Source organism: Alligator mississippiensis, chromosome 11 (genome assembly GCF_030867095.1).
Source record: "Alligator mississippiensis isolate rAllMis1 chromosome 11, rAllMis1, whole genome shotgun sequence".
Lineage (NCBI taxonomy): Eukaryota > Metazoa > Chordata > Crocodylia > Alligatoridae > Alligator > Alligator mississippiensis.
Genome location: NC_081834.1, coordinates 51227484 through 51464805, shown reverse-complemented (window position 1 = coordinate 51464805; position 237322 = coordinate 51227484). Strand labels below are relative to the sequence as shown.

At 46.1% G+C, this 237322-nt stretch overlaps 8 protein-coding genes, 1 long non-coding RNA gene and 5 other non-coding genes across 28 annotated transcripts; 6 read left to right on the top strand and 8 right to left on the bottom strand.

The window, feature by feature from the left end:
* Positions 1–12850: 12850 nt before the first annotated feature.
* Positions 12851–20297, top strand: LOC102574293 (zinc finger protein 850-like). Of its 3 annotated transcripts, XM_019496654.2 has the most exons (3): positions 12851–13071; positions 14044–14215; positions 15020–20297. In XM_019496654.2, the coding sequence occupies exon 3, from the start codon at positions 15097–15099 to the stop codon at positions 17404–17406; it is 2310 nt and encodes a 769-aa protein (XP_019352199.2). In that variant the 5' UTR covers positions 12851–13071; positions 14044–14215; positions 15020–15096; the 3' UTR covers positions 17407–20297. The 3 variants fall into 3 exon arrangements, with proteins under 3 accessions (XP_019352199.2, XP_019352198.2, XP_006270089.3); XM_019496653.2 differs by lacking the exon at positions 14044–14215 and having other exon boundaries at positions 15023–20297; XM_006270027.4 differs by lacking the exon at positions 14044–14215.
* A 4468-nt stretch (positions 20298–24765) lies between these two features.
* Positions 24766–24838, bottom strand: TRNAK-CUU (transfer RNA lysine (anticodon CUU)). The gene has a single exon. It is a non-coding gene; the product is annotated as a tRNA-Lys (tRNA).
* Positions 24839–26104: 1266 nt separating this feature from the next.
* TRNAV-CAC (transfer RNA valine (anticodon CAC)) lies at positions 26105–26177 on the bottom strand. The gene has a single exon. It is a non-coding gene; the product is annotated as a tRNA-Val (tRNA).
* A 431-nt stretch (positions 26178–26608) lies between these two features.
* On the bottom strand, positions 26609–26681 carry TRNAV-CAC (transfer RNA valine (anticodon CAC)). Its single transcript has one exon. It is a non-coding gene; the product is annotated as a tRNA-Val (tRNA).
* A 2640-nt stretch (positions 26682–29321) lies between these two features.
* TRNAV-CAC (transfer RNA valine (anticodon CAC)) lies at positions 29322–29394 on the bottom strand. The gene has a single exon. It is a non-coding gene; the product is annotated as a tRNA-Val (tRNA).
* Positions 29395–30282: 888 nt separating this feature from the next.
* TRNAK-CUU (transfer RNA lysine (anticodon CUU)) lies at positions 30283–30355 on the bottom strand. Its single transcript has one exon. It is a non-coding gene; the product is annotated as a tRNA-Lys (tRNA).
* Positions 30356–31053: 698 nt separating this feature from the next.
* Positions 31054–48866, top strand: TRIM41 (tripartite motif containing 41). The gene is made up of 6 exons (XM_006270028.4): positions 31054–32551; positions 40939–41034; positions 43207–43437; positions 44488–44510; positions 46487–46614; positions 46977–48866. The coding sequence occupies exons 1-6, from the start codon at positions 31592–31594 to the stop codon at positions 47492–47494; spliced, it is 1956 nt and encodes a 651-aa protein (XP_006270090.4). The 5' UTR covers positions 31054–31591; the 3' UTR covers positions 47495–48866.
* Positions 48867–53560: 4694 nt separating this feature from the next.
* Positions 53561–61643, bottom strand: RACK1 (receptor for activated C kinase 1). The gene is made up of 8 exons (XM_006270026.4): positions 61425–61643; positions 59745–59916; positions 58600–58747; positions 57451–57546; positions 56888–56998; positions 54984–55124; positions 54431–54541; positions 53561–53688 (listed from the first exon to the last, which is right to left on the bottom strand). Exons 1-8 carry the CDS (start codon positions 61531–61533, stop codon positions 53623–53625), a joined length of 954 nt encoding a protein of 317 aa, XP_006270088.2. The 5' UTR covers positions 61534–61643; the 3' UTR covers positions 53561–53622.
* A 383-nt stretch (positions 61644–62026) lies between these two features.
* Positions 62027–79354, top strand: LOC109285475 (uncharacterized). 2 transcript variants are annotated; one of them, XR_002093230.2, is made up of 6 exons: positions 62027–62791; positions 66849–66949; positions 68693–68713; positions 71227–71259; positions 77593–77683; positions 78854–79354. It is a non-coding gene; the product is annotated as an uncharacterized LOC109285475 (long non-coding RNA). The 2 variants fall into 2 exon arrangements; XR_002093229.2 differs by lacking the exons at positions 68693–68713; positions 71227–71259; positions 77593–77683; positions 78854–79354 and adding an exon at positions 67827–68370 and having other exon boundaries at positions 62043–62791.
* Positions 74581–85053, bottom strand: LOC102569339 (zinc finger protein 501-like). 2 transcript variants are annotated; one of them, XM_006272358.4, is made up of 3 exons: positions 84883–85053; positions 78202–78327; positions 74581–77496 (listed from the first exon to the last, which is right to left on the bottom strand). In XM_006272358.4, the coding sequence occupies exons 2-3, from the start codon at positions 78233–78235 to the stop codon at positions 76463–76465; spliced, it is 1068 nt and encodes a 355-aa protein (XP_006272420.1). In that variant the 5' UTR covers positions 78236–78327; positions 84883–85053; the 3' UTR covers positions 74581–76462. The 2 variants fall into 2 exon arrangements, with proteins under 2 accessions (XP_006272420.1, XP_006272421.1); XM_006272359.4 differs by having other exon boundaries at positions 74581–77493.
* A 56-nt stretch (positions 85054–85109) lies between these two features.
* LOC102570608 (butyrophilin subfamily 1 member A1) lies at positions 85110–117764 on the top strand. Of its 7 annotated transcripts, none has more exons than XM_059714262.1 (12): positions 85110–85374; positions 86134–86174; positions 91053–91113; positions 96095–96319; positions 103494–103671; positions 105301–105516; positions 106596–106928; positions 108807–109088; positions 111166–111270; positions 113463–113483; positions 113737–113763; positions 116680–117764. In XM_059714262.1, exons 5-12 carry the CDS (start codon positions 103566–103568, stop codon positions 117186–117188), a joined length of 1599 nt encoding a protein of 532 aa, XP_059570245.1. In that variant the 5' UTR covers positions 85110–85374; positions 86134–86174; positions 91053–91113; positions 96095–96319; positions 103494–103565; the 3' UTR covers positions 117189–117764. The 7 variants fall into 7 exon arrangements, with proteins under 7 accessions (XP_059570245.1, XP_059570246.1, XP_059570248.1 ...); XM_059714263.1 differs by having other exon boundaries at positions 91053–91214; XM_059714265.1 differs by lacking the exon at positions 86134–86174.
* Positions 117765–119719: 1955 nt separating this feature from the next.
* On the top strand, positions 119720–143662 carry LOC102571065 (butyrophilin subfamily 1 member A1). Of its 2 annotated transcripts, XM_019496649.2 has the most exons (11): positions 119720–120162; positions 121244–121363; positions 122067–122188; positions 122852–123199; positions 124841–125122; positions 127702–127806; positions 129188–129208; positions 131357–131377; positions 136534–136554; positions 137543–137569; positions 141842–143662. In XM_019496649.2, the coding sequence occupies exons 3-11, from the start codon at positions 122092–122094 to the stop codon at positions 142360–142362; spliced, it is 1443 nt and encodes a 480-aa protein (XP_019352194.1). In that variant the 5' UTR covers positions 119720–120162; positions 121244–121363; positions 122067–122091; the 3' UTR covers positions 142363–143662. The 2 variants fall into 2 exon arrangements, with proteins under 2 accessions (XP_019352194.1, XP_014450062.1); XM_014594576.3 differs by lacking the exon at positions 121244–121363 and having other exon boundaries at positions 119721–120162.
* An 11764-nt stretch (positions 143663–155426) lies between these two features.
* LOC102570841 (butyrophilin subfamily 1 member A1) lies at positions 155427–177900 on the top strand. Of its 2 annotated transcripts, XM_014594579.3 has the most exons (11): positions 155427–155525; positions 155965–156203; positions 158500–158617; positions 159232–159579; positions 161579–161860; positions 165489–165593; positions 166805–166825; positions 172216–172236; positions 173399–173419; positions 174267–174293; positions 176919–177900. In XM_014594579.3, the coding sequence occupies exons 2-11, from the start codon at positions 156153–156155 to the stop codon at positions 177437–177439; spliced, it is 1515 nt and encodes a 504-aa protein (XP_014450065.2). In that variant the 5' UTR covers positions 155427–155525; positions 155965–156152; the 3' UTR covers positions 177440–177900. The 2 variants fall into 2 exon arrangements, with proteins under 2 accessions (XP_014450065.2, XP_059571050.1); XM_059715067.1 differs by lacking the exon at positions 155427–155525 and having other exon boundaries at positions 155675–156203.
* Positions 177901–180572: 2672 nt separating this feature from the next.
* On the bottom strand, positions 180573–215205 carry LOC102570379 (butyrophilin subfamily 1 member A1). 3 transcript variants are annotated; one of them, XM_014594575.3, is made up of 10 exons: positions 214633–215205; positions 200877–200949; positions 196682–196808; positions 194860–195207; positions 191563–191844; positions 188450–188554; positions 186944–186964; positions 185924–185950; positions 184699–184731; positions 180573–183476 (listed from the first exon to the last, which is right to left on the bottom strand). In XM_014594575.3, exons 3-10 carry the CDS (start codon positions 196776–196778, stop codon positions 182959–182961), a joined length of 1431 nt encoding a protein of 476 aa, XP_014450061.2. In that variant the 5' UTR covers positions 196779–196808; positions 200877–200949; positions 214633–215205; the 3' UTR covers positions 180573–182958. The 3 variants fall into 3 exon arrangements, with proteins under 3 accessions (XP_014450061.2, XP_019352202.2, XP_019352201.2); XM_019496657.2 differs by lacking the exon at positions 214633–215205 and adding an exon at positions 213884–214151; XM_019496656.2 differs by lacking the exons at positions 200877–200949; positions 214633–215205 and adding an exon at positions 200177–200411.
* Between the last annotated feature and the right edge of the window lie 22117 nt (positions 215206–237322).

The window sequence follows — 237322 nt, the reverse complement described above, 5'->3', positions numbered from 1 at the left end:
CCAGCAGGCTCGATCCACGGGCGATTTTTTATTTTTTATTTTTTCTGTGTTTCAAGCCAAATCAATTTCAAATCTGTGAGTCAGTCCCTGCTGCCAAATTTCTGGACCTGTGGGGAGTCCCCCAGGCCAGATAACACATTAGGTCAGTGTACAGAGTGGCCCAGAGCCTGATCTAGGTACATAAGGCCCAGCTGGTGGCAGTGTGGCCCTCATCATGCAGCTTGGGGCCTCAGGAGACAGCACTGGGCTAAGGGAGGCAGCCCTGGAAGTCTTTTCCACACATTCTTGTTAACTCACACCCTCTCCATGGTCCCATCATGTCATGGTAACTTTTGAAGGTGGCCATCTGCCAGTCTAAGAGGAAAAACTCAACATAGAGTTTCTCTGTGAAGTTTTCATCATAACTTTCCTCCTGTATCTAGGCAGAGCCCCTCTGGGTGGTCTCTATAAACTCAGTCTCCTTTACAGGGCACTGGAGACTGCCTACCCCAACCCAAGGGCTTGGCCTTTAGGTCTGGTTGGCTGCAGTCACTACCCAAGGATGGCATAGGCCCAGGCTAGCAGATTCCATCCAGGAACAATAGTGGCAGACTGAGGGACACTTGTACAGTCAGGGGGCAGCAGGCCAGGCCCTATAAGGATAGACTAAAGGGCCTGAATCTATCCAACCTCCACAAGAGAAGACTGAGAGGGGATCTGGTGAACCAGCAGAAAATAGGTGAGGCTCTGTTACCCCAGGCACCACCTGGGATAACAAGGAATAACAGCCACAAACTGACTGAGAGCAGGTTCAGGCTAGATATCAGGAGGCATTACTTCATGGTTAGGGCTGCCGGGCTCTGGAATGGGCTCCCAAGAGAGGTGGTGCTCTCCCCTACCTTGGGGGTCTTCAAGAGGAGTTTGGATAAATTTCTGGCTGGGGTATTATGATCCCAGCACTCGTTCCTGCCCAGGGAAGAGGGTCGGACTTGATGATCTATTCAGGTCCCTTCCAACCCTTGAAACTATGAAACTGTAAGTAATCTGTGCAGGTGCTTGGTTATATATGGTGCAAGGAATACGGTAACAGAAATGGAAGTGTAGCAAAAACTTAAAATGACAGCACAAGGGAAGTCTTTTTGTTCTCTGAGCTCTCACTTGATGTGCAGTGATGCAAGAGAAGGCATTGGACACACACACACACCTGACTAACTGTGGAATAAGCAATGCTTCTGGCTTGCCTTCCCACTACAAAGGGAGTCGATTTCTTGAGCTTGTTCTACACCAGTGGTGCTCAACCTTTTGCTGGCTCAGGCCAGATGAGTAGTTTGGGGCCAGTCCATGGGCTGGGCCAGACCCCATGAACCAGGATAAGGTACCAATCCGCTTCCCTCAGCCTAATACTGCTTCCCAGAGCCCTGAACTGCTTCCCTTAGCCCCATGCTGCCTCCTGAGGCCCCAAGCTGTATAATGAGGGCCACACTGCCACCAGCTGGGCCCCTGTGTGCCTAGATCAGGCCCTGGGCCACTCTGTGCACTAATCTAATGTGCTATCTGGCCTGGGAGACTCCTCGCAGATCCAGAAATTTGGCAGCAGGGAAGCAGCAATTGCTGGCTCCACTCCCCTGCCACTATATTTCAAATCCCTGGGGACCGCTTTGGGCTCTGTGGGCCAGATCTGGGCCATGGGCCAAGGGTTGAGCACCCCTCTTCTACACTCTTCCGGTAACTGCCAGGGGAAAAACTCATAAAACAGCTGTTCTCCTCAGCTAGTTTGTAGACCCCTTTCTACCATGGCAACCGCCCATACAGCACAGAGCCAATCATATTTCTCAGGCTCTTGAAATGTCAATCACAAGGAATGCTCCCTTTGCCTGAAGAAGGGTGTTTTGTATCCGAAAGCTTTCAAAGAAGAATTGTTTCGACTATTTTAATTGGTCTAATAAAAGATATCAGATTTACCCAAAGAACCTTATCAATCACAAGCTGATTAATTCAGAGTTAGCTAGGGTATCTCTTCATTGCCCCACAGTGCAGACATCCTCATCATAGCTTCATGGGATGTTCTGAAGCCAGAATGCAAAATTAAGGCTGTGGGCAGATTTGACAGTTGCACCTTTTTCAGATTAACATAAGTCATTCCAATATAAATGTCATAGCTGCATGCTGCTTTAGCAATAAAACTACATCAAAACTATTATAACTGTACTTTATTTTATCCAGGTTCAATGTAACAGTGATTTAGTTCACTTAGAACATTATAGGGGTATGCAGCTGGATCAATTATATTGGAGCAGTTGATGAACATTCACAAGTGAAGTAACAATTCCCGCCTCGCATTTTAAAACAGCTTAAAGTTATCTCTGTCTTCAGCCTAACAATACAGTGTATTTTGACTCTACCTAAAGGCTGGCTCACAAATCTATCAGTCAGTTTTTGTCTGACAGCTAAGCTGAGTTATTCTTAAATTTAAAGGAAGTGGAGCCAAAGACTTGCTCCAAAGGCCCAGTTTTTCATACTGGCAAATAATTGACAGGGTGACAAGAGAAAGGGATACCCAGGTAAGCATCAACGTCCGGGGAGCAGGAGGCCACAACTGTCCTGAGAGTAGGAGGGAGGCACGTGCACCTTCAGGAGGCCTCAGGTGCCTCTACACTAATGCTTGTAGTATGGGGTGTAAGCAGGAGGAATTGTGCCTCCTGATTGCAAGTAAGACCCCAGACTTAGTAGGGCTCACAGAAACCTGGTGGGACCCCACCCACGACTGGGCGGTGGGCATTCAGGGATACACCCTATATAGAAGAGACAGGACAGAGAGGAAAGGTGGAGGGTTGCACTCTATGTCAAAGAGCACCTCACAACATCAAGGATTAGCTTCGGGTTAGAGGAGGGTCGAGCGGAGACACTATGGGTCAAACTACAAGGGGGGCATGGCAAAAGGGACCTTACGGTGGGTGTCTACTACAGACCACCCAACCAGGGGGAAGAGCTGGACCAGGAATTCTCCGGTCAGCTTATGGAGGCGGTTAGGTCAAGGGATGTTATTGTCATGGGTGACCTAAACTACCCAGACATTTGCTGGGAGGAGCAGACAGCAGGTCTGACCGCTCGTGTAGGTTCCTGGCTTATTATAGGACCTTCCCCTAATCCAGGAGGTGCACAGCCCCACTAGGGGTAATGCCTTGCTGGACCTGGTCCTGGCCACTGGGGATGACCTGGTGAGGGGACTGCAGGTCCTTGACAACCTGGGCAATAGCGATCGTCACCTGCTGGATTTCACTATCCAGCGCAGGGTGTCAAGGGCTCACACAAAGGCTAAAGCCCTTGACTTCAGAAGGGCCAACTTCAATGAGCTTCAGAGATTAGTGGGGGAGGCACTGAGGGCCCAGAAGGTAGAGGAGATGGGAGTCCATGAAGGATGGTCGTACCTTAAGAGGACGATCGTCCAGGCCCAAAGGGTAACAGTCCCTGAGGGAAGCAAGGGGGGGTTAGAGTGCTCAGAAACCCCCTTGGCTCATCGAGGGCATTCAGCAATGCCAGAGGACTAAAAGGGAGGTGTACAACCAGTGGAAGGGAGGAGCTATCACCAAGGGAGTACTCCTCCTGGGCTCAGGAGGGTAGAAGGGCTATTAGGAAGGCCAAGGCAGAGATGGTACTCAGGCAAGCGTCCAGGATTAAGGACAACAAAAAGTCCTTTTTCAAGTACATTGGGAGGTAGAAGAAGGCACCAGGCAATGTAGGGCCCCTGCAAGACTCAAATGGTAATCTTGTGGCTATGCCAGATGAAAAAGCTGATATTTTTAACAGTTTCTTTGCCTCTTTTTTCTTGAACAGGGACCGGGATATCCCACCTACCAGAGGTAGGGACAATCTTGGGGATAGCTCTGTCAGGCCTTCAGTCAGTGCAGATGTAGGTAGGGATCTTCTGGAAAGGCCGGACATTTTTAAGTCTGCAAGTCCAGATGCCCTCCACCCAAGGGTGTTGAGGTAGCTGGGAGCGGTCATTGCAGAGCGCTTGGCCCAGCTGTATGAGCATTCGTGGTCATCTGGCCAGGTGCCAAAGAATTGGAAACTAGCTAATATGGTCCCAATTTTCAAGAAATGGAGGAAGGAGGACCCAAGTTACTATATGCCCATAAGCCTGACTTCGGTGCTCGGGAAGTTCTTGGAAAGAATCATCAAGGAGCACATCTGTGGGGGGCCTGCAGGGGAGATCATGCTGAGGGGCAACCAGCACGGGTTCATCAAAGGCAGGTCCTGCCTGACCAACCTGATTGCCTTTTATGATCACGTAACTAAACCCTTGGATGATGATGTTGCCATGGATGTAGTCTTTCTAGACTTTAAGAAGGCCTTTGACACTGTCTCTCACCCCATTCTCATCAATAAATTAGGTAACTGTGGCACACTGTCCAAGTTTGCAGATGACACTAAGATGTGGGGCGAGGTGGACACACTTGAAGGGAGAGAGAGGCTGCAACTAGATTTAGACAGACTACAAAAGTGGGCGGATGAGAATAGGATGGGGTTCACTGTAGACAAATGCAAGGTGCTGCACTTTGGGAGAAGGAATCCACAGCATACATACAGGCTGGGGAGTTCCCCTCTTGAAAGCACAGAGGCGGAAAGGGATCTTGGAGTCATTATTGACTCCAAGATGAACATGAGCCGCCAATGCCAGACCGCAGCCAGCAAGACGCTACCTTGTCATGCATCCAAAGGTGCATCTCAAGCCAGTCCAGAGGTGATACTCCCCCTCTATGCGACATTGGTCAGGCCGCAGTTGGAGTACTGCGTCCAGTACTGGGCACTGCACTTCAAAAGGGATGTGGCCAGCCTGGAGAGAGTTCAGAGCAGGGCCACCCACTTGGTGAGAGGGCAGCAGGACAGGCCCTATGAGGAGAGATTGAGGGACCTGAACCTGTTCAGCCTTAGCAAGAGGAGGCTGAGGGGGGACCTGGGGGCTGCCTACAAGCTCATCAGGGGGGATCAACAGCAGATAGGAAGAGATCTTTTCTCCCCAGCACCACCTGGGGTGATGAGGAACAATGGTAATAACCTGATGGAGAATAGGTTTAGGTTAGAGATCAGAAGGCAATATTTTACAGTTAGGGTGGCCAAAATCTGGAACCAACTTCCCAGGGAGGTGGTCCTTGCCCCTACCTTGAGCAAATTCAAGAGGAGGTTGGACGATCACCTGTCTGGGGTCTTGTGAACCCAGCATTCATTCCTGCCTGTGGCAGGGGGTCAGGCTAGATGATCTGTTCAGGTTCCTCCTGACCCTAGCTACTATGAAACTATGACATCTGTGCTTCTGCCTCTAAACTCTGTTATAGCTACGTAATTTAAAAAACCCCATCTAGATCCTTGTCTCTGTCAAGGTAATGTCTGAGTAGCTCATGCTTCCCTACCTGGAAATATGTACATATGAATTAGGTAAAAGCATCTGAATGTGATCTAGCAGAAATAGGATTCATTTATTTTTTTAAATGAGATGGGGACTTCTTTCATGCATTTCCATTGGTTCCACTGTCCAGGAAGAAGCTCAGTCTAAAATAACCAACATAGCACTTTGTAGGATAGAGTCTTATAGGATTGCTCCAGTGTTTATTTCTATATCAACAAAGAAGATGCAATCAGAAGCCCTTCATTATCCAGAAAAATCAGTGTATTCCAGCATATTTTGAGTCCTGAAGAGGCAATCCATTGGCTTTTTCTGACAAAGACAATGACTGTGAATGACTCATAACAATATAATATTCAGTAGCAGAAAATAAAAATATCCAAAAAAGTTAACCTAAATACAACATTCATCTAACATGGAGACTCTTAATTTTCTCTATTGACTTATTCTCTAGATTTAATCTGTACTTCCTCTCACTACTTTTCCTGCATCCCCCACCATCTACTGTATTTTACTCTGTGAACCAGCAGCATGCCAGTGTCCTGTTGGGTCAGAGAAACCAGAAATAAATAGGTGGGTCAACATTATCTTTATGCCTAGTCTGATCATTCTTTTCTGCATTGTTTTGATAAATCAGAAAATACTTTCAATTCTTCTGCTCATAGAGAAAAGAAACTTTAATTCTTTTGCTCACAGGGAATTTGGCTGCTCGGTGCAAAAGAGTAGAGAGGTCTCTTTTATGGTCTCCAAGTGGATAGTTCAGCTGATGTCTCAGGAACAGAGTGTGAGCTGAGACTGCCAGACCCAAAGCCAAGGGTAGACTCTTTCCCTTTTGAAAGATGAAGCAAAGAATGTGGCCCCATAATCAGCATCAGAAAATGTCACCTTCCCCCCTTCATAGTCCAGAGAGACCCAGATCTTTCTGGGGTTTCCACCTCAGGGACAAACAGGCTTTATGGGATGTGAGTGCATGGTACAGATCCCTTGCTCAGGCTTAAGCTTGTTCCATCCCATCCTCTTTACAGATCCTTTGGCAACCCCTCAACAGCCCAGGCTCCATTATCCCCCACCTCCACGTCCCAGCAATGTTTCCCAAAGGTGAATCCCTTACAGGCCAGCATGCAGCACTGTGTGTCATAGCTCCCAGGCTTGTTTGGCAGACTCTGCCAGTTCTTCCCCCATGTAACAACCTTCCTATCTGCAGACAGAATAAGGTTGGGATGAGCTGTGTCTGAATCCATGGTCGCATTTGCTGCAGGATGGAGAGAGAGGGAAAGAGAATCAGTGCCAGAAGCAGGGCTCAGCCTTGTGGGAGTCTGGGACGATTCCTTACCCTGCCCAAGAGACCCCCAGAGCACTCTCTGATCACCTGCCTCTGGGGACTGGGCAGAGATGTCATTGCAGCTGCCTCCTGCCAGGCCCTGGGGCAGGAGTGGGCAAAATACGGCCTGTGGGCTGGATGCAGTCCATGAACAGACTTTGTCTGGGCCACAGTGGGTCCCTCTGTCCTGCCTGGCCCAGGCATGATCCAGCCCATGGTGCATCCCACTGCTCTGGAGTGTACAGCAGGGCTGGGGTAGCTCTGCAGCCAGACTCCTTTTTCCAGCAGTCCTGGTGACACCAGCTCCTTTCATCTGCCACTGCCACCAGCCCCAGCGATACCTGCTTGGAGTTCAGGTACTTGAAAGGTGCTATCAAATCCCACTTTGGTCTTCTCTTCTGAAAACTAAATAAGCCCTGTTCCCTCAGCCTCTCCTCAGAAGTCATGTGCCCTAACCCTGTAACCATTTAAGTGCCCTCCACTGGACTCTTTCCAACTTGCACACATCCTTTCTGTAGTGGGGTGCCCAAAACTGGACACAGTAGTCCAGATGTGCCCTCGCTAGTGCTGAATAGAGGGGAATAACCACTTCCCTCAATCTGCTGGCGACTGTCCTTGTTCTTCTCTGTTTCTGTTCCCAGCAGTTTCATACTTGGACTCCTGGTGGCCCCAGGCAAACTTTTAGTATTGGGCCCCCTTTGCTAAAGATAATGATTTGTTTTTTTGTCACAAAAGTCTTTATCACACCTGTGGTATCAATGTGTTTAAATAATTTGTTCTCAATTGATAACATTGTATGTGCTCAATATTAAAACTTTTCTTTGCAATTGTAATTTTTTTTTTAATTTTCAGGCCCCCTTTCTGTCCCAGCCCCAGGCAGCTGCCAGGTTAGCCCATGCCTGTGTCCAGGTCTGGATCCTAGCTGTTTCTCCTGCTTCTCTGTCTGCCTAGTGCAGCTCCATCCTGCTTCCCTCCCAGCTTTTCCAGGCTGACCTGAGGCATCACTGCATGTTGATGCAGCATGACCCCTTTTCCCAAGGTTAGGACTCTATCTTTTTGCAGCCTGTTCTGTAGCCTCTCTTCTTCCCTTTCTCTATCTGAAGAATGTGGACACTACTTTGCTAAAGGCCGTGAAACAAGAACTCTTTGGCACAGGAACTTGTTATTATACATTTGTAACGTACTTAGGACACTTCTAGATGATAAGGCCCATACAGTCAGAGGCATGAGGGCACCTAATCCATTTTGATTTCAATGTGGGTGTTAGGCACCTAAGTCACATTAAGGACCTGGATCTTAATGGCCTTTTCAAGTGGGTTAGTACAACATTCAAGCATTTTCAAAGCCATCGGTCAACTACCACCTCGTACCATCCATGCCTAATTCCCTTGGGCACCTCCATTTCTGCCAGGTGGCACTTTCTAAGCAATAAAGTACTGTTGTCCCCCTAGGTCTAAGCAGCTGCTTCTTTTCACTGAAAATCAGAAGAAAACCAAAACATTTCAAAGACAGGGGAGCTTAGTTTGGAGCCCATGCTGCCCCCTTAGACATCAGGGAGTGCCACACAGTGACAGAAAGGGAAAAACAACAGGGATGGAAGGGGAGCCTGTGGGAAGGGGATAAGATTTCCATCTCCCTCCTTGATTGGCTGAAGGGACAGGCAAGGGATTGCACTGGCTGGGGAATCAAAAGGTGTTAGAAATTATCATGAAAGGTTACTGCCCAAACTCAGCTTCACCCAATAAGCAAATTATACCATATTACTTTGAGGTTTGAAATTAGCATTACTCTGCCCTTAGTTTCTTATTCCTGGATTCCTTGGAATATGCTAATTATATTAGGTGGTCAGATCTTGTTATGGCTTGACTTTTAAAAAACCTGTTAGATCAGCTAATCTTGTAGCTCTGCTTATTTTGGGGGATCAGTGGTCCCATGATCAGTGCAAACAGCTAGATTCAACACTTCGGTTAAATTGTGACAGACAAATTCCACTTGTGAGTTGCAAACTTGCAAGCTTTGCATTAGCTAATCTTAACTGCTTAGACAATCACCTGAATGTCTCCAAGAGCATATATTTTTTGCTCATGATAGTAACCCCTCTGGTTCTGGCCACCACACACCCCAAGAGGTGTAATAGGGCAGCTGTGCATCTGGGGCAGTGGATGTGCACAGGGCAGGAGCAGCTGGGGCTGATATTCTGAACCTCCCATCACTGCCACCACGGACCTGCCTGGGGCAGTTGCCCTGTCGTCCCTCCTCAGTTATGCACCTGGTCCCAGCTTCTAGAGAGGATGAGTCCCTAGCTTAGGGGTTTGGAGCCCTTTTAGACTCAAGGCATCTTTCAGAATGTGCCAGCTCTTAGGTTTCACTTGTTTTATGATGGCAGAAAAATACTGAAGCAATTTGTCTCTTGCAAAGAAATTGTAAAGACCACAGCAGGTCAGAATGCTGTTGATGTCATGGATTCCAATTTTAAAAGGCTCTGTGTTTATCATGTTAATCACATGTCAGTGTTTTCACACCTAATAGTGCTAATATTGTGCAACACTCTTAAACAGATCTCATGGCACCTGGTTGAGCATCGCTGCCCTAGGTCCTTGGACTAGAAGCCATTACAGTCCCTGACCCTCCTGACCCTCACCTCAAAGGGCTATTTTATTCCTTAGCTCTAGGAGAGGGAGCTAACTTCTACAAAAGGACAGAGTACCGAAAAAGTCCCATGGAGTGAAGCAGGCAGCTCTTTTTAAATAAAAATAGCTTTTATCAGTCAGAAGCGACACTGCAGGCACGGTCCTCAGCAAACAAAACAAACAGCATAATAAGCAAATGTGTAAAGCAAAAGTAAAAGCTGTGGTCAGTCCCTGAGAAATGCAACCCAGGCTCTGTGCTTCTTCCTCCTGATACTCTCCTCCTGCAGCTTTTAACCCTCTTTTAGTGGATCTACCTTCATTTAATACCGGCCAGTTGCAGCTGGCCTCCAGGTTGCCAGCCTGGTAACCTATTAACTGCTGCCTATCTGTAGCCCCCTGAAGGCTGCACCTCCTTCCAGGGACAATAGACACATCTCCATACTGTTTGTACAGCTAAAATAATGGCCATCACACACAAAAAATGGCAGATCTGGGGAAAACAAAGTACTGTTTCAAACAGTAACTTTGTTGTGGGAGAAAATTAACCACAGAAAAGATAAAAATACACCAGGAGATAATTTCACCCAGGCCGTTGTCACAGGTTTTACATTGGCTAAAATTCCTCCATGATACATGGACAGTCAGTACTTTCCTGAGGCTTCTTTTGTGCTGCAGACTATATACGCAGTAGGCAGAGTAATTTCCTGGCCAGCTTTCATCACTATGCAGTTTTAAATGAGCATTTCTGCACTAGATGTTTCCAAAGCAAAGGCCCCAAGGGTGAAGGCAGGAAAATAAAACATTAGTTGAAGCAAAATCTGAGAGCTGCTTCTTAGCAGTTTAGGATCACTCTGTCTCAGAAAACAGAACTCCCCCATGCCCGTGCATTAGCTATGCTCCTGCTCCAATCACTGTACAAGAAAATGTCAGCATTGTCCCATTCCAGCTAGTAATTGCAATGTCTTGGGGGTATTTGCTTCTCAGTGCCAGACACAAGGCCTGAGAAGCAACGGGCTTTGAAGAGTTTGATTCTTGGGCGGTCTATCCGTCTGCTGCTTTTTCCAGAAGAAAACCCTGGATTCAGAACTGAAACCAGTGAAACGTTCTGCTTTCCTTAAACCAAACCCAGGATATAGACGGATAAAACAATTGTATCTCTAAGAAAGCATACCTGTACAAGCTATTGTGATGCAACTTATGTCTGTGCAAGTCTACAGTAATACTAGTGTAGAAAAGCAGCTCCAAATTAGCCCTGGGGTCAACATTAAGTCAATTTAGCTAACTTGGGTTGCTACGGGCTCGTGCAGACATACTGTGCTGAGCTGTCTGAAGGGAGAGTGGCTGGTAGAAGCCCTTATATTTTGTCTGTCGAGGTGATGGAGGTGAGTTCTTGCTGCTGCTGGTATAATGTCTCTGTGTATTGTTATTCCCATTCCATTGTATTGTTCTGAATCATATCATCAAATAGCTATGAGCCTGGAAGTGATGCCTCTTTGGGTAACTTGGAGATGAAGAGACATATTTCTTGGAATGTTTATTGCTTCCATCAATATAGTCAGAATCAATTAACCTATCACTCCTCTGTATGTTTATGGTCCCAGTCACTATCAAATCGGAGTCCCTTATGGCCATTAGTAAATGTATTTCCCCTTTGTAACAGATGGGTATAGCAATGCCACCATGTGAAAGCTGGGGGAAGCAAGGTGAAAAGAAATTAAGTGAGTTGCCCAAGGTCACTCAAGGAGTCTCTGGCAGAGCTAGGAAGTGAATTCTCTACTACGCTGAGTTTGACTGCAGTACATGATCCACAAAAGCAACCATAGGAGACAGCCGTTGTGTGCCGGCCAAGAAATGAACTCAGGTCAAGTGCTTGGAAGGCAGCTATTTTACTGCTCTGTTCCCCATCAAAGCTGCGTGGGGATGGTAGGACAACCCAACCCCAAGCTTGGTGGATGAGAGGCCAGATACAAAAAAAAAAAAAAAAAAAAAAAAAAAAAAAGGTGGGGGTGGGCGGGAGGTAGGTGCCAAAAACAGAGGTGAAGTTCGTAAATCCAAAATTGCAATCATCCAGGGGGTTGCACCAGTGTAACTCACCTTGGGCTAAACCTTGGAATGATCAGGTGCAAGTTTCTTGTATAGAGACCTAAATTCAATTTACCAAAAGTGTTCATGGTGAGGCAGGGGAGAACATTGCAAAGATTAAGTGAAAATAAAGCTTAGAGAAACATACCAAAATGCAGGGGAGAGTAGCTCCAAATATTTCCATTTCATTGTAAACCAAGTGATATTTGATATGACTGAAGCTCGTAGGATTATGTAATGATATTTTATTCTTAGTTTTCATTTTATAAAGGGAAAGCTTCCACAAAGGGAAGTATGCCTGTACACATTTATGCGTGTGTGGGAGGAAGGGGGAGGGGATGTATGCTTGCTTACTTAATTTTATTTTGCCATGGAAACGACGACCCAAGGTGTACATTTAAACCAGGGGTTGGCAAATGCAGCCCGTGGGCTGAATGTGGCCTACCAGGCCATTCTATCTGGCCTGCAGGGTCCCTAAAAAATTTAGAAAATTAATATTTATCTGCCCCTGGCTGCCTGTCATGTGGCCCTTGATGGCTTGCCAAACTCAGTAAGCAGCCCTCTGTCCGAAATAATTGTCCACCCCTGATTTAAACAATACAGTTTCACCAGACCAGTAGTTCTCACTTCATTAGACTCAAGCAACCCCTTGTTGGACTCCAGGCACCCCTCAGAAAATGTCAGCTTTCAGTCTTCGTTCCTTTTTTGACTGAAGAAACATCAAAAATCCATTTTTCGGTTGCAAAGAACTCAGAAACAGACCCACAGCAGGTCAGAATGTATTTGAGACCACACTACGGCTTCTTATTTGAAATCTTTGGGTTTATCTTATGAACCCTGTTTGTGCACCTACCAGTGCTAGCGTTGTGTGGCACCCCGCAGCACCTCTGAAAGGATCTCAAGGCATCCAAGGGTGCTGCGGCACCCTGGTTACGAATCGCAGCACTGGACTCTGACAGTCCCCTAGAATAGGTTTCCTAGGGAAGGTTGTTAATTTGATGCGGCTTATAGTGATTACTGATTCCAAAGCCAGCTCTTCTGATAGCAGAACAAGAGTGTCCACAGGGGTGTTGATGACAACATTTTGCCAATGTACAGAAAAAAAAGTGTTGAGATGGTTAGCTCTCTGTTGCAGAGGAAACCTGGAAAATATGAAAATAAAGAACCTCCCCACCAGCTCAACCCTCCTCAGAAAGAAACCTCTGCAAAGCAGGTGGGTGAAAGAGGAGACAAACTCCCCCTAGTATCCAGGAGCCCACGTGCTCCCTTTCTTTCCCAAACTCCGCTTCTAGTGCTGTACAGATGGGACTATGTTTCCCACAATGCTCTGCAGTGTCTACATATTTTCCCATAATGCCTGGCAAAAGACTACATTCCATACAATCCTTTGCAAGCGAGGGGTTGTCTCCTAAAATGCAAGGCATGGGAAAACACATTTTTCCCCCTGCTTGCTGCAATGTAAACTACTCCTCCCAGTGCACTTTGCAATGCAGACTACATGTCCCACAATGCCCCTGCAGTGGAGACACAAAAGGCGACAGGCAGGGATGCAAGATCTGCTGTCCTGGTGTCTCGGTGAAGCATCTCTAGTTGGCTGGGGAGCCCCCCATTTACCTGGCAGGGCTTGTGTACAGGGGCCCTTGACATGGATCCAGGTAAGAGTTGGCGTAACGGACAGCCCGGCTCAGGCAGCCCCACGGTACTACAGCTCAGCTGCTAGCATAGTGCAGCCTAACTCCTGCTTAGTAAGCAAAGGTGACCTTTTAAGGAACTGGGACATAGGACCGTTGGCAACTCAACCCCAAGAGCTCATGAGTAGTGAAGGTTGAGGCTCTCCTTTTTTTGCCTCCTGCCTTGGGAGTATGCAGCAAACACGCTTCCAAGCTTTCCTCTGCGGCCGCGAGGGCTAAAACATACTTTGTTTAAATCAAACTGGTGAATCCAGCAGCTGGCAAGAAACCTCAGATATCATGAGACTGGAGGTAATGTTGCAGGAGTTGATGTGAACATAACAGGTTACCAGGTCCTCCACTGAGCCAAGATGTATACACACACATATGCACAGGCTGATGTGTATATGTGTGTTTTCCCCTGAGCATGCACCTGGAGACAGAGGGTCCTTATTGTTCAAAAGCACTGAGCGTGTGCCTTTTGAAAATCAGGAGTTTAAGCTTTCTCAGGTTAAGCACCAAAAAACCTCAAAACTAGTTCCTTCAGAAAAATCTTATTTTAAGCCTTTGTAATATAAAGGTTAGTGTATACACCTGTGGGGGAACTGCGCTGGCAGGTATAGGTACTATCCTTCTTAATACAGTAATGGCATCCGTGTACTTTGCCTGCCCAACATAAGGAAGGACAAGGGTTAAAGTAAAGGAGTGGATGGGGAATGAAGCCTCCATCTTCTCTGCCCCAAGCATTTGGGAAACCTCACTTTTCATTCACTGGGTTGCAGAAGCAGTGTTCTCCCACAGCAAAGCCATCCTCCCTGGCTAGTGACTGGAGAGTTCCCTACCCTGCTGGATATTAGACCAAATGCTGAAGAGGAGTGAAACTTAAACAGAACTGTAGAAATACTGTACAATCCAGATTGATCCTATGTAGGTGTTCACAATTGATTTAATTTGCAGCACATTGCAGGAGACAAGTGGGTGGCACAGCTGTCTGGTGTGGCATTTACTTCCAAGGGCACCACTATTCCAGTCAGCTTGAGCTCCTAAAAAGTCCCGCAGAGCTGGTGGAGGAAGGATGCCCTTCCAAATAAAAGCCGCAGCAATCCGCTAGCACGCCCATCGGTTACAGGTAACTGTTTCCTGCAGCTATGTATGACCCACATCTGGCTTGCAAACTCTTATCTTTTTGAAGGCTAGGAAACCTAACCCCAGGAACAACCTGGATTCTCTTATAATCGATGGGGGCTTTCAGTGGTAGAACCAAAGGGAAAAAAAAGTCTTTGGATTGACCTGAAACAGTCTTTTGGAGGTTTTTAGTAAAAAAAATAAGACTTGATTTCACTTTAGAAAAATGTTTAGCTGTGATTAATTTCTTATTTTGCTTGATCTTTTTTTTTTACCCTCCTTAAAATAAATGTAGCCATTTTCTCAGTTAGAGAAGGGATCGCATGCCCTAGCCACAGAGATCTGCCAGCAGAACTACATAAAGGCGGCAGGGTGTGAAGCTTGCTGGCAGAAGAAGGCTTCTGCCAGCTTAGTTTGTGTCAGTTTTGGAGGCAGAGTAGCTAAGCTAGCAGAAAAACCCCTTTTGCTCTGCTGCTGTGGCTATGGTGGCAGCAGCCCCGCAATGTAGATATGCCTAGCACTGACCCCTCCTTCTTCTAAAGATTTCCACCCTCCCTTCAGGTTTTGAGTCCAGAGTGGCCTGTTCTGATCAGCTAGTGTGACCTCCTGTGTAAGAGCAGTGACAGAACTGCCCCCAGTGGGTTCCTCCAGCCTGCTCAATAGCCTGTGTTGTTTTCAGGATTCAGCTCCTGGGTGTCAGCTTAGCCTAGTCCTCCCCCTGATGTTCCTGAGGTCTCCTTTCTTCCTGGCACAGGGAATGACCTGTTTGGGTTCTTCCTCTCTCTCACCCTGTCTTTTTCCCCACCAGCAGCTGATGGGATCAAGAGTGAGGGTGAGGAGGCAGCCTCCCATCAGGAAGGTCCTGACAGAGCAGACCCACCTGCAATGGTCTCGGGAAGACCTGAGGAGGAAGAAGCTGGCGAGAGTTGGGGCAGGGCCAAAAGGCAACGTTCAGGGAGACCAGAGGACAAACCCAGTTCCCTCTGTGGAGGAAGAGCCCGAGATGACAGTGCTGTCCCAGCTGAGAGGCCCTACAAGTGCAGCGTGTGTGGACGGAGCTTCTCCCAGAGCTCCAACCTGCTAACGCACCAGCGGCTGCACACGGGCGAGCGCCCCTACAAGTGTTCTAGCTGCAGCAAGAGCTTCAACACCAGCTCAGCCCTCATTGTGCACCGGCGCACCCATACTGGCGAGCGTGCCTACCGCTGCCCCGACTGCGGCCGGGGTTTCAGCGAGGGCTCAGTGCTCATCAAGCACTGGCGCACCCACACGGGGGAGAAGCCCTACAAGTGTGCCCACTGTGGGAAGGGCTTCAGCCAGAGCTCCAACCTGGCTGCCCACCGGCGCGTCCACACTGGGGAGAGACCCTACGCCTGCCCGGCTTGCTGCAAACGCTTCAGCACCAGCTCCAATCTGGCCGCCCATCGCCGCACCCACACTGGGGAACGCCCCTATGGGTGCCCTGAGTGCGGGCGTCACTTCAGCCAGCAGTCCAACCTTGTCGCCCACCAGCGTGTCCACACTGAGGACAGGCCCCACACCTGCCCCGACTGTGGGGAAGCTTTTGGCACAGGTGCCCAACTGCTCGTGCACCGTCGGCGCCACACTACCCACCGGCCCCACCTCTGCTCTGACTGCCCAAAGAGCTTCCCCAGCCACTCAGCCCTGATGGCTCATGGGCGGACCCACACAGGTGAGCGCCCCTACACCTGTTCTGAATGCCAGCGTGGCTTCAGCCGCCGCTCCGACCTTAACAAACATCAGCGTGTCCACACAGGCGAGCGCCCTTACCAGTGCCCCGACTGCGGCAAGGGCTTCAGCCAGAGCTCACACCTCATCACCCATCGCAGGTTGCACCAGGCCAGGAGGCCCTTTGTGGGCCTGGATGGCTCAGGCTCTGCCCCACTAGTTACCCCTCAGGAAACCCAGAGCAGGGAGGGTCAGAGCCTCACTGCAGTGGATGATGGGGCAGCCCCTCGGGTGGAAAGATGCCATCCTGGCAAAGACTGTGAAGAAGGTTTCAGTGCCCAGCCAAAGCTTAATACCCATCTAGAGGTGAAATCCCATCCTGGTGCTAATAGCACAAGGGTAAAGGCAAGTGCCAGGCCTGCCTCACCTTGCTGTGACCCCACCACACAGTGGACAGCAAACAGAAGGGATGGGTCCCATCCCTGCCGCAATGCTGGACAAAGGCTAAGCCCAAGCCCAGCACCCCCTAACTCCTCACTGGAGGCCCATTTAAGTCACCACCGGGGAGATAGGAGTGCTGACCCCGAGCAAAGGTCCAGTAGGGGCTCACAGCTGTGGACTCACTTGGATACAGACACAGGACACAGCCCAGAGCCTGCTGCCTGGCATGCGGAGCACAGACACCCTAGTGCCACCTGCCAGGAAAGCCCCTGCTTAGGCCTAGCCCTTTCACACTGCCGGGTGCTGGAGAAACCATTCCGGTGCTCAGACTGCGGGAAGAGCTTCAGCCAGAGCTCAAACCTGATAAAGCACCAGCGTGTGCACACGGGGGAGAGGCCGTACACCTGCGTTGTCTGCCAGCGCAACTTTAACACCAGCTCGGCCCTGGTGGTGCACCGCCGCACCCACACAGGCGAGCGCGCTTACCACTGCTCTGACTGTGGCCGTGGCTTTCGTGACAGCTCTGTGCTTGTCAAGCACCAACGTGTCCACACAGGGGAGAAGCCTTACGTGTGCCCCCACTGCGGAAAGGGCTTTGCCCAGAGCTCCAACCTGGCTGCCCACCGACGTGTCCACACTGGGGAGAGACCCTACGTCTGCCCTGAGTGTGGGCGCAGCTTCAGCCAGCGCTCCAACTTGCTCACCCACCAGCGTGTCCATGCTGAAGGGAAGTCCCACGCCTGCCCTGACTGTGGGGGTGGCTTTGGGACCCGGGCGGCTCTGCTGGCCCACCAGAGTGGCCATGCCACTGACCGGCCACATAAGTGCACCCACTGCCCCCGGAGCTTTGCCCGGCGTTCAGACCTGGTGAAGCATGGGCGAACACACACCGGGGAGAAGCCCTATGGGTGCCCAGAGTGTGGGCGCCGCTTCTCCCAGAGCTCGCACCTGGTGGTCCACCAGCGCTCCCACCTGCCTGAGAAGCCCTACAAGTGCACCCACTGTGGCAAGGGCTTCAGCACCAGCTCCCACCTCATTGCCCATCAAGTGACCCACACAGCATAAGGTCCTGGAGCTAGTAGGAAGGCCTGGCACTCACTGCAACAATGGGAGGAAGTGTGGCCCAGGGGTGAGGGAGGGCCTAGCAGGAGAAAGACCTCAGTTGAGTTCCCTCTTCTGCCTGAGAGTTTCTCTCTCTGACCTTTGGCAGGTCACTCCAGGCAGGATTTCCAAAGGTGTCTTGGTGTTTGAAGGCTGAAATCAGCAGGAGTTAGGCCCTCGGCTAATCCGGGTGGCAGCTGCCTCTTGCTACACAGGGCAGAACATGTGACCTGGCTCCTTGCTGCACAGCACAGGTCTCTGCCCCCACTCCCATAAGAGCTCAGGCTGTCTGCATTTACCTTCTCTACAGATACCTGGGCCCTCTGCAGTGAGAAAAACACAGGCAAGGGAGAGCAGCAAGGATTGCTGTGGATGGTTCAGTACAGCTGTGCCACCTCATGCCCTGGGCTGGGTAAGACCTCTGGGCCAGGATCAGCATCCTTGTGGGCTGGATCAAGCCCAGGGTGTAGGTTACTGACCTGTGACCTAATCCATTTGGATTTAGGCTACATTATGAAGTTCTACCAATGGAGCCATGTCAACCAGGGCTGTAAAAAGATGACTTGCCTTAGCCAGTGCTGCTGAATCCCTGTCATGTGGGCCCATCTCAGACATACAACCTCTGGTAGTCTGAGTCAGTGTTTTTCTGGCAGTGGAAGAGCTCCCTCTGCTAGTACAGCCTGTGTGCACACTAGGAGCTTTGGTACTTCAGAGCTACAAAACAGGAGCACTGACACATTTCTAAAAAGCTCCCTGCAGACTGGTTTCCACTGCCCTGGGCTTTGACTTGCATCAAAATGTGGGACAATCATTTACACACACAGCTTGAATCACAGTTAACTGAATTAGCCACAATTGTCCAAGGAAAAATTGTTATCTCGGGTACTGTGTAGGGTTTGAAGCAGGACAATGGGCTTGTACTCTGCAGGATCCCATAAGAAAAGGCTTTGTCCCAGGAGAAATCCCTAGATCCGTTTCTAGCCTGAATGTTAGGAGCACAGCTGCTTAACTGACCCAGCAGCCCTCACATAGGGGCTGCACAATGTGCTGAGAGGGCGCTGAGAAGGGTATCCATAGCCGCCAGGCAACTGAGAAGGGTGCTGCTGAAGCTGGATCATTGACAATCTTGGAGGGTGGGGGGAGCAGTCGTAAACCCTGCCCATCAAAGAGTTAGGATGCAGGGAGGCATTTCTCCACTTGGGGTTCACAGCCATCCCCTTCCTAACTCTCCATGAATTAGAAAGGGGATAAGCACCTTTCTCATGAAAAGGAGAAGATAGTGATGGTGGTAGTGGAGGCAGCAATAGCTCCCTTTTAGCCAATAGCCCAGCAGTTGGAGAGCTGGCTTGGGAGACTTGAATCTTCCTCTTCCACCTTCCTGGACAGCACCCTAACTATCAGGCTGCTGGACATATTAGGGTGGAATTGTCTTGGTCCTTTATGCTAAAACTCTTCTATTTCATATGGGGAAAAAAAATTGTTGGGCCAGGTATTACCATGTCTCTAACCTAGTGATTAAGGCAGTCACCTAGAAAGTGGTCTGGGCAGGGTTTGAATTGTGGGGGAACTTGGGCAGGGAGGAGGACTGACCCCCCATAAGAGACTAGAGCCCCCCTGTAAAATTTGAAAATCATAACCTGGAAGGGTCTCTGATTTTATAAGGCATTGTGATGGGAAGCTCAGTTGCTTTTTGCAGACCCCCAGGAGTCAAAGTGTAATTCCAACCTTGGGATTACAGTCCCAGGTACAAGTAGCACGTACCAGTCCCTGTACAAGAGCATATTTTTAAGTAGTTTATGCAGAGCTGAATTGTTGCCGCAGAAGGAAATGGCAGACTCCTATCCCAAAATGTCCAGGGGCCTGGTGGTTAGGGCACTTTTCTGCAGAGGTGGTAGATGTAGGTTTAAAACATCCCTTCAGGTCAATGAAGGATTTGAACCTGCATGACCCATTTCAGCACTGTAAACACCAGGCTCTTTGGTAAAAGGGAGTCAGTGTCATGATTTCTATTTGGGACCCATCAGTAAATGTGCTCTGAACAGGCTAATTGAATCAGGCTCAGCCCCAACCGCCCTTCTCCCCCCACCAAGTGAGAAAAGCAAAGGAGCACCTAATTTGGGAAGCCGAGGATAGCTGAGCTCTGAGCTACATGCCCAGCTGCTCAGTGCAGTCAAAACTGAGGCAGTGCCTGGCCTACCCAGCAGTAGAACTTAAGATGAATGGGAGTCTTAACTGGTGAAAACATTTACTGGTGGAAAGGCACCTTCAGCCTTTGGAAACAGTGGTGTGGGGATCGAAATTTTGAACTTAGGATCTTAAAGTAGCATTTGGGGCTGGATCCACAAAAAGGCTTGGCCATTGAGGCAGCAGCTACCTGCACGTTTAAGCACCTAAATACCGGCTTAAAAAAAAATCTGGCTTCCTGTACCTCATTTTTGTATCTGTACAATAGGGATAAAGCACTCCCTATTTCACAAGAGTTATGTGGAAATAAATGTGTTAAAGACTGATATGCTCAGACACTATGGTAGTGGAAGCCCTGTATGTATCTAAGAATACATTATTGCACCAGGAGTTTGGAGGCTTTTTTGTCCTCTTTGCATTGATGGTCCATAGATTCATAAATGCTAGGGTCAGAAGGGACCTCAACTGATCATCGAGTCAGACCCACTACCCTGGGCAGAAAAGAGTGCTGGGTTACATGGATGTGAGTTCGCAGTACAGGAAAAATTCCTTGAGAGAGCTAGACATTTCTAGACATGGATAAAGTTAGGGAAAGAAACCCACTATGACTTTTCTTTCCAGCTGAAAAAAGTTGGTGGAAGTGTCAGAAAACATGAGATAATTATTTTCTTCCAGGCTTCCTTGCTTTTCTTTCCTAACGTGTGTTTGTGTGTGTGTGTGTGTGTGTGTATATATATATATATATATATATATAAAACCTTGTAACTTCCCAATAGGAACATTTTCAAAGGAATCTTAGTACTGTTGGAGCTGAGTGACTGGATGAATCTACACATGCCATTAACGTGCATTAATAAACTGTGGAGTGTTGCTCCCATTTGCACAGTGTATATGCACGCCCAGACTGCAGCACAGTGAGCTGGGTCACAGCAGCCCCAGCTGTTAGGGGACCTGGGGGTCAGCCTGCCAGCCCAGGGCTACTCTGACTGGGCTCTGTGCTGCAGAGGGGCTGGCTGGGGCATAAGGGTGCTTCAGCATGGGGCTAGCCAGCAGGCAACCCCTGCACTGAAGCACCCTTATGTCCCAGCCTGCTGACTCAGCGTCTACAAGTGTGCTGCTGTGCATGAAAAAAATCCGCAGCAAAGTAGTATTTACAAGTACTATCTTGCTGCAGAGTTTATTAGTTTCTTGCACCCTAATAGGGGCACATGTGCAGACACTAACATGGTTACTGCATGTTTAACGAGTCAGCTGTGTGGTAAGCACACACTCTGACCTATGTTATAGAGGGGGGTCAGAGTAGGTGATATGATGGTATCCTGAAAAGAGAGTAACAAATTTTCCATTTTCAAACCTGGTCTAAAAGAAACTAGTTTTGGGCAGATTTTGGCTGATGGATCTGCCCATTAGCTCAAAGCATTAGGTATGTCTGCTTTTGGATAGAGATTAGGCAGTCAGATGTCCCAAGCCTAGAACCTTCACTAGATTCAAACAAATTCTGTTTTTTGTCCACATGTAACACTGCTACTCATACCCTCTACAGCAAATGATTTTGATACTCCCTGACCTAAAAGCATAAGTCAATCTTACCTAACAGAATAGGGGTCAAGTTTGATATTAAAGTTATTTTTATAAATGATTTATAAAAGGATTATACATTAGTAACGGTGGTTATACTGATCACACTTGTAATATGGATCGTGTATTATAGGAGATCACAAGCACATTAGAAACAGATGGCGTGGAAAGGTTTATGAGAACATTGAAAGAAGTCAATATCAATGATTTGAGGCAATCTGATGACTTGACCAGATTCTAACAGTTGCTTAATTCTTGATTAAAGCTCTCTTTAAGTGTCATAATACATTTTTTGAGGAGACCATCTCTATTAGTTCAAAAGTATAGTGGACTTCAACTTCAGTATGGTTTCCTACCCACTAGAAGGAGATGGGAGAGCTGCATGAGATGCCATCTTGGATTTCTATGAATGTCTGACATCATTAATTATTCACCAGTGCCTGGTGAAGTTCAGCACTGTATTTCTGTTTTGTAGGCACTTAAAATGTAGTAGAAAGATACACAGATGTTCTTTTTAAACCTTCTGGATTAGGCAGAGAAAGGGGATTGATGCGTTTTATTTTGTGCCAGTGGTTTGCCTCCTTGCCAGATGTTATTCTTTTAATTTCGAGCTACATAGTGACTCAGCACCAGATTATCTTGTCCATGGTAATGCCTCACTTCTTAGCCTGAAAGAAAACAAGTACCTTATCAGCTGTCCAGTGTTGTAGACAGCACCAAGCAGAGTGCTCTGTAAGGAAATGGGTATAAACATGCAATGAGCTCTGTTCCCCACCCACTCGTGCCAAAGAAGATCACAGCAACATGAATAAAGAGACTAGGAGAAGTTGGAAAATAGTGCAGCAACACAAACCACTTGGTTTGGTCTAGCCACTAATAGCAAACAAAGAGCCCAGCTGCATTAGGTTTCACTGCTGGAAAAATTAATGTATCTGAAATAGTCACTGGTAGAGGCATGGGCGACAGGTGCCTGCTGAGTCAGGGGGGGCATGTGCCAGCTGGCACTTCTGGGCTGGTGCAATTGGCCACGGGGGGGAACCCCCCTGCCGGCCAGTCAGTGTGATCAGCCTTAGGGGGACTGTGGGGATTGCTTCTATTGGCACCCTCACGGCCTGGCCGGTGCTCTCGGTAGGGGGTGGGGAGAGGGTACCAGTGCTCTCTCCTGCCCTGCCTGCCCATTGCCTAACTGGACAACGCTGCTGCCAGGGGGTGAACCAGCACTCTCAGGGGGTGCACATGCACCCTCTACACATCGCCACTGGGTAGAGGTGCACCAATACATGGGTCCAATATCAGATCAACACTGATATAAAGAAAATTGACTATCGGAAATCAGCCTGATGTGGCCGATAACTTGGCTGATAAATGGCTGTGCATGCACACAGCCACAGTGCAGCATGCAGGCTGCGAGGAGCACAGCTCGGCAGCTTGGAGAGCTGTGTGCAGCTGGTAAGTCTGTTGTGGAAGTGGAGAGGGGGGTGGCAAGGGTCATGGGGGGGGGCAGATCAACGCCCCCCATGGTGAGGGAGGGAATTGGGCAGGGGCTGGGGCAGGTGCTGTCCAGCCAGGGCAGGGAGGGGTGCAGGACGGAGCCGTGGCTCGTCCAGGAGGGTGGGGTGGGGGGCGGCTCCCACCACTGTGTGCACCCTGGGAAGGTACAGGGGGTGCATATGCGTCCAGATCTGTGTGGGGTGCAGGTAGGGTCGGCTACAGCTGTGGGCCAGAGCTGCGCTGAACTCTTCCTGGCATGTGATTGGGGTGGGGGTTGAGCCGGGGCTGCACTCAGAGCAGGAGGCAGCAGTGCTGGGAAGGGGCTATGGGGAGGACTGCAGCCACCCCAAATTTTGCCATAGCACCCCTCCCAGTGCTGCCACCACCTGACCTGAGCACAGCCCCATCCCAACTCACTGCCCCCCCACCCATCCTGGGAAAAGCCCTGTGCAGCCCCGGCCCTAAAGTGCACCTGCAGCTACAGCTTGCTCTGCCTGTGCCCCACCACACCTGTGCCCCATGCCCTCCCAGGGTGTGTGCAGCAGTGGGACCCACCTCTCCCCTCCCCGCGCCCTCCAGATGGGCTGTGGCTCTGTCTCATTCTCTGGTCCACCCCGGCTGGGCAGCACCTGCCCCAGCCCCTACCCCACTCCCTCCTTCACTGCAGGGGCCTTGATCTGCCCCCCCAGCCCCACACACACCTTCCTTCCTCCCTCCCCTTCGACCACAATAGACTTACTGGGCTGCATGCAGCTGTATTGGAAATTGGATCAGTATTGGCCACTATGCCTCCTTAAAAATTGGCTATCAGTATCGGCCCCAAAAATCTCTATCGGTGTACCCCTAGTCACTGGTAAAGCAATAAGCGATGTTGAGCAATGACCAGAACCCAGCTTTTCTTCCGCCCAGGGAAATGTCCTAAACATGAGGCTGCAGAACCAGGCTCCCTCTTTGTCTTTGGTGAAATGAATCTTGAATTCCTTGTTCTACCATGGCATAGACTCAGAAGGAGAGAAGGAGCAATCTTCTAGTCACTAAATAACAGCGAGCCAGCGCTACTGCACAGTAACTTTAGGTAGTGTACATTTAGTTAGTGCTTTATTAAGGAACTAATAAGCAAAATGTGCAATATCTAAGGTGCATTAATGAATGTGTAGATGGGCCCCCTGAGCCTGAAATGCACTCTGTGAAATAGAGGAGGTGCTTGAGTCCTCCCCTTGCTTCTGCAATAGCCGAGAAGGGGATGGTGTGCAGAGTAAGGGGGATGGGGCAGGCAGCCATGGGGAATGAGGCAGCTGGGACAAATGATAGAGAAAAACAGGGTCAGTTGGTCCTTACAAGCAGCCATGGGTGACTGGTGCCACCTTAGTCGGGGGCGGGGGCACGTGTCCCCCCCAGCAACCAGTCAGCGATCAGGGGCCGATTGCGCTGACCAGGAAGCAGCTGTGGCACTCCATCTGGCGCTCCCGCTCTCGGGCCAGCCCGACCGTCACCTAAGTGGGGAGCATGGCCTGTTAGGGGGTGCACCAGTGCTCTCAGGGGGTGCATGTGCACCACCGTACAACCCCTATGTGTCACCACTGCAAGCAGCCACCCAGATCCATCCACGTCCTGACACTTTCTCTGTTGCTGGAAACCCAGGAGGGAATTCCTCCTCTGTCTCCCTTCCCCTCCAGGCATCAGGGACACAGCTATAAATTCAAAAAACAGGATCATTTGCTCAATATATGTAAATCAATCTGTCAATCAATTGGAAAAAAGCTATAAATTCAAAAGCTTTATGAGGACATAAAGCGATAGAGAAAAGCAAGCGAAGTGGGGTCACAGAAAGGGCTTTACTTAATCCTTCCAAGCAGCCACCCTGTCCTGGCACTTGAATGAGAAACCCAGGAGGGAATTCCTTGTCTCCCTTCCCCTCCAGGCAGCTGGGACACAGCTATAAATGTAAACAAAAAACAACAAAAATAATAATTTGCTAAATATATATAATCAATAAGTCAATCGGGGAAAAAACTATACAGTTAAAAAACTTTATATAATTCATCCAGCCATAGGAAAAGAAATCGCATGCGCCCAACGTGGGGCTCGAACCCACGACCCTGAGATTAAGAGTCTCATGCTCTACCGACTGAGCTAGCCGGGCTGCTGGTGGAGCACTCGGAGAGTTAATCAGTAGCAGAGCAGGCAGGGTGTATACATGAATGAGAATAACTGCTTTTGCATGTACAGTATAGTTTGTTGTAAGCTGGAGTCTATATATCAACTGGAGTCTACGTGTTTCAGTGGAAATCCTAGTTTTTCTCCGATTTAAAAAAAAACCCAATTTTTTTTTTTTTGATCACGGAAGAAGGTGGGTTTGGGGTTAATTTTTTAACCCGAAAATTGGGGATTTTTTTTTTTTATTAGAGAAAACCAGGATCCCTGATCATCATGCAGCCGATCGGATGGAGGGACTATCTTTCAGGGCCCCTCTCCTGGGGAAGAGTCCCAGGGGGACCTCATCCAGCTGCTTCCAGATGCAGTTTGCCTCTGGGGTGTCTGACAAGCAGCCAAGAAATCAAGGTAAATCCAAGCAGCAAAAGAAGCAGGTGCACGGTAAAAATCCAGAAGTGCAGTGATCCGGGGAGCAATGGGAAGGGGGGGGGGGGGAGCTTGTTTCACACTCCCATGCGAGTGCAAGTGCTCGCACGTGTGTGGAGCTGATTGCAAAGGACATCCCTGGCCCCAAAGCCCGTGGGTGGAAGGAATGGCTCAGGAGCCTGGTGTATATCCCAAAGTAGGGAACATTAAAATGCAAATAGGTAGAGCCCAGGGTAGGACCTCATGGATCTGGATCGGGGGAGGGGAGAAAGAATGGAAAAGTCTGTGCTGGGAGGACTTCAATCATTCCTTATGCAAAGAGCTGGCTGGAGGCATAGATCCGAAAGCCTGTCTTGCTGCAGCACCCCCTGAGCCCAGGGAGAGGGCTGGACCCCCAGTGGGGAGAGACCTTGCTTCCTCTGAGCAAGGAGGAGGAAACCCTTTCCCCGACTAAATCTGGCACACTGCAGGCCTATGAAATCAGTAGATCGCTGTCTAAGAGCAGCTTTATTCGCTTTATGGCTTTAAGACCCATGCGAAATCATACCCTGCGAGTTTGAAATGACTTTATTTAAAAAAAATAAATAAATCTGCCTGATGATTGGTTTCGTTTAGACCCCACCCTCGGCTTGACGAGCTGCTAAACTCCCAGCAAAGAAGCTTTGGGCAGGAAATGGAGAAGTGGCAAGGCAGTAAGGCTTTAGCCATCTGGGTCCTAAAATAGAAGTATGAACTAATTAATAGTATTTAGTGTTGTACAATAAATAGATAAATAAAAGAAGAAAAGAAAAAATAAAAATAAGAACAAAAAAAGAAAAAGGAACTGGCCTGTTTCTGCCCGGTTTCGAACCGGGGACCTTTCGCGTGTGAGGCGAACGTGATAACCACTACACTACAGAAACCAGCTGATCGCACCCTTCGTAGAAGTGTCTACAGCCTTGGCAAGTTAAAAAAAAAAGGAAGTGGTTGGTAGGAATAGGAACACACTAGGGCTGAAGTTTTTTTAAACAAGAAAAGCAGAAGCATGGCAATGGTTTTGAGCATGGGGGTGCAATCCAGATCTGCAGTTTGTAAGTATTGAGGGATGTATGTATATGGTGGTGTGTGTGTGTCCCATACCCCATCTGTAGCCAAATTCACTGCTTCACAGCAAGGGAGGAACAAAAGTGAATAGCAGGACAGCACTCACTCTGGACATAGAGGTTGATTCCCCTCTCAGGAGGATCCCAAATCTTGAATCCCCCCTGTGATGCACTCAAGTCACTAGTGCAAGAAGAGGCTTTTCTTTTCCCATCATAACATAGCAGCCAAGACCCTAAAATGAAAAAAGCCTTGTTTCTGCCCGGTTTCGAACCGGGGACCTTTCGCGTGTGAGGCGAACGTGATAACCACTACACTACAGAAACCAGCTGCCCTGGATGCTCAGTGGAGTGACCACAGCCTCTGACGGTGGCAAAAAAATGTCACTGCAATCACGAGAATTGAGCAAGCCTGAAGCTATTGAAGAAGTAAAAACAAACGCCCCAGCTTAACATTGCAGAGACTACACCAGGGGTAGCCAACCCTACTAGAGTCCAGAGGAGAGCCACCCACATGATCAAAGACCAAGAGAGCAAACCTTACAAGGAGAGGCTGAGGGAAATGGGACTTTTCAGCCTGCAAAAGAGAAGGCTCAGGATGGCAGACTGTAAGAGAAGTGCACTAGGATCTGGGAGAACAGTTGTTCACCAGAGCTCTCCAAGGAATAAAAAGGTCTAATGGTCACAAACTCCTGGAAAGCCGATTTAGACAGGACATAAAGACAAACTTCTTTACGATCTGAGTGTCCACGGTCTGGAACAGATTCCCCAACAAGAGGTGGTGCAAGCACCTCCTCTGGACTCATTCATATGGTGTTTGGATGCTTATCTTGCGGGGGTCATTTGACTGCAACAGACTTCCTGCCTATGATAGGGGGCTGGACTCGATGATCTCATGAGGTCCCTTCCAGCCCCTAACGTCTATGAATCTATGAACCCCTGGCACAGGTGCCACAGCATGGCACTTCAAGACATTCTGCTTGGCACACAGACCTTGGGGAAGGGGCTGGGGCTGCGCTGCCACAAGGATTGGGTCACGCATGCCTTAGAATCCACAGTTTCATTACACAAGAACCTGGGACACAGGGAAAAAATCACAGAGTCCAGACAAATGGTGTATACTGGGCACTGTACAAGCATGTACCGATGCTTTCCTGCTTTTACTTCTCTCTCCTCAGGTGTAAGGACCTGAGAACTGAATAACTAGCAACAATAGTAGAGGGGTCAAAGGCCAGGGAAGCTGGGAAAGTCCATGGTAAGACTAGGTTTGGGACAAGCCTGGAAGGAGCCTTCCCAGCCACCTAGCACAATTCACTGTTTGAGGCTTGACCAGAGAGGTCACAAGCACATTGGGATCTCTCCAAAGCCATAGCCATAAATGTGCTGTGAAAAGCTCCTACAAGGTGCCATAGGTAAAGAGCAGGGGAGGCAAAGGGGTCCTCACTGCTTTGCTACTACACCCTAGGGAATTTGGTGGATGGTAACATGGTCAGATGATCTTAGCAGAAGGATCAGATCCAATTCTGCAGGGAAAAAAGGAAGGAGAAAAACACAGGGTCCTTGCCCATTTGACAGGGGTGGGGAAGGAGACCTTTCTGACTTCAAGCATGGCAGTGGTTTTTGTCATGAAGGTGTGAGCCACATTTGCACTTGTGCTTAAGTACGGGGAGTAGGGCTCCCAGTCTGTACTCAGTGTCCAGTGCTTTATAGTAAGGGACAGACAAAAAAAACAAAAAACAAAAAACCCCACAAGCAAAAGTCAACAGCCAGGCAAAATGCACTGTATACATAGAGGCTGACTTTGAGATCTTGAATCTTGAATCCCCCAAAACCATGCTCAACCCACTAGCCAGGAGCTTAAAGATTTGGCTTTGTTTCTGTCCAGTTTTGAACCGAACGCGACAACCACTACTCTACAGAAACTAGCTACAGCCTCTGACAGTAGAGGTATGGTATGTCAGAGACCTGGATACACCTGAAGTTCTTCAAGGAGTAAAAGCAAAGGCTTCTGTTTAAATGCTACTTCGAAGAGTAGCAGAGTAGCCGATTGAGGACACAAAGCCTACCAGATGGGGGCTTGCCTTAGGATCCATGTGGCTTAGTTACACACCTACTTGGGACACCGGCGATGTGAAGAAAATCTCCTCAGAACCCAGACAAATGGCCTACACTGGGCACTGTGCAGGAGCAGATACTGATGTTTTCCAGCTTTTACAGATCTTTCCTTGAGTGTAAAAACCTGGACACTGAATGATATAAAACAGGTAGCAACAGTCATCAAAACCCAGACACAGCTGGGAAAGGATCTGCAGAGGGCAGATTTGAAATAACAAGCCTGGAAGGGGCCTCTGCAGCCACCCCACCTAATCCACTGTGTTTGACACAGCCACTTGCCCAGGGACGCTGCAAGTACAAGCTGTGAGACCTCTCAGAGGCCACAGCCATAAATGCTCCACGGTGAGCGCCTACAATGTGCCCCCAGGTAAAGAGCAGGTCAAGCAAGGGGGTCATCAACGCGTTCCCACTGCAGTAGTAGGGAATTAGTTTGACGGGAACATGCTCAGCTGATCTTGGGAAGAGGATCAGGCCCAACTCTGCAGTGAAAGGGAAGATAAAAAAGCAGGATCTTTCCCCACCCGATGTGGGGGGTGGCCATGGGTGGGGAGAAAGTATGTGGCAGTGAGTCAGAGGTGCAGTTTGTATGTCCTGTGACTAGTGCCATCACTTCCTAACCCTTGTCTCCCTCACACACATGTACAAATAAGTAGCCAGCTACTACTGCTTTAGAGGAAGGGAAGAACACACAGACAAGAGAAAAAAGATCAATGTCTCCTTTTAACATAATGTGGATATTGAGAGTGAGATCCTCTTCACCTGGATTCTCAGTCTGCATCCGTTCCCCTATGACACATTCAACGCAGCATCTCCAAGAATAAGACATCATCCAAGAGTTTAAAGGAAGCACTTTGTTTCTGCCCGGTTTCGAACCGGGGACCTTTCGCGTGTGAGGCGAACGTGATAACCACTACACTACAGAAACCAGCTGCGTGAGCTTCTCATCGAAGTGGCCACAGCCTGATCCATCGGGTCCGCATCTGGATGTGGCGTGTCCTTTTGACAGCCTGGATATCCTGCCACACCTGGGGATATAGCTTGTCCTTTGGACAGCCAGGTCTTGTGACCCCCCACCCCAGGTAGGGTTCCAGATACCTTAATGCAAATTCACTGGAAAAGAAGAAATAAGTACAAGGCAAAAAGAAAAACAAAACAACCCCCCCCCCCCCCCAAACAACCTCAAAATACAGCCCCAAACCACCTGGGTTTGAAAACTGATATTCAATTACTTTCAGCATAAAGCCAAAAAACCTTGCACCCTATCCCACCCTCAAGATCCTTCTGGATCAGATCACCTGTTTGGTAAAGGTTGCGGTTGAGTGAAATAAGCAGTACTTTCAGAGGTGGGAAATCAAAAAATATCACCTTTACCTAAAGACCCTTGTCTGCAAAAGGGAATGCGGTTTGTCAGCTGGACACGTCTCCTTTTTCCCATCTTGCTGGGCATGAGACATTATACTAACTTGGTGACAGAGCTGTGCATTATCACTCAGATCCTCCACCAGGGATTTGTAATGTCTCCGAAGAAATCTTTCTGAGTGCACCTCATTCTGGAGGCAGCAAAAGATGACTGGCCATTGGGCTGTTTGGCTATCCTAGCTGAGGGAGGAAAAAGAATAAAATGGGAATTTAATTTGGTTTTATGAATCGCTCTGTGTAGGAAGTGCCTTCTCCACAATCTCTCCTTACGATTTCTTCCAGAACTCAAACCAACCCAGCTTGCAGTTGCTGCAGGGGCAGAAATTCATACGACATCCTGAACAGAAAGGAAGAAATGTTTTAAACTTAAAAAAAAAACCCCAAAAAAGGCACTCGCCCAACGTGGGGCTCGAACCCACGACCCTGAGATTAAGAGTCTCATGCTCTACCGACTGAGCTAGCCGGGCTGGTGTGCGCTGAGCTCGTAAAACACTGCTGAAGAACTGCTACTTGTTTCCAAATCGATGGGCTATTAATCCCGGAGAAATTGACCGCAGGAAAGTTTTTGGGTGTCGCTTCCGGAGTGAAACACCGCACAGGGAACCTGGGATGACCACTCCCCGCGCGAGTCACGGGCAACAGGAGCTGGGGGATTTTTTTGGCCGATAGAAGCTCGATGCCGATATGTCAGGGCTCGGTCTGTGATTTAATCATCGTTTGAATGATGTTGCTATCATCTCCTCGCATGTCCCTTTGCTCGGAATAAATCAAGAGGAAAGACTATGCCTCAGACATGTCGCGTCTGGACGAAGAGGAAGAAGAAGAAGAAGGACTGCAGCCGGAGCAGGCTCTGCTTCTGCCGTGGCCGCTGCCGCTGCCTTTTCCGCCCCCACCGCAGAGCTGCCCCTCTCAGCCCCGCCCCCCTGTGCTGGCCCCGCCCCTTCATTCACCGAAGCAAGGTTCGCGCTTTGGAGCCCCGCCCCTTTGCGCAGGCCCCGCCCCTCTGGTAAAGAATCCCCCACTCGATCCCGCCCCTTCGGGTGCCCGCCCCCGACCTCCCAGGCACTGAGAGGCGGCTAGAGCGCCCTCGCCTCCTAGCGGAAATGATCGAGAGTAGGGGACAGAGCGTCGGCGGCACTTCTGGGAAGGGATCGTTGCTTCCCAGAGTTGCTGAGCGGGGGAGGTGGGGTGGTTGTGACCATAGAGAGGCAGCAGGGCTGAGCGCAGATCGTCCCCGCATGCCCTAGCTCCATTTCCGGTGTTGCCCCCATAGAGACTGGGGTCAGCTGGTCGCGCTTTTCCGGGGAAGGGATCGGACCCGCGGCAGAGGCTCTTCCCGACTTCCGGGAGTGAGAACCATAGAGCCGCCTGTGTGTGAGAGCAGAGTGCCGCCGTTCCCATGGCAACCCGGCGCTTCCGCCCAACAGTTCCGGGGAGACTATCGAGCCCGGCAACGCGAAGCTAGAAAGTCGCCGCCCGCTGTGTCGCCCTGGCGAGACAGCGCAACGGGCGGCCTGAAAACCATAGAGAGACGGGGCCTAGATAGTCCCGGGGGGCGTTAAAACACAACCACCAGCGGGGGCGGAGATCGAGGCACTTCCGGTCACATGACGTAGCACCACAGAGAGCGGCGGGTGTCGGGCTAGAGTGTCCCCGGCCGGCGCCGAGCGGGCCCGGGCTCCGGCGCTCGGGGGTCCGCGGCGATGGCGGCGACGGTGGCGGACGGGGCGGGGGCGGGGGCCGGCCCGGGCGGGCGGCTGAGCGCGGTGGACTCGCTGCAGGAGGAGGCCGTGTGCGCCATCTGCCTCGACTACTTCACCGACCCGGTGTCCATCGGCTGCGGACACAACTTCTGCCGCGTCTGCATCGCGCAGCTCTGGGGGGGCGATGGCGATGGAGACGGGGACGCTGACGGGGCCGGGCCGGGCCAGGCTGGCGGGGAGGCGGCCTACGCGGACGGGGCGGCGGCGGCGCCCGCGGGCGACGTAGGCATGGGCGAGGAGCTGGAGGACGACGAGCTGGACGAGGAGGATGAGCTGGACGAGGACGAGCTGGACCAGGAGGAGGAGGAGGAGGAAGAAGAGGAAGACGACATGTGGAGCGAGGAAGATGAGGACGCCGACCTGTGGGAAGACGCGGGCGAGGACGACATGTGGGAGGAGGACGTGGGTGCCGAGCTGTTCTTCGGAGACGACGACTACGATGAGGACGTGATGGAGGAGGAAGACCTGGAGGTGGAGGTGGAGGAAGAGGAGGAGGAGGAGGAGGAAGAAGAGCAGCCACCCCCACCTCCACCACCGCCTGGACCCCTGCTGCTGCCCAGGCCTCGACGCCCCCAGGCCTTCACGTGCCCCCAGTGCCGCAAGACCTTCCCCCAGAGGAGTTTCCGGCCCAACCTGCAGCTGGCCAACATGGTGCAGATCATCCGGCAGATGCACCCGCACCCCCAGCGGCTCGTGGTGCCGGCCCCCCGGGGGCCCGGGGGAGCGGCGGCCGTGGCGCCCGGGGGACTGGAGGGACGGGCCCTGTGCGAGAAGCACCAGGAGCCCCTCAAGCTCTTCTGCGAGGTGGATGAGCAGGCCATCTGCGTGGTGTGCAGGGAGTCGCGGAGCCACAAGCACCACAGCGTCGTCCCCCTGGAGGAGGTGGTGCAGGATTACAAGGTACGAGGAGGTTGTGGGGGCCATCCGGAGAGGTCCCGTTGTGCTGTCGGGGTTGGGGCGCAGGAGACGGGTGGGTGACCAGCAGCGGTCGTGGAGGGGGGTGTGCTTGGCTTGACTGGGTGGTTGGTAAGGGCTGTTGGTCAACTGGCTTGTGGGGAAACTGGATTTGGGAGCGTTGGGTTGCTTTGTGAAGTTGATTAAGGGGTTGGATTTATGGGGGTGGTTTTGCAGGTAGGAGATGCGTTTAGTTCATTCAGGTGCTGGTTTGGGGTAGGAGTTTACATGGTTACGTTGGCTTTGCCAGGTAGCACCGATGCCCCGGGGCTGTGTGGTGTGAATTGGGTTGCTTTGTAGAGCAGCGAGGTTAATCCCACTGAGTGTTTTGGTAAAGATGAACAAAGGTTGGCAGAGTCTGGCTGAATTGGTGCCCGTTGGCATGGGTTAGAGCAGGGGCAGGCAATTATTTCGGATGGAGGGCTGCTTACTGAGTTTTGGCAAGCCATCGAGGGCTGCATGATAGGCAGCCAGGGGCAGATAAATACGAATTTTCTAAATTTTTCAGGGGCCCTGGGGGCCAGATAAAATGGTTTGGCGGGCTGCATCTGGACCCTGGGCCGCATTTTGCCCACCTCTGGGTTAGAGGCTAAGGGCTTGTAACTCCTGCAGGTGTGCGCTTAGATTCACAGACTACTAGGCCAGAGGGGACCATTGCCATCACTAGATTGACCCCTCCATAACCCAGGCCTAAGAGTCCTCTAATTGACTCCTGTTTGTACTAAATCTAATTTCTTACTTGCTTTATTAATTTCCAGTGATGCCATCATGACCCCCCCTGCTAAACACTTCTAAGATCAGAGCCTTTGATTATGTATGTAGTTTGCATCTTTTACAAGGGTGTTGTGTATGGGGATTTCTCAGGAATCAATGTTGTGAAAGATCCTCCTGGGGAGATAAGCATCCAAAATTGGGCCTGAGCTGGTGAAAGAGTAAGTTGCACGGGGAGGACAGCAGCAGTGGGGGTCTGGAGGGGAGACTGTGAACTCTATCCATGAGATTGTGCAGTTAATCAGCACATTGGTTCTGCTAACAGGTTTAGTGAGATGTTTATTATCTACACAGTACCCAAAAGTGTTTTAAAAAAATAGGGAAAAAAAAGAGACATTTTTATTTTTAAAGAGATACTGTGAACTTAAAAAATTGCCTGGATGTCTTGCATCAGCTAGCACCACACTGGACTGTTCACCTGTTGTCTCTTACTCTTAGTTAGTAGCTCTTTGGGGTAGGGACCATGTCTCTGTTCTTTATCTGTAATGGCAAGCACAGTGAGGGCCCTAGTCCATGACTGAAATTTGTAGCCGTACTATTTCTGCAAGAGATTACTTAGTGTTACTTTGAAGCCAGGAAGAATGCAGGGTAGAGATGCATGCATCTCTGATTTAATTAGTCTAACATTTTCCCAGAAAAGCCATATAAAAAGCAAGCTATCAAATAGAGTGATTTGGATTCAAAAGATAAGGGAAGCAGGAGAGTGGGGGAAGGGAACTGTGCGGAGAGAGGCAAACGAGTACTTCTGCAAAATTACAGCTAACGCCCTGAATCAGCAGACTGTGGTCTGCAGGGAGAGCAGCCCCATTGCGTTCAATGGCTTTAGATAAGTGAGTAAAATGTGTGTAGGCAGGCAAGGTTCCTTGGGTGAATCTGATATCTTTTATTAGACCAACCCAAATAGTTGGAAAATAATTATTAAGCAAGCTTTCAGTTTCAAAAACCCTTCTTCAGGCTAAGGAAGTTTCAGCAGTAAAGTGTGTGTAAGCATTAATAGGATTCGGGTAGAAGATTCCTGTAGGTGAAAGGGGTTTGGGGTCTGGGGAGGGACACGTTTTGTTTCTTTGCTCAGATTTTCTGTGCAGGAGAATTTTGCATGGTCAGTTTCACTGTTTTCCAGCGGTAAAGCTTCCCCTTTTATGTGGGCTTTTTGCACAGCAACAAGAAAGACAGACACAATCAATATAAGGTGGGAAGTGTTACTTTAGAACTAGATAAGTTTAACAAATACACAAAACGCTTGGCTCAGAGGTGATATCTTTTATTAGATCAACTAAATAGTAGCAAAAAAATTTGTTTCTTTGCAAACTTTCAGGCACATATACCCTTCATCAGGCTGAGGAGAATTCAAAGATTGTCCAAGTCCTCCTAGGTAGAAAATACACTCCATTTTGCACAGGGGAGGTAGAGGCTGGGACACTTTGGCCAGGTCAAGCTTCTAAGGTGGCTTCTAACTTGCTTTTTTTAAAGAGACTAGGCTTGAAGTGGATGACATCTTTACAAAGAAACACCATACGGGGTGCTTATCAGCAATCCCAGGTGTGAATCCATCCAAGTGATTTATGTATATGTATAAATAAATACAATTATTTTATGCATATGCATAAAATTATTCTCTCAGACTGATATACATATAATTTAAGCCCCAGTCCTGCAAGCACATTACAGACATGAGGACCTATGCTAAGAACATTTTACCAGGTTAGAAATACTGCTGTAGTATATTGGCAGAATATTTCTAGTTTGGAGGCCTTTATATTGACATAGCTGTTTTGTGCCCTTCCGAGCAAAATTCCCTGCACACATGAATCGAGCTGTACCAGTAACAGTGCTATTTTACCAATATGATTGCATTTACCTTGGGGGTTTTGATGCACAGCTATTCAGAAACGTGCCATTTTTAGGCAGTTATGTTCCTTCCCCCTTTCCCCAACCCGCCCTCCCCTCCCCCCCTCCTGCCTTGTGGAGAAAGGTGTTACATGGGTAGGGTCAAAAATAGGCTTTCTAAACATGGCCCATAATAAAGTGAAGTTCTTTGGCTGGCATCACCTAGGAGGTCTGACTTGGTGACATTGTGTTCCCTTGTAGCCTCAAACTCAGAATTCGTGTCCTCCCTCTGTGTGTCAGGCAGTAAATTCCTCTGACGCAGATGTATTTGAATTCCTATACTTGGTGAAAAAAGGGGCTCATCCTGGTGTATAGATCTGCGCTTTTGGGGATATGGGCCCTGTGTTCATTTTCCCTTTATCCTTGTTTATGGTGAAAGCCTCCAGGTTACTAAATCAACCAAATCCTCCTGAAATATTCAAGCTGAGGGAAGATGGTTTCATAGTGAAGGCTGTTGACTAGACCTTGGCAGGTCAGTGCCCCATTCCCAGCTCTGCCATGGATTCACTTAAGCCACTCATTAAGCCTCGATTTCCCACATTTATATTTGAAGCAAGAAGGAATTGTGTCTTAACTATTATTCTGCAAACACTGAGGCAGGCAGTCTCTTGCTATGTATAACTAGTAGTATTAGAGTGATATTATAGTTGTGATGGTCCAGGGAATATGTAAGAGACAAGGATTTTTGTGTGTGATACCTTTTATTGGGCCAACTGTATGGTTGGAATATAGTCTGTCCCACAAAAGATACCACCCCAAAAAATTCTTCTCTACTTATAACTGCAGCTCTGAACGCAATGTGGCTCTGATCTGAGATCTCTGGGTGCTACTGTAACAAAAGTAATGACTTGCTGGAAGTATTAAGAACCAATGAAGTACAGAGATTCAGAGACTCCTGGAAAAAAAAGGAAGTTGTACACACAGTCTGGAATTGTTTTTATTGTTGAGTAACATGTATAACTGTTAACTCTTGGTAGCTTGGCATAATGATTTAATACTACATTTTCTGTGTGAAAGAGCTACTGTCCCCAAAAGGTTATGAAAACTGCAGCCCCATTTTACTCTCCTGAGATATTATCCTGCCTTGAATCCTTTTAGGGCATTTTTACACATGTAAGCACTGCAGCGCCGGGTGCTTTGAAAAGAGCCCGGCACGCAACACTTACAGTTGTATAAGCAGCGAAATGCGTGTCAGTACTCAGAAAATGACAGCAGTGTGCTTTTGAACTAAAATACATTGGAGGTGCTTTAGTTCAAAAGCTCACTGTTGTCATTTTCTGCGCTGATGTGCATTTCACCGCTAATACAACTACACGGAGTGCGTCAGCTCACGTTTAGAGCTCTGAAGCAGTGGATCTCTGGCATGTCACAGGATGAAAAAGTATGTGTATAAATGCCCTTAAAACTCAGGTTTGATGTTTTTGATGCTTTACTTCTATTTGTATTGCTGTAGTGATTGGAGACCCTTATGCATGCATGTAATGGGCAGTTCTAGAGAGCTTACGAATTGCAATGGATCTACCAAAAGATTTTCATGCCCATCCCAGGTAGAAACATGACTGAAGTGGCAGTGGATAGGATAAAAGTCCTACTGGAGACTAGAGGCCCAGAAGGTTCAAGTGACATATGTAGAGGCATTCAGAGAGTCTATGCTGGAGCTTTGAATTGAGCACTGAGGGTTTTGAATTTGGTGCCCACTCTGTTAGATTACAGGGCCATGAAGGGTGCTTTGGGAACTGTTGACTTTGAGCAGCTATAGCCCACGTGTAGTAGAGTGCCTGGTTAGAACACACAGTTCTGTTAGGATTAAGTCTAAGACTTGCTTCCAGTCCAGTCACCAGCTATTTATTCTAAGGCCTCTAAAATTGTATGCTTGCTCAGATTGTCTTGGCATTCGCTGTGCTCCGTGGGAGTTCAGGGTAGGATCAGTGGACTAAACTGGGATTGGTTGGACAAGGGATTCCCAAAATAAGTCTGGTCTTAAAGAGAAATCATTTGAAATGAATCCTTAGAATCAGCTAAGTACAATTAATACGTATCATGGGCATGCATCTACAGGTGTGGATTTCGTGCACATTAAAAATGGCTCATTGTGGCAATGTGGGTGTAAATTTGATACCTGTATGATACAGATAACAGATTTTACACCCGGGTTAATGTGCAGTAATGTACGTGCAGACGCGTTAATGTGCAGTATCACAGGAGCTTCTCAGCTGGATCTGTCCAGTCACTAGGCAGCCAGCTGGAGCCCAGCCCCTGCTCCCTCTCCTTGTTGCTGGGCTGGGCTGTGCTCTGGCAGCCCCTAGACGCAGGGTATGAAAGTGTGTGGCCATTTTGTTCTGTGGAGCATATACTACAGGAGCCCTGTGCTCACTGCTGGATCACAGCAGACCCCATGTGCCTTCCTGGACAGCCCACAGGCTGTGTTCACTGGGGGTCTGTCCCATTTCAGAGCTGCTGCCTAGCCCCAGATGAGTGTAGCAAACTGCAGCCCTTTGCAACACCCTTTGCCCAGCTCTACGATCCCACCAGGGCCAGCACCTGTTGCCTCCTGCTGCTCACTCCCTGCCTCTCTCTCTTTGCAGGACCATGGTGAAGCATCTTGCCTGCGCAGCTGCGACTCCCTGGCTGTGCCCTTGTTGGGGGTGCTGCTGCCAGCCCTCCAGGGCTGATCACACAGGGTCAGCTGCGCAGGGGCCCAGTCCACTGGTATGGGGGTGATGTCCACCACCTTCCCCATGTCCAGCCCTGGCCCTGCCCACGTGCGCCCACCCATCCGCAGCCCCAGGGACGCAAACTGGACCTAGGAGGAGCTGCATGCTTTTGTGGCAGTCTGGGTTGGGGACGATGTCTAGAGGCAGTTCATCCAGAGCAGGCGCCGTAACACCCACATTTACAAAGTCCTAGCAGCTGGGATGTGGACGCAGGGCAACTCCTGGTCAGCGCTGCAGCGCCAAGGCCCTGCGGGTCCAGTGGGTGGTTGTGACCGGCCTCAATCGCAAGTCCAGTGGAGGCCCTCAGGACCCTGCATTTTGGCGCCCTGGGGGGCCACGTCCACATCCCACCCTGATACCTCTGGTGACTAGTCACCAGGGGAGGAGATCTTGAGCCTCCAGTACCCTGCCCTGCACTCCTCCCTCGCTGCTGTGCCCACTGGCAGCCCAGGAAGCCCTCGCCAGTGACTGCCTCAGCCCCACCCCACAGCCGTCCATGAGGAGCGGCCAGTCACACCACTACCAGCTGCCAGCAGCACCAGTTCCTCCCTGGGGCCACCGCAGGCCACAGACACCGGGTAGAGCCAGATCCCACCTGGCATGGGGAGCCCTGCAGCGAACCGCCAGCCTTGGACCCATGGTAAGTCCTGCACTGGAGGGTGGGCCCTGCCCCCCCTCCTTACCTTGCTGATCCCACTCACCTGCCCCCGGGTTCCCCCTACAGCACACAGGGAGGTGGGACATAGGTCAGAACCTTATTGACCAGGCCATGTCCCTGCGTCTGGGCCAGCATGGGCCTCTCATGCACCGAGGAACACATTGATCCTAGCAGCAATCTCCTCGGCGGCCAGGGAAAGGGACATGTAGCGCTGCAGTAGGTAGCCCTCGAGGTGGTGGCAGAAGTCATGGGGCAGGCCGTGCTTGCCCTCTGTGCCGTCATAGCTCCTAGTCCTGAAACAGGAGTTCAGGTGTGTTTGGGCCCCCAGCAGGATCATCATCAGCAGGGCGTAGTGGCTGGGGCACCCCTTCACTTGCACAAACAGCTCATTGCACACTTTCTGTGGCATGTGCAGCAGGGGCATGCTTGGGGCACAGTGGCAGTGCAACAGGGTGCTGGCCCCAGGGTGCCTCCTTGGAGAGGCTCCCTGCGGTAAGGGCCGGGGGTGTGGCTAGCCCCTCACCCTCATTGTCTGGGAGCCGTGCATGCCCCGAGCCTGGGCACCAGAGACTGGGAGGCAGCACAGCACAGCAGTGGGCCTGCGGGTATGGAGGGGTTTGGCGAGGGCTGGGGCCGTGGCAGCAGGTGCTGCCAGCAGCCTGGCCAGGCCTGCCTTGGGATGGGGGCAGGGGAGGCAGGCAGGCACCTACCTGGGCCTGGCCAGATTACCATGGTCCCAGGCTGCTCACGCACTAGTGCCCTCTGATCTGAGGCCAGGCAGTGCAGGACCCCACGAGCAGAGAACCTTCTCTCTCAAATATTGTGAACTCTCACAAAAGCCTTCTGTTTCTTGCCTCTGCAGGGCCAACAAATGGACATGGGGAAGAGGCCGCAGGGACCCACAGGACTGCCGACAGTGGATTGCTGCCACCCACCACTAGAGCCACTTGGAGGCACTGGCGATGCCATCACCACATCCTGGACTGGACCTGCCTGCTGCTGGTGGAGGCCATGGAGGGTTGGGTGGTGGACTAGCAGGGATAGTAGCCAGGGACCCTTGCCCAAGAGGCAGCACAGCTCCAGGCATACACAGAGCACGGGGCTGAGCTGGTGGCCCTGGATCAGTAGCATGTGCCACTGCTGGAGCAGTAGCTTGCTGCCTAGGGCTGCCCAGCAGAGGCTGCGCCTATGCCCCCTAGCACCTGGCCCCCAGCCCCAACCCTGCAGGGCCCCTGGGTCCTGCCTACCACCCAGCAGCAGGCCCCCAGCAACACCCTCGAGGAGTTGGTGCAGTGCTTGCTGGCCGCAGTCATCCCCAAGCTCTGCCCCCGACCTGCAGTAGCACTTCCTGTGGTTGGGGTGCTGGCTACGTGCTGCCGGGTTCTCTGACCTGGGCAGCCCCCACCCCTGAGCCCCTCTGAGGTGGACTTGAACTGAGTTTGAAGTTTGACAAATGAGTTTTTTATTGTTGGTGGGTGGTGGAGGGGCACTGTGTGTCTGTGTGGGAGGGAAGGGGGCCATGCTTGTTGACAGGGGAGGGATGAGGTGTTTTTGTTCTGTTAATAAAGTTTGTACTGTTTCACCTACGTGTGTATCCTGGAGTGGTGCTGGTGTTGGGCAGGGGGTGTGGGCAGGTGGGCCGGAGCGGGGAGTGCAGGAGGCAGGGGTTGGCCAGAGCCTCCCACAGCTGGTGCCCTGGGCCTGGCTGGCAGGTGCATGGCTGCTCTGCGGCTTGGGGGAGATGGGGGGAGGGGGGGGGGTGCAGGGCGAGGCATACAGTGGGGCCAGCAGCAGCACAGGCCTCTGCTTGCCAGGGCCAGGGGTAGCGCGGGTAGGCAGGGAGGGAGCTGCTGTGTGCTGGCCCTGGGCTGGGCATGCGGCGTCTGGGCAGGGCTGTGAGGGTGGGGGTGAGCCCTTAAGATGGCCATCATGTGCTGACAGCTGCCTCTTGCCTCAGCATGGCTGCCAAGTGCTGGCAGCCATGTGGCCGGAGGCTGAAACTCCCCGCATGGCCACAGGGGCATATGGCAGGCTGCTCTGATTTAGGACTAAATCTAGTCCCAAGCCACCTGTGAGTGTAGACACCTGTCTATTTCAACTTAATGTGCATTAAATTTACTCCAGAGTTAATGCACGTGTAGACATGCCCACAGACTGGATGATCCAACTGCCTCTTCTGGCTTTGGAAACTGAGGTCTGCTGCTTCCCAGCTAGATTAAAAGGAAAATATGCTTTGAATAGGCAGACTTAGTGATGAGCTGGTCAGAGGGGAGGAGAGAAGATTTATTGTTTTTTCTTGGTAGACCAAACTGCAGAGCCACCTGGAGCCTCTGAAAAAGAAGCTAGATGCAGTTCTGAAACAGAAATCCAGTGAAGAGGAGAAGATCACTGAGCTGAAGGTAGGTGTCAAACTTCCACGGTTGCAATAGTCAGGGCTTTTCGCCTTGCTTTTTGGTAGAAAACGGAAGGTAAGAGGTTCTGCCCAACCCATTAATGAGTCTTCTCAGTTTCTTCTGCCAGTTCTCACCTTCCTGGGGACTTTGTTTCCACAATCCCCTTCCTATTCCATCAACTAAACAAACTAGGACTGTAATAGCTGTCTTGGACACTGAAGGGATGGCATTTGGGTGTCAGCTCTGAAATTCTCTTTGGTGGATAGGGGACCAAGGGAGTTTTCCCTTCTTTGAGTCATTGTTTCAGACTCTTGCAGGCTCAGGTAGATGCCAGCATGTCTTCACAGTTGGGAGGTTTGGTCTGGATTTATTTTTTTTTTATACCCCAAGATGACATCCTAGCCCAGGTGTGTGTCACGCAAGCTGCAGTGGAGTAGAGGGGCAGCTCTGATAGTGATGTTGACATGTGTTCAACAGGTAACCTTCCTAAGTGCTGCAAAATATCACTTTGGTTGTCTTGAAATTTGCTGTTGTTCATGGGGGTGCTCTTTAGTGATAGCAGACCAAACCTGGGGTCATTTGAACCAGTGTGGATTTGATTTAAAATGTTATTTAAATCACTGGTCAGGAAGCCACAATTTAATCTTTTTTTTTTTTTTCTACAAAAGGTTCATTCTTGTTGTTTGATATAACCTTCATTAAAATATTCTCAAATAGGGTATCTCTTGTGGCCTGGCAAGCGTGCTACCGCAATAGGTTTTCCCTTCTAGTATATGATTCCCTCGCTAGATCTCAAATCAATGGAGAGGCTATACTCAGAAACTTATCCCTCAAGACTTCTGGAATAGTCTGCTCAAAATGTTTTTCTTTTGTTTCTACTGCCCCTCCCTCCTTGCATTTACTTCCAGACTCTTCCTCCTTGCCCAGATCTACTCCACCCTCAACAATCCTCTAGTATTTATTTAACTTCTTGAAACTGCATTTTTAGAGAGTGGTATGGGTTTGACTTTGTGTTCACAAACTTGCAGACACAGTAGGGCTGATGAGTAGGTAATCAGCTCTGTTCTCTCTTGTCTCCATATACTACTGTTAACAAGGATGTTATCTCTGGAGAGACAAACCCACAGTTTGAGAATGGAAACTAAGCATCATGGAGATGCTTAATGGGATCTTCTAGACTGAGCACTGAGTCCCATTGGGTAGAGTGGTTTTCTTTAATCTTTACTAATCTGTAGGAGGAGCCTCTGGGAACCCTGAAAGATTGGGCCTCTAATATAGTCCATGGCCTGTTGTGACCTATTCATAAAAACCTTTTCTAAAAAGGTTACATGAATATATTGTCTCAAATAGTATATAATTAGAAGTTATAATCCCTATTCCATGATGATATCTTTAACTATAACTTACCTTAAATTAAAACTATCTTTCTATAGGTTTTTTTTTTAAAGTATCTTAAAAAATTAAAAATATGGTTAAATATAAAAAAAAAATAATTAATTTTTTTTAAATTGTTTATTTTTTATCTACCCGGATTTGAACAAAGGGTTCCTGAGAGATGGCACCTTTTAAAGCCAGGCAGAATCAAAATTATTTGGTTGCTTTAAGGCTTCTTCCTTGGATGCATGTAAAAATAAACCAGATGAATTGGACCTGGGACCTCACTGGCTGTATGTACTCCATGCTCCAGGCTGCTGAATTTTATCTGTACTGCTACTAAAAGCAGTGGAGCCATGTGTCTTTACATAAGTGCTCTTTGATCTGGTAGTCAGACCTGTGTTTTACATAAAATTTCTTGCTTTCTTCCAGCCCCAGAGCCAGCATGAACCTGATATAGATTTAATTTGGGGAGCCTTTTGTGGGCTCAAATTCAGACCATTTAACCTTACCCTGTGCCCTTTGCCCCAAATGAACTTTGCTCTCACCTGCTCAACCGGTTTAATGGGCCACAACTACCTGGTGCACAACAGTGCAATAAAGCTTTGTAGTGCTGGAGCTGGCCTGGCTGGCTTGCTCTACAGGGACTATTTCAGTGGTCTCCTGCAGGTGCAGTGAGAGGTCAAGAGACCTGTGTGGGATTGTGCTTGGGGTACCTAATAGCTTGAGCTATCTGGGGTGGGTAGAGGAGGTGCCCAGCTGTGTCCTTCCAGCCTCTGACCCTTTGTTCCTGTCCCCTTTCAGAACAAGATGAAGCTGGAAATCAAGGAGTTTGAGTCAGACTTCGAGCTTCTGCATCAGTTCCTTATTGGGGAGCAGGTGCTATTGCTGCATCAGCTGGAGGAGCGCTATGAGGGGCTGCTGGCCCGCCAGAGCAGCCATGTCAGTCAGCTGGAGGAACAGAGTGCAGCCCTGGGCCGCCTCATCGCCGAGGCCGAGGACAAGAGCAAGCAGGATGGGCTGCAGCTCCTGAAGGTGGGATGCTTCCCTCTCTGAGCTAGGCCTGGTTCTTGCATCCCCCCCACAGTGGGCAGTCCTTTCCTCCAGTGCCATGCAGACCAGATACACCCCTCCCAATCACCTCCCTGACCTCCCAGAGCTGCTTCTGAGCTAATGGTGCTAAGTCCTCAAGCAGCTCATCCTTTTGCCAACTTCTTGCAAGGCTGAATCTCTGCCCCACTTGCTAAAAAAAATACCTTTTACCTTTTGGCTGGGCTGGGCCCTGCCAGTGCTTGAAATCCTACTGTTTTTGATCACCCTCACTTCTGCATCCAAACCCCAATCCCCTGCCCTGCTGAGGGGCCATGACTCAGACCTGCAGCCCTACCCTCCCAACCCCAGCAACTGTTTTGACCTAGCATGGAGTTTGACCTGTGCTTAAACACTCAGTCTGTCTGTCACCGTTCTGTAGCTACTGCAGAACTGTTGGGTGCTACTCCATTGGTTTTTGGATTTGTGTTCTGACAGCCAACACGCCTGACCTGAAGTCAGAGGAGGAGATTCCTCTTTATGCCGGATGTTGCCCAAATAAATAGCAAAAGCTGGGACCTTTGAGGGAGACTCTTAAGAGGGGAGAGAAGGATTGTCTCATTTTACAGGACTGGAGGGAGAGTAAGGGACTTGACTACAGTCGCATAATATGTGGCTGAGCTGGGAATTCAAATCCAAAAGTCTTAAAACTCCATTCTAGATCCATAGACTTCTGGAAAAACCTCTGGGTCTTGGATATTGTTAAGATTACAGTAAGATCCTAGTGGGGAGAAATCCCATAGCATGACTGAGAACTATTAAAAATCAGTGGGAGCTCTTTTTGTCCTTGTTCCCCAGCTAATTCCTCTTAAGTCTGTCTCTCACTTCAAGTACCTGATTAGTCCTGATTGCTGCAGCAGAACCATTCTCCTGCAGGAAGGCAGCAGCCTGCCTGAGCATCTTGCCTGTTTGTAGCTGCTAAGCAGATTTTGTGCCTTGGATTACAGCTTGTTTGTCTCAGTCCTATGTTAATCTCTTTCTTCTTCCCTTTCTTAGGATATCAAAGGCACCTTCATCAGGTGAGTTATACTTCACTCCTATGCTAGTTTTGTCAATGTTGTAAGAAGAATTGGTTTAAAAATTCTAATTTAGGTTGTAAAGAGTTAACAAACTGTTGATGTTTGTTTGTTTGGTTGGTTGGTTTGGTTTGGTTTTGTTTTTTTTTTTGTTTCTTTTGAAAATAAAAAGGGGTTATTGGTGGGAACCCCTGTCCTTGACTACAGACTTATGGACAGTGGCCTGGTCACCTTTTAGTGTTTTGTATCCCCTGACATGGTGGCAACCACAGTAGTAAACAGTATACTGCTGAGGTCTGAAGACAGACATACACAGAAAAGGCCTAACAGCCTTGCCTTGCTGGGTGAGGCCAGGATCCTCCAGCTGTGTTTGCAAAACCAGTTGGGCGGGTCCCACCCTTCCTGCTCCTTGCAGCAGCCCATCCCACAGTACCTTGCCCTCCAGGCCTATCTTGAGTGTGGTGTCCTCCAAGGGCTCTCTCTCCTTGCTGTTGCACTAAGGGAAGCGCCCTGGGGCTTTCCTGGCACGTGCTAAGGTGTGTGGTAATGTGGGTGCACAAATAGCTGTAGTGTTGGGCAAGTAGAGGGCACTTTACCCATCTTTTTCCCTTTGCCAAGCGCCCTTTATTCTATGTTAATGAATGCCACATTATATTTCTGGGACGTTGTCATGACTAACAAGTTGCACACTTTTTATATTTGCTGTAAAGTAAACTTGCACCTCTGTGCCATCTGCTGTTCCCTGTTACTTTCCCAGCCACCTTTTTTGCCCATATTTCCTGGCATCTGTACTAAGTCTCCCCTCCCCCAATCTTTCCCATTTCAGGGGGTCTCTCCATCCCTCCTCTCATCCCTGTAGGGCATGCTGTTACTGTCTCTCTCCCATGCCAAGAGTTCTTTGTAGACTCCTGAGGTTTTGTCTACAACAGTGGACTGCTAGCATAGCTGCAGAGTGTCCCCCTCCCCCAACCTCTTGGTGCAGACATAACTCTGCCAACAGAAGCCATTTTCTGCTAGTAGAGCTGCATCAAACAGGTTTGCCAGTGTTCTTCTTGCCCTTCACCAACACAGCTCTGGGGACAAAACTTAGGAAAGTGGACACTGCCTGAGAGCAAAGCGCTTCAGGTGCCAGCCTACGAAATGCTGTTGGGAGGATGGGCAAAAATGAAATAAGGGTGTCATTTTTGTTGGAAGGTATCAGTGGGCACCTACCAGGTCATTTGATTTTTAGACCATTGAAGAGAGATACATGGAGGTGTAGACATGCATAAGCAGGTGACAGGGGTTCTGAGTGTCCTCCATTCTTTTGGCAGACAAGGTTCTTTTGGTTGAATCTGATATCTTTTATAGTTGGAAACCATTTTCTTAGCAAGCTTTTGGGTTTAAAAACCCTTCATCAGGCTGAAGAAGCATCTGCAGTTGATGTGTGCTCTTCCTGGATGGAATGAATAGTAAAGAAGCCAGAGGCTGGTATGCATGCAAGAAAAGGAGTCAGTGAAAATGAAAATTGAGGAATCAGTGGGTGAGACACAAGGTGAGGGGCAGGGAGAAGGGGGATAAATGTAGTAGGTAAATAGTGGAGGGGTACCTGGGGAGTCAGATGTCAGGCAGGTTATAATGCATCATAAATCTGTATTTAGTTCATGATTTTTTGTATCCAGGAGATAGATGAAGTGAAGTTCATAGGCTCATCTGTGAAAAGGAGAGTACACATGACCCTGGAGGAACCCCTTGCTCTTAAGGGAGAATCTTGACCATAACAAAGTTTCCTTCTAGGTAGAGAGGAAGATTGAGGATTGGGAAAGGAAATCACAATACAGCTGTGAAAGAACTTACCTGTGATCTCCTGGAGAGGCAGAGGCAGAGCTGGAGAGAGACCTGAGGTCTCCCAAGTCCTGGTTGGGTGCCTTATTTGCTAGGCTGTGCTGCACGTCATGTGCAGCCATGACTTGATGCTGTATAAGCATTTCTCTTGCCAGGTGTGAGAGCGTCAAGTTTCAGGAGCCTGAGATGGTGCCAGTTGATGTGGGGAAGAAATACCGCAATTACTTCTTGCAGGATGTGGTCATGAGAAAGATGGAGAAGGTTTTCAGTAAAGTCCCTCAAGGTAAAATCCCAGCTGCTTCATTCCTCCCTATTGCATATTGGGATTATCAGTGTCTAGAGAGATCAGGACCCTAATGTGCTGCTGGACATTGCCCAAACACCCAGTGAAAGACCAGCCCCTGCTCCAGCTGAGATCTGGGCCTGACTGTGGTGGGTGCTGCACAGACACCCCTGGAGAGACTACCCAGGGCTCCAGGACATGACACCTCTAAATAGGTTAGTCAGAAAAAGAGCAAAGGGGGGGAACAGAGGCTGGAGCAGTGAGGTGACCAGGCTAAGTCAATGGTGAAGCAGGGGTTGTTGAGCCATTCTGTCCCCCCCCAACCTCACTTAGCCTGCATGTGTGTCACTCCCATCCTGCAGCTGATGTGACCCTTGACCCAGATACAGCCCACCCGCACCTCAGCTTGTCCCTGGACCGCCGAAGTGTCAAGTTAGGTGAGCGGCGCCAAGACCTGCCGGACAACCCCAAGCGCTTTGACTCCGATTACTGCGTCCTCGGCTCGCAGGGCTTCACCACGGGACGCCACTACTGGGAGGTGGAGGTAGGGGGCCGCCGGGGCTGGGCAGTGGGGGCAGCCCGGGAGACGGCCCGGCGCAAGGAGAAGGCCAGTGGCCCCCACCAGAAGCGGGAGATCTGGTGCGTAGGCACGAATGGCAAGAAGTACCAGGCACTGACAGCCACAGAGCAGACAGCCCTGTCCCCAGGGGAGAAGCCTCGGCGCTTCGGTGTCTACCTGGACTACGAGCGGGGCCAGCTGTGCTTCTACAATGCTGAGAGCATGGCCCACATCCACACCTTCAACGCCACCTTCCGTGAACGCATCTTTCCCTTCTTCCGCATCCTGGCCAAGGGCACCCGCATCAAGATCTGCACTTGATCCCTCGCCTGTCCTTCCCCTCCCACCTTAGGCCTTCTCCCATGCTGGGTCTCCCTCCCCTGCTCCCCCCTGGCTACTCCCTGGGAGATCTGGCACTGCACAGAGGCCTCGGGGTGGGCACCTCAGCCAGCCCGACATTCCAAAGCCTGCGGAGTCCGTGTGTTGCTGTCTCTGTTCAGAGCGTGCAGGGGTGAGGTGGGGTCTGTTCTGTGGGCAGCAGACAGACCATTTCGCCGGCAGCCTGCCGTCCACAGCACTGTGCATAACGTTCCTGAACATGCTGCTCTGGCCCCACTGCCTCTGCCCGTCATACACATGAGCCTCAAATTGCCTATGCCATCCTGCCCCTCATAATGGTGTTGCTGCAGAGCCATCGCTCCTTTGGGCATTGTGGGAGGTGGCTGAACAATAGCCTTTGCAGAGCTTGCCAGAAGATGGACTGTGCTCCTGCAGATACTTTGACCCCTTGGCCTAAAAGCATATGGAGAGCTCTGTTCTGCCTATCATTTCCATAGTGACTTGAATAAACTGGGGGCATCGATCATATAAATCACCATGAATTACAGTGGGACTTGTGGCCCTGCAGTTGCTCTGAAAAATTCCTGTCTCAGGGCCTGCTCCCTACCCCTGAACCTGCTTGGTTCCCTACTAGTGTTTGGGCTTGTATCCAAACCTACAAAAACTTTGTTTCCCACTGCCATTCCTGTGTCTGGCTCCCAGCGCCTGCTGCTTCTCCTAGCCATGCCTGTTGTCCCTGTGTCTGTACTTTTTTTTACTTTTTCCAATTCTCCGGAACAGCCTCCTGTCCCACCACCACCACCCTAGACTTGATCACCAGCTCCACACCAGAACCATCAGTCACATCCCTCCTTGGTCCACTTTGTTTTTACCTTCCATTGCAGAGCCTGGACATTTTAATCAATTCATCAATTTTTGAAGCAGCCAGGCTGAGATGAGGGAGGGGGGTGGGATGGCTTCTTTGTTACAAGTATAGATGTCATCAGAGAACCATTCACAAAGTGACTGGAGATGCCTGGAACGTTGTGGCATGCTTCTGTTACTCACCTTGTCCATCCAGGGCGTCACTTTGAGGCCACGGTGGTGGGAATCCATCTCCTCTTTTCCTATGCAGCTTAGAGCTCTCTGAGGTGTAGGTATTTATTTTTTGTCCCTTTCTCAGCTGCCCTCTCCCTGCTGAGTTTCCAACAAGCCCCCTCCCTCCTAGAGAGACTCTAATTGCACCTGCTGTGTTCTTTTTTTCCCCCATTGGCATTACAGAGCTAGTTTGAAATATTTTTGCCTAAAACAAGAGTTAAATGGAGATTTAGTTTTTTGAAATGTTAAAATAATAATAAAAGGATTGTACAGTTCAGTCTCTGCCTGGTCATTCACTTTGACTGGAGGGTTAAAAAGCAAAAGTTGCTAGTTGCTCTGGGAACAACCAGCTTGTTTCACAGTGTTCAGAACAGGATGGAGGAGGTGCTGGATTTGAACCAACCAAGTTCCCTCTTGGGCCATCTCACAGCAGCCAGCACCACATGCTTTAAGCAATGGACTAGAAGTGTAGGAGCAGACATGTGTAAGCGAAACTTTTCCTCCTAAGTGTCATCCTATTCTGCAGTAACTAAAGTTAGGGATTTTAATATCCCTACTAAAATCTGCTATATCAACTAGCTCTTACTCTGGTTAATTAATCAATTAATTCTTCTCTCCACAAACATCTAGGGCCAGATCCTGTTCTACCTTTTAGGACCCAAGTGAGTTTAGCATGATCCTATTCCACAACAAAGTCCTTCAGAAATGGTTAATGCACCACATTTTTTTGTACGCTGCAAACCAAACCACTCGCCTTGGTTTTGGAAGGCAGAATGATGCATTTCCATTGTCATGGTCAATCACTGGCTTTTACATGGTGTTGTGAAATAAATGCTAGCTTCTCTCTCATCCGGCAAGCTAAAAGCGTCTCTGAAAAGCCACCTCGCTTGCTTGCTGGCTGAGAAAGAAGCTGGCTGCCATGTTATGATAGTGTCTCTCTGTTTCTATTCCAGTAAGAAAATTAAGTTTCCCCACTTAAGACGTGCACCCGTTTTGGAGGGTTGATTTCTAGGCAAAAGGCATGTATAGTTTAGGAGTAATATAAGGTATCTACTTCAGACCACAGTGACTAACTTTTAGGCATACTTCTTGTGACGCCGTCATCCTGAGTCGCTAAAGGGGGCCTGCCTTTTGCTAAGGCCCCGAGCAGGTCAGACCAAGATGGGGTCCCTGTTCTTTCTTTGAATCTAGCTAAATTCTTAGCTTCAAGAACATCTTGTGGTAACAAGTTCCATCATCCAATTAACTGTTGGGTGAAAAGGGGTTTGCTTTGGATTTTTTTTTTTTTTTAAAAACCTCTCATCTTTGAATGGACCCTTTGTTTTTGTATTGCAAGGCAGAGAAGAGATGAGAATTTTTTCTCTCATCTTGATTATTCTATATATTTTTTAGCATGGTCCTTCCACTAATGTGTTTTTTGTTTTTTTTTTGAAGCGAGACCAGAAATCTTGTTCCCGTGCTCCCATCACTTTTCTCTGAACCTGAATTCTGTGATAAAACAGATATCTATTTTTAAATTGCAGTGTACCATGTTTTCTTGCATGCAGCATGCCTCCAAATATAATAGGTGCCTTGTTTTTGAAAGGCCAAATTAAGAAAAAAAGTTTCTTTCCAGAATTATGGCTGTATAGAGCAGGCAAGGAATCTAATCTTCAGCTGACTGATGAATTACTAGCTGCTGCTAGAGACTGCTCTTCATGGGTGGATCAATGACTAAAAAGAGCTAAAGAAGCTGTGAAATAAACCAGGAACTGAGAGCAGACCACAACATTGCATAAGGAAGGTTAGCTTGATCAGTGAAACGTTAAGATCATTTAAAAAAAAAAAAAAAAAAGAGAGACTATGCTTAACAAGGAGAGTGTATTAGCACCTATAGAGTGAAGAACAATGTGCCATTAAAACAACTGACCCCCTCAGTGATACCACAGCTGCTGCACTGAGCAGGAAATCAAACCAGGGAGCTGCTTTCCTGGGCAAAAAATCAGCTTCCTTGCTTAATACACACCCCCCAATTTGAGAGGCCGGGTGGGGAGCTGATTATGTGGTGTGTGTGTTACATGTGAGAAAACAAATGACATTTGTTAAGGTAATTAACAATTGTCCTTTAGTAAAAAAAAGACCATTTGATAAATAATTTGTCATTTTGGTGGTAGCAGTGAAAAGGTTCATTTTTGGACTAATGACAGGAGAAAAGGGTCTGCTGTAACACTGCTCTCTGGGCCTCTCTAGGGACCAAATGTGCCTTGCACCAGGAACTACTCTCCCAACTCTTCCCTGCTTCTAACTCTGATCTCATCCTCCACTCAGAAAAGCATTTAAGAATGTACTTCAGCCTCCTGAACTCAGTAGGATTTAAGCCTAGGCTGATCTCTTCCATTTTGCTGATGTTGTGAAGCAGGGTGCTGTTTTCAGAAGAGATACTCCTGGTGCCAAGGGGGCTTAGAAAATGTAAGATGTGGGTATAATTCTTGCTTCTGTCACTTGCTAGCAATTTGATCTCAGGCAAACCAGAGCTTGGGATTTTCAGGTGCTCAGCAAGAGCCAGTGGCGATATTGCCAACCCGATTTCTTGAAATCTCAGCTCCTGAATGCATGTGATCAAATGAGACTCATTTTATTGCTGGCTGCAGAGAAAAGCTTAAAACATGAGTGCTAAGCCCTTACAATACTGGAGAACAGGTGAAAAAAGAACCCACCTCGTATTCTTTTTAAAGTCTTGTGTTACCTGAACTTTGTGTATTCTCAGTACTGTAATGTTGCCTCGGTGGCCTAATCAAAGTTTGTCACGCTATTTGCTGTATATAAAAACTACAATCCTTGCTCCAGGTGACTCGCAGCTCCCACAACTTTACTGGGAATGGTATGGAGCTAAGCCCCCTCACCCTTCATAACTTTGTGTCTAGGTTCTAGCTGCAAAGCAGCCATGATAATCCCTTGTTTATGGCATGTTTGGAAGAGCAGGGATTGTTCTCTCCAACTACGCAGCTTTGTGGTAACTAGCACAATGCAACCTTGAGTTCAGTTGTGGCTTCTCAGTACTAATGAAATATTAATACACCGGAGTGCAGGTATATCCACATTCCAAGCCTCCATCTGCTATTGACTGCAATATATCAAATTGTGTTCAGTGCATGTCGCCAAGACTGAGTAGCAGTTTTAAAGGCACTCCTGTAAGCATGCTGCACAGCTCATTAGCCAGAAAACCAACATACATTTACCTAACCCTTGCTGCAATAATTAATGTGCCCTGTTTTTAAGACCCAGAGCTCCATATCATTTACCCTGAAGAGACCTCTACACAACACTGCTGTGTAGTCTAACAAAAAAATTCTGTAAGGCCCATATAGTATTTTGTCCTAGTTTTAAAAATATGTAGACATTTCTGCACCACAGGTTATTAAGTAGGATTTTTCTTTCTGTTAGAGGCAAACATAATCTCTTGATAGATAAGGGTCAGCCTGTGTTAGGGAAAATAACCAGAATAGCTATTGCCAAGCAAGGCTCTGAAATGTGCACCAAAGCCATAAAACTAAGGCACTTCCCTATGGGGATTCTGTGTTTGGTCTAGCTCAAAACTGTTGCTTCTGGAATTGGCCTACCCTTGTTCATGAAGAACTTAAGTGGATCCTCCTATTAAAGAACAAAGGTATCTGACTGCTGTTTATCTTAATCAATCTGGAGATCAACAAACTGTTTAGAGCAAGGGCATTTTTTGAGGTTTCCAATGCTATGTCTGGTAGATTGGGGATACCCATCACACTAGTCATTAAGGCAACTTTTGTCAAATGTTTTCTGGGATAGTTTAGATTAGGCTGATCCTGCTTTCATGAAGAGGGAGTGGGGAAGGGGTGACACAACTAGCTGACTTCTTTTCTATACCACTTCAAGCCCTAAAAGTTATTCCCAGAACTGTATTTGGGATCCCAGAATGGCCATAGTGCTTTTAAGGCATGGCCTCTGTGTCCTTTCTGATCCATCTCCTAATGTGTAATCCCCAAGATGTCATTCCACGTTCCCCTTGCCCTGATCCTTATGGTCAATCTCCTCTGAAACCTCCACATTTTAAACTCCCTCCAGTGTGTTTATCATGCTACGTAACAATTTCCAATTTACCAAACATCAGGTTATTAACAAACTTTATTTTCTTTTACTGATTAAAAAAAACCCAAACACTAATTTGTTCTTCTGCTTCATCTTTTGTAAACTCCTGGAAGGTAAGGCAAGATATGAAGATCTCCCAGCCCTCCATAATTAATCATGATGCACAGATCTCACCAGTAACCTTATGCCATCAAGTAAAAGTTGTTCAGCAATGCAAACCTCCCCTTTGGTATTTCACGAAGAGTCCTTTTTGAGACAGCAGGATCAAATGGCAGTTTAGATGGAGCCTCATAGTAACTGTGTCTTACTGCGCTCTAGTGTCCAGTTTGGGGATTACAGGCCCATAAGGGAAATATACTCTTGAAGGTTGTTCAGGTCACATGTTAAAAGGCCTTTAGATACAGAGTCTAATACAGGGTTGGGCAATTATTTCGGGCAGAGGGCTGCTTACTGAGTTTTGGCAAGACAAAAAGGGGAAAAGGGCAGGCAGAGCTGAGAACATAACTCCAGTTATTAAGCCTGTGTTTGGTAGACCCCACTAGCTCACTGTGCCAACAAAGCCAGTAACACCACTGCAGATGCCTAATATAGACATGCTACCATATGAACCTCATGTGGTTATTCTTCTCACAGCTGTGATGGAGATGAGGAACTGAGGCACAGAAACAAAAGTGAGTTTTGGCACCTACATGCATTTGAGCTAAGTTGAGGTCATGCAGTAAGTCTGAGGCAGAGCAGGAATCAAGCCCAGATCTCTCCCAAATCTCAGGCTAGTGTCTTAACCACTGACCTAACTCTCCTCTCTTTTTGCCTCCTCTGCTGCAGTTATTCAGGACCTGTACAGCAAAGATGACACCAACCAGCGAAAACTTCAATAAAGCACTTTTAATGGATTTCTTTACACAAAAGATGTCCGAGTCCTGAGGCCACACTTATCTGGTGCCAATGGTGACCTGCCACACACGGACCAGGTTATCTGTGTAGCCAGCAAACAGGGTCTGGGGAAGAAAGAGAAGTCAGATCAGTAACACAGAACCAAGCATGGGCTTGGGAGTTGTTCCCAGTCAGATCATGCTTCCAGCTGCTGGATAGACACTGTCTAATGGAGGGGGTAGGGGTCCAAGCTTGGGAGACTGAGGGAAGGTTCAAAGGTGCCTCCCTTTACCAACGTCAGTTTCCAAAACAATCAATGGATCAGAAATGGCAGCTGCATGCAGTAGGAGGCTGGGAGAAGGGGTTCATGTCTCCTGTGTAAGAGTCAGGAGACTTCAGGTCACAAAAGCTGGGAGGGTTGAATTTCTTGCTGAACTCTGAAAAGGCCACCTCTCTTGCTAGGAGACAGAGAGGGTATACAGGAGGTATCAGGCCTCTTGCTGATCAAACATCAGTGCCACAGAGAAGGGAAGGTATAGCAAACTGCCTCCTTGACGCACCTGAGGCCAGGTGTGAAATGGGAAAAGGCTTCCAGGGTCTTCCCTGCAGCCCTTCCTATGGACAGAACTGAGCAGGACTTAACCAGGGCAGGTCCTCAACCCCCAAGAGGAACTGAACATAGCCTGTTCTCCATACTGAGTCACCCACCTGCAAGACCCATGCACCTGTACTGTCCCCAGCTCTAGATAGGTATTATGGCCCTAACCCTTTAAGACCCTATAGGCCAGCAAGGTTCCCAATAACCCTGTCTTGAGGAGGGCAGGATGTAGAAGAACCAGGTGCATGCTTCCCCAAGCTTGGTTTTACCTGCCCATCTGCAGACCAGGCCAGGGAGGTGCACTGGGGAGGCTCTGCTTTGCTGCTGGTGCTGATCACCTCTTGTTTCAACTCATCCACAATGATCTTCCCCTCCAGATCCTGGATTGGCAGGAAAGAGACCAAAGGGCAAGTCAGATGGGACACCACAACACAACTGCAGACTGCACCTCTGTGAACTGGGAGAGAGAGAGAGAGGGCCTCCTGGCACTCAACTCACAAGGAGCAGCCAAGATTTTCACTGATGGCTCAGAAACAGCCTCTGGGTTTCCGCATGGATGCAGTCAGATGGCATGAAGTGTTTCATCACAGCGAGGCCCTGAAAGCTCAGATACCAGGGAACAATCCTGCCCCATGGCCCAAAAGGGAGCAGGGACCAGCAGACAGGGCTAATCCACACGAGGAGGTTATGTCTCGCATGGAAACCTAACCTTTCATTCAGAATGTGACTCCCAGCAGTGAGTCCATATAGGAAACCCAGATCCTGTGTCCCATGTACAGGTGACTGCCTCAGGGTATGACCTCTATGGAGACCCCCACTCACCCAGATCTTGATGCTGGGGCCAGTGGCGGCACAGAGCCAGTAGCGGTTGGGGCTGAAGCACAGGGCGTTGATGATGTCTCCACCATCCAGCGTGTACAAGTGCTTGCCCTCGTTCAGGTCCCACAGCATGGCCTGGCCATCCTGGGGGTGGAAAAGAGATTCATGTCAGAGCTGGAGGAGGATCCCTGATTCCACAGCCTTCCAAACGCAGACATGGCCCTACATTCACCCAGGGCTTCAAGCAGGCAGCTGTATGGGCTGGGCAAGATGCACGCTGAGGGCAAAAATGAAACCTGTTCCATTGGCTACTGCAGGACCTCACTTCAAGGTGTTAATTTATGGTTCCATTAATGTACATCATATGCCCAGTGCTTTCTAAACACCAAAAGACAGTTCCAGCATGCAAGACCCCAGAAGTGAGAAGGAAACAGGCAAGTCAGATACAAACACAAGAAGCCATTCTCCCCACCATCCCATTTCTGGACAGTGCCTGGTGCAACAGAGTCATGACTGGGGCCCAAAGAGTGATGAGGATGATTCCTCCCAGGTAGAGATAACAAGTATTTCTGTGGGTGGGGGCAGAGGCCTTGCAGACTGCATCAGGGAATGGTCCTACAGGCTGAGTGAGAATCAGGTGAAGGATCAAGTGAAGGGAGCAGTGGTAGATGGGCCAAGGGGAAAGAGGATAACCCAACAGGAAGTCTGCATGGCTTTGAAGGGGAGTGACCAAGGACCTGAACCAGACATTATCAAGTGCAGAATCCACAAGCAGTACAGACAGGGATATAAGGAAAGTCACCTGTGTGTTTGGGAGGGCAAAAGGAGGATATTGCAACAAATGAGAAGAGGATGAGGGTGTGTGGGAGAAAAAGGATGCTCTAATGGCGTGAAACTTGAGCCAACAGTGTCCAATTTGCTATCTTGCCACCAACTCTTATGTTGCCTTTGGTGTTAATCAACCTCAGCAACAGGGATAACCTTTAGGTCTAGGCTTATAATAAAGACTAACTCTCCAGCTCCCCAGCTGATTGTGCAGCACCAATCACCTTCCCTTGGCTTTCTCTATTTACACCCTGGGCTTTCTAAAGCATGATCACCTCTTTTCATTGCCTCTGTGCAACCCTATATTTATAGAAAAGTCCCCATTGATCACTGCTCCAATACAAACAGTAATGATCTCTCCTTCAAGAAAGCCTGGGAGATTTCTTGGACTGAATAGGACAGAATACTTGAGCATGCAGAAGCCCAGAGCTACAGCCAAGTCACAGCTGGAATACTGGCTGTGGAGCCAGGGAGAAACCAAAGCCATGCAGCATGCCTGGCTATGGCATCATGGAGAACAACAGGCCTTGAGCAGTTAAGATCCTTTGCCTGCAGAGATCAGCAATCCAGCACCATGGAGCCCAAGCCCAAGCATTCCGGCACATGTAAGGAGCACCTCACAAGTAGACACTGACCCAGGCAGTGGTCTCCACACTCCCAACTGCCTCCCATCAGAGCAGGATTTGAAGAAGCAGCTGAGCGGAAGAGCTCAGAAACAGCCTCTGGGTTTCCTCATGGAAGTGCAGTCAGAAGGCTAATAAAATGCTTCGTCACAGCTCATCCCATTGCCAACAGGCTGGGAAAACACATGCTAAGTACACAGGACATCCTGCTCCTGGTACAACTGCTCAGGTCCCTTTAATGGTGTGACACTACTAACCCCATGCAGCCTGGTAACACAGAACCTTCTCCAACAGAATCTCTAGCACAAAACTCGGCTGCTCCTTCAGCAGTTCTCCATCAGCCTGCCCAGCGCTCCCTCACTCATCTCAGCTGAGTTCCAGCGGGACCCAAGAGGACCACAATCCCACCTCACAGCTCCACACCAAGCCCTACAGATGGATATAGTCTGGCAGACATACCTTGCCACCAGAAGCGCAGAGGGAGCCATCAGGAGAGACCGTCACTGTGTTCAGGTAGCCCGTGTGGCCAATGTGATTAGTCTTCAGTTTGCAGTTGGCCAAGTTCCAAACCTGAGGAGAAGGAAGGTCAACAAGGAGAGAATTAAACACCACCCTCACCAGCTCTAGCCAGCCAGTCTCTCCCCCCACCCTATCATCTATATATAGGCTCTTGTACACCCCTCAGCACTGCAGCGAGAGCCCCACCCCTTCTGAGAAAGATGCATCCATACGGCAGGACATCAGTGCTTCCAGGATACAGGAGGGTGATGGAGATAAGGCACAAACTCCAAGGACCCTTCTAGCGCCAACCAAGAAGAAAACAGCAGGACTAGAAGGGGAAACTGAAATTAACTTTCCCCACAAATGGGTGCCTTCTTGGATCCCCACATATCCCAGACTGCCTCTCGGAAAAGCCCCATTATGTTTGAGCACGGTTAGGAGAGAGAGAAGCAAGAGAGATGAGAAGCTGACCCAGGGAGGGCTGGCTCCCAGGAGTGCCAGCACTCAGGAGCACCACTCACCTTCACCAGCTTGTCCCAGCCACAGGAGACGATGATGGGATTGCTGCTGTTGGGGGAGAAGCGTACACAGGACACCCACTCTGAGTGGCTCTCATCCTGGGAGGAGAAGCAGAGGGAGGAGGAGGTGACTTGCGGGGGAGAGGTTGAAGAAGGATGCTCAAGTCAGAGTAAGGAGATGTGGCAAAGTGCATTTCCTTCACTCAGAATCTTGTTCTAAAGTACCTGCTCAGTAATCTCCCCCCGTACTAAACTGGAACATGGGCTCCACAATCCCCATGCTCCAGTACCCAAAAGCTTGGACTTGTGTATCTTCCAACTTAATCTATTTGCACACTGCTGCCAGGTATACATTTGTCTTTTGCGATAGCAATAATCTATAGAAGAGTCTAGCATTTTATGAAGCAGAGACTGAAAACATTTCATGCTCAGTTTTCAAGCAAGGTTAAAAAAGCAAGGTAAAGGCATCTTAGGTATCACAAGCCATGTAAATATAATTGAAAAAGAAAGCAAATAACAAGCATCTCAAATTTAAGCATCTAGAAAATGACCACATAGTTCAATTTGGGGTTTGCTCTGGACAATGTTTAGTAAATCCCTAGAAACCCTGATATTCCCCACATAATTCCCCTCTGCTCCAGGCCCTGCTTGCCTCTGTCCCATCATAATTGCAGGACGTGTCCTCAGACCCCAGTGGAGTCAGCAGACATGTGTCAGATATAATCATTGGGACTGGGAAAGGACAGCATTGGGAGACCTAGCTAAAAGCAGAGTTGAACTACAAGAAATTGCTCCCAACAGGGGCACACATGAGGCCAACTGAAGAGACATTTCCAAGTAACCCCCCCCAGTACCACAGAATGCTTGGGATCCGAGGTCACATGTGGCTCATTTCAGTGGGACTACTGGACAGTGCCGAGAGCACAACTTCTCCACCCAGTCTGTACGAATCCCCACCTCACAAAGAGGCCCTAGATCACACAGAGCTAGCTGGCCCAGCCAGAGCTCAGAGTCCCATTTCATTCCTCAAGGGACAGTCAAGTGGGTTTCTACAACCAGCATATCTGAGGAAACAGTTCGGAGCAGAAGACTCATAATTTATTTTCCTGACTGGGAGGACATAACCACCAGGCAACCCTCTGCAAGCCTCACCTGAACTGTGTACTTGCAGACACCCAGGGTGTTCCAGAGCTTGATAGTCTTGTCCCTGGAACCCGAGACAATCTGCCGGTTGTCAGATGAGAAGGCCACGCTCAGGACATCCTTGGTATGGCCCACAAATCGCCGGGTTGTGGTACCTCTGCAGGGGGCAAAAGGAAAAACATTCGGGTCACTCTTGGTGTCACTATGGACACCTCCTCCTACATCCACCTGCCAAATCCCTACTAAACTTCACAAAGAGCAACAGAAGAGGCATGGTGGTAAAAGGACTGGGGTGGGGGGAGGTTGGGCTCATGGAGTTGAAGGTCACCAAGAAGCATGAGCCAGGTTCTGAGTTGGGTGGGGTGAGGGGAGCGGGGGGAGACCCTAACAAGCAAACTAAATGAAATGTTAGAGCAGAAGCATAATCCAGGAACCCGCAGAGGAGACAGCCCAGGTAGATAAAAGAGGATGGGAGGTGTATCATGCAAAAAAATAGGTGGAACAAGGAAAATAAAGGACATGACCAGCAGGAAAGACCATAAAGCTCCCTATCTCCCTTCCTGTCCCATCATAATTGCAGGACATGTCGTCAGACTCCAGAGAGTCAGCAGACTTGTGTCAGGTTTAATCATTGGGACTAGAAGGGAAAAGGAATGAACAAAACTATCTGGATTACCAGCTTTCTGCAGTCTTAAAAGCTGAGCTAGCCATTTCCTAGAAGTAGCTGTTTCAGGCTGGTGACCCGTACTCCGAAACCAAACATTTCTGAAGTCTTAAGATTAAAAAGTGCACAGGACAAAGAATGCTTGACCTGGAATTGAAAATGTGGGGCACACAGGGATAAGGATCTCCCCTCTTTAAACTGCCAACCCTTGCTATATCCCTGGTTGCTTTTTTGTAACTGGTCTGTGGACTTCAAAATGGGCAGCCAGTACTACTCCACAGTGCATCAGTGCAGTGGGATGGGAAGGAGGGCTGTGATCTGCAGAGCAAACAGGCCAAGGAAGTTAGAAGCGGGGAAAATCTCAGCATCACCCCCAGGGGTATCCTATTCCCTGTCTGTTCTACTGTGTTCTTTCGCCATGTTCTCTGCCCCGCAGACTCTGTTTCTGCCAAGGAAGCCACCCTGCCCTGTTCTTCTTCCTGTCACTCACGTGGTAAGGTCCCAGAGGCGCAAGGTGCCATCCCAGGAGCCAGAGAGGGCAAACTGCCCATCAGAGGAGATGACCACATCGCTGACAAAGTGTGAGTGGCCACGCAGGGCACGCTGTGGGATCCCATAGTTGGTCTCATCCCTGGTCAGCTTCCACATGATGATGGTCTTGTCTGTGCAGGAGAAGCAAAAAGGAATTAGCTGCGTCTCCCTACCACAGCAAAAGAGCACGGGGCCTGGAGACTGCCCCTAGACTGGACTGGGCAGCAACCACTGAACCCCTTCATACCAATCCTGAGAACAGCCCCTGGAATCAATCGTGGCATTTACCCAGTCCCAACCTCTATGGCACAGTCGATCACCAGTCTCATCAAACGTGGGCAAGTTAGATTATACCAACATGCGTCCGGTTCCCAATATCCTTTCCATTGCACCAACCTGTCCCCTCCTCTGAGACAGGGCTGCATAAAACGGCAAAACCCCTTATCCCCAATGCTCACCTAAGCACTAGGTCTCCAAATTCCCTCTCTTTTATTTTATAGCTATGGGCTTCTCCTGAACAATGTGCCCTGACAGGGAGCCCCACTCACCCTCCTTCCCAGAATCCCATCATAATTGCAGGACTTGTCATCAGACCCCAGAGGGTCAGCAGACGCGTCAGGTCTAATCACTGGGATCGGGAGGTGTGCAGCTCCATGATACTAGCAGGGATGAACCTCAGTGCATTGATGGCCTCTGGGCAAGCAGAGAAACTTCATCCTGGGCAAGCAGAGAGCACCCCCCACCCCCAGACAAGGAATTTGTGCAAGCCCCCAGAGCACCACCAACTCACGACAGCCTGAGGGTAGGGAAGGGATCCTAGGCTAGGAAGGTCCCAAAGCTGCTCCCTTTTGATCCCTCCCCACTTTCTGCTGGATTTGCCCCCTCTCAGGGATTGAAAGCCTAACAGGCCCCACCATCCTGCAAAGACCTTCAGTTCCCAAAACCCTCAGAGAGCCTCAACAGGTAGCACCCCCTGAACACCTTTTAGTGGGGCTTCCCCTCACAATACCCCCCACCTCCAGCTCCTGGACGAATAAACAGCACCCCCCACCCCATAGCTAGGGAAACTGAGTCCCAGCAGCCCACCCAGCCCTGCAGCCTGGTACAGACGAGAGATGGGAATTAAACCAGAAGTCTGAGCTCCACTTTCTTGTCCTGAACAAGGTCCGCACCTCCCCGGCCCCCTGCCCAGGGGCTCTTCCCGGACACCTGCCCCTTCGTCTCGGGCACCAGGTTCTGCTGCCCCAACCCCTCCCAGGCCTAAGGGCCCCAATCCCCTCCAGCTGCAGCCACATTTGCACAATGCTGAAGCAAATGGTGCAGCCCTGTGTCCTGGCCCCTCAGTGATCCATCCCCCATCCCACCCCTCCACGTGGCTGCAGACCCAGCATCCCCAATGGCACATCCCACCCTCCCCCCACCAGCAAAATGGTATCTCCCTCTGCCTGGTTCCCCACCCCCACTGCAGGGTTGGTCTCTGCCTAGCCCCCAACCAAGCAGCGAGGTGGACTTTCCCACCCCCGCAGCTGCCACCACGATGGTGTCAGCCACAGCCCTTTATGCCACCCGCTGCAGGTTGCCCCCCCCCCCAAGCGGGTGCATTGGTCTGCCCCGCCCCCACCCCCGGCGCCGCTCTCACCGCGCGAGGCGGACAAGATCATGTCCGGGAACTGCGGGGTGGTGGCGATCTGCGTCACCCAGCCATTGTGGCCCTTCAGGGTGCCGCGCAGGGTCATCTGCTCCGTCATGGCGGCAGCGGCACGGCGGGCTCAGCGCGCGGGGGAGGGAGGATGGCGGCGGATTCGGCGGCGGCCGCGGGCCGGACCCTGCACTCGCTCAGGCAGCGGCCCAGAGAGAAAGGAAGTCGGGACGTCGGCCGGAAACGGAAATAAGCTTCGCGTCGCGTCGCGCCGTACGGCAAGATGGCTGCCGCCGGCCGCCGTCACTCAGAAGGCGGGAAGGAGAGGCGCCCGCCAGCCAACATGGTGGCTTCCGCAAGCAGGAGCCAAGATGGCGGCGCCCTTGCGGAGGCGCTGGGGTTTGTCATGGCGACCACTACGTGGCGGTTCCGTACAGCGGCCTTTGCCAATGAGAGCGGGGGGGCGGGGCCTGGCGCGTGTGGCCGCTGATATTACACTAAATTCACGCCCGCTTTCAAAACTGAAGCGAGGTGATGGTCGGGGTCGGAAGCTGTCTGTAGCGCTGGGAGTGGGGGGGGCAGGGGTGAGTTATAGCCACCCTAAAATTGTCGGAACCCCCCCATACAGCCCACCGCCGCCGTCCACCCCAGCCCCGCCCGAGCGCAGCCCCGGCCCAGCGCCCCCTGTGGGAAGAGGCCAGCACCGCTCCTGGCCCTGAGCCCGCAGCATGCAGCGCACCCCGCCTCGTGCACGAATCCGGGGACACACGACACGCCCCGCCCCGCCCTGCCCCGCCCCCCCAGCCCAGCCCTGGCTCCACCCCGCGCCCCTTCACTGTTCTTGTGCTGCTCCTCTGCCCTGAAGGGGAGTGTGACGCCGCTGGGCTAGACAAGGGCTGGCTCGCTGGGATAGGGATGATTCCCCCTCAAGCAGGGCTGGACTAGACCTTTGGACATCCTTCCAGCCCTACTTTGATATGATTCTGTGATTATCACAAATGATCAACAAATCTATATTATTTTAATTTATACCAGTACTGGTAATTTCTGAAAAAAAAAATTGTTTTAATATAGGACCAGGAACAACTTCAAGCTTGTCACAGTTGAAATTAATTTGGACCCTAATTTTCACTGATTTTTTTTTTTTTAATGAAATTTTACAAGAAGGAAGTACGTTTTACCACCTGAGACCCTGCTCCTGCCTTTGTTTGAGGTAATTTGCATTATCACAGAGCCCGGAGATACTTTGCCACATGAGAAATTCCTGCCCAGAAGAGCAGCCCATCATTTTATTCTGTGAAATATGGAATATCATAACCAGAAGGAAATATAACTCTACGTCCTGCTAGCCACCAAACACCTTCGAGGTAAACAGACTAGTCCAACTTTTTTCTGGCCCTAAGCTGCATAAAATGAACTGTTCCAGACAGGGGTGTAGGTTGTAGCCGTGCTGGTCTAAGGACATAAGCAGACAAGGTTCCTTGGGTGAATCTGATATCTTTTATTAGACCAACCCAAATAGTTGGAAAATAATTATTAAGCAAGCTTTCGGGTTCAAAAACCCTTCGTGAGGCTAAGGAAGTTTCAGCAGTTGGTGTGTGTTCCAAACAGGAGATTTTACCACACCTTCAACTCTCCTATGAAATATGAACTTTCATTTCTACCTCGGAGAACTTTTACAGTCTTTTCTCCTATGCCTGAAGAAGGGTCCCTGTGCCTGAAAGCTTGCAAATGAAACTTTTTTTTGCAAAAATCTAATTGGTCTAATAAAAGATGTCACCTCTACCACTAGTTCAGATCCCTTTGGACCTTAACATATCTCCTTTACTCTTACTTCCACTTTCTATAAATGCTGCAAGATCAAAGCACATTTCTCAGTTTGGAATTAAAAGAGAATTCTTTAAAAACTTTAAGGAAAGACTACAATCACACTCCTGGCCCCTTTTACACTTGGAATTATCCATGCAACTTAATAGACTGAAAAGCGATGCGTGTTAAATGATTATCTTGACAAAAGGTATGCTTTGGACTTCCCAGCTACAGCTTAAAAATTGTAGACCTGTTCAAAAGGATCAGTCAGGTAGGTGGATTCGTCTGCCACAGGTATTTAAAACAACGTTTTTCATATCTGCAGTAGAAACCATTTTTTTTTGGACAGATTAAATATTTCTGTGATAATTTGTTTAACTCTTTGTGTGAACGCAGCATTCAATATGTATTCGAAAAGGTTTGCACTTGAAATGTATTTCAGATTGACTTCCAAGTAATGTAACACCAGACTGTTTGATAATGTTGAAGTATTACGTATTTATTTCGCTGTTGTGCTTAATTAAAAATGCATTGGACCTGATCTTACTCTCAGTGCGTTCTAAGAGTTATTTTTAACTAAAATAACTTCATACTTTTAGAATTCAGGCAGGAAGAGACTGCTCCAGGCCCAGATGCCATTAGCATAGCTTTTTTGATTTTTGTTACTAACAAGCTTTTTCCTTGAAAGTTTAAAAGAAAAAAAAATCCAGAATCAATCAAAACAGAAAATGGTATCTTTTACTTGCTAGAAATTCAATGGGAATTAAACATTCGCTTAAATATTTGCTGAATAAGAGGAGTAGACACAAATCTTGAAAGGCTGGACCCATAATATTGGACTCTTCATGGGGTAATTGTCTTGCATTTTCTAATCCACAATGTCTACAAAATTTTGGGAGAATATCCAGTAGGGATGTGTGGTAGTCACAAGTTTAGGGGGAAAATGATGACATAAATGCAAGAGAGAGGCCAAGCTGCAAATTGTAAACCAGTTCATTTTTGCTATTTGATGTTTCACAAGAAAAATCTCTGAGAATTGAAAAAAATAATATTTTTTCATGAGAAATTTTCAACAAAATGATTTATTTCATTTGAAGTTTTTTTGAAGTTTTTTCAGTAATGCAACCTAGAACATTTTTTTTTTTTATTAGCCATCACAAATTAAATGATACCAACAGTTTTTTTTAAATTGCCATCTTTCTCTCTTCTCTCCACCCCGCTTCCTTTTCCATGTGGATAGAGGAAAACCAAAGAATATATATGGACTCATTCTAATACAAACTTTTTATTCATTTCATAGATTCATAGATGTTAGGGTCGGAAGGGACCTCAATAGATCATCGAGTCCGACCCCCTGCATAAGCAGGAAAGAGTGCTGGGTCTAGATGACCCCAGCTAGATGCTCATCTAACCTCCTCTTGAAGACCCCCAGGGTAGGGGAGCCCGTTCCAGACCTTGGCCACTCGAACTGTGAAGAAGTTCTTCCTAATGTCCAATCTAAATCTGCTCTCTGCTAGCTTGTGGCCATTATTTCTTGTAACCCCCGGGGGCGCCTTGGTGAATAAATACTCACCAATTCCCTTCTGTGCCCCCATGATGAACTTAAAGGCAGCCACAAGGTCGCCTCTCAACCTTCTCTTGCGGAGGCTGAAAAGGTCCAGTTTCTCTAGTCTCTCCTCGTAGGGCTTGGTCTGCAGGCCCTTGACCATACAAGTTGCCCTTCTCTGGACCCTCTCCAGGTTATCCGCATCCTTCTTGAAGTGTGGCACCCAGAATTGCACGCAGTACTCCAACTGCGGTCTGACCAGCGCCCTATAGAGGGGAAGTATCACCTCCCTGGACCTATTCGTCATGCATCTGCTGATGCACGATAAAGTGCCATTGGCTTTTCTGATGGCTTCGTCACACTGCCGGCTCATGTTCATCTTGGAGTCCACTAGGACTCCAAGATCCCTTTCCACCTCTGTGCCACCCAGCAGGTCATTCCCTAGGCTGTAGGTGTGCTGGACATTTTTCCTCCCTAGGTGCAGCACTTTGCATTTAAAATAACATTTTTTATTATTATTCTATGGCAAAATAGGGGGGAAAGAGGCATAGAAGGGGTATCTTCGGTAGCAGTGAAGAAGTTTTCAATTAAATTAAATTTTAAAACTTTGCTCTTCTCAGATTCCCCAAAGGGTGTGCCATGGCACAGTAGCGTGCTGTAAGAGCAGCAGAAGTGCTATGCAAAAAATTAGAGATATACCAATACATCGGTCCCATAGAAGATCAGCACCAATATAAGGAAAATTGATGGTATCAGCAGTCAGGTTTTTTTGGCTGATGTAACCGATAATGCCACCAATAAATGCCCCATGCATGCGCACAGCCACAGCGCAGCACACAGGCGGCCAGGAGCAAAGCCCAGCAGTGTGGAGAGCAGCCGGGTCCAGCTGGTAAGTCTGTTGTGAGGGCTTTCCCAAGCAGGGGGTGCTAAGCCAGGCTGCGCTTGGGGCGGGTGGCAGCAGCACCAGGAGGGGGCTATGGTGAATTTTGGGGTGGCTGCAGCCCCCCCCGTAGCCCTGCTTCCAATGCTGCTGCTGCCTACCCCAATAGTAGCTTGACCCAACCTCCACCGGGAAGAGCCTGGCACGGCCCCAGACTGCAGCAGCAGCCTGCCCTTGCCCCACGTGCAGTTCCAGGGGCACATGCCCCACATATCCTCCCGGGATGCATGCAGCAACAGGAGCTGCCCCCCGCCCTCCCCCCCTCCTTCTGATGAACCTCTTGCAGTTCCATCCTGTGCTCTGACCCAGTTGTGCAGCACCTGCCCCAGCCCCACTCCCTCCCTCGTCGTGGCTGCCTTGATCTGCCACCCCCATGCCCCTTTCCTTTCCCCTAACCTCTTCCCCCACAACAGACTTACCAGCCAGACACTGCTTTCCAAGCTTCCCAGCTGCATATCAGCAATCAGATCAGTATTGGCCAATATGGCTTGTTAAAAATCAGCCATTGGTATTGGCCCAAAAATTCTCTATTGGTGCACCCCTATAAAAAATGATTCCTTCCTTCCTTCCTTGTATTGTAAACATTTTTTTGTTTGCACATTTTAATACATGATATAATATTTTCAAGTCAGAATTTGTAAGGCTATTCACAATACACAACATTGATAATCTGCCATATGTCAGTATGCAGAACATTTGAAGCAAAGGCATGAGGTGCAGCTTATACATGCCTATGCAGGTGCTTTGGTGAGAGAGGGAAGTGGTGGCAGTGTCTTGATCAGAAGGAGGGGTGTCTGTTGTAAGACGGCATGAAAATCTGGTGCAGTCACTGCAGTCATTGTTAAAGTATGATTAGTTTTTGAGTTGAACTGTGAACAAGCTCATATATCACACTGATATTTTTGTTTGAAAAATGTACTCTTTTATACTTTCCTAAATTAAGAATTAATTCATACTTATAATAACTGTGTGTGTTGCTCATATTGATATTTATTTGATCTTTGCATTTTATTTTGAAACACCCCCACACCTTCTCAGGTATTAGAGTGAAGTATGCCAAAATTTGGGAAACGCTGGTATTTTATTGTCCAGGTTGATTTTTACTTTCTTTTTCCATTCTTTCCTCCAGTGAAGATGAAGATTTCCTCATTCCACTGCAGATCCAGTTCCAGCTTTCCTCTTCCTGTTTTTATCATTTTTTCCTTAATTATATTCACAAGATAAAATCTGGTAAGAATCCCCATGCTGCTTTTTCATTCTACTAGCAAATAGCCTGTCAAGAATGACAGTGGGGAGGGGCAGTGGGGATGGAGCCGACCCTTTTCTCCTCTGCCTTGCTTTGGGTCAGACCCCGCTCCCCTTCACCCCCCTGCTTCGGGTCTGCCCCTGCCCCGTCCATTCCCCCTGATTCGGGTGTGAACCACCCCCCCCACCCCCACTTTGGGTCCGACCCCATCCCCATGCCCGCTTCGGGCCTGACCCAGCTCCCCCCCTCCCCACCAGGTTCGGGTATGACCCTGCTCCTCACCTTCCCCACTCTTTGGGTCTGACCCAGCTCCTCCCCCCCCCCCCTTCAGGTCCGATCCTGCTGCCTGCTCCGCCTTTCGGGCCTGACGCTGCTGCTCCACTTTGGGTCCTCCCCCACCCCTCCATTCACGTCTGACCCCACTCACCACCCACCCCCCGATTTGGGTCTGACCCTGCTGCCCCCTCCCCTGCAGTTTAGATCCAACTCCACTCCCTCCGCTTTGGGTCTGACCCCACTCACCCCTTCCCCGTCGCTTTGGATCCAACACTGCTTCCCCCCTCTCAACCCTGTTTGGGTCCAACCCTGCCCCCCCTCCCCTCCGGTTCAGGTCTGACCCCCCTCTACCCCCCACTTCGGGTTCAACACTGCTCCTCTTCCCTTCAGGTCTGGCCCCACCCCCTTCTCCCCGCTCCCCTGCTGCTTCGGGCTCGACCCTGCTCCCCCACTTCAGGTCCAACCGCACCCCACTGCTCCTTCCCCCACCACTACAACGGAAGGGCTCCTGCCTTTCCTCGGGTAGCCCCACCACTTTTAAAGTGCTTGTGCCAATTTATTTATTTATTTGTTGCCACTATGAAGGTGCGATGGAGGGAGCCACTGCACCGGAGGCTGTTGGAGGAGTCAGGGCCGATGGAGGGGCTCCCGCCTTTCCTCAGCTGACCTCACTGCTTTTAAAGTACTCTACCCAATTTATTGTTTGCGACCTGTGGAGATGGGGCGGAGGGAGCCACCACACCGAAGGCTGCAGAAGGAGGCAGTCCCGGCAGAGGAGCTCCAGTTTTAGCTCAGCCGGCCATGCTACCACCTGCTTGACCCGCTCAGCCAATCAGCGCATGCACAGTTGGGCAAAAGCCTTACGGAGGGGCTCCAATTTTAACTCCTCTGGCCCCACCCCTGCCCACGCTCTGTGCGCAGCCAATTGGTGCATGCGCAGTTGGGCAAAAGTGTTACGGACAGACAGATTAAGTCTTTTATTATATTAGAATAATGGATAATCCTATGTTATGTCAGGTTTCAATTAATAAATAATTTATGAAAAACAGAAAACCGAACAATGTATTTTTAAATTGTTTAATCTATTTGTGTATATTATCATGGAATAAAAGTAATGGTTGATGACAAACATGTTTTCCCTTTATGTGGAAAAAAATCAGTTTTTCTTCAACAATATAAAATTTTAAAAAATCAATCAAAACACAAAAACAAATATATTGGTTAAAATATTTTGGTTTTGGAGTTTGCAGTTTTTCTCACCTAGACACTAATAATTCCGGATATTTGATGTTCTACTGTACTTAATCCTGCTTCAGTACAGGTGGTTGGCCTAAGTAACCTCTTGAGGTCCCTTCAAACCCTCCATTTCTATGATTTCATGAAGTCAGACATGGCTCCAAGGGAAAGGAGTTCCATAATAATAATTTAAATTTCTTTCTGTTTATTTTTAGGAGAATGCGATACAGAAATTCGTAAGCCTCCTATTTCTATTTTTTTAACAACTGCAATAATTGTGCAAAGATGTGGATTTGATATTCTGTATGGGAAGAGGTGGGGAGTGATTCTTTTTATAGTTTAAGACATGCCGTTTGCTGAACTTCATATCAGGTGACAATGGAAATGTATAAACCACACACACGCCCTTCCACCTGTTGAGTGAGCAACACTCAACCTCTTCCTTCGTAGTGACTATGTAATGGAACACAGAAACTCAGTGTAGGAAAGGAACCCAAACATCACATTTTCATTTGTTTGGGAAAAGCAAGACCACTGATGGAGACTGTCTCTAAAACACACTAGGCTGCACTGGCTGTCCTGCATACCATCATGCCTCTGACACCAGAATCTTAGAAATGTGCCTGCATCAGTTTTGAGTGCTACAGAGGGCTTTGTACTAGTCCTCCACACAACAATCAAATTTCTTCCATAACACTGGCAGTGACTAAAAGATGGGGGGGGTTTGAATTGCCTAAGGAATCATGAGCCCTTGTGCTTCTCATTCACTTTAACATATTAGAAAAGTCCACTATTATTTCCAGTTAACTATGGGTAACTGGAAAGAGAAATTCCTTTATCAATCATTGATAATTTTAATGTTTAGGTAAACAAGCAGCAGAACTCATAGTTTCATAGTAGCTAGGGTCAGGAGGGACCTGAACAGATCATCTAGCCTGACCCCCTGCCACAGGCAGGAATGAATGCTGGGTTCACAAGACCCCAGACAGGTGATCATCCAACCTCCTCTTGAATTTGCCCAAGGTAGGGGCGAGGACCACCTCCCTGGGAACTTGGTTCCAGATTTTGGTCACCCTAAGTGTAAAATATTGCCTCCTGATCTCTAATCTAAATCTATTCTCCATCAACTTATTACCATTGTTCCTTGTCACCCCAGATGGTGCTGGGGAGAAAAGGGCTCTGCCTATTTGCTGTTGATCCCCCCTGATGAGTTTGTAGGCAGCCACCAGGTCCCCCCTCAGCCTCCTCTTGCTGAGGCTGAACAGGTTCAGGTCCCTCAGTCTCTCCTCGTAGGGCCTGTCCTGCTGCCCTCTCACCAAGCGGGTGGCCCTAACTCTTTAAGTCTCATTCTTCTTTTTCCTGTATAACATCCTAGTACAAAGTTGTATCCTTCTATGTATACTTTTTTATCACTTAATAGAGCTGTCTCATCCATGGTGTGAGTTATCGTGGACTACAACTCAGCAGGAGAAACCTTGTACAGACCAGGAATCTGGAAATCTTCCTGAGAATATAATGATTATGAATAGCCACAGCAGCTAAATTTATTTTTTAGTCCTGTCTGAAAGGCTAAGGTTATTAAGGGATATGACATAGAAGCATATTATCTTTTGACTAGGTAAGGAAGACATATGGCAGATAGGGTTATGTTTTGGTGATCAAAATACGAAATGATTCAATAACTTGTTTTCCCCTCTACTTGTATATTTTAAAAATCACCTCTGATTCGCTGAATTCAGTGAAACGTTTGTCACTGATTTCGGTAAAAACAGGCATGGCTGAGGGTACAGCTATTTGTAGCCTTAGTATCTATGTTCTATCTATCTTTGTTCATTTACTGAGAACTCCAGTAAGGCCTTTCCTCCAACTGGTTTCTAAGGTCTCTGTTGTGTGTGTTCCTATTTGCCACGTGCTCTGTGCACAGGTCCACACAAAGGCTTCTTCTGAATACTTTGTGCAGGCTTTCTTCTTTTAGGATGCAGTATGTAAAAGAAATCTGAAATTCCCCTGCATCCTTATTTGTGATTCTTCGATGTTTTGGCAATCAATATGCCAGAGCAGAGCCACAGAGTTTGTGGAGCAAATTTGGGATCCATGTTCAAAATGTTCTAAATTGCTGACTTTGAGGTTTAGCAACTTAGAACTGCCAAATACACGGAAATCATAAAAATGAAATACCTAAATAGGGGATATGGTAGAGATAATCGTGGAAGCTTGGTGTAATTTAACCATGCATTCCCTGAAATACAGCTCCTTCGACCCTTGCAAGTGAGCTGCTTATAAAAACTTCAGAATTTTAAAACATTTTAGAAGCAGAGCTGAAGGGAAAGCCCTGAAAAATAAATCTCTCAATTTCATAAAAATACATAATTGATGGGCCTCCATATCCATGGCTTAGATGGTTCATTGATCACTTTAGACCTGAATGTGAATAAGAGAAGGATTTAAATATCTTTTTGTTTGACTGTTCATTTCAGTAACATAGCTTCAATGCATCAGCTAAGAAATTGTGACTATAGTAGCGTAATAATAATCCAGAGCCTGCAGTGGGCATTTTTATAGGAGAAATATGGCTATTTATTGTATAGCCACTGAGACAGAAATACTAACATAATCTGTAAAAAAACAGAATCTTTCTGATAAACTTGTAAGTGATTTTTATACTCTCATCTTTTCCCAGTATATTGCTGTATGAAAAATTTAATCTATTTAGAGAATATATTTCTCACTGTCGTATTGTTAATTTCAGGGTGGAGAAGTTTGGCAGTGCCTATAGAAAAAGGTAATTAATATCAATATTTTATCAGCACAAATCCCATCTCTTGTGTTAAAATATTGTTCATGGAGATGCATGGGTCTGGGCTTGACAGCATGGGGCAGACCTCTCCAATCTTCTGCATTTATTGGGCAGTCAGGTTTTGTGTTCAAATCTCACTAGACCACGGTGTGCAAGATATTATTACATATGCATCCCCTCTCTCTTCTCCCTGTACGTGCTCTGTCCCCTACAGAGTTTTGTGGGAGCAGTTTCCACTGCCTATATAGACCCAAGACTTGCTGTGTTTCAGTCCACTGATCACCCCCTGCTGCTGTTGCTTATGTGTGTACCTGCCTGTGGTTCACGTCTCACTCCCTGTTAGAGGGCCTGAGGCCTGTAGAAGAGGAGCAAACACAATTTTGTATCTAATTCCAAGATTCCATGGGAGCAAGGAAATGCCAGGATTAAGAAACAGAGAAAAATAAGTGTATTTATTAGGGCATAACACATACAGTGCATTGAGGCCTTGAGAGAGGAATTAACAGGCTGTGAACACAGGGTACGTAAAAGAGGAGTAGTTTAGTGTGGAAGGGAAGAAGCTGAATAGGTGATTAGTTCTGTTTCACTGTGTTGGCTGCAGTTAAAGCAGGAGGTGAGTCATTGAAAAACATCCTTCACTTGCTTGTGCAGTAACTCCTAAGCAGCCAGCCATGGGCCTTGGTCCAGGAGGTCCAGCCATAAACCAGCAGTGCAAGGTTCTTTTCTCTGTCTCTGTGGCTCCCAATTCTGCTATAAAGGCACAAGCAGTCTAATGCCTTCTTCTTTGTTTTGCTGTTCTTCTCTCACTTTTTCTGCCTCATTGATTTAACCCCTATCCTCACTCTCCCTATGATTTCACCTTTTTGTCTCTCCATCCACCTCTCTCCAGGAGCTGTCTTTCTTCTACTATTTGGCATCCACTTGGCTCACTTAGGAAATCTTGGTCTCTTCTTTCCAGTAGAATAGAGGTGTAAAGGGAGGATCTTATTTTCTTACCCTATTAGGACTGCTGTCTCTATGTGGACATTGGAGGGACTAGTGATGCATCTCTTTCCTATGGCCCAGTAGTTAATTTAATGATCATCTCCTCAATTGCTCCAGTCTCAGAAAAGGTCAAGAGGGCACTGACCTCTGAAAGGAGCAATCCTAGCTCCATTACACTGAGTGAGGGATCTCCTCTTACCACAGAACTGATCATGTTCCTTTCTTCCTCTTCCCATCCACATCCACTTTCTCTGTCAGGTCAACACTATCTTCTGTACAGCCATCATATCTTTCCATCCACCAGATACACCATCCACCCACAGACATACCTGCCATTTTGCATCATTCTTTCCATTAGATCTCTTTATATTATGATCTTCTCTGTACTGGGGATGAATTTGGGTTAATACATACACGTTTTTATTTGGCCAAGTGAATCATGGATGTGTCATGCGCTGAAAAGGATGATCTGGACAAAGCAGGTGGCCATGTTTCCATCTGATAAGAACCATATCAGAGTTAAGCTGCGGAACACATGTTCCAAGTGAAATAACACCCAGCCTAAAGGGAGGTGGGATGTAGTAAGATTGAAGATGTACAGGGACACTGCAGAAGGATGTACGGAGATTGATTACACACTGAACAAAGGAACAGCTTCCTTAATAATCTGCTGGGGCTCCCCTACGACATCATGGTCTGAAGCTACCTCCTTGAGGGCAGGTGGGTACCAGAGGGGAACATTTCAGAGTCCCTTTTACCAGAGAGTAAAGGTATGGATGTGCATATATTTGGAGCCATTTCACATTAGGAACATTTCAAAGGAAAGATCCTGGTATGTTTTATGTGTGGACAAGCCAGGAATTATACAAATGTAGCAAAACTGCTCCAAATTTAACAGTTTCATCCAGCCTTATTCTGTCCACATATAATAATTAGAATGTAACTGCTCTTTTGAAACATCTCCTTTTTGAAACAGCTGAAAATGTATGTGTGTCCATAACAGTGGATCTCAACCTTGTTAGACTCAAGGCCACCCTCAAGGCCAAATAATGGAGCAATTTTTCTGTTGAAAAGAACTCAGAAAGCTCACAACAGTTCAGAGTGATTTTGATTTGAAATCTCTGGCAGCAACCAGACGAACGCAGACCCAGCTGTGGGTGCCACACATCACACATGCAAGTTTTCCTCATGCTGCTACATTGCAGCACGGGGCTTTTTTTGACCCCAGGAGATCCCAGTGTCAAAAAAACCCATGATGAAAACTGGGGTGGTGCACATGGTGGCAGCATGTCCCTAGCAATGCCCACTGCCCTGTGAAGTACTCAATGGCTACTGCCCAGAGGAAATGTCTGGTGGAATGAAGTGATTTGGGAACAGAAATAAGCCTCATTGATACATGACATCCCCATCAAACTTGTCCTTTAGGATCACGATTGGAAGGCAGGAAAAAGATCTCTTACCTTCAGGGAGGTCAGAGGTTGATAGGTGGAAACTTGCGGATAAAGGGAAGAGAAAAGGAGACATTCAAATCAGGGTTTGGTAAATACCAGTATCAGTTGCAGTGTCATTCCTTGCACAGTTCATCCATTTAATGTATGCAGTCATTAAAAGTGCAGCCATTTCAGTGCCTTTAAAAAAGTACTTTCTGCAATTGTTTCCTTTTTTCAATTGTCCAGTAATTCAATAATTAATCTAAATGCTTTAATATACCTAATTATTTTTGGAAGTTAATTTTTGTATTTTTTATAAAATTCAAGTTATTTCGTGTGTGTGTGTGTGTGTGTGCTGGAGGGTGGAAAGTTGTTTTGATACTTTTGGTGTTTTGGTACTTTTTTGGAGGGTGAAGTTAGGGTCAGGTAAGTTGATTTGCTAATCAGGTTACTTCTAGGGAACAGTCTGCATGTTCATAGGGTAGGACTGTTTATGAGATGATGTGCTGCTTCTGAACTCTCACAGTGGGACTGATGATAGCAGGTAGTAGTAGATAGTAAGCTCTGTTGTCAGATAACCCTGACTAATTGTCAGCTTGTCCTTTCTGTCATCTAAATACCCAAAGCTCAAATGCTGGGCAATCAGGAATATGTAAAGTTAAGTTTCCTCCTACTTTCTCTTAAAGAAAATGCTATAACAAGAACTGTTTAGGTCATGCCTGTTCTATGCCATTGTTTTGTAAGAACCGAGTATGAAACTCTTTGTATAACTTCATAACTACATCTAAAAACTGATTAAATAACATTTTGCACATTAAACCTCTCTCCTTTCTTAAGGCAATCAAGCCTATTTATAACCATCCTTGTGGGTTCATGAGACGACAATAGCTGGTGAATGAGATAGACAAAATCTTTTATTAACAGTTATGGAGAACAGCTTCAAACTGGAACCTTCAGCTTTTCTGTTCCCCTGGGTTCATTTCACCATTCCCACAATCACAACACAATCCATTATAAGAGACTGACTCTAAATTCTGATCTTTCACTTACATAGCACCACATCTCCCCTCTTAAAGGAAACATTAACCTTTCATATGTATCACATTGCACAATCCATATTCTCTATATATCAGTAGATAGATGTTAACAGCAATCATTCTAGAGCGAGTCTTTATGCGTTCATGAGATGCCAATAGCTGTTGAAGCAGAAAGAAACCAAAGTTTTATTAACAGTCATGGAGAGGTACTTTAATTTGGAACCTTCAGCTTCATCTCACTGGGAGGGTTCATCTCAATTCCCATCATCACAACACTATCCATTAGTAGAGAGGTAGTTATCCATGTTAGTCTGAAGTCAGGCAAGAGGCAGGACAGGGTGTTACCTTAGACAGTAACTCATTCAGAGAGGCATAAGATTCCATAGGCAATAGCCTACTTTGTCAGATGCCATGAATGGCCAACACTATACATTATAAAGGACTGAAATCAATGACTCTTGAGCAGGGATTGCTGAATACACTGGGATATGTAACATGGGAAACATAGGGTGAACAAAGAAAAGAGAAGTGGTGCTGGTGGTGGGGTGGCAAGCAGTTGGATGCAAAGCAGCTGGTGGTGGCAGTGGTGGGGGTGATAGCAAGCAGCCAGATGCGAAACAGGCAGTGGCACAGAGTCGCTGCGGCTGCTCCACGGGGCCCCAGAAAGTATGGGGCCCGGGGCAGTCGCCTTGATTCACAGGCCGGTTGAAATTATGCCGTGGGCTGGATCTGGAGGTTCCCCACCCCTACGGTAAGGGATGAGAGACTGGAATGCCTAAGAGGCAAGAGACAGACACTGAATGCATGAGAGTCATGTGAGGGACCGAAGGGAAGCAAGGGGGTGCAGATCCCTATAAAAACCCAGGCCAAGCTGAGGCCTGTGGGACCATCCTCACCACCTAAGAAGACCTGCAGATCCCCAGAAATAACTTATGAATACCTGACTGCAAAGAGACACTCTGCCCTTTGGATTATGCAATGCTTTTTGTTGTCTTTTTGGCTTATTATGTTGCATTTTAAGTTAGCCTAAATTGTGCATTGTCACTATATCTTATTTGGCTGTGTCTTAGCTTAGGTGAAGTGTTTCTGTTGTTGGTCCTTGCCATGTGATTGAAGTTGCAAATTGCTGTGCTCAATAAATGTTCTCTTCAGAGAATGGACTATTTTTGTTCAAGCATTTATGAATTCAGTGCTACTACCAATATTAAGTCTGGTAACAAGGGGTGCAAACAGATGTTACATTTCTCACAGGAGAAAGCCTTTTGTCCTGGGATCCTACAGACATACACATCCATTATCCTGCTTTACATACCTATTAAGGATGCAAGATAAAAGGTGCCAACATATCTGCTGGGACAGTGTGGTGTATGTCTGTATCTAGATCATGGGTCATTCAAGCCAACTGCCATCCATTCCAGGGACCAGCCTGTCACAAGGGCAGCAATGCAGCCTGGAAGGGCGATGTGTGTAAATGGCCATGCCACTTGTGTTTATATCACTTGTTTAGATCAGGGTTAAACCCCTGGACAATCAAGACTGCCTGAAATGAGATGTCTGCTTACAATCTAACTATGGCCATTCATTGTCCAGACAGAATTTCTCTCCTGCACAAAGCTTCTGCTGTCCAAGATATATAAGTTCCACTAGAAGGGTTTACCATGCTGAAGTGGTCTCTCCCCTACATAGATTTGCTGATGTCTTACACAACATAAGCCCCAATTGAATCTTCTGCTGCACTCAGGTTTCGTCTCCTGTGTGGAGCCTTTGGTGCTTAATGAGATGTGAACTCCGACTGAAGCTTTTCCCACAGTCAAGGCATTTATAAGGTCTCTCCCCCGTGTGGGTTCGCTGGTGGGTAATCAGGTTGGAGTTGACACTGAACCTCTTCCCACAGTCCAGACATTTATAGGGTTTCTCTCCCGTGTGGGTTCTCTGGTGCACGATAAGGTGTGAGCTCCTATTAAAGGTTTTCCCACAGTCAGGGCATTTATAGGGTTTCTCCCCTAAGTGGATTTTCTGATGGGTCAGGAGCTGGGAGTTCTGAATGAAGCTTTTTCCACAGTCGGTACATTTATGGGGCCTCTCCCCCACATGGAGCCTCTGGTGTCTAATAAGATGTGACCGCTGAAAAAACCTTTTCCCACAGTCAGTGCATTTGTAGGGTCTGTCCCCAACATGGAGCTTCTGATGCCTAAGGAGGTGTGAACTCTGAATGAAGCTCTTCCCACACTCCAGGCATTCATAGGGTCTCTCCCCTGTGTGGAGTCTCTGATGTGAAATAAGATCTGAACTCTGAATGAAGCTTTTTCCGCACTCCAGGCATTTATAGGGCCTCTCTCCCGTGTGGGTTCTCTGGTGTGTCATGAGGTTGGAGCTCAGATTGAAGCTTTTCCCACACTCAAGGCATTGGTAGGGTTTCTCCCCGGTGTGTGTTCTCTTGTGCCTGATAAGGTATGAGTTCCGACTGAAGCTCTGCCCACACTCAGTGCATGTGTTTTTTCTCTCTCCCGTGTGGCTTTTCTGCTTGGCTCTGGTTTCTTTGAGGTCATTACAGCCTCTCCCCAAATCAACAGATTCACCCACTTCCTTCCCTGTGTGGCTTGCCACCTGCCTCTTTAGCCTACTTTGATTTCCACTGGGGGTTCCCTGTACACAGCTTGGGGAAAGATTCCTTTCGGATATTCCCAACAACACCTTTTCTAGTTCCAGTTGCTTTGGGCCTTCAGGTTGTGGATCCTCCTCTTCTTTCTTACATACCAATCCATCACCTGCTGAGAAAGAAAGAGAGAAGCCAGGTGTGAGGGGGGCACTCTGGGGAGCTTGCTGACGGAGACAGCTCTCATGCTAATTTTCTGCCTATTTCTAAGCTTCCACAGGCTGAAGTCTTCCTCACAGATGGAGCTGGTCCCAGGAATGGAGGAGAATGGAGATTGTATGTGCAAGTGAGAACTTAGAGAGGTAAATGCAACACATTTGCCCCTTTTGCAAGTTGGGGCATAGGAATGAACTCCCATCTCTATATGTGCCTTATTTCCCTAACCCAGGGCTGTCCAGCTTTGATGTGGCCAGAGGCAGCCCCACCCCAGGCATCCCTCCCACCATCTGGGCAGTGCCAGTGCCATGTAGACTGCACCGGTAATATGTGGCCTCTCCTGCCCCCCACTGTGTGGACAGCACAGGTAGTGTGGGGAGCCTTGGTCCCTGCCCCACCAGACAGCAGTAGGACAGGTGGCTGCTGGGGCCCATGGGCCACATGTTAACCGCTCATGGGACATAAGAGACCTGCAGGCTACAAGGTAGGCAACTCAGCCCTAACCCGTGGAATAGGGAGTGGAGTTTAAAGCGTCTCTTATGAACTGGAGGACTGATCCTTTCCTTCTGAAAGGCAGGTGACTGGGAACAACCTGAGCAGAGGTCAAATTGGGCATAACCCAGAGTTTCTAATAACTAATGGAAAAAAGAAAACGATTTCTTACCCAGAAAGGTCACAGTCTCATAATTCTCCTGCATGATGTCCTGGTAATAGGTCTTCTGACCAGGGTCCTAAAGAGTCCTCTGCTCTTTGTGGAAATACACATCTGCTTCCTCAAACATCACTGGCCCTGAAACAAAAAGCATTCCAGATTCAATAACTACAGCCTAGTGAAATTCTCATCAGATATATGGCAGGAAGGCCAAAAGAAACAAAAGCTTCAAAAGGGATACAGTGGATGTTGGACAGACCAGGGAAGAGGCCAGGGTCCTTTACCTTTCTAAAACATGCACTGGCCAGAGGTTGACACTGGAGGGAGAGACCCTGAGCACTTCCAGGTATTAGAATCTCAACACACTTCCTATTCCTAAAAGCTAGACACAAGAGGACAAGGCACATCCCCTGTGCTTCATGATGAGTGCCTCCTTCATATTTTATGGAGTCTCTGGCTAGCAGGTTCAGCAGGTAATTCTGTCCACCTGGTAGGTTCTCCAGCTCTGCACAAGGGGGTTGTTTATTGTCCTAAAAATTTCCAATATTACTATGGGCTTGCTTAAAAAAAACCCCAAAAAATCATTCCCCAAATTGGACATACCATGTCAGGTTTATCGCATGTTTTCACTCTGCCTTCTTTCCCTCTACCTTTTATCACATAGGGCAGAAAGGACACCATCCCACGGCACACCCCTGTTCACCCCACATTCCTTCCCTGTATATGCTCTAGATTCTGCAAATCGGAGGAAACACAGCATGGATACAGCTCTTCCTTCTTGAAACCAGCCCACTGTGACATTTTAATCCTCCCAGTGTCTGTGCTAAACATGAAGAAAGGGAATATGGTAATGATCCACTCCGCATAGTTCACCTGGTACTGCCCATCGCAGGTGAGGGAGGAGTTGAACATACAAGACAGGATGTTGTTTAAAGTGGTTTGAGAACTATTCTCCACAGACTAAATGGTTGATATCCTCAAATGGATGTACTCTCTAAATGGTGGGAGCTAGTGACATGCTTGAGAAGAGTTTCACTCTACTCTTTAGGGCAGAAGCCATTGTTGGCTTGTATTTGTATAAAGCTGGTCATCACGGGGTCCTGCCTTTGGAATTCCTAAGTGCTATTGCAAGACAAATACTAAATAAGAATGAAATTACACCACATCTATGTCTGTCTAAGTTTCCCCCCTTGGAGGAAAAGGTTAAATTCTCCACGTTCCAGTTTTTCCTCCTTCACATTTCAGGATCTGTTTATTTGAGGCATTTGTAATTTAGGAAATGTGGCTTTCCAAGTTGTCTCTTATATAACAAGAGAATGTGAAGACCTGTGTCTTTCCATTTGCTATGAACCTAACTACATCCCTTCTTCAGTCAAGCCATGCAGATGGTTTCTGTCACTGAAAAATGCATGCCTTAGAAATAAAAATGTGGAAGCCATTCTTTCCCAGGGACCAATCATGGAAAGTCCATTCTCCCCTTCCCTTTCTTTTTTGAATTAGCCGCACAGGCTCCCTTCTATCTATGTGAATGGTAAACACAGGGAAATGACAGATTTTTATTCATGTATCAAATGAAGATAGAAAATCCCCTCCAATTTTGGTTTCCTGCCAACTTTAAAACTACAAAAATGTCTGATTTTTGGAGAAAAGCAGCTGCCCTGAGTCTTTACTCAGGATGAAAGGAGCAGGGCAGTAACTTAGTGGTTCTCTCACCCTCAGTGGCTTGCTTACAGACTTGCCATCCCTTGCAGACTTGCCATCTCTTGCGATTTTATTTCAAATCTCACAACGTGTGATGGTATTTTCAAGTGTCCCATGATCTCAATTCCCAGATAAAAACTAATGAATTTGCCCTTATTGAAAATGGCTGATCTTTACCATAATTATTAATGGGACCAGAGTCACAGGCTGCTGTCAGTCAAGCTCACTGCAAATCCTGTATTTACAATAAAAGTAACTATGAGCTCCCATTCTTCTCTGCGAGCCTGAAACCAGGCTGCTTGTGATGAAGGGTAGTTAAGAACATGGGGGAATATAGGGAGGTGGCAAACCAGAAGGGAGCTAAAGAGGAGCAGGAGGTTGTAGTGCGAAGAGTGGAGAAAAGATGTGACAAAGGATCTCCTAGTCCCTGCTCCCAGTTAGTGGAGGACACCATAAAGGAGGAGGTGGCTAGGCACAGAGCAGACTGGAAAAAGTAACCCTACCACCGTCCAGGGCCAAATTTAGCACCCCGTGGAGCTGCTCCCTACAGCCCCCAGCAGAAGCTGGGCAGGAGCTTCTGACAAAAAAAAAGAAGTTAGTTATTATAATAGGGGGGGAAAATCAAATATATGAACTTTTTACATATTCAATAGAGATAAACAGAAAATGGCTAAGTTTGAGGAGACATGATACCAGTTTAGAAAGGAAGAAAGATGTGTTTTAATATTATGATGATATGTTTTTTATATGACTAGAAAAAAGTTTGGGAAGTCTGAAGAGATGAGTTAAGAGCAGGTTATGAAAGAGAAGTAAAATCTGAAGGTTTAAATATAAAGGATAGATCATTTGGACCTCATCTTCCAAATATTTATGACAGTGCCATCAAAAAGGAGGAGAAAACATGCTTAAATACATGAGAGATTTATTTCAAGACTTGAGAACTGATGCAAAAGTTGAGAGAACTGAATGCCAATATCCCTGAATAAGAGAGTAGAGAATGAAATCCAAGCAGGTTTCCTATCAATATTCGAGTATTAGATCAGGGCTGGATTAATGCATAGGCAAAGGAGGCACATGTCTAGGGCCCTAAGCGAAGAAAGGGCTCAGTTGGGCTTATTTGACACATTTTAATTATTGAGTGAAAAAAGTAATATACGTATACAGTATTAAGTAGGGGCCCACAAGTTTGTTTGCCTGTGCTAACTAAAGGGTTAATCCAGCCCTATATTAGATTGAGAATGGAAAATTAGATATCAACACTCATTTATTAGAGACAAAAAGAACAGTCCGAGGGTATTATGTAGTCATTTTCAACAATGGGAGAGAAAGGGTGAGGGGTAGCTGTTGCAAAATTATACTTTGCCTCATTCTCCAATTAGCATTGACAGAGGGAAATGTAAGTCACTAATTAATAAAGAGGTAGAAAGTGCTGTTTCTTCCCCACAAAAACCGCCTTTCTTCTTCAAGGGCAGCAGGGAGTCGTGGGCAAAATCATGGTGACAGGGGACAGATCTGGCAATTGGGAGGGGGCAGTAATGGAGAAGAGGCAGCTGGCTGTGGGGGGCGGGCAGCAACAACGAGAATGGGCTACAACAGAGCTGGTCAATCTTGGGCAGGGGCATGTTATTTCCCTTCCCTGCCCATTAAAAGACAGCTATCACCTGTCTATACCCCAGAAGCAGCCCTAATTTAAGGCTTAGGAAAGTGATTTCCATAAAAATATTTTGGTAGGGGTTCTTGGGAGCTTTTGGCATCAAAGTAGTGGTAGGAGTAGATAGGGTTAGAGCAGAAGGACTATTATAAAAGATGGAGGATTTTAGTCACCCCTAACTCTGTTTTTGGAAGCAAGGAGCCAGTCAGGCACAGAACAGCCCTTGATTTAACACCTGCGTCTTTATCTGGGTAGAATAAAAATAAAAAACATTGGGAAATGATTGAATAACCTTATTACCCTCTTGGAGACACTATCCCCCTAAATAGGGGAGACTTCTTAAATGGGGAGGGACCATTCAGATTTCAGGTGTCCGAGCAGTGTCCAATCCCCAACTCGCCTTATCTTCATCTGAGGTCACTTATTCCTTGATTTGGGGACATTAAGGCCAGAAGGCATCATTCAGTTGTCCATATTTCCTGTATGACACCACCCAGAAAATGTCACTCAGTTAAGATAGAGTAGAGCCTCAGAAACAAATCCAGGAGAGGTGCAGCTGCAACCCTTCCCCTTGATTTCGCTCTTCCCAAGCTTTAAAACCAACTTCCTGGGAAGGGCAGCAGCATTTCTATTCAGGCAATACTGAGAGAGTCAATTGACTTTCTGGCTCATTATAATCTACCAATTCCTGGTGTTAATGACTCTTTAGCCTTTTCCATGGTCTTGCTGTTCCACTAAAGCTATCCTTTCTTCTCCAATTTACAGTGTTAACCACTCCTGGTAATATCTCTCTCCTATTTCACAGCTCTGAAGACCATTTTTAGCTCTAGCTAAAAACTGTAATTCAGGTGCAGTAATATTTACTCAGGTGTAGAAATGACCAGGGATCCTGGCATTTTCTGATTTAAAAAAAATCCCCAATTTTTGGTTAAAAAAAGTAACACCAAATCCACATTTTCTTGTGATTTAAATGAAACACCACTAATATATATATATATATATATATATATATATATATATAGTGATATTTCATTTTAATCATGGAAAAATGTGGTTTTGGGGTTACTTTTTTTACCAAAAATTGGAGATTTTTTTTAAGTTAGAGAAAACCAGGATCCCTGGAAATGACTGACATCAAGCACTGGAGGCACTGGCAAGACACGCAAGAAGACAATATTTTGTTTTATGAATCTGAAGAAGAGATGTCCATTTAACTATAATGAATACAGAACTAATGACACATTATGTTTTTACTATTTCAACTATATTTGCCTAGTTTATTTTTTTTAACTTAATATATAACCTAGCAAATTAATGCACGTTACAATAGTTACATATTTGTTTTTGCTATGATCATATATGGAGTAATATAGTGCTGGGCCCCTCACATATTAGTGAAGCTTCTAGTCTCTCTAACTGGAGAAAAATGTGTTCTGTGCTATATGTGAGGATGCACCACACCATCTGCATGCTCCTTTTCAAAATCCTAGGTCCACCCAAGTACAGCCAAATATTTTTTTTTCCTAGGGACGAATCAACCTCACTTAAAAATGAGTGCTTTATTATTAATTAGAATTTTCCACATTTTAACTTTAAAATATTTATTTTTGCTACACCTTTCTACCCTGGACACCTCCTTGTACCTGTTATTTACTTTCTGTAATCATAACAATGTTTCTCAATATAATGTATAAGTAAAATTGAGGAAATTTTACGGCAGAGTTTTGGTGATGCTGTAGCTATTATAGTCTAGGAAAGACGTGAGGGGCAAGGATTTTTGTGAGTCATAACATCAATTGGACTAACTGTATAATATCCAAGAACTAGAAAGGAAAAATCAAAGAATTCTGAGATTTTATATTAGTGGTTGATAACTCCAAAAAAAAAAAAATTGAGGAAGATGTATATAACTTGGCTAATTGACCTAGAGGAAATCAACTGGGCTGGGGTGGAATTTTATATGAAATGGATTATTTAGAAGCAAGTATAATAAATAGCAATGCAGGCATTAAACTCTATAAGTAGTGAGACATTAATAAGGCTGAAAGAATCCTTCCCTATTTTGTTACAAAATTCCATCTGTACACTAGACACTTACATAGACAAAGATCCCAGTCAAAGGGAATTCATAACCGTAATCCTCAGGGAAAAAAAAATCTACCTTAAAAGCATGTAATTATGACTGCAGGATTTGCAACCTCAGATGTGCAATGCCAGAGTCAAGGCCCTGAACTAACATGACCTAATAAATAGTAAAGTAATGAACTAATAAACTAACAACATGCACTAATTAATAATAATAATAATAAATAACAATAATAAATAATGAAGTAGTAAATAAGTAATAAGTAATACATTTAAATAAAAGTAATAAGTAATAAATAATAAATGACCCAGAGGGACAGCCTTCTATCTCCAGCTCCCTCTGTGTAAAAATGAAGTTTATTTCCTACCTATGGGGACTTCTTACCATCTTGTACCATCTACACTTTTCCCAGAGCCCGACGAAGGGACTTTGATCCTGAAAGCTTGCAGAAAAGGACAATTTTCTTGCCATTTTCCAGTTGGTCTAATAAAAGGTATCATTTTGGAACCAAAAGTTCTAGTTTTTTGTAAATAATAAATAATACAATACATTTAAATACAAATAATAAGTATTTAAACTTATTACTTATTAATTCAAGTAAATACATTGAATACATTTAAATAAAGTAATAATAAAAACTAATAAGCAATACACTAATACTTAATACTACTAAATAAGTAATAAAACTGATACCACTTAATAACTAAGTAGCAAGTAATAAGTAATACATTTAAATAAAAGTAATACATATTTAAACATTACTTATTCATTAAAGTAAAAACATGTAATAAATACATTTAATACATTTAAATAAAGTAATAAGTAAGGAATGAGTAATAAAACTAATAACATGAAGTAATAAACTAGTAACATGACCCAGTGAAGGCCATGTTGGCTGTGCAGTATCTAGTGGGAGGGTCAGAGCCTGCACCCGGTGAGCTGTACGCGCCGGTAGACCCGGGTGCTGCTGGGGATGGGGGGCGGCCGGGTGCTTTCCAGCGCTGCTGGGGTGCTCTCGGGAATGAAAGCCAGGGGATCCCACAGCCTGTCTGGGGGACGGGAGGAGGCGGACTGAGATTTTTCCAATGAGCCATAGAAATGCCCCATCCAGACCCCAGCGCCGTCCCTCCAGCAGCCCCTGGGCTGCAACCCATGGCTGTTACTGCGGCTCCGCTTCCTCCCGCAGACGCGGCCGTGACTGCGGCGCCGCTGCTCCGGGATGCGGCAAGATGCTGCTGCCATGCCTGGCGCTTACCTGGGCTCCGCTGCAGGGCGCTGACGTCCAGCCAGAGAGGTGGCCGCCCCCCGGCTCTGCACAGAGGCAGAGGCAGATGCAGCGAAGGTCAGTCCCTGCAAAGCCCCCGCTGGGGAAAGCAGCAGCTGCTCCGGCTGTTCCCAGCTCACGAGAGAGGCGGTAGGCGCCTCTGACCCAGGAAGATAAACAGAGTTAACGCAGCCTCTACACCCCCACCAAGCAATCCCGGATCAAACACTCGCTCTCCCTCCCCTGGCGCCTGGACAGAGCTGAGACCCAGCAGGGATCCAGCCAGCATCTTTATCTGTGTCCTTGCACTGCAGAAACCTGCTTTTCTTTAAAATAAAATTTATATATATATATATATATATATATATATATAAATGGAGGTACCTGCAGAGTGAGCTGCACAGCCTTCTCTCTGCAAGAGAAGGTTGAGAGGTGACCTTGTGGCTGCCTTTAAGTTCATCATGGGGGCACAGAAGGGAATTGGTGAGTATTTATTCACCGAGGCACCCCCGGGGGTTACAAGAAATAATGGCCACAAGCTAGCAGAGAGCAGATTTAGATTGGACATTAGGAAGAACTTCTTCACAGTTCGAGTGGCCAAGGTCTGGAACGGGCTCCCAAGGGAGGTGGTGCTCTCCCCTACCCTGGGGGTCTTCAAGAGGAGGCTAGATGAGTATCTAGCTGGGGTCATCTAGACCCAGCACTCTTTCCTGCTTATGCAGGGGGTCGGACTCGATGATCTATTGAGGTCCCTTCCGACCCTAACATCTATGAATCTATGAAAGCCAGTGTCACCCAGAAATATGTCCTCTGCAGCTGCAGACTTGGAGCAGGGTATCTGGGTAAGTTTGCCAGCACCCCATGTCCCCCTTTATGTTGGGGATCCTCTGCAGCAATCCTGCATCTTCCTAGAAATCCTCCCTCTTGCATCCAGGAACTTGGATGTTCCCTCCTTGTCATCGCTGGGCAGTGATGACAGTGGCTCTGATGATTCCTGTTTAGGGGAAGCAAATCCTCCCCCCACTGCCCATAGGAGCTCTGGGACAAGGTTGCTGTAGTTCAGTGCATTTATCACAAGGACCCAGACGGGCTTTGGGGTAGGAATGATCTCTGGGGTCACCATAATTTCAGAAATCATTTTCCATCTAAGTTTACCAATGTCTGCAACCACTCTTTAAGTATTATTTTTTTCTACCTTGTCAGACTTTTTCTAAGTATCTTTTTTTTACCCCTACCCCCTAGCCTAGGGTGGAGCAAATGCAGATATGGGAGACTATTATGGGGTAAGTAGAAAGACCCCCCTATATCCCTCCCCACTACTTAACTGACCTCCCTTCATTCTTCCTCACTTCCTTACCCCTTCCTTTCCTCTAGAAAAGCAGCATGAAGGTAGGGAAGCTGAACCTGCAGTACCTTCCTCAGTCATGGAGATTGAATTCATGGCATTATTTTAAATAACTGCTTGAAGATGTGTTCATCACTGTATATGATTGTTAAGCTGGATTTTCCCCATACCATCACTTTAGCGGTGTGGGTGCACTGAGCCAGCTTCAAAAACTCCTGTCCCACCTCTACAATTGTTAACTGATTTGTGATTTTGGGTCTGGATTGATTAGGATTTTTGTGATTTTTGTGATATTTAGCATCCGTGTAGGTACATCAATGACACTGCAACCCTGTAGTAGGGATTTTTAATATGACTATTAAATCAGGGGTGGAGCTATATGAAGAGAGAGCAATGAATGTAATCTATATTTAAGAAAGGGGGAAAGGTGAATCAAGCAACTGCTGACCTATTCATGTGCCCTCAGTAGTATGTAAAGTTTTACAACAAATTGAGAAACATTGAAGGAAATGGAAAGAGATTAAATGCAACCTGGTTTTAGAGAAGGTAGGCTATGCCTAACTAACCTGATACCTTCCTATGATAAGGGTTTTTTTGGCCAAGGGAGCTGTATGTGGTCTTCATTTGACACTTGACATGGTGTTACAACAGGTAGCAAAAGGGGAGCTCTTAGGCTGGAAAGACCTCCTAGTCAAGTTTCTCAAGGGTCTTGCTCAATATTTTCAGCAGTGACCTTGGCCCTCAAAAAGGAGCTTGCTTATGAGATAAGTAAGAGACACAAACCACTGTCACCCACACTCTAACAGGTGATCCATCACCTGGCTTTGCAATAATTATCCCAGGGAATTAATAAAATATATATATATATATATATATATATATATATATATATATATATATCCCATCATATTTTCCCCTTAAACTAGTCCTCTATCCCCTCATTTTGTGCACACCACACCCTACCCCACCTTCTGATTTTGCCTTTCTGCACTTACCTATTTGATTACCCCTCTACAGAAGTGTGGGCTTTGCACAATTTCTGCCTGTTCCTCCCTTCTGATTTCTCCCTCTGCTTTTGTTTAGCCTTGGTTTACAGCAGCTGGTGGTGGCCAAGAGATGGTAAAGCAGTGGCAGCAGCTTCAGCAGATGCTACTGAGCATCCTCAGGCATGCTCACTGACAGTCTAGTAGTGAAGGCACCCAGGGAGCAGATTTTGATGCTTGTAGTGCAAAGCAATGCATTTGTTTCTAGAACCCAGAAGGGAGTCAGGCTGGTGACATACAGTCCCAGCAGCTGGAAGGGCAGTGCTTCTGTTGGTAGTTCCTGTAAGATCTGCTCTTTTGGGAATCTTGCAGCTGTGGCTTCAGGTGGGAGAGGCTAATATTGAGGAAACAGGGCCCCGCTGTTCCTCAAGGGACCCTCTCAGGTCAGAAACCCTCTCAGCTCAGAATGTACCTTAAAGGAAGGCAGATATCCCTCCCCTAAAATGTGTAGAGCACAGATTTCAGGGAGAAGCAGATCCCCAATAATCACTGTTAGTGACTGCACAAAGGTAAGAGAAACCTTCTCATAACAACCCATAGCCCCTCAGGCATGAAGGCTCCCAGATCCCAACCTTGTCTGCAGGGGAGTTACTCCAATCCTGCTGGTTGAGTGCTCTGCAAATCCTGATTAAGCTGCTTTATTCCACCTGCTCAAAGTAGCAAATTATGGTGAAAAATCAGTAGCTGTCACTAAAGACCATGCCCCTCTCTGTTATGAAAGATAACTGTTATTAGCAGGAATTGATAATAATTTCAGTGTTTGCTGTTGCCATGTGGCTTTGCAGTTCAGAGGACACTAGCTAGGCAAAGATAAAGGGTGCTGGCTTCTCAATGTGTCTCCTTACTTCTCTGGTTTGATGTACTGAAGTGGGGATAGCGGTCCCATGTTGAAATGTCTGAAGAGTATAGATGTTAATGAAGGTGAAAAAAATCACAAAAGATATAGACAGACACAACATTGTATCACCATCAAAAGGTACAAGGTGTTACAATGCCACTGTTAGGTCTAATTCTATAATCATAGAAAGGGTGCATCTACATGTGCATTTACTGTGCAAGTAAGTTACTACGCAGTCAGCAATTTTTTAGGCCAGAGTCTACATATGCAGGTGTTACAGCACAGTAATGCTGTGTGTGGACTGACGTGGGACTAAAATTAGTCCCACGTCAGTCCACACACACAGAGCGTTACTACTCAGTAAGGCAACTACACATGCGTTACTGTGCAGTAACTAATCGGGTGTAAATTTGCTACCTGCATGATGCAGGTAGCAAATGTATGCCCAAGTCAGCATATGTCACCATAGTTACTGTGCAGTAACTTAAATTACTGCACAGTAACTTTGCACGTGTAGAGGTACCCTAAGTGTATCAAAACTGCTCCAACTTTAACCCTGCTTCATAAAAGGTCATAGTGAGGTTGATTTAGCTTACCTTGTTTGCTACTGGCTCCTATCAGCTATTAACAGTAGTAGTGCAATAGCTGATGTGCATCTCTGACCACCAATTCCCCTTATCCTTTATAAAGTGACTAAAATGTACACTTGCATACCAAAGGTCTACATCCCAGATCTCAACAGTTTTTTTATATGGTGGTTTCCATGATTTTAAGCACATGAAAGATTGGTGTTGGTGTGTTTTCTATCCCACCATGGCCCTTAACATACAGCTGAACTTGGATAATGTCATTTCTCTTTATATCACACTCCACCTAATTACAGCTTTCATCCTGTGAGCTGCCTCTTCCTCATATGCTGTACAACACCTGTTATTGTCCAATTTCCTTAATACTGCAGAGTGTTGGCAGTTCCACATCTGTGACAGACATAAGCAGGGTATGACTGTGTAACCTTTCATTAGCATGTCCAGCTCACCCTACCCTTTCCATCTTATTAAGCTATTTCCATTATAAAGTTACTGAAATGTAACACATTGCACCTTGCTGTCAAACACCCTCTCTGGCTCCATTCATGTTTCATAGGAAGCAGCTAATGCGGGGTGGGAGGGGGCCCTCACTTCTTTTATTCTTTAGCATGAGCTGAATGTGGAACCATGAGTTGCTCCATCACCCACCCACCTAGGCTTTGTGCCATGCTTTAGCAAGGTCTGCACAGTTATGCATCTAGCCCAGTGGGGGCCAGATTTTTTGTAGGCATACCACAAATTAGCCCTGTACCTCCCTGAGTGCCACTATGACCCCTTTCTCTTGCATGATCTGCTGCTCTGCTTTCTGTTCTCTGTCCTGTTCTTCCTGCCCTATCTGCTGCTGTGCTTCCTGCTCCCTCCCTGATCCATCACATGCCACACACAGAGGGCCCATGACACTTGTGGCACCTGTGCCACAGGTTGGTGACCCCCCCCCCCCCCCAACCTCTGAACAGTTCCACTGCTACATCTACTATAATTGTATATTTCTTGGTTTTCAAAAGTTTGAGTTTATGTTACTTCGGGAGATGGAATCAGAAAGAGTCTCCACTTGTACCTGAGCTCCTTGCACATCACTAGCCACAAAGCACACTAGAGAAATGTCAGAGTTCAAGGGGAAGGGAAAACAGGGTCTTGCTAATGCTTTGTTCACTGCACTGGTAAGAAATTAGGTGACAGATACTATCTTCAGATATTCCTGGTAAGAGGATCGTGGCCATGCTGCAGAGGAAGGAACCCCTCCGCCCAACAATTTTAGCCAATCTGGCCTTTAGAAATAGTCCCTCCCAATGCCAGATCTGACGATCATGAACAGAAGGATTTTTTTGGGGGGGTGGAATGGAAATGAAGGGCTATAGAGGGTATGGGGCCAGGAAGGATTTAAGGGGGTGAATGGGGATGTGTGTGAGAGCAGCAGAAGGACTTGCAAGTGATAAACAGGCTTGTGGAGGGAAGAGGGGAATGAGGGGACATGAGGTAGTGGGGATACATGGGAAAATAAAGAATTGCTGGGGGCTCTGGGCCTGGAAGAGAATTGGAGGTTGCAGGGAATGTGGCTGAGTTAAAATGAAAATGAAAATGTGTGTGATAGGGAGCTGTGAAGAAAAGGGTGGGAAAGGAGACTGGGAATAATAGGTAGAATTTGAGTGCAGGAGGAATCTAGGGGTCTGAATCTTGAATACTGTATGTTTGGGTACAAAAATATTGAAAACAATCCAAGCCTGATTTTGATGTTCATATTCAGATCTCAACAGCACTTATATTCACTTTATATTCACATATTCACAGCACATAGATCTCAGCAGTCGAGTGCTAGCGATTGTTAGCAACAGTAGGATATGGCTTACAAATTTCGATGGCTGTATAAGATGAGTATCTTTACACTTGATTGAAAAGAGCAGCAGGAGGGTCCCAGGACTCCAGCTTGCCCAAAGTAATTTTGCTGACTCAAAGCTGGGCAAGATAATTTATCTTAGAAAGAAAAGCAGGAGTTGACAGAAGAAAAGCCAGTACAAGCCTTTCTGAAGTCACCACGTTGCTGGTAAGAAATTCTACTTTCAGGGGCAATGTTCACAGCATTGCTTCAGACAGCTCCTTTAATTCTGCTCTCTTCTAGTTTCTGGCCCAGAAACATTGTTAAAGGAAAGGTTTAAAATGTCACTATGCATTTGGTCTGGTAGGAGGGAAAGAATCTGTGTTATTGTTTCCCATTATAGCAGTGTTTGCAGGAAAAGGTCCTGGCTGGAATCGGATAATGAAAAGAATTGAAGTGCTTTCTAAAACTTTCCCAATTTTCCTTTTTTCTCTTTTTTTCCTCTTTTTTCTTTCATTTTTTTCCACCCTGGCAGGCTGCAGGATAATTTCCACACTGTGCTGGGGAAGGAAATGACTGTGTTGGCGCTGTCTCAGGTAGGGGATCTTCAGGAGACTGCTGGTAGTTCTGCTGGCTTGTGGGAGGTGAAGTGGCTGAAGCTGATGAGGAAGGGAGGAGATGTGAAAGACCTGCTGGGGTATGTGCCTGATTTTCATAGCAGTTTTTTCAGGAGGGAGTTGAGATTTTCCAGTTTCTGGAACAGGAAACAAGCCCCCTGGACAGGGCTGGGAAAATTTTCCAGACTCCCAGTGCGGCAGCCTAAACTTGTGATGAAATCATAAGGGCTGTGATGAAATCTGAAAGGGACACTTACCACTAAAGCCCTAGGGAAGTCCCTGTCTCTTCACATCCAGCTGCTGGGAATGGAGACTATGTAGGAGTTCCTTTTCCTAAGCTGTGCTTTGGAAAATGTAGGAATTTTGTAATTTTTTTATCAACAATATGCATGACTCAGTTTTCCCACCTTCCTGAATACTGCTAACCATGAGAGGGGGCTGATGGGTTAATTTTTTGTCTGGATAGCTAGAAGTGAGACATAGATAAAGACCACATAGCTATATAGGGCCTAATCTACATCCAGTGTTTGGCTGACAGAAACTCAAGTTTTGCTGGCAAAGCTTTGAATGCATCTCAGCTGAAAACTTCACTATGGAAGAACAACCCCCTTTTCTGATAACAGTGTTACACCAGCTCTCCTGAATTAACTAAGGTGTTTGTCACTGTCTGGGAACCAGAAGAAAGTGTATGGAAGCACTGCCTTCTGGAGGTGTTAGCAGCTGGTGTATTTTACACTCTGCTATAGAAAAGGGCCAGTTTGGTGTAAGAAGGTGATGAGGAAAGGAATGGAGCTATCTACCTATCACTGGAGTGCTTTGGGTAAAACAGCACCCCTGTTTGAGTCCCTGAAATTATTCTGGATGCATCAGGTCCCTATAAAGAAGTATGTCCGGCTGGAGTTCAAGCTGAGCTGGACTCACCATAGAAGAGGTAGAGACAAATAGATGCTGTAACTCCAATGCCTTGTCTTAGAGTTGACAAAGCTATGGGATTTGCCCTTATAAAGAAATTATGCCTAATATTAGAGTTACAGGGGTATTAGATCAAAGGCAGTGGTCTTAATTGCCAGTCTACAGTAGGTTTTACCTCTCATATCAGCCACTGGTAGCATGTGTATGAAACATGTGAAGCCCCCTATTTTTTTTCTGGACAGGACAAGAAGCTCTGTGCTTCTCCTTTTACCTAGAATCCTCCTGGCTAAGTGAACTTGGTGAGATTCTGCCCTCTCTACCCCTCCCCACAGAGTTTCTGTGATTGACCTTCTTTCTTGATGGATAGGAGTTTTACTGAAGTACTCAGTTTTACTGAGGAGCAATTTGCTCCTAGTCAGCAATGTACACATGTGCTATGGGGTAGTAGTTACTGCGTAGTTAATCCACTACCTGTATTTACAGGAAACATGCAACCACACAGTACACTAATCTACTGTGCAGTAAATGCTGAGCACATGTAGACAGTGATGCTTGACCATGCAGAAGATTGGTCTACTGCTCAGTAAAGCTTTTAGCGTAGACACACCCACTATACAAACCTGCCAACCAGCTATCTACAAAGAATTCATAGGCCACATTCCTTCCACAAAACCAGCAATAACTTTAACATCTTCCTCGTGGATGTGAACAGAGCCCTATCCTACTACTTGCATAGAAACAAAGCTTTAAAAGGTCTCCATGCTTGTTCATGAACATAGTTGGGTATCCAAGGGATCAGGCATTTCCTACCTAAGACTCTCCAACTGCTACAGACTGGCTAAGGTTAACCCTTCTTTTGTGGTCCAAACACATTGCAGCAGGGACCAGTCTACTGTCTATGCCCCCCTTGGCAGTCCCAATGCATCGCTTGTGCTCCCTCCCCCCTGGCCTCTTAGACTTACCTACAGGGAGCTGTGGGAACTGCTCTCCACCGCTGTTTGGCTGCCATGTGTGTGTTCAGGGGTGTACTTGGTAGCCGTGTTGGTCTGAGACAAAAAGACATACAAAAAACTAGAACTCTTGGTTCCAAAATTATACCTTTTATTAGACCAACTGGAAAATGGCAAGAAAATTGTCCATTTTTGTAAGCTTTCAGGATCAAAGTCCCTTCGTCAGGCTCTGGGAAAAGTGTAGATGGTACAAGATGGTAAAAAGTCCCCATAGGTAGGAAATAAACTTCATTTTTGCACAGAGGGAGTTGAAGATGGAAGTATGTCCCTCTGGGTCCATGAGTGTCTTTGTGAGCTGTGTTGAGGAGCTCTTTGAAGTGTTGATCAGGTGGAATTCCTTCCCTGGAGGTGTCAGATGGCAGGCAGGGAGGCAAAAAAAAGTCCTTGTTGTTGCAATGAAGTTTAAAATCCAAACCCAAGAGTTCTAGTTTTTTGTATGTCTTTTTATCTCAGACCAACACGGCTACCAACTACACCCCTGAAACATGGAAGATGCCAAATTTTAGCCGATTTTGGATTTTAAACTTCATTGCAGAACAACAAGGAAGGGTTTTTTTGCCTCCCTGCCTCCCATCTGACACCTCCAGGGCAGGAATTCTACCTGATCAACGCATCAAAGAGCTACTCAGCACAGCTCACAAAGACACTCATGGACCCAGAGGGACAGACTTCCATCTCCAGCTCCCTCTGTGCAAAAATGAAGTTTATTTCCTACCTATGGGGACTTTTTACCAACTTGAACCATCTACATTTTTCCCAGAGCCTGACGAAGGGACTTTGATCCTGAAAGCTTGCAGAAATGGACAATTTTCTTGCCATTTTCCAGTGGGTCTAATAAAAGGTATCATTTTGGAACCAAGAGTTCTAGTTTTTTGTATGTGTGTGTTCAAGCACATATGCATGTGGCACCCCCTGACTCCAACGGCCCTCCTTGCTGCCCCCCACCCCCCAGCCCCAAGCACCTTCTTTTAGGCTGGAACTCTGATAGCCTGCAAGGGGAAACCCATGGTTTCCTACATTTTTTCTTCTTTCTTCAGGTTTGGGCCCTGACAGCCCCCTACCTGAGGGAGACCAGGGCTCTCAGGCCCCCAAATACTCGGTGCCTGTGGTAGGCCTTGATCTGCGAGTGAGAATAAGCATCTGGATAACTACTCAAAGGAGAAAGGGAAGTAGCCACCAAATGGAGTTTTTTGAGATGTGTGGTCCCCACACATATTTGAACCTTGCCCGTACATCCCCTATTTAGAATGTCTCTCTGACAGTCTGAAGCTTAGAGAAAACTGATGATGCCAAACATTTCTTGGGCTGTATCTTTAATGCAGGGGATGCATAAAGAGATACTCCAGATCATATACTGGTACCACTAAAGCAAGAACATCTCCAGCTTGAGGGGGGAATCTGAACTATGGGGCATTTGCAAGGGTCAGTACCAGTCTCTCACTTCCCCTGGCATTCTTCTAGCCCAGGGGTTCTCAACCCTTTTAGACCTGAGGCATCCCTAGGAAAATGCCAGTTCTTAGTTTTCATCCTTCTTTTAAGTACAGAAAAAATAATAAAGCAGGTTTTTTATTCTGTTCCAAAGAGCTCAGAAGGACCACAACTGTGGATTTCTATTTGAAATCTCTGTGTTTATCATGCTTGCATGCCTAACAGTGCTAACATTGTGTGACACCCTGCAGCATCCTTGAAAGGCTGCTAACAAAGCCCCCATCTTTGCATTTTCTTCAGCCTCTGTCAAGAAGGTAAAAAAATTGCCCTTTCTTTAGGGACTTCTATAGCTATGATTCAAACTTCTGAAATCCTAGACATTCACAATGCATTTCTCAGCCTGTATCCTTTTTCTTTCCCCTTTAGTCAGTCCCTTACCAAAGGGGAGGGATTAAAAGGCCCCTGGAGTGCAGGAGAGAGGTGGATGTTTGGTGAAACCAGAACTGGAAGCTTGGACCCATCCAGGAAGGGCTGGGAAACTCTAAACCCACAAATTAAGCCACCTAACTTGAATCCACAAGAAAGAAACAGCAATAGATGCCTGCAGGACTAACCCAAGGCCACATGAGGGCTCCCGAGGATGGTGTCTGTCTCTGGTGTCTATAAAAAAAGCTCTCTACTGTGATGGATGAGTATCCTTAGAAATACCACAGACAAATATTTTCAACTTTTATCTTAAACCGGGGGAGTGCTGGATCTTCTGTCCATCCAGTATCAAAGATATGCCTAAGCCTAATATTGTTAAAGCACATCAGCTTCGGTAGCCAATGAGAAATAAAGGAGTGTTGTGACCAATGTCACATTTGGCTCTCTCTGACTCTTCAGGCCTAAATTACCATCTATTATAACTGGATCGATTGGGTGGGGGAGTCTTTGGTGTGAGTCCAAAGCAAGCCTCAGACTTATGCCTCTGAGATCCCCTTATCAACCCTATCTGTAGATCTCAGGATTCCCTAGTGCTGGTCTCTCAATTTCTTTTCTGAGTCCTAGATTTGGAAGTATTTCAGCCCTGTACAGTGCAGTTCAATGTAGAGATAGCCATGCAAGAACAAAAAAAGCTAGATGAGGTACAGGTAGCAGTGTATCTGCTGAGTTTTCCTTGCTTATGAGTTATCGTTAGTACCTGAGATACCTCATGTAGACACACTTGGAGTCTTCTCAGTGCAGATGATCCAGAATTCTGCATTTATGTATTATACCACAAAGAAATGATCCTGCCCCTAAACTTTAATTTAGCAATACAAATCCCTAATTATCCACTGGGGAGTTTTAATTCTGATAATAAGATGCAAGAGGAAATTTCGATTATTTGTTATGCATAACCATTGAGAACTTCCCCCCAAAAACAAACAAACAAAAACAATTGTCTTTTAAAAATAATTGCTGTTTTGGAGTAACTTAGGCCACCTGGATATTTTAATTTACCAGCACATCCAGCTCATCAAGAATGTGACTGTTTCTTTAAGAAAAGACTCTCATCTCATCACATGACAGCGTTTCATTTAACAGGGTTGCCTGAAACTCCCGTTAACCATTCCTTTATTTTCCAGCTTGGTGAAAGCTACAACAAAGAAAATACATTCATTTGGAACAACCAATAATTCTTTTAAAAGCGTAAGATGGCTACGATCAAGCACTGCTACTATTTTATAGCTGGAATTAGCCATGCATCTTGATTAACTGCAATAATTTGCAATTTAAATAGCACTGAGGATATCTTTTGGATTTCTCCCCGCATCATAAACAGTGTAAAGTCTCTTTGAAGGATCAATCAGGTAGGTGAACTTTGGCTGCTTGACAACCATTTATGTAAATTACTCTCTTTATAACCCATGACAAACGCTATTTTTAACCGATCATTCATTATACAATGATTAAATAATTTTTGTCATAATATTTTACTCTTTTATGCAAATATTGCAGTATGTGATCATTTAAATTAATACCATTCAAAAGGGTCTTCTGAAATTAATACCATTCAAAAGGGTCTTCTGATAGTCTTCATGAGCAATGTAACAGCAGGTTTTTATAGCAGATTGAATCACCTCATTTGTTTTGATACTGTTTTTTATCTGAAAACAATGGACCTGTTCCTGCTGTTGGTGAAGTCAGAGGGAGATTTGTAACAAAAGTACTTCCTGCACTTACAGTATAAGAGGAAACTGACTGCCTCAAACCTACACCATGGGCGCGTCCCTTCAAACAGAAATGTGCATTTCTCAGGGGACAAATAGCAGTGAAACATATTTGTGCTGTGACTACTTGTCCTTGGGGAACACCTCTGCATGTGTGTTTTGGCGCATGGCAAGTTGCCCCGGGTGGGGTAGGGCAGGCTGGTGCCAGCACCTGGGCTGGCCCCAGAAATCTTACCTGAGGTCCTGGGGGCTTCCTGGGGCTTCAGTGGCAGCGATCTGGGTGCAAGGAGCCTGGCTGGCAGCCAGAGTGCGGCATTGGTTTTGGGCAGCACACAGTGCCGCCACATGCGCCTCCCTGCTTTTTTTGCCCAGGGATTTTTTTGACACTGGGATCTCCCTCTATCAAAAAAACCCCTACTGTGCAGAAAATAAGCAGCATGGCGAATGTCTGCATATGCACTGTGTGTGGTTTGTGGCATTGCAGGTGGGTTTGCTATGCTACAAATTGCACATGTGTGCTTGTCTGGATGCGCCCCATGAGTATAAGTTTTTCATATTTTGTCACTGCAGTTTTCAAGCTGTAACTCTGGGGCTAAATACTTTACCGTCTGCTACAATCAAGGGGAAAAATAATTTCCAGAAATTGTTCAAAACAGAAATATGTATCTTTTATTCCTTGTGAAATCAGTGAGGATTAAACTTATGCTTAAGTGTGGCTGAATGAGGCTAGACAGGCTGAATCTAGACCAGAATTTCCAGTGAGAACACTGTCTTGCATTGGCTAACACAGGGGTTTCAAACACATCTGGCCCACAGGACCAGATGAGTGTTGTGTATTCGATCCACAAGCTGGATCAAGCCCACAGACCTGCTCTGCCTGCTGGATCCCACATGTGTTTTGGAGCAGCTGGAGTCAGTGCCACATGCAGCATGGTCCCTTTCTGGTTGCTCCAAGTCTGTGCTGCACACAGTGGCCACTCTGGAGCTGTGCTACATGCAGCAGCTACTCTGCTGATGCAGTTCATGTGCTGGAGCAAGTACCATGTGCAGTGTAGTCCTGTAGTGGTTGGAGCAGGCACCTTATGCAGCACACTGGGTGGCCCTGAGAGCTCCACAGGCTGGATCCAGCCTGCAGGCCTTATCTTTGACATCCCTGGGCTAACCCATATCTACAAAGTTGTAGAAGGACAGTCAGCAGTGGTGGCTTGTGGTCATAGATTATGGAAGATTTTATGACATATATTAGGTACAAAGGCAGCCATGAGAGAGGTATGTGGGGCTAGTAGGATGAGCAGAACCCAGAGCAGTGGTGCCCAACACATCCAGTCCCATGAGCCAGATGAGTGGTACACGGCTAGTCCATAGGCCAAATACATCTCACTAGTCTGGCTCCTGTGCATGGGGCTGGTCCACAGGCCTGATCCAGCATGCAGGATCAGTGTTTGGCTCTGATCTACACACAGAGCCAATCTGCAGGCCTGATCTTGCATACACAGCCATGTAATTTAATCCACTGGGTTCCCCAAAGGTCTGGAAATTTGGCAGTAGGAGGATCAGCAGCAGTTGTAATTGCTGTGGCTCCTCCATGGAGCCCCACAAGTCATATCTTGGTCGCCCCTGACTTAGAGGGTATGTTGCTCAGTAAGAAGGGTACTTATCTGGGTGGAAAAGGACTCTAGGTTTAGCCTGGACACCTCCCCCCAATATTTATCTAATGAATATTAAATGTAAGATGTAGTGGGTTAACCTCAAGAAGCACAGAAATAAGTCTGTCTGAGAGAAGTCACTTCTCCAAGCTACAGAATTAGGATCCCTTTTATTTCCAGAATCTTATTCCTCTTGTCTGCCCAATGCCATAGTCCTACCAAGAAGTCATTCTCAGACCTTCTTGGCGTGTGGCCTGATAATTAAATTGCTGTACTATGAAATGGGAAGTAAGGGTTTCAGTTCCTTTCAGATGAAGGCTGGTGTAGAACAGTGGCTTTCAACCTTTATAGACTCAAGACACCCCTTGTTAGACTCAAGTCACCCTCACTTCTTAGTTTTCATTTGTTTTTTGACTACCGAAAAATAAGAGAGCAATCCTTCTGTTGCAAAGAATGCAGAAAGACCACAAAGTCTGAATGCTTTTGACATTGTGGATTCCTATTTGAAATCTCTGGGTGTATCTCATGAATTATGCTTGTATAACTACTAACATTGTGGCACCCTTCAAAGGATCTCAAGGCACCTTAGTTGAGAATCACTGGCATAGGACCTGAGGAGTAGCCTTCTTCCCTTGTTCAGGGTATCCCGTGTTCTGGGTAGACACATACTGTTAGCAGTATGCTGCTGGGAAAAAGTGGGGCCCATATGGAGAAGTCACTAGTTATGCTTATGGCAGATGAAAGTTTACATTGCACTTCTGGGCATCTGTAGTTAAGATTTAAAAATAGAGTATTAATGGACTTAAATGTATCCAAATTGCTATTGAGCATGTTCAGTAGTGACTAACTTAGTTGCTAGGTTAACACCATAGTTACTTATGCATTTAGTCATATGCATGTGATTTAAACCATGATTCAAGGTGAAGTCATATGTCATTTTAAAGACTGAAAGTGGCTTAAGTATATTTTATGCATTTTAACTGTGAAGTAGAATTCTGCCTCTGGTTTTATTTAGAAGTTATTTTTTCTGTGCTGAGCAAGTAGTTTCAGACACTGGCAGGTTGGGGAAATATATTTATCTTTTTTGGACATTGGGCTGCTTTCAGCAAATTATACATTTGCAAGGACCCATTTTTCCTTGACACATTTCTTTGCAAATATTTTAAACACATCCTTTCCCTTTTTATAGTTTATTTTTCTTGTTCTTTAAGCTGAAATTCTTACTGTTCTGGGGAGAAGAGTACTTATGGGTTCAGGGCATCTGGGCCTTACACCTGTTGGCTTTTAGTTTCATATGTTAATATGTGGACAATGCATATGAATGCACAGTGAAGAGTTCCAGGAACCACTTAAAATTAAATGTGTAACAAAGCCTTTAAGTGCCCCCTTAAGATTCACATAAGAATCTCCCCCTTCTCTTGGCCTACCTCTGCTTCCCTCATTGCTCAGCAGCATGTCAAAAAAGTTTTCATAGATTTCATAGACGTTAGGGCTGGAAGGGACCTCGAAGATCATCAAGTCTAGCCCCCCACCCCAGGGGCAGGAAGTCAGCTAGGGTCAAAGGATCCCAGCAAGATAAGCATCCAAACGTTTCTTGAATGAGTCCAGAGTAGATGCCTGCGCCACTTCTGGAGGGAGTCTATTCCAGGTCTTGGGGGCTCGGACAGTAAAGAAATTTTTCCTTAGTAAAGGAATTTTTCCTTACTGTTTCCATACTCCTTTCCTAACATTGCTGTTCTTTGATCTATTGCAGCAATTGAAGTGAAGCAAACTCAGCATTTGAGTTGGTCTAATAGAAGATACAGGCAACCCCCGCTTAGTGCTCTGAATTGGTTCCAGCAAAACTGAGCGTTAAGCAGAACCGTGCTAAGCGCAACCCATTTCCCCATAGAAATGAATATAAGTAGAGATTAATTGGTTACTGCCTGCCCTGCTGCCGCCTCTCCCCATTCCCTGTCCCGGCCCCGGGCACTGCCACAGGTCCCACGCTCATGCCCGGCCCCCCCACACTGCTTCTCACTACTGCCTCCTCTCCCCACCCCCCTCACCTGCCCACTGGCCTCTCCAGCCCCACTTGCCAGCCCGGGCACTGGCACTACTGCTGCACCACTCTGGGCACTGGCCCCTGCCACTGGGCACCAATGCAGGCCCCGCACTCCTGCCGCCCCACTCTGGGTACTGCCCACCTCCGGCTCTGGCCCCGGCCACCAGCATGGGCCCTGCGCTACTTGCCTCTGTTGCTGCCACTTATCCCCGCGCCCCCGCCGGCTTCATCCCAGGCACCAGTGCTCCTGCCGCCCTGCTCTGGGTGCGGGCTTCCACTGGCCCTGGTATGGGCCCCACACACCAGCGCAGGCCCCATGCTCTTGCCCCCCACCTTGGGTGCAGGCCCCTGCCAGCCCTGGCCCCGGGCACCGGCTTGGGCCCCGTGCTTGTCCCCTCTTTTGCAGCCACTTGTCTCCACAAGTGGACATGCTGCTCTGGCACCATGTGCCAGCCTGGGCCCACGCTTCTGCTGTCCCGCCCTGGGCCCTCACGCCTGCTCGCCCACTCACTGCCACTTGCTCACCTTCCACTCGCCACTTCTGCCACCACTTCTCCCTGCCCGCCTGCCTGCCGAAACCCCAGTTCCACTGAGCGCTGTAGCAAAACTGGCTGAGCACTTAGTGGAATCGGGTATTAATTCTAAATGAGCGCTGTAGTGAAATAGCGCTAACTGAAACCGCGTTAAGTGGGGGGTTGCCTATATTGAATCTACCCAGAGAGCTATTTGAGTTGGTCTAATAAAATATATCGCATTTACCTAAATAACCTTGTCTGCAAACTCAGCATGTGACTTTATCCAATCTGTTCTCTAGCTAATTTGTTTGCAACATGTAATCCCATGGAATTAGCTCAGTTGCACATGCTTATCTCAAAAGAAGAAGTATTCTAGAAATACAATACCAGGCATGCAAATCATTCTTACTGGCACTTGTCTAGTATTGCAAGATTTACACAGTACATGTGAGTCAATATAGAGGAAAAAACCTTTTCAAACCTCAAAATAGCTGTCTAAACATCATACCGAATTTAGCTACATACCTGACATAATTTACAGAGCATTATGGGAGTTTGAGCAACTATTATCACACTATAAAAGCCTTGCTGTTATAAGCACACAAGCTTAAATAGAAACCTAAATAACATCCTATTCCAGTACATTAAATCCCATTTAGGGGCAGGTAGGGATAGGCACTTGTGGCCAGGTTCCTCCTTCGTTCTGTGCCATCCCGGGCGTGGGTGCGAAGAGGGAAACCCACTAATGGCTGCTGCTGTGCTTAACCGAACTCAGCTCCCCACAGGCTCCCCTCAAGCCTTGCTGGAGTGGGATAGGAGCAGCTAGGACAGTGGTAGCTGTAGGCAAGTCCAGAGACATAAGTAAAGAGGGCCCTGGAGTTTCTCCCACTCCTGGATCAGCTGGGGACAGTGGCAGTGGGGGGCAGAGGAGTGAGGAATGAGTGGGGAGGGGACGTGCTGCTGAGCATGGAGGGAAGGAGAGGTGGGCCAAGAGAGGGAGGAGATTCTTACATTATTCAGGCACTTAAGGCCTTATTACACATGAATTTTAGGTGGCTCCTGGAACTCTTCATCCCTTTATTGTCCACATATTAACATGTGAAACTAGTTTTCAGTGCCCTTTAGGCAGTTTAAAATGATGCTGCTCCCAGGCAGGTTTCACTCTGATCCATGTTACCCAGCTCATGTTCCATGGATGTGATTCCACTCCCCACAGATGATCTGCCCAAGTTGCAGTCCTTCAGCATCCAAGGATACAGCGTCTCCTCCCCACCACTCCTGTTCTTCTAGACTTTCCTCCTCCCGAACTCTCCTGCCTGAAGCGGAGTAGGGTAGGAGTGGTGGATTATGGCCCCAAGCCAGCTCCCCCTCTCGTGCCCTTTGTGGAGGCAACTTCCCACCCCCAGGGGTGCAACCCAATGCAACTGCCAGCAGAGCACATGCCAGCTAGTCAGCTAGCAAGCAGAAACTTTTCCTCAACCTATATCCAGCCATCTTCTCAGCCAAAGGATATTCCCAACTATACCAGCACCTCCAAAATCCAGTCCCAAATCCCAATTCATTAAACCATGAGACCTTCTTCAATTTACTTCCTTATTTGTTTCCTTTAGCTTTTTCTTTTTTTTAATTTCTTTTTATTTTATCCTTCAGTGGCTGAGTTCCTTCATTTCACCACCCTTCCCTCACCCCCATTTCCTTTCCCCCTCCCATTTCATTACTCACCCCCATCCTATTAATCCTGTGCCTGCCAGCTTCATGTTCCCATCCCCCTTTAACCCATCTCTCCCCACCCACACCTAGACCAGAGATAGAAGCCTGTCGTTGCTCACCCACCCTCTAGTGCAGGGATAGGCAACCCCCAGCACGGGTGCCAGAGTGTGGCACGCAAAGGCATTTTGCTTGGCACACGCGCTTCGGGCCAGACAGCAGGGAAGGGCTATGCCATAACAAGGATTGGGCCACTTATGGCTCCCCCACTGTCCATCCCTGGCACACCAGCATCTTACAAGTCGAGGTTGTGGGTGCTTTTGGCACTCTGCCCAAAAACGTTGCTGACCCCTGCTCTAGTGGGAACTCACAGCTATAAGTGTAATGTGTAACAAGGCCCTACGGCATCCTGGGGAGGTGGGAGAGGCTGGGAGCAGGGGTGCAGCCATCCTTGCAGTCCTGCTTACTGCTTCCACACCCCACTTTACAAAATCCAGGATCTGCCCATGCCAGAATGTAAGCAGTAATGAGAACCAAAGAACTTATTGAATGCAGCAAGACATGTTTCCATTAAGAAAGTAAAGAGCAAAGACCATTTCAGCTGAAATATGGAAGCAGTGGGAAATCAGGTTATGTGATTTCCTAATCAGAGTTCATTCTGAGATCTAGTGAACTGAAAATGTGAACTAGGTGGAGATAGAGGATAAGCCTTATAAAACAAAGCAGAGCAGCTCAAAACAAAACAAAAGAACAAAATACCTGGAAGGCCCCAAAACTGCTCAGATGCTTCTTTCAAGGACCCAGTAGGGCCAATCACATGCCATAACTGCAGATGAACTATTAATGGCAAAATGATTTGTTATATCAATCCCAGAATAAATGTCTTTTACTTTGAATACCAGTGTCGCTTTTAGAAATGTGCAGTCAAACATAAATCCAGACCCATCAGCTTCTGCTGTCCAGATCAAGTCACAATGGGCGTGAAGATTCGCCCATTCTGCCAGAGCCTCAGAGTCACCTCTTCACTGCCTGCTCTGATCGTTTTCCTCATCACTTTTTATGTTCATCAGCTGGAATCAGGTAAGAGTCCCCAGCCATTTCTACTCCTTCTTACAGAAAGTATGTGCTTTGATTTATAAAAAGTGCCAATTACACTCCTTTATTCAAAGCTGAACAAAAACTACTGCATATTTCCAATAAGCAGTAATCCTGAAGGAATGAACCAATGATACTTCCCCCCCCCACTTCAGCGGGAATAACTACCTATCCATCACACCCTATCCATGTCATGGTCATTATTCCCTAGTAGGCTATTGGGGAGTTCAGAATTTACAACCACTTTGGTTATTTCTTCCTCAAAAATATAGACAATATGGACTGGAGATTAGAAAAGAAACAGTCAGACCAGACAGAGAAGGGAGTGCCAGCATGTGGATCTCACCACTGAAGGTGCTCTGTCATCCTCCACCTCCCTTTATAAGCTTGGGAAGGGTTGAATAAGAAGGATATGTTAATTCAGAACACCCCACTGATTTCACAGAGCTCAAAGGTAAGGATCAGCAATCTTGACAAGCAGCACAAATAAGGATTTTATTTTAATCTTTTATCAGAATGGCCTTATATTGGTTAGGCCAGTGTAGTTATTAAATAGTTGTGCTGGAAAAGGAATGTGCATGTTCTTGTCGTTGTTACTGCTTTTGATCAGGGCAGCTAGCCAAAATGTGAGGTCTTGTAAATTATTCCAGTTAGGAGGATATACTGGTGATGGAAGAGGAGATACTGGTGATGGAATCAGGGATCTCTGATTAGATTCCTTTAATTTACAAGCATATATGAAGTTCTGCTTTCTGGAACACAGAATGACCAAACCAGAGACCATTTCCCTCCTCAGTCATCATCACTGCTTTCCACTAGACAACTGACCCCAAATTTCTCCTTGTGGCCTTGTCCTGGGGCCACCCAACAGTCTGGGTCAGGGCTTGTCAAGGTTTCTTCCCAGGCTTTTTCTGTGACTCTGCAGCTATATCTGAGCCTCTGACTTCCACACACACCGTCCTGCCCATAGCCAAAGTCATTCTGACCTGTTCGATCACATCCCTAGGCAGACTCACAAATCTCTTTGTTTTGGGTATAAATGTACTCAACTACCTCCTACCTTTGTGATGTCACAGCTGGTAAAGCAATCCAGACTCTGGCTTGCATCCATAGTGTCACAACCCAAGGGTGTGATTTTTGTTTTGTGAGTGCTTCGGCACTGCTAAATTGTTCCCACTAAATTGTAGCTTCTTTGCACGGTGAAGTTTTCTGCTGCAGAGGAGAACCCCGGTGCAAAAGAATTCCCGCCACCAGTAGCTTTCTTTGCAGGGTGCATTTCTTTGTTGCAGTACAGAAATGCACGTTGCAAGGAGTTCCCGCCATTCGTATTCAAATTTGTGCCCCACCATTGGCTAGTTCTAAATTATTCCTACGTGGCGGCTAATGATTGGCTTGCTAGCCATATAAAAAGCTTGAGTGGTTTCCGCCCAAGTTGGAGGACTCCACGAACACCAGGAGAAAGAGACTTCACACTGTGTGAAGATCTCTAAGTGCTGCGGAGCCTATCGGACCCAGTGCATTTCAAGCAGGCAACAGGGGTCTGATCAGCCTCTAGCCTCTCCCTGTCACTGAGCGCAATCCTCGACGTATCCCTCTTCCCTGTGCTCAAAAAAGGATCCACGGAGCCTAGCAAACTTCGTGTGAGTCTATTCAGAGCTCTTCACTTCGAGTACTTTTTTCGGTTGGCGCGACGGGCTCGCGGTTTAGAGTCTCCAACCAGATGGGCTAGAAGAATGTTCACGGGAAGGAACTCTAGTCCGCCTCTCTTCTTTTCTATCTGTAACCGCAACTCAAGCAAGTTTTCCAGCCTGCACCGCGACCATCTTCAGTGTAAGTAAACAATCTTTAAATCAACCATTATGTGTCCGTGACTAATTCTAGCGTGCCGCCTGTTTTCTCCGACTCAGCGTGCCCGGGCTGCTGGCCACAGCCCGCACGGCGCGAAAAAGGGCCCAGATCACTCCCGGCCCGCACACATAGATGCTTCTCAAGTAAATCTCTGGATGTCATTCTCCTGCTGCACTCGGCCTTGGTGAGGCTGCAGCTAGAGTACTGCATCCAGTTCTGGGCTCCACAATTCAAGAAGGATGTGGAAAAGCTTGAGAGAGTCCAGAGGAGAGCCACGTGCCTGATCAGAGGACAAGAGAATAGACCTTATGAAGAGAGGCTGAGAGCCATGGGACTCTTCAGCCTGGAAAAGCACAGGCTCTGGGGGGACCTGGTGGCAGCCTATAAGTACATTGGGTTGTGCATCAGGATCTAGGGGAACACCTGTTCACCAGAGCACCCCAGGAGATGACAAGGTCCAATGTTCACAAACTCCTCCAAGACTACTTCAGGCTGGACATAAGGAAAAACTTCTTTACTGTCTGAGCCCCCAAGGCCTGGAATAGACTCCCTCCAGGAGTGGTGCAAACACCTACTCTGGACTCCTTTAAGAAGCGTTTGGACACTTATCGTGCTGGGATCCTTTGACCCTAGCTGACTTCCTGCTCCTGGTGCAGGGGGCTGGACTCGATGTTCTTCCCAGGTCCCTTCCAGCCCTAATGTCTATGAAATCTACAGCCATTTTAAAAGAAGGCTGGAGAACATATTTACCAGTGTCAAAAAAGTTGAGCCCAACTTATGAGAGAGGCCTGTCAATAAAAAAAAAGCTAGCAAAACCTGCCTTTGCTTCTCTTACTATACTGTATGCTAATGACCATTCAGATGCCTTCTCCCCCGTCAGTATTAGTAATGCAAGTTAATAATGCAAGTTTGTATACGAATACAAGGCTTACTTTAAGTATGTACAGGCCCTGGGAATGGCTATGCCAAACGCACCAAGAACAGAATGGAAACAATTGAGTGTCTTATTTTTTCTATGTATATTAAATTACCCTCCATATTTACTTTCTTGTGTTCTACAGCACGGTTCACAGTGATTGGATCTGCCAACCCCATCACTGCCATGGTGGGAGAGGACGTTATTTTACCCTGTTACCTGTCCCCCAAAATGAGTGCTGAGAACATGGAGGTGACATGGTTACGGCCACAGTTCTCATCAGTTGTGCATCTGTACCGGGAGGGAAAGGATCAGCTTGGACTGCAAGGAAGGACAGAGCTTTTGAAAGACAACATACAGGATGGAAATGTTACCTTGAGGATTCTCAATATCAGGCCCTTTGACCAAGGACAATATAACTGTCTTGTTGATGATGGTACTGTTTCTGAACAAGCTGTATTGGAGTTAAAGGTAAAAGGTCAGTTGCTTGTCTCACTACTTTTTTCTGATTTATTTTTTTTTGTGTCTGTCTATCATTTGCATATGATTCCCTAGAGATTCCTTTTATTCATATATTTCTTGCAATTTATGCAGGTACATTCGTAAAGAAAACCAGCCAAAATATTCACCTATATGATTCATCTAATTCTTTAAATATACCAGAATATAAGAGAAAGCTATAATTTTCCATTAATCAGTACATTAGCAGCAATCAGCAATAATCCAGCAACATATAGAAGTTGTCTTTCCAGAGCCTACCCATTCCCTCATTGGAAGGGAATGCAAATGGGCTGTGTTTTATGCCTGGCAAATTTCTAGGTGAGGAAGCTTCCTGGAGATGCATTGTCTGCTTCCCCTTCCTTAGATGAGTAGAAATTCAGCTCAAAGACCTTTACTGCCTAAAACTGCATCAGAGTAGCTGGAATAGAAATGCTGTGCATTTATGTATCCAGTATATTTAGCAAAATTACTCACCTAAACTAAATGATTAGCATGATTTTAAACAGTATTTATCTTGAGAGCCGCACAGATTTTTTTTTAAATCTTCAAACAGGAAATTAGTATGATTTTTAAAAAATGTTTTACAACTGCACCCAAGTCATTTAGATGCTGTGAAGATTTTATTTTTAATTTACATTGGAAAAATGTCTGTTTTAACTTATACTTGGTAGCATGTAATAACTAACACCTCCTAAAAATTGCACAACACTTGTGAAGGACCCACTTCTATTTTTGATGAAGCCAGGGCCTCAGATCAGTTTGAATTTAACTTATGTTCATTTGTTTTGTCTAAGTACTGTGATATCAAGCTCCTGAATAATTCTTGATTTCACAGTGTGCCTACACTTAGATACATAGGTGATGATTGGCCGCCACCAAAGCTGCCACTGGCTTCTGCGATGCTTGCCACCCGCTCTCCCCTCTCTGCTGACGCAGTGTCTGCAGGTGGTCACCACTCGCCACCCCTTCTGCAGCGGCAGCAGGCAGTCCCTGCTTGCCACTCGCCACTGCCGACACCAACGCTGGTGGCTGCAGTCAGTCCTGTTTGACGTTGGCACCTGTGGGCAGTTCCCGCTTGCCGCCATGGTGCCCCCTGAGTCTCGGGAGGCACCAGTTCATGCTCAGATACCTACCACTTCCATTCTTAGGAAAAGGGCCTCAAATCCTCTGAGTTTATTGAAGACATGTTCAAAATGGCTAAGGGACTTCCTTGTTCTAAAATGTTCTTTATTAACAACAAAGGAGGCACCTACATGAGGTATGCACATTTTCAGGGCAGGTAGCCATTTCCAGTTGTTCTGCAGCCATTATCAGAGGTTGTGGCTCAGATGGAGCTGCCAGTGCCGAGTCTTGCTGAACGGGCCACAGGGTTTCTTAGGGAGAATAGTCAAACTCAAGTGCAGCCTTCTCTGGCTGAACGTCCTTGCTGAAAAACAAGTGTGCAATTATCACTGCTACATAAGTCTGGGTACTTGCCCATCCCTCCTCTGATATTGTACCCATGGAACCAGAGAAGTTGATTTATTCTGAGTTTTGAAAATGTGTCAAACCAAAGCATTATGGAACTGGTTTTCAAAAGGGTTCAGGAGCAGCCAGGAACTTCTGGAATAAGATTCCAGTGGAAAAATCACCCAAGTGCCTTAAAAATACATAGTTATTGAATAGAACTACTGGGTCAATGACTACATGTGCCTCTTTTACTGACAATTGAAATGCTTAGGGGCTATTTGCATCAGCAGGTGCACCTGTATAGGAATAAGGACTTCCTTACTTCATGCTCAGTTTGTATCTGTATCTTTAATATTTGTAAACATTAAAACATAAAGTAATTCATACTTATCTGGTTTTCCTTTAGCTTTAGGCTCTGATCCCCTCATCTCTGTTGAGGATTACAAAGATGGAGGGATCCAAGTGGTGTGTCGGTCAGCTGGGTGGTTCCCAGAGCCACACATGTCGTGGAGAAATCTCGCTGGACAGCTTTTGCCATCAGCTTCAGAAATAAAATCCCAAGGAGATGATGGTCTTTACAAAACAGAAAGTTATTTTGTTATACGAGAAAATTCAAACCAGAGCTTGTCCTGTTCTATCATCAGTGCCCATCAAGACCCGGAAAAGAAATCCACTATTCATATATCAGGTCAGTTATATATTAAAGTCACACCTTTTAAATAACCAGGAGGCAACCACGAACAATGCACTCCCCTTAAATGGAGAAGATAAATGCAAAATAATGCCCTGTGGTGAAATGGAATCACCCTACAAGCATACCTTTCAGAAATAAAATGGAGGAGAAGGGCTGCCTTATGTTTTTACTTAGTGGTTAGGGCACTTGACTAGGGAGCTGGAGACAAAAAAAGTTCTAGGCTCTCCTTACCCAAGAGCATCTGAGGCCTGTATTTCTTGCTTCCTAGACAAGTGCTCTAGCCATCTGGCTACAGGATAGGCACTGTTAGGACTCCTTTCCAGCCCTTCTTTAGAAGCCATCACCCTGGTTAATGAGGGATGCATCTACATGAGACACTACTGCACAGTGGTTACTATGCATTCATTTAGTATTTGTATAAGCAAATAATAAATGCACAGTAACTGGAGTTACTGCACCGTAGCACTGGTGAATGCATTTTAAGTGACCTAGTGCAGTAGTCTAATAATACTGCGTAGTAACATATTAGTGCTGTCCAGGATATGACACTCTACTGCACAGTATTATTTGGCTACCGCACAGTCAGCATCTCATGTTGGTGCACCCAAGGAGTGGCATATATTAGGCTTGTGCGAGTCGACAGTGATCCAATCCGGCTTCGGATCCAACTGCTTCAGATGCCAGGGATCCGATCCGGAGCTCCGGACTGGGTTTCTGCCTTGATCCAGCCAAAGCAGCTCCAAAGCTTCGGTGCAGCCTCGGAGATCTGGCCATAGGGTATATGGGGGAATCAATGAAATATCTATAACTTTGTTGTTTTTTGTCCATTGGATGAAACTTGTAGAAAGGGTAGCCCTTGCTGAGAACATGAAACCTGCCAAGTTTCAAGAAGATTGGTGCAGGGGTTTGTGGGGAACTGTACCCCAAATTCTTGAAAGCAAAACTCATGTCCTGTCTATGTGTTACACCACAGGGGGGTCAAAACTGCGGGGATGGTAGCTCTTACTGAGGCCACAAAGCCTGCCAAGTGTCAAGGAGATAAGTGCAGGGGTTTGGGGGGAACTGCACCTCAAGCTGCAGACAAGCAAAACTTGTGCCATGGGTGACCCTGTGTGTGTTAAGGCGCAGTGGGGTGACAGCTGCAGGAATGGTAGCCCCTGCTGAGGCCATGACTCCTGCCAGCTGTCAAGGAGATCAGTGCAGTGGGGTTCTGGGGCCCTGCACCCCTAGCTGCTGACAGATAAAACTCATGACTTGGGTGCTTGTGGGACTGACTGTGTCTGTCTTGGGGCAGTTGATTGTATTGATTCTTTCCTCTCCTTAGTCTGCTTTTGTAGGTGCTAATAGATGGCAATTAACTAGCTACATTAGCTAGGTCCTGTGTATTGAGCTGGTCCCTGAGTGAATCATGATTGATTGGTAACTGGTAACACAGTAGCTTAGCAGCCAGACCTGCACTGTAGTATCTCCCACGCCCCAAGACAGAGAGAGTCAGTCCCACAAGCACCCATGGCATGAGTGTTGCCTGTCAGCAGCTAGGGGTGCAGGGGTTTTGAAACATACAGATGACATATAATACATGTTTCTCAGAAGAAAAATAATAGCATCAAGCTGGAGTTTAGTTTAAAAGTGCTTATCAGCAATGAAAGCAAGAATGCTTATTTGTTCCCAAAGAAAATATTGCATATTTAAGAAATATGGACTTCTGATGAAATATAAAGAAATCAAAGTATAGTAACCTATGGAAAGCTGTAGGTAAAGCTCCCTTATATATTTAGATCTTTCTTCTAAGAATTCCCCAGGGAAGGGCAATTAAGGGAAACCTAAACAATTAATGTAATCTAGCTGCACAAGCCAGTATCTGTCTGCACAAGGCAGAAAAAAAGTAAAATCTTTATTTTGTGTAGAGTAGACAGCACTATATTTTAATCAATATTTCACAGAAATTGTGCTGGCAGTGTGTTGGGGAGGGTATATTTATCTATAATGAAAACATTTTATTTTGTGTTGGTTTCCAAACTAATGCAATCCCATACTCTTCATTTTTGTTGTTGTTTCTTGTGTTTCTCAGGTCCCTTTTTCCCAAAGGTATCTCCTTGGATGACCGCATTTTGTGTGATCTTGGTGGCTCTGTTCATTTTTATCGGCCTTGCCATTTACCTCTTTAAAGTTAAAGGTAAACATTAAAGAAGGAAATATAATCTCATTCCAAAGAGAATTTCTTCTTAGACAAAGAAAGAAAGAGAGGTAGTAAGGATCAGAAAGGCCTGGACCATGCCAGTAAGATAGATATACCTCATAAATCTGTCTCTTCCCTTCATAGGCCCCGAAAGGCCAGGGCTAATGGGGCTTAGCCCCCACAAACACTGGGCAGCAGTAGCAGTGCAGAGGGCTGCAGGGCAGCCCAGGCACGGGCTCCAGGTGGCTGCAGCGGGGTGGGGGGGAGGGATGTGCATGGACACAGCCACAGCCTACGGCAGCCTGATGGCATGTAGAGTACTTCCCACCACAGCGGGTAAGCGTGTTATGGGGAAGAGGTATGGGGGGTAGATTGAGGCCCCCATGGTGAGGGAGGGAGTGAGTCAGGGGCAGGGGCCCCGTGGCTGGGGCAGGTCATGGGATGGTCAGGCAGCTTGTCCAGGGGTGTAGGGGGGCTCCTGGTGCTGTGCGCACCCCAGCAGAAGCCTAGGGAGCGTGTTTCCCCCAGATCTGTGCACAGGGCAGAGGCAGGCTGCTGCTGCGGGCTGCACTCTTTCCGTGCCCCACCACTGCTGCCTTGGAAGCAGCAAATGCCATGTGCCTGCCATGTGCTTACTGCACTGCGTCCCCTGCCCGCCCTGTGGTGGCAGGCACATGGCATCGCGCGGCTTCCAGAGTAGCAACAGCAGAGTGCAGAGCCCAGCCCACAGTGGCAACCTGCCTCTGCCCTGCAAACAGATCTGGGGAGGCACATGCCCCCTGAGTCTCTGCCGGGGTGTGTGCAGTGGCAGGAGCCCCCCTGTATCCCTGGATGAGCCACCCAGGCTCCAAGCATCCCATTACCCACCCTGGCTCTGGGGTCCCATTTACTCTAGCCCCTGCCCCAGGACCACTCCATTCCTCACCGCAGGGGCCTCAATCTGCCCCCCCCAACTCCTTCCCCACAACAAACTTACCTACTGGGGGGGTGCATGCATGCACACAAGCGCACGCACACTCAGACCCCCCAAATAATGTTTTCTCCCTCCACCTGCCTTGTAATTGTATTATTTAAATCTGCCTTGGGCCCCACATGTCTTGCTTTATATAGGGAGCTTTGAAAAATTGGGACTTGGTACTCTTTGAAAACTTTTTAAATGTTCTCGAGTGAGAGCTATTGAAAGTTACATAAAAAATTGTTCACATCGGGTTAAGGCTGTAGGTGCTTAGCCCTACACTCCTCATATTTTTCCAGAATGGAGAAGTTTCATTTTCAAACTACAAGTACTGGAAAACCAGGAATAGTGAATGAGTTTCCCTTTGCATGCCTCGGATGGACAGTTAAGGTTGCAGCAGAAAAGGAAATGCTAATCCCAGAAAATCATGAGCAGAAGAATTAAGTCAACAGCTCACACACAAAATAGCTGGGAAACCTTATCTCTGACCTTGTGGGGAGGGCGATGGGGACTTGGGATGTAGCACCCTATTCCTCGATGGTCAAGCTTGCTATTTACTGTGTATCCTGCACAGTTCCAAAGCAGTGCTCCTCTTCAAGCACTTCAGCGACCCATTGCTATACAGCACCATTGACCTGGGCAGAGTTGCTGGTAGTTGGGAGAAGCTGGAGAAAGGATTAAGTTGCTGTTTCCCTGAGGGACTCCATAAGATGGGGACCAGAAAAAATATAACTGTGGTTGTGCTGTATGTTGTTACCAGAAGGTTGCACGTGAGAGTTTGCCAATGGCTGAACTACGGGAAACAAACTCTCACCTTCTAGAAAGACATGAGGAGCAAGGGCCTCACTTGCTGAGGTGGCATGTTCCTGGGTCAGCTTGCAAATATGCACTTAGCCAGCACTGAGGCACAGAAGACATTGGACAATTTCTATAACTATATGTCTAGAGCTTTATGCTGGTGCCAGGCTCTAGATCAGTGCAAGGGGCTATCCTGGGAGGCAAGATTCGCATGAGTTAATCCTTCCTGTTTTCAATGCATCTGCAGGCAAAAATTAGGCATGGTGGTCATTCTATGTAGGCAAGGGGACTGTAATCAGGAAACCCTTTCTTCAACTGCCCTGATTTGCTGTATATACTCATCCTTACCTCCAATATGGCATGACAGTTTTGAAATCTATAGAAAGTGCAACTCACATACTGATATCTTATTTATTTATTTCTCTTCATATTTTAGGAAAACTTGTTGAAGAACTAAGTAAGTCTCATTCCTCTTCTTTTAACAAGTAAAAGCTTTCCTAAAAAGTTGTAGCCTCATGAAGATACTCAGGTTGTTCTTGACTTCTTTATTATGATATACCTTTAAAATCCCTTGTGTATTGAACACAATCTGGGAAATTTTATCTAGTAAATGAGCATGCATATCACCATTGTATCCTTCTGTTCAGTACTGAATCCTGTTAATATTTTTTTGTGCTCGTTAATCTTCATCTCTATATGGTTCTTTCTAGGATGGGCAAGAGCCATGAAACATCCAGGTAAGTAAAGGTCACTTTTCATTGATTTTAAAATTCTACTTCTTGTGCTAAAATTATAACCATTTTCCTGAAATGTGGGAAGGAGAAGCTGGAGAGTTCACTGCAGAGGCCACATCTGCCAACGAAGCACATTTTGGGGCATGACATCCAGATATTTTTCTGTCTTTTACACCCCTCCCAGATGCAGTCATTAACCCAGAGCCATATTTGTCATTGCCTGAGTCCACCAGCAATGCTTTGAGAAGATCAAGCAGCACATCTGTGATGGGCCAGAAGTGGGGATGATGCTCAAGGGCAACCAGCATGGTTTCATTAGGGGCAGGTCCTGTCAGACCAACCTGATTGCCTTCTACAATTAGGTCACAAAATCATTGGACGCAGGTGTCGCGGTGGATGTAGTCTTTCTGGACTTCAGGAAGGACTTTGACACTGTCTCCCACCCCATTCTCATTAAAAAAATAGGTGACTGTGGTATTGATGCCTACACAGTCAGATGGATTGCAAATTGGCTGAGGGGTCGTACTCAGAGAGTGGTGGTGGATGGGTCATTTTCGACCTGGAGGAAAGTGGGCAGTGGAGTCCCCCAGGGCTTGGTCCATGGGCCCGCTCTGTTCAATTGCTTTATTAGCGACTTGGATGACAGGGTGAAAAACACCCTGTTTAAATTTGCAGATGACACCAAGATGTGGGGTGAGGTGGGCACGTAGAAGGGAAGGACAGATTACAGCAGGACCTGGACAGGTTACAGAGGTGGGCAAATGAAAATAGGATGGGATTCAATACTGACAAGTACAGGGTGCTGCACTTGGGCAGTAGGAACCAGCAGCATACCTACAGGCTGGGGAACTCCCTTCTCAAAAGCATGGTGGCAGAAAGAGATCTTGGAGTCATTATTGACTCCAAGATGAACGTGGGCTGACAATGCGAGAACACGGTCAGGAAGGCTAACCGTACCTTTTTTTGCATCCACAGATGCATCACAAGCAGGGCCAAGGAGGTGATCCTCCCCCTCTATGCAACACTGGTCAGGCCGCAGCTGGAGTACTGTGTCCAGTTCTGGGCGCCGCACTTCAGGAGGGATGTGGCCAGCATTGAGAGTGTCCAAAGGAGGGCTACTTGCATGATCCGGGGACAGCAGGGCAGACCCTATGAGGAGAGGCTACGGGACGTGAACCTGTTCAGCCTTCGCAAGAGAAGGCTAAGGGGGGACCTGGTGGCTGTCTATAAACTTACTAGGGGGGACCAGCGGGGTTTGAGAGAGACCTTGTTCCCCCGAGCGCCTTCTGGAGTAACAAGGAATAACGGCCATAAGTTGCTAGAGAATAGGTTTAGACTAGACATCCAAAGGCACTACTTCACAGTCAGGGTGGCTAGGACCTGGAACCAACTTTCATGAGAAGTGGTGCTGGCTCCTACCCTGGGGGTCTTTAAGAGGAGGCTCGATGTTTACCTGGCTGGGATCAATTGAGCCCAGTTTTCTCTCCTGCCCAAGGCAGGGGTTCAGACTAGAAGATCTACAAGGTCCCTTCTGACCTTACTTCTATGAATCTATGAATTTATGAGGCCATATCTGCCAGTGAAGCACATTTTGGGGCCATGACATCCAGATGTTTTTCAATCTTTTACATCCCTCCCAGATGCAGCCATTAACACAGAGCCATATTTGTCATTGCCTGAGCCCACCAGCAATGCTCTATTTTTTTTCCCCTAAATAAAGTTTCATATATTTTTATCCCCAGGGCCTCTGAGCAGCCTCTGGCAATATGACTAACCTCTGCCCTCTATTTCATTTGGGTTTTTTGTTGTCTTCCACAGCTGGATAATTCTGTGCCTAGGCTGTTTTCATCAGGCATATACTTCAGATATATGCACCCATTTGTTTCTGTTAGAAAAAGCTGACACAGAAAGAGAGCCTTGCACTTGGAGTAAAAGGTGCTGACATTTGTGATAGTCCATTTTTCCTGTGGGAGTTCATTCCACAGTATCAGGCTGGTCTCTGGGAAAGTTCTTCCTTCAGCACAGACATGCCTTAGCTGTACAGTGACAGCTCCATTGCACACGAGAAGCAGAGTTGACAAACAAAGTCCTTATCCTGCGGCTTAAACTTCTCTTATAAATGCCATAGGCCAGACTGCTGAGCACCTTGAAAATGAGGACTGACACCTGGAACCTGCTCCTGTCGGGCAGAGCTCCTGTCTCTATACTGCTTCCTCCTTCATTGCCTGGCTACTGTGGTCAGGCCTGTTATATATTCCCTTGGGAAAGTGTGATCCTAACCTTGGCCTGGCAACCTTAAATATACAGGGTCCTCTCTATATGTAATAGGAGAAGGGGTTCCTTATTACACATTGGGCATCATCTGCTGAGAGGGGACACAGTTTCTTACCCAACAGGTGATCATTGGCAGTAGTCTTCATGAATGTTGCTGCTTCTTTTGTCTCCTGATTCTTCTCCAGTTCTCTCAGCTTCTGAGAACTGCCATGGGAGGCTGAGCAATAGTCTGGGAGTGTAGACAATTAAATTATGTGTGTGTGGTCTTGATTATGTGGAGAAGAGGGCATTGGCATCTCAAATACAAGAGAGAGCATAGCAAAGAAGAGGTAGGTATCAAATTGCGCAATGGAAATGTAGTGAGCTGGCAGTGATGTGGGAAAGGCCAAGTGGCAAGAAGAAAAAGAGAAGATATGAGATAAAATTTTCCTAGACAGCCACAGGGTGCTTGAATCATTGCAGAATCATGTAGAGGTAGCTGATGTATTATAAGAACTTACATTGGTATCCTTTGATATTCATAAATGGTTACATTGCTTTACGCCCTTCATCATTGATCCAGTCAAATCTTCTGTCATGGCTATACTCTGCCCTTTCATTGCTTGATTTTTCCCCCCTTTTTCTCTTCCTTCTCTCTCTCTGTAGAAAATGTGATGCTGGATCTGGACACTGCAAATCCATGGCTCGTGTCAGAGGATCAAAAAAGTGTGAGACGGGATGACAAGCAACAGGATCTGCCTGACAATCCTGAGAGATTTGACACTGATCCCTGCGTGCTGGGCTGTGAGGGATTTTCCTCGGGGAGACATTACTGGGAAGTGGAGGTGGGGGATGGAAAGGACTGGGCAGTGGGAGTTGCCAGGGAGTCTGTGAGAAGGAAAGGAGAAAGCACCTTTAACTCTGATGAGGGAGTCTGGGCAGTGCAGCGGTGGGGGGGCCAGTACCAGGCTCTCACCTCCCCTGTGACTCCCCTGTCCATGAACTGGGTCCTCAGGAGGGTTGGGATTTACCTGGATTATGACCGTGGGCAAGTGGCCTTTTTTGATGCAGATAATGAGAGCTTGATCTTCACTTTCCCACTGGCATCATTCATGCGGGAGAGAATCCACCCTTGGCTCTGGGTCTGGAATTCTCCACTTCGTCTGTGTCATTGAGACATGGGGTGAAATAGCCTTTTCTCATACTTTTCTGCCTCTGGAGTCAAAACCATCCTGTTCTCCAAGTCCTTAGAGGACCCTGCAGACTTTGTACTGTTGTAGATCAGTAAAGGCTCAGTGGGGTCCTTGAACTGCCAAACCATAGAGAACAGGAAGCAAACAGAAATCAGGCTCATTGCCTTATGTCTGTACATCCTTCAGGTCACTGACTTCTGTAGGACAAGAAAATTCTAGCAGTTTATGGTTAAAGGGTGGATTGAAAGGAAAGGGAAATAAGAGGGAGAAATACAAAGCAGGGTAAAGGTTACCGAATGTATTATGCATTGAACAGTCCATCCACTTGATGAATGAGCAGGAGGTTAGAGTAGGCAACCTCTTGAAGTCCCTTCCAGCCCTACTGTTTGTGACTTCAGACTCTATGATGTCCTCATGCACGAAACTGAAAGTATTCAATGCCTTTATGAAGTGCTTTGTAAAAACGGGGCCCAATTTCCTTCTTTGATTGTTGAATAGTAATTTCCAAGTGTTTTTATAGCCTCATATTTTTGGTAAAATAAACATAAACTTATAAAACTTATTGTCTGATTAGCATTTTTCTATTTTTATTTTTTTTTTGCTGTGAATATTTTTGGAGAAAGTCGGTGATTTTGATTCCTTATTGTTCAAAATAACATTAGCAAAAGTCTGCCTGTAAATATAACAGGATTCAAGGCATTACTAGATGATATGTTTTCCTTAGGCTATATTTTGGGATATCTGAGACCTGCTTTGCTGCAGTTGTGGCCCAATCAGTTTTCAGCTTCTTCACCTCCATATCTAAACATCCAAAGCCTAATTGTTTGAAAACTAGGAAAATATGAAGTTCCCAACCATGTCAGAAACAGCTATAACTTTAGAAGTACTGATGCCATGCTTGTTTCAGGTTACCGACATGGAAGCACTAGTGATAAAGCTATCCATGAAAATTACTTCATGCAATAATCATTAGAGCACCTGGTCATTAGAGCATATTATGCATGTTAAAGCTCTCTCTGTCTCTGGCACCTGGGGAAAGAGTCAGAAATGGGTGGGCTCCAGGGTGGTACCAATTCTCAGAGCAGAACAGAGACTGACAATGTGTAAGGGACTGAGGCACAGGCAGCCTGACCTAATGGTTAGACCATTAAGAGAAAACTGGCCTGAGCCTAGATCAGTGGATAGGAGCCATATTACCAAAACCACTGGGAAATCTAGGGTCAGAATTCACAGTCCAGGGTCAGGATCCAGGGATCAGATGCCAAGTACCAATCTGAGGGCTGATCCACAGGGTGAAGTCCCAAAGTAGAGCTAAACCAGTGTCACAAGCCAAGAAGCAGATCCACAAGGAAAGTCAAAGCCCAGAAATAAACCAAAACCAGGGTCAGGAACCAGGAGGTTTGCCACAGCAGATCTGTTAACTGGCCTGCAAACCTAGGGTCCCAGCTGGTGCTAAATGGATAGGCAGCGCTCCCAGCAGCCAAGCAGGATGCTCACGGTTCCTAAATGGGTGCAGAGTTCATTAGCTGAGGCTTATTGCAGGTGTGGCTGCTGTGGTACTTGGATCAGGCTGTCCTGCTTGATCAGAGTCCCTGACAGAATGGACATGGAAGTTGGGGAATGGGTCAGTGCCAAATCCAGTGGTTCTCAACCTTTTTAGGCTCAGGGCAGCCGTTGTCCCCTCCATAACTTTTTATGAATTGAGCAGCACTCATTTTAAAAAACTAATTTATTTTTCGCCGTGCTTACCTCCTCCTGGAGGGGCTGGCAGAGAGGATGGAGGTACAGCCAGGCAGAGAGAGCCTAAGCCTGTCCTTATCTGCTGAGGTCCTTACACCTCATTTATCTCCTCACACTTTCTGCATCACCCTTTAAAGGATCACACAGCACCCCATGGTGCCTGCGCACCCTGGTTGAGAACCGCTGGCTTAATTCCACCAACTGGCTAGGGATCGGGAAGTGGTGGGGAGGGTGTGATTTCCTGGACTCCCTCCAACCCCTTCCAAAAGGCTAGAGGACATGGCTGCCTGGCACAGGGCATCCCAGTCTGCAAACCTGAGGAAGGGTGATGTTTGGCTAATACTTCTCCCAACTATAAGTTGTTCCAATGAAAAATATCCCCCAAAAGTCTTTCCTTCTCCAATCTCTCTAAGTCATAGATTTGTGGTTACAGCTGTGCAGTCCAGTGCAGCACAGTGTATAGTTTACATCATGAGCACTAAATGAGTTGATTCAGATACCAGAAGCAATTATATTTGCATTAGCATGAGAAAAAAATCCTGCTCTTTGGGTAATTGAGGACCTGGGATACCTCACATAGATGTACTTAAAGACTCCTCAAGACAGATGATCTGGGCTTTTATCGTCAGATGCCATGGCGATAAAGAAATGGTTAAACTCCATTTTGGTAATATGAAAGTATTACTATTCCCAGTGATCTAATGGAAGGGGGTGGGGAGGTTAATCTGAAGGATATCATATGGTAAACACTGTAATCATTATGTCTCTGATTTACTATTATTTAGGAAAAAGGCAAGATGAGTCTTTTCAAAATCATCACTATATTTAAGTAATTTGCGAAACCTGAATATTTCAATCTGCTAGTACTGACTCTTTCAGCATATCACAAATGCTGTTTCTTTAAGAGAGTCACTTCTCTACCCACATGACAAGGTTTGAAATTGTGCCAAATTTCCTCCTCTTGTTGCTTTCAATTTCTAATTTGGCAAGAGCTGGAAGAGCAAGACATATTTAGCAGTAAGGAAGACAAAGATAATTATTTAAAATTCTTTAGGGAAAGTCCAGGATCAAACCCTGTGGCTGTTTTATAGCAAGATTTAGCTGCTCAATTTGATAGATGAAAGAGTTTATATTTCAAATAGCTAATTTAGCAAACCTGATGATAGAGGCTGATCACACCTTAGAAATAGTGAGACTTCCGTAAGGCACCAATTAGGTAAGTGAACTGTGACTGCATGATCACCTTTTAACTACCTAAACCCTATTAGAGACTGCTTTTTGACTTTGCATCTACTAATACAAAGAGTAAGTAATCCTGCAATCATTATTTTATCCACATTATATGTACATTCAAAATACATTTCAGCAAATATGCATAGCAAAGTAAGAGCAGATATTTACAGCATATTGAATTTAATTATATTGTACTTTATTAAAAAACACTGGGCCCTATCTTTCTTTCAGTTGTTAAGTCAAAGGAAGATTTATAACAGAATAACTTCTTTGATTTAAAATACAGGAAGAAACAAATACTGTAGCTCTTAACTAAGCTGCCAAAAACAGTGTGTGTGTGTGTGTGTGTGTGTGTGTGTGTGTGTGTGTGTTGCCATTTGTCACTGCATTTTTCTAGTTTTGACTGTAAAGTTAAATATTTTTTTTTTACTCTTATCCTGGAAAGTAAAATGAAAACAAAAATCTCGAATCAAAACTAAAAATTCCATGTTTTCATTCTGTGTGAGATAACATGAATTAAGCAAATGTTTAAGTAGTGAAGCGTGAGGCTGTAAGCCTAATTTTTATAGGTATAGCTAGCTACTAGGACTGTGCGAAATTTTGCCGCCAGTTTTGTTTTGATGCTGTTTTGACCCGTTTTGAGGTCGAAATAGCAAAATCAAAATGGAACAGATATCGTTGAAACAGCCTCAAAACAAAATGGGGCAAGTCGAAACGTTTCAACGCTGTTTTGACGTTTCACTCGTAGACTATAATGGGGAAGGTTGAAACAGCCTATAACTTTGTCATTTTTGGCCTGATTTGGATTAAACTTGCAGGAATGCTAGCCCCTTCTGAGTGCATGAAGCCTGCCAAGTTTCAAGGAGATAGGTGCAGGGAGTTTAGGGAAACTGCACTGACATGAGTTTTGCTTTCAAGACTTTGGGGTGCAGTTTCCCCCAAACCCCCGCACCTATTTCCTTGAAACTTAGCAGGCTTGGTGGCCTCAGCAGGGGCTAGCATATCTGCAGTTTTGACCCTGCTGTGGCTTAACACATATATGTGACACAAGTTTTGCTTTCAAGACTTTGGGGTGGTTGGAGCCCCAGAAGAAATCCTTATGCGGGTTGCTGGTAACAGATTGCGGTAGAGAGCAAGCAACATCTCCCGACTAATACCATCAGTAAAAAATCAAGGCGTGGCAGGTGAGAGTCAGAACGTACCGCAGGGAACCCTAAGCTGAGCAAACTCGGTAAGAAGGGATCAGAACAAGGCATTTCCAAATTGTTGAAATACGGGCACTCGACTGAAGGAGATGCTCCCATGGTAGGGTTTTGAAACTGTTCTGCTCTGACATTTTAATCTGACATTTCAGAAATCCATTACAAAAAACACTTTCATGTGTACAGATCCATATTAATCACATTTTTGCATCCACTTATGCATGTCTTGTATCAGTGGTTAAGGAGGACAGTGGTTAAGGAGTGATTTTGTTGCTTGGATGGTTGTCATGTCATTTTTCTCTCTATCTTTCTGTTATCCTTCAAAGCAGAGAACAATATTATGCATTTAGATTTGCACATGGATCTAATTCAGTCCCAGATAGGGTGGAAACCTAAAAATATCACTTTCACCACAGATCTAATACACATTTTTTTATCTATGAGTGGTAAGGTAGGATGGGAGGGGGTAATTACAGGCATAAAATGCAATCTCAGTTTTACTGGCTGCTCCAGTTCTATAACCTTGTGAGTTTGCTCAATAGAGCATTTTAATCCTTTTTTTTTTTTGTATTGCATGTGCTGTGTGCTGCTCTCTACAGCTATTTAACTCCAATAGCCAGCTGTGATAATCACTGATTTATGTTCACCAGACTAATACTTTGTCTTCTGTTTCTTGGGCTTTCAGATTCAAATTTCAATGAAAAAAGAAGATGGTTTCCTTATTGTGCCGAATCTTCAACATTTGTGTCACTCTTTTTGTTCTGATCATTTTCTGCATTACTTTTAACAAATGCTGGGTGAAATCAGGTAGGGACTTCCTGACTTCAGTGTGTTTTCTGCTGCTGCTTAGGGGTTATTTAGTCATTTGATTTATAAATTGTATTGGTTCTTGTTTTTTATACAAATCTGAAAAAAAAAACCCCAGCCACAAGTTCTACAAAGTCCCACTTTCTTTTTGCGTCTCCTATTGGAAATTCCATCACAGACTGGGATGTGAAGTCAAATATTCATTGTGTTTATAGAGGTTGGAACAGTAAAAAAATTACAATGAAAATGCTGACATTTGATTGAGGTGAAACATAAATTGCACATACATAGGACACCCTACTCATTCACATGTACTGGAGAGCTCCATGAACAGAATTAAGAATCATGGAGCTGTTAATTTAGGATTTCCTGACCCTTTCCATCATTGGATTATTTTCAGTTGCTGACGGCTTTGCTAGGGTGAGAGTGCTGTTCACTTTGTACCTGAAACCTTGTCCAACATCTTTCCTAGTTGGTCCAATAAAGATATCCAATACCCCTCCTTCCCCCCTCGGAAAAAAAAACAAAACCAAACCAAAACTTGACTTTTTTCTATAATTTAGAAAGAAATATTTTTTTCTTGTTTTCTGCCTTGTGGTAATTTTTTGGGGGAACAATTTCCCTCTGAGCTTATTTATCTTTTGTTTTATTTACATTTCACAGCTCAGTTTAGAGTCATTGGACCTGACTGGCCTCTCACAGCCATTGTAGGGCAGGAAATTCTCTTACCATGTCAGCTGTCCCCCAAGAGGAATGCTAAGAACATGCAGGTGAGGTGGTTCCAGTTCGAGTTTGATAAATATGTGCATCTGTACCAGGATGGGAAAGACCACAATAGCATGCAGGTTCCAGAATATCAGGGAAGGACGACACTTCTGAAAGATGAAGTAGTGGAGGGAAATGTTTCCTTGAGGATTTTCAATGTCAGATTCTCTGATGAAGGGAAATACCACTGTTTTGTTCAAGATGAAGCTGATTATGAAGAAGCCATATTGGAACTGAAGGTAGCAGGTCAGTGGCTTGTATCTGTATTATCTTTGTATGTTCTATATACTTTTTTCTTGTATGTGAATTATTTAAAAATAATCCAATGTACACATTTTAATCAGTAATTGTCCTCACACTTTATAAAAAATACTCCAAATTTTCTCAGCATTTTAGTTCATAAATTCCCAGAATGCCCAGGGGACTTCCTTGCTTCAGAGAAGTTCCTGATGGACATAGAAGGGCACAGAAATGGGGTTTCATGAGAAAGAAAAGGGCACTTTGATAACGTGGGATCCAGCTGCCATGCACTCATATCTATGCGATTGCAAATATTTTGTAGACTCTTGATTGGTACATTAGTGATTGTTGTGATCAGTGCTGTTTAAATTCAAATATAGTGGTCTGATTGCTTTAGGACCTACTCTTGCTCATTCCTCCTTTTAATTCAAACACAGTTACCCTAACTCCTGATCCTTTGATATAAGGTAACTTTCCTTAATGAAAGTCTATAATATCCTTATTGCTGCCTAAAAGTAAATCTAAAATAGCAACATCAAGGAGTATGTGGACCCTGCTGTTATTGGTAATATTTGTTATCCAATTTACAATATCTTGGGAATTAATTTCTCTTATAAAAGCACAATTTCCAAAAGCATTTGTCTTTCTAATGACAGCCGGTACTTGTTCAAATCCAACTCTTCCCCTAAATATTTTTGAACAACACAAATTCTGGTTATCCATGAGATCCCTTCTTATTTATCTATTCCAATTTAGAAAAAAAAGCACAAATACATCCATTGAATTAACTAGCATGTTTTCTAATGATCATGACTCTTATTTAATTTCTTAAATGGTTTGGCTAAATCTTCAAAAGTGCTTAGTTCTCAGTTGCTTATAATAAAACAGAAAAGTTTCTTTGCTGAATCCATGAAATTGTTTTACTTTACATACACAGATTTTCTTCTGTCTGTGAGTACTGGGAATTTAGAGACAGACTCCATTCATTCCCTCTATTCATTCCTTAAATAGTTATAGCTAGATCCACAAAATGGATTGGGGAAATGACTAACCATGAAGTGTTGGATGCACTGTCAAGATTCTCAAGAAAGCCAGACTTTGTTTTATGAATCTGAATAAGAGATATACATTTAACCATAATGACTAGAGGGCTAATAAAACAATATCTTTTGACGATGTATTCTAATTTGTTGTATTTTTAAAATATAATATATAACCTAGCAAATTATTGAACACCCAAATAACGTTGCATTGGGTTTTGTTTCGATCTTAAACTGAGTAATATAGTACCGGCCTCCTACCATATTAGTAAATCTTCCAGTTTCTCTTTTACTGGAGAAAATCATGTGTTGTGTTATGTGATGATGCACCACATGAACTTCATCCCTCTTGTCAAAATCCTAGATCTGCCTATGCCCAGAATGACCTGAATCTTGATATTGAGAATAACTAAGTGAGGGATGTGTATCCCATTATGTGGGTGGGTGCATGAAAATTAGATACTGCAATGACTAAGCCCCTTTGTGGATTTAGCCCTTAGGGGCATCTTGCATAAATAAATGCTTTTGAGTCCGAAGAAGAGTCCATCCCACAGGCTTTAGAAAACTGGTTCATGGATTTACAGAAACATACCTATTTTTCTTCTAGGTTTAGGCTCTGTACCTCTCATTTCTGTTGAGGACTACCAGGATGGAGGGATCCGTATGACTTGTCAATCAGCTGGGTGGTACCCAGAGCCTGAAGTACTGTGGAGGAATACCAATGGGCAACATTTATCATCACTTTCTGAAACAAAATCCCAAAAGGAGGATGGCCTGTTTGAAACTCAAAATGCCATTGTTATACAACAACATTCAAACCAGAACTTGTCCTGTTGGATCAAAAACAACTTCCTCAATCAAGAGAAGGAATCAGCCATTTATATATCAGGTTAGTTGCATTCGAATCCCACAGGCCACTAAAACGAAGTGAAATATAAAGCAAAGCACAGTCAAAACAAAACCAAACCAGAAGTATTTATCTATATGTTTTGATACTGTACACAGAAAGAGGGATGATGGGTCGCTGTTATCTTTGATCTGACAATATCTATAAATGTGCACTTGCAGTGGCTATAGAAGGGGAGGGGGAACTGCTGCTCTGGCCTGTTGAGCAACTATTTTGCTGGTTTGTGTGTGAGAGCTGGTAGTGATATAAGCACAACAAAATGGCTCTAACTTCAACTCTGCTTCATCTGCTTCTTGGATCTTGCACAGGTAACAGTTACAGCAAAACAGCTGCTATGTAGTCCTCTCCTTTTGAAGCAACTACAGGTGATCTGTGCCTCTTCCCAGAATTCAGTCATTTCAGCTATCTTAACTGTGAGTTTTGAGGCTATCAAACTATTGAGTTTCATGTGAACCTGAATTTTCTAAGGTTGTATCTTAACACGCAAACACAAGAAAATGCAGAAGAAGAATCTCTGAAGGGCTACCCACTCAAACCACCAGGCCAGCATGTTTCCATGACCTTAAGATTATTTGTAGTGAGATTTTTGAGTGTGCCAATTATTGTACTATAATTTGTGTAAAGCTTAAGTCTTTTCAGGTTTTTAAAAGTAGTGTTAATTATTTGTTGCATGAAATGCAGCCTAACAGCTATACCTTGATGGGTTATATAGGTGAATAAATGGTACTTAGCTGACGAGGTTCTTTGGTTATATGTGATGCCTTTTATTAGACCAACTAAGTAGTTGGAAAAAAGTTTTTAGCAAGCTTTTGAGTGCAATCAGCCTTCTTCAGGCATAGGAAGTCTCAGCAACATGGTACTTAGCTGGAATTTTAGTTCCTAAATTTCAAAGTGAAATCTAGATTGGTACTGCTTTGGCACTCAAGAAACATGTTAGACAACCCATTTTGGACTACATAGTTTCTAGGTACTTCTATCACAGGAATTCAGAGATGATCCAGGTATCTAGACTCTACTGCAATCTAGATTAGAGCTCAAGAAGCTCCTAATTTTTTTTTCCTAAGCCCCAAGAAGGACTTAATCTGTTAAACACCCTCAGTTTATGCATAGCTTATACTTTGTGTTGAATTCTACAAGGACAAAAACAACATATCTGCACCATTAAAATACAAGCCTACTGGTTACAGTGCTGACCTACCTGGATTGTAGGCTGTGTCCTGTCTGAGGGAATTCAAACCCACAGTTCCCACCTCCCAGAAACCTGCCTTAAACATCAGGCTATGGAATGGTCTCATGGGTGCATCTCTGCCCTTCAAGCTGAAGCATCCTCCACCCCTCCTGTGCAGTGAGGAATGTGAAAGTCATGGGATCTTGATATTAAGTAAGGTTGAACGTGAGTCTGCTCCAGTGACAAGCATATTCTCTTGTGGGCAGAGACCCCCTGGACTGGAGTCCTTGCAGACAGAGGTATCAAAAACCAACTAATGTAAAATGTATAAACGATCTAGGAAGCAAGGATGAGAAGCCATATTTCTCTCCTTCACAGATTAAGGGCCATATCTTATTTTCCCACTAGACAACTAAGTGCCACTTAGCTTCCAAGGCTAACAAAAGTCTGATGAGGGTGGTTGCACACAGGGCTGGGTCTGCTGCCATTGGACCAGTCTTGGGCCTAACCTGGGACCTCTTTGGGGCTGGGGCTCTCTTTGGACAGTTTCAAATGGCCAGTACTGTGGAGTGCAGGGATAAATCCTTTTCCATTCTCCAGTTGTAGCCAATCCTCCTGCAAGGGTTCTACGGTGCTCTCTAGTTCTCTATGTGGAGGAGGTCTTAGGCAGTTGTGAAAATCCCACAGTGATGCACTAATTTAAACATCATAAAACAAGAGAACTGCAAATAAAGAATAACATTTGCTGTATACATGTTAAGGTGAGATTAAATAGTTGGGAGAATGGATTTTCAAAGCAACACAATGCTTTTTCTGACTTTTCTGAATATTGCTGAGCACTGAAAGGCAAATTCTTTGCTGGTATAAGCCCACTGAAATCAATCCCATTGCAGAATCTGAGAACATGGCCATGACGTGTATGGTGCTGTGAAGAGCACTGAATCAAACCTGACATGTTTGCTCACTGACAGTAGTAGACAGACATCCATCTCTCACAAGAGAATATGGTTGTGCAGACTGAGACATCAGCTCGCTGAACATAATCCTCACTTGAAATATAAAGTGAAGCTGGAGTGACCTCTCCAGGACCCAAAAGCCTGGGCAGTGTATATGGAGACACTAAACTACCCACATACCAGTGTTCCCCCTTTCAGCCTTGCTGGTTTAATCCAAAGAAAAGGTAAGTGCTGGTATGTTTGGAACTAGCTAATCCATGTCAAAAGTCTGATGGTCGGAGTCCTTCTTTAGATCAGAGTGCTGAGGGGGTCCTACTGACACCCTTCTCTCAGACTAATCCTGCTGAGGACTATGTACATATATCTATGGAATAAACACATTTAATGTTTCTCATTATTGCAGATGAATGTGAGATTGTGCCATTTTGCTTTTTCAGATCCCTTTTTCCCCAGGGTGAATCCCTGGATGGTGGCGCTGTGTGGAAGCCTTGTGGTTTTGTTTGGTTTCTTGACCCTGGCAGTTTGTCTCTTCAGAATGAGAGGTAAATATCAAGGGGAGGGAAATATTTTATTTGACAAGAGCTGTCTCATCTACTAAATCAAAAAAGGGTAAAAATGGGATTTTTCATCAGTCTAAGCATGGGGAACCATGGTGGTGTTCTGCTGCAAAAACAGCCCAGGTAAGGAATGAGATCCTAAGGGCAAGCTTACACAGCAAGATGAAGATGTCATTGTAGCATGTGTTAACAGACCTGTGTTAATTTTGTTCAGTTGGCATGGGTGACATTAGCAGTCAGGACCGTCCCTGGAGGGGGAAGGGGGGGGGCAAAACAGGGTCACCGCCCTGGACCCTGGGCCCCAGGCCCCAAACTTTGGGGGGTCCTGTGGAGCTGAGCAGAGTGGCGGCTCCACTTCCAGCCACTCACTGCCACCCCCACCCCCACCCCACCACTGCTACCGCCACTGGTGGTGTCAACTTCTTCAGATCCAGGATCAAAGCAGGGCCCCAAATGGGCTGATTTACCCTGGGTCTTGCACCCTGCTCAGGTCACCTCTTTTAGCAGTGAAAATGCACTGGTGCTAGCAAGTAGAGTGCAAACCCTTCAGAGACCTAGACAAGGAATCTGGTTGCTGTTACAGACTCCTTCACACTGGTAAACAGATGTTACTTAGAGCCATTTAAAAAGAAGGGGGGCTTGCTGCAGGGTCATATGCATCATATTTACCTGTTACATCTGTCTGCTTCTATTCCAGGATAAGTGAATTAAACTTCTGTAAACTTAAAGAAAAATAAAACAGAAGCAAAGTTTAAGTGGCCTGATTCCATTTTTACTGCTAAAGGAATGGACAGATGTAATCATTAAATTGGATCGTTTATTCCGATATCACTTGATACTTGGATCCCTTTTTTATCTGTCCACATCCTGTCTACATCATGTTCCAAAGAAGTCTAAAGTTCATCTGTCTTGTACAAAGCACTGATTGCTTCTGTCTCATGCTGGCTAAAATGCTGGAAAATATGATATTGCATACTCCAGTAGTCCCTCTCCATAACTGAGAATAGGTAGGTTGGGCTGGACAGAGACTATTGGGTTACAGTGGACACTGTAAATTGGTTGAGTGTCCTTTTCTTGAAGCTGGCCAGTAAGTCTCTTGTACAAAGTTGGATACTCATGCAGGTGATAGTTTAGATTCATTTTATGGGGAATGATTTGGGTTTTTTCCCATTAACTAAACACTGGAGTGTTTTGTCTTTATGCAAATAGCATGAAACCTGTCAAAGTTGCATTAAGTATGCACAATTTATATACACATCAAGCCACCAAACCACAGGTGACTTTGTTCCATGAGAATTCTGTCATTTAATTGTTATAACCTAATGCACTTCCTAATACTAATTGATATGCTTTTCTATTTGTTTAGATAAACTTCATAAAGACATTGGTAAGTGTCATTACTCTTCCTCCAATAAATAAAATGTTTGTATAACAGCAGATTCTTGTATACATGCTTGTTTAATTTTATTATCAGGATTTTTCAGGTATGACTCTATGTAAAAAATTTGTATCAAAGCTTAAGATGAGAAATGTATAAGCAATTAAAAACATAGCTTTCGTGTAGAAAGGACATAGCAACAGAATGTCACTGCTTTGACTTTAGTACTGACAATGCATAGAAATGTAACATATATGAGATGAAGAAAAAAATTGTGTTAAAAACATGAACCTTGCTAGTTTCTTCAGTTGTACAACATCTATTCACAGCCCCTTGTACCAGTGGTAAATCTCATCTATAAAGATTAAAATCTTTGAAATGTATAACCAAAGGGAAACAAAAGGAAAAAAAAGCAAACAATCCCCGCTTTCTAATAGCTCATATTCTGTTACTTCATTTGTAAGTAAACATGATACAGATATTGCTAAGACGTTCTTCTTCCTTTTACCCTTTGCTTAAATTTGTTTCCTTGTACAGGGAGCATTTGGTACTTTTTATTTGAGAAGACAAGTTTTTTTGTTTGTTGGGTTTTTTTGGGGGGGGGAAAAGGGGGGGGGGTTCAGGAAACAAAGTGTAAGGCTCTGACCCTAGTCCACTAAAGTCTTTTGCCTTTGGCAGCAATATTTGTGGGATCATAAGTCACATTGCTTGAAGAATCATGTTGGTAATTTTATAACCTCAAATTATATTTTTCCATGCATCCAACTCCCAGCAAAGCTAGTGAGTGGATATGTCTACATGCATTCTTTAATGCTCAGTAGCCTAGTTTACTGTGCATTAGTGTGTCACATCAATAACTACAAATATGCTAATAAGCAGTAAAAAATAGCCTACTGTGCATTAAGCATCGCTAAAAAAGTGTACACTTTCACTACTGCACATAAGGTACCTCACATTAGAGGTACCAAATTTAATGTGAACTAGCAAAAGCGCATTAAAAGTGGAAAGGAGAAGGCTCAGGGGAGCCTTGATAGCAGCCTATGATTATATAAGAGGGGTACATCAGGACCTGGGAGAACAGCTGTTCACCAGAGCTCCCCAAGGGATAACAAGGTCTAACCGCCATAAACTCCAAGAAGGCCGATTTAGACTAGACATAAGAAAAAAGTTTTTTATGTTGTGTGTGTCCAGGGTCTGGAACAGAGTTCCTGTAGAGGTGGTGCAAGCACCTATTTTGGACTCTTAAAAAATGTCTGAATATTTTTCTTGCTGGGATCACTTGATCGCAGCTGACTTCCTGCCTATGGTGCGGGGGCTGGGCTCGATGATCTCATGAGGTCCCTTCCAGCCCCTAATGTCTATGAATCTATAATGAGTATGTAGGTGTTCCCAGTATGTAGGAGATTTACGGTAGGATGACTTGCAAGCAGAGGCACATCCAAGGTAGTTGCAGTGGCGCAGTTGCATCCTTCTTTGGCTGTGCGCTGCGTGAACAGTGAGTTTTCTGAGCTCATCAGCAGGTCATTGCAGCTCCTGTGGAACTCTACATGTGCCTTGAGCACTACACTCACCAGCTGGTCATCAGGGCATCTTGTCAAAGCCCCTTCGTTCATACAGCTTTGGAGTCCAGGGATGGAGTGCCACTGCTGTTGGCTCTTCCTTTCCCTTCTCTCTCCCCAGCTTCTGAATTCAGCAGCAGGGGAAAAGAGGGGCCCTGGCCAGACCCCACACTGACCAGCCTGCTAGCTCAGAGCACATGCAGAACTCACAATGACCAGCCCATGCTGACATGCTGGTGAAGTCAGAGAGCTCACTGGCATCCAGGATTGTAGTGAGGAGTGTGTGGCCGCATTCCCTTCAGTGGTGTCGCCCATGCGTAGGGAGCTCTCTTCACTGACCATGTGCCACACAGTCGGAGGAGGTGCAGCCCCATTCGCCTCCCTACAAACCTGGATCTGCCCATGGTCCTTAGAACTTGAAAATAGGCCGATTTCTTTGTGACATCTCTAATACATTCACATGGTTAGTTAAAACGAATGCAATGTCTACCATCATGTTACTAGGAATTCTTATAATGAAAACAGTCTTTTGAATCAGCATGGATGTAATCTGTTCCTAAATAACCTGTGTTTGTTTCTATTTACATAATTGTTTTAGGGAGGCATCTTCAAAAAATCAGTAAGTTCTTTTTACACTTTGTTTTAATAAGTCTTTTTAATGAAGTCAATTGCTCTTAATTGTCACTATTATTATTTATTATTATTTATATTAAAGGAACATGAGCTATCTGTAAATTTGTTCACAATGATGTGTAGAAGTCACAGGAAATCAAAAAGGAAATATTGTGTAACTGTATCTTCACAGGTGGGGGGGGGAGGATATTTGCCTAGTAATGGAAACACCACAAATTGGGAGAACAGAAGGATTCAGTCCTGTACAAAGCAAGAAAGAGCTCCATACCAGCTTGTTAACAAGGCTTCTCCTTTCATCCAAGCAGTGTACTCATCCTCATGTACTTTGCACACTACTTATGTTTTCATCCAAGTAGTGTTCTGTATTTGCAGTGCTGGGGATTTGTTTCTCCTAAAATAGGAAATCAGTGGTAGGAGGCAGATATATTCCTGGTGGGATCTTATTTATTTAAGGGAAAAATATGCCCAAAGTCTTGTTTCTTTGAACATCATAGAAATAAAAAAAAGTAGGTAGTTTTCTTGGCCAGCAATCAATAAATCTGACTCTCCTGAAATTCCTAAATCGGTGCCCCATAAGCTCAGTTTCTTTGCTTCTTTTTAGAGTCAAAACCTTAACCTCCTCTCTAAGCTTTTCCTGGCCTCCTGCCTCCAACACAACATATTCATACATCCACATGCACACATGTACCCTGTGTGTATGTACGCGCCTCTGCAACCAATTTCATAACCTCTCATTTTTCAGTTATAGGAACTCCTGTTAGGCTCAGTTTACACTGTAAAGTTTTGCTGGCAAAGCTATTACTTAAGGGCGTGAAAAACTTATATCCAGTGGCTTTGTAGATAAACTGGCAAACCCCCTGCAATATGGATGCAACTCTAATAGTAGAAGATGCTTAAGCTTCATCATATGGCCCAGTGCCTTAGATGGTAGCTTTAGATATTTCTAGTTACAAGTAGCTTGCTCTTTGTGTTCTGCCTGAAAGGAGATGCTTAGATCACTTGACTTTAATCAGGTCATTTATTTTCTTTCAGTAGAAAATCCCCACAAATGCTGATGGCTGTCATTAACACCACTGGTATTAGCTCAGCAACTGCTCAGATAACTTCAGCTGGGGGTTCAGGGTGTGTGTGTGTGTGTGTAATATACTTCAAGGAGTTCCTTTGGGTGAAGGAAACAGGAAAGGTCATACAGTCTGGCAAGCTACATGAAAACTGTAATAAGGCAAGCAAAAAGAGAAAGTGTGGGGAAATGTGCTACAGCTAGAACTTATAAGAACAACAAAGTTATTTTAGGTACAGTCAGAGCAGGATGCCTGCCAGAAATTCAGGCATCCTGCTCTGGACATCAGGGAAAAGCAGAATTAATGGAAGATGAGGTTATGGCAGAGATGTTTAAAGAGTTCAGTGCTTTGGTCTTCATCTTGGAAGATGTTAGGGACATTCTCATACCAGAGACTCTCCTTCTAGGGGGCAAATCAGTAGAAATTACTTAAATTGAGGCATTGGTAGAGGAGGTCATAGAAGAAAGTGATAAACTGAATAGCAACAGATCACCATGTATGGGTGATATTCAAACAAGAGTCCAGAAGGAGCTCAAATGTGAAACTGTGGATTTATTGAAGGCCTTGTTGTGCAGGACATTTAGCATGTGTTTTATGTAGAGTGTAGTAAACATTACCAAAGGTTAGAACATGTTCTGAGCACTTGCATGGCATTGCTTGCTACAGTCTCCCAAGTTGGGTCTTTGCTGTTGGCATGGATAGCTGAGGATGGGACAGGGTGCTGCCCTGCTACTGGATCCCACTGGTTCATGACTGGTGTGGTGCAGAGGCTAAGACAAACTATCTGTTGATTTGCAGTCCCAGTGCCAGAAAGTACTATAGTTGTTTCAGCGGGGGGGCTGAAACTGACAATTAGTGCACTGAAAAATCAGGTGATTGACCATCTCAGTCCTGAGACCCATTGGAGTCAGATTCCTATGTAGTCCTGGGAGTAGAACCCATGATCAACAGATTGTAGGTCCCAGCCCTAGGGCCACAAATGATAATGTTACTTCCATGGAGAGTCTGATGTTAGCTCAACATATGTTACTTAATATAAGATGGAGATACTACTTGCTGGAAAAGAGATAATTTTGCTACAATACGATACAGGTGCACTTAGCCCCTGCTATGCTGCTTGAATGTGCAGTTTTAAGTGCATTCAACACATGCTAAGTGTCTCATGCAAAATGGCCTGACTTCAGTATGTAACCTATTGCTAAAAACAGCTTCTGTATAGAAGGTAGGCAATATAGTGCCATACTTTAGAAAGTGGTCCGGGGGGCGGGGGAGGGGGGGGGCAGGTGGAGGAGAGGGAACAGAACAACAGACTAGTGAACCTAACTTCTGTTCCTGAGAAATTGGTAGAAGCTTTAATAAAAAATAGGCTTGTCTATCATATGGATGAACAAGACTTTCTCGGGAAGAGCCAATGGGTCTTTTATAAACAGAGAACATGCTTCAATAATTTACTATGGTTGTTTGTTGGTGTCAACAGGTATATGGATTGGGGTGATTCAGTTAATATATTGTGTCTGGACTTTTAAAAAGCTTTTGACACACCTTTTCACCAAAGGCTGTTAATGAAATCCACTCCTGGATCAGTAACTGGCTAGAGGACAGAAGACAAAGTAGGCTTAAATGGTCAATTCTTACAATGTAGGGAGGTAAGCTGGGGGGGTCTCTCAAGGGTGTGTTCTGGTGACTGCTCTGTTTAACATAATCAGAAATGCTTTGGAAAGTGGGGAATTGAATAATGTGATAGACAGTTTGTGGATGACAGCAAATTATTCAGGATGGTAAAGACCAAAGCTGATTGTGAAGAAGTGTAAAAGGCTCTCATAAAATTGAATGATTCTGCAACAAAATAGAAGATGAAGTTCAATGCTGATAAGAGAAAAGTGATGCATGCATGAAAAAATAAGAGGCACATACACAATGAAATTAGCTATTACTACTCAGAAAGAGATTTCAGATAGTTCTCTGAAACATCAACCTAGTGTTCAGCAGCGGTTTAAAAGCAAACAATCCTCTTCAGAAGGGAATTGAAAACAAACTAGATAACAACATGATGTCACTGTGTAAATCATTAGTACTCTCACATCTTTGATGCTGTTGTGCTGCTTGGGATTGCCCCACCCCTAAAAGTACATGGTAAAACTAGAAAAGGTACAGAGAAGTGCAAGGATAATTGGGACCATGGAGAGACTTCTGTATGAGGAGAGACTACGTAGGTTGGGATTTTCATTTTAGAGAAAAGATGATTGTGGGTTAGGTCTATAAATTAGTGAATATTATAGAGAAATTTTATAGGGATTATGGTTTTCTGTCCCACACAATACCAGAAGTAGGGGATACACAGAGAAATTATTAGGAAGCGGGTTTAAAACTAACAAAAGAAGGGGTTTTTTTACGCTGCAGATAATTAACTTGTGCCACTTATTGCCACAAGATGTTGTAGAGGGTAATATTTTAAGCCAGTTCAAGAAAGGACTAGACTAATTCCTGCAGGATAGATTTACTAGTGGGCATTAGACATTGTAATTATGGGCACAAGCTTGCAATTAGTACTTCATAGGCCTCTAAAAGCTAGAAGCTGTAAGGGAAGAGGAGCAGGGGACAGATCAGTCTACGTAAATCCTGCATTTCCCCCTTAGCATCCACTCTGTCCCAATGACTACACAAGATGACTTAATGCATAGTGAACTGTTCTACTGCGCATTAGGGCATCATGGCAAAACGTGCTAATGTGCAGTAAGGAACAAAAAAACCACTATTTGCTTTTGCTAATGCACATTAGCGCAGCTATTGCACCTTTATCTAGTGCCTCATATTAAAGGTACTAAACTTAAGGCACAATAGCAAAGGCGCATTACTGAATATGTAGATGTGCCCACAGAGTACTGGGCAACATGAACTTCTAGTCTGACCCAGTATGGCAGCTCTTTTGTTAAGGGTGATATTTTATTGAACTTCTATAGGAACAGGCAGAGAAAAGAGGAGACAAATATCAATACTGAATTTAGGGATAATTCTGTTTCCCCTCATAGAATGACATTCTGTACTCAATAAAAATACAAAATTTGTATTTTTTAGGGTTGCGTGAAGTGGGCTATATTCGATTTGGATTTGGATTCGGCCCAAATCAGGGACAGTGATTCAATTCATTGATTTGGATCACTGTCCCGATTCAATTTGGCTGAATCCAAATCTGAAGACTTGATTCTGATTTGGAGAATCAGTGATTCGGACACAGACACAGCTTTAAATGTTTTTCTACATGCCTCGAGGTACCAGAATGGCTTGTGAATGCTGCAGTGCTGGGGCACATGAAGCGTCCCACAGGAGTGCAGGGGGTGGTGGTGCGGGCCTCCACGTACTCGGTGGCAAACCCAGAAATGGACCAGAAGTACTTCTGGTCCACTTCCAGGTCTACCAAGGAGCAAGTGGGTGCTCCAACCTCAAGTCCCCCCAGACCCTGGGTTCCCGCCTTAGACCCAGGAAGCACCAGTCACTGAGCCGGGGGAAGTGTAGGGGGCCCCCTGTGTGCTCCCCGGTGGACCCAGAAGTGGACTGGAAGTACTTCTGGTCCAGTTCTAGGTCTGCTGCCGAGTGCACTGGGGAGCCCTCCATGCTTCTGTGGGATACTCCATGCACCCATCATCACAGCACTCGTGAGCCACCTGCTACCTAGCGGTATGTAGAAAAAACATTTAAAGCTGTATCTACATCTGAATCTTTCCAAATCGATTTGGAGGGTTCTGATTAGATTCAAAGAGATTAAAGGGTCTTCAGATTCAATTTGAATTCAGAGATTTGGCCACCGAATTGGGCCGAATCTCCAACAAACCGAATCAGTGACCGAAGCTTCGCACAGCCGTAGTATTTTTCACTCCCACCATCACATGAAAAATCTCAAGCGATCAAAGAAATAGTAGTGAACCACTGGAGTCAGTGAATTCCATATATAGAAAGTTCAGGATTTTCAGACTTCAGGTCAAGACTAGCAGAAAGGCCTGAGAGGAAATTCAGAGGTGTTTCTCCATCTTGTGAGAAAAGCACTTACCTAATACATTTTTCTTTCTCATTGTGTGTTCCTTAGGCGAGCTCCAACTAGAACTTGGTGAGTGTTTCCTTTTCTTTATTGTTGCCTTTTCCAAGATCTTAAATCTCTCTACATTATAATTGTATCCTGCTGCCCATCACTGCACCATCTGAGCATATTGCACATAAATTCTTGATAAAAATAGAAATGTCCCCGGTAGATTTCATGGGGCCCCTAGCTCTTCCCTGCTGCGAGTAAAACCTTTGGTTGTGGTAGGACAGGGGTTCATTCATTCTTAACAGCAGAAATCTTCAGCACTGCAAGGTTAATTCTCACTGTGCTGAAAAGATACATTTAATTCTGTTCTAACAGAGTGGATTACATTCATCCAGCCTGGAGGTAACAAATGCAAGATCACTGAAGCAATTCCTCATCCAGAAGGAGGGAGTGGAGTTTTCTAGTGAGCTGAAGTCTTTGGACAGAGACATTACTTGGTGGCTGAGGTTTATAATTTACTTATTAGATCTGTATGCTGCCCCCAAAAGGCTCAGGGTGGCTTATAATAAAAAAAATATAAATGATAAAAACAGACAATATTAAAATAGATTGTATGAAATAAGCTTCCCAAACAGTACCTCAAAACTTAACTCCTCCTGCTAAAAGCCAACCCTAATAAAAAGGCTTCACTTATTTCACTTCTAGAAAATGTCCAAGTTGGGACTTTGACAGGTTGGAAAGAGGAAGGAGTTCTAGAGCTGAGGAGTGACTAGTGAGGACAATTTCCTGTGTGTTTTTACCAAACAAACTTGACACACAGATGATACTTGCAGGAAGTTGTTGAGGGATTAAACAAGACTTAAGTGTTATACCATGTTGATGAAGGCAGGTGGTACTGTCCTTTCATTCTACTGATCCTGTATCTCAGCCAGTTTTCCAACATATTGTCCCATTTCTGTCCAGCATCATTTTGGTCTTGCCTGGATTCAACTTGGCCAGCTGCTTTTCATCTGAGTTTTCTTTGTTTATTTGAATAATTTCTCACCCCTGCTTCTCCATTTGGTTTCAGGGTGGAGAAGAACTGCAGCCCACCCAGGTAATGAAAGATCATATTGAATCAATATCAAAGCTCTCCTTTTCTTGAGATTGCCTCTTTATTTTTCTTATATACTCTAAAACTAAAGTTTGAGCCATGAACATGTTTTTACTGTAGTGAAAGGACATATGAGTTCTTTGGCCAAACTTTTTATTTTGAGGGTTTCATAGATTCATATATTCATAGGTGTTAGGGTCAGAAGGGACCTCAGTAGGTCATTGAGTCTGACCCCCTGTCCTGGGCAGGAAAGAGCACTGGAGTCTCACGATCCCAGCCAGGTGCTTGTCCAGTCTCCTCTTGAAGACCCCCCAGGTAGGGGAGAGCACCACCACCCTTGGAAGCCCATTCCAGATTCTGGCAACCCTCACTGTGACGTTCTTCCTGATGTCTAACCTAAATCTGCTGTCTGTCAATTTGTGGCCATTGTTCCTAGTTACTCCAGGGCATTCTCTAGTAAATAGAGCATCTCCTATTCCTGTCTGCCCTCCCCTGATAAATTTATAGGCAGCCACAAGATCACATCCCATCCTTCTTTTGCGAAGGCTAAAGAGATCTAGGTCCCTCAGTTTCTCCTCATAGGGCCTTGCCTGCAGGCCTCTGACCATACGAATGGTCTCCTCTGAACCCTCTCAAGATTCTCCGCATCCCTCTTGAAGTGCAGCACCCAAAACTGGATGCAGTACTCCAACTGCATCCTGACCAGTGTCACATAGAAGGGAAGGATCACCTCCCTGGATCCATTCGTCATGCATCTGATAATGAATGATAAAGTGTGATTAGCTTTGTTGATCACTTCATCACATTGATGACTCATGTTCATCTTGGAGTCAACTATGACTCCAAGATCTGTTTCCACTGCTGTGCTGCTGAGAAGGTTGTCTCCTAGCCTGTACATGTGTTGGTTGTTCTTTTTGCCCAGGTGCAGCACTTTGCCCTTGTCCTTGTTGAACTACATCCTATTTCATTCTGCCCATTTTTCCAACCTGTCCAGATCTGCATGGATCCATTCCCTACCCTCTGGTGTGTTAACTTTGCCCCATAATTTGGTATCATCTGCGAACTTGGACAGGGTGCTCTCCACGCCCTTGTCCAAGTTACTGATGAAGACATTAAATAGCACTGGTCCAAGGACCAAGCCTTGTGGGACTCCAGTGCTCACATCTTTCCACGTTGATACCAACCCATCCACCAACACTCTCTGGGTGCAACCCCGAAGTCAATTTGCCACCCACCTGACCACATAATCATCTATATCACAGCCTGTCAGTTTATTTACAGGAACAGAATGAGATACTGTCTCAAAGGCCTTCGTAGATGACATCTACCTCAACTCCTGCATCTAAGCATTTTGTGACTGGTCATAAAAAGAAACAAGGTTAGTTAGGCAGGATCTACCTGCAATGAATCTGTGACTGCTGGGTCTTGAGTAATCGGTCACGTGCTGCCTTGGCTCACGCACTGAGGGGTGTACGCTCTGCAGCCTCCCGAAAAATGCCATGTTGATGTTCCCTCCGCGGGAAACCTTCCCCTATCTCGCCTGCCATGACTTGAATGTTTTCCAGTGGGGGGGAATGACTACCTTGGGATCTTCTACGGCACAGGTGGCCTGGTGGTCACTAGCAGGGCTCTGCCACCCTTACACCCCGTTTTCACACAACCTCGATGAGTTGTCCCATCTTCATGACCATGTACCTCTTCTTCTACTACCGTGGAGCCTCTGATTTCTCTCCTGTTCAGAATACCGGCTTCCGAGGCCGATTCGTTTATTCTGTCCTGGGTTGTGTTCACCGGTCTTGCTTGTGGTGTCTGTACTCTCCTAGGATGAGCTTTTCCCCGAACCCTTGACTTGGCGTGCCACCCTATGAATTTCGCCATGTCTCTCTTACTCTAGCTTAGTCTCCTACCCCTCAACCCCTTCGCATGGGGAAACTCAAAAGAAACACAAAAAGAAGAACAAAAAACGACTCCCCTCCCAGGTCTCTAATATCAGAGACCCTGGGTGCCAAGCTCTCTACAGTCTGGCTAGGGGCTGACCTCCTGCTCGGGTCCTCCCTTCCCCTGCCTCTATAAGCCCTGGGCTGTCCTGCTCCTCTTCTTCCCGGAGCGTCCCTAACCAGGTGCTTCACTGTTCCCTGCTGGTTCTCTCCTACACTCGGGGTCAACGCCTGAGTTCTCTGCAGTCCTTCTGGCTGCTTTTGCTAGGGCTCTCTCACCAGGTAGAGCTCCTTCTCCTCCCTCCGGCCCCAATGCTCCCACCTGCAGTGGTGATGATTCTTGCGCGTCCTCCGCTGTTTCCCCTGCAGCTGAAACCCTTGCAGGCTGGTGGAGCTGCTTCCCGCTTGCCTCCAGTGCTGGCGGTTTGTTCCCAGCTGCTGTTGCTGCGGCTGGTGTCAGGAGCCTCCTCTGGCTCCTTGCTCACAGCTCTCTCTTCCCAGTGGGAATCCACTGAGGGGGCCTGGCGTCCCCACACTCCCCGGGTCCATCCTCATCCTCTCCTCCCCTCTTTCTCCTCCATTGGCCTGCTTTATTACTGCTGGATGGTGATTACTGGTGATGTCACCGTCCGGCCTCAGCTGAATAAAGACACGGCTAATGAGCCACACGGTTTCTCCCTCTGTTTCTGCTGTGTTGCGGCTCCTGTTGAAGGTTAGTGTTTTTTTTCTTGTTTTATCTTCCCCGTGTGTTTGTTTTTCTCTCTCCTGTCCCTCCTGCCTCTCATAACTTTCCCTTTTTGTCTGAGGTCCTTCCCCCCATTCTCTCCCGGAACAGAATCCATGCTATTTAGATGTCCCCATCCTACTGGGGACCCATATACTTCTCAGAGCAGTTATAAAGGGACTCCAACATGTCTGGAGAATGTGGGAAGGAGAAGTGGTCAAAGGCTGCGAACGGGCCCAGAATAGCTCTAGGCTACTTGGTAGCAATTTTCAGAAGCTTTTCTGGGGTCCCGTGTGGCCAAGCACCTCCTGCTATTTGGAGGAAGAAGTTCACCTCATACAGATACTATTAGGTACATGCAGCACACCCAAATAGCTCTGCAACTATGTAAACTCAGATATGGGGTAGAATTGTATTTTGTGGCTTAGCGTGAACTGCCATCATAAGAAAAGGACACACCCAGTGAACAATAAACTCTTTAGTCACTGCTTCTCTCCAATGTTTGCATGCCCTCACATTAAGTGAAGCTGAGGAATAATTGGCAACTCTCCCTCCATTCATCAGCTCTGACCTTTTGGTAGATGTGATTCTCCCTTCAATCCATGATTCTCAGTGGCAGATCCAGCAGACATAGTAGTGGTCTCCTTTGACCTACAGGATTTCTTTCCTTTGTCCTCCTTGCTCCATTGAGAAATAGTGAGTGCAGAGTCCTCTGCACATAGGGATCCTGACTGAATGTGAAGAACAGAAGAACTGTTTTGGTTCCAGCAGTTTCTGTGGTTTCTTTCTCTCTCCATTTAACTACCATGATATCTTTCTCCTGTTTCTTTTCATTAAGTTTCTCTTCCTGCATTTGCTACAGTTGTTTTGTTGTATTTCTTGTTCAGTCCTTTATTCATTGGGTCTCCCAAAACACACATACACACACGTACACTTTATTCCCATTTTACATCCATGCAACACTTGCTATTGTGTGTATCTATTTTTCTCACTCCCCGTTATCATGGAGTTAGGCTGCTCCTTTCTTTGAGGCCCCAGAGAGCTAAGAATCTGCTTTTTAGTAGTGAAATCTGGGACATACAAAATTGTTCGGCCATGTTCTTTATTGAGTTTCCAACCTCTGGCTGTGGCCTGTTGGGACTGGGGATGTCTCTAGGTGAACGAGTGCACCAGAATCTAAGAATGAGGTGGTGGAAGTGGAGTAGGTGGAACATGATGAGATTTTAAGATGGAGACTAGAAACTGCAAAGAGAGATGGAGCTGTGTCCATGTTCTCCCTGTCACACACACTGCTGGGGCTCCCCTGAGACTCCAGAGTTTTAGGTCCATCCCTGAGGACAGGTGGGTGCAGGTTGGGAATGGTTTTTAGCTCCAGCTATGGTACAGCATTTTTGTCACTGACCCATCTTTTGGCTGCAGGGGCTAAGTCCACCCTGGCCTCTACTGAGACCTCAGAGCTCCTTTCTATCCACAGCTGGGTAAATCCAGGAGGAAGCAGGCTCCTTGATTTATCCTTGAGCTGGAGATGATATCTTCACTCACAAGATGAAATCGTCCCTCAGCACTGGACTCTGTATCTGATGCTCTATGTCTCTCTCTTTTTCCCCACTGCAGCAAATTTGACTCTCGATCGAAACACGGCTCATCCTGAACTTGTCCTGTCTAAGGATCAAAAAAGTGTGAGATGGGGAGACACACGACAGGATCTGCCTGACAATCCTGAGAGATTTGACTTTCAGCTCTGTGTGCTGGGCCGCGAGCGGTTCACCTCGGGAAGACATTACTGGGAGGTGGAGGTTGGGGAGGGGGGAGCCTGGGCTGTGGGAGTTGCCAGAGAGTCTGTGCAGAGGAAAGGAGAGGTCAGCCCTAACCCTCAGGTGGGGATTTGGGCTGTGGTGCAGTTGGGGGGTAGGTACCGGGCTCTCACTGCCCCTGATCGCACCCCATTGTCCCTGAGCCAGATCCTCAGGAGGATTGGGGTCTATTTGAACTATGAAGAGGGGAGGGTGGAATTTTTTGATGCTGATATTGAATCCTCAATCTTCATCTTCTCTGTGGCTTCATTTGCTGGGGAGACACTTTGCCCTTGGATTCGAATTTGGGATAGGGGACCTGACTTGAGGCTGCGGTACTGAGAAGCAAGCCAGTGGGAAATCCATGTAGCAGAGAGGCTGTCTTAACTGGCCGCTGTAGCTGCTACTCAGTCATCTTTGTGACCCAAGAGAATTCCACACTTCTTGAAGACTTTCTACAGTATAGCCTTGGGAGTGCAGTGGTAGGTTTCTGGACTAGACACCAGGAAGCACCTGAGATAGAAACTCTGACCTACCAGCCTATCTGTCACATCCCCAGTGTCCCAGGAGGATTCTGGATCAGAGACTGATCGATGAGAACCCAAAAAGGTGTGTTGTGGATTCCCCCAGGGGCAGGGGAGAGGGAAGCACTTGCTTGGGACCCTCAGCATCATCTGGTCTGAGTAGCTCCTGAAGTACAGTCTGAGTAAAGTCCAGGTGTGAATTCTGGAGTAAGGTGGGTTCCATCTCCTTCTGACTCTGAGAACCTGGTTGTTTGTTCCCTGATCCTGCCTGGTTACCCATGACCCTGCATCAGGGTTGAACATTCCTACTAATTTCCCAGGAGAGGGACTTTACTTCTTCAAAAGGAGAAGATATGCATCCCAAAGTCCCAAGCAGCAAAGCAGACAGCTCCTCTTTCATAAAGGCAAAAGTCACACAGCAAGATGTTCTTGCCCCTTGTAAAGGGTTAAGTAGTCCCTCCAGGCAAGCCTACACAACTCGGAGGACTCCAAAATTAGCTCAGCTCCTTCTTTTCCAGTTTGCACAGGTTTAAGGTTGACACCCTTGTATTCAGTCTACTCCATTCATCTTGTTAAGCTTATCTCACTCTGCTTCCTTTGATGCCTTCTGGGCTTTACCTCCAAAGGTTGTTTACCAAGCCCACCTGAAGGATCATCAAGGCTATTCAGCTCCTTCTGTTTGATATATATTCACTCACTTGGGCCAGGCAGCTCTGGTTTTGGTGTGTCTTAACCTCTTCCTTTCTCCCTGTACAAGTTCAGCAGGAAAACTAAGATATGTAACATTATTACAGCACAAATAAATTTAACCCAGAAATATTACAATAAAACCATAGTCTGTTACAGGAAGATTGAGCAAACAGCTGTGAATGGGGAAGTCCAAAGCTGGGGGATGGTAGAACTGATGAATACTGTTCAAATTAGCAATGCCACTCACTGCACAGCTCATCCATTCAGAGCCTTAGGTCATGAGAAGGGGAGACATTATGGTTGCTTATAAAAGTGATTTGTTCAATTTTTGGTCCTTTTTCTCACTATTGGACATTGCCTCTAAAGTGATTGGATGTCCTCCATGTTATGATAAATAAAGCAATTTTTGATAAATAACAATATTAAAATGCATAAAAACATATTTTTTAAGTAGGGAGTTCAGGGAAGTGTTTCTGGTTGGCGACAGGGTGGTTGGGCTTTATGGGTATGGAGAAGGGCAATCAAAATGATCAGGGGTATGAAGCAGGTGCCATACCAGGAGAGACTTATATAGGCTAGGAGTCTTTACCTTGGAAAGAAGTTTGAGGGTGGCTATGAGAGATGTTTGTAATATCACAAAGGATGTGAATCAAGTAAACAGAGAACTGTTGTTCACCCAGGCCCAGAATATTAGAACTAGGAGGCACTCACTGAAATTAGTAGATGACAAGTTTAAAAGTAATGGGAGGAATAATTTTTTTTTTACACAATGCATAGTTAAAATGTGGAATTCATTGCCACAGGAAGTGATGGAGGCAGACAGAAAAATAGGACTGGATAAGTTAATGGATGATGGATCTATTAATGTGTATTGAACTGAATGGGTGGGGATGTTTCCTCTGGCATCTCTAAACCAATAAAGGTGAATGTCGGGGCTGGGGCTGGTGGTATTGAATAGGGGATGGATCACTCTAGAGGTATCTGGGTCAATGCTCTCCTACAGGATCCATTTCTGCCATTGTCAGAGACAGGATACTGGGCTAGATGAACCATTGGTACTTATTACGTTCTTTAGCAGAGGTCCCTCTCAGAGGAATTTGCCTGAGTGCATCTTGTAATGTCCTCTGTCTACAGTGCCTACACCACTTGTAGTGCTAAAAATATACATCTGTCCACAGCCACAGATTCTCACCCATTCTGGCTAGGGATACCCAGGAGTGGGGAGGGGAGTGGGATGCAGAATGGCAGTATATCGTCTCAAATTTGTTGAGTTCCCTAATACCTTTCCCTGGGTTGATATGCTGCATTTACCATATTTGCTCGATTTAGAAGATGAGGTCGTCCCCCCCACCCGCTCCCTGCCATTTAGCATGGGGAAGAAAGCCCCTTTGCCTTACAGTCAAGTATAAGGTAGCAGGGGGAAAGCTGCCATGGCTCTGACCCCACACAGGGTTGGAGCCCCCTGCTGCTATGGGGCTGGGCTGGAGCCATGCTCGTTGCCCCAGGGTGCAGCAGGGATGTCATCTGCCAGCATGGAGCAAAGGTAAGGAGAGGGGGTGGAGGGGCAGGAGTGGGGAAGACTTATGATGGGGTGGGGGGGAAATGAGAGGAAGGGAGGCAGGGACCTGAGGCTGTGGGGGTCAGAAGTGGCATGGAGGGGAGAAGAGGGGACAGAGGAAGGGGGATCCAGGCAGCCTTAATGGGCAAAGGGGCAGATAGCAGGGTGCAAGCTGCTTCCCTCTCACTGCCTGCCCCACTGTCTCCACACTGCTTGTTCCCTACTACCTGCCTGCCTACCGCCTGTCCACCACTGCCTACCCTACTATTGCCCCTCCACTGCCTGCCCTACCACATTCCCCTCTATTGTTTCCCTCATGGTCTGTCTCCCTACTGCCTGCCCATTACTGCCCCTCTTATCATCTCTGCCCCCTACCACCTGCAGTAGTAAGGGGTACAAATTTTAAGATGATCCTCCAATAATGAGATTCTATATATGGAAAATTATAATACATTTGTACATTTTTCACGTATAGAATCTAATTATTCTGGGGGAATAATTTTAAATTTACTTTGTCTTTTATATTCAGATAAATATGTTATATATGTTTTATTCTCTAACTGGTTTCTTTACATTTCTTCATTTCACTGAGAGTTTGGGAACCAGACTTTGGCAACAAGGTGTCAACTGTGTGAGATTTATGTTCTTGTGAAAATTACGCTTCTGGAAGGGGAGATTTCTTATTTCCTTCCTTCTGTTTGCCACCAGCCTGTTTTCTTCTCTCCTTCTTTCATTGTCTTCATTGATAAGGCTGCTTTGTTTTTACAACTCATCTAAGAAACATAACAGAAATATATCTATTAAAGCAAACTTGCATGTAACACATTTAGTTGAATCAATCACTACTAAGAATTTTAAGCTAAAGCTGCAAAATACAATATTTGAATGTTTTATAAGAATGTATCCAGTATAATGTTCCCTTTCAGGTCTTTTACTCTCACTACTGGACTTGTCCTTCCTGTCTGAAAAGCTCATACAGCTCCTGCTGAGCCTGCGCGGCTTGTTCGGGGGGGGGGGGGGGGTGTGTGGGGGGGGGTTTCCCACCACGGTGTGCACCCCTGGGGCAGGCATAGGGGGCATGTGCCCTCAGGATTTGTGCACAGGGCTCTGCAGAGACAGCTGCCTCTGCAAACTGGGCTCTGAGACCTGCTCTTGGTGCACCAGCAGACATGCAATGCCATGTGCCTCCTGTGAGCTGGCTGCGCCTTGTCCCCTGCCCGCCTGGCAGGGGCAGGTATATGGCATCGTGCAACTGCCAGGGCACTGGCAGTGGGGTGCAGAGCCCAGACCGCAGTGGCAGCTGCCTCTGTGAAGCCCTGCACACAGATTGGGGGGGCCTGTACCACCCATGCCTGCCCTGGGGGTGTGCACAGAGAAGGGAGCACCCCCCCCCCCATACCCTGGACGAGCTGTCTGGGCTGTGACTGTCCCACAACCAGGCTATCCTTGGGGTCCCACTCACCCCAGCCCCTGCCCCTCCCCCTGCCCCTGCCTCACTCTTTCTCTCGTTAAGCCTCAATCTGCTCCCCCAACACCCATTCCCTCCCCTTCCCATCCACACATTTACCTGCTGGGTGGTGTGTGTGTCTCTGCGCCTGTCTGTGTGCCTGTCTCTGTGTCTATGCATGTGTTAGAAGCATATTTTAAGTTTAAGTTTTACTCAGCCCCCCCCATAATATTTTCTCCCTCCGCCTATGGGGGTCACTAGGGTGCGCTGACTGGACTGAAGTGACCCTGTGAGTGCAACTACTTCCTCCCCTTGCAGGGCACCTTCCCCTTTGGCAGGCTGAGGGAGACCCTGCACATCTACCTCAAATGTGCCAGGCTGTAGCCCTTTACCACCTATTCAGAAACCTCCACCTGAGTTTCTGGCTGCACTTCTCTCCACACCTTTTCTTTTATGCACCCTGCAGTTGTGGCCTCGTCGAGTCCTGGAACTTCCTAGTCAACCTCCTCCTGGCTCTAGCCAAGCTCGCTATGTATGAGACCAGAAAGGAGGCTCTGGCTAGGGAGAACCCAGGCAACTGTGGGGCTGTTTTCCTATCCCTCATCCATTCATGTCTCGTGGCAGAATTTCACTGGGCAACGTCTGCTGGCTCCTTGGACTCATTCAAGGGACAGTGGATGCTGGCTGGTGTGCTCTGCTTGGTGGCCCACAGAGAAACACTCATATAAACCAGTGATCCATATCCCAATGCTTGTTTTCTCTTTAGTTGTCCTGAGTAATCAATTGTTATATGTTGACTCAGAGTCTCTTTTCCTCCCTTGCCAGTACTTCTAGTTAGACCTCGTTCCAAGAAAAGCCACCAGGCCTTCTTATCTCAGGAGTTTTGGGTTGCAATTTTGATAAAGTTGCCTGCCATGTGGGTTTTTTTGGGTCTGATAACTTAGGATGTGTTCAGTCCAGCCACAGCGCCCCCCCCCCCCTTTTTCCCCACCTTTAACTCCTTGGATTTGAAGACCAGTGAATTTTCTTCTGGTATAAGATTCTGGGGCTCCGCCACCTCTCACACCCCAGCCTTATGCCAATTTGATGTTTAGTGTCTTGTCCAATAAATGGCTTGTCTAAGCCATCACAGTCCTGGTCCCGTTCTCTTCAGATTCTTCAGACCCCACATCTGTCACACACCGCTGCACCGCCTCCCTTCCACATCTTAAATACCCCAGATTTATGACTACTGCATGTCAGAGCACATGGCCTTATCTGTATTGCACCTTCCTGATGAATATTAAAGTATAACAAACTATAAACTAACTCATAACTTACACGGTGCAACTGTACCACCTTATCTAGCTGAGTGCTACTGGCAGGAAAGAGTTAATTTCTATCTCTTTTTCTTTTAAATCTCACTTAGCACTTCTTTGCTACTTGGATTCAGATATCCTCTCTGTTTGCCTTTTGATAACAAGCTTGAGGAATCAAATTCTTGCTCCTGTATTACCGCTGTACACCCCTTCCTGCTCCAGAACACATTCACCCGATCTGTGGGGCCATGGGGAGGCTTCTGCTCTCCCTCCCTTTGAGATCTGTAGCAGTCCCTGTAACCCTGAACTGCAACTGGATCCGCTGAGCATCCTGACTCCTCCCTTTCTCTCTTGTCCTCCTTAAACTGCTGTTCTTGCCCCCTTCTAACTGCTGAGCTGCCTATGCACAGCTGAGCTACTCCTTGAAAAGTTGCTTCAGCTGCTCACTGATCTGCTCCAGGCAGGCTCCCCCTCCCCCCCCCACCTGCCCCAAGGCAAGTTTTTCTTTAACCCCTTTTTGTCCTTATCCCTCTCACATTAAGCCTATACTCGCCTCCATGATTAAGGGAGGCTTCTAGTTCCCTTGGTAGGCTTATGCCCAGAAAAAGATGGGCCTAATAAATAAATAGGCCTTCTCTCAAAGAGTGTCCTGGTGTGTGCACAGATATCGTGAGTGGGGAGAAGGGGAGATGGCATGGGGGCTGCTTTCAGCCATCTCTGACACTACGAGTGAGAGCCAAGTTAGGAATGGCATCACCCCTGTTGGTACATAGGGTGGTGGGAGGGGTCTGGGCTAGGCCGGCGCAAATAGGGAAGTGTTCGATTTGGATTTAGATTCGGCCGATTCAGAGGACAGTGATTCGATTCAGAGATTTGGATCGCTGTCCTGAAATGATTTGGCTGAATCGGCTTTGGAAGATTTGGCACTGATTTGGAGAGATTCAGAGATTCAACCATAGACTATAATGGGGAATCATTGAAATACCTGTAACTTTGTCACTTTTTGGCTGATTTGGATAAAAATTGCTGGGATAGTAGAATAGCCCCGTCTGAGGGCATGAGCCAAGTTTCAAGGAGATAGGTGCAGGGGTTTCTAGGAAACTGCACCTCAAACTGCTAAAAGCTAAACTTGTGTAATGTGTGTGTGTTAAGGCAGATTTGGATGAAAACTGCAGGCATGCTAGCCCTTGCTGAGGCCATGAAGTCTGCCAGGTTTCAAGGAGTCTGCCAGGCTGCTGACAAGCAAAACTCGTGACATGTGACACTGTGTGTGTGTTAAGGTACGCCCTCACTGGTGCTGGGGCCTCTACATGATATGGTAGTATGCCCCAGTGAGGTCTCCTCCTCCCCTACAGCCTCAGGCTGGTCCACCACTTTAAATGACAACAAGTAACCAGTGCACTGCAGCACAGTAGCACTCAGGAAGTCAAACTGCCTCAAACTAGAGCCTTTCTTTCCTAGGGCAAGGGGGTGCTGCAGGAGCTTCTTCTCCAGCAGCTGTGAGACAGTTCTCTCTGCCAGTCCCAGTTCTGGGGCTCCGATGTGCCCTGGGCCCTGCCTCCTTCTGGGCAGCTGACCAGGGACAGGTGCTAGGGGTGTTGGCCTGAGGACATGGCACTGGCAGACAAGGTTCTTTGGGTCAATCTGGTATCGTTTAGTAGACCAATTGAGTAGTTAGAGAAATATATCTTAGCAAGCTTTCGGGTTGAAAAACCCTTTGTCGGGCTGAGGAAGCACCTGCAATTGGTATGTGTGTGTGTGTGCTCTTCCTGGATGGATGGACTAGTAAAGAAGCCAGAGGCTGGCATGCAATGCAGACAAGAAAGCCAGTCAGTGAAAATGGAAATGGAGGCATCAGGGGTGAGAGAGAGAGGCTGGGGTGGTGGGGGAGAGGGGATGTAGCAGGTAAAAGTGGAGAGGGACCTGGAGAGTCAGTTGTCTGGTAGGTTGAAGGGACTGCTGGGCAACCTTATATCAGACTGAATCAAAGCCTGTATCATATAAGCTCATTTCTGGAGCAAAGGAGGGGAAACCATTGTCTTAAACACTAGGCAGCAGGCAAGGCTGAGAAGCAAAAACATAACCAAAAAGGCCCAAACAAAGTATAAAAATGCATGGGCTAAGAGTTTTCCTTGGGGATGTATTGCAAATTTAGGGTTGGACTGATAGGCTGCAGCTGCACAAGTCAGTGCTAGAGGCAGAAAGAGGGCAGCTGTCATGAGTACAGCCCTATAATGAAGAGGGCGGGATATGGGACTGGATCACAGACATAACAGAAAATCAACTTGAGAACAAGGAGTTTTGCACAGGACTTTGAGTAATTTCTGTGCAAATAAGCACAAAGGCATCAGAGAAATACCTGACTCCTATCAATTTTACCTAACAGAAACTGCCCAGCAAGGTGTCAAATAATGGTTAATTGTTGGGGGATAACAGGAAGGATTATTATTTGTGATATTTAGTAAAATGAGAGGGTCTTTCAGAATCATTCCTTCTTTACTGTCCTTGGGACACTTGAATCTCTGAACTGGCAGAGGCAACATTGCAAGCTCTTAAGGAAAGGGGATGTATTTCTTTACGACAAGACTCTTCTCTCTGCCCATGAGATGGCGTAAGGGCTGCTTTTCAGTTGCTCATTAACTTTTCTACTTGAATTCAGGAAATACTACAAGAGGAAGTATGTTAATCAGTCTGGGATGAAAATAGAAGTGTTTACAAAATTATAAGGGAAGATTTTTTAAAAACAAGCTACACCTTTTTATAGCTTGAATTGCCTCTGTATAATTTAGTACAGTGAAATAGTTAACCTTTTAAAACCGGACTCAGTAGGATCAAAGATGAATTTGGGAATGGTGGGGATACTCTAACAACCATAAAGTTTTCATAAGAATGGCAAGCAGGTGAACTTTGTCTGCCTGATAGCCATTTATTTGAATGCTTTTTTATAACCCATACGAGACCCCCACTTATTTCCGAGACTGTAATAGCCCAAAGATTAACTTTGCTCTTTATAGGCATACTATATTGCATGTGCTTATGAAATTATTTATATTCAAAATACATTTCAAAGTATTCAGACCAATTTAACATTAGTTATTTTTCATGTGTTGAGAGTTATTTCTTTTCTACTATACTATGTTTTAGAACTCTAGGCCCAGCCCTGCTCTACCCGAAGCCACAGGATTATCTGTAATACAAGAACTTTCTGTATTTTGCAGACAGGAAAAAACACAATGCTCCAAATCCAGCTGCTATCAATATAACTTCTCATCTTGTGTCAGGGCAGACATATAGCTGTTATTCTGGATCTGAAAAAAAGAATCAGGCCCCCCCCTGAAGCAGTGATGGAAGCCCCTCAATTGAAACGATGGGTTTTTAATCATCGCAATTAAAAACCCACCACTTCAATTTAGGGGACTAAATCCCCATCATGTGTACAAACATCCATGATGTGAAATACTGACTGTTGCTGCATGAAATTCCTTCAATTTCTATTCTGATATCGGTAACTGGGGCATCAGCATGTGCACTGCAACATCAGCTTCCTCTGAATTTATTCCTTCACTATTGAGCATATATTATCTGGAAAGGCATCAACAATTGAACTTTCCCTAGTGTATACGCAGATTTCAGCTGGTCTTTCTGAAATGTGAGTATCCATCTTTGAATCCTTGGAGAAGCACAGCACAGTACAATTTTCTTTTGTTTTAAGTAGCTCCAAAGAGGCTTGCAGTCTGCTTCAGCAAGCACATTTTTCCCCCATATATATACCTGTATAATAGACTACAGCCAAGTGCTCTTGCTTCCTTTTCTATTTCTGGTGTGTTGTCAAAACTTTAAATGCATAAGCAACAGGAGTTATAGGAGTGGGGGGTTTTAAATTTGTTTTTTGTTTTTTGGTGGGTTTTGGGTTGTTTTTTTTTAAAGCAATACAGCCCCTAATCTAGTGGAACTCATATTCACAGAAACAGTTTCTGGTTCTTTGACGTTAAAGTACTTCAGTACTGGTGTCCCTATGGACAATTCTTTCAAATGTTTAAATGCCATTTTATGCTACAGCATGTAGGCAAAGTCAGCATTTTTCCCCAACAGCTGTTTTAAGGGAGTATAATTGTTGAAAAATCTAGAATACACTCAACCAGAATAATTTCAGCTCTATTTGGCACTAGTAAGGCCTCACACATGGAGTAACATGTCCATTTTTTGGCTCCACACTTCAAGAAAAATGTGAACAGATTGGAAAGAGTCCAGAAGAGAGTGACAAAACTTATTAGAGGCCTCAGAAACATGATTTATGAGGAAAGGCTGAAAGGACTAGGATTATGTAGCATGGAGAAAAGACTGAAGGAGGATTTAATAACAGTCTTCAAATACTTTAAGGGTGATTACAACGAGGATGGCAATAAACTTTTCTATGTGGCTGCATGAGATAGGGCTAGGAGCTACGGCCTCAAACTTCAGCAGGGGGAATTTGAGTTGGAGATTAGGAAGAACTTCCTGACTACGAGGGTGGTCAAATGTTGGAACAGGTTACCTAGAGAAGTTGTAGGATCTCCATCCTTGGAAACTTTCAAGAGCAGGTTAGACAGACGCTTGGTTGGGAAGGTTTAGTCAGGGATGCTCCTGCCTTAAGCAGGGGACTGGACTAGATGATCTTGTGAGGCCCCTTCCAGCCCTACTTTCCTATAATCCTAGGATAAACCTATAATCTTAAACAACCTTTCCTAGGAATTTTTGCAAATTCAGCCTTGTTGATTGGTACAATTATTTCTTTCATTGCAACAGTTTAAGTAATCAGATTTAAGGTCTTCTTTTGCCAAATATTTTCTTTCTGTCAAAACGAGCTCTCAGACTCACAACACATCCAAAACTTTCCTAAACCTCTTATCATGGGCTTACAGGCAGCTCCACAGAAAGTGAAGAGACAGAGCCCAGGTAGACATGGCATGCACAGAAGCAGCAGCACAATGCCTATGGCTGAGTATGCTAGCCAGGATAGCTCAACAGTGTCCTCCTTCCACTCCAGGATACTTTCATCTGCCAACAACAGCAATTTATCAGGGCTTGGCTTGTCAAGGAGAAACTAATTCGCTGCTATGTTTCTGGCTTATGTCACAGCAGTGGAGCTTGTATCCATTTGCATAGTACTTCACTTACTGCTGCAGTATATCCAGTTCAGAGAGTAGCCTGGCTCCCTGTCTGCATTTGCAGCAGACCCTATAGCGAGTGCTCCTCTCTCAGCAGAGCTGTGCTCTCCAGCCTCTGACAAACTTCCTTCATGGAGGGAATGGCCAACCCAGGGAGGATATGCAATATTAGCTGGGGAAGGCACTGAAGGGAAAGCAGCTCTCTGTGGGGACAATTTTGCTGAACTCGTGCCAACAGCTCCTAAGGCATGATAGACCAGATTTGCACTTGACTCTCACGCTCAGTGCTGAGACCCAGGTGGGGAGGTTGGACTGAACACACTCGGTGCACGGCAGAATCCTGCAAGCACTGGCACCGGGGGAAGGAGCCGAGGACAGGTGAGGTTTCTGCTTTGCCCCCTCATACTCAGAGCAGAGACTGAGAATGGGCATTATTGATATATACCACAGGAACATGGTGCTGTGCTCTGAGAATGAGTGGAGGACAGGTTGGTGGATGGATCAATAGTGGCCAATTCCACTAGCTTGTTGAAGCCAGGCAGAGCAGTGGGGAAGGGCTGATGTCTTGGAAATCTCCTGTGTTTGATGAAGGGCCTGAGGGCATGGCTGCCAAGATTTGGGGCATGTCAGGAAGGGACTGTCACACAGGGCCCTGCCTTGTCCCGGCTCCTACCTAGGAATGGCTTGATCAGCAGCCAAGTGGTAACACAGCATTGCTGAACGACTCCAAAGTCTACCTTTCTGAGATGTGGCTGTACCATTCCTGTCTCGTAGCCTCTAAGTCTCAGAGTTCCTATTATGGGGGTGGTGCCCGCTTAGACCTGTGTGTGCAAGAAGAGCAGCATTTGACTCCTGTTCAAGAGTGTGCCTGCGGTCACCATCTTGACCCACTGGGAAGGAGAGAGTGACCCCAGGAGACAGTAATGCCGGGGTGTGATGGACCCAGACCTGCTGCTTCTTCAAAAAAGCCTCAGTGGCCCTGGCATGTAACCCCTTTGCTCTCCTAGGCAGCTGAGATGAACCCAAGGCATGGTCTGACTGCCCATGGAAACAGGGAAGTATTGGGACAAAAGATTTGTTGGCCTGGCCAAGCCCCAGGGACAATGGGGCTCTATAATCTTCTTATAGATTCATAGACATTAGGGCTGGAAGGGACCTCGGAAGATCATCGAGTTCAGCCCCCCACCCCAGGGGCAGGAAGTCAGCTGGGTTCATAGGATCCCAGCAAGATAAACATCCAAATGTGTCTTGAAGGCATTCAAAGTAGGTGCTTGAACCACCTCTAGAGGCAGTCTATTCCAGACCTTGGGGGCTCGGACAGTAAAGAAATTCTTCCTTATGTCCAGCCTGAAACGGTCTTGGAGAAGTTTGTGACCATTTAACCTTGTCATCCCTTGGGGCGCTCTGGTGAACAGGCATTTCCCCAGATCCTGATGTATACCCCTTATATACTTATAGGCAGCCACCAGGTCCCCCCAGAGCCTGCACTTTTCCAGGCTGAAGAGTCCCATAGCTCTCAGTGAAGAGAGGAAAGAGCCTGAAAGTCCAGTCTAGGCCATGGCAAAACTGTAGGCCATGGTGCTTCCTGAAATGTTGATAGACACCCCAATACCCTGCTCAGTTAGTGCCCCTGTGGGTATTATCTATAAGCATTACCAACCAATGTCTCATTCAGGATAATACTGAATCTTCCAGCCAGCCAGGATTTGGGATTCTCTGATGCTCTTTTTCTGTGTCTCTCCTAAATGTACACCTCTTTCAAACAGTGCATCCAGTGCTTGCTTTGCTGAAGTTATTTCTACACCTGGGTTAATGTTTTTGGCTAGAGTTAAAAGCACTCGCCAGGGCTGTGAAATAGGAGCTACATTACCAGGGGCAGCTAGCAGACATCAGAATTGCAAAACAATGGCTATCTTGATTAGTGGAACCATTAAAGACCATTCAAAGGAGAGAGGGTCATTAACACCTGCAGAATGGAGAGCTTAGAAGTTCAGGTATGTTATATAAGCCATGATGTCAATTGTTTCTGTTACCGATGCCTGAATAGAAATGCTTTTTACACTGTCAGGCAGTTGATTTTAAACTCTGGGTGGAACAGGAATCGAAAAAGGGTGCAACTGCACTTCTTGATTTCATCTGGATCTGCCCCTGCTTGTGGGTGTGTCTGTACCCACTGTTCCCAACTTTGGTAGATTCAAAGTGTCCCCTCCATAACTATCCTGAATGTGATGGTCCCCTGGTTGAGAATCACTGTTCTAAAGTCTCAGCTTACCTATTTTATTATAAGCTTAACACAGGCAGTAATGCCTGTTCCTGAAGCCACTTCCTGGTCTACCTCTGCAGCCCCCTGCTAGAAAGAAATGCCCACAGGCAATTTAACCTGGCTATGGCAGCAGAAAACAGTGGTGCCACCAGTGACACCTCTGCATCCAGGTTGGGAATGATTTGTCTACACATACCACTCTAATGCAGTGTAGAGCTATCCCCATGAGTACTAAATGAGCCAGTTCATATATCAGAAGCAGTTTTACTTGCATTAGCATGGAATAATTTTCTCTGCCTTCTGGGTATCTTGTGTACTTCAGATACCACGTGTAGACATGCTGCGAAACTCCTCAACACAAACTATCTAGATTCCTATCTTCAGGTGACATAGCCATAAAGAAATGCCTAACTACAGTTCAGCAATGCATAGTTACTACTGTTTCCAGTAATCTATTAGGGAACTTTTATTCTGAAGAGGATTAGACATGAATCACTATTAATGTTATGTGTGCTGTTCTCAGCAGTTTGGAAAAAAGGCAAGAAGAAAAGCCTCTTCAAAATCACTACTAAATTCAAGTAAGCTGGGATACCTGATCATTTCAGGCTGTCATCTAGGGTGGCCACCCATCTCTAATTTGGCAGGATAATCCCAAAATGGGAACCTTAAATCCCAGTCCCGGGTTGCAAAACTCTGGGAAAGCATTTTTTCTTGGATTCACAGTATCATGCAGGGGTCTGGGTTTTCCATTTGCCGTGGAAAACCACAGGAAATGCTGGGTTTCCCCTTGCAGTCTGGCAGTGTTCCAGCTTGCACGAGTGGGGTGTGGGGCAGCGGGAGAGGCAGGCATGTGTCCCACCTTACCATTTTGAAAAGGTGGTCACCCTACTGCCGTCTGACTTTTCTGGCTCATCACAAATGCTGTTCCTTTAAGAGAAAACACTTCTCTTCTGACATGATTCTCTTTTCTTTGAAAATTGCTTCATATTTCCTCTTGCTGTTGCTTTCACTTTCCAGCTCAGCAAGAAAAAAAACACCTTTATTAGTTTGATAATTCTTTAAAAGCCTTAAGGAAAGTCTATGATCAAATCCTGAGGCCATTTTATAGCCAAAATTAGCTGTGTAAGGCGATCGATGGAAAGTTTATATTTCAAACACGTAACCTGACAAAACAACTGACTTGGCAAAGCTGACTATAAGATTTGATGGGCTGGAACACCCTCAAGATCATACAACTTCCCCAAAGGAACATGTGGGTAAGTGAGCTTTTACTGCTTGACTGCCTTTTATGTAACTGAATTCTAATAGACACTGCTTTTTTGATAGATCAATTATTTATACAAAGACTAAATAATCCTGTAATACTTTCTTTTATTCTCTATGTAAATAATTTATTACATGTGCAATAAAATACATTTAAGAAAATATCCACAGCAAAGGAAGCATATATATATCCCAAGGGCTCCCAAGGGAGGTGGTGCTCTCCCCTACCCTGGGGGTCTTCAAGAGGAGGTTAGATAGGCATCTAGCTGGGGTCACCTAGACCCAGCACTCTTTCCTGCCTATGCAGGGGGTCAGACTCGATGATCTGTTGAGGTCCCTTCCAACCCTAACATCTATGAATCTATGAATCTATATCCTACTGAATGTGGACCTGCTCTGATTTTGGTTAGTTCGTTTCTCGTATCATCTGCCACAAAGCAGATACTGGAGCAAGTACAGTCTACGTAAGGCGTGGGCACAGGGCCAACAGTGTTACAGGGCTGCCCCTTCCTTGCGGAAAAGTTAAGATCCATCTCAGGGACTTGGTATTTCTACACCTCCACATCCTGTATAGGTCACTCAGCTTCATTCATCTGTTTTGCTATGGCAACAACAACAACGGGGAGAATCATGGCACGGTCATGAGAAAACTATGTAAGAGCAGTAATTGAGTGGATTTACTGGGTTTTGCAAGGGTTTAGAAAAATGCTACAGGAATGATTTAAGCCAGGAAAATATGATTCACAGCAGAGACTTAAGGAAGTCAGTTAAGTAAAATAATCCAAAATAAGAGAAAAAACTGGGGAAGAGCTTTTTGATCAGGGATGCCTCTTCCCTGTCCAAAATGGAGGAAAAATAAAATCCATTAAAGACACCATCCTGGAAATTCAGAAAATGTGAAGTTTTCATATAGGGAAATTATCAGATGGAACAATTTGCCTGGAATATGCTGGATTTGTTATCATCTGTAGTCTTTAAATAAAGAATTTCTCTTTGTAAAAATTACGCTATGGTTCACATGCAAATGGTGGGTGTGTAATAGATGGATTCCTCTGTGAGATTCTCTGACTGGAGTTATGCAGAAGGACAGGCTAGCTTATTTTTGAAATCTCCAACTATGCTGGCATTTCCACTTCATCATCACTGTTGTGTGCCCTTCCAGAATGTGGGAGCTCACCAAATGTAAATGACTGAAAACCAGGAAATACTAAATTATTTTCCACCTATTTATTCAAAGAATGGAATAAGCAGACAGATACCTAGATATCATTTCCAGCCCCAAGAAAGGGAAATTGGGAGGCATTTTGGAGTAAGTATTGAAATTGTGTTTCTCTACTTTCTCCTATTTTTTTGGTTCTAGACTTTAGGTGCAAAAAACTGACGATGCCCAGTTGGTTGGTTTGCTCCCTTTTTCCTCCTTTCTTTTTCCTGCATTGCAAACTTAAAAAACTTTTACTATTTTGTACAAAAATCGCAGAATTTTTTTTTTCCCTTTACTCCTTTAACTGTCCAATGCTGGATATGGTTTAGGAATCTAGTGATTTCACGAGAGTTGAAGTTACAAAGTGGGAAAAGGAAAGGAAAGAGAAAAAGGAAAACTCATTAATCCTTTATTTATTGCTAGCAGGAGTTTGAAGAGCTAAAAGAGGATGAATCAAAGAAAGAGTCAGAAAAATATAATTTTAATTTTTGACATCAAAATAAATGCTTTTTAAAATAAAACAATGTTTTCAAGGTCTCTTTTCCTTGCTATAAGATCATGGTTGTTCAAAACCCCTTCCTTTTTTAATACAATACATCTGTATATTATGCCTTGATTTACCCTATAAATCACTGGGAATGCAATGGAAAAAGCAGAATTTGATACTTATTCTATAATCCTTTCCCCTCCTTTTTTTTGCTGTATGATTGAAATCAATTCCCATCTCAAAAGGTGATAGAGATGCTTGCAACTGAGTGCACCACTTAGTTGCAATTGATCCAGTAGAAGATATTATCCCCTAAAAACTTGCTTCTTGCATATTCCCTAGACCATTAAAGCCACAACACAACAATAGTAAAATGTGGAAGGTCTACAGTATTTTTTTATTCACCACATAATTTTTAGCAAAGGAGGGCTGAGGTTTCAGTGGCTGCTTTTGCTTCACAACTTACTCTGTTTACTGTGTACATCCTTTTGTATTACATGTACTATCTGCTGTCTTCTAGCCATCTTCATCCATACAATGTATGGAATCATTGATTTGTGCTCATCAGACTGAGGTTTTTCCTCTCCCTTTGGGCTTTCAGATTCAAAGTACAATGAAGAAGATGACTTTCTTATTATGCCATATCTCCAGACCAACCAGCTTGCTTCATGTTTTAATCATTTTCTGTTTCACTTTGAAAATTCATCAGGCAAAATCAGGTAGGAAGCCCATTGCTTTAATATGTTTTTTGCTGCTACTCAGAAAGTAAGTTGTTTTATTTAGAAATTGACTGGTTCTAGTATTTCATAGAAAATTGAACAAAAGCAACCACAAGTTCTAAAACAGATGAATATAAAAAAGAAGTGTGTTCCCCAGTCAGCCATATCTGTTTGTTCATTTGATCATAGTCCCTCATTATCATAGTCTATATAAAACATATCATTTTTACCCAGTGTCTTCTCAAAAAATTAGTTGAAGAGAAGGAATAATTAAAATAAAATAAAATAAAATAAAACAAAGCAAACCAGATAAAAATACCTCTTTCCCGTTGGAAATTCCATCCCAAGCAGGGATGAATAATCAAAATTAAAGATAAAGTTATTAACTATGCCTACAGTTAAGATTACAGGTAGAATTATCAAGTTTACAAGTAGAATCAAAGATTACAGGTAGAGTTGTTAAGTGTGCCTGACACTTTTTGTTTCCAATCCCCCATAAATTTGTCAGTTTAGATAGAAATTTTCCTAGCTTAACATCTGTCTCATGATGACTTTTTGGAAATGTATACTTTCTCTCTGTATTTATATTAGCTCTGTTTTGACATATTTCACAGCCCAGTTTACAGCTGTTGGACCTGATCAGCCAGTTACCGCCGTTGTAGGGCAGGAAATTGTGTTACCTTGTCACCTGTCCCCTAATATGAACGCTCAGAACATGGAAGTGAGATGGTTCCGATCTGCGTTTGATAACTACGTGCACCTGTATCGCAATGGGAAAGATCAATATACTAACCAGATTCTAGAATATCAGAGAAGGACGGCTCTTCTGAAAGATGACATGGTAAATGGAAATGTTCCCTTGAGAATCCTCAACATCACACGCTCAGATGAAGGGGAATACCACTGTTTTATTCGAGGTGATACTTCTTATGCAGAAACTAAATTGGACCTGGAGGTAGCAGGTCAGTGACTTGTGTCTGTATTATCTTTGTATGATATACAGACTTTTTTTCTTTCCTAATTATGTCAGTTTTCTGTAACTTGTATTTGAATTATTTTACAGTAACACACACTATCTAAATATTAGTCAGCGACTATAATCACACTTCAGAAAATATCTTTCTGATTTTTCCAAATATTAGCACGTACATTCTCAGAATGGCCAAGGGACTTCCTTGCCCAAAAGTAATCCCCAGTGGCCTCAGAAGGGTTCTTTAGTTAGAAAGGAAACAACATCTTGATGTTTAACATGTGTGTTAAATGCATACCTTAATTTCTAAGATATGTAACTTAGATGGAATTATGTAAGTCATATAGGCTTCTGATTGTTACCCTCGTTGTTTTAAGCTTGGGTAAAAGTCAAATGTTATGGTTTGCTTGGTACAATCCAGGTAACATTCAGGGGAAAACTGTTAAATGAGGCTGGGCATTTATCTTGTACTGCTTTGACACTGTACATCAGGGGCGGGCAATTATTTTGGGCAGAGGGCCGTTTACTGAGTTTTGGAAAGCCATTGAGGGCTGAATGACAGGCAGCCCAGGGCAGATTAATATTAATTTTCTACATTTTTGGGGGGCCCCGCAGGCCAGATAGAATGGCCTGGCAGGCTGCATCTGGCCCCCAGGCTGCATTTTGCCCACCCCTGCTGTACATGGAGTCAGAGAGATTTATTTATAAACAAAGGACTAGATGGGATTTCCTAGGACTTTGAGTCACGTCCCCTGCTTTTTCAGGGAAAACATCATAAAATTCTTATCATTAGTTCATTGAACGTTGTTGTAAATGTGGTTGTTTTGCCCCCACTATTCCAAAAGGAAGGCTGCTCTTGGTTGGTGTTTTGCTTATGAAATTTATTTTCATTTGTAGCCCATATTTATTTGTGATTAGATTATATCAATTTTTTCTTGTATCAACATTACTGTTTAGCTTATTTCGTTCTTTTTTGTTCCTTGTGTTTTCCTGCCTGCTGTACTTACAGAGAGCAAACCTATCACTGTTGGCCTTCATTTTGCAAAACTAAATGAGCCAAAATATTCTAGTGTGTTCTTGTACAAGGAACTTTCCATTCCCCTAATTATTTTATTGGCACTCCTCTAATCATCTTTGTGGCATCTCTTCTTGGCATTCATCTTTCTTGAACTAATGACCAGAACTGTACATTGTATTCCTATGGTTAGGGGAATGGATAGTTCCTTGTACAAGAACACACAGAGTGGTGGGATTGGGGGTGAAGTGGGGCCAGTGTCAGACCCAGAGTGGCAGAAGGTGGGGGCGGGGAGCGGGGCTGGACATGGAGCAGCAGGATGGGGGATAGTGGGCCCAGATGCAGGCGGGGGGCCGGACACAGGGCTCTGTCCCTGCTCACCCATCCCCATCATTCTTGACAGAGAATTTGCTAATATAGTTATAATGTTTTTACTAAAATAAGTTTTTTGAAAGAATGGAAATATGGGATACTTCATTGATTTAAATGGTATGATCAATAATACAAAGAGCCAGGTAATGCTCTTGGAAGAAGGGAACAAAATAATGTTGAAGTAAGCTGTTAGCTTGAACCTTTGAAATGGCTCATGAGACGATGAACTTTGATGTACTCGTTGATTTCCCAGGTTGAATAAGGGGACACAGTGTGATGCAGCTGTGAATGTGTCATTCAATCCTAATAGGACATATGAGTCCATGTATTTCCAATAGAGACAGCAAAGTATTAATAGCATTGTACAGTCCCTATTCCCCCTCTCTGCCCCCCCTCCTCACCACTACAGGTCTGGCCCTACCCCACTCCTCACTGCTCTGGGTCTGGACCTGCTCTACATCCCCCCCAGTCTGAGTCCAGTCTCGCTCCCCCACCCTGGCCACTCCTTGTCTGGCCCCACTCCCACCCCACACTGCTGCGAGTCCATGGGATTCTATGAAAGTTGATCATGGATTTTACAGAAATATACCTACTTTTCCTCTAGGTTTAGGTTCTGCTCCTCTTATTTCTGTTGAAGATTATCAGGATGGAGGGATCAGAGTTGTTTGTCGATCAGCTGGGTGGTACCCAGTGCCTGAAGTCCTGTGGAGACATGCCAGTGGGCAACAGTTACCATCACTTTCTGAAACAAAATCCCAAAAGGGGGATGGCCTGTTTGAAACAGAAAATTCAATCATTATAAAACATCATTCAAACCAGAACTTGTCTTGTTGCATCAGGAACAACTTCATCAATCAAACGAAGGAATCAGCAGTTTATATATCAGGTCAGTTACCATCCAGAAACAAGGCGAAATGCAGAGGAAAGCAAAGCACAACAAAATAAAGCCAGCATTCATGTATATGTTTTTGTAAGCAAGAAGGGAGGATGGGAGGCTGTTATTCCTGGGGGCTAGTGTTCATCCATTTTGATTACTTTCATTGTGACTTTCAGAATTTGAAATTCCATGTAAAAATAACTCTGAATTTTCTAAAGCTCTATCTTAATGAACAGAACAAAGAATGAAAATCTATTTCCCTTTGTGCATCTAAATAACAGTTTTTACCCACATAACTTCCAAAAAACACTCATGCACAGGTAGCAACTCTTTCCCAGCCGATGTGGGCACTTAGGTAGGTACGTATAGATTGGGCTTGTTTTGTAGGTCATGTACTGGCTAGATATGTAAGGGGCTATATAGGCATGTCCCTTGTGGATACAGAACAGCTCCTATGGTACCAGAATGTAGATAGCCAGAAACACATTAGACCTGGGGCAGGGGAAAGGAAGCAGGGGGCCCTATCCTGGAGCTTCATTCCTTGCACTGCCCTCTACCCATTTTATTCAATGACTACTAATTGGAAGTGGTGGGAGGCTGGGGTGGCGCAGATGCTAAGGTACAAATTGGCAGCCCAGAGGTTGCAAGTTTGAGGCCAAAGCAGAAGCGCTCATGGTGTGGCCCTTCCTGATCCAATGAATCTGTGAATTCTGCGAAATACCTTGTCACGGGGACATGAAAAAGGAAGGAATTGCAAGTGGCTATGGCTCAGCTCTCCAAGGGGAGCATCAGAGGGCCTGCATAACACCTAACCTATGGTGTAGAAACTGGAGCACAGTATTGGAAAGTGAGGGAGATGCAGGTTTGAACCTTCTGGGTCCATTCCAACAAGCGCATATGTGCAGGGGCATGTGTTTCACATGAGACAAATAGCAGCGGCACATACTTGTGCCGCTGCTATTTGTCCTTGGGCATGCTCCTGCACATGTTGGCCCCAGTAGCCTTACCTGGAGCTCTGGGGGCGTCTTGGGGCAGCAGTGGTGCTGAGCCAGCTGCTTGGAGCCTGGCCTGCAGCCAGAACATGCCTCTGGCTGGCCAGGTTCCCTTTCTGGTGGTGCACACTGGATCCCAGCATCAAAAAAACCTGCTGCACTGCTAATTAGCAGTGGGGAGAACTTGTTCATATGCACCTGTATGCGTGCAGTTTGCAGTGCCTCATTGCTTTGAGACATCTCAAACCACATGTGCACACTTGTCAAAATGTGCCCTCTGTGGGCAACAGGGGCCTAAAATCCAGGTCCCTGGGTTTCTAGGCTCATACTGTAAGCATTTAGCTTTTGAAGCTAAAATATTGGCAAGTCCTCCTCTCTGCATTATTTTTCCTGAACTCCTGTGCTGACATTGCATATGTGCAGTCTGCTTGTGCAGGTTTATGCAACCAATGTGTAAAGGGGGGCCACAACCAGCCAGATAAGTATTTAGAAAGCTGCCACTTAGACATGAAAAAGGAAACAGAATTCCACTCAACGAAACGCTGATGGACTGTTCACTTAACCCACCAGTTCATCATTTGTTGTATGAAATGCAGATTAAGGGCTAGACTTACACTAGTTATATAGGCATTACATCAGACTCAGTTTGAATTTCGGTATCTAAATTCCAATCCAGATTGGCCATGCTCCAGCAGACAAGAAATGCTTGAAATACCTCCATTTTGGATTGCAAAGTTCCTAGGCACCTCCACAGACAAGGACGTGCTCCTGCACTTTGTGCCATTGGCCATCTGTCAGCAACATGCTGCTCAGAGGGAACCTCAGCACCAGGCTCCAGCTCCATGCTCAGCTGTGGCAACAGGCCCAGTCACATGTATACCTGCCTCACCAGACCTTCAAGGGCATGAGCGATCATGGCTGCACTGTGTTGATGCTTTTCCAGTTGTCTGGGACATTACCCATCTCACATTACTTTATCAATATTGTTGACAAGGGCTCTGAGAGCTCTCCTTCCACTTTCTTCAATACCCCGGGCTAAGTTGGTGTAATGAACACCTCCGATTTGAACTGCAACATGTTGCAAGGTGGTGGATAATGGTGTGAGTCAATAAAACTTGATGTAGCTAGCTCCCTGAAGGTGTGGTGTGGCTGGGCCTGTCACCAGGACTGGGTCCTACCTGTGACTAGGGCTGGGGCTCCTCCTTAGCAGCAAGTGACCGGTCATCCCTCTACTTAGTTTTCCCAAACCAGTCCCACCCTGCTCCCTTATCCAGTGCCCAGTCACTCAGCCATCATGAAGCCTCCCTCCTAATCTCCTCACCATGTTCCCTGTGCCAGGCTACCTACCTGAGTTGTCCTTCACTAATCTTTAGGTCCTTCTCAAGTCCCCTTTACTCCCCTCTAGTCTCCAGTCTCCTCTCTCACACCCTGGTCCTTACGACATTTCTGCCTAGCCTAGTTCTGTCTTGGCTCTTCATCAGCTGCCTGGTTCACATTGGGCTCACACTTCTCCTACCTGCTGCTTGCGGCCCACAGGGACCCTTATATGTGAGCCAGGTGAAGATTGGCTGTAAAGCAGTATAGCAGCAGCAGCTGCTAAATCTTGCTACTCATAGTTTTGGCATAACTAATTTTCTTCAGGGTACTCAGGCCCAGTCAGCTGCTAGACACTCATAGGGGCACAGCAGAACTGCTCTGAGATGTAGGTGGCTTTTGCAGCCATTTTAGATTCCTCTAAAATGTACACTCGGTGGCCACGGATGTTGCAGATGTTGGATAATGCACTTAGGCCTTTGCTGAAAATTCTAAATCGAGATAAATAGAAGAGCAGAAAGAGAGTTATACAACTAAATGGCAGGTAATCTTTATTTACACGTTTAGTAGGTGAAACAGGACCTGGCAGTTTGTGAATAAATGTGGTTAAACTGATGCAACTTGATTTTTGTGGCCTGCCGGTGAATACATTTCAGAATGATTGAATGGTAGTGTAAGAATGATGCTGTAGCTGTGATGGTCCATAAATGATGTGAAAGGCAAGGATTTCTTTCAGTGCTATTTTTCATTGAACCAACTAAGTAGCTGGGATAGTTAGACAAGACTGAATGATAGAAGAGAGGAGAGCATCAATGTAAATAAATCAATGGACATACTGAGCATGGAGGAAGTTTCAGACAGTCTTGAACCCCACCCTGATGCAAACATTTAAAAATTATAAATAGGCAAATTTCTGCATAAATATTTGGCTGAATTTAAATATTTGGGAGAAAAATTGGATTTTCAAAATAATACGATACTTTCCCTGGCTTTTCTAAATGCTGCTGAGCACTGAGAGGCAAATTGTTTCCTGGTGTAAGTCAACTGACACTAGTCTCATTATAGAGGCAGAGAACATAGTCACGACACAAAGAGCACTGAATCAAACCCGACCTGTTTACTCATTGATAAATCCATGTCAAAAGTCTGTTGGTTGAAGTCATTTTTAAAATCAATTTCTGGAGATTTGTCCAGTGCTGAGGGGGTCCTACTGACACCCTCCTTTCAGACTAATCCTGCTGAGGACATTTTACATATATCTATGGAATAAACTCATTTAATATTTCTCATTATTGCAAATGAATGTGAGTCTGTGCCATTTTGCTTTTCAGATCCCTTTTTCCCCAGGGTGAATCCCTGGATGGTGGCGCTGTGTGGAAGCCTTGTGGTTTTGTTTGGTTTCTTGGCCCTGGCAGTTTGTCTCTTCAGAATGAGAGGTAAATATCAAGGGGAGGGAAATATTTTATTTGACAAGAGCTGTCTCATCTACTAAATCAAAAAAGGGTAAAAATGGGATTTTTCATCAGTCTAAGCATGGGGAACCATGGTGGTGTTCTGCTGCAAAAACAGCCCAGGTAAGGAATTCGATCCTAAGGGCAAGCTCACACAGCAAGATGAAGATGTCATTGTTGCATGTGTTAACAGACCTGTGTTAATTTTGTTCAGCTGGCATGGGTGACATTAGCAGTGAAGATGCACTGGGTCTAGCTTTTTCATGTGTTAGTAGGTAGAGTACAAACCCTTCAGGGACCTAGACAAGGAATCTGGTTGCTATCACAAACTCCTTCACATAGGCGACTAGTGCCTCCTGAGTCAGGGGGGGCATGTGCCCCCCGCCCCCCCAGAGGCCAGTCAGTGACCGGGGTGGGGGTTCCCCTGCAGCTGATCATGCCAACCCAGAAGTGCCAGCGGAGCTCCTGGAAGCGCCAGTGGTGCTTCTCCTGGCACCCCCACTCCCTGGCTTGCAGGAGGGGCATTAGTGCTCCCACCTGCCCCCCCTGCCCATCACCTAAGCGAGGAGCGCTGGCTGACAGGGGGTGCACTGGCACTCTCGGGGGGGCAGGTGCACCCCCTACATTTTGCCACTGCTCTTGGCAGCTTGCCTTGTATTTAACTGTTACGCATATCTACTTCTATCCCAGTAGAAGAGAGTGAAACCTCTGTAAATTATTGTAATGTCACACCACCACAAGAAAGAAACAAGAGCACATTTGAAGTTAGTTCACCCTAGTTTTTACAAGAATGGGCAGGTGTGACTGTTAAATGGATCTATTTCTACTCCCAATCTATGTGTGCAGATATTAGTTCCTTTACTGGGGTGGACACTAAGTTGGTTGAGTGTCTCTTTCTCTCAGATGAATAGTAAATCTCTTGCACAGATGTTGAATCCTCACAAAGATGCTTGTGTGCTTTGCTTTATTTGGTGGGGAATTATTTGTTCTTTACATTAACTAAAACCTGAAACTTCTTATCTTTGTATTAAGGGCATGAAACTATCAAGTTGTGTTAATTATGTAAAAACTTTTGTGTGCCTCCTATGCATCTCCTCAAAACACAGGTGCCGTTCATCCATGAGAATTCACTCCTTTAACCATAATAAAAAATTGCACTTCCTAATACTAATCACTACTCATTTCAATTTGTTTAGGGAAACTTAATGAAGAGATTGGTAAGTGTCATTATCTTTCCTTCAACCAATAATATTTTTGTTCAGTGGGAGAGTCCTTTAATGTGTTTCATTTTATTTATAGGATTTTTAAAATTGAGTAAAAAATGAGTTGAGAATGAAACTTTCACATTGAGTCTTGATATGAAAAAATGTAAAAGCAATAAATAAAACTTTTGTGTATAAATTGTCTTGCACCAGAGCCTTACTGTATTGACTTTAATCTAGTACCGATAAACTAATGAAATGTAGACATATAATATGTAAGAGAAAGAGAGAATGACACCTTCCCTTGTTTCAGTTAGTAATATGAACCTATCAGATTTCTTCAGTAATATAGTGTCTGTTGACAACTCCTTGTGCCATTGGTGAATTTCACCTGTAAAGAAGCTGATCTTTTAATTGTGTAACCAAGGGAAACAGCAACAACAATAATAACAGTAGTAGTAATAATAATACCCCTCTTAATCATAGTTCATATTTTTGCTGTTTTATTTTTAAGACAAGATACAGGTATTGCTCTGTTTTCCCCTTCTGTGGCAGTGCACTTGCAGTGCCTGCCACTTTAAGGGCTGAGTCAAGCAGCCAGCACGGGCTTAACTGCGGCACTCATGTTAAAACGCTGGCTGTCTATATAAACATAGTAGTTTGCTGCGGGCAACCAGGCAGAAACATTGCCTGGCTGAAAGGCTGTATAATACATCTTGGAGGTAAGGATAGGAGCTTATGGGGACGGTTTGGAGACTCCTGGTCCTGGGCATGACCTAAATCTGCACCCTGCCAGGGATGGGTGGCCTGGTGGGGCTCCTGGTGATGCAGGAAATGCCCGGCCAGTTACCACCACAGTGATAGGTGGGTTGGGATGCCTTAAGCCTTAGCCCCCACAACAGTGTGGGTACAAGGGGCCAGGCATGGCTATGGCCACCTGAGCCCAAAGATGGTGTAAGACCCAGGCGGGGCCAGGCAGAGCTGTGACCACCTGAACCTCCACCGGGGAGGGAAACCCCAAAGTCCCAAAGGAAGGGATAGTTATGTAACCCCAGAGACGGGGTGGTAGTGAGGGCCCAGAAGAGGGTTGAGCAGGGCTGAGGGTCAGCCTTAAGGGCAGCCCAAGGGGGTGTGCAGAGAAGGGCCGTGGGACAGCCTGTAGGGTAGCACATGGGCCAACGCCTGAGAGAGCTAGTTGAGGGAAGTGTAGAGCCCCAGTGATGGAGGACAGAGACCTGGGAGCCCAGAAAGTGGGGCCGAGGGACCAGTGTATGTTTTTGTATGATTATGTAAAGCTGCCCCAGGAGGGGCCAGGGCAAGCTTGGCCCAGGAACTTGGCTGGCCACTACCCAGGTGAGGGTCACAGGAGAGGCCAAAGAGACTGTATGTCTGCTACCCAAGGCATGATACGGATAAAGTCTATGGCCTTTGGGAGCTGCTTCAAGAGGGAACAGGGTGGAACAAGTTCTTGATGCAAGAAAGAGACCCTGTGAGAGCAGGTGGATTGCTATAGGCCTCAGTGAGAGGAGGGCACTGTGAATGTGCCTATGAAAGAGGCCTGACAGTGAGTGCTAAGCTTGGCCCAGCTGTAGGCTGGGAGCACAATGTCACCATGGATGCCATCTGTGAGGCATGTGCTGCGGTGTAGGGGAGGTTTGGAACCACAGATAGTGCCCTTTGGCATCAGGCCATGTAATGGACAGTCTTCTGCATTTACCACCCATTTATGGGAACAGCAAAGTCGTGGCAGGAGAGGCAGGGTGCACTGCCCCATAGAGACAGATGGGTGGGCCAGCATGAGACCTGGCCCCGAGCTTGCCCCCTGTCATACCTTCCTTTTTCATTTTGCTTGCATTTGTCTCCTTCTGAAAGGGGCTGCTTACAATTTTTATTTTTTTAAACAGAGGGATTTGTTTTATGGGAAAAAACTGTAAGTGTCTGATCTTGAACCCCTAATGTCCCTTGCCACTGATTGCAATGAATGTGAGATCATAAGTCTTATCATTTAAGAAGTAATGTTGGTAATTTTATAACTTCAAGTTACACATTTTGCATGCCAAAACTCTTCCAGCAGAACTAGTGATTATATAGGAGACTTAATGGAAGATGATTGGGTTCTAATTCTATTGAGAATTCAACAATGAGAATTGTAAATCCTTGAAAATAGGGAGATTTAGAATAATAGAAAATTAGGGTTGGAAGGGACCTTAAGAGGTCATCTAGTCCAGCCCAACTATATTGTCCCAGCCAAGACTTTGTCTACCTGGGGCTTAAAAACCTCTAAGGATGGAGATTCTATAACCTCTCTGGGTAACCTGTTCCAGTGCTTCACCACCCTCCTAGTGAGAGATTTTTCCTGATATCTAATAGGGCTGTGCAAAGCTTCAGGTGCTGATTTGATTCAGAGGGGATTTGGCCTGATTTGGAGGCTGAATCTCTAAATCTGAATCAAATCAAGAGAACAATTCAAAGGTCCAAATCAATTCCAAGCTCTCCAAATTGATTTGGAAAACATTCTGAGAGCTTCAGTGATTTGGGCAGTCCCTGCTTGCTGCAGGGTAAGTAGGGGGCAGGGAAGGGGGAGCTGGAGGAGCGGGGAGGGGACCATGGGGGGCTGCCCCATCCTGCTCCCCCAGCTCGCCTTCTCTCCCAGTGCCCCTCCCCTCCACAGCTGCCCTACCCGGCCCCAGCTCCCAACTCTTTTAAAAAAAAAGCCTCCACTCACTGGCTACTGCCAGGTTGGGTAGGGGGTGATCCCTGCTGCCCCCCCTAACCCCGCCCACTCTCCCAGCCACCCCCATCACTTCCCTGCCCACCTCAGCTCCCAACCCTTAAAAAAAAAAGCCCTGACTCACCAGTTGCTCAGGGCTTCTGGGGGCTTGTGGCAGAGCCCCACATGCAGTGTGGGGCAGTGGGAAGCAGTGGAGATCCCCACCCCCAGCCTGGCAGAAGCCAGTGAGTGGGGGCTTTTATTTATTTATTTTTTAAGAGCCAGGAGCTGGGAGAGTGGACGGGGCAGCCATTGGAGGGGGGGTGGTGAGGCCGATTTGGAGATTTGGCCAAATCTCAAAATCAGATTTGGCCGAATTGCTTCAGGACAGTGATTCTAATTGCTGAATCGAATCACTGTCCCCCGAATTGGCTGAATCTGAAACGAATACTAGCCGCTTCACACAGGCCGAATTTTTAACCTAAATTTCCCTTACTGCAACTTGAGGCCATTGCTCCTTGTTCTGCCATCTGTCACCACTGACAATAGTTTAGCTCCATTCTCTTTATAACTACCTTTCAGGTAGTTGAATGTTGCTATTAAATCCTTCCTCAATCTTTTCTTCTCTAGACTGAACAAGCCCAGTGTCTCCTCGTAAGTCATGTTCCCCATCCCTCTAACCATTTTTGTTGCCCTCTGATGGACTCTCCCCAATTTGTTCATATCCATTCTGTAGTGGAGGGCCCAAAGCGGGACATGATGGGCTCCTATACACATGCAAGGAGCCTGCTCTGACGCACTGGAAATCCAGCACATCAGAGCAGACTCAGTTGAGTCTGGTGGAACGCAGAAATTAATGTGCTCCAGCAGACTCTAGCATCATGTCTATCAGCGTCCCTGTGCTGAAAAATGACAGTGGGGCATTTTGAACTAAAACTTGTTAACTAAGCTTTAGTTCAAAACACACCACTACCATTTTTCAGTGCGAGAATGCTGATACATGTGACACTCGGGAGCTCTTAATTAGTGCAGCTCATTAATTAAAGCATCCCCCCCATGCTTCTAAGAGCATGTGTAAAAATGCCAGATGTGGCCTCAGCAGTGCTGAATTGGGGGAAGTGATCACTTCCCTTGTTTTGCTGGCAACACTCTTACTAATGCAGTCCAGCCTGCTATGTTTAGCCATCTTCACCACAAGGACACACCTTTGGCTCATATTCAACTTATTGTTCACTGTAACCCCCAGGTCTTTTTCTGCAGAGCTGCTGCCCAGCCAGTCAGTCCCCAGCCTGTATTGGAGCATAGGACTTTTCTGTCCTAAGTGCAGGACTTCGCACTTCTCCTTACTGAACTTCATGAGATTTCTTTTAGTCCAGTCCTCCAATTTGTTGAGGTCGCTCTGAATCCTAGCCCTACCCTCTGGCATATCTACTGCTTCACCCAGCTCAGTGTCATCTGCAAACTTGCTGAGGGTGCACTTCATTCCCATCTTCCAGATTATTGATGAAGATATTAAACAAAACCAGCCACAGGACTGACCCCTGGGGCACTCCACTTGATACCAGTTGCCACTTAGACTTTGAGCCATTGATTACTACCCTTTGAGTCTGATGAACCAGCCAGCTTTCTATCCACCTTACAGTCTCATAGAAGTTTCATAGACATTAGGGCTGGAAGGGACCCCGGAAGATCAATGAGTCCAGCCCCCTGCCCCAGGGGCAGGAAGTCAGCTGGGGTCAAAGGTTCCCAGCAAAAAGTCCATTTATCCAACCTGTACTTCCTTGGCTCATTGCTTGTGAGAATATTGCAGGAGACCATATCAAAAGCCTTGCTAAAGTCAAGATATGTCGTCACATCCACTGGTCTGCCTACTTCCACAGAGCTAGTCATCTCATTATAGAAGGCAAGCAAGTTGGTCAGGCATGACTTGCCCTTGGCAAAGTCATGCTGACTGTCCCTAATCACCTTCTCCTCCTCTAAGTGCTTAGAAATGAATTGCTTGAGGACCTGCTCCATGATTTTTTCCAGGGACTGAGGTGAGGCTAACTAATCTGTAGTTCCCTAGAACCTCCTTCTTCCCTTTCTTAAATATGGGCAATATATTTGCCCTTTTTCAGTCACCCAGGACTTTTCCCAATTGCCATGAGTTTTCAAAAATAATGGCCAGCAACTCTGCAATTGCATTGGCCAAATTCCTCAGCACTCTTGGATGCATCGTGTCTGGGCCTATGGACTTGTACACATCTAGCTTTTCTAAATAGTCCCTAACCTGTTCTTTTGTCACTGTTGGCAGCTCACCTTCTCCCCAAACTATGCTGCCAGGTACAGTAGTCTGGGAGCTACTCCTGCCTGTAAAGACTGAGGTAAAAAAGGCACTGAGTACTTAAACCTTTTCTGCATCACTAGGTTCCCTCCCCCATTCAGTAGGAGACCCACACTTTCCCTGATTTTCCTTTTGTTTCTGACATACTTGTAGAAACCCTTCTTGGTATCCTTCACATCCTTTGCTAATGGCAACACAATGTCTTTTGTCACTTAACTGTAATGAACTCACATGGTTAGCCAAACATGAATGAAATGCTTATCATTTACCTTGCTAGGAATATTCATAATAAAAATAGTCCTTTGAGTCAGCATAAAAATTAAAATGTTCCAAACTAACTTCTATTTTTTTCTATTTACATAAATATTTTAGGAACACATCTCCAGAAAATCTGTAAGTATTTTTCTAATTGGGCCTCTTTTATGAAGTTAACTGTGCTTAATTCTGCTATTTTTATAGCTATTTTTATTTCTATTAAAGGGCCACAAAATATCAGCATAAATTTCCGTATGATAATTATGTGTATACTGAGACTGTAAATGGATGATGCATCTGGGACAAAGCATTTTGTCTTGGGATCCTACAGACACATACCTTCACTGTCTTACTTTAAATCCCTTTGAAGTATGTAGCATAAAATGTACTGACGTGTTTTCCTGGGATATGGCCATATGAATCCATAGGATTATTTTGGGTCATTTTGGAGATGTACTGGCCAGGAAGTATACTCTTGCTGGTCACCGGCTGAGAAGCAAAAATGCAAGTAGGAAGGGTGATGTGTATAAATGACTGTTAAGCCTGTTTTGATGCGAGTCAAGCCCTGGGACAATTAGGCCCACCTGGTAGTTAGATAGATAGCTTTTACTTAACAAGCAATGCAAGGAAGCACATTAATAGAGTCCAACAACCAGGAAAAGGGAGAGCAATAGAGTTCTGGCTGTGTTATCAGAGTGGTCAGTGGCATCAGTCAGGGAGGAAGGGGGAAATGCAGAGTGAGGAAGTGTGGGATACCTGGAGGACTGATGAGGCCTGCGCCCATTGAATATTTTGTTGTGCCCACATAACACTGAACTAGTTCAAAATGAACTGATTCAAACAGTACTTGATTTTCCAGGTACACTTTTGAACCATTCAAGGAGGTACCAAACTGGATTAACAGGCATATATGGTCATCTATACACATGCTCCAGTGGGATGTGGGAGAGGTGTTTTAATTAGAGTGGCTACAAGAGCCACTTTAATTAAAGCGCCTAGAGTGTTTTGCATATCAGCATCCCTGTGCTTCAAAATAGCACTCCCACCATCATTTTGAAGCATGGGGATGCTGATACATGAGACAGAGAATGGCTGGAGCATGGTAATTGCCATGCTTCAGCAGATTCGATTAATTAAGTCTTCTCCGATGTGCTGTAAGTGCAGCACATTGTAGCAGCCTCCACATTTGTGTATATGTACCCTGTATCTTCAGGTTTAAAGCACATTTAAACCATTCTAAGTGTTATGTGTGTCCATGCCGCTACCTATATGTTTTTCTTTTTGTTTGCATGTTACTCAGATGAGCTTCAGCGAGAAATTGGTGAGTTTTTCTCTTTTTGTAATGTTGTATTTTCTATGCTCTTAAATCTCTACCTCTTACTGTTATCTTGCTGCCCATCAGTGTGCTATCAGAACACACTGCACATAACTTCTAGGAGGCTTCATGGAGAATTTAGCTCTTCCCCCTCTGAGCAAAACCTCTGCTTGTGGTTCTAGCTGATCAGAAGGCATCAGCACTTTGAGTTTAATTCTCACTGGGATGAGGGTGGCATTTTGTTCCCTTTTTATTCATAAGTGTTCAGTCCTACTCATCTACATGGCAATTTTGTTCCTCTATTCCTGGTCACATAAGCCTGCATGTGTAGATGAATGCGTACATATAGATGATGAAAACTGGACACTTAGATGACCAGGAAAGTGGTTTTTATGCCAGCGTCTACACATGCATGCATTACAGCACAGTAACACTGTGTGTGGACCAATTTGGGACTAAAGTTATTCCCAAGTCAGTCTATACAAACAGGATTAGACATGTAGACACCTTACTGTGCAGTAACTGCTCGGGCATAATTTTGCTACCTGCATCAAGCAGGTAGCAAATTTACGCCCAGGTTGGCATAAGTTGGCATTGTTACTGCACAGCACGGGTGCACACATATAGACACATGCCCATATTGCTCAGTAATTTTTTATTACTGTGCAGTAGCCTATGTTACTGTGCATGTATAGATGCACCCAGTTAGTACTTCAACACATTGCCCCATTTCTGTACAGCATTACTCTGGTCTTGCCTAAATTCAGTTTAGCGCTGTTTTTCATTTAAAAGTCCCCTTACTATTGCATTTGCTAGGAAATGTTTTCATCCCTGCTTTTCTGTTTGCTTTCAGAATGGAGAAAAAGTGCAATCCACCCAGGTAATGAAAGATCCGACTGAATCAACATCAAAAGCTCTCTTTTTCCTGAGATTTCCGCTTTACTTTTCTTATATGTTCAAACTCTAAGACAGACTAAGAGTTTGGGTCATGAATATGTCTTTACTAAGGTGAAAAGACTTATGAGCTCTTTGGCCAGATTATTTATTTTGGGGAGTAGTGTGTTTCCGTCTCACTGGGGGGCCATAGAATGATAGTAAAGTGGTTGAAGGATCTGGAGAATCTGGGAGGGAGAAGTAGAAAAACACTCAGAAGGGGTCTAGTTAATGGCTTGGCTGCTCAGCAGTATTTTCAGAAGCTTTCCTGTGATCCCATGTGGCCAAACACCAGCTGCTGCTCAGAAGGAGGAAGGTCACACAGTTATTTCACTGAAATACCCTGCAGATAGCTCATCAACTATGTAAACCCAAACATGGGGCAGAATCAGAGCTACATGGAGGGATGGAGAGCCAGAAAAGTGTCTTGCTGGGGTGTGGGCAACCAAGTCTGGGGCCACTCAGAGATTGAAGTGCCAGTGAGGGTCAGGAGGGGTGAACAGAATCTGGGGACAAGCCAGGAGGTCAGTCTGAGAGTGGGATCTAGGACTGAGTCAGAAAGCAAGGAGATCAGGCAGAGAGTGGGGTCAGAGAGGAAACCAAGTTGAGAAGCAAGGAGATCAGGGAGAGAGCGGAGTCAGAGCACAGACCAGAGGGAACAGCAGAAGAGATCAAGTAAAATCCTGTTGTCCAGATATTTCCTGTTCCTATGCAGCGGTTTATATGGGGGAAATGAAAGGTCAGCTGACCCTGACTGGGCATTTGGGTGACAGGGAGTGGGCAGAGGGTTAGGATCTGCTAGAGGTTTCAGACAAACCTTGCCCTGTCTGGGTGGTTGGTGTGGAACAGTAGACCTGGAAGAGTGGCTGTGTTGACCAGGCTGAGGCCATAGGCTGAAGGCCATGGCCTGAAAGAAGGACACGGGGAGAGTGTGGTCTGTGGAATTTCTTGTTGAAGAATGCTTAGGAAGGAGGAGGAGAGGGAGAACATAAGCAGGAGCACCAAAGGAGTGCCTCTCTGAACAAGTTGACAGCATCTATTTAGCTTTAAAAAGGCTTTTGACAATGTCCTTTCCCAGAAGTTCTACAAGAATCTCTCTCTTATTTGGGTGCCTATTACATGTGCTCTGGGGTGATTTCAAAAAAGAATCTATAGTGTAAAAATATTCGAACTTGTGCTTTTTTGCAAGTTCTTTGCAACAGAAGAATTGTTCTATTATTTTTCTGTAGTCAAAAAATGAGGGAAAGCTCAGAACTGGCATTTTCTGAGGAATACTTTAAGTCTAATGGGAGGTGCCTTGAGCTGAAACAAGCTAAGAACCACTGGTGTAATATCTGCTGTTTGTGAGGTTTGGGCCAACTAACAAGTGAGTTTGGGGTTGATCATTTTTAGGACTTTGGACTCCACAGTGTGTCCACAAGTGGTGTACACACATGGCATAACATATATATGAGGCTATGGTGTAGCCGACTCCATATGTCTCAGCTATATATGTGTCATTATAGCTGCTCATTGCTGAGAAATGTAAGTGCCAAAATGCTACATAGTTGATCAAAACCCCATGCCACTTAGATGCCTAAAAAAAAAAGAATTTCTCCCCACCCCGTACATTTGCCTCCCAGCTGTTGTCTTTCGCTTTCGGTCTGTCATTTATTGCATCTCTCCAAATGTGTACCCAGTGGTGACATGTAGGGGGTGCATGGGGGTGCATGTGCACTCCCTGAGAGTGCTGGTGCATCCCCTGACCAGCCATGCTCACTGTGGTGCTCCTGGAAGGGGCAGCAGTGATCGGCCACCTTGCGATCAGCCGCGGCGGGGGGAAGCCTGTGATTGGCCATGGCAGGGGGACCCCCCTTGGTTGCTGACTCATTGCTGGGGGGCACATGCCCCCCTGGCTAAGGTGGCACTAGTCACCCATGCGTGTACCCATTCTGTTTCCTTTTCCCACCATGAAACTCTTGACATTTTGTATGCATGTTGTCTTACTCTCCTTTATCACATTGTTAGGTATTCTTTTCTGTTGTGCCTCAGACATCTGGGAAACTGAACTTGCTTTTTAGCACCAAAATCTGGGCCATCATAAATCTTTGTGCCATGTAGGCTATTTCTTCACTGAGTTTCCAGCACCTCTGTGTTGTGGCTTTCTTGGTGTGAGAGTACCGCTGAGCGACTGGGTTCACTAGAACCTGGAAGGGGGGAGGTGGAATACAATGAGATTTTAAGATGGGGGCAAGAAACTGTGAGGGGAGATGAGATGCATGATGGAGACAACATGACTACACTCTTCTGGGGCTCCACTATAACCTCCGGGTCTCTAAGTCCCTCTTCAAGGACAGGTGGGTGCAGGAATGAAACTGGGAGGAATGATTCTGGGTCCCAGCCCTTGCCCAGCTGATCATTACTTTTTGTGACTGACCCACCTCTATCCACAGGGGATGAATTAACTTTGTCTCTAGGAGGGAGACTTCCTGATTCACCCTTCAGCTGAGGCTGATTCTGTCTCTGAATTGATCAAATGCTCCCCCAGGGATAAGCCCTGGCCCTGGTGCACTGCTTTTCTCTCCCTCTACAGAAAATCTGACTGTGGATCGTGACACTGCAAATTCATTTCTCATCGTGTCTGAGGACAGGAAAAATGTGAGACGGGCAGGCACGCGGCAGAACATGCCTGACAATCCTGAGAGATTTGACTCGTGGTCCTGTGCACTGGGCTGCGAGGTCTTCACCTCAGGAAGACACTACTGGGAGGTGGAGGTGGTTGAGGGGCAATTCTGGGCAGCGGGAATTGCCAGGCAGTCTGTGAGGAGGAACACATTGACTGGCCCTAACACTGAGGAGGGGATCTGGGCTGTGGAGCAATGTGGAAGTCGATGCCACGCTCTCACTGCCCCTCGTCCCACACCCCTGTCCCTGAACCAGGTTCCCAAGAGGATGCGGGTGTTTTTAGACATTGAGGGGGGGTGGGTGGCATTTTTCGATGCTGATACTGAGGACCCAATCTTCACCTTCCCACCAGTCTCATTCACTGGGGAGGGAATCCGCCCCTGGCTCTGGTTGGGGGTAGCTGGATCCCAGCTCCAGCTGTGCCACTGAGACAAATGGGGAATGGACCAGAGAAGACCTCTAAATCAGGCACTCTCAGTCATGCTCAGCTCTCTCTTGAAGACTTTTAACCATGTAGTCTCGGTGACCCTAGAAGATCAGTTCTGGGTTTCTGCAGTGTCACACCATACAGAACAGGAAGAGACGGAGATGGAGAAGCCAACCCCGTAGCCCACCTGTTACACCCTTCTTGGCTTCGGTGGAATCTGGCAGCCCGTAGGATCAGACAGAAATGATGGGGAACCAGAGAGGATGGGGTGAATAACAGTGAAGTTGAAAGCCGAAGGCTGGGGGGCCATGAAATTTGTAAATGCACTTGAATCTGACAGTGACATGTATTGCATAGTTCACCTATTTAAACTCCTAGAACAAGACATGTGAAACTATACATGTGATTATTTTTAAATGTTGACCCTTTTTCTTGTTATTAAACAATCAATCTTTTCAGATAATTGGATTTCCTTGCATTCATGGTAAATAACATTATTTTTGATCAATAGAAAAGATTTTTTTTGGTTTTGTGGTCTTTAGCTCTTTCATTTTTTGCGATTTTTTTTGGGGGGGGGGGGAGGGGGGAGAAGGGAGATGGAAGAAGCAGGTACCTTCAAATAATTTGGTTTCTCACTGCCCAGAACAGGTTGTATCATTGGGAAAATGTCATATGGCAAACTGATAGGCTTGCAGGCATTGCTGTGTAGAAAGAAAGCCAAATATCACTGGACAGTTGGCAGCTTGCCTTTCTTGATATTTTACAAACCCAAAGCTCTAAAGCTGGAAAATTTTAAATAATGTGCAAATAATCTTCTTCCAGGACTGCTACAACAAGGTGTGTTAATATGTGTGGTCAGAGTCTTCGATGTGTAAGAATTTAGGATGCAACTCTTCTTATAAGGAGCCAAAGTTAACTGTCCACTATACACATTGAGAAAGGCATGAAAGTCGATTGTGTATTGATACATTCTCCTTTTTTTGGGGGAAATCAAATATTTTCTGATGTTCCCTGTCTTGTAGAGCAGCTGAACAAAAGCATGGGTAATGGTCAGCTCATCCTAGGTTTCCAGGTGAGCTGTGCTACAGTAAAGATTTCCAAGTTAACAGGTACCTATTGACATGTTGGGAGGCTGCTCTGCCTGCTGTAATTACAGATCATTGGAGAAGACTCAGTGCTAATTACCAGGTTGCAGCCAGCCTCCACGTCTCATGTGTTGGTGTCCCTGTACTTCAAAATGGCAGCAGAGCACTTTACAGCTCATTTGACGAACTTTAGTTAAAATACCCCTGCCACTATTTTGAGGCACGGGGATGATGATACGTGAGATTATGAGGGTGCATTAATTAGAGCAGCTCTTGGAGCCACTCTAATTAAATTGCCCCACTTCCTCAGCCTCAGAGCACAAGTAAAAATGCCCCCCCCCCCCCCAAATGTCCAGAGGCTGATGCAAGTAAACAAAACAATGTTGACAAGTGCAAAGTAATGCATATAGGGAAAAATACCTTTAACTACATATACACAAGAATGAGCACTGAACTATCAGTTATGACTCAGAAAAGAGTTTGGAATCACTGGGGATAGTTTGCTAAAACCATTGGCTCAGAGCACAGCAGCGACCAAAAAAGGACAATGAAATGTTGGACATTATTAAGAAGGAAAATAAAAACAAAATGAAAAACATTATTATGCTACTATATAAATTAATGATGCTCCCCCATTTTGATTACTGCATGCAGTTTTGTTCTCCACATCTCAAAAACCATGTGGTGGTATTAGAAAAGGTACAGAAATGGTCAGCAAAGATGATCAAGGGGATGGAGCAGATGCCATACCAGGAGAACTGAAACATTAGGCTTTTTCAGTTTGGAAAGGAGAAAGCTGAGGTGGGGATGTGATAGAGCAGTGGTGCTCAAACTTTTTATCCAGTGGGCTGGATGTGTAGTGCCTGGCCCATCTGCAGGCTGGACCCAATCTGGCTCTGGGACTGGTACAGCCAGCACTTGTCTGGCTGCATAGATGGGGGCTAGGGTGGAGAAGGGGGCATCACCCAGCCCCAAGCAAGCCATGCAGAGGGAAGGAGGTGTGGCTGGGCCCAAATCTAGCCAGGCAGGGGGAGAATCATGTTCAGGCTTTGACCTACCATGTGGGGCTTGGGATTTTGGCAGCAAGGAGGGGTGGCAGTATTAACTGGATCTGCACACGGGGCGAGGCTGGGCTGCGGGCCACTGCAGGCTGGCGCAGGGGTAGGGCCAAGTTTTTCCTGGTGGGGGTCTTGAACTGGTGGGGGTCTTGAACTGAATATGAATAAAGCACATGACCTACATTGGGTAGGTAGGCTAGCGTAACCCAACTGAATAAGACATAAGGTAGTGCCCATTAAGCACAGTCCCCCTCACTGCTAGATCTTTTTCAAGTCATGGAGGAGCACAACATTGTGTATAGTTCACCCAGACTCCTTCTGTTACCCCCCTCTCAGCTTGGTGCATATGAGTATTGTGGCCCCCACCCTCTATAAGGTGAAATGGGACCAGGTTGCCTTGTGCTTCATCTGTATATATATTTTTGGAGGATCTAGAAGATTTTGGAGGCAGTCATGGCCTTGAAAGATGGCCCGACATGTATCCATCTTTTTGTACAGCTTCTCTTCTTAAAGCTATCTCAGAAAATGTCTGATTGCCCAGAAAAGACTAGAAGCTTGTCCCTTAACACACAGAATGGGCTTCAGTGATTCTCCTGCTGCAGTTACTGCATCCTTGGTACTTCTATGTTTGTGACTCAGAATAAGCATGATGTTGGCACCTTTTGCTATAACAGTTCTTACAAGGGCAGGATCTTAACTGAACAGTTTCCTGGTTGTCCAGCATTTCACCTATATGCTTTCTGGGTTTTTTTTAATGATCAGGTTGGCAAACTGACAAATGTTCAGAAATATTTGGCCACAAGCATAGCAGAACTTTATACCTATCTGGCTCACAAAGCAATATATCTGTCACCAGTGCCCACAGCTCTACCATATTGGCACATAGACTTTTTACCATTGAAGGGAATCTGTTTTTCTTGATGAAGAATCAAATTTCTTGAACAGGGAAGTAAAATAGCAAGATGAAAAAAATAATCACCCAACAGAATATATCATTATTTATGAAAACTAGCTTTATTTGTCACAAGCATCATAATATGTAATTGCTAGCAAAAAATCACTTATGAGTGGAGTGGAATGGCTCCACTTTTCGTGGCTTAAAGCTTTAAATGGATGCACTCAACAGTGAATGTCACCATCTGTTCCAATAGCATTTACCAGTCCCCTGTTTTCTGACTTGAAGCTTCTCCACTTTGCTACCATTCTTCATGCCATCCAAGCTATATTTTTGGCAAATAGGTAGAAAGATGGAGGTAATACTGCAAAGAGCGATGTGATGATGCTGATACAATCAAATAAACTTTGAAAGATTATGCATAAAGTATAAGATTATGTGTCCACTTATGTCTAAAGTAGACCTGGCAAATAGAGTAAACCAAGTCAGGAAAACCGCTGACACGGATGAAGTTCCAGTAAAACTCCTTGAAAAAGTAGACATTCCAAATTAGGTAAGAAGCATAGTATTTGCTACAAATCTTGGGAAAATGAAAAATAGGCAAGACAGTGAAAGAAGAGTGTTTAGGTACCTATACTGAAAAAAGATGATTGAAAGGAATTCTCAAATCATAGCATGATTTCAGGTGTATCTCATGCAAGCAAAATACTGTTAAGTGTTGTTCTGGCGAGAATACAGAGTAAATTAGGAAGAGAGATTGTAACAGTATTGCAAGCAGTATTTCAACAGGGCAGAAGGACAATAAATCAAGTGACAAATTTGAGAACTGTGATAGAAAAGTCCACGATAAAGTTAGGACAAGCCATTTTCCTTCTGTTTTGTCAGCTTCTATAAAGTTTTTGATTCAGTGGGGCATACAAAGCTGTGGCTGTGCATGCTTGCCATGGGTTTCCCACTACATCCGATTGACATACAGCACAAACTGAGAAAGTCCTTGTCAGGACTGTTGGATTGATATCTGAACGGGTTTAAATCTGCATCCTTTCTCACCCTTTAATATCTCTGCACAAATGATTATGTAGGAGGCACTACCGGGATCAGAAGGGAGCCTGAGAATTGGAAGTATATGGTTTAGTAATACGAGGTACACAGACAACTTTGTTTTAATGACCAATATTCTAGCTCAAAAACCAAGTGTAAGAATTAGTCATTGCAGGTTAAGAATCACCTTGTATTCATTTTCCAAAGATTAAACTGCTAATCACAACTGGAGAAAGAATCAGAATTTACAAGTCTCAAGTTTTACCTATTTAGGTGCAATCTTAATGGAAGACAATATATACATATGTAAAGTAAGACCTAGACTGTGCAAAGTTTGTTCAATGGAAAAAAAAAATGAATGTGATATGGATGGGTAGGCAGATAACGAACAAAATTATTAACTGGATAATTAACAAATGGAAGTTTATTAAAAGCACTGATATGAAGGTTAGCAATATATGCATGTACAACATGGACACTGATGAAGGAGTTAAAGAAAATTACAAGCAATTGATATAGTAGAGAAGGATTTCAAATATTTCCTAGACCCAGAAAAGATCCAACAAATGGGGGTTTGGTAAGAGTGAAACTAAGCCTGAATTGATACAAATGGTAACAAAAAAGGGGGGGAGGAGGGGGAAATCAAAGTATGATGGACATGTTCTAAAAGGAGAAGAAGATAGCCTACAGAAGGATATAATAGAAGGTTGTGTGCCAAGGTAGAGAAAGATGGGTCTTCTAACAAAGAGACATCATGAATGCTTAGAAAAAGGACCTGGGTTACATTTATATACAGTGGCAAGGTTGACAACAGACAAAAACAAGCGGAGAATATTTGTCTCTTGTAGCACTAGCCCTCTTAAGAAGGTTGTCATTGATAGACTGATTAATTCTACAGGCTTCCACAGTCATGGAGGATGAGACCAATACACTAACAGTTGACTCTGAATCTTAAACCCTCCATATTCTCTATGATTTGAGAGCCGAGAAACCCACTGTCTCTGTAAGTTCATAGAGACTAGATCAGCATTTCTCAACCCATGCATTGCAACCCAAAAGTGGGTGGATCACAAGAATATATGAAAAGGTTGTGAACAAACTTTAAAATGGATCAAACTATTTTAAAAATGGATTCTCCTTTAGAGGAGAAAAATGTGGGAAACGGGCGTGCAAGGGGCTGCTTGGGACCCCCCCCTGCCCCCCCCCCGCCCACATGCTGGGCTGGGGCCTGGGAGCAGGGGGCAGCAGGTTGGGATTGAGCAGCACTGGCCATCAATGTTTACAAATGGGTCCTGGTACAAAAAAGGTTGAGAACCACTGGATGAGACAACAGAAAGCCTGTAGGAAGTCACAAGTGTTTTAAATCCCTGACTTCTGAAGTCAGGATGCAAGGATGACTGAGGCTAAAGAGATCAATTTATGGGGAATTCTCTACCCATTGGTCAATGGCACATTTTGAGCTCGCATAAAACACCTACCCAGAACCAGGGGTACATTGTCCCCCCAGCAAATGTAGCTGGTGGAAAGGAAAAGATTATGGCCTCGGTATCAGCATCAAAAAATACTACCCGGCTACTATCACAATCCAGATACACCCCGACCCTCTTGGGAATCTGGTTGACGAGGAGGAGAGTCCGGCGGGGGGATGTGAGAGCCCAATACTCACCCCACCATCGCTGCACAGCCCAGATCCCATCATCAGGGTTCATATTAAGCACTTCCTGTTTCTTCACAGGCTCTTTGGCAACCCCCACAGCCCAGAATATCCCATTCCCGACATGCACCTCCCAGCAGTGTCTCCCTGAGGTGAACCCCTCCTTTCCCAGCACACAAAAACGTGTCTCAAATTGTTCAGGCTTCTTGGTTGGCATCTGCTGTGTGAGTGCCCACTTCACACTTTTCTTATCCTCAGAAACAATGAGTCGGGGGTGAGCTGTGTCTGGATTCAGCACCACATTCACTGCAAGGGGAGGGAGAGAGAGAGAGAGAGAGAGAGAGAGAGAGAAAATCATTTTGCTAGAGAAGCATTTGATCTTGTCAGTGACAGAATTGGCCCCAGCTGGAGCATGAATCAGACAATCTCCTTCCTCCAGGATTTACCTGGCTCTGAGAAATGGGGATTAGCTTTGAGATTTCAGCTAAGTGTAGGGGAGACTCACTCCTCCCTGCATTCTTCCTCCCCGCACCTCTCTGTCTTTAGGGAGAGGACTTCCAATCATAATATTGCAGAGGGCAATGTACAATGGAGAGAACATGGACATGGTTTGGCCACCCTGCAGTTGGTAATACCTAAGTCCATGGCAAAGGGGCACGAGCAAAATATATACACACATGGGAAGGGATAAAGTGCATATGTGTGTGTAGCAAAAGGAAGAAAGTCACTGATAGAAAGCAGAAGACAGCTGAGCAAGACAAGGGAGATGTGTTTTGAGAGAGACAGACCACTTCATGGTGGTTGGGTAGAAGAGAAAATAAGCCCCAGAAATTGCTGTGACCATCCTAGTTCCCCTCCTCCTCTAGCTCCAGGCTTGAATCTGTACATGGTGAGGAATTTGCTTCCTTTGCCTGTGACTGGAGGAAGGCTGATATAAAGGGGGGACTGGAGGAAGGAGATGTGGGGTGCACAGTGGGGTAGGATAGAAGAAAGACGTATTTTACCTAAAAATAGAATCTTACCTGATCACTCCTTTGTCCCAGTCACCCTCACAAAACTCAGTCTCTTCCAGCCTATGTCTCCTGATCCCTCTATACCAGGCCTGTTTACCTGAGGCCTCCTACTCCCTTTTGACCTGACTATACTTCAGTCCATTCTCACTCTTGCCCAAACTTGCATTTTTCTGGTCCTTTAACTTCTCTACTTCAGAGGACTGAAGGAGATATAAATGGCAGCTAGGGGTACCTGCTGGGCTACAAAAGATCAGGGCTTGGCCTGTGATGGTGATTAGGACACTTTGTTGGCAGTGTGGCTGAACTAGTGTAGTGTGATCTCAGAATGCTCTACAAGAGCCAGTGGTTAGGCAGGCAGAGGAGATGTCTGGATCTATGGCTGTATGTGAGGTCCCATCATGCTCATTTCATGAAATGCAGGATGTGGTGAGCTCTCCTCTAAACATTGACAACTCTTCCCACTACCACTTATAGCAAATCCAAGCAAGATGCTGTTCCTGAGATGAAATTCATACCTTTTTCTACAGGCAGCTCAGTTTTTCCCAGCCCTGAAATCAACCACAGGATCAGACATGAGAATTCATTCAAACAAATAATATCAGCCATGCTCAGTGTTGTATTAAACATATCATAAGGGAAAAAAATAGTTCTATGACATCAGCAGAGAATAAATAAATCCCCAATAATACACAGATATGATGTATTTGGGTTGGTCTAATAAAAGATCAGATTCACCCAAGGAACCTTGTCTGCCTATGTCCTTAGACCAACATGGCTACAACCTATACCCCTGCAGATATGATGTGAGCATTTCCATGCTGGGAGTCACAATTTTATAGAGTTCTTGGTATTTGTCAGAACTTCTATCACTTATGTAGTTGTTGATTCTAACTTTCCCTTTCCCTCTTTATGAAACAGTATAAACCTGTCAAGGACTTGCTTCTGATGTCTTGCAAATTAATGACAAATATCTCACTGGGTTCAAAGGCAGTAGAACTGGGTCCATGGAGGGAATTTTGAATGGGGGTGGAGGAAGGGATTTTTTTTTCTCCATAGAATTGGAAACATGGGCAGTGATTTGAAAGGTGGCTTCCACAGTTGCAGGTATGCCAGGACTTGGGGGTTGCCTTCATGAAACAAAAGTGGAGAAGGAAGATTAACTTCCCAGTTTTGGGTCAATGTTTCAAAATCACGTAAGCACTCAACAGGTGGGCAGTATGTGCATCCTTTTTGGTGGCTGAGCAATTTGCAGAAGTGGAATAAAAAGAAGCTCGCCAATGGAAACATTTTCACATACTGTGTAAACACCAAAAACACCATTTATGCATCCACATGCTGCATCTGACTCAGCCAATGGCTGTCTGCATGAGGTCAGCATGTGAGCAACAGCAATTGCTTGGCTATATAAACCCTCTTAGGGCTTCTGCAAATTTGAACGGAGCAGCCTAGCCCCCTCCCAGCCCTTTACCCACTTTGCCATCCCTGGCTCTGTAGCCTACCAAGGCCAGTTACACTATTGCTTTGAGAACTCTTTGGGTCCCAGTGCAACAAGAGGAAAGGTTTCGGTCCTCAAACTAATAATTCTGGCCATAGCCACTACTGAGTCTTTTCAATGTAGTAAACAGTCATTTCTAAGCAAACCCATTGGTTTATGCAGCAGTCTGACTTTATAAGAAAAAGCGTCAGGCGTTCTTAGGAAAGGGGGGCTTTAAATATTAATTCATTATGAGCTTTCCTTACCTGGGCAGATTACATCGTTTCTCCACACTGAAACAAAAACAGAGAAACAGGGATGAGAACACATCCTAGCTAATTTAGGAACGAAAGGACCATTGAGAAAAAGCAGCTAGCCAAGAATCTAGGCAAGACCAAAGTGGCATTGGTTAGAAATGGGACAACAAAGACACTGTCCCTTCAAGCCACTGAAAGTGGACAGCCCCATTCATCAAAAAGGGAAGACGTCAGAGTGTATGCCTTCTCAGTAAGTGTCAGTGACCATATAACATTAGTGCTCAAGGACACCAGGGCACTAGGGAATTCTACCCCTTGCTCCCAGTTGAGGCCATCTCTCCGTGATCTCCACATCTGTCACTTCCATGTTGGATTACTGAGATTCACTTTATCTGAAGAAGAATTTGAAAATTCCAACTGGTACAAAGTGTGTTTCCTTGCCTTCTTCAAGGCTTGGGATATTAGGAGGATAGTAATTGCTTGTTTGGGTCATTCCACTGATTTCCAGTTGTCTTTCAATTCCTCAATCTTAATAGTCACACCAGCCGAAGAAACAAGCCACAATTACATTAGTGACCAATTATTGATCTATGAACAAAGATCACAAAGCCCAGGAAAATGTGTAGAAGAGCTGTAGACAAAGTCACTTTGGTCAAGAAGATGTGGCTGTGGAATACATTTGTACAGCAGATTGGGTGAATCCAGAGTCTTATCAGCCTTTGGAATTGGTTGAAAAATCATTTTTTCCCCCCCCAAGAACAAATTTTCAGAACAACGAGAAGGAAACTCATAGCTCTGATAGACTTCAACTCAACAGGAGAGACAGGAAGAAACCCCACCACAAGCAGAAGTTTTGCCCCTAGAAGGAGAAAAGCCAGAGATACCATAGAGCCCTATAGAAATATTTTTTATATATGCAAGATGTTTATATAGTGCAGTGATGAGCAGCAGGATACCCCCCGACCCTGATAGATTTAATAGCATAGAAAAAAGTTACATTAGATAAAGGGGGGGGGGGGGGGAACTCACCAAGTTCTTGTTGCAGGCCCGCTAAACAACACAGAATTGGAAAGATACATTAAATATTTATTTCTCTCAGAGGATAGGCTGAATCTCACCTCTCCCACTATGTAGATTTTCAATCACAAAACCCCTTAATCCAGGCTAGGGGAAGGGAAACTAATGAGGGGCTTGGGAGAAAATTCTCCTTGCAACCTCTGGGCATAGAACACCTTATGAGATCCTCAGTGAGCCAGGATGCAGGCCTTAATCTGAAAACTATTGCACATCCTCTACGTAGGAACATCTGAAAACTGTTGCACATCCTCTACATAGGAACATTGAATTCTAGCCCTAGGACAGGGATGTACAGCATGATGACCACGGTACACATATAGCCCTCCAGCTCAATCCCAGCAGCCTGCTATAAATCTTTATTAAATAATTTTTAAATGAAAAAGCATTTGAAATTAAAAAAAAAAACAAGGAGGCCTGTGGACTTCCTGTGCAACGATTCAGTAATCTGTGAACATGCCTGCATGTGCAGCTCAGTTTCCTGCTTGCAAAAGTGCTGAGGGCTTACATCCAAACAGGGTGGATAACACTAATGGCAGGCCTCCACTGGGAAGTACACCTTACAGGTGACCCTCAATAAAGTCTGACTTGTGCACCCCTGCTCTGCTGGGTTCAACCACATTACTTAGCTGTGTCGACATTTATCACATGAGAACTGTGAAACATAAAACTGAGAGGAGAGGTTTGATTGTGTCTCTTCCACCCCTCTCCTTATTCTGCCTAACAGAGTCAGCAGTGAGATAGAAATAATCTGTGCCCCATAAGAGGCAGGGACAAATTTCTACTCTGCAAATGTGAAACTCAAGGCAAGTTTGCACTGACTCACCACAAGAGTCAGGACGCACCATGCTGTGACATGGCTCATTACTGGACCTTCATTCTTGGGCATACACCAATAAGCTCTCTTTGCATTCACTGCTGGTCTCTGTGCACTTCCCACCCGCCTGTTCAGCTATTCCCTCCTCAGTTCTGATGGACAGAAATGAGTGAGTTCCCCTCACCTGACAAGTAAATCAATGGCATAAAGCTGATCCTCACAGGGCTGCTTATATATTTTGTTTTTTCTTGTATGGAGCTTTTCTCCCCACTAACTTTAAAATATGTGTTCTAAAATACACACATACACACACATGCCCTGATGATATAATCGAATACAGATTTGCCATATATAAGATAAAGAGAAAACTTGATCTTTTTATTTTTGTGGTCAGGATGCAAAATCCACCAAAGTTGTCTTCCTGGGTGAGATTTCTGGCACATGCCCAGAATAACCCTAGCCTATGTTGAGATAATGTAGACATGCCTTTAGTATAATTTCCTCCCCTGGGCTGCTTATGGGCCCGTGTAGCTACATGTTTCTTCTAGATTGATCTGAGCTAAAAACCTCATTTATAAGAAGACAGTCTAGTGCTAGGTGTGCTGTATTCCACCCCCCATGTCCTCCCTGCCTTTGATACTTACTTTTTAGTTTGAAGAGATACAAGGTCAAGACAAGGAGAATAAGCAGACCAACGAGGAGCACAGCCAGTGCCACCATCCAGGGATTGAGTCGTGGGAAAAAGGGATCTGAAAAACAACATGCCTGGGACTTGTCTTACTTTGCAATTACTCATAGAAATACATAAATGGTCCTAAGCAGGATGAGGCTGAGAGAGGAGCAGCAGTAGAGATGCTTTAATATGATACAAAAGATTAGAAACCAATTTTAAAAACTGACTAACTGATGCAGTGTGGTCATGCAGGAAAATTTTTTGGCACTTATGAGAGTTTGGCTTCTCTTTTGCTCAGGATGGCTAGGCTTGTCTTGCACTTCTGAGTGTATTCAATGGGTTTCACTCTGGTACGGTAGACTAGATGTAGGCTCTGAGAGGAACAGAATCACTTCAGTATGTGCTTGACACCAAGCAAGTGCGCCACTTGACTAGAGGCTCTGTGGTAGTGGAGGAGATGGAAGGAGTGGAGGAGATCTCCTATCACATTTATCCCAAAAGCTTAAATGTTTTGGTGCTTGCCTGGTGATAGTGAAGATGGTCTCTCTTCTCCTCCCCCCCCCACCGATTCAGAAGTATTTGGACCTATATTTTCTGCTTTGTAGGAAAGTCCTCTAACTACCGTGTCGTGTCCTGGACATTGCCTAATAAACTCTACACGATTCCTTTTTGAAGCTGGCTCACTGCACAGTGAAGGTGGAAAGATAGAACCAAGCAGAAAAAAATGAGACAAATGTTTAGCTCATGAGATGGCTCCTGGTCTGGAAAGGAGAGGACCCTAGGTTTTGGCCTCGACCCCTACCTCTTTCTTGTTCCTTCTTAGATGCACATTTACATACTGTTAAGGATTCCCGTCACCCATGCTCCAAAGATATTTTTTGGAAGAGGGGGGGCTTTAGGTTCTGGCCTTGGTCCCTGCTCCAAATGGAGCAGAAACTATCCTAAAGCTGTTCATCTGTTTTGTCCAATGCAAAAATTAAATGCAAAGTAGAAGGGTGAGAACACAGGGCCCATTCTTTCTTTGAAGGCAGCATCCATATTGCTGAGCCACACTCATGAGCCACTACTAGGGACCTAATGTGATTGAATTTTACCCTGTTCAAAGTGCTGAAAAAATGTTATTACAAAACATTATAAAACAACTCTTCATGGCTTTTCTGTGACTTAGACTTAAGCCAGACATGACAGCATGTTGCAAAAACATATTCAATAACGAATTTTCAGGGTCTCAGATAAGGTGAAACTGGATCACATTTTGAAACCTAAGAGGTAAAATAGGATTTGCCTGCCCCTCAGTGGGTGCATTTACATGAGATGCTAAATGCACAGTAAACTACTTTTACTGTGCATTCGCGTGCCATGGCAAAAACTGTACTACTGCACAAATATGCAATAGAATTAGTCTACTGTGCATTAGTGGCACTAAAAGACCATACTCTGGTGCTACTGTGCACCAGTCACTGCATATTGAATTAGTACCTGTTATTACAGGTATTAAACTTAATGTGCAGTAACAATGGTGCATTAATGAAGGTGTAGACATGCCCAGTGTGAATTCAGAGTATATCGGGCACTCCATGCTAGTTGTCTGTATAAACACATTTAAATAGGGAGAAGAGACCTGAGCTCTACTCCTAGGATTGTTTATGCACTGAACATCATTTAGTTATTGGTTAAACTAAAAAGTAGCCCTAGAGCAAGGACTGTAACTCAGGACTCTTCCCTCATGGAAGAGGTACTAGGCCACAGACTCTTGTACTCGCTTGCTCTTTCTGGCCCATGGACTCATGTTCTGGACTGCAGAGTGGACCATAGGTATGATGTATACCCTCCTCTAAAGCAGGGTTCAGCAACTTACAGCTCACAGAGCCTTTGGATCTGGACTGTGGAGCTGTGGCTTTGGTGGCATTTGGCAGTGAGGGCTTTGCCCATACCATACTGCAGCCAGGCAGTGGGGGGCTTTGTTGGAGGAGGGTCTTTGTCCACGCCATACCATTGTTCAGTAGCAGGGGCACTGGTGAAGGGGGGTGCTTTGCCTGTGTCACAATAAAGAAAGAAACAGTGGTGGTGCTAGGTCCTATTGCCCACCCATCTCACACCTGAGCTGGGTCATTCTGGATACCCTCAGAAAATGTTGGTGATCCCTGCTTTAGATGCTTCTGTAATCTTATGGTTCAGGCACTCTCTTAGGGAGATCTGGTTTTGAATCCCTTCAGTCAGAGAAAGTCCTGTAAACCAGGTCTTCTACTTCCTGGGTAAGTGCTCCAGCTACAACATGAATGCACCAGAAGTGCAGATATTCCCACATTCCTTAACTGAACGTGACACAGTCAGTATTAATCAGCCATGTCCTGAGGACTCTTAACAGGTTGGATCCTTGTGGAATTTAGGAGGAATATAGATGCTTCTCCAGCTGTGATTTAGATGGCAACAGGGCAGAAGTTAAGTTCCTTAGGTGTCAAACTGGATTGCTTCTTGAAATTCCCAGAAGTGCAGCATGGATACTTAAGGAACTCTGCACTCCAAAATGAAGGTATCTAATGAAAATATTTCTCCTCAGCTGAGGTAAGATTAAACTGGATTTCTCTTTGGAATTTAGATGTCAGATTTCTAGCTAAAGCCCCAATTATGTGACTATGGTACCAATCTGGGTCTAGGCTGTAGCTCAGTTTTCACAGAGCAAATAACGTACCATGAGCTACTGCCAGTAACAGCCAGAAAAGAATTCAAAAGCAGCTCTTAGGGTAAGACACTCCCATTAAAATATAAAGGAACATTTTGAAATGATATTTTGAGAGGGGGTTATTTGTTGGCTTTGGGGTTTTTTCTAGAATACAAGTTCAGAAAATTAAGAGTTAAGTAAAATTTACATGAAACTTCCAATTCTGCATGACTGGAGATTAACAATTTAGGGAACTGAGAAGGATGCAGTGTGACCTCTGGAGAAAAGAGCCCTCTATTTTCCCTGTCTTTATTTTTATTATCTAAAACATGTACAAGAATGCTTTAATATTTTTCTTTGCTTTACATTTCAGTTTGCTTCTGGTGGTATGATCTCACTTTAATGTTTAAATGGTAACTGACCTGATACATAAATTGCTGATTCCTTTTCTTGGTTGAGCAAGTTGTTTCTGATCAAGCACGACAAGTTCTTGTTTGAGTGTTCTTGTATAACAATTGAATTCTCCATTTTAAACAGGCCATTTTCTGTTGAGAACTTTGTTTCAGATACTGATGATAGATGCTGTCCAGTGGGACCTTTCCATAGCACCTCAGGTTCTGGGAACCACCCAGCTGATCGACACACCATCCGGATTCCTCCATCCTGGTAGTCCTCCATAGAGATGAGAGGACCAGAGCCTAAACCTGGAGGGAAAAAAACCAGGTAAATTTCTTTAAAATCATGAATCAATTTTGCAAAACATAAAGAATAGATTGGGGAAACTTTACGTGTAATGCAGTAGAGTTTACTCAGGTAGGCAGCCCGTAAGGACTAGATCCTGGCTGCAGGCCAGATGGACTTGGAGCAGCGGGGTGGAGTGGGACCTGGAGCAGCCACCTGAGCAGCGGGCCTTTCCCTCACCTCCCTGCCTGCAGTCAAACAGGGAGCTCATGGTGGCAGTGCCCCCCTGCCACCCCCCACCCCCCGAATAGCCAGCAGGGAGAGGGTTGCAGCAGGCAGGGAAGGAGGGAGGCAGACACAGGTCAGGTGGATGTGGAGCAGGGGTTGGAGTGGGGCCAGACGCAGAGTAGTAGTGGGGTCAGTAGAGTGAGGCTGGACCTGGAGCAGTGGCGGGGTGTAGAGCAGGGCTGGACCCAGAGCGATGGAGCGGGGGTTGAGCGGAACTGGACCTGGAGCAGCAGGGGGCGCTGCAGAGCGGGGCCAGACCTGGAGTGGTGGGGAGGGTTTAGAGTGGGACCAGACCTGGGGATGGGGTAAAGCGGGGCTAGACCCGAAGTGGTGGAGGGTGGGGTAGAGAGGGGCCAGGCCTGGAGTGGTGGGGTGATGGAGTGGGGCTGAACCTAGAGTGGCTGCCTGAGCAGCCGGGCTCCCTCCCACCTCCCTACCTGAGAAAGTATGGGGGGATCACAGTGTTGGTGCCCCCCCACTGCCTGGCCCCAACGACCCCCAGAATAGCTGGCAGAGAGGGGGAGGTGGTGGGCAGACAGGGAGGGAGGGAGGCAGGCACAGGCCAGGCAAATGTGGAGCATGGGGATGGAGTGGGGCTAGACTTGGTTGGGGGGGTAGGGTCAGCCCATACCCAGAGGACCAGGGAGGGGTAGAACAGGCCCAGACCTGGAGCAGTGGGTAGGGGGTGTAGAGCGGGGCTGGACCTGTAGTGGCGGTAGGGGGGTGGAGTGGGGACAGACCTGCAGTGGCCGAGGGAGGGGGGAGTTGAGCAGGGCCAGACCCAGAGTGGTGGGGGGCAGGAGTTGCATATGGCTGGACCTGAAGCAGCAGGGGTGGGGAAGGAGTTGAGGAGGAGTCCTGACCAGGACCAGTGGGAGTTGCATGAGTCTGGACCAGCAGCAGTGATGGGGGGTAGAGGGAGGGCACGGGGCTGGATGCGGGGCTCCGTCCCCTCCTGCCCCTCCCATCATTGTTGATGGGCAATTTGCCAGTAAATAAATAAAAATAAATGGCATAGATTAAACAGTATCTGCATAAGAACATAAGAGTGCCCAGGGCATATCCAAGGGGGTTCAGTGGTGCAGTTGTATTCCCCTTTATTTCCTGCTCTGCCCAAATTTTAAAACCAACTGCCAGGGAGGCACAGCAGCATGTCTATTCAGGCAGTGCTGAAGGAATCAATTGACTCCATGGCTCATTGTCATCTCCCCAATTCCTGCTTATCTCTTTTCACTCTGTAGGTGTTAATTGCCTTCCTTCCATTTTAATGTTCTTGATGTTTCATTATTCAAAGCATCCTTTCATCTCCAGTTGTGCAGCTTGATGACTATTTCTAGAAATGTCTCTCTTTTTTCACAGCCTTGCAGACTGTTTTTAGCTCTAGCTAAAAACCTTAACTCAGGTGTAGTAATATTAACACAGGTGTAGAAATGACTGAGTGAAGCACTGAAGGCAGTGTTAAGACATGGAAGAAGACTGGAATTTGTTTTATGAATCTGAATAAGAGGTATACACTTAACTATAACAACTACAGGACTAATGACACAAGATATTTTGACTATTTCGACCATTTTTACCTAGCTTCTTGTGTTTTGTAAATTTAATATATAATCTAGCAAAGTAATGCACATTCCAGTAAGGGCATATTGTTTTGCTTTGATCGTAAAGTAAATAATATAGTCCTAGGCCCCTAGCATATTAGTAAAGCTTCTAGTTTCTTTTTAACTAGAGAAAATATATTCTGTGTTTTGTGTGATGATGGGCCACACTATCTGCACCCCTCTTTTCAAAATCATAGGTCTGCCCATGAAGTTCCATCCTACTGGGTCAGAGCAACGGTCCATCTAATTCAGTATCCTGTGTTTGACAGTGGAAAATAGTAGATGTTTCCAATGGAGTGGGCACATCTACATGAGATGTTACATTGTCAGAGCGTCAGCAGGCACAAACCATGATGCCAACGCTATACTGCCATAGCAACAAGCTACACCGCTGTAGCATCTAAAAATAACTGTGTGCCACCGGGACTGCACACTACAAGTAGGTACTGCATAGTCATTTAGTACTTGCTAAAGTAGTACCAAATGCGTAGTGAAGGGCACGTGTAGACATACCCAGTGTATATGTATAAGTCATGTCTAGTGTAATCCATATTCTGCTATACACTTCACAGCATCAATCATTGGTTTAGGGATGTCAGTGAATACATGACTGATTTTTCTATTTAATTGCTCCTAATAGATCTGTCCTCCATGGGTTTGTCTAATTCAGTGGTCTCCAACCTTTTTAAGAAGATCACTTTTGGAGTTTTAAAGCAACCCAAGATCTACACGCCCCCCGTGCCCTTCTGGGGTGCATGCCCCTCCCACCCCCACACCCGAGACAAGCTGCTCACAGCTCTGTCCCATGCCCTGGATGTGCACGGCCTGCCCCAGCCCCAGCCCCTCCTACACTGCTGCTGAAGCCATCCCCATTACCTGCTGCCTGTGCTGCCCCCTGCCTGGGCCGCATGGTCCATCACTCATTGTGGGGGCTTCAATCTAGCACTGACCCCTTCCCTCCCCCACAGACTGACTTGCTGGGCTGAGGGGAGGGCATGTGTGCACATGTGCGTGCGCACCCAGCCCAGGATCAACTAAAAGAGGCTCTGTGATCGACTGGTCAATCACAATCAACCGGTTGGGGATCATGGGTCTAGTTGCTTTTTGAACCCAAAGCCTATACACAAATAATACACACAAACCACTGACCTGCTACTTTCAGCTCAATTAGTGTTTCTCCATAACTGATGCCATCCTGAACAAAACAATGGTATTTTCCTTCATCAGAGACAGTGATATTGACAATCTTTAAGGGAACACTTCCATCTGTGATGCTGTCCTTCAAAAGTTCTGTCCTTCCCTTATATTCTGGCAATTGGTTTTTGAGCTGATCTGTCCGATTATGGTACAAATGCACAATAGTATCGGACTGAGGTCGGAACCATTTCACTTCCATGTTCATAGCATTCATCCTTGGAATCAGGTGACAGGGCAGTATAATTTCCTGCCCCACAATGCCAGTGACTATCTTCTGTGATCCATCTACTTTAAATGAAGCTGTAAAATGTACCAAAACCAAATTTAGGCTTTCAGAACAAAGAAAGAGATTTTAAAATCATAACTGTGAAGCAGTCATGCAGCTTAGAACATTTTAGCCTGAAGTGGCAAAGAAATAAGCAACAGAAAACATGCTCTTAAAATAGGAAGTGTCAGAAAACTTTAGTTATAGGTGTAACTGAAAGGTTCATCTACAATATGTATATTACATTCAGTGCCCAAATGGGTAGGATGTCCTGTGTGTGTGAAACATGAAGCCAACATGTTTCATTGAAAATGTTCTGAAACTTTAATTCTCCACCCCTGCCCCCACAAAAAATAATTAAAGAAAAAGTCAAAATAGGATTCCAAATAGGAGAGGTTTTTCCCCCCCCTTGATTAGTGTTATTTTTCAGTTATACCACCATGGTCCCCCTGCTTTATTTGTGGCATATTAGGGTGCTATACCCTGTAGTTGTGTGACAGGGTTGATTTTGTCATTTTAGTAATAGGTTAAACAAGGATATAGTTTGGATAGGGATGTTCCTTCCTCAGGCAGTGGGTTGGACTAGATCCGTGGTTCTCAACCTTTTTCCTACCAGGAGCCATTTGCAAAGATCCATAGCCTATCTCAACTCACACCCCCTGGCCCTGCCAGTGCCCAACCCCCAGTTCCCTGCTACCCTTGGGCCATGCTGCTATCCCTCACTCCCAACGCACAGCGCCCTGTCCCCAGCCCTGCCAGAGAGGCCCCCAGCTGCCCCTGTCCTGCTCAGGCCAGAGGATGGTGGCTGTTGCAGCTCTGGCTCATGTGGGCAGCAGCAAAGCAAGTCCATCCCCAGCAAGGGGTGGAGGGAGAAGATGGGGAGGCCTATGGCACCTCTCCTACCCTGGGTTGGGGCTGCTGTGCCATGCCAGGGCCCCCCCTCCCTAAGCAGCATCTCCTGACCATCTCACCTATGTGAGCATGGGCACTAGTCCCAGGGTCACCAGCCTGGCCATGCAGCTGTCCCCCACCCCCTTCCCCTGCTGGAAGGGGCAGGAATCTTCCTGCCGCCCCTCTGCTCTGCTGTAGCTTACAACCCACTGAAATATTCTTGCGACCCACTTTTGGGTCGCAACCTACAGGTTGAGAAATGCTGGATTAGAAGACCTCAAGAGCTCCCTTCCAGCCCTATTTTTCTTTTACGCTTATGTTTTTGAGAAAATAATGGGCTGACGATTATGTATGTGTTTTAATGTTAGATATTCTGGGCATGAGATGCGTATAAATACATTGATAGAAAATGGAGATAGGGCTCCTTAGCAGAGGAAGAGTTATTCCTCTTCACTGTTTAGGAACAAAAAGGAAACTGTTATTAATATTTATTTAATGATCCAGTCTGAAACTTTGGCTCTTTTTGTTCATTTTTCTACAAAAGACTGGAAAAAAAGAACATAAAAAGGACCTTTTAGGCAGCAACAGATAATATCTGGAGGCAGTGGGGATTCCTACCTGAGTCCAGTGGGTGAACGTGAAACATAATGAAGAAAATGATCAGACCAGACAGAGACAGACAACGTCTAGAGCTCTGGCAAAATGACAGGGCCATCTTGTTCTTAATCTTAACCTTAACTTGAATCTGAAAGGATGAGAAGGAGAAAAATTATATAAAAAAACTAAGTACAGCAGAGTGATTCTGACAAGTAGATCTTAGAATTAGATGTCTAGAAGATATTACATGATATATAAGAGCAATGGTATCCATCTTTTTTGCAATGTGGGCAGGATGAGTGATGCCAGGTCTGCACACCAGCAGCGTCTGGCCCATGAACTCAAATGGGAACATGGGGCAGGCACAGCGCAGGCCTGATCCAGATGGCAGTGTGAAGCCTGACCTCTGTGAGGAAGATAGGGAGCAGCCTGGCCCCAATCCAGCTGTGCGGGGAATTGGGGAGCGGTCTGATTCCAATCCGGTTGCACAGGGAAGGGAGCAGTGTAGTGGCCTAGATCAATCTGGACATTGGCGGGGGGCGGGAGGTTGGCATTGGGGACCAGTCCAAATGAATCCCAGTTTGCAATGGATGGACCTTGTCCTGCTCCTGCTGCATGGCAATGGCCCAGGTAGGACTTGATCTAGAGCCACAGAGTTTCCACCACTTTCCTCCCTGCCAAATTTCCCAACCTGAAAGAAGCCCCAGAGGCCAGATGCTATGGCTCCACAGGCTGCATTCACTAGGCCTGTGCAAGTCGGCAGTGATCCGATCCAGCGTCGGATCTGGCCACGATCCGATCTGGAGCTCCAGATCAAGTTTCTGCCTCGATCTGGCCAAAGCTTCAGAGCCACCTCCGAGATCTGGCCCTGGGATATAATGGGGAATCAATGAAATATTTATAACTTTGTTTTTTGTCCGATTTGCATGAAACTTGCAGGGATGGTAGCCTCTGCTGAGAGCATGAAACTTGCCAAGTTTCAAGGAGATCAGTGCAGGGGGTTTGGGGCAACTGTATCCCAAATTCTTGAAAGTCAAACTCCTGTCATGGCTGTGTGTTACACCACAGGGGGGTCAAAACTGCAGGGCTAGTAGCCCTTACTGAGGTCACAAAGCCTGCCAAGTTTCAAGAATATCGGTACAGAGGTTTGGGGGGAACTGCACCTCAAACTGCGGAAAAGCAAAACTCATGCCATGGGTGACACCGAGTGTGTTAAGGCACAGCAGGGTGACAGCTAAAGGGATGGTGGGGCCCCTGCTGTGGCCACGATGCCTGCCAGCTGTGGAGGAGATTGGTGCAGGGGGGTTCTGGGGCCCTGAGTCTGTCAGCAGCTAGGGGCGCAACTCATGCCAAGACTGTGTCTGTCTTGGGGCAGTTAATTGTCTGCGTTGATTCTGTCCTCTCCTTAGCCTGGTTTTGTAGGTGCTAATTGATGCTCATTAAGTTGTTATGTAGTAGCTAGGTCCTGTGTATTGAGCTGGTCCCCAAGTCTCTGGTCCCCAAGTGAGTCATGACTGATTGATTGGTAACTGGGAACACAGCAGCTTTGTATCCAGGCCTGCAGCAGTGTCTCCTCTCCTGCCCCAAGACAGTCACAGTCAGTCCCACAAGCACCCATGGCATAAGTTTTGCTTGTCGGCAGCCTGAGGGGCAGTTCCCCCCAAACCCCTGCACTGATCTTGAAACTTGGCAGACTTTGTGGCCTTAGGAAGAGCTACCACCCCTGCAGTTTTGGCCCCCCTGTGTTGTAACACATAAACGTGATAGGAGTTCTGCTTTCAATAATTTGGGGTGCTGTTCCCCGCAAACTCCTGCCCTGCACTGATCTTCTTGAAACTTGTCAGGCTTCATTCTCTCTGCAGAGTCTACCACCCCTGAAAATTGGATCCAAATCAGACAAAAAACAACAAAGTTATAGATATTTTATTGTTTCCCCATTACACCCTATGACCGGATCTCCAAGGAGGCTCCAAACCACTTCGGGAAGCTGAACGAGGCCGGCGCTTCGACCCGGATGTGCTGCTTTGGACCCTGAAGCATCTGAAGCTTCTCTGGATCCGAAGCTCTGTCCGAAGCCTTGCACAGCCCTAGCATTTAGCCTGTGGGCCAGGGGCCGAGCACCTCTGTGTAAAAGGGATGTACTACCCATGTTGGGTAAAGTCACAAGTTTATACAGTCATTGAAACTCAGAATCCACCAAACACCTCACTTTTCCCTCACCTATTCCCCTAATTTGAGAGCTAGATCTGGCAGCACGTTTGAAAACAGTCTAGGGATAAGGTTGAGCTTTCATCACATCTTAGACTGAGACAGACAAAGTACTGCACAGTGTTATGAAAAATACCATGGAGGAACACTTATGAGTTATCTATACTGTGGTGGATGGGTGATCTGGAGCAGTGGCAACATATTGGGGGTGCACACAGGTGCATGTGATGATGTGCTGAGAGTGCTGATACAGGCCCTGTCAAACTGCACATCCCGTTTAGGTGATGGGCAGGGGGGACGGTGGGAGTGCTGGTGCCCCCCTTGCCGGTGCTGGCCAGGGAGCAGGTCCAGCAAAAGCTGACCCCCCCGGTCAGTAACATCAGCCACCGGGGGACACCCCCCCAGTCAGTGTGATCGGTCATGGGGGACCCCCCCAGTCTGTGAGCTCAGCTGCAGGGGGACCCCCAGTAACGTGTCCCCCTAACTCAAGAGGCATCACTCGCCCATGAACCTGGGAGCACACACATCCTCTAAGTCCATTGACTTGGATGCCAGAGATGGTATTAAGCTTTAACATACGACTGCTCAAACTCATTCTAACATTAAAACTGCTTAATATTACACAGCACCTAGTATAGCCTAAGGGTAGCATGTAACAGCACCCGTAGTCTGCTCCACACAGATAAAGTGACCAATTTACTGTCATCCAGCAACCTAGGATCCAGGCTACCAGCCCCTTTACACCTACAAACTTTCTACCTTTCCAAGCTCTACTGCCCAGGGGGTAGGACTGGTCCCAAGCCAATCCCTCCAGACACCCCTAAACATCTTAACGCCATTTAATGTGTGGATGTTCCCTTTTTAAGTGTTTTTAGAATAGTTTAAAGGTAGCCTGTAACACCACTGCTGGTGCAGGCAGCTGAGCACTCCAGAGGGAAGGGGTGTGGTTCCTTATTTATCACTGTTTCCAGAATGAATGCAAGACATAACGTTCTGCTTTGACTGTGGCAGTACGCTCCTTCAGACATTTTAAGGGGAAGAAAGTATTTAGTCTTAAATTTATTTAGGTCTTGAAAACTGCAGTGATAAAAGGAAGCAAAAAATACTATAATGAAGCCTTGTAGAGAAAGATATTTTTGTTGCACGTCTCCCTGTTACTTCGTTCAGGGAAGGCTAAGGTCCAGCGGCTTTTAATAACACAGAACAGCAAGGTACAAAATTGTAGAATTCAACATAATTTTAAAATCAGGAATTACAATGCTGTGAAAGTGAAATATTTTGAATGCAGTTTAGTCAAAATTCACCTACCTGAGTGACTCTTCTGAGAAAAGTTATGAACTTGATAGTGTGTCTGCTTCATCCAAAGCAGTCTTTATTTTCTCAAGATACTTACTGAAAATGTAAATTATTTCATTCTGTGAAGTACACTGCTGACTTTGGCTATAAGCTCAGTAGAGGAATTAACTACAGTCTTTCCTTCTGGATTTTAAAATATTCTCTTTTCCCTCAAAATGGAGACATATGCTTCCTTCAGCAGCACATATCAGCTTCAAATGTGAAAGTAAAAGTACCACGAAAGGTTTAGCCATTTCATAGCAAGAGATTTTTAAAGAAACAGCCGCATTGCAACAGATGTAAATATTTAGGTACCTTGGCATACATTTTATTTATTTGATTTGACCTATATGCCACCTTTCTCCACAGAGACTCTGGGTGGCTTACTGTAAAAGACAGGACAACATATAAAAGCAAGTGGAATAAAATAGGAAACAAATAGGAAACAAATAAAAGCAAGTAGAATAAAATATCCCTAAATAATGTTTTCATTTTGCCTTGCTTGCTAAATGTTTTCCCAAAATAGGAGGGTATTACAGTGTTTCTAACCTTCATGAGAAAACTCAGGAGCAATGTTAAGCATTCAGAGATTACAAATATTCACAAGGTCAATGTGTGGTATTGTCCTGGGTTGGGTTAAACTGCACAGGGGGTCTTAAATAGGGAAACTCACTTTTCTCCTTGGCACGACTGAGGTCAAGCTCCTTGGTCAACAGATGATGTTATACAAGTATATGAGAAGGGATCTGTGAAGGAAGAGGGAATTGGGTCAAAGAGAGTGCTCTGATTTCAATATGATGAGAGATGTTTGGTTATTGAGTTATTAAAATGAATTAGATTACTGTGTTACATGGAACTTGATTATTCAGGAGGAATTTGAGATGCCTGGGGATATTTTAGTACCAAATTTTCTTGCATATAACATAACTTTTCCCCCTAAAGATCAGCCGATGGAAACTGAGGTGCACTTTTTAAATGAGGAAATATGATAATAGCAGATTCTTCAGCATGAGCCTTTGCTGGGGGGATGCATGTAGTTTACAATGGCAGCACAGCGCGGACGCGGGGATCCCCAGCTGCTGGCCATGCACACTTTCCCTTTCCCCCAGCAGAAGGATACGCTGCAGAAGCTGCTATTCAGTCACAGCTACTTACCAGTATTTTCAGGGAAAGATCTTTTTTGTTTTCTTTCTGCCTGTCAGAAACAAGGTGTGTATTCTTTTCAGGGGTATGTTGTAGACAAGAGAATATGATAATATTGTTCCAACCTGAATCTTGCTGTAGATTCTAGTTTTACAGAATATGCACATGTTATCAAATGGACAGATTATCTCACATTTAACACTTTTTATGTAAATGGTAAATAATTGTAATATAATAAAGGGCTTAGTCTGTTTTTCTGTCTGTGTGTCTGTCCATAATACTTTTGGGCAACTGCACATGTGCTGCTGAGAGGGCCAGCAGTGATTGGCTGTGCAGGCTCTGCCTCCTCGGGAAGGGTGGCGGGGGACGAGGTGGAGGCAGGTTGTGGAGGAGGGAGCTGCTGCCGATGCTGCGGGAGCTGTCACTGCTGCCACCACCTCAGGCAGGGAGGCCAAGACGAAGGAAGGCAGTGGAGTGGAGCTGTTGCCACTCAGCCAGGCAGGTGGAAGTAGCTGGGAGGGGAGCCACCGTGCCGGAGGCTGGAGGAAGAGGCAGTGGCAGAGGGACTATTTATGTGGCCGGCCCTGAAGGGTGAGTGTGGAGTGGGAGGGGGCACATGTAAACTTTCCCTGAAACACTCACAGTTTATGACAGGCAATTGGCTAGTCTGCAATAAATGTTTTAAGCACGGTGGAGATATAAGCGATATATATCATCATAAAAAGTAAATCAGTAGTAGATGTTAATAGATGAACTCCATTATTGCTACATTGTACTCTACAATGATCTATAAACATGGCCATTATTTATTAGAACATTTATTACTCATGAATTCACCTTTGATGGAGCATCTGTAAATTTATAATGGTTTCATATTGCAGCACTGGAAATTTATGTTGCATGTTAGGAAGAATTTTTTAATTATGAGTGTGGTTAAACACCGAGACAGAGGTTTGGAAGTTTTCAATAGCGGGTTAAATATTTGACTGGAATGGCTTGAGCAGGGGGTCGAACTTGATGATCTTTAGAGGTTATTTCCATACCTATTTTTCCAAGTTTTTTAGCTCAAGGATAAGGTTACATACAGACACATCATAAAAAAAGCAAGACAAACACATTGCTATAAAGGCATGATTACAATAAAGTGAAAGACAGAATTTCTATGGGAAATTAGGACAAAAGAAATCATTTAGAAAAAATAATCAGTTGAACAGAAATCAACCTTGCCCAATTTAAATGATTCATTTTGTTTCTGAATCTCTAATAAAACTTGTTTTGGGGTTGCATTGCACCTAATCTCAATTTCCACCAAAACTGCTCACAGAATTCCAGTTCTGTGTCCTATAATCGCATTCTTCTTACAGGCCACACTTGCTTGCCAGACTAGATCTCTCATGATATGCTGACATCTTTCCCTCCACCTATGCCATTTGTATGTCTCATGAGAGTTGGATAAGAAAGATACCTAGGCCTAGTTAAAATGCTAGAAAAAGTTTATTTGTGAAAGTACCAATCATGGAAACAATTGCTGAATTACTGAACCAAGAAGTAGAGGCAAGGTCTTGGTGAATCATCATGTAATAATGTACAGGACCCTGCATAGGAAGTACCTAGAAGAATTAAACACTAAGAACTAATCAGCCTGGACCTAGTCAAGCTGATGCCAATCAAGTCAAGACAGGCATTCAATAAATAATTTAAATAATTTAAATGAATAATATATTAAAAAGTAGAATGTGAAAGCAGTTTATTTATTAAAAGCATGTATGCATGGTGCATTTTCAGTATTCAGATTGACTAGTTAGCTTGAAATCAGAAAATGTATTGACACAACTGAATGCATATTAGGTTGTGAGCAGATCATTCAGGGAATTGTTAGGATGAAAGGGATTTGAAATCGGGTAGATAGATCATAGCATATCATAGAAAGACGGTGGGTTCTCAGTACTACCATGTAGCTGGTCAGGCATCAGCTCTAGTGCAACCTGGTTCTGTGAATAAGGATAATAATTAGGAGTCAGGTGACCATAGGGAACCTATAGGCACCACAAGCCCCTTATAGGAGGACTATAAAACACCATCTACTTCCTGTGGGACATGTCCCAGAAAAATTGCTTGTGTGTATTCTCCTTGGACTTCTTACTTGCTCCTACCAGAACACTTCCTTGGGGACCCCCAACTGTTCCAGGGGCTTGTCAACCAGTGCCAGCGACTATTTACCCTGTGACCCTGAACCTATCTAATAGGCAAATAAAAGTAGTTTGTAATTAGCCTGTTAGCAGGGTCTGCCCTGTTGGGAGGCACTTACTCTCTTTTGGAGGACCTTAAGAGCTTCCTTATGGCTATGTCAGCTATGTCCACTGACTCCCTCTTATCACACACTGCTGAAATAGCCTGGTAGACTTTAAGGCAGGATCCTCAAATGGTCACTCAGTATGCAGGTGAGTTCCAGCAACTAGCTGGGGGGACAGACTGGAATAAGGGTGCATGGGTCTTCTACTTCTATCAGGGACTAATGGGGAGGTGAAGAATCAGCTGGCTCATAAGGAAGCCCCCTTATTCAAAGTAGGAGCCCGAATGTGTTTCTCAGTGCAGCATCTCAGATTATCCCGTCCTTCAGGCAACCTCGATCACTGATACTGGAGCTCGTAGCACATCTCAGCACAGATCAGACTGTAGCCTTCCAGTTGCAACTGCCCAAGTCTCTAAGAGCCCATTCTGTTTTTCATGTCTCCCTGTTGAAACCCGATGAGAGAACCTGCTTCCAAGTCATGCCCTACCCCAACCTTCAATGGTCTTGATTCAGGACCAGGAAGAATTTATAATGAAGGAGGTCCTTAACAGGAAAAGGGTATGGGGAAAACTCCATGATCTCATTGACTGGAAAACACACATGCCTCAGAATTTGTCTGAGGCCCCCTCGACAGCAAGCCAGGTCCTGGGGCATCCTGGGGTCAGCCTAGGAGAGGGGTAGTGTTAGGACTTTGGGACATGAAAATGGTGTGGACAGGCCAGCAGATGGAAGCTGCGTCTTCAGTGCCACTGCATAGCTGGTTAGAAACTAGCCCCAGCCCAGACTGGTTCCTCCCATAAGGGTATTAATAAGGAGTCAGGTGACCAGAGGGAACCTATAGGCACTGTGAGCCCCTGATAGTAGTGCTATAAAACCTCTCCTACTTTCTGTGGGACTTGTTCCAGCATCGTTGTCCGTGTGCGTGCTCCTTGGACCTCCATCTTCTTCCTGCTTGATTCCAAGCTTTACCACACTCTGTTTGGACCTCCCTGCTCTGACCACCTTCCTCCCTGACCACAGTACTGCCTCAGCCCTTAGCCTGAAGACCCAGACTTCGAGTGATACATAGTATGTCCCCAGTCTGCTCATGGTAATTCACTGAGGGTAGATCACTGAGTCAATTATCTATGGCCCAGTTGATCCTGACAGGAGTAAAGTATGCATAAAAGATACATAATTTACAAAGATTTGGGATTACTGTTTCTTTTCACTTATCCCAGTCAGCTTGGTGTCCTGACTGATAGAGAATAAAGGCCATTCTATGAGATAGGCTAGGTTTTTTTTGTGATACCTTTTCCTGGACTATATGTACAGTTGGAAGAGATGTTGAGTAAACTTAAAGTGTCCTCTTTCATAGTTTCATAGATATTAGGGTTGAAAGGGACCTCAGCAGATCATCGAGTCTGACCCCCTGCCCCCCAGACAGGAAACAGTGCTGGGGTCAGGTGATCCCAGCCAGGTGCTTGTCTTTCCTTGGAGTCAGACCAGCAAAGACTCCCACTGCCTGAAGAAGGGTGACTGCACCCAAAAGCTTGCCAGGAACTTTTTCCCAACTACTCACTTGGTCTAATACAAGATATCATATCTACTCAAAGACCCTTGCCTGCTTATGTCCCTAGATCAACACGGCTACAATCACAACTCCCAAAACAAATTTGGTCATCGATACAAATAATATTATGCTGTTACATGTAAAAAGGTGAGAGGTCATTGTCAGTAGTCACTACTCTGCTCTAAAACTCGTTACCTGTTGTAGCCAGAGCCATGACATCTCCTAAAAATAATCTGGGAGCTTTATTTTTGGGTAGATTTTTCACAGGAACATTTCAGTTTGAAGCACTGTTTGGGGATTTTGGTGTTTATTACATACTACTCTATATCAGCATCTAATCTATTTTTATCATTTAGTTTGCTTTTTCTATTGTAAGCTGCTCTGAGCCTTTTTGGGGAGGCTAGTATATACATTTAATAAATGCATAAATTAAAAAAAATGTATATTGTCCATTCCACATATTAAGGTTAAAAATAAGTTTCCACCATAAGATTAAATTTAAAATATGCATAATAGACAGGTATCTAGGAGATGAACTCTTGGATGAAGGTAGAAAATCCATCAACATTTGAGGTGACTCTGGTTTATTGATATTTGTAGAGGACAGCTTAGATGAAAATAGCATAACCAATGGCAATGTGAGCTTTCCTTTGCTAACACCTGCTTACGCATGTAACTTCCACACACACACACCGGGGTTGTGTATTGTTTTTTTGTGTGCATTTGTGCTTTGATATGGGCAAGATGGCCCCTGTTGTTATGGCCATGTCCTCAGCACATGGCAAGCTGGGACCTGTATCTGGGGGCAACATGTAAAACCCTCTGGCTTCATTGGCCAGAGGAAGCAGAGGATGCTTTAGGCAGACTGGCTGTGAGAAAGACTACATTGTGGTGCTCCCTGACTGGCCAAGGCTTGGGTGATGTCACACCAGGTATATAAGAACCACTCACTAAGGTTTGTTCTCTTTTCTCCCGGGGTTGCTGAGAGCTGTACAACTACATTGGGAACCAAAAAACCTGCTGCCCATGTTGGGGGGCAGTGGGGAGGATAAGGCAGTCTTCTGCCTCAGGTAGAGGGAGAGAAAGTCTGTTTTGGAGTTTGAGATTCCTATTTCCTCCCTCTTTTCTTTTTTTTTTTCCTTAAGTGGGCTAATGCCATGGGGGTATTAATCCCTGAAGCAAACTGCCCAGGGATGGGTCCTGGAGTTACTGGCTACAGGAGCCTGGCCTCTTCTGTTTTGTAATTGTATCGTCTCAGCATGAGGAAAAGTTGAGATCAGCTGTCCAGACTGCAGCCATAGGCCTGCGCCTTGTTTTTGTGGTTGTTGTTTCTGCAGCTCTGGTGTTGCAGCTTAGCTGTGCGGCTGAATCCCAGCTATATGTTCAGGCCTCATTGCAGTATAGGCCTGGCTGAATATTGTTGCCCAGTTCAGGCCCAGTGAGATAGGCCTGACATCTCCTTCCAAGTTTCCTTTTTGCAGTTTCTGGACAGCAGAGCTGGGATTGGGACTAGGAATTTAGGGGTGCAGCTTGATCCCAATCGCACACCGGGGAGGGAGCAGTGGAGTGGCCTGGCTCAATCTGGACATGTGGGGATGGGAAGGAAGGGCAGCAGGGAGCAGTCCAACTGAATCCTATTGTGCAAGGGATGGGCCTGGTCCTGCTCTTGCTGCATAGCAATGGCCCAGGCAGGGCTTGATTTAGAGCCACATAGCTTTCCTTGCCAAATTTCTCAACCTGAAGGGAGCCCCAGAGGCCAGATGCCATGGCTCCATAGGCTGCATTTGGCCTCTGAGCCAGGGGTTGAGAACCTCTGTGTAAAAGGGATGTACTACCCATGTTGGGTTATGTCACAAGTTTATACAGTCGGTAAAACTGAGAATCCACCAAACACCTGGCTTTCCCCCCCTGCCTATTCCCCTAATCTGCAAGCAAAATCAAACAGCAAGTTGAAAACAGTCTGAGGATAAGGTTGAGCTTTCATCGCATTTTAGACTGAGACAGAGGCAAAGTACTGCACAGTGTTATGAATGATACCATGGAGGAACACTTATGGGTTATCTATCCTGTGGCAGGTGGGTGATCTGGAGAGCACACCCCACCCTCCAAGCCCACTGACTTGGATGCTAGAGATGGTGTTAAGCATTAATGTGCGACTACTCAAACTCAATCTAACATTAACACTGCTTAATATTACATCACTTAGTATAGCCTAATGGTAACGTGTAAGAACACCCTGAGTCTGCTCCCCACAGATAAAATAACCAATTTGCAGTCATCTAGCATCCTAGGATCCAGAGCTCCTAGCCCCTTTATGCCTACAAACTTTCCACCCTCCTAAGCTCTACTGCCCAGGGGGTAGTACTGGACCCAGGCCAACCCCTCCAGACACCCCCTAAACATCTTAACACCTTTTAACATGTGGATGTTCTTGTTTTTAGTGATTTAAAGGTAACCTGTAAAACCACTGTTAGTGCAGGCAGCTGAGGACTTGAGAGGAAAGGGTGGTGGCTTGCAAAGCTGGCTTGTGACAACAAAAGGCTGCTTAGCCCTACCATAATAAATCCTGCCAGCCACCCTCCTGCAGCTGGGACCACTTGTTTGTCAATGAGAACCAGTAACCACCCCAGGGTTTCATGTGCCAATTTAGCATCTATATGTATTCTTACTCATGAATACTTAAATGTTTGCTTATTTACCACCAATTTCAGAATGAATATAATAGTGTTTGTCAACCAGGGGTATATGTAGAGAGTACACACCACACAGATCTAACAGCAGCTTATACAATGGTGTCGACGAGGAGTGCTGCTAGGGCCTCTGCCCAGGAGGCCATGCCTACCCGGGGCTGGTCTGAGGCCTCCACCCAGACCGAGCCCATGGGGGAGCTGGTGTCCCCCTGCCTCCTGGCCTGCGGGGGATCCTCAGCAGGGCCGGGGGGGGGGGAAGGGACAGAGACTGGGGGCACCCACACCTGTCCGGCAGGAGCCCATCTTAGGGCTCTGGAGGCGCAGGTGAGGGAGCTCTGGGAGGAGGTTAGCAGGCTGAGGGTTATCAGGGAGGTGGAGGATGAAACTGACAGTTATTTCCTTTTCTTGCAGGACCAGGCACCCAAGGAAGAAGCACCCCGGGGAGTGCCCTCCATGGCAGAGTGGCAGACAGTTACATCCAGGACCGGCGCTGCTTGCAGCAAACCAGTACCAGTTTCTCCAGTCTGACTGGAGAACAGGTATGAGGCCCTGGCGACCCTGCAGGAGATGGAAGGAGAGGAGGAAACCTCTGGGCAGGAAGCAACCCCACATTCTCCACACTCCAAACAGGTCAAGAGATCCAAGCGGACACAGAAGAGGAGGCATCAAGTGATCGTCATAGGCGACTCCATCCTGAGAGGTACGGAAGGGCCCATCTGTCGCCAGGACCCCTCAACATGAGAGGTATACTGCCTGCCTGGAGCAAAGATTCGGGACGTGACAAGAATAATCCAGGCCATGATTCAGCCCACCGATTACTACCCCGTGGTCCTAGTCCATGTGGGTACTAATGATGTGGCCAGGAAAAGCCCCAATCACCTGATGACAGACTACCATGCTCTGGGCGGTGTGCTGAGGGAGTTCGGTGCACAGGTGGTATTCTCTTCCATCCTACCAGTGAGCGGACATGGAAGACGGCATAAGAACTGCATTAGAGAGACCAACTGGCAGCTTTGGCAATGGTGTCTTGAGGCAGGCTTTGGCTTCCTGGACAATGACCCACACATCACGACGAGGGACATGCTCAGTTGGGATGGGCTTCACCTGTCCCCCAAAGGTAAGCGTGTGTTCTCTTCTAGGTGGGCGGATCTCCTCCGGCAGGCTTTAAACTAGGCTCGTCGGGGGGGGAGGGGAAGATGAGGGCAGGGGAAGCCATGGACCACCAAACCATGTGGCACCCACAAGCACAGCCCAGCCTGAAGAAGGAGAACATCGGGAACCTGCGAGCCATGGGGCAGCCAGCACTACAGCACAGGTAAGCAATAAGCAGGTAAGCACTAAGGGGCCTTTTTGGAATCGGAGCTGGGGGGCAGCAAAGGCACCAGTCACAGGGCTCAAGTGCCTATATACTAATGCTAGGAGCATGGGGAGCAAGCAGGATGAACTAGCACTCCTGCTTGCAGAAAACACCTACGACTTGGTAGGGCTAACAGAAAGCTGGTGGGATTCGTCCCACGACTGGGTGGTACATATTGAGGGTTATAGGCTGTACAGAAAGGACAGGGTAGGGAAGAAAGGGGGAGGGGTTGTGCTCTATGTCAATGAGCAATATACGTCGACCCTTATCAAGACGGAATCGGAGGAGGAGAAAGTAGAAGGATTGTGGGTTAGGTTACATGGGGGGCAAGGAGAAAGGGATTTGGTGGTAGGGGTCTGCTACAGACCCCCACACCAAGGGGAAGAACTAGATTTGGGGCTCCTGAGGCAGCTCCCGGAGACCATAAAAACTAAGGAGGCGGTAGTCATGGGGGACCTAAACTATCCAGACATCTGCTGGGAGACACAGACGGCAAAGTCCCACTGTTCATGCTGGTTCCTATCCTGTGTACAGGACCTCCATCTGATGCAGGAGGTACATGGTCCCACTAGAGGGAATGCCTTACTAGACCTGGTATTGGCAACGGGGGATGACATGGTAGGGGACCAACAGATCGATGGTCACCTGGGGGACAGTGATCACCTAATAATAGAATTCACCATAAGACGTTGAGTGGGTAAGGTAACTAGTAGGGTGAAAGTGCTAGACTTTAGGAAAGCTGATTTCAATTAACTCAGGCGATTAGTCAAGGACGCACTGCAGAGTAGGAGTTTTGAAGAGATGGGAGCCCAGGAAGGGTGGCTGTGCCTTAAGGAAATGATCCTTTGGGCACAGAGGGAGACGATTCTGATGCAGGGAAAAAGGAGGAAAGGGGCCAAGATGCTTCCTTGTCTGACCAGAGAAATCCAGAGCAGCCTACGGGCAAAAAGGGGGGCATATAAAAAGTGGAAACAGGGAGAGATTACCAAAGAGGAGTATACCTCCTCTGCTCGTGCTTGTAGAGAGGCAGTTAGACAGGCCAAAGCTACCATGGAGCTGAGGATGGCATCCCAAGTAAAGGATAACAAAAAATTGTTTTTTAGCTATATAGGAAGTAAAAGGAAGACCCAGGGTAGACTAGGACCTCTACTAAATGAGCAGAAGCAATTGGTGATAGATGGGGGGACAAGGCTGAACTCCTCAATGAGTTCTTTGCCTCAGTGTTCCTAAGCGAGGGGCACGACAAGTCTCTCACTGGGGTTGTAGAGAGGCAACAGCAGGGCGCCAGACTGCCAAGTGTAGACCCTGAGATGGTGCAGAGGCATTTGGAGGAAATGGATGCCTTTAAGTTGGCAGGCCCGGATGAGCTCCATCCGAGGGTACTGAAGGCATAGGCTGACATCATTGCACAGCCACTGGCGAGAATATTTGAATACTCGTGGTGCACAGGCCAGGTCCTGGAGGACTGGAAAAGGGCCAATGTGGTCCCCATTTTCAAGAAGGGGAGGAAGGAGGACCCGGGCAACTATAGGCCAGTCGGTCTCGCCTCCATCCTTGGCAAGGTCTTTGAGAAAATTATCGAGGCTCACATTTGCGAGAGCCCAGCAGGATGAGGGGAAACCAGCATGGGTTCATAGCAGGCAGATCATGCCCGACTAATTTAGTCTCTTTTTATGACCAGGTTACGAAAAGCCTGGACACAGGAGTAGGGGTGGATGTCGTATACTTAGACTTCAGGAAGGCCTTTGATACAGTATCCCACACCATACTGGTGAGCAAGTTAAGAGGCTGGGACTTGGATGACTACACAGTCCGGTGGGTGTCAAATTGGCTGGAGGGTCACACCCAGAGAGTTGTAGTGGATGGGTCAGTATCGACCTGGAAGGGTGTGGACAGTGGGGTCCCGCAGGGCTCGGTCCTTGGACCGATACTCTTCAATGTCTTCATCAGTGACTTGGACGAGGGAGTGAAATGTACTCTGTCCAAGTTTGCGGATGACACAAAGCTATGGGGAGAAGTGGATGCGCCGGAGGGCAGGGAACAACTATAAGCAGATGTGGACAGGTTGGACAAGTGGGCAGAAAACAACAGAATGCAGTTCAACAAGAAGAAAGGCAAAGTGCTGCACCTAGGGAGGAAAAACGGCCAGCACACCTACTGCCTAGGAAATGACCTGCTTGGTGGCACGGAAGTGGAAAGGGATCTTGAAGTCCTAGTGGACTCCAAGATGAATATGAGTCAGCAATGTGACGCAGCCATCAAAAAAGCTAATGGCACTTTATCGTGCATCAGCAGATGCATGATGAACAGATTCAAGGTGACACTTCCCCTCTATCGGGTGCTGGTCAGACCGCAGTTGGAGTACTGCGTGCAGTTTTGGGCACCGCACTTCAAGAGGGATGTGGATAACCTGGAGAGGGTCCAGAGAAGGGCTACTCGTATGGTTAAGGGCTTGCAGACCAAGCCCTACGAGAAGAGGCTAGAGAACCTGGACCTCTTCAGCCTCCGCAAGAGAAGGTTGAGAGGCGACCTTGTGGCTGCCTATAAGTTCATCACGGGGGCACAGAAGAGAGCTGGTGAGGTTTTGTTCACCAAGGCACCCCTGGGTGGGGGTTACAAGAAATAATGGCCACAAGCTAGCAGAGAGCAGATTTAGACTGGACATTAGGAAGAACTTCTTCACAGTTCGAGTGGCCAAGGTCTGGAACGGGCTCCCAAGGGAGGTGGTGCTCTCCCCTACCCTGGGGGTCTTCAAGAGGAGGTTAGATATGCATCTAGCTGGGGTCATCTAGACCCAGCATTCTTTCCTGCCTATGCAGGGGGTTGGACTCGATGATCTATTGAGGTCCCTTCTGACCTTAGCATCTATGAATCTATGTACCCCTAGGGGTACTTAAAAGGGTCATATGGGGCATGTAGAATGGATGAGGCCGATAAATGGCATATGCGTGCATGCAGCTATGGCACAGCACACAGGCAGTAAGGAGCACAGCCTGGCTATGTGGTGAGCAGCCGGGTCTGACTGATAAGTCTGTTGTTGGGGAAGGGATATGGGAGGGGACAGATCAAGGCCCCAGAGGTTGTGGAGGGAGTAGGGCTGGGGGAAGGGGCCATGCAGCCAGGGTGGGGAGCAGGAATGAGCCACACATGAGGGTGGTAGGGGTGGCTTCTGCGAATACATACACCCCCGGGGCGGGGGGGAGCGTGGCTCTGGATCTGTGCACAGGCTGGCCTGGGCCCGGGGCTGAGCCAGCCTATTCCTCTTGGGGGGCTGGGCTGGGCCGGGCTATACTTGGGGTGGGTGGCGGTGGCGCTGGGAAAGGGCTACGGGAGGGGCTGCAGCCACTTTAGAATTTGCTGTAGCCCCTTCCCATCCCTGCTCCCAATGCAGCCCTGTTCAAGACCCCCACCAGGAAAAGCTTGGCCCTACCCCTGCGCCAGCCTGCAGTGGCCCGCAGCCCAGCCTCGCCCCGTGTGCAGATCCAGGGGAGGCACATACCAACCGTGCCCTCTTGGGGTGCATGAAACAATGGGAGCCCCCTCCCCCCCAGCCTGTGCCCCTCAGATGAGTCACTCGCGGCTCCATCCGTCGGTCCACCTGGCTGTGCAGCACTTACACCAGCCCCAGCCCCACTCCTCCCTCACCACAGGGGTCTATGGGAGTGGGGCTACAGGAGGGGCTGCTGCCACTCCAGAATTCACCGTAGCGCCCCCACCTCCCTTCCTAGTGCCATGGCTGCCTGCCCCAATTGCAGCCCAGTCCCCTGCCAGGAAGAGCCTGGTGCCACCCTGGCCTCATCTTGCAGCTGCAGCCTGCCCCCGCCCCATGCAGATCTGGGGCCATGCATCCCCCATGTCCTTCTAGGGGTGTGTGTAGTGGCAGGAGCCTCCCTCCGCCCCCCCGTGCATTGCTCAGTCCTGCGCCCTGCCCCAGCTGCAGAGCCTGCCCCACTCCCTCCCCCACCACTGGGGCACCCCGTCCTGACCTGCATAGATCTGGGGGTACATGCCCCCCATGCCCTCCCAGGGTGTTTAGCGGTGGAAACCACCCCATCCCACCCCTCCCCATGCCCCGTGGATGAGACGCTCGCAGCTTTGTCCTGTGCCCCACCCCAACAGTGCAGTGGCTGCCTCAGCCCCAATGCCTCCCTCACTGCAGAGGCCTCTATCTTCCCTCCCCCTGCCTCCCCCCCCCCTTAACAACAAGAAAAAAATATAAATGGGTACAGGAGCAGAAACCCTGCATCAGAAGGGGGACACATTAAAAAGGTTGAAAACCCCAAAGTGGAATATAAGATAAAACTTCCTGTTTTGACTTTGTGAATACTGTTTCTTCATATATTTTAAAGGGGAAGAAAGTATTTAGCCCTAAATTCATTTAGAGCTTGAAAACTGCAAAAAGAAGGGAAAAATACCATAATGAAGGATGGTAGAGGACAATATTTTTGTTGCACATGTCCCTGTTATTTCGCTGAGAGAAGGGTAAAGTCTAGTGATTTTTAACACAGAACAACTTTAACACAGTGGCTTTTAACACAGAACAACAAAATACAAAATTCTGGAATTCAACATAATTTTAAAATCAGGAATTACAATGCTATGAAAGTGAAATATTTTGAATGAAGTTCAGTCAAAATCCACCTACCTGAGTGACCCTTCTGAGAAAAGTTAAGGACTTGATAGTGTGCCTGGTTTGTCCAAAATCGGTCTTTATTTTCTCAAGCTACTTATTTAAAATGTAAATTATTTCAGCCCATCAAGTAGATTGCTGATTTTGGCTATAAACTCAGTAGAGGAATTGATTGCAGTCTTTCTTTTCAGATTTTAAAATATTCTCTTTTCTCTCAAAATGCAGAAATATGCTTCCTTCAGCAGCACTTATCAGTTTGAAATGTGAAAGTAAAAATACCAGGAAACGTTTAGCCATTTCAAATCCAGGCATATGGGGAGATAAGATACCTTTAAAGAAACAGCCACATTGCAACAGTTGGAAATATTCCCGTGCCTTGGCATACATTTTATTTATTTATTTGATTTATATGCCACTTTTCTCCACAGAGACTCTGAGTGGCCTACAGTAACAAACAGGATGATGTATAAAAGCAAGTGGAATAAAATAGGGGAAAAATCTCTAAACAATGTCTTTGTTTAGCCTTGCTAAATCTTTTCCCAAATAGGAAGGTATTACAGTGGTTTTTAACCTCGATTAGAAAACTCAGCAGCAATGTTAAGTATTCAGTGTGATGATGGAGGTCTTATGTCTGGTGTCACCTGTCGGTAAGGTAGCCCCTCCCTTCGTCCCGCCTGCCATGACTTTACTGGTAAATTCTTATGAGAAGGTTCCAGTGGAGTTCTTCTCAGAGGGGTTCCCTGATACCGCACGGGTGTACTCACAGGTGTTGCGTGCGTTGTTCCGCCACCCCATCCACTCGCCAACCGATCCTGTGCTGGTGGGATGGTGATCTTTGGGCCTCTGCGGGCTTGCCCGCCGTTGGTTTCACAAATGCAGAGGCCCGGACTCAGCTACACCGCTCCGCCAGCCCTTCCTCTTTTCTCGCTCTATCTTTCGACTCTTCTTGTATTTCTCCGTGTCCTTCCTCTCTAGCTTCTCTAGAAATAATATTCCCCTTGGGCAGAGAGAGTCATGGAGCTGCCTTCCCTTACCCAGTGGCTTCCAGGGGATTCCGCATCCGTCCCGGGCTCTATTTACCCTCAGGGAAGCCTGGTAGCTGCAAGAGGCCTCGGCGTCCCCCTTGCTTCCCACCTCCCAAGGGGAGTACTAGCCTCTCCTCGTTCGCTGTCTGTTGTGAGGGAGGAGACTGTCCCTTGCTTGCCTGTGTTAGGGCTTAGAGGCTTCCCCTTCCTCTTGTGCCTCGCCCAGGCAGGAGCCTCAGCACGCCAGGCGTGCTGCGGGCTGCGGCGGCGTGCTGCGGGCTACAACTACGGACTAGCTGCGGACTGTGGACTGCCGCTGCCCCCCGCCTTCTGGCTCCCCCTGCCTCCCGCGGGCGCTGTTGGGGTTTTCAAACTTTCCTGCAGTGGCCACGCCGGCTGCTGCGATTGGCCCGGCTGTCTCCCTCACTGGGAACAGCTGCTTAAATAGCTGGCGTAATGCCAGCTTGCCTGGCTGTAGCTGCGGATACAGCTGCCACTGCAGACTCAGCTCCAGCACCGCCGGGTCTCCTAAGTCTCCCCCTCCAGGGTTTTGTTCTGGGGTTTTGTATGTCCTGCAGCCTGCCCTCGCCTCGTCTCGTGCCCGTGGCGGTGCATTGCCGTCACATTCAGGGATGACAAACATTCCCAAGGTTGATGTGTGGTATTGTCCTGGGTTGGGCTAAATTGCAAATGGGTCTTAAACTGCACTGGGTCTTAAATGGAGAAACTTACTTTCCTCTTTTGTATGATTGAGGTAAAACCTCCTGGTCAATAGATGATGTACAAATACTTGAGAAGGGAGTTGGGAAGGAAGAGGTAATAGGGTTCAAGAGAGTGCCGAGATGACATGATGATAGGAGATGTTTAGGTATTGAGTTCTTAAAATGATTTAGATTACTGTGTTACATGTAAATGAATTATTTGGGAGGAATTTGAGATCCATGGGGATATTTTAATACCAGGTTTTCTTGCATATAACATAACTTTCTTGCCTAAAAATCAGCTCATGGAAATTTGGGTGCACTTTTTAAATGAGGGATTATGATAATAGCAGATTCTGCAGCATAAGCCTTTGCTGGGGATGGGAATGTGGTGCTGCATGTAGTTTACAAGGGCAGCACAGTGAGCATGCGGGGCTTTCTTGGCCATGCACACTTTCCCATTCCTCTAGCAGAAGGATACATTGCAGAAGCTGCTATTCAGTTACAACTACTTACCTGTATTTTAAGGGAGACATCTTTTCTTTTTCATTCTGCCTTTCAGAAATAAGGCATGTATCCTTTTGATGGGTATGTTGTATGCAATACAATTTTAATATAATAAAGGGCTTAGTCTGTCTGTCTGTAATGCTTCTGGCCAACTGTACATGTGCCCTCAAGAGGGCTCTTCCCCTCCTCCCTTCCCTCCCCCCTGTCTTTCTTGACAGGCAATTTGTTAGTATGGTAATACTGATCCAATCTGAATTTTGCTGTAGATTTTTATTTCTACATAAAACTGGGTAATATATACATGTTATAAAATGGACAGATCATGTCACATTTAACATTTTTTAATGGAAATGGTAAATGATATGTAACAAATGTTCTAAGCCTAGTGCAGATATAAGCTATATTATGTCATCATAAGAAGCAAATCATTATTAGCTGTTTATAGATGAACTCCTTTATTGCTACACTGTACACTACAATAATCTACAAACATTACCATAATTTATTAAAACATTTATTTCTCAATTCACCTTTGATAAAGCATTTGCAAATTTATTATGGTTTCAAATTTCAAAGCACAAGAAATATATGTTGCACATTTAAGAAGAACATTTTCATTATGAGGGTGGTTAAACACTGAGAGAGAGAGATTTGGAAGTTTTCAATATCAAGTTATATGTTTGACTGGTATGGTTCAAGCAGGGGGTTGAACTTGGTGATGTCTTGAAGTTATTTCCATACCTATAAAAATAGGATTGGTATGGCAATAACCAGGATTTTTAGTAGAATTTCTGTGGGAAATTAGAACAAAAGGAAATTTTTAGAAAAAATAATCAATTGAATAGAAATGTGCCAGCTTTGCCAAATTGAAATGATTCATTTTGTTTTTGAACATGTAACAAAATTTGTTTTTAAGTTGCATTGCACCTAATCTCAACTTCCACCAAAATTGCTCACAGAATTCCAGTTCTGTGCCCTATAATCCCATTCTTCCTAAAGGCCACACTTGCTTGCCAAACTAGATCTCTCATGATATGCTGACATCTCTCCCTCCACCTACATCATCTCATGACAGTTGGATAAGAAAGATGCCTAGGCCTAGTTAAAATGCTGGAAAAAGTTTATTTTGAAAGCACCAGCCATGGAAACAATTGCTGAATTACTGAACCAAAAAGTAGAGGCAAGGTCTTGGTGAATCATGATGTAATAATGTACAGGACCCTGCACAGGAAGTACTAAGAAAAATTAAACACTAAGAACTAATCAGTCTGAACCTGGTCAAGCTGGTGCCAGTCGAGTCAAGACAGGCATGCAAGAAATAATTTAAATGAATAATATATTAAAAAGTAGAATGTGAAAGCAGTTTAGCTATTAAAAGCATGCATTCATGGTACATTTTCAGTATTCAGACTGACTAGTTAACTTGGAATCAGAAAATGTATTGACACAATTGAATGCATATTAGGTTGTGAGTGGATCACTCAGGGAATTGTTAGGACCAAAGGGATTTGAAATCAGTGTGGCCAGGCCAGGAGATAGAGGATGGGTCCTCAGTACTACTATGTACCTGGTCAGGATCAGTCCTAGCCCAGCCTGGTTCCTCCAATAAGGATATTAATTAGGAGTCAGGTGACCATGGGGAACTTATAGACACCACAAACCCCTGATAAGAGGACTATAATACCCCATCTACTTCCTGTGCGACATGTCCCAGCAACATTGCCTGTGTGTGTGCTCTTTGCCCCTCCGTCTTGTTCCTGCTCGATTCTACCCTCACCACAATCCCTACCTCTGCTCTGTTTGGTCCTCCCTACTCTGATCACCTTCCTCCCTGACCACAATACTGCCTCAACCCTTACCCTGAAGACCTGGACTTTGAGAGATACATAGTATGACCCCAATCTGATTATGGTAATTCACTGAGTGACAGCCTATGGCCCAGTTAATCCTGACAGGAATAAACTATGCATAAAAGATGCATAATTTACAAAGATTTGGGATTACTGTACCTTTGCACCCATCCCCTGTATCAGTCAGCTTGATCACCTGATTGATAGAATAAAGGCTATCCTAAAAGAGAGGCAAGGATTTTTTTGTGATACCTTTTATCGGACTAAATGCATAATTGGGAGAGATGCTGGGTAAGCCTGTGGGCACAAAGTGCCCTTCTTCAGTCTGTGAAGGAAGCAGACATGGATTAAGTTAAATAACAGGAAAACCTGGTTTGTGTTTAATGGCCTGTAATTGAAAGCAGTCACTTATGGAACAAGAATGCTAGTGAAGTGCTCATAGCATGTTTAGTTCATTCTTCAGAACTGGAACTGAAGTGTCCTTGGAAACTGCAGCTGTGAGACCTTTGATACAATTGCTTTTTTAAATGTAGGACAATTTCCTTTTGGTTAATTCTAATTTTTTTCAACAGAAAAGTACCTAAAACAAATGTGGTCATTGATGCAAATAATATCATGTTACATGTGAAAAAAAAAAAAAGGTAATTGTCAGTAGTCACTACTCCGCTCCAGAACTTGCTCTCTGTTGGGGCCATAGCCTGAGCCTGGACATCTCCTAAAAACAGTCTGGGAGCTTTTATCTGGGTAGGTTTTTAACAGGAAGACTTCAGTTTTGAAGCAGTGGCTGGGAATGTTGGTGTTTTTTACATACTTCTCTATATCAATATTTATTCTATTTTTATCATCTAGTTTCCCCCTTTTTTTTTTCTTTTTGTAAGCTGCTCTGAGACTTTTGGGGGAAGCTAGCATATAAAATTAATAAATGCATAAATAAAAATGTATATTGGCCATTCCACATATTAAGGCAAAAATGAGTTTCCACTATACAATTACATTTAAAAAAAATACGTATCAGGCGGATATCTAGGAGATTAACTCTTGGATGAAAGTAGAAAATCCATCAACATTTAAGGTGACTTGGGTTTATGATATATGTAGAGCGTATCCAACAGCAACATGAGTTTTCCTTTGCTAACCCCTGCCGATACATATGCTTAATACTATAGGAACTGGGGCTCCAGAAAGAGGACTGAACCAAGCAACCAAAGCCCAGGAGATGGGGGGGAAAAAAAAAAACTGGGAAAGTTCCTGTTTTGAGGGTGTAGCTTGAAGCCATGTTGGTCTACAGACACAAGCAGACAAAGAACCTTGTCTGCTAAAATTCCTGTTTGGCTTTTAGCTTCTGCTTCTCCACTGATTCAGTGGGACTCTGTACTATGTGAATCTGGGCAGGACGTGACTCCAGTTCTCTTCTGAGTTAATAGGAGAAGCAGAAATGCAATTGTAGTAACCAAAGATCAGGCTGGTAATAAACCCTAATGGCTCCTTAATGAACCCTGTATTCACCACAGAACAATCACCAGGAAGCTGAAGGTCCATCATTTCTGTAGTATAAGAAATTGCTGCTGATGGTTAGTGGACCCGGTTCATGAGGAGTTGAAGGCTGCAGAGTAATGAAAGCCACTGACCAGTGGTTGTATCCTACTCCCTAATAGCTGGGAGATGTCTGGAGAGCTCACAATTCTCAACACCAAGATCTCCACAGGGAGAGAGTCAGCTGCTAGAAAGGGCCCAATGGTAATGGAAGAAGGTAATTTATCGGAATTGGCTCTCAAACGGGTGGGCCTGGAGGGTCTGGATGGAGAGGCTTGAATTAGACAAGAGGTATCAGATGAGAGGTGTGGATTGCAACCTTGGTTCTACATCCCTCTGCTGTATGTAAGACTCTAGGGATGGCTTTGGAAACGCACCAAGGGCTGCAGCCAGAAAGGGACAATCCTCTAAGTGCCTGCATACTCCCTTCCAGCTTGTGTTGCACCAAGGGGTGGATCCAGGAAGGGTGCAATGGTGTGGTTGCACCTCACCTTCTGCTGTGTAGCTCAAAAGCCAGTGGCTCCAGTTCCCTGCTTCCCTTAATGTTTGGGTTCCTTGCAGAGTCCAGGTGGAAGCAGCAGCAACCAGGGCGTTTTCTTTTGATTTCCTGAAGGTAAATATTTCTCCTTCCTATCCTGCTTTCCTTTCCTCCTCTCCCCTCTTCCCTTTCCCTCTCCTTCTCCACCAGGGTGTATATTCTGATTATTATACCTCTGAGCATCAGAAAGTGAGACCTGCCTATTCCCAGTGCCATCCCTGGCTGCCCCAGGGGTTCCAGTTGTGGGAAGTGGCTGTGCAGAGTGCCAGACCTTGCAGGGGACAGAGCTAGCAGTGAGTGGCCTTCCTGTAACTGCTCTCTGCCTGGTTACTGTGGGTGTCCCCTGCCAACTGGGACCAGACACAGTAAAAGGGATCCCAACCACCACCACTATCTATATTATCTCTTGCTGGCTATTTGTGTTAAGTGGGTGTGCAGGCAGTGACTCTTTACCTGACAACAAGGAGAGCTATTGCTAGCAATTGTTGAGAATGAGTTCTTAGTTTTCACAATGTGTAACTAAAATGAAGGGGGCTGAAGACACTGAAAATCTTCTTGTGGCAATTGTGTCCCTGTTTGCTGCAATATTTCGAAAACTGAAATATTTTGGTCACCTATAACATGCAACTAACTGAAAGGGAAGTAAAACTTCAGTATCCATGGGAGCCCTGATACACTTCACTTTTTATTTTACATTGTCTGTACACCCACACACACTTGGGCTTGTGTATGGTAAAGTGCGTGCTTTTGGTTGTATATTGTGGGGGTGGGGGTTGGGACTGGAAGAGGATCACCTTACTGTAATGAGAAGCCCCTTCTTGCCTGCATCCCCCCATTTTGTGCATTTCTTTTTCCTTCTGAGTATTGGCAGAAACCTAGCACACTCATTTCATGGGTGTGGCAAGGCTCTGAGCAAGCTAGAAAGCTGAAGTGGCTTTCTGTAGGAAAAAGCTAGAAACTACTTCTGCATATCATTTAAACTCAGTGTCACTAAAGAAAAAAAATATCCAGTTCAAAGACTGTAAATATATCTTGGTGCTAACCTAACTCACTTACTCTCCCCAATAGACTTTGATCCTTTTTAGGGTGACTATAATTTGGATTATTAGGGAGTGCTGGATTTGCAGCTGAATAAAAGGCATGACCTGTGGCCTAGCAGAGCTGCTAACCACAAGGCAAAATGAAATATCAAAAATATATTGCAAGATGCTTAGGCAACTGGATTTTGCTTATGAATGCTTATGCTAAGCCAGCCATTTGCTTATGCTAAGTAACCATCTTAATTGTGTCAACCCTTTTCTAAGAAACAAGCAGCAAGTACATCTGTGTGAGTCTTGTGTGCTGTGAACCAGCTACAGTGAGGAATGAGATGAGATAGAGGGGTCCAAAAAGGTGGAAAATGGTACAACCTAAGGTAGAAAAAACAGACTGGAATGTGAAAACAACACGTAATTGGTAACAGAATCCAAGATGAACATATGCAAAAAGGTGAATAGTGATTGGTGAAGAAGCCTCCAGAAGCTTCCAGGTTTTGGTCAAAGTCCGCCCATTGACTGAAGAGCAGGAGTCAAGGTCTTAGAAGCGCGCTCGTAGCAAAAGACAGCTAAATGAATGAAATGCATAAGCAATTCCATGCTAATGAAGCAAACAGTAAACAGAGATGGAGGTTAAGATGGGAGGAGAAATGGGTGGAACAGAAGGCGGGACGGAGGTAGAGTGAATGTTAATGTGTATAAACCAACGTGTATAAATGTAGAAAAAACTATTGTTCATGGCGCTTCCCGTATTCCATCGGTGTGGGAGCTAGTCCAAAGCTGTCTCCATTCTGAATAAAGCTGTTGCGAGCAACGTGTGCTGGTGTTTGCTCCCTGCTCTGCTCTGGCTAATGAGTAACAGAATCCATGAGTAACTGGGCCGTCATCTCCCTAGTCATTGGGCGCCACATGGAGTCAGGGTCTAACAATCCTCACTACCTCACATGGCATTTTTATATATTTCTCACAGTGTATTTTTATATTTCATCTTTCTCATCTTTACCCAGGAATTAAGTATTTTATATTTTATACCTTTTAGCTTTTAAGAAATGTATTTTTCTTTAAAGTAAAGTCATACCTTGTATTACTAGAACTATTCTTGTAAGAATGCATTGCAACTGTAATCACTGGAATTGTATTGCTGTATTGGGCTGGTCCCCCTCTGTGAATGCGAGTATGTATGAATCAGATAATTGAAGACAAAGCAAAAGCCTCTGGCTGTTAACTAACAATAGCCTAGCCAAAGAAATTTACCATTACAAAGCTCTATTCTGCAAGCCATTTGAGGCTATTCAAGCCAAGAAACTGATTCCTGGAACTGAGCATCCACCTTATTGACTATTCCTGCAACCCTTAACAATACCATTGTTAAATTAATCAAAATCACAAACTGACTTCTGAACCTGCACATACTAATAGGCGAGACCCCTGTGACTGGTACTGTCAGGTACTACTCAAAACCCACATGGGACAGTGACTTTGGGATTCGGCAGCCAAGATGATGCTGGAGGATCTCACAAGTCTGCCAGAAAGGGATAAAAGGCGGTGAAGCGTAACCCTCAGTGGTGCCCTCTCATCTAGCACCTGACCTACTGAGACAGAAGGATAAGCAGGCAACCAACCCCCTTCTGGAGAAGACATCGCCTTAGAGGAAGCTGACCATCGACAGCAGAATCGCAGGGCCTCGGATAGGAAGATATACTAACACCGGTGCTCTCACAATCAGAACAGCAGCTGCTATACACTACACTACATGGGTTTGAATGCCATGGGTTTGAACGAGTGAGTGCATGTATGCCTATGTGTTAAGGTGACCAGTACCCCTCAGAACTCAAAGTTTGCATTTGTGATTTTATTGGTAACTTCACATCCCATCCAATAAACTAAAATTTCATGATGATCCAGTGAGTTGGTTCTTTATAGCCAACACTGCTGCCTCTCTTTGTGTCCAGACCATTGTCTTAAGACTCCTTAAAAGAACCTGTAAAACCAGTTAGTGACTCTGAAGCAAATCCAGGAGCACTGGCCACTCTTGAATTGATTGGTCTGCTTTAGCAGTGTTCAAATGATGCTGTTTCTTGATTGTGACCCTGTAATGATGTCAGAAAAGTTATTTAAGGCTCAGGCCACCTGGGCTTCAGTCTCTTTCTCCTGGGGATGCTGAGCTCTGGAAAGCTGAATTGGAAGCTGGAAAAAACTGTTCCTCAGGGGGAGGTCTGCCCCATCTTCACTGGAGTAGCAAACTGAAGCTATGTGAGGAAAAAGCCTCAGATACAGGGAGAGAAAGTCTGTCTCAGGGCTTGGGACCCCTGTGCTCTCCCTTTTCTTTCCCTTTTGTTTTTTTGGGGGGGGTTTGAGTAAAGTGATACCATGGAGGATATCAATCCTTGCAACAAACTAGCCCAGGCTGGAGCCTGGCAGTTTTGCTGGCATGCTGTGGGTCAGGGTTGAGAGCTGGGCATGTTTTGGTTCCTGTTGCAGGTTCTGTTGATTCCAGCCTCGATTTGTGGCTGAACCCCAGTTGCATGTCTTGTGTAACGTACGCATTGTGTAACGTAATGCATTGTGTGCACTGAAAATATATGAGTGTGCGATAGAAGGGCTGCAACCTTGTAGAGTCCTGCTGACTGTGACCATGGACTACAAATCCAAGATGTACCTGGAAGCAGGAAGAGGACGTGATGAGAAACTCTGCAGAGCCTTGCTGTTGGACTGCAAGTCCTGGAAAGCCTTGGGGGCAGTGGGAAGAGGAAGTGATCTGGGAGCCCAGGCTGGCGACATACCAGGGTGCCTGTGGTTGCTGTGAGATGGATGGAAGGAGAGGGAAGTTTCTGCACAGCACAGATGAACCACAGACCAACTGCACATGATTGCCCAATGAACTTCAGCCATATGTTTAGCTGGCAGATTTGGGCCAAGGTGAAGAGTGGTGTTGTTTGAGCTAGGGTGAGACCTGGAACTGTTGTTTATCCAGGTCTCAGTGCAGTACAGGTCTGGCTGGCTTTTTGCTGCCCAGTCCAGGCCCAGTGAAATAGGCCTGGGTCTCCTTTTGTCCCTTTTGCATTTCATGCCCCAACTAAGTGGTGTGGCTGGGTGTTAGCTGTAGTTCAGGCCCTGGTGCAGGACAGCCCAGGGTCCCCATTTTATAGTTTTACAGCTGTTGCATCTCAGCATAGCTGTGCCGCTGAGCCCGGCTGTACGTTTGCTGTACATTTGGGCCTGGCTTGAGCCCTGGAACATTTTGAGCCTGGCTTGGGCCGGGCACGTTTTGGGCCTAGTCCTTGTTGTTGCTTTGGTAGCTCTTTGTCTTGACCAAGCAGCATGGTTGGTGCTAGTTGCAGTTCAGGCTTTTTTGCTGTTCGGCTGGTTTTTCTTTGTGTTCTCTTGCAGTTTCCTCCCCGAGCAGAGCTAGGATTAGGACTAGAAATTTTGGGGTGTGATATGTTGATAAAAGCTGCAGTTAGCCCCTCAAAGGTACCACTTGTAAGTCAAGGTTGGCACTACAGCTTCTGAGGGAGCAATGGGGGGTCCTTTGCAATTCAGAAGGACCTAAGGTCTCTAGTAGCTCCCTGCAGTGAACCCACGGAGTAGATCCTGGGACTCTGGTGTGGGCTCCCCTCTCCAGCCCATTGCTGAAGGGCAGGTGTAGGGGTGCAGGCCCCTGGAACTACCCATTGGGGAGCCCCAAATCCCAGACTGCTTAGGTATGGGTAAAGCCTCCTCAACAGGGTGCCACCTATAGACTTTGTTTTATCGTTTATAGTGTTTTAAAATTATATTTAGCATTTTTTTTTAATTCTTTGTAATAAATTTGGGTTTGCATTGCTTGCAAGGGAAGGTTTCTTGGTTTTATTGCACACTCTAGTGATCATTTAGTGTTTCCTAGGTGGCCTCGGTAGGGGCTTGAGCTGAGATGAAATATATTTAGTAGCCCAAAATTGAACCTGTCCCTTGTTGCTGCTGACAGGTGCCCATCAGAAGGGTTACAGGTACTTCTCTTTGACCAGGAAGAACTCACAAGCCGATCAGAATTAACTCGAGGGAAAACTTCAGCCAAGACCTGCTGTGCTTTCACGCCTGTTGAAAACACTGTTTAGTTCGTGGACTTTTAACTCTTGGAGCTTGAAAGAGCCTGGGCCTGCTATTACTTATTACTGTTATTGTACGGGTAACTTTATTTGCTTACAAGAACAGTGGCATTGTGGGTGCATATATATAGATGACTCTAGGAAGACATGACTTGAACTTCTTTTTTTTTAATTAATTACCTAGAAGGTGAGATTGACAGCTGGCCCGTTGTAATTGCCCACAGCCACACATCATCCAGTACTGCCCACAGCCCCACCATAGCATGATGCTGACTTTCTCCCAGTGAAGGGAAACTGTTTGGTCAGCATGTCCAAAAAAGCACCCTTGGGAAATTATTCAATTGAAAGAATGGCAACCAAACAGGAGATGTCTTTATATTTGTCAAAGGTAGTTTATTGCCATACATGTGAGGACAGCCAATCACAGGGGAGGGTTGTTCAGTAATCAGAAAAAGGGAAAGGGGCCAAAACGTGCACAAACCACTTCTACACAGAACTGCCATGGCTCCATTTCTCTTGCCTCAGGTTCACTGAATGGATGACCTGGGCAAAGAAATAGTCCACTGGTTCAACAGCATCGTACAACCCTGCTGTTCCCTGGCTTTGGGCCCCAACCCTGGGGCCCAGCTGAGCAGTCTCTGATGCTCCAGGCCCTAGAGCCCCCCTGGGTCACAGAGGTTTGGAAAGACAGACATAGTGACTGGTCTTTCCACCCAAGTCGTTTCCTGCTCCCTGTGGCCTGACCGTGCAGGACCCGACCCTGCTCCTCCAGGGGCACAGACTGCAGGGCTGAAAGTTTCCAGGAAGACAGGAGTCCTCCAGGGTCATAGCAAGGCTGAGGCTAGAGCAGCCAACTAGGAGATCCTCTCTGGTACAGATCAGCTCTGTTTCAGTCTCAGCTGGACGCCCAGATCCCCCACCCAGAGCCAGGGCTGGATGCTGTCCGCAGTGAGCGAGGCCGGCGAGAAGGTGAAGATCAGGGCCTCGGTGTCAGCATCAAGAAATGACACCCCCCCCCCCCCCCCCCCCTGCACAGTCCAGATACACCCAGAGCCTCCTGGGCACAGAGCTCAGGGACAGGCGGGTGCGGTGAGGGGCCGTGAGAGCCTCATAGTCAACCTGCTTGCACCGCACAGCCCAGATCCCCTCCTTGGGGCTAATGTAGATCCATCCCTTCCTCTGCACAGACTGTCTGGCGACCCCCACGGCCCCCCCCCCCACCTCCACCTCCCACCAGTGTCTCCCCAAGGTGAATCCTTCACAGCCCAGCACACAGCGCTCAGGGTCAAATCTCTCAGGATTGTTGGGCAGCTGCTGCCATGTCTTTCCCCGCATCACGCTTCTCCAATCCTCAGACAGGACAAGCTGGGGCTGAGCCGTGTCTGGATCCAGAGTCACCTTCACTGCAGAGAAAGGAGAGCATCAGGGCAGAGCGCAGCCCGGGGGAAGCGTTGCAGCGAGTCAGTGACAGCATCGGCCCCAGCCGGAGGGTGAATCAGGCAGTCTCCTTCCTCCAGCATTTACCCAGCTGTGAATGGGAAGGAGCTCTGAGGCCTCAGCAAAGAACAGGGCAGATTCACTTCCCACAGGCACAGATGAGTCAGGGACAGAGAAACAATCTGCTGGGTCAGGGCCGGGACTCAGGATCATTCCCCTCCGGCACCCACCTGTCCTCAGGGAGGGGACTAGAGACGCTGGTGTCAGAGGGGAGCCAGGCAGAGGGTATGACGGGGAGAACAGGGACACAGCTTACTTCTGCCTGTGGGACCAGCCTAATTCTGTGCTAGCAGTGAGTAAACAAAATAGAGAAACAAATGGAAGTTGTTTTGTCATGGAGAAAGGAGTGGTAACATGTATGTGGAGGTTAGAAGAAGCATCAAGTGTCTGATTGGAAACAGAAAGACAACTGTGCTACAAGCAGTGATATGAACTTGGTGTCAATAAGCAGATAAAGGAGAATGATAACTTCATGGTGCTTGGACAGAGGAGAAAAAGAAACAACAGGAAGTACAGAGACACCAGCAGCTGCCCTGCTCTTTTATATCTAGTCACAACCCCTGTGCGGTGAGGACTCTGTCCTTTCTGCCTGTTAGTGGAGCAGAGATGATGGAGAGGAGCAGTGCTGGTACATCAGAGGATCCTCCCCTGTGCATCAAGGAGAAGGAAAGGAGGAGAATTAGGGAAGAGGTTACTACAGGCACAATGGAAGAGGTCCGAGAAAGGAGAAGAGAGAGCTGTATTAAGTGGGAAGGGGAGAGAGACCTGAATGAGGACCAGGGAGGAGAGAGGACAGAAAAAGGAAGTGGATAGTGGAAAAGAGAAGATTAGAGAAAATTGAACATGTCCATGAGGGAAAACAGCAGCTCACTTGGCCAAGCTGTCCATCCAGCCGCTCCCACTAAACCTCAGTCTGTTCCAGTTGCTCCATCTCTTCACTTCTCTCTACTAGGCCATTTTATCTGGGTCCTCCTGCTCTCACTGTACCTTGCTGATCCCCTTCCAGTCCTTTCTCAGTCTTGTCCCACCTTTCTGGTCATTTCTCCCAATCTTGATGTCTCTCCCTCTTCGCAGTCTCATAACATTTCCACTGTAGTCTTTCTGCAGTTCCTTATCACCCTGTGAATTTCATTTTTCTCTCTTCCAGCCACAGGTTATAATTAGAAAAATCTTTAACTTTTTTTCTGTCTTTTTTATCTAATCCTAATTTGTCTCCATTTACAACCCCTGAATATTTAGGGGGTTGTTTTTGGACAGGCACCTAAGGACCCAAAGCACTTGAGCACAGGCACAATGTCCTGTGTGGTCTCTCTCCTATGAGCCATGCTTCTCATGTTTGTGACTCGATTCAGAGGCAGTGAGGGAGATATGAACACCAGCCAGCAGAGGTTGCTGCTGGACTAAGAATGAGAGGGTCTTTGCCTGTGGTAGCTGTGGGGATGCTGAGCTGCCAGTGCAGCCAGACCGTGGTGTGCGGAGGGCTCAGAAAGCTCAGCGGGATGCAGTGGCCTTGCAGGCTGAGGTGGGGCAGGAAGAGGAGCTGGAGCCCCATGGCTGAGGCTGAGATGAAATCTTGTGCCATCTCACAATGGGCTGTAAAAAGCAGGGGGTGGCTGAGCTTTGCCCTGAACACCGACTTCCTGCCACACTCAGCAAAGCAGAGAAAGTTGTTCTCTCTCAAGGTGATACTTTTACCTTCCTCCACAGGTGGCGCAGTTCTGCCCAGCCCTGAAAAGAACCACAGAATTGAACATGAAAGTTCACTCAAAGAAATATATTGAGAGTGTTTAGTGCTGTGTAAAATATTAGGATTGTGATTAAATACATTCTAAGACTTCAGCCAAGAATAAATAAATCCTCAAAAAATTGCTGGACATCCTGTGAGCATTTGTGTGTCAGAGGCCATACATTTCACAGAAGTCTTGGTACTACCAGAACTTCTATTGCCCATATAGTTCTTGCTACTAATTTTTCCTTTCCCTCTTATGAAATGACTAGCAAATTGCCCATCAAGAATGACAGGGGCAGAAGGGCCAGGTGGGTGGGGACAGAGCCGCACATCCAGCCCCGCACCCCTCCTCCCTCCCTTGCCGCTCCTCATCTGGCCCCACACACCCCCTTGCTGCTTCAGGTCTTGCCCCACTCCCCGCCCCCCACTTCTTTGGGTCTGGCCCTGCTCCCCCCGTCACTTTGGGTCCAACCCCACTCCACCCCCACTGCCACTTTGTGTCCAGCTCTGCTTCCCCACCATCCCCTCCACCACTTTGGGTCCTGCCCTGTTCGACCCCAACCCTGCTGCTTCAGGTTTGGCCCTGCTCCACCCCCTCAACCACTTTGCGTCTGGCCCTGCGCAATCCCACCCCCTGCAACCACTTCGGGTCTGGTCCAACTCCCTCCACACTGCTTTGGGTCCGGCCCCGCTCCCCTCCACCTCCTGCTGTTTCAGGTCCAGCCCCACTCCACCCCTCACCTGCTGCTTTGGGTCTAGCCCTGCTCCACACCCCCTGCTGCTTCAGGTCTGGCCCCAGGCCCCCTCTACTCCCCCCTGTTTTGGGTCCAGCCCCACTCCACCCCTCCCCCCCTGCTTTGGGTCTGGCCCTGCTCCCCACCCACAACCCCGCCACTTCTGATCCACCTGGCCAACTTCCGCCTGCCTCCCTGATTTCTTTCTTCCCTCTCTGCCTGCCTGCTGCCTCCCCTTCTGTTCCAGCTTTTCTGGGAGGCAGTGGGCCGGGTGGCATGGGGCTCCACCACCATGATCCCCCACCTTCACCCGCAGGCAGGAAGGCTAGGGGTAGCTCCACTGCTCAGGGGAGGAGATGGAGGCACAGGCAGAGATGGGTAAGGGGTAGGGAGTCACCACCGCCTCAGGCAGGGAGGCGTGGGGCAGCCCCCCTGTTTGGGCAACTGGGGCATGTTCGCTGCCACCAGAAATTTCCCTGGCAGCAGCACGAACTTAATAGCACATAGACTCAGAAACACTTTTGGGCTCATGCTGATGCTGTGTGTTTTCTGTTGCTCCCTCCCCCTCTGACATGCAACCGAGAATCATTGTGAACACAATGGAGGATTCAAGCACAATTCAGAAAGATCTTGATAGATTGGAAGGCTGAGCTAGAGCTAACAGGACGTAGTTCAATGCAACAGATTCAACGTGCTACACATGGGGAGAAATAATCAAAAACACAAATATAAAGTGTGTGACATCTGGCTGAATGACAGCACTACGGCAAAAGACTTGGAGTGTTTGTAGACCACAGGCTCAATGAGTCTGCAGTGATGGTCAGATTGGTATGGACTCTGGGGTTTTTTGCCTGCATCTGTAGTGGGGGATGTAGCCCTTTACCTGTGATCTCTTGAGTATATACTGAATTTCATAGAAGCAGGGCTTTGGCTACAGTAGTCCCCCAGCTTTAATTCTGGCAGTCTATGGTGTCAGGTCTATGCTGTGTCAGGGTTGGAAGTAGTATTATGTAGAGTTTAAATTATGGTTTGTATGGGATAGTTTGAATAGGGATGATCCTGCCTCAGGCAGAGAGGGTGTTGGGTAAGATGACCTCTGGAGGTCCCTCCCAGCCCTACTTCTCTATGATTCTGTTGTCAAATCCACTGGGTGAGATCAGCGCTGCTTAAAAACTAGAATTACTTGGGGAAGACTCAATTACTTTCTGGAGTTTCAAGTGACTGTGACTTACTGGGCACGTCCAGATGAGTGTGGCCATGTGGTATGTGGTGCCGCAAACATGTCTGCAGTGCCACACCACCCAGTCAAGTGTTCTCCATGCTGCACTCAGCACGGCATTCCCTGCTCCACCCACCTCCATCCTGGGCAAGCACCTGGCCTCCATGCCAGACGCTGTGGGTTGGAGAGGCAGAGCAACCAGCCATGAATCAGCCCCCAACCCAGCCTTTGGCCTACTTTTCTGTCCCAGGTTTTCTAGTCTACCAGGCACAAATGCACTGTTGCTCCGGGAAGTCTTTCAGCTCCCAGTGGAGTGAAGGAGCATGTTCCCAAAACTACAACTTTGGCTGCACAAGTTTTTGAATTTTTCCATCTTAGCAAAAAGTCAAGCCTGCTCCAAACTGTTAGTCAGTACTAACAGTCTGACTGCGTAAGAAAAATGGTCAGAAAGAGAGAGTTTTAGTAATTGATTCTTTATGCACTTCCATTACCTGGACAGATGACATCTCTTCGCCACCCTGCAACCAAGGAAAAATACTAGGGATGAGAACTCTTCACAGTATATTCATCAATAAAAGATTTCTTGTTGAAATGAAGCTGGCCAAGCATCCGGGCAAAGACAAAGTGACTTGGGTCAGAAATGGGGGAAAATATTGGAGAGTGTGTAAAGATACTGTTCCATCATACCACTGATTCAGTATGCCCCCATTCATGAAAGAGGTGGGAGAACTTAAAGACCTACTAAGTGATCCTCTTGCTAAGATGAGGAATAGATGTTGCCAAATGATGCAGGTCAGCTGTGCCATGATACATCATTGGGTGAAACATCCTTTGCTTCATTGGGCAAAAATCATACCATCCTTTGTCCCACCTGATAACGGTGCAGAACAGGATGAATGTGTTCTCATGGGCTTTGAGAGCACCTGCCCAGCTTTCCCCATTTACCCAGATGCATCCTCAGATATGCCAGGGGCATGCCTGGGTAAGTGGGGAAAATCTTACCCAGATCTAAGGGCATGTCTGGGTAAATGGGAAGAGTTAGGCTTAAAAATTGCTGCAAATCCATTTCCCTCCAAATAAGTCTTTCCAGCACAATTAAAAGAACACTCAGAACTTAGATACCCTTCTACTTAAAATGAGAAAAGAGCGCAGCCTCACCACAACCAGAAGTTTTCCCCCAGAAGAAGAGCCAGAGACTCTATGAAGTCCTATAGAGAATTTAGGCAAAATTGTATATTTTCCTGGTCATCTAAATGGACATATTTTAGTTATCTAAATGGCCTTCTCAGCACTTACACACAAGGAGGAATTCTGTTCTTGGACACACAGACAACTAAGTGTGACTGTATAGTCACAGAGACAGTGGGGAGGGAAAAAGCAAAAGTGAGCTCTCCCATTCCCCCAGAGGTTAGGACACATACCTGGGAATTTAGAAGATCTGATTTCTAGTCCACTCCCCAGCCAGTGGGGACTTAAGCCTTGCTCTCTCTGACTTCCAAGCACAGTGCTCCAACAGTAACACCACATCAGGCAAGTCAAATTCCTCCTTTGCTGCTTTTGAGCTGAGCCATTAATCTTGTCGTTGGAAAAAGTTGACGGATGGAAGAGCAGGAGGAGGTTTCTGTAGCAGTAGGAGCAATAGCCTCCGGACCCCTCCCTCACAGACTAGAAGCCACTTCACTAAGCTTCCCATGCCATAGCTTGCTCTGCTCATTCTCGTTCCATGTATGTCCCACAGACCTCCCCCACATGGCTGCTAGAGGGCCTGCTTCAAAAGCAGCATTAGAGAAGGGCCACAATAATGTCTGAACTGGGAGGAGGTGGTTTGAATGCCCTGTTGGAAAGTTAGAGAGACGTATGTTGCAGCCTGCTCTACAAGAGGGTGTCTTACAACTCAGGGCTTCTAACTTCCCAGGTCTCTTTAGCTCCTAAAGCATTTGGGGTTTGGGTAGGGAGTACTAGGAATGCACACATGCAGAGTCCTGTTCCAGCTCTCATTCCAAGTCCAGGAGTTTTGTATAATGAAGCTGATATGCGTTTACAAGAAGCACTCTTAGGGGCCCTGGCTGCTACTGTAAATGTGCAGTCTCTGCAGCTAGGTAGTTATCCATGCATGGAGGGCTATGCAGCCAGGAACAGAATTCCTCTGTCTGCTCAGGTGCAAAAAATGACCTGTAGATGACCAAAAGATGGGCAGTTGGGTGACCAGGAAAAACATAATGTTGCCCATTGTTACTGAAGGGAGTCCAGTGAGTGCAGTGATAGCCAGAACAATTGGTAAGTAGGAGGAGTTAATATTGTGGAAAAAGGAAACGATCCTTTGGGCACAAAGCAAGACAATCCCCAAGCGAGGCAAAAGAGGGAAAGGGGCCAGGAGGCTTCCCTGGCGGACCAGAGAAATCCAGGGCAGCCTAAGGGCCAAAAGGGGAGCACATAAAAAGTGGAAACAAGGTGAGATCACTAAAGATGAATAGGAGGACCCGGGCAACTATAGGCCTGTCAGTCTCACCTCCATCCTTGGTAAAGTCTTTGAAAAAATTATCAAGGCTCACATTTGTGAGAGCCCAGCAGGGCAAATTATGCTGAGGGGAAACCAACACGGGTTTGTAGCAGGCAGATCGTGCCTTACCAATCTAGTCTCTTTCTATGACCAGGTTACAAAACGCCTGGACACAGGAGGAGGGGTGGATGTCGTATACTTAGACTTCAGGAAGGCCTTCGATACGGTATCCCACCCCATACTGGTGAACAAGTTAAGAGGCTGTGGCGTGGATGACTACACAGTCCGGTGGGTGGCGAATTGGCTAGAGGGCCGCACCCAGAGAGTCGTGGTGGATGGGTCGGTCTCGACCTGGAAGGGTGTGGGCAGTGGGGTCCCGCAGGGCTCGGTCCTTGGACCGATACTCTTTAATGTCTTCATCAGTGACTTGGACGAGGGAGTCAAATGTACTCTGTCCAAGTTTGCAGATGACACAAAGCTATGGGGAGAAGCGGACACGCCGGAGGGCAGGGAACAGCTGCAGGCAGACCTGGATAGGTTGGACAAGTGGGCAGAAAACAACAGGATGCAGTTCAACAAGGAGAAATGCAAAGTGCTGCACCTAGGGAGGAAAAATGTCCAGCACACCTACAACCTAGGGAATGACCTGCTTGGAGGCACAGAGGTGGAAAGGGATCTCGGAGTCCTAGTGGACTCCAAGATGAACATGAGCTGGCAGTGTGACGAAGCCATCAAAAAAGCCAATGGCACTTTATCGTGCATCAGCAGATGCATGACGAATAGGTCCAAGGAGGTGATACTTCCCCTCTATCGGGCGCTGGTCAGACCGCAGTTGGAGTACTGCGTGCAGTTTTGGGTGCCACACTTCAAGAGGGATGTGGATAACCTGGAGAGGGTCTAGAGAAGGGCCACTCGTATGGTCAAGGGCCTGCAGACCAAGCCCTATGAGGAGAGACTAGAGAAACTGGACCTTTTCAGCCTCCGCAAGAGAAGGCTGAGAGGCGACCTTGTGGCTGCCTATAAGTTCATCACGGGGGCACAGAAGGGAATTGGTGGGGATTTATTCACCAAGGCGCCCCCGGGGGTTACAAGAAACAATGGCCACAAGCTAGCAGAGAGCAGATTTAGACTGGACATTAGGAAGAACTTCTTCACAGTTCGAGTGGCCAAGGTCTGGAACGGGCTCCCAAGAGAGGTGGTGCTCTCCCCTACCCTGGGGGTCTTCAAGGGGAGGTTAGATGAGTATCTAGCTGGGGTCATCTAAACCCAGCACTCTTTCCTGCTTATGCAGGGGGTCGGACTCGATGATCTATTGAGGTCCCTTCCGGCCCTAACATCTATGAATCTATGAATCTATGAAAAACAGATCTATAAAACAAGGTCCCTGGGATTGGTTTGAGAAATAAGTAACAGCAGATGTCCCACACCGCTGTACACAAGTTTTGACTCTTACATGGAATTTTTGGCAAATGAACAGGATTGGTTTGGTTCAGTGCTCCTCTGGGACCATATATACAGGGGTAAGATTTCTTGCTTTGTAACAGGTTTGAGTTATGAGGTTTAATGGACTAACACCTTCAAAGAATTTCTCTCTCAGTTTTTAGATATAGAAGAACCAGAAGTGACATATTAAGAGAATTTTTGGAAAATGTAATATTACTCTTAGATTTTTAAATGAAGTCTCAATTTCCCAAATATTGGAGTTAGAAAATAACCTTTACTTGCTGTGCTCCTTACAGCATTTTAATCACTAAAGCAGAATGAAATTCTCAAAAGAAGCTAAGGCCTCCTCTACACTGGGTTTTTGCCCTGGCTTAGCAAAATTGGTGCTAACTTTGTTTGGCTACTCTTCAGCTGGTTCAAGGTCTTGTTGCAAACCAGGGTTGCATTAATGGAGCAAAATTAGTGCAAAAATCCTAAATCAGATATTGGTGTAGTATTGATTTACATTGCTTTAGGGTGGTGTGGTCAGCGTGGAGACACAGAAGACTCCCAGGTGCCCCATGCCTCCATTTGGGAGCTGTGCTGACACACGGATCTGGTCAAGAACAGGTCTCTAGTTTCCCCACTTACTGACATGCATCTCCAGGGCTGCATGTGGGCAAGTAGGGAAAGCTAGAATTTTCCCTTTTACCTAGAAACTTTCTAGTAGATTCTGGGGATGCATCTGAGTAAGCGAGAAAACTTTGACTTTTCCTGCTTATCCAGATGTTTCTGTGGAGATTGTGGGTTGTGTTTCTTTAGTAGAGAAAGCCAGGGAGGATCTTCAAGGTTTGGAGGATATGATTGTGTCCAGGAATTCCTGGGATTTGCAGGATCAGACACATCAAGACCCTGGAGTGGGCAGTTGGAGAGCACAGCCAGCTCTGGGCTGCCCACACTCTGCAACCATCAGCAAATTGACACTGGCAGCAAAAAAACAGAATAAATGATTACTGCTTTCCATCAAGGCCACCCACTTGGGCACTTTTGGTACAGGAGAAGGTAGGGATTTCTATTTGCTTTCACTTTGTGCCACCAAAATTTTTTTTTCTGATGGTACAAAGACAACCAAAGGTGACTTGTATTTCTTCCCTTATTAGATAACACAGTGCAGAATGTCAGTCCCTCTAAGGATTTATGTCCTAGCTGAAGAGAGTGCATGGAAAAGGGGCAGAAATTTATAGCACACCTACTACTCTGCACTAACCCTCTCTGTGGACACTCCTAGTCTGGAAGGGGACAGGATTCTGGGTCACGGTCCCGTTGCTTGGATTATTTATGCTTTTAACCCCAGTCAGTCACAAATTAAAATAAAAGAGCAATGGCAAGCTTATAGCAGTGACTGCACCACAAGTCTCTCCCTTCACAGGAAGTGGTCTCAGCACTAAGACACACTCCTCTTGTGTTAACTTGCTCTACTTCTGACCCCAGAATTGTGGAGCCTAGATGGTTGTCTAGGGGTTAGGGCACTCTTGAACAATTTGAATGCCCTCAGGTTGTGGAGAGCCTAAAACTCATAGGTCTCTTATTTCCTGTGCTGTAGCCATCAGTCTATTATGTTCATGGTGTAGATATCTCACAATTTTGAACAAATGTCTATGTTGTCAATACGAACTAGGCATGTTATGAGGATGTCTAATGGATGTGGTTCCTCTAGGGCTTTTGCTGGAGGAAAACCAGAAGTCCATCTTGATCAAAAGGAATCTTAGACAGCAGTTAAATTTCTAGGTGATCACACTTCAAATTCTGATCAGGCTTGAAAGCCACAGGGTGCCTAGGTACTCTGTAATCCAAAAATGGAGGTTCCTAATGCATTTTTTTTCTGCTGGAGCAGGGCCAGGCTGGATTGGATTTTGGAATTTAGGACAAGTCATAGAGATATCTGGATTATCACTAATCCAGATCTCTGTTTTATTCACATTTTATATAGTAAATAATTGACAATTTACAGGTGCCATTAACAATTCATGGGTGTTTATACTGAAATAATTAGCACATTAAGAAATGCATGTACCCCAAAAGCTGTGGAGGAACATTTTGACTTGTTAATTTGAATGGGTCTTTTCTTAGAGGTATGCTTTTCTAATAAAAAATAGATATTCATAAAATACAGATTTAAGGTTACATTTAAATGTAATTCAACGTTCTGAATAATAAAATTAAATTAGTTGCAACATATGAAATGTGACCTGGAAAAGTAACAGTCTCTTTGTGGCAGGGTGTGGAGGAAAGTAGACATATTTGCTTGCTTGACTTCCATTTGTTTTATGTTTCACATTGCTTTGGGTGGCGGTGATTTCACTGCAGGATTCAAACAAAAACTAACCTGATATAGAAATGGTTGATTCCTTCCCTTGGCTAAGGTACTTGTCTCTTATCCAACATGACAAGTTTGAGTTTGTATATTCTTTTATAACAATAGCTGTTTCAGTTTCAAACAGGACATTATCCTGTTGAGCTTTTGTTTTAGGAAATGATGGCAAATGCTGTCCACTGGGATCTCTCCATATCACCTTGGGCTCTGGGAACCAGCCAGCTGATCGGCAAACTATGCAGATCCCTCCCTCCTGGTAATCCTCCACAGAGATGAGAGGAACAGAACCTAAGACTAGAGGAAAAACAGGTGATTTTGGGTTAGTTCGAAATGTACAAAAACTTTCAGTTCTGTAAACTTAAGGGATAGATACAGTGTAGCAGAAAGCCCCCTTTTCCTCTTGCCTGCATTTGCTCTCCCTTCTTTGGATATGTTTCTCTTTTTCTACCTTTCTTCCTTCCTCTTTCTTTCACTTTAAGATAAGGAATTGTGTTTTAAAATGTGTATGTGTGCATTTTGTGTCTTCCCTTGTAGTTTGGTATTTTTATCTATTTGTGTGCCATGGCATTTGTAGCTTATATTTTATACTCCTCACCTTTCAACTTTCAACTAAATGTGTTTTAGTAAGTTATACATTGTAACATTGTTAACAAGGGCAGGAATCAAACTGCCCTTCCCTGTATCAGGCTGGCCCCTGAAAGAG

Excerpts from the sequence above, each read along its gene's own strand:
- TRIM41 (XM_006270028.4), top strand. The coding sequence starts at position 31,592 with ATGGCGGCGACGGTGGCGGACGGGGCGGGGGCGGGGGCCGGCCCGGGC. Across the intron at positions 32,552-40,938 it reads AGGTGGTGCAGGATTACAAG|ACCAAACTGCAGAGCCACCT; the intron begins GTACGAGGAGGT and ends TTTTCTTGGTAG. Across the intron at positions 46,615-46,976 it reads TTTCAGTAAAGTCCCTCAAG|CTGATGTGACCCTTGACCCA; the intron begins GTAAAATCCCAG and ends CCCATCCTGCAG.
- RACK1 (XM_006270026.4), bottom strand. The coding sequence starts at position 61,533 with ATGACGGAGCAGATGACCCTGCGCGGCACCCTGAAGGGCCACAATGGC. Across the intron at positions 58,748-59,744 it reads CGCCTCTGGGACCTTACCAC|AGGTACCACAACCCGGCGAT; the intron begins GTGAGTGACAGG and ends TGCCCCCTGCAG. Across the intron at positions 55,125-56,887 it reads TCTGCGCTTCTGGTGGCAAG|GATGGCCAGGCCATGCTGTG; the intron begins GTATGTCTGCCA and ends TTCCACCCCCAG.
- LOC102569339 (XM_006272358.4), bottom strand. The coding sequence starts at position 78,235 with ATGCAGGAGAATTATGAGACTGTGACCTTTCTGG. Across the intron at positions 77,497-78,201 it reads TGAGACTGTGACCTTTCTGG|CAGGTGATGGATTGGTATGT; the intron begins GTAAGAAATCGT and ends TTTCTTTCTCAG.
- LOC102570608 (XM_059714267.1), top strand. The coding sequence starts at position 103,566 with ATGGGCGTGAAGATTCGCCCATTCTGCCAGAGCCTCAGAGTCACCTCT. Across the intron at positions 111,271-113,462 it reads TTACCTCTTTAAAGTTAAAG|GAAAACTTGTTGAAGAACTA; the intron begins GTAAACATTAAA and ends TTCATATTTTAG. Across the intron at positions 113,764-116,679 it reads AAGAGCCATGAAACATCCAG|AAAATGTGATGCTGGATCTG; the intron begins GTAAGTAAAGGT and ends CTCTCTCTGTAG.
- LOC102571065 (XM_019496649.2), top strand. The coding sequence starts at position 122,092 with ATGGTTTCCTTATTGTGCCGAATCTTCAACATTTGTGTCACTCTTTTT. Across the intron at positions 125,123-127,701 it reads ATCAGCCATTTATATATCAG|ATCCCTTTTTCCCCAGGGTG; the intron begins GTTAGTTGCATT and ends TTGCTTTTTCAG. Across the intron at positions 136,555-137,542 it reads CGAGCTCCAACTAGAACTTG|GGTGGAGAAGAACTGCAGCC; the intron begins GTGAGTGTTTCC and ends ATTTGGTTTCAG.
- LOC102570841 (XM_014594579.3), top strand. The coding sequence starts at position 156,153 with ATGGGCTGGAACACCCTCAAGATCATACAACTTCCCCAAAGGAACATG. Across the intron at positions 161,861-165,488 it reads ATCAGCAGTTTATATATCAG|ATCCCTTTTTCCCCAGGGTG; the intron begins GTCAGTTACCAT and ends TTTGCTTTTCAG. Across the intron at positions 174,294-176,918 it reads AAAAAGTGCAATCCACCCAG|AAAATCTGACTGTGGATCGT; the intron begins GTAATGAAAGAT and ends CTCCCTCTACAG.
- LOC102570379 (XM_014594575.3), bottom strand. The coding sequence starts at position 196,778 with ATGGCCCTGTCATTTTGCCAGAGCTCTAGACGTTGTCTGTCTCTGTCT. Across the intron at positions 185,951-186,943 it reads GGGCCTGCAACAAGAACTTG|TGTGGAGAAACGATGTAATC; the intron begins GTGAGTTCCCCC and ends TTTTTGTTTCAG. Across the intron at positions 184,732-185,923 it reads AAACGATGTAATCTGCCCAG|GGCTGGGAAAAACTGAGCTG; the intron begins GTAAGGAAAGCT and ends GGTTGATTTCAG.